This window comes from Puma concolor, chromosome C1 (assembly GCF_028749965.1).
Source record: "Puma concolor isolate L17-30 chromosome C1, mPumCon1.1.hap2, whole genome shotgun sequence".
In the NCBI taxonomy this organism is placed as follows: Eukaryota; Metazoa; Chordata; class Mammalia; order Carnivora; family Felidae; genus Puma; species Puma concolor.
This window is the reverse complement of record NC_141674.1, coordinates 155,416,348-155,640,243: the sequence shown is the minus strand read 5'-3', so window position 1 is coordinate 155,640,243 and position 223,896 is coordinate 155,416,348. Positions and strand designations below refer to the sequence as shown.

The window sequence follows — 223,896 nt, the reverse complement described above, 5'->3', positions numbered from 1 at the left end:
TGACTCCATAACTCCTTGTATTACAAATACAACATGAGACCAAGACAGATTTGTCGCTCCTCTCTAGATACTGATGCTGGGTATCCCGGGACACATGACAGGGATGGGTGTAAGGATTCAGAGGAGGATTTGTCTTACTTCTAGACCCATCACTATTTCTACCATGTGTTATTCCCAATACGTGGAGATAAACTGGCACGAGATTTATGTGTGCCCAGCTTCCATATTAATGCAGAATTCTTGGTTGGACACTGGTATTTTTTAAGTTTCCCAGATGATCTGAGGAATCTGGTCTGAGAATCACTGATGTAGAAAGTCATCTTTAGTTCAGATTTCAAGGGTGCCTTGTAATGTATTTTGTGATTTAGGCCTCCCTTTATCTTTGCAGTCATATTCTTATCTTCAGATTTCAGCCATTTCTGGTCTAGTTGATCCTGTTTCCAATCTTGTATAGTTTGTGGAACAAGGAGCAATGCATGTTGGACCTCATTTGAATATAAAATCTCATCAGTGGCAAACATTTTATCTAAGGAAATAGAAACCTTACTTCTTACCAGAATGGTCTGTTTGATATCACCAAAGATCTATAGGAAGTTTCTTGAGTATATAGGGAAAGAGAACTTTAAGCAGAAAACAAAATAGAATGTAATAATATAAATGCAGAGAAAGAGATCATTCTTGGAATTTTAGGAAAGAATTTTCTTTTTCTCTAAATTACAAGTAACCTTTAAATCAAAATAATAAAGTAGTAGAAGTAATATAGAATATGCAAATTTCCTCCCATTAGCAAAACTCTAACTGAAATTCAGAGATTGTTATGTTTTACTGCCAAAAGAGTCTGGAGTTACTAAAAAATTGCAATGAATACAAATTAAACAATATTGAGGCATCTGGGTGGTTCAGTCAGTTAAGCATTCTACTCTTGATTTTGGCTCAGGTCATGATCCCAGGGTCCTGGGATCAAGTCCTGCAACAGGCACCACACTGGGTGTGGAGCCTGCTTAAGATTCTCCCTCTCAATCTCTCCTTTGCCCCTCTCTCTAGCTTGCACTCTCTCTCTCTACAATAAAAAAATAATAATAAAAGCAAATTAAACAATATTACCCTATTTTCCTCTCAGATGTTGGACCACATCACCTATTCAAACAAAGTGTTGTTTCTACTTTCTGATCCACAAAACAAATACCTTCTTGTTTTCATGATTAAAGATATAAAATGGTTTCCAGATACTCCATTCCCACAAAGGATATACTGGCAAACGTCCTTCTTGATGTAAGGAAATATCTACATCAAGTCACCAACATCTATGATTGAAGAGCACGGGAGGTTTTGTCTAAGATCCAAGATGGTTTTAGGCAAGTTTTTACGTCAGTCTGAACTTAAGTTTCCTCATCTATGAAATGAGAATATAGTGTAGCCATTGTGGAAACCTGGCAGCTCATGGCCTAATTTTGGCTTGAAGATATGTTTTACTTGACAGGCAGTACTTTTTTTTTTAATGCATGTATCAGTTACCAACATTTAAAAATTGGGATGTTTACATAAAAATCCATTTTTTTTGGGAAAAAATTGGTAGTTGACCTACATTCTCACTTAGCAATAATTAGCTGGAGCTCTGTCTTTACTTCTCCCCATTTAGATGGGGCTTATTCTCTGAGATATCACAGTCCCTAGCAAACCCTCCTCACCTCCTGTGGCACTGCCTGGCTCCAGGAGCATTAAAGATTGTAATCTGTGACCTGGTCTCTTCCAGGTCTGAAATCGTATGATTCTCCTTTTTCTTAAGCACAAACACACGGAGCAGGACAGGATGAGAGGTGAGTGGAAAGGGGTAGAACAGGATGGGGTAAGAGGGGAACTCTGAGGTTCCTTTGAGTGTGGATGTATAATTTCTCTTGGATAAATAAACCTACTCCCTTCAAAAATTTGATCCACAATTTCAGAGGTGGTAAAGGGTGAGAAATACATACAAACATCACTGTCATATTTACCAAGGGATATGGAACTGAGAGAATGTCTAGATAGAAAAGTAGCTACTATTGGGGCGCCCGGGTGGCTCAGTCGGTTAAGTGTCCGACTTCAGCTCAGGTCGTGATCTCGTGGTCCATGAGTTTGAGCCCCACGTCGGGCTCTGTGCTGACCGCTCAGAGCCTGGAGCCTGTTTCAGATTATGTGTCTCCCTCTCTCTGACCCTCTCCCTTTCATGCTCTGTCTCTGTCTCAAAAATAAATAAATGTTAAAAAAAAATAAAAAAAAAAGAAAAGTAGCTACTGAATTTCATTTCTGTTATTTTAAAACTTAGGTTTTTTTCAGATTATAAAATCATGTATGTTTACTTCAGAATATTTGGAAAATTAAAAAATGTATAAAGCAGTACCAGATTAACATTCATTTAAGTCAAATATATAAGGGGCTAAAATATTTTTATTTCATTGATTATAACAAGAATTTATTGAGCACCTATATGTGTGTTAGGTACTACAAGGGAGGCAAAGACAAGCCAAAGCGATTAATACTGAACTTCAGGAAGCACATAATCTAGGTGGAGGAAATAGTACAAGTTACATACTACTAATAAGGAAAAAGACCTAAATACAATATTTTCAATGTCTGTATTTCAGAGAAACTTGCCAGTGAAAGAATATAAAGAATTTTATATCATCTAAGACAAAGAATCATTTTCCAATTTTCACTAGTTACACCAAATAATGCAATTCCAAAAATTAAAGAATGGACTAAAACAAAACTGTTATCAGTGTGATACATATACATGATTATACTTAATCAAAATTATTCCAAGACAAAAATATTAAACTATTGCAAAAAAAAAAAAAGTAGAAAATGAAGCCTGTCCCCAACCACTGCTGTAGTACAAGAAATAGAGTTCAATTTCACAGTTACTGGATGAACATTACACTTTGACCCAGACTTCATGGGACCTAGTACTGAAAGTAATTACCATAACTTAAAATACCTCTGTTTGAAAGATTTTCATTCTGATATAGGTCATAAACCAAGCAGAACATGATTTCAGTATGTTATGAATAATACTTGAGAGAACAATTACCATGTCCAGACATATACTGGTAGAGAAAAAAAAACTTTCTCGATTTAATTTGAAAATGATAATTGGCTCATTTTTCAAAGGGCCTTAATTCTGAAAGTGTTTTACTATAGCCTTTTTGTATATGTAAAACCTAATGATACCCTAGATAACAAGTTCCCAGATGAAATTACAAACAATTGGATGCTACATATATCGCTTTCAAGTCTACAATGTTATTAAATTATCATTGTTTTGCAAATTTCTACTTGCTTTCATTTTTATGGTAAGCGACTGAGGGCAAAATAGGCTCAAAATGAGTGTAAAACAGAAAATATGAATCACCAAAATTTTTGGCTATTTTTCTTTACAATCATTTCCCCCTACATGTAAAATATGGCTTATAATAACAACAAAATATTTCCCCCAGCTTTTCATAGTCTCAAAGACTGGTATGCTTACCACAGTGTCTTTATTTGTCTAGAAAATTTAGTGGAAACGGTGTACTGACCACTGGATAAAGCATATACAATAAATGTGATCCTTCAAATTTACTGCTGATTTATCAAATGTACAGTTGTCAACTAATCCATTTCTTTGATGGATCAACATTTCCATTACTAAGAGAAAACGTACACCTCTGAGCTGTATACTATTCTCTGCAGACCAAAAAATGGGGTTGCCATGGCAACTGCAAACCGTGGAAAGTCTGTCATGACCCAGTAACTGTATAATGGAAAACATCTGCTGGGAAATCACGGCCTGGCACAAGGTTTTCAGGAGGAAGTATTTGTGGGAATTTAACCTTAAAAGATTTCCTCGACCCTGATCTCAGACTCCCCCAATGCAAATATATAAAATGGTGCGACTCTTGCCAACATCTGCAGCACACAACATAAAGGGAAACACAGAGGGAAAACATGATGCTTCATTCGTTGCCACTAATACAGCTTTTAAGGAGTTATTTCTTCAAAATCAAATTGTATATCATAAAGTACCCCCCCCCACACACACCTGCAAAAAAAAAAAAAAAAAAAAAAGAAGAAGAAAAAGAAAAGAAAGAAAGAAAAGGACAAGTAATTTTCATTATTTGGCCTCAACCAGTGATCTTAAACATGAATGTGTATTGGAATTGCATGCAAGGCTTGTTAAAACTTAGACTGCTAAGCCCCTTGCCCAAAGTTTCTGATTTAGTAGAATGGGGTGGGGCCTGAGACTTTGTACTTCTAAAGTTCCCAGGTGATGCTGTTGCTTTTGAACCTGGATCTGCATTTTAAGAACCACAGAACCCCAGAAAGCTCTAGAAGCTTGTTCGCAAAAAGAATTTTGAGAAGAATAAGAAAAATGTCAGTTCTTATTACGAAGCCCACTTCAACGATATAACTGCTGAGGTTTCTATACCTGGTCCTGCATGAGAAAGCACTTAAAAAATATAAAATTCCAGGTCTTACCCGTCGAGATCTGGTTTTAGTTTGTCTTGGATAGAATCCAGTGTGTAGGTATTTTTAACAAGCATCCCAGTTGATTCTGATGTAAGCTCCTTACTCTACTTTGTTTGGTTTACTGATTGGAGGCAAGTTGTCACTTTGGGGTATATCACAATCACCTGTAAGGCTTGTTTTAAAACTTTAATCATTGCCTCAGCTACTCAGATTCAGTAGCTCTGGATAGGACCCAGGAATTGAAATTCTATCAACCACAACCAGAACTTGGTGAAGTGACCACAAACATCAATCTTCTAAATGAGCAGTTTGAGACATCTATCAAAGATGGGGGGAAACTAGTAGAACTCTTCTAATTTTTAAATTGATTTTTTTTTTTTAAATCTGAACACTAAGAAAGACACTAAGCTTAACACATACTCTGGCTCTCCCAATGAATCCTGGGCAGTCATGATCACCTACTGCAGGAGGAAAGATGGGCCTTTAACATGGAGGAGGGGTTGATAGCAATATTCTATCTGGTTCATGTATTATTACAACACAGAGCAGTTCACTGGGACTCATTTAGGTGGACTTATGGATTTTTCCCCCTTGTTTTCACTGACCTCAGCCTTCAGAAAATGGACTGGTGGCTTAAAAAGAATTACAATTGATTGAAGACATTATAACTGATGCAACCACAAGTAAGCTACCTGGAATGGCACAGCTCACGCATTTCCTGCTCTTAGTGCAAGCTGTTTCCCAAACTAATGAAGAAGAATAATCTAAGATCCAAGAAGTTGATCAATGAAAAGAAAATAACTCTTTTTTTCAAGAAATGCAGACTGTGGATAGAGCATATTGAAAATGAATGTTTCCATTATTGTATAATTTTGTTGCTAAAAATCTGCACACTTAAAAACATGGAATCCAAATATTCTACTTTGATTAACAATCTTCAAAAAGGAAGGGCCTCTGGCTGGCTCAGTCAGTAGAACCTGCGACTCTTGATCTCAGGATCCTAAGTTAAAGACCCACATTACTTAAAAAATAAAATATTGGGGCACCTGGGTGGCTCAGTCAGTTAAGCATCCAACTTTGGCTCAGGTCATGATCTCGCGGTCCGTGAGTTCGAGCCCCGCGTCGGGCTCTGTGCTGACTGCTCAGAGCCTGGAGCCTGTTTCAGATTCTGTGTCTCCCTCTCTCTGGCCCTCCGCCGTTCATGCTCTGTCTCTCTCTCTCTCAAAAATAAATAAACGTTAAAAAAAAATTTAAAAAATAAAAAAATAAATAAAATATTGAAAAAAGAGCTTACTTTAAAAAACATTTTCTTGGGGCGCCTGGGTGGCGCAGTCGGTTAAGCGTCCGACTTCAGCCAGGTCACGATCTCGCGGTCCGTGAGTTCGAGCCCCGCGTCAGGCTCTGGGCTGATGGCTCAGAGCCTGGAGCCTGTTTCCGATTCTGTGTCTCCCTCTCTCTCTGCCCCTCCCCCGTTCATGCTCTGTCTCTCTCTGTCCCAAAAATAAAAAAATAAATAAATAAATAAAAATAAAAATAAAAAAAAAGTTAAAAAAAAAAAAAAGAAAAGACTATTGAAATACTAAAAAAAAAAAAAAAATTTTCTTTTCTTTTTTTAATGTTTATTTATTTTTAAGAGAGAGAGAGAGAGAGAGAGAGAGTGAGAAGGGGGAGGTGCAGAGAGAGAGGGAGACACAGAATCTGAGGCAGGCTCCAGGCTCTGAGCTGTCAGCACAGAGCCCAATGCGGGGCTTGAACCCACAAACCGTGAGATCATGACCTGAGCTGAATTCAGACGTTCAACTGACTGAGTCGCCCAGCTGCCTCTAGAAAACATTTTCAGAAGGGTTTTGGTAGGTTTTGAATGATTGTTCAAAGATATAATTTCTTACATAAGTTTTCTATAGTTTTTGACATACAGATCTTTTACATCTTTGGTTAGGTTTATTCCTAGGTATTTTATGGTTCTCAGTGCAATTGTAAATGGCATTGATTTCTTGATTTCTCTTTCTGTTGCTTCATTATTGATGTATAGAAATACACTGTTGGTGGGAATGCAAACTGGTGCAGCCGCTCTGGAAAACAGCATGGAGGTTCCTCAAAAAATTAAAAATAGAAGTACCCTACAACCCAGCAATAGTACTACCAGGAATTTATCCAAAGGATACAGGAGTGCTGATGCATAGGGGCACATGTTCCCGATGTGTATAGCAGTGCTTTCAACAATAGCCAAATCATGGAAAGAGCCCAAATGTCCATCAACTGATGAATGGATAAAGATGTGGTTTATACATACAATGGAATACTCCTTGGCAAGGAGAATGAAATCCTGTCATTTGCAACAACATGGATGAAACTGGAGGGTATTATGCTAAATGAAATAAGTCAGTCAGAGAAAGACATATCATATGCTTTCACTCATATATAGAACTTGAGAAACTTAACAGAAGACCATGGGGAAAGGGAAGGTGAAAAAATAGTTTCAGAGATGGAGGCACCCATAATAGACTCTTTTTTTTAAATTTTTTTTAATGTTTGTTTATTTATTTATTTATTTATTTTAACGTTTATTTATTTTTGAGACAGAGAGAGACAGAGCATGGATGGGGGAGGGTCAGAGAGAGGGAGACACAGAATCTGAAACAGGCTCCAGGCTCTGAGCTGTCAGCACAGAGCCCGACGGGGGGCTTGAACTCATGGACCGCGAGATCATGACCCAAGCCGAAGTCAGACGCTCAACCGACTGAGTCACCCAGGCTCCCCTTTAATGTTTATTTTTGAAGGAGAAAGAGACAGAGTGTGAGTGGGGGGTAGGCAGAGAGAGAGGGAGACACAGAATCTGAAGCAGGCTCCAAGCTCTGGAGAAGCAACTCATAAGAGACTCTTTTTTTTTTTTTTTAATTTTTATTTTTTTTAATGTTTATTTATTTTTAAGAGAGAGAGACAGAGTGTGGGTTTAGGGGGGGAGGTGCAGAGAGAGAGGGAGACACAGAATCTGAAGCAGGCTTCAGGCTCTGAGCTGTCAGCACTGAGCCCGACGCGGGGCTCGAACCCACAAACTGCGAGATCATGACCTGAGCCGAAGTCAGACGCTCAACCGACTGAGCCACCCAGGTGCCCCAAGAGACTTAAATACAGAGAACAAATGGAGCGTTGATGAGAGTGGGGGCAGGGGAGAGTGGGGGCAGGGAAAATGGGTGATGGGCACTGAGGAGGGCACTTGTTGGGATGAGCACTGGGTGTTGTTTATAAGCCATACATCATGGGAAACTACCCCCTGAAACCAAGAGCATGCTGTATACACTGTATGTTAGCTAACTTGACAACGAATTATATTTTTTTAAATGATATAATTAACACTTGATTATTTTACAACAAGAAAAACTGATAGAATCTAGGGAAGATTAAAATTTTCTTGAATTTCAGCAAAAATCTTTAGTGGATAACATAGAAAAATGAGTAGAATGATTTGGTAAGCAAATTCGAAAAACAGACATTTTTTCCATTTGAATCTGCATCTTTTTTTTTTTTTTTTTTTTTTTTTTGGTCAGTCAAGATGAGCTTTTAAACCCAAATATCTTAGTAAACCGAATTTAAACCCAGACCTACAAATTTCTATATTACAAAGTGCTAGGCCAGAATGTTTTTATAAATGATGCATGTTAAATATTAATTTTATCCCCTGGAACATAATGTGTATTGTTTATTTTTAAAGAAAAAATATTTTGTTACTTTTTAAGTTAAAATGGTTGTTAAAATAATGCTTATGTTATCCCAGTTCATTTTTTATTTTTTATTTTAATTATTATTTTTCAAAGCTTGCTTATTTATATTGTTTGTTTTTTTAATTTTTTTTAACATTTATTCATTTTTGAAAGACAGAGAGTGCGAATGGGGGAGGGGCAGAGAGAGAGGGAGACACAGAATCTGAAGCAGGCTCCAGGCTCTGAAGAGGCAACTCATAAGAGACTCTTTTTTTTTTTTTAATTTTAATTTTTTTTAATGTTTATTTATTTTTTTTTTTAATTTTTTTTTTCAACGTTTATTTATTTTTGGGACAGAGAGAGACAGAGCATGAACGGGGGAGGGGCAGAGAGAGAGGGAGACACAGAATCGGAAACAGGCTCCAGGCTCTGAGCCATCAGCCCAGAGCCCAACGCGGGGCTCGAACTCACGGACCGCGAGATCGTGACCTGGCTGAAGTCGGACGCTTAACCGGCTGCGCCACCCAGGCGCCCCATAATGTTTATTTATTTTTAAGAGAGAGAGACAGAGTGTGAGGTTGGGGGGGGGGGAGGGGAGGTGCAGAGAGAGAGGGAGACACAGAATCTGAAGCAGGCTCCAGGCTCTGAGCTGTCAGCACGGAGCGGATCCGGGGGCTCAAGCTCAAGGAGTGCGAGATCATGACCTGAGCCGAAGTCGTTCACTTAACCGACTGAGCCACCCAGGCGCCCCGTATTTATTTATTTTGAAAGAGAAAGAGAATGAGCAGGGGAGGGGCAGAGGGAGAGGGGGACAGAGGATCCAAAGGGGCTTAAACTCACTTATCGTGAGATCATGACCTGAGCCTAAGCCCCTGATGCTTAACCAACCCAGCTACAGTCACCCCTCAATTCATTAAAAAAAAATCCTACTGTCATCTTTGTAATATAAGACTATAGGAGTATATTTCTTTATAACATATAAACAAATAAATATATGCATACTGGAGATATGTGCTTGAAAATATCTTATTGATTTGTGTATGTAAATTAAAAAGTTCAGAGATCCAGCTTTTGAAAAACTCAATTACAGAATATACTTTCCTTAGAGATCTAGTCAATAATAAAGTCGACATCCTTTCTGTTCTCATCTATAAATTAGGGGTATGTACCCACTAATGATCATCACATGGATATTAACTATGTGAGTATTATAAGCATTGTGCAATGCTACTTGTTATAGATGTTAAAAACTTTTATAATTACTAAATAATTATTGGGCTAAACTAACTGAAATTTACCATTCCTTTAGTGGATAAAGAGTGTTTATAATCAGAAAAGGTTATGGCATTATAGTTGAGGGCATATTAGTATGAATCTTGAAATTGAAAGTCACAGAAATTAATATTCTAGCTAAATTATATTAACCATCATTGAGGAATCTGTGAAAGAGTCACCAATAAAAAAAAAAAATCACAAAATTTGCTTTTCTATCATACACCGTATAGACTTTGGGCAAAAAAAAAAAAAAAGTATAAATAAATACTTTTTAAATGGTTACAAAAGGTAATGAAATGTACACTCTAGTTGGAGAGGTAAGATACAAAGCTTTACCTACACATCTTTTTACTTGAAGGGAAAGAATGTCACACAACTAGGTCTTTGACAGTTTCCTTTCCAGATGCTCCTGCTTACTGTGGGTAGTGAGCGAATTTCTCATGACTGCAAACATGCAACCAGCACTGTTAGTAGAGAGATGCTTTATTGAGAGTTTATGTCATAATTAGCAGAAAGGAACTTCAGTACCTGCTTTGCATGGGCTTATTAGTTTTCCATTGCTATGTAACAAATTACCACAGATTTAGCAGCTTAATATTAACGATATCCATTTATTATCTCAGTTTTTGTAAGTCCCAAGCTCATTACTGTATATTCTCTGTTCAGGGCCTGCAAAGCTGCAATCGAGGTGTCAGTCAGAGGCCAGAGTCTTATCTGAGCCTCACAAATCTCCTCTTCCAAACTTATGTGGTTTGGGTAGAATTCATTTCCTTGTAGTTGTAGAACTCAGGGTGGCTCATTCTTTATGGCCAGAAGGAAAATGGCTCTCTTAGACGTCACGTCCTTTTAAAGGGCTCCCCTTGATTAGACCAGATCCAGACATGATAATCTTCCTTTTTATTAACTCAGTGCCAACTGATCAGTACCGTAATTGTCGGAGTGCTAACCTATCATATTCATTGGTCCTGGTGTACACATCCCCCAAATCTCCTCCCCTTAATTGTTAGGGCACTTTTTGGATGTGTACATCCAAAAATTACTTAAGGGGAGGGGAAGGTATACACCAGGATGCTGTAATATTGGAGACCATCCTAGAATTCTGCCCTCCACAGCAGGCTTTGATACAATCCTTAGTCACCAGGTTTTTCAGAAGAAATACCAATTTATTCACACATTCTTTGGCTTATATTCAGTATTATTCTTTCATCTATGCACTGCATTCAAGGGATTGTTTCTTGTTTATAGTCTATAACTCAAGTTTAAAATAACTTTGGTCTATAAGAGCTTCAATTAGTTTTTCACTCAAAAAACCAAATGTTATACTTCTTAGCAGAGAAGCTTTAATGAAAATTAAGTCATAATAACTGAAAGGGTTTTTTTTTTTAATTTAAGTTTATTTATTTATTTTTGAGAGAGAGATAGCAGATTTGGGGCAGAGAGGGGGGAGGGGGAGAATCCCAAGCAGGCTCCACACTGTCAGCTCAGAGCCTGATGCCAGGCTCGAACTCACGAACTGCGAGATTGTGACCTGAGTCGAAATCACGAGTCAGATACTTAACCTATGGGGTCACCCAGGTGCCCCCAAACTGACAGTTTTTGAATGGTCTGAGGCAGACTTTCACTCTTGGCTGTTTAGTGTAATGAGCTAAAGTCTAAAGTGAACCTCTGGGGGTCAGGAAGTTCCAAGGTACACACTTGGAGTCAAATTCTTCCCCTTCCCCTCACCTCCAGCAGCTGGTAACTACTGCTCTCCTTTCTGTTTTTATAATTTTGCCTTTTAGAGAATTTTGTACACATAGAGCCATATAGTAGATAGTCCTTCTGTCTCAGGCTTCCTTTATTTTGCATCATGATAATGAGACTCATCCATATTGTTGCCTGTATTTGTAGTTTATTCTCTTATTGCCGAGTAGTATTTCATTCCACGGATGTACCACAATTTGTTTATCCATTCACCAGTTGTGGAAATTTAAGTTGCTTTCTTTCGGGGGCTATCAGGAATAACGCTCCAACAAATGTTCACAAGTAAGTGAAAATACCTAGTAATGGAATCTGGGCTATATGGTAAGAGTCTATATTTAAACTCATAAGAAACTCCCATTCTGCTTTCCAAAGTGACTGCATCATTTCGCATATCCAAACACAACAGGGTCTGAGAATGCCTCATTATCCACACCAACACTTGATATTGTCAGGCTTTCCAAGTCATTTTGGGTTTAAATCTCCTATCTGCTACTAGTTTCCTTAGTTTGTTCAAAGTGTCTTTTCCTAGACAGATACCATATGTTTTCACTCTTATGTGGATCCTGAGAAAGTTAACAGAAGACCATGGGGGAGAGGAAGGGAAAAAAAAAAAGAGATTAGAGAGGGAGGGAGCCAAATCATAAGAGACTCTTAAAAACTGAGAACAAACTGAGGGTTGATGGGGGGTGGGAGGGAGGGGGAGTGTAGGTGATGGGCATTGAGGAGGGCGCCTGTTGGGATGAGCACTGGGTGTTGTATGGAAACGAATTTGACAATAAATTTCATATTAAAAAAAAGTGTCTTTTCCTTTATTCCTCATTTTCTTCCTTATTTTATTTTAGTTTAGTTTATTTCTTTTGAGAGAGAGAGGGAAGGAGAGAGAGGGAGAGAAGGAGCAGGGGAGGGGCAGAGAGAAAGGGAGAGAGAGGTTATCTCAAGCCCGCTCTGTACTCTGTGTTGAGACCATTGCAGGGCTCAAACTCAAGTCCCTGGGCTCATGATCTGAGTGGAAATCGAGAGTCCTTTCACTTAACTGAACTGAGCCACCTCTTCCTTCTTTTAGCTTGAATATTTTTATAACTTTGTTTTATCTCCATTGTTGGCTTATTAGTGATACCTTATTATTTTATATTTAAGAAGTTTCTAGGGATAAAATATACTTCTTTAATGGTATACATTTTATAAGTAATATTATACCATTTTATATTTAGTATAAAATGTTAGTTTATTTCCATTTCTCTCTTTGTGCTATTGTTATAAAATATTTTACTTGTACCTATGCTTAAACCCTTCAGTGTATTATGATTTTTGCATTAAATAGTTGAGTATCTTCTAAAGAACTTAAAAATACCTTTTTATATTTACCCAGATATTTACCATTTCTGGTGCTACTCATTTTTTTTCTAAGGATTTATATTTCTCTCTGATATAATTTTCCTTCTGCTTTCACAAACTCACCTCAACATTCCTTGTACTAAAGGTTTATTGGTGATGAATTCTCTAAGCTTTTGTTTGTCTAAGGTTGTTATTTCACCTTTATTTTTGGAAAACAGTTTTGCTGGATACAGAATTCTAGAATAAAAGGTTTTTGTTTTTGTTTTTAAGTATTTAAAGATACTACTCTAGGGGAGCCTGAGTGCCTCTGTCGGTTAAGCGTCCAACTTTGGCTCAAGTCATGATCTCGTGGTCCATGGGTTGGGAGCCCTACATTGGGTTCTGTGCTGACAGCTCGGAGCCTAGAACCTGCTTTGGATTCTGTCTCCGTCTCTCTCTACCCCTCGCCCCGCTCCTTCTCTCTCTCTCTCTCTCTCTCTCCCCCTCAAAAATAAATAAACATTAAAAAAATTAAAAACATAAAATAAAGATACTGCTCTATTGTGCTTCTGACCAGTTCACCATTATTCTTTCTTTGTTTGCTTTTGTCCTTCGTATTCAGTCTGCCTTTTTTCTCTGGCTGTTTTCAAGACTGTCTTTTTAGGACTTGATTTTCAACAATTGGATTATGATATGCCTTAATACAGTTTACTTTCACTCTGTTTGAGGTTATTAAGCTTCTTTGAACTATTAATTATAAATTTTATCAAACATGGAAATTTTCAGCCATTATATCCTCAATATGTTTTCTGGTCCTCCTACTTTCCTTCTGGGACACCAATTACACAGAAATGTGGCCAGTTGATGTTGTTCCACAGGTCACTCATTCTTTCTTTCTTTTTTTTTCAATCTCTATGCCCTCTTTATCTGTGACCAGAGCTCCAGTCAGCCAGTCCCTGGCACCATGTAAACACTGGGAGTGTTGACTTGCTGCTTCTCTGACCGTGTTGACAGAGTAGCAGATAAAACTTCTCCACAGAAAAAATAATTATAAAACCTATTCACAGAGAGAAGTAAGACTGAGAGACAGAGAAAGCATGTTCTCTGAACCCTTGATTTTTTTTCACATCCTGTATTCAGTTCCTTCTGAAGCTTTATACATTCGTGTCTTTGGAGTGATAGGCTCAATTCTTGCTCACATTTTTGTACTCGGTTATGAGAAATGCCCAGGTCTTTATAATAAATCAACTTTATTTTGCTTAAGCTAGCTAAATTTAGTTTTCAACAAAAATTCCAAGGCGAGTTTTTTCCTCTGTTTCAGCGTGGAAAATTTTGTTGAAAATGAATTATATATGGAACCCCAACATGTAAAGAAACAAAAATGGAGGTGCTCCAGTGTTATAGGCATTGAAGGGCTCTCTGAAGATCCAATTACTTGCATCCCTTCCCCTCCACCATGGCACCTAATTTACTCCACATAACTCTAGGACTTCCTGGAACACAATTTGATTACCACTGTCCTATAGGATTATTCTTGCTATTCACATTTTCTGTATATATTTTTTGTCTTCTCATATCTGTGTTTTAGCCCATGCTGTTCCTTGGTTCTGGAATGTTCCTTTCCTTAAACTTTTTTTACCTACTGTGCTTTGGCGGCTCCTCAGGGTCGATGTTGCTTAAATGGCCAAACGTTCTGAAGGTCTTCCTTAATCATTCTTATAAGGAGAGAAATGAGGACAAGCCACAATTTGGTGCTGCTTAAATATATTTTCCCGTCTTTAATTTAATTTTAAAAGGTTTGAAAAACACTCATCTCATTCCCCAGACAGATATGAACCAAAATAAGCCCAGATAGATGAAGCCTAATCTTTGTCATACTTTCTGGACAAAAGGAAACAATCATATGTTTATTTCAATATTTGGAGTGAAAACTTAGAGAACAATGTTAATTTTGTATATTTACAAAGATACTGTCTGACTTTAATGCTCTGAAAATTTTGCTTGAAGCTCTTACTCTATCACCTTGATAAGGGAAGGGGAATGAAATCAGTATTGAATAAACACTGTATACAAGCCAATTTGTTAGATTTAACTTTCAGAACTCTTTATGATATAATGCACAGTCAGCTTTTTAAATTTTTTCACTTGTCACCTTGTGAAGTCAGGATTCAATTGATGGTACTTATTAAATGAGACAGACAATGAATAAAAATAAAACAGCATATCAGTGTGTTTTTATGTTTACTACAAGTGTCCTTTTTCAAGAACATAGGTAGGTGCCTCATGCTAGTGTTTATTGTGAGAAGGAATTAAACAAAGTCTTGATTTATAGTAAGAACTGCTTCTTCCTAAAGGAGGTTTGATAAATCACAGACGTCGAGTATAAATCATTTCATATCAACACAGCTCTTCAAGTAAGAGTATCTTGTATGTGATGGCAATTCTGTGGTTGTTAGGTAATAGGTACCTAAGTTTCTACTGCAGCCTTTACCTATCTTTTGTCATTCAGCCATCAGAAATACTAAAATTGATGGCACAGTATCCTCTGTGATAACGGTTAGAGAGAGAGTTTATGCAATCGTGTAGAAAAGTACACAATAAAAGAAAATACCTGCAGACATTGCATAATATAGCATAACGGCCAAATGGTAAGATGTGTATTTAAATAGTAATAACCAGATTAATATAAATGCCCTATCTTTTGGGGTGCCTGGGTGGCTTGGTCGGTTAAGCGTCCGACTTCGGCTCAGGTCATGATCTCACGGTCCGTGAGTTCGAGCCCCGCGTCGGGCTCTGTGCTGACAGCTCAGAGCCTGGAGCCTGTTTCAGATTCTGTGTCTCCCTCTCTCTCTGCCCCTCCCCTGTTCATGCTCTGTCTCTCTCTGTCTCAAAAATAAATAAACGTTAAAAAAAATTTTTAAAAATGCCCCATCTTTTATAAAAATATATTTAAGAATGACATTCATTTTGTGCTGCCACCAACAGTAAACGCTAAAGCATTCCACATCCCTGATACATCAACTTTCAACCTGGGTCCAAGTGTCAGGTATGCTTGTCAAATATTAAAATTAGGGAGACGGTATCATTAGTAGTGTTGCCAGGTACAGAATTATGTTTTGTATTGGGAGACAGGTACAATAGGTATAGTCCTTTCTCCAAGAGTTTGTAACATAAAACATTCAATTTGAGAAGACAAAACTATGAGATAAGTGTGGAGATCCAACATAATTTCACCATGACGCTAACACAGACTTAAGGTAGTAGTTTATTCGAAAGCTCAGTTTTTAAACTTAAGTTGTTTAGTTTTTACCATATTAAGTGCGCATGAAAAAGAAATCTAAGAATGGGCCTTAGAAAGCCTGTAGATAACTTGAAATTTCTTGCAAAATATTTTGGGGGAGAGGGGAATTGTGTACATTTTGCTGGGGAGAAGGTATATGGCTTTCATCAGACTTTCCATTGGTCTATAAGCCCCCAAAAGTTTAGAGCTGTTAATATCAAAATTCAGGTTATTATTTTGTTGTTAAAGGGAAGTATTGCTGTTTTTGTGTAATGTTGACATAACACAAGTCTGCTGAAATAAAATTTAATGATATGGATTCAGGTGTAGCTCTTTGTTTAGGATAATATTATTCAGAATTTAGAAGATATCTTACAGTTATCCTCAACAATCTGATTAAAATCAGAAGATACTTGCCCAATGGTCTTTAGGGGCCACAGAGGTATTAAACACATGTTAAATGAGTGACATAAACATAGAGGACACTACAGAGTGGTAGAAATGATGTAAAACCAGACAGTGTATGCCTCTCTTAAAGGTATTCAAATCCACTGTTTCTTTTTTTCTTTTTTTAATTTCTTTAAAATACTTATTTATTCTTGAGAGAGAGAAAGAGTGTGAGTGGAGGAGGGGCAGAGAGAGAGAGGGAAACACAGAATTCGAAGTAGGCTCCAGGCTCCCAGCTGTCAGCACAGAGCCTGACTTAGGGCTCAAACTCATGTACCACAAGATCATGACCTGAGCCAAAGTCAGACACTTAACCGACTGAGCCACCCAGGTGCCCCCACTGTGTTTCTTTTAATACCATGGCACAGAGGAAAGTGCCAGCTAAATAAAACACCAGTTTGTGACCCCCGAATGGTTAAAGAATCACTATTTGTTGTTCATAGCAGCGCTATCGACAATAGCCAAAGTATGGAAAGAGCCCAAATGTCCATTGATGGATGAATGGGTAAATAAGATGTGGTATATACATACAATGGAGTATTACTCAGCCATCAAAAAGAATGAAATCTTGCCATTTGCAACTATGTGGATGGAACTAGAAGGTATTATGCTAAGCGAAATTAGAGAAAGACAAATATATGACTTCACTCATATGAGGAACTTAAGATACAAAACATGAACATAAGGGAGGGAAGCAAAAATAATATAAAAACAAGAAGGGGGACAAAACATAAGAGACTCTTAAATACAGAGAACTGAGGGTTGTTAGAAGGGTTATGGGGGGGGATGGGCTAAATGGGTAAGGGGCATTAAGAAAGACACTTGTTGGGAGGAGCGCTGGGTCATCCATAACTCAGCCGGTTATACATAGGGGGTGAATCACTGGAATCTACTCCTGAAATCATTTTTGTACTATATGCTAACTAACTTGGATATAAATTAAAAAGGAAAGAAAGCAAGAAAGAAAGCAAGAAAGCAAAAAAGCAAGAAAGAAAAGGAAGGAAGGAAGGAAGGAAGGAAGGAAGGAAGGAAGGAAGGAAGGAAGGAAAAAGAACCACTACTGGTGATAAATGTAAATGCACCATTGATGTCTACGACACTACTATATGCTTCATATGGTTTTACTGATTATGCAGAGTGAATTCATCTCATATTTGCTGACCTTTTATTAAATAAATAAGTGTATAGTGGTTAAATCATTCTAATTCTGGTCTGGGTATTCCACCATTTTAATACTAATTTTGATTGCATCAAATTTGATAAAATTAAACACTGTTGGCAAGCCAAAAAACTTTACCCTGCTATGTTCAGTGTTTGAAGGCCTCTAATTAAACTGACAAATCACAGATTAGCAAGAGAAAAAAAAAACAGATTTAATTATATATGTATTTGGGAGTTCACAAAGAAAGGTGAGTCAGGGGGGTGGTTGAATTTGGGGTGTACATCCCATCTTAATTGGGAATGGGGAAGGGCAGAATGACACTTTTGGAAGAACAAATGATTTCTTAGAGGAGGGTAAAAGGGCACTTATGGAAAAACAAATGGCTTTTTGAAAGATAAATGGGCTTTTAGGAAAACAGATGCGAGATATGATAGTTTTATAACGTCTGCTTGGGTGTGTAGAGTTCGGGTCTCTAAGAAGAGAGGATTAGAGTTGCCCTTGGTCGTGGTTGGAGATTTATGACAGTTGACTTCTCTTAGGAGGTTGTGCTTTTAGGCAGATAAGGGATTTTAGGAATTCACATGCCTTTGGCCTAAAATAATTTTTATGCACAGTGGCTTATTCTGGAGCCCTTCAATATGAAGCAGCATACGATGAATATATGAAAAAAAAAAAGAAAAAAAATGACTGTTTCCACTGTGAAAAGTAAGCATCTGAGGCTTCCTAGATCATTTGTACTAGACTCTTATTGAAGTCCATATTTTTGCTAAGCGTAGTGAGTTAGAACCACAAGTCACCAGTTTAATAAGCTTTGAAAAAACACCTTCGGGAAAAAACAAAAACAAAAACAAAAACAAACCCAATTCTGAGTTGCTAAATCACAGACTACGAATAGGTGAGCTGAAATAGAACAAGTATAGTAAATCAATGGCTTATCCTTTTACTCCTTAAAGATCAGGGACTTTAAAATGTTTTTCTGAACTCACATGACTTTATCACCAACAGCAATTTACTAGTTTCATTTTAACTAATACTATTGCTAAAAAGCCAAATCTGAGCAGACTATTCTGGATTCTAATAGGTTAAACAAACTTTCTTCAAGAGCACACACTTAAAAAATAAAATTTGTGAGGTGCCCAGGTCCTTGGTTGGTTAAGCGTTCGGGTCCTGATTCCGGCTTAGGTCATGATCTCACAGTTCATGAGTTCCTGAGATCAAGCTCTGTGTTGGGTTCTGTGCTGACAATGCTTGTGCTTGCGTGCTCTCTCTCCCCCTCTCTCTCAAAAATAAATAAACATTTTCAAAAAAATTAAATTCGTTCTACTTTTCACTGACAATACAACTAACATCGGATGTTCTAGAGCGAACCACTCACACCTTCTATAAGCATCTTTCCCCTGGAGCTTATATTCTCCCTCATCCTTCCCAGAATTCCCTTTCCTCTTAACTGACCTTCCTCCCCCCCAACCCCCTCCCTCAGCCCCAGGGATTGTTTTCCTTTCCAGGAATATCTCTGTTACTCGTCCGCAGAAGTTTACCATTACAAAGCACTGAAAGATCAGAGATGTGAGGGCAGCTGCTCTGAAGACCCCCAAAATGAGAGAAATGGATGGATGCGATTTTTAAGAAGTGAGACCACCTCTTTTCAATCACTAACAAAGAGCTTACAAATCTCCTGGAGACTTTGTAAAATAAATGCCAATTTGGGGACTGAGACCTGATATTTCTGCATTTATGACAAGCCGTCGGTGACGCTAATGCTGCTGGTCTAAGAATCACAGTTTGCTTGGTGGCAAGGAGTTGGACCGTCCTGTTTATTAATGCACTTTTTCCTTGAAGGTTCTGAAAAACACTCAAGAATTAAACTGCTTTCCATTATTTTTCTTGCTGCTCTATTATTCTTAAAAAACATTTTTTTAATGTTTATTTTTTTTTCAACGTTTTTTTATTTATTTTTGGGGCAGAGAGAGACAGAGCATGAACGGGGGAGGGGCAGAGAGAGAGGGAGACACAGAATCGGAAACAGGCTCCAGGCTCTGAGCCATCAGCCCAGAGCCTGATGCGGGGCTCGAACTCACGGACCGCGAGATCGTGACCTGGCTGAAGTCGGACGCCAACCGACTGCGCCACCCAGGCGCCCCTTTTAATGTTTATTTTTGAGAGACAGAGCATGAGCAGGGAAAGGCAGAGAGAGAAGGAGACACAGAATCTGAAACAGGCTCCAGGCTCTGAGTGGTCAGCACAGAGCTGGACGCGGGGCTTGAAATCACGAACCGCAAAATCATGACCTGAGTTGAAGTCGGACGGTTAACCAACTGAGCCACTCAGGAGCCCCGACTACTTTATTATTCTTTGCATTTACTCAAGGTTACCGAGTTTTATACAGCATTTATGAAATCTACAGTTTCTCTTAGGTGATAATGTTGTACTAGGGCATGAATCACGATGTATTTGTATGATAATCAGAAGATAAGACAGCTTTGCCTGATTCCTGCAATGGGATAGTAATTCGGCATTTTTAAAACAACAACAACAATCCCGAATATCATTTGTTAAACATTTACTCTGTTCCAGACACTCTACCAGGTCTTGGGGGCTCAAAGTTGACAATTACATCACCCTTACTGGTAAAGATCTAAAATTCATTGTGCTAAGTGCTCTAGTAGGGTATGCATAAATGACAGGGGAAACAGGTGGAAAAAACAGCCTGCATCTGGGGAACAGTAAGAGGCCATTGGGAAGAGGTAAAACTGAGGTAAGGCTTGAAGGATGGGCCAGGCTTACCCTTCCGAAGGGGGGATAGCATGTGCTGTGCAGAGAAAATGGCATGCACAAAGGTGTGGAAGCACTTGCCCTTGCAGCAGACTTTTGATGGTGTTATGTTCTTTACCTGACAAGTTCACCCCTGAACAAATGCAATTAGCTTTGCCATTGCTATATTATTTATAGCAACAAATAATTGAAATAAGAAGCAGTTATTTCTGTTTTTAAAAAATTAGTTGAAAAGCAAGTGGATATTAACTTTTTTATAATTACTCTCTGCATGGTCTTTTAAATGAAGCTTTGTAAAAGAAAAAAAAACAGAAAAGAATGTAGTTTGCATCTGTGCATGGCTCACTGATGAGGAAGCTTCTAGAGCATGCATCAGAAGAAGCAGCTTCAATTGCTTTCATGCACAAGACTCGTTTCCCTATGGAATTAGAGACAATCACTTTGACTATAATTTTTACGATATCTCCATGTGCAGGGTAAGCCTTTTAAGCAACCAGCTTTATACAGTCTTTTTTTTTTTTTCACCCAAAGTAACTGATAGGCATTTATTAGGGGAACACTATAAAAAAACAGTGCAGTGCAAGCTAACATTACATTCATTTGCTTGTTATACACATATTTATTTTGCAGTATTTTATGCTGAGCACTTTTCTAGGCTTTGGGAGTAAAATGACAAACCGGTAAAATGACAAATCCCTAACCCCAAGAAGCTTACATTCTACTGGAATTACCACCAAGCAATAGGGGAGCTCTATCTAATAAGTGTTTCTCAAAGTGTGATCCATGGCCCTTTGGGGGGTTCCCAGGAACCTTGCAGAGAGACCATGGGGTCAGAACTTCACAACACTAAGACATCTGCTTCCCACCCCCACCCCCCCCCCCCCCCCCCGCCATTGTTGACATTTGCATAGATGGTGCAGAAGCAATGATGGCTCCAACTGCAGGTGCCCTGGCACAAATACCAGCAATGGTACTAACTGTTCTGCATTTCTAGTCATTGTATTCTTGCTGCCACACACTTTCAGGGGGAAAACAGAAAAGGCCGGTTGCACTCAAGAATGTACTTAACGAAGCAGTAAAAATTAATTCTATTAAATCTTGACCCTTGGGTAAATATTTTTGGACTAGTCTGTGTGAATAGAAAAAGATGGATGTAGGACTTCAGTAAGATGGGAGAACTATCTTTCACCTTCCCATGAAGAAAGAAAAAGAAAGAAAGAAAGAAAGAAAGAAAGAAAGAAAGAAAGAAAGAAAGAAAGAAAGAAAGAAAGAAAGAAAGAAAGAAAGAAAGAAAGAAACAAGGAAGGGGGGAGAGAGAGAGAGAGAGAGAGAGAGGGAGGAAGGGACAAAACAATTAGCAATCCATGAATTAAAATAGCCCTAGGAGGCGCACCTGTGTGGCTCAGTGGGTTAAGCATCCGACTTCAGTTCAGGTCATGATCTCACGGTTCAGTTCGGTTCGTGAGTTTGAGCCGGGTGTGGGGCTTTGTGCTGACAGCTCAGAGCCTGGAGCCTGCTTCAGATTCTGTGTCTCCCTCTCTCTCTGCCCCTCCTCCACTCGCTCGTGCTCTCTCTCTCAAAAATAAATAAAAACATTTAAAAAAAATTAAAAATAAAATAAAAAAGAGCCCTCGGAGGGCTCAAGATTCAAATCAACCTACAGGAAAAAAAAAAAAAAAAAGACTAAGCACACAGAAGGGATTGGCAGGCGATAGCATAGCCGAGATATTCCCAGAAGGCTAGAAACAGCGAAGGGTGGGGCTATCACTACTACTGTCAGTATCAGTATCAGCTGTGAGGCTGGTACCACCCACGTCCCCAGTGACCTCATCACTGTCGCAGACACCTGGGGCGCGAGACGCTGCTGTGTGCCTTCTTGGGAAGGAGCTACTGTTGTGTCATCTTGGGACCAGGCCAGCAGACCCCCTACCCCCAACCCCACATAGGCGTTGGACCCCAGAACTCCAGCCGCCAAGCCCGTACCTGCACTCCGGACCTCAGCTCCTGGGATGTTCCATACACACCTACGGCCCAGACTCTAGCCCTGCAGCTGCTCCACATGCACACGCAGGCATCTCAAGTACCAGAGCAGAGCCACTGCCACGGAAGGCCAGCCAGCCCCTGACCACCAGAGCTGTTCTTTCCCATGCACCAGCACTCTGCACCTGCCCTGTGGCTGCACATCAGACGCCAGTGCTCTCATGACTGCAGGGTGCCTACAAACCAGACCTGGTGCTAAAAGGGGTCCTCTCAGCCACAATATCTCCCACGGGAGAAAGGAGATCAGGAAGTCTCCAGCAGTTTGTGCCACCAAAGAATCGAACAGCTCTCACCACTGCTGCACACAGACATCCTGGGCCCTTGAGAACCCCTGAAATCACCAAACTGGCCTCAGCTGGGGGAGTCAAGAGAAACTGCACCGTGAGCCGTCCCCCGGAGCAGGAACTGCCAAACTCCATACAGCTGGTGCTGCCCGCTGACCAGGGGGTAAATCTCTTCCCCACACAAAACTGGTCTGTAGAGTCTGGAACAGGTGACTGCTAAGAGTAGAATTGTTAGACATTGTATCAGTAATCAAAAATTTCCCAACAAAGAAAAGCCCAGGACCAGATGGCTTCACTGGTGAATTCTAAAACATGTAAAGAAGAATCAATGACAAACCTTCTCAAACTCTTCTAAAAAATTGAGGAAGAGGAAACACTTCCAAACTCATTTTAGGAGGCCAGTATTACCCTGATACCAGGTATGGACACAATAAGAAAATAAAACTACAGACCAGCATCCCCGATGAACACAGATGCAAAAATCCTGAACAAAATATGAGCAAACCAAATTCAATGATATATTAAAAGGCTCATATACCATTATTAAGTGGGGTCTATCCCTGGGATTCAGAGATGTCTCAACATGCACAAAGCAATAAAGATGATAAACCACATTAGCACGTGAAAGATAAATATCATATGATCATCTCAACAGATGCAGAAAAAGCATTTGACAAAATTCAACATTCTTTCGGGAGAGAAACTCTCAACAAACGAAGAAATGCACCTCAACATAATAAAGGACATATTGACAAGTCCCCAGCTAAGATCATACTCAGCAGTGAAAAACTGAAAGCTTTTCCTCTAAGATCAGGAACAACACAAGGATGTCCACTCCCACTGCTCTTATTCAACATAGTACTGGGAGTCCTAGCCAGAGAATTTGGTAAGAAAAAGAATTAAAAGGCATCCAAATCAGAAAGGAAGAAGTAAAATGGTCTGTTTTCAGATGACATGATCTTACATACAGATAACCCTAAAGGTTTCCATGAAAAAAACTGTTAGATCTAATTAATGTATTTTGTAAATCTGCAAGATACAAATCAATATACAAAAATCAGTTCTGCTTTAATACACTAACAAGAAACTATCTGAAAGATAAATTAAGAAATTAAGCCTTATAGGGGCGCCTGGGTGGCTCAGTGGGTTGAGCGTCCGACTTCGGCTTAGGTCATGATCTCACGGTTTGTGAGTTCGAGCCCCGCTCGAACTGTCAGTACTGACAGCTCAGAGTCTGGAGCCTGCTTCGGATTCTGTGTCTCCCTCTTGCTCTGCCCCTTCCGCACTCACAGCTTTGTCTCTCTCTGTTTCTGAAAAATGAATAAACCTTAAAAAAAAATTAAGCCTTATAGTAGCATCGAAAACAGTAAAATAGTTGGGAATGAATTTAGCCAAAGGGGTGAAAAGATCTGTATACTGAAAACTGTAAGACATTGATGAAAGAAATTGAAGAAGACACAAAGAAATGGAAAAATACCACATATTCTTGGATTGGAAGAATTCATATTGTTAAACTATCCTTATGACCCAAAGCAACCTACAGATTCAATGTAATCCCTACTAAAGTTACAATGGCATTTTTCACAGAAATAGTTTTTATTCTAAAATTTGTATGGAACCACAAAAACACTCTGAATAGCCAAAACAGTCTTAAGGAAGAAGACCAAAGTTAGAGATATTACATTTATTACTTTCAACTATATTACATATCTGTAATAATCAATACAAGATGGCGGTGGCATAAAAACAGACATGGAAAGCCTGGACCTGGAAGGGTGAGTAAAGTCTCTCTGGTTTAACGGTGTTCAAACATTAATGTACGTCAGAATCACCAGAAGGGCTTGTTAAAATACAGACTGCTGGGCTCCACTTTCTGATCTGAGGTGGACCAGAGAATTTGTATTTCTAACAAGTTCCTGGGAAATACTGATACTACTGTAAAGTGGAGATACAATATACTGGAGGATTCCTAAAGCACTGTGTTTTTAATGCCAGTATTTTACATATGTTAGAGCATTTAGTTTTTAATTTGCAATTTGCTCTTCCCTACCGCACAAACAGGTTCAGGGGACTCTACCCAACGTACATTTGAGGAGAGCCACTATGATGCGACTCCTTCCCTTGGAGGCTTTATTGTTGGGTCTGAAGGCTTCTTGCTGGGTCCAGTTAATCCCATTATACCTTCTTCTGTGCCCTAGCCACCTGTGAGGGGCTGTCTCACATGCCTTGCAATTAGATTACCATGGGGCCAGCTCGTTTAGTACCCAGTCGTGGCCAGGAACACCCAATCTCCTGCAGAGAAATGGCTTCAATTCCATGACTTACACAAATAGACTTCTCTTGGGATGGCTGGCATCATAAGATGTTAAAGCCATTTTATACTCTTTTTACTGGCTGTGTACAAGAATCAGATGTTCTTTTCCCTTTGGTGTTATATACTATTTAAATACTCTCAATCCCCTGCCTTGTATAACATTTCTCATGTTTAGGTTCTTATGTGATGTGACTATGTGTCTTACACCTGACACAAAAACCACTCTTTTTTTTTTTTTTTTAACGTTTATTTATTTTGAGACAGAGAGAGACAGAGCATGAATGGGGGAGGGGCAGAGAGAGAGGGAGACACAAAACCGGAAGCAGGCTCCAGGCTCTGAGCCATCAGCCCAGAGCCCGACGCGGGGCTCGAACTCATGGAACGTGAGATCATGACCTGAGCCGAAGTCGGTCACCCAACCGACTGAGCCACCCAGGCGCCCCAAAAACCAGTCTTAAGAGATGGTCTTCAGGAAGCTGCTGGGTTGAGGGTAAACAGGCCCAAATAAAGGAGCCGCTGGTTTACTGGTGATCCTCAGTCTCTAGGCTACAAAGCAAAATGTTCATTCAAACATTTGTGGAAAGAAAGAATGAATCAATTCAAAAGCAAGCCTCTGTTGTTATATTTTTTCCACCCTCCTTGTTCCCAATTATTCAAAAGTTCAAGCAGGTAGAAAGACACTTGATACAACAATTTTTTCCCTGAGATAGTTCAACCTGAAGGAGGATGTTGACTGTTAACGCTGTTTGACATGGAAAAGCTTTAGAAGAACTTGGACCTGTCTGGTTGGATGTATTCACTGAGTGAGTTAAGAAATTGCTTCAATATAAAAGGGGTTCAGTTCATATACATAGAATATCTCAGTGAGTAAGAGCTTGGGTCGCACTGCGTAGGTTCAAATCCTGGCTCTACTACTCAGCTCTGTGATATTAGGCAAATTACTCAATCTCATTGGGCCTCGAGTTCTCTGTTGGTAATGGGGAGAACATTATGTGTATATTTGATGGGAGAAGTCAATGAGACAATTCATGTAAATTACTTGGAATTGTGTCTGGTACATAGTGAGGCTCAATTAAAATTAGCAATAATGATAGTAAATATAGCAAAAGTATTATAATCATATTATTATAGATTTTATAATAATATTATTATCAGTATTATTCTTCCTAGGTGTAGGAATTCTATCTTCCTGGATAGAATTATGAAAGAAAAAATCTCAAGAAATGTGGTAGAGAGATGTCTCATAGAAACATTTTCTGTGGGAGTTTACAGTAGTGACTAGAAATTATCCTCAGGAAGAAAAAAGAAGATTATAAACCAATATGTAAGCTTCTTCCCCTTTGATGGTAAAAGTCACTCTCTCTTTTTCTTTCTTTTATATTTTATCTCTCACCAGCTTTAAGTCATTCTTCACCTGTCTTTTCCTCTTTTCCTCTTTTCCTCTGTTTTTAAGCTACAGACATGTGGGGTCCACAAAATTTCCTCTGCTCCTCCCAGTGGAATGCATATGGCAGGGGGATCATGTGGGCTAAAAATCTTGGACATCAGGAGGGCTGACTCATGGAGAGGCATAATGCTAGGTGGTCAAGGAATGAACACCTGATTTCTGTCTTAGGAAATGAAACAACAGGAAAACCCCCAGAGGACATGACATCAGACTTAGAGTGTTTAGGGACGAGTTTATTTCCATTCTGTTTTGCATCACCTAATTGGAAGAGCTACCCTCACCTAGTCAAGCTTCTCCATGGAATTCTGCCTACCAGCCTTTCAGCTGTTGAATGAGCATCATTGGTATATCCAGATGATTACCCAGTGGTGACAAGATCTGATTCTGAAGTTTGGGCTCTTGCCCATTGATATGTGTAAATGTACATCCTTCCATCTTGCACTACTGAGTTTGGCATGAGAGGTGATGACAACAGGAGATTTGAATCAGTCTTCTGGTTGAGCTAAAATGTGGTCAGAAAAAGAGTTGTAGAATGAGACTGGGCAATAACCATAGGTCGTGTTGCTACCCGTGAAGGCAAAGCAGGAGCTGAGGCAGACAGACCCACGTAGTCCACGGCAATGTGGCAGGTTGGAAAGGCATGCGCTTCTGTGCTATTAGTAATTGTTATTCCGATGACTAAGTACCAAATACAGTAATAAGTTCAACATATCAACACATACAATTTTTAGTTTTTAATCATTCTCTGTAGCCTATTTGAACTTATATTTTTTAGCAAAGAGTAAGAATCAGCAATATATTATCAATAAAATTGTATATTCTCTAAAGCAGGTGAGTTTCATCACAGGGTATATTTTAAATATATGAATCTTATAAAATATTTTAAGCATATTGAAAAGTGTAATAAAAATATCCAAGCAAAAAGGAAGCAAAGCAGTCTTAGGTATTAAAAAAAATTATAGAAATTTTAAAATAATACTATTCAATAACAAGTTAAAAAAAATTTTTTTAATGTTTTTATTTTGAGAGACAGAGACAGAGCGTGAGTGGGGGAGAGGCAGAGAGAGAAGGAGACACAGAATCCAAAGCAGGCTCCAGGCTTTGAGCTGTCAGCACAGAGCCTGATGCAGGGGCTCAAACCCATGAGCCCTGTGAGATCATGACCTGAGCTGAAGTTGGACGCTTAACTGACTGTAACTGACTGAGCCACCCAGGCACCCCTCAATAAAATGTTTTATTTTTTTTTTTCAACGTTTATTTATTTTTGGGACAGAGAGAGACAGAGCATGAACGGGGGAGGGGCAGAGAGAGAGGGAGACACAGAATCGGAAACAGGCTCCAGGCTCTGAGCCATCAGCCCAGAGCCCAACGCGGGGCTCGAACTCACGGACCGCGAGATTGTGACCTGGCTGAAGTCGGACGCTTAACCGACTGCGCCACCCAGGCGCCCCTAAAATGTTTTAAACGTAATATTTTGTAACCCTTTGTTCTTCATAGTTCTCAGAGTTCTATGATTGTAAAAAATCAACATAAGATACAAACTTACTTGCATTTTATTAAGTCTATGTATATGTTCATTTAATATTATATGTATCATGAAACAGAGTAGAGTCAGACAATCTATAAACTACAGCTCATAAATAGCAAACCTCTACTGAATGCTCAACAGAAGTGTTAAAAGCTACTGAATCTCTACACGTTCTTTACAGTACATCTGTCACTTTCTTTATGTTAAACTACTCCTACTGGGAATTATAAACTCATATTCCTCTCTCTCTCCCTTCCTGCTTTAAGCTAGAGAGCTATTGTTGATACAAAAACATTTTCTAGAAAATAAATTTAACTGAGTTTAACTTGCTACATCCCTAAGAGATTGCAATGTGAAGATGGAAATAAAAGCTATTATATATTTTTAAAAGTTCTAAGTTTACTAGGTTTCATGCTTAAAGTGAAAAAAATGAGGAAATAAGGTAATTCACCCACAGATGTCTCCTGTTCCTTTATTTGGCCTCCAGCACATTTCAAAAGGCTTAATGTCTTAAGACATCTTTGGTTGAAAGTAATATAATCTTCAAAGTAAACAAAAATAAATGAATGAAAAGGAGATTTACTGAAAAGACATTTCATAGAATCCAAAGAAATTATAAAAAATCAATTCTCAAAAGATAGTCCTCCTAGCTCCACCATTAAATAGCTCAAATTTTATTTTTAATTTGTTTTTTAATGTTTATTTTTGAGAGAGACAGAGTGTGAGCGGGGGAGAGGCAGAGAGAGAGAGGGAGACACAGAATCTGAAATAGGCTCCAGTCTCTGAGCTGTCAGCACAGAGCCTGACATGGGGCTTGAACTCTGGAGTGGCGAGATCATGATATAGGCTGAAGCCAGATGCTTAAACGACTGAGCCACCCAGGTGCCCCTTAAGTACCAATCTCTATCTTTCAGTTTAGATTTTTAAGAGCGAATCTGATTGATCTAGCTGGACCTTCTTCCTCCTTCCACTGAGACCAGACAGGTAAGGTGGCAAAGCTGGAAGGATGCCTGACAGATGCCCAATCCATGGGGTACAGGGCAGGGGAAGTTCTCATGGCAAAGACTGCTGTAAGGCCCAAATTATCCTCAACCCTCCAGAAAGGCTACATACAGATTGCCATGTATTCAATTTTGCAGCAATATTTAATAAACACCTGCTATGTTCCTGGTATTATTGCCTAATGGGGGTGGTGGCACAATACCCTGGCACCTTCCCTAATTTTGACACAGGTGACTGATTAATCTTGAGCAACTGACATCAAAGCCTTCCAAAGGGGCCAGGATGCATTAATGTCTTTATGGTTAGTAACCATTCTGAAAGTAGCAACCTGGATGCCTAGACATTCCCCCACTTGTGTAAAGACAAGAACACAAGTATTAATCTGCAACAAGGCATTCTGTGACAAGTCATTATGTCATTGTATACCTAAAAGATAACCAGCTTTGTCTGGTGACAAGACTTCCTCAGTACCCTGACTCCTTCATTACTAGATCCAGATTCATATCAAAGTCAAGTCTGGCACACGGCCTAGCCCTGCACTGGGCATGTGACACGGCTTAAGCACACACTTCCTCATTGATTGACTTGATGGCTTTATTATTTCTAGCAATTAATTGAATCAGGACTTACAAATGGTCCTCAAGCAAGAGTTAAATTTTGGTTTCAGATAATTATTCCTAATGAGTGATTCTAGATAAATCACTCCCAGGACTAACAAATTATTCAAGATCATGCAGACAGGATTTAAAATCAACCTGCAAAATTGCTAACTTCTGCAAACTTTCTCCAATGTCTATTTCTCCAAGGTCATTACTGCCCTGACAGAAGATTCTTCAAGCTTAGCATTTTTTACTTAGTGTTCTTTTGCTAGTTACTTTCTCTGTTTCTTTGTAGCTGAGATTTAAGGGATCTCTTTTTTGTTTTTTCTCCTTGAGGTTTTGATTTTTCAGACTAGGACTTGTGTAGACAACCCACTTCTTTTCATTAATGCAGTAACCAATATCTGGATGCCAGATCATTTCAGTACCATCTGGAAACAGTCATGTGCAAAGTTAAGTGATGTAATGTGAGAATGAATCACTGTGAGTTAAAAAAAAATAAATGTCAATAAATGCCCCAGAGATTCCTTATATACTAAGTTAGAAATTATGACTAGACAAATTCTAGTGGATAAAGTCTACTTGATTTTTCTACTGAGTTATTAGAAGAGATTTAATTACAATTAAAAAAAAATTAGGCTGCATACTTCTAAAGGAAATATCCTCTGGACAAGGAAAAACAATTCTTAATACTTAGGTCATTGTCTGATAGGGAAAGAGAGTTTATTTGGAGTGCACATGAATGAATATACTGGTGTGAAGGTTGAAGAGTAATGGCTGGTTGTAATTGTTGCTTGTGTGATATGTGTAGCCACTCAGACAGAAATCAGCCTTGTTATTCTATGATGATAAGAGGGTTGCAGAAGAAGGTACTTTCTTTATGGCTTGTCCCCTGTGAGCAACATAATTTTGATTCGGGAAGTCAGGTTTCATTTAGTTCAGCTATCTTTATATGTGGCAGACTCACCAGGAGTACCCCTTCCCCCCACCATGCTCCCTCCATGAGCTATGCCATCCTGGTGTAATTCTTTCTACCTGAATGGGGGCAGAACTTGTGACCTGTTTTTTACCACTGAAATATGACAAAAGTCAAAGAATGTTGCAGATGTAATAAAGGTACACAATTGATTTAATTTTATTTAAAAACTTATTTATTTATTTATTTATTTGTTATTTATTTTTAGAGCAGTTTTAGATTCACAGCAAAATTGAGAGGAAGGAAGGAAGATACAGGGATTTCCCATATACCCCTTGCCCCTACATATGCATCATCTCTCCTATTATCAACAGCCACTAGAGCGGTACGTTTGTTACAACTGATAAACCTATATTGACACATGATAATCACCTAACTCCATAATTCACATTACAGTTCACTCTTTTTTGTTTGTTTTACATTCTATGCATTTGGACAAATGTGTAATGACATGTTGTTTGCCCTTACAATGAACTTAGAGACTTGAAGAAACAAAGATCCTGTTGACTTTGAAGAAACGAGCCACCATGAGTTCTGTAACTGTAAGGAACTAAAATCTTTCAACAACCACATGAGCTTTGAAGAGGCCCCCAAGTGTCAGATGAGACCCAGTACTGGTCAAAATCTTGCCTACTGGAGTCACAAGACTCCAGTCTTGTGAGATTCTGAGCAGAGAACCCAGGTATACTGTGTCCAAATTCCTGACCCACAGAAACTGTGAGATAATAAACATGTGTTGTTTGAGTTGCCACATTTGTGCTTATTTGTTATTGGCAATTGAAAACCAATACACTATAACAATATCTGAAAGTTATTTCATGGAGAGGACAAAAAGATATTTCATTTGGGTTTTAGAATGTTGGGTTTTAGAATGACTGAATTGAAGCATCTTAGGAAAATCTATATATACCTTATATATTGACTATATAGGTTCTGGTATATTTCCAGATCTTTCTAAGAAAAAGTCAGCAATTAAGCTTATGTTTCTGAATTTTAGATTCTTTTGCCAAGCCCTGCATTGAGTTTTGTCCCAAACTGTCTATTCTGGAATGCCTGCTTCTTGTTTCACAGAGGATTTTGTAGCAAGACTATTCTGATTTTTCTCAGAGTATCGTCTTTATAGTCTTAATGTTTATTTTTAAGAGAGAGAGAGAGCACAAGCAGGAGAGAGGCAGAGAGAAAGGGACACACAGAATCTGAAGCAGGTTCCAGGCTCTGAGGTGTCAGCACAGAGTCCGACACAGGGCTCAAACCCATGAACTACCAGATCATGACCTGAGCTGAAGGTGGACACTTACCTGACTGAGCCACACAGGTGCCCCGTTCTTTACAGTGTTTATCAGCTGATTCCTGAGGAAAGCTTTGTTTCCCGTTAGTATGCCCTAAAAAATGCTGACTGCTGACTTTATACATTAACCCAAGAACGTCTGTACAACGTCATAATTATATAGCCTAATTAGAATGCTTTGGATCAGATTTACTTTGGGGACCATGTTTTCTTGGGCTAAGTTTCCTCTGCTGCGTTTGGGATTTGTTATGTACAGTAGCAGAAGAACATTCTCTTTATAGGAAGAGTAACTTATTGTGTGGCTTGTAGTTGAAAATAAATATTTTACACATGTGAATGCATGACCCTTCCTATGTGACTTTGTTAAAACCCTGGCCACAGTAGTTCAGGGAGATTATGGTCTAATTATTTTATTCCTGATACTAATTCAACAAATATAGCTTTATTAATGAATAAGTGATGAATTATTTCATGAATCAGAGAAAGAATTTAAGACATGAGCTTCATTGGACAACCAGATATTATTGTGCTCATGAAAATATGGATAAACATTTTCAAAACCCTCTCAGTTACTTACAGTAATAATGAAAGGTTATTTGAAACTCTATGTACTTGGACATTGGGTTCATTCAGTTTTATGTAAATCTCTGAAATTCTTTCCATTCACCATTTCTTTGGTTTCATAATTTATTTGTGTTGGTTTGGTTTTTCAACTATAAGGTGTTCCATGTTCAAGGAAAGAAATCTTTTCTTACGGATGCTTCACAAACTGCCTTTTCCTGAAGAGATACATTCAAATGTAAAACATTGTTTCCCAGAAATGTTTCCATAAGTTACAGTTGCTTCTATTTTTTTCACATCTAAAATAGACGCAAAATAAGTGGAAAATTTGCAAAAGTAACTCTCCTTCTTTGCGGAAAAAAAATGTTAGCCGTGTTTCTTAATGGACGTAGCGCCCCCTAGTGTTTAGGGTTGCAATAATATTAACTATTCTCTTTTTTTTTTAATATATGAAATTTATTGTCAAATTGGTTTCCATACAACACTCAGTGCTCATCCCAAAAGGTGCCCTCCTCAATACCCATCACCCACCCTCTCCTCCCTCCCACCCCCCATCAACCCTCAGTTTGTTCTCAGTTTTTAACAGTCTCTTATGCTTTGGCTCTCTCCCACTCTAACCTCTTTTTTTTTTTTTCCTTCCCCTCCCCCATGGGTTTCTGTTAAGTTTCTCAGGATCCACATAAGAGTGAAACCATATGGTATCTGTCTTTCTCTGTATGGCTTATTTCACTTAGCATCACACTCTCCAGTTCCATCCACGTTGCTACAAAGGGCCATATTTCATTCTTTCTCATTGCCACGTAGTACTCCACTGTGTATATAAACCACAATTTCTTTATCCATTCATCAGTTGATGGACATTTAGGCTCTTTCCATAATTTGGCTATTGTTGAGAGTGCTGCTATAAACATTGGGGTACAAGTGCCCCTATGCATCAGTACTCCTGTATCCCTTGGATAAATTCCTAGCAGTGCTATTGCTGGGTCATAGGGTAGGTCTATTTTTAATTTTCTGAGGAACCTCCACACTGCTTTCCAGAGCGGCTGCATTAACTATTTTCTATATACATTTTCACTGAAGTGAAATTCACAAAATTATATTAAAGTGTGCAATTCAGCGGCATTTGGTGTACTCACAATGTTGTGTAACCACAATCTATCTCTACTTTCAAAACCTTTAAATTGCCTCGGAAAACACCCACGAGTAGTAAGTAATCACTCCCCTAGTAAGTTCTAACTCGCTTTCTGTTTTTATGGATTTGTGTATTCCGGCCATGTCACATAAAATAAATCATACCTTTATTCTGGCCTTTTAAAAAAAAATTTTTTTTTCAACGTTTTTTTTTTTTTTTTATTTATTTTTGGGACAGAGAGAGACAGAGCATGAACGGGGGAGGGGCAGAGAGAGAGGGAGGCACAGAATCAGAAACAGGCTCCAGGCTCCGAGCCATCAGCCCAGAGCCTGACGCGGGGCTGGAACTCACGGACCGCGAGATCGTGACCTGGCTGAAGTCGGACGCTTAACCGACTGCGCCACCCAGGCGCCCCTATTCTGGCCTTTTAAATTTAGCATAATGTTTTTGAGGTCAATCCAAGTTGTAAAGTGTATTAGTACTCCATTCCTTTTTATGGTCGAATAATATTTCATTGTATGTATATACTTCAATTGGTTTATCCATCCAATGATGGGCATTTGGGATGTTTCCATCTTTTTGTTGTTATAGTTATGTTACAAACATTTGTGTAGAATTTCCTGTGTGTGTGTGTGTGTGTGTGTGTGTGTGCGCGCGCGCGCGCGCATGTTTTCATTTCTCTTGGTTGAATGTATACCTTCCAGGGGAATTGCTGGGTTGTATGGTAATTCTGTGTTTAACTCTTGGAGGAATCACACACACACAAAAGACCAACCAAGATACATAAGGATCTGGCTTTCTAAAATATTGGTTTGTTTTACAAGAGAATGCTTGTTAGTGTGGGCAAATAATGGCAATAGTTATCAACCCACTCATAGTTCCTTCTAATAATGCAGTGTTTAATAGGCAGCCTTTCTAGAATTGAGCATGGATTGATAATTCCTCTTACTCCCTAAATATTGGCTTCAATAATATACTATAAGATTTATCAGTTTAAAAATGCGTGACGTATTGTAGAAAAAACATACAAAAGAAATCAATAAATTTGTATTTTGAATGACATGATTAACAAGCTTGATCTATTAAATGTATATAAAACATTGCAATAACAACTGAGTAATACACTTTATTTTCAACTACATATGAAACTTATATTACGTTTGCTAAGCTGCTGAGCTACAAAGCAGTTCCCCCCCAAAGTTAAATGATTAAAATTATGCAGATTGTATTATCTGAATACAGGGAAAATAAATTAGAAGTCAAAACAAAAATATCTAGAAAATTCCTCAAATATTTGGAAATTAAACAGTACTTTTCCAAATTTCTAGTAAGAAGAAATCACAATAGAAATTAGAAAACATTATTAACTGAATGGTAACAAAATAAAATATAACAAAATTTGTGGAACTTTATTAAAGCCATGCTTATAGAGAAATTTATAGTCTAGCCTAAGTGCATTTACTAAAAAAAGAATGAATAAAGGCTGAAAATAAATTTTAATAATTTATAAAATAATAGTAAATTAGAACCAATGAAATAGAAGGAAGGAAATGATAAATATGAAAACCACAAAAATTAATAATGAAATAGAAAAAGACATGCTATAGAGAAGATTTAAAAAGCCAAAAGTTAGTTCTTAATATATAATAATTAATATAATAAAATATGATATTAATATAATTAATTGGGGGAGGAGGGTCTTTACTACAGATCCTATAGAGTTTAATAGATAATATAAAGTTATAAGTAACTTTATGTGAATAAACTTGAAATCTTATTTGAAATGGTTAAATTATTAGAAAAAATAGTTCAATGGCAACTGAGTCCAGAAGAAACAGGAAAACTAAATGGTCTTCTACCTATTAAGGAAAATAAATACGTGATTAAAAATTGAACATAAAAAGCAAATCTTCAGACTTCATGAGTCATCCAAATAATTAAGGGAAAATTAACATCAATCTTAATCTCTAACAGAGAACAAAAAAAGGAGGAGGCTTTCCCAACTTGTTTTAAAAGCATACCGTAGTCTTATGATCCAAACCTACTAAGCACATTAAAAGAAAGATTGTAAGCCAAGCTGTTTCACAGATGTAGATGTGAAAATATGAAGCAAAATACTAGAAAACTATTGCAAAATACGAAATTGATAACGTAAATGACCAAATTGGATTCAATTCCAGAATAATTAGGATTAACATTCTAAAGGCAATTAACACTCTTTACTACCTTGCCAAAATAAAGGATTATAACACTAACATGATTGTCTAAATAAGGTACAATAAAAATTTAATAAAATTCAGTGTGCACTGATTCTGAAAACTCTCAGATTAGGAATTGCAGTGATTCCCTTTTTAGATGGTAACAAGTGTCTGCTTTAAAGACCTACACCAAATAGCATACTTAATCACATTAGGATTAAAAAGAGCAGAAATCAATGAGTAGAAAACTGAAAAACTGCAGAGAAAATCAATAAACCAATATTTGGTATTTTGAATACATTAATAAAATTGAAGAACCCCCAGATATTCTAATTAAGAAAAAGATAAATTACAAATTTTCAATGCCAGAAATGAAAAAAAGGATATGACCAGGGATGCCACAGATATTAAAAGCATAAGAATGGAATGACATGAACCATTTATGAGTAAATTCAATAACTTAGATGAACAAAGCCTTTATAAAATGTAACTTACCAAAACAAAACAAAACAAAACAAAAAAAGGAAAAGTCCTAATAGCCCTATTAGGAACAGATATCTGTAACTAAAAACTTTCCTACAAAGAAGACTCAAGTTCCAGATGGCTTTACTAATGAACTATATCAATATTTAAGGGAGAAATAATTCCACTCTTAACAGAAAGTCCTTCAGGAATGGACAATTCCTAACTTGTTTTATGAAGCCAGCATTATCCTGATACCAAAACCTGACAAATTACCCAGAAAGAACACTAAAAATAAGAAAATGACAGTAAAAAACATGGGTGAAAGATTTAGAAATTTCAACATACAACCCTCAGGAGTTCCAGATGGAGAAAATAGAAAAAATACAGAATGAGAAAATATTTGTTTGCTAAAAGAAATTTTCCTGAAATTTTCTAAATTTTAGGTATTAATAAGCATGTTAATCCTCAAATTAGCATAATTTCTGAGTCAGATTAATAAAAGTATTTTCATAACTAGACTCAAAACATTGAAAAAAACAGAATAATTATAATCTAAACTAGTCCATTAAAATATGGGTGAAATTAGGCCATTTTAAGAAAAAGAAAAATGGAGTCAGTTTGCTACTCACAGACCTCACTCATAGAATTCCTCATATATTTCAAGAAGGAAATAGAACACAAAATGGAATAGAAAAAACATATTTTAGGAAGGATTAATTAACATATAAAGTCTAAGCACTGACTATACAAATTTATAATAATAATATTGTTTAATTTGCTGGGTGTCAGACAAAGAATTAAAATAGTAGACAAAAATCACATGCGAAGTGGGCAATACTATGTAAACATTCTAAGGAACTTCATTGTTCCAGATAAGAGTACAACTGTTTATTATATTTCACTAGCTAAGTATGCATGTTAAAATTTAAGATCAATCACTTATAAAAAAAAAAAAGCAAGAGAAAAGGAAGGAAGGGAGGAAAGGAGGAAGGGAGAAAGGGAGGGGGGAGAGGGACAAGATTTGTATCTTTGGAACCAGTACAGATGTGGGAAAGAGAATAAACAACAAAATTAATGCACAGGAGGACAAGAAGAGAAGGAAGAGAAAAGAGAAACTTGACAAATAAAAAGCACAGAATAAGGTAATTGAAATCAAATGTATCTGTGTATAAAATAAATATAAGTAGGTTGATATGCTATTAACAAAAAATATTGGATTGTTTTTTGAACTATGCACATTCTTTTAAAAATATATATTAAAAGATAAAAACACAAACATCTTTAAAAATAAAGAGATGGGAAAATGAGATCTCTGTGAAATATTGCAAAATAGGGGCAGTGTAGTCTTCTTCTTATCACATTAAATAGGGACAGAAATATCTAATTTCACTGCCATTCTACTGCTCAGGAGCGATCAATCAATCCTCATTGCCAACAGAATAAATCCCAGACTCTTTAGCGTGACATTCAAGGTTCTTCACCTCTGGCTATAACCTTCTTTTCGACAGTTAATTTCATCTTTGATCTCTCAGCTCCTATCGCAAAGTTAATATGCAGTAGACAAACATTTATTTAGTTCTGATGACAGAAAAAAAAACACTATCAATACGATTATTGTAGCATTTACTTGCATAATACCCTCTTCACCTTTTTTATAGGTATTTAAAAAAAAAAGGAAGGAGAAGCATGTTTACATTGCTTATTGACAACTAAGCAAAATTTTTTTCCTGCACGCCTGTTTCTTCCCCTTTCTTTCACTATTGCTGTAGTTATTAACAGCAAGACCTTTTTCAGAGGATAATTTATAACGCATCCCTTCCCATTTTTAAACTCCTCTACCTTCCTTTACTTTCCCCAGTTGTTCTCTCTCTTTCCTTCTCCTCAGCCTTTACATCCCCTCTCTTATTCTCTCCCCTCTTCTCTTTGTAAATCGATCTGTGTTATACAGAACTCAGAAGAACATATGATTATGAGAGGTGCCCCAAAATAGAAAAGTAGAGAAGTCTTTCCTGTTTAGATTTGTGACTTGATAATCACAAATTGAATGTATGTCTTACGTGGACTATCTCCCATTGGTCCAGATTAATGGTTCTTACCCAACAGGGCATGTAGGGTTCACCTGGATGGGTATTTTATGAATCCATACTATTTCCTAAACCACCTGCACATTCATCTCACTCAGTATGCATTAGGAATAATTTGGGGTGCCATGTTGTGTGCATGTGTGTGTATGTGTGTGTGTATAATTTGAAAAGTGTGTATAAATTGAAAAGTTAGTGACAGGATTCCCTTTCACTAACTACAGTCTTAGAAGAGAACCCCTGAAATAAATAGGTCAATGTCTATTTTTTGTACTAAAAGATGAATAATCCCAAAGCCTCCGTATTGGAAGCCTTACTTTATACATGATGAATTATGTAATGAAATTCTGAAACAGGAAATGTTCATTTTCTGTAGAATGTTTTTTCCTATTGGGCAAAGAGACACTGACTCATTGGCTTTTAACTCTTAGCATGAATCAGCATCAATGGCAAGCCTTAAAAATATTAGATGCTTAAGTCTCATCCCCAGAGATAGGAGTTCAATTGGTCTGGTCTTGGTCCATCCATTGACAGTTTTAAAAAAGTGTCTCAGGTAATTCTAATATGCAATAAGAATTGAGAAACATTTCTCAAAGTGCTCATAATTAGTAGAAAAACCAAATCTGTGTCATTTGGGAATTTAGTTACTATATTATGACGAGTTGAGATCTAAGCTCACTTAGAAGTTTTGTCAAGGGAATTGTAGAAACGAACATGATGATAGTCTATGGATTTTTTATAGTGACAGCAAATTATTAGGGGTTTAATCGCACAGAGCCATTGTCTACAGAATGTAATTAACAAGAGATTGGGTGAACAGAAAAGAAACAAGAAAAATATCCTGAATGAAAAACACCAAGAGCCCAAGGAAGGATGAAAAAGCATATAGAAAACTAGATCAAGAATACAAAGGGAAGAAACTAGAGTGAAAAGAGGAACAAAACAGTAGGTAGACGGGAAGGAGAAAGGATGCACAATTTAAAATGTTAGTCAATTTTTTTATTAATTTTTGTAACTTTCCATTACTCTACCCAATACCATATCTAGATTTTGGCCAATATTAAAACTAGATATCCAATACACTCTTCTTAATTGATTTCCATTCCATGAAAAAATTTAAAGATGAATTATTATATTTAATGTGTATTCTTTACATTTATATTTTTTTCTGATAGATCATTTTTACATAATAGAAATTTAGCTTTAAATGGCATTTCAAAGATAGAAACAAAGACAGAACAATTAAATACAAAACAAAAGCAAAACCTTTATTCTTCTGGCTTGATTGTAATGTGGTTTACCGTTCTTTATGGTAGTAGCATTTTCCTGCATGCATATCACCAACACACTACAAGTCAATAGCTTTAGTATAAAGAATCTACACTTAATGTTGCCTGTGAAAGAAAAACAAAATGTTTTGCTGCAGCTGGTAATATAATTTCACTACCTGGCTTTGTGAGGAAAAAGAAACAAACAACAACTTGGGACCCATATCATATCTGATACAGTTCTAATGCCATACGGGCCAATAAGAGTAAAATCTATCTGGGTAAACAAACACTGGAAAAGACATTATTTTCTGAATAAAAAGACTAGGTGGAAATATCTGATTCAAGCAATGCCAAGAATATCAACTGATCTTTCCTTAAGCCTCTTTCGATGATAAGGCATTACTATTTGAAAGCAAATAAACGCTGGACTCAGTCTGAGATGTGTTTCACGTCGAAATGTGTGCAAAGTTTACAGTACTAATAAAAAAGCAGAAACCTACACTGCATCTTAGTCTTTGTGTCTTAGTGTGTGAAGTGCTGTAATTTAAAAGTGCTAAGAACAGAAACTAACAATAGTGACTGTGACATCAACCTGAAGATACTTTTAATTTCTCATTTTATGTACAAAAGGCTGAAAAATAAAATAAAATGAACTTTTTACAGTATTTATATTTTCTTAGAAAACTCTAACCATACAGGTTCAACAGATTGAAGCAGCTTGCAATACGTTCGTACGGTCGGGCTTTTTTTAAATTATTTTTTATTTTATTTTTTTTACCACAGAGTGTTCAATTAAGATCGGAAGAATAAAAAGCAAGAAGCTCTTCCTTGTTTGCTGCAACCTATTGCTTAATGACACGAGAATGAGGTCTTGGTCGAACAATTTGCTTCACTTTCCCACTGACGTATGGCTTCCCATATTAGACTTCTGAACAGTGGAAGGAGTAAGATACAGCAGCATAGGCAAGATAAACATGCAGCAGTGACGGCTTCAAACTATAATAGAACCAATTACATCATATTACCTGTTGAAAGCTTGCAAACTATACTTACTGTGGTACATATTTGATGCAATAAATACTGTGCTTAAGTCATCATTTGTGTTTGCTCAAACATGCACCACTGGGTAAAATTACTATTTACAAAGCAGACTTTTATTTTTTGTTAATTGACATATGCTATGTCAACCTTACCAAGAGCAGAAGATGGCTAAACAATACTGCAGGAAAAAGCAGAATCAACTTTATAAAGTGGTGGGGGATGCTTTTTGGTCAATTCAGGTTCTTAAAAGGATTGATAGGATAGTTTTAGTTTATGCCAAAGGACACTTATCAAAAATGTTATAGTCATGCTGCCGGGACTGTGAATGATCATGTGATGGGGTGTGTGTGTCTGTGTGTATACATATATATGTATATACACACACATATACATATATACATATATACATGTACATATAATGGATTATGTAAAAATAAAACAATTCTTCAATGCTTGTGAATTCTATGGAACATTTACAGGCACATTAAAATTTTTCTGGATGAGATACCTTAAAAACATGAATAGCTATTTAAGCACCTCAAAAATCTAAAAACATCCTGAAACAAGAAGTAAACTCTTTCTTTTTGTGATGTGATTTTTTTTCACGTGTGAATGAGAAATGCAGCATGCCTTCATTTAAAATATATCCAGTTGTACTAGAGAAACGTAGAATTCCCTACCTTTAATCCCTCTCCCCAAACATAAACCCATTTACAAAAATAGTCACATATAATAGTAAACAACCTGTGAATTAAAAAAAAAAAAACAGGTGATAAGTTCACAGCATACATTTTGTAAAAATATGGCAGGTGTGGCAGTTAAATCATAAACAGTGGTGACAATTACTATCATCAAGTGTCACGTGTTGAATTTACATAAAAATTTAACTTCCCTCCCCCCCTTTAAAGTGGTTCCTATAGTCTGAGTAGCCATTACATCTCTGCTCATCAGCAGTGTCAGCTGGTTGTGAAAACAGAAACCTCCTGTCGATGCTGTTTTTCTGGTTTATTGAGTCCCAGTTTGCTGACCAGAGGTCTCTGTCTTGTTATAGGCACTGACCTTAAGTATACATTTGTAAAAACAGTCAGTTTGGCATAGACCTCCTGTGGGAGTCCTGTTGACACTAATCCATCACCATCACAGGCTGTAAACAATTGATCACAAAATGAAATATTCTTTGTTCCTTTTACTTTTTACTTTCCCTGATATCTTTCCCTTTGTCTTCCTTTTCTGATTTGTCTTTTTCAAATTTTTCTTTTTCCGGTTTGGTGACACTGTCATACGAGGGTGGAGAAGTGGTGGAGGGTGTCACGTCGGTTTTCTCTGGAGTCGAATTCTCATTTAGTTTATCAATGAGGATATCGTCTTTGATAGGTGTTCCTTCGCCTTCTTTGCCTTTGTCTTTCTTATAGATACATGAAACCTTTTTCACTTTTTGCTTCAAGAGGTAGCGTCTATAAGCCCTCTGGATAACGACAGCAGACACCTCCTCTTGCTTGCGTTTCAGAGTGGTCGTGATGGGTTCGTAGGAGACTTTGGAGGGGTTCGATGCCATGAACCGCTCCTCCATCTGTATTCGAAGGGCATCCATCTCTCCACTCTCACCCAAAACACGCTTTGTGAAGGCAAATAAAATGTCGAGGCAGTGGATCCGGTCGCCACTGACCATGGGCAGGTCCATGGCAATGAGCTGGACTTTGTTTGGTTTTGCTATGAGGAGAGGAGGATCTAGGGCAGCTGCAAAATCAGAGAGCTTGGAGAACTCTATAAACTGGGTGGCATCAGGATCGAACTTCTCCCAAACCTCATAGAACATCTCAAAGTCATCCTCACTCAGGGGCTCTGCACTTTCCTCAGTAGCGACACTGAAGTTCTCCAGGATGACAGCGATGTACATGTTCACCACAACTAGAAACGATATGATGATGTAACTGACAAAAAAGAAAATCCCCACAGATGGGTTCCCGCAGTCTCCCTTAACAGAGCTTCCAGGGTGATCTTTTTCAGGGTCACAATCTGGAGGTCCACTATTAAGAATGGGTGCTAGCAATCCATCCCAACCAGCAGAGGTGGTAATTTGGAACAGGCAGATCATGCTGTTGCCGAAGGTCTCAAAGTTGAACATGTCATCAATTCCAACTTCCCTCTTAACATACGCAAAGTTGGACATTCCAAAGATGGCGTAGATGAACATGACCAGGAAGAGCAGGAGGCCGATGTTAAACAAGGCGGGAAGGGACATCATCAGAGCAAAGAGCAGTGTGCGGATCCCCTTCGCCCCTTTGATCAGACGCAAGATTCGACCAATCCTGGCGAGACGGATCACTCGGAACAGGGTAGGGGACACGAAGTATTTTTCTATCAGCTCGGCCAGAAACATGCCTGTGGAAAATCAAGAAACAATAACAAAAATAGTGTTATATTTAATAGCAGTGAATGAAAACTTACATGAATTGGATAATCACTTGTTTTACAAAATGTGGGCATGAGAATTAGATATATACATACACACGCACACACATATATAGACACACGCACAATCTGCATTATTTAGCAAAATGAAACTGGTAAGTTTGGTGTTATAACATTAATCCCTCTGAAGGCACTCATACAAGGTATTGATTCTGAAGGTATCAATGGTCATTTTTCCTAGTTCAAGAGAAGCATCTATCAAAAGAAAGATTCAACCACTGAAGACCTAAAGATGTTACAGAGCATATGGCAACCAAACAAAGAAGTGGATTTATAGGTCTAAAATTCTAGTTCTGGTATTGGCATAAGAACTAATGGACAAGGCTTGTGATTTTGGATCAGGAATATGAGAGATACTATCCTGAGATGGCTGTGATCCATTTTATTTGGAAGGTGGCAGAATGATGGACAGGAGAGAATCCAGACTTTGCAGCAGACATAACTTTGCACTGAATCCTCTCTCTCTCTCTGTCTCTGTCTGTCTGTCTCTCTTTTTTTTTTTTTACACATGACTAGATGGTGATAGTCTCTATCTACTTTTGTTGTTGTTATTGTTAAACTTAGCACTTACTGGGGCTCTTCTTTGTTTTAGGCATGATACTAAATGCATCAATTTATATCATCTCATTTAATTCTCCCAATAACATTTGAAATATTTTCTGGAAAGTCAGGGATTGGAGAGGTAACTTGTTGTAGGTCACAGAGCCAGTAATTAGTGGAAATAGGCGAGCTCCAGGCCAGGTCTGCATGATCCCTGAGTCTTGTCCCTTAATCGCTAAATGACCATCTCACGGCACTGTTGTGATGATCACACAGGATGGAGAATTGTTTTGGTGTTCTAGTCAGTCAGAGAAAGCAGTGTAAATGGTGGAATACTAATTTTTCTCTCTATGTATGTTTTCTTTTCTCTAAGAGGCAGAACCTTGTCTTAAATCTCTTATATTTACTGCCAGCACCTCATTTAATGCCCTATACTTCACTACTCAATGTGTATTGATGACAATGAAGCTGTTTTGGATTTTTGAACAAAATGTCTACTTCTGGAAAAAGAATATTACAAAGCATAGAAAATATCTGAACCCAGAGGTAAGATGAAGCTTATATATACGTGAATATATATAAACACACATACAAACTATTCCAATTATCAATATCCTATCTATGGATTATTTGACTACTTCTAATAATTTTTGTGTGTATGTGTGTGTGAATTATTTATTCAAAGCAATACTTGTCTATATCAACGGAGTGTGATTGAGTACAGGATTGTTATGCCAAGTTCCTGTTATCATCTTGTGAAATGAGACAAGATGATAAATGAAAGCTGCAAAATATAAAATCTTTTTTTTACATGTCAGTTCATGCACAGCATGCAACAAGAGAAATGACAAACTGAAGAATGGACGTTAGACTTTTATTTAAGATTTTGGGGGGATAAATGAGAAAGATTAGTGAGAAACATTTTCAAAATTTTAAAACAAATTTTTACTACTAACTTCCTTAATTGAGTAAAAGTACCTCTTCTTACCTACGATAGAGAGAATGACCACCACAAAATCAAAAATATTCCATCCGATGGTGAAATAGTAGTAACGAAGAGAGATTAGTTTCAGCACACACTCTCCAGTGAACAAAACAATAAACACCAGATTAATCCAGTACAGAATGTTTGTCATTTCCTGACTCTGGTCATCAGTTTCCACCATCATGGTGACCATGTTGAGGCAGATGAGAATCATGATGCTGATATCAAAGACTTGTTTGGTTACAAAATCAAAGACCATTCCTTGGAATTTGTTCTGGAACAAAGAGTATGTAAATTTCACTTAGGAACATAAAAAAAAAATCAAATTCAACATATCTGGTTTTAACATAGCAATATGAAAATGTAGCTTTTATAAAAACATACCATGCTTATTTAATACTTGGAAGAACATTTTGTATACTGGAATATACAACTTTTTCCAAGTATATTTGTTTTACTTATACTGTTCATGATACCAGATTTTGTAAACTGACTTTAAGAACCACTTACTGTGTTCTCAGTAACCATAACATCACCATGTATATGATGGACAGCCAGCCAATATTTGCCACTATAACAAATCTTTGTTATCCCATGTATTGGCACGGGGTATCAAAGTAAACTTTGAAGTACTAATAAACAGCTCTCCAGATTTTTCTCTCATGTTTATATTTTTCTAGTTTCTGCTTTTATCGTCTTTCCCCAAAGCCAGAGTACCTTAAGGTTCAGCTGGGAAGATGTTTTAAAAAATTATAGTTCAAGAAAAAGGACATATTTAGAACTCCTGGTGAGATGTAACTAAGTTCTGTATTTTATTTAAATGGTATTGTACCAAAATTAATTTCTTAGCTTTGATTACTGATCTATGGTTATGCCCGATTTTAAAATAAGGAAAATCTGGGTGAAATTATATGGGGTAAGTCTTCTGAAAGAATAAAATAATATTTATAAAAGTTATAATCCACAATCAGATGTTCAACCTTTGCCCTATTCAGTTTGGACCTTATTTCCAAGCACTGAATGGCTTTATGTCTTGTTTATGAAACTCACCTTACCAGTTCTACTTGTTTGGACCCTGTTTTATACCATTTTGCCTACTTCTGCTTGGTATTTCAAGATTTTTGGGGCTCAAGCCTTGACCTAACTTCCACTAAGCTGTCCTGTACCTTCTTAACTAGAACCACGGATGATCTGTTACCTATACACCTCGTAGCTTTCCCAGATTCTGACATGTCTATCCATCTGGATTCTCTGTACTAGTGTTCTCCCTCTCTGTTGAGAGACATCCATTACTCCCTATGCAAATTCTTGGACATCAACCTCCTGTTTGTAGTATTTTTCTCTTTTCTCTGAATAGGTATCTGGCTTACTGGACTGGACTTCTATTGCTTCAGGTGAGTCTGTCCTTCCAAAGCCTTCTTCAACCTAATAAATGTGTCTAATTCCAGTTCCAAACCTTCCTTCTTAGTTCTTATTTGCTCTAGCTTACCTTTCCAAGTCTGGTTATGTTTCTCTTATTTCTACCCTTCTGATATTTCCTATCCCTCTGAATAAAATTTGCAGATTCTACTGTATCATTTTATCTTATCTCCTTGTACTAAAAGAGACTTCCTTCACCCCTTCTCTGGTGACTTTGAATTCAGTTTTAAGTTTTAAGCATTCTGTGTCCTCAGAAAACTACGTTTACATTTGTCATAAAATTGATGACACTGTATTGCATATGGTTTGCTCTTATTTATTTGTTTTAGTTATTTCTCCTAGTTGTCTGGAGGCTCTGGAGCAGTGTCATTTTTTCTCATAGACTTAACACCTACAGTGTAGGAGGTTCACAATTGCTTAAAATTAGAAGGTTTTATCAATAAAAAGCTTAGTTTTCCTGCCCATGTAGTTTTCCAATGGGTCACTTCAACGTATAACTGCAATCCTCAGTCCCTAGTTGTTGTCTCCAACTTAAATCCCAGGATGTAGTGTATGCTGCGGGAAGCTATGTAACCCTGGCAGCTTTGTTTGCCAAAGATTTACGTTCTTTCACTTCATCTTGGCCCTTGACGATGATTAGGAATCCTTTCTCCCTCACTTGCTCCAGGATAGTTCCAAACTTCTCATCCCTCTAAAATATGTGACTTTATTCTATATTCCCTCTCTTCACACTCTGCTTCTCCAGAACTCCTGCTTTGTTTCAAAAACCTACCTCTCAGTCTTAAGAAACGTTATTTTGCTACTTCTAAATACTCATTCTTATTCCTGTCTTTTTTTGACTGCCAGATTCTGCAAGCTAGCATCTCTGATTTTTTTTTTCTCCATGCATGTCCCTTCTTCATACCTTGCATGACGCTAGTCATTCAGTGTGTATGGTAGAAACTCATAAGTTCTCTTTGTTGGGTTCTTCTTTGCTTCCCATATTCAATTAATAGACAAACTTTGTAATTGTACTCTAGTGACAGCTCACAAATCCATCCACTTTAATTCATCTCCACATGACTCTGGTTCAGGCTACCTATCATCGCTACCTATCATACCCTATCATCATCTATCCGTCAGCTCCAAAACAAATCTAATAAGCATACACATTGCCCCTGCCAATACTGGTTGAGTTATCTTCACAAAACTGAAAATGACCAGGTCCCCTTCAATCTCTTCCAGTTGCTCTAAAGATAAAGGCAACTTTTGAACATAACATACAAAGCTCAGAAAAGTCTGTGTACCCTAACTTCTTTCTCAACACATTCCAATAAGCCCCCACTCTCTACATCCCAGCCTCACTGGCCTTCCTACTTCAAGGCCTTCACACATGCACTGCCCTTCTGTTAAAGGGCTCTTTTCTTCCAGACAGTAATTCCCTGTAGCAACCAAGCAGCTACTGGCATATAATATACAATTGGAAGAGCCATAAAAATTCAGAATGATGTCATCAGATTTAGAAGCAAGATGGTAGGGGAAATATGAAATATTTTTAAAACCAGGAAAAACAAAACCTGCGACTTGTTTCATAATGATTCCAATCAATCTGCAGAGTTGGACAGAAAATGTGGCAAATCTGAGATGTACCGATTATTCCAATTCATCCCCACCACACTCTGTGAACACTCAGTATTTCCACACAGTGTATGTATGGATATGTTTTCTTCTCTACATTATTAGACAGTCCTCAGTGACATCAATTCTATGTAATACTATTGGCATGTAAGTCTGAAACTTTTTATTTACATATATTTTATATGTTTATATATAATACGTAATTTGTGCGTTATATTATATATAATATATATACACTTAGACTATTACACATATACTTAGGCTATTTAGGCTAGCTGCTAGTCACATTGCTAAGATAGAAATTTTGTTTTGTAAATTCACAAAAGTACTAGTATCTAGCAATTTGGGCTGTGTAAGTTGTAAATAACATAGATCTTGTTGGGAATGAAAGTATGTTATTCTTACAGCAGGCCGAGGGATGGGTTTTTGTGGTTTCTTTGAACCCAGTTTTTTCATTGCATTGTAGTATTTCTTCTGCTCTTCTGTCATAAAAATGTCTTGACCTCCAAAGTAAAGAAATGAAAGCAAAATTTGTTAAAATCATGTTCTTTGCTAGTTATAAAATCTACCTCAGAAATTGTGTGAAATCGCTTCCACTTGCTATTCTAATGTTGCCAATATCCGCATTTACAGAGATGCATATATTCAATCTTTAAAGTATTCTGTATTAATCAGTCATATTTCTATACTGAAAATATCAATACATGCTATCTGAATTAGCAATTACTTAAAAACTCACAATTGATTAAATATCTCAAGATAATTTCAGAATTTTATATTTCTTCTTTTTTGCTGATTACATTTTTTTTTTTATTTTTTTATTAAAAAATTTTTTTTTCAACGTTTATTTATTTTTGGGACAGAGAGAGACAGAGCATGAACGGGGGAGAGGCAGAGAGAGAGGAAGACACAGAACCGGAAACAGGCTCCAGGCTCTGAGCCATCAGCCCAGAGCCTGACGCGGGGCTCGAACTCACGGACCGCGAGATCGTGACCTGGCTGAAGTCGGACGCTCAACCGACTGCGCCACCCAGGCGCCCCTTTGCTGATTACATTTTAGACCCTAAAAGAACTAGTGTGACAGGTTCAGTTCACATTTTAGAATAAAGAGGAAGTTTTAGTATACTTATCTTCTTTTTCTGTTGGTTGAAGTTATCTATGATGACACCAATGAAAAGATTCAGGGTAAAGAACGAACCAAAAATAATAAAGATGACAAAATAAAGGTACATGTACAGATTGTCTTCATACTTGGGTTGTAATTCTACCTACAAAATATTAAGGAATGATAACTATTAGAACCACTACTTGTTTTATAAAAGGGACATCAGCAAATTTTCAATTCTCAAAGCATGTCTCAATTGCTGGGAATGAAAAAAAAGGTCAAACATTAAAGAGATTTTAAGAAACACCAAATCTAACATGCTTATTGAAGAGTCCTACGAGACTGCTCACTGATTTGACAAAGTAAAACAACTCATAGAAAAGTCTAGGTAATTAAAATTAATTTCACCCAGTAAGTTTCTAGATTATGAATGCACTTTCCCCAAAGTGTCCCAGTAGGGCATGCAGAGTGAGGATTTCCTCTTCCTGCAAAAGAGATGTTTGAGTCACACTATTTTGTGTTCAAACCTTTAAGATTTATTCTCTCTAATTCAGTTTTTTCATCTGTAAAATGGAAATAATAGAATCTTAACCTCACAGGGTAGTTGAAAATATTAAATATATTAATATATGAAAAGGGCTTAAAAAAACCAGTGCCTGGCCAGTAGTAATAACTGAGTGCAAAGGTTTGATTTCTATTACACATTTCTCTTCATAGGCTAGAGTTATTATTGCATGTGTGGATATGGGTTCATCTGTTGGATCATTCCTTCTTGAAAATTAGTGTATAGATTCATCCTACTCAGTAGGCTTTAGGCACAGTTTCTGTAACAATGATACCCTCTCTTGTCCAGCACACTTTTGGTCAAAAAAAAAAAAAAAAGAGTGACAGTTGGCTTGAGCATTGACTATAATCTATAGCTCAGGTCACACAGGATATTGGTCTAACCAACTCAGTTAACCAGTCCCAGGTGGTAATGGATACAGGTAATGTATCATTGTGTCATGAAAGCAATGTAGAGGGTAACGGTCCACTTGATATATTTTTCTAATAAAATAGAGTAAAATGGAAAATATTAGAAGTATTGTAAAAGTACATATTCTTTGATGAGACCTTTATTTCATTTATGTGTGTAGATAGCAAACAGTGATAGAAAATGATACATTTAAATGTTTTTAAATTAAATACTATCTATACAGAAAAGTGCACAGCACATAAGGGTAAAATGTAGTAATAAATTGTTACAAAGTGAATGTCACAGTGCAGGACATCCTCAAGAATTCAGAAACCCTTGGTGTATCCTTCCTAAATATAAACTCTATAATCCCTACTAAAGGCAATCATTATCTTTTTATGGTAATTATTTCCATGCTTTTTCTTAGAGTTAACATCTAAGTGAGCATTCTTGAACAGTAAGATTAGTTTTGTTTACATTTTGTCTAGTGGACACATTTGCATAACTCTGTTTTACATATATATTTTTTAAAAATTTATTTTTAAGTTATCTCTACATCCAATGTAGGGCTTGAACTCATGACCTGAGGTCAAGAGTTACATACTCTACCGACAGGGCCAGTCAGGCACCCCAACTTTGTTATATTTTTAAGATTCATCCATGGTGTTGCATATGCTGTATTTGTATATCATTTCATCACTGTATAATATTTAATTATTTGTCCATTTTTACTACTTTTGAGTTGTTACCAGTTTTTGCTAGACCAAAAAGTTATGTTCATTCTTGTACATAGATTCTGCTATGCATGCACAAAAGTGTAGGATATATTGCTAAAAATGAAACTGCAAGGTTAAAGAATACCTTGAATTTTATTAAATAATGTGATAATGCTCAACTTTTTAAAATAAATATTTATCTATTTTTTTCCCGGTAGCATTAAAAGTTCTTATTGTTCTTTATTCTTGGCAATACTTGGTATTGTCATAATTTTTAATATTGCCAATTAGGCAATAATGTCACATTTTGGGTTAAAGTTGCATTTCTCTGATGACTACTGAGAGTAAGAGCGAGCAACTTTTCTTAATTTTGATGTCCACTTGGATTTCATCATTTGTAAAATGCGTAAATGCTGAGGAGTTATGTAACAGACACTGTCTTCTAAGTTACTAAGGAAGAAACTGAAAGTAAGTTGCATATCAACCTGTTGATAAGGAAGGTGGAGAGAACTTTAAATGAATTAATCAAAACAAGTAGGAAACTACTGTAGAAGAAAGTGGTTATGAGCTCATGCTTGTGGTCAGAGTTCAAAAACATATACAACCACTTAATGCATTGAGCCTCTTTGCTTCAGTAGTGAAATGAAGCTAATGTCAACCACACAATAACATTGTTACCTAAGATTCAATGTGATAGTATAAGAAAGTCCTTAGCTGAGGGAGTAGTAATACATAATTATTATTATTATTATTATTATTATTCAAAAGAGCACATAACTGGGATTCTTGATACAGAGATACAATGCTGTGCTTTTAGTTCTTGTGCTCTCTCTCTCTCTCTTTTTTTAATAAGGTGAAAAAAACCCCACAGGAGTTCTTTCTCAGTGACCACCTGGTTATTGGTGCTAGGGAGGTAACATTTTGAGTTTAATTGCTATGCTCCGGCAATATACCAGAAGGCCATCTCTTTTTTCCAAAATGTGATTTCCTTTCTCCTTGTTAAACAGTACAAAATTAATGAAAAGTGTACACAAAATTTCAAAAGTGTTGAGGTGTGTAAAGTAGATTGTGAAGGCCCCTGCCTTCTACCACAAAAATCTCACATCCCAGAGAGAAACACTAAAGTTTTGTTTGTTTTGATTTGTTTTGTTTTTCCACCATTAGATTCTTCTATTACAAGGAAGATAAAAAGATGGAGGAAATCTGTGACAGACAAAGGAAGTGCGTTCTTTGTTAAGAGCTTCTAATGCACAAATGGCCAGAACTATCGGAGCCAAAAATAAATTGTCTCAGTTTGCAAAATCAACAAGTTTTTAAGTGCTGGGTGTCATGCTAGATATAGAAAAGACGTGTTAAAAGATTTACAGCGAGTAGAGAAAAACATTCAAATCAAATTTTGGAAGAAATAATGCAAGGTTGAATATTTTATTTTTGTAAAATAGATGTTTTCTATAAATTGACTCATTGTTTTATTTACCAGTAAATTACAACACTGTGGAAATATTCACTGGATCAAATTAAACAATTTTTCCTCTAAACAGACTTACGTTTCGTGAATCAACAGCTGCATACATGATATCCATCCATCCCTTAAATGTGGCCTGTAAAAAAGTCAGACCACTTAGTTTTTCTCCCCCACAAATTATAATTTTAGAAAAGAAAGTTAAGTATCGGATTGATCAAGATTCATTCAAAAACAGGTATACAAAATAGTTTGGGGTTAGTCTTTAAACTCTGGTCAAAGTTTGTAATATCATAGAAAATACTTCAAATTTATGTTCTTCTATAAACCTATAATTAAGCCATGACAGATTATAACAATGTGCTATCATAAAAGCAATTATCAACAACCTTTGCCTCTTATATGCCTATGAGAATACAACATAAAATTTGATAAAATAATTTGGTGTATATGATACTAGCATCAGACAAGATGAAAAATATGCTGCATTGCTTCATCATACTGCTTTCCATTCTACTTATTCTCTTCTAAATGGTATTCTCACCGATCACGAATCATGATGCTTTATTCTCGAAAATCTACATATTGTTGATTATACTATTTTAAGACAATTATTCCATAAAACAAAGTAATTTCCTAGTCGGAAAGCAAATATATTCAGCTGCAATGCACTCTTTTAAATATTTATGGTTTTTTTGCAGACATAGCAAACCTGAAAACAAAAGTCTTATACATTTTTTTTCAGTTCCTTAGAGCCACAGAATCTGTTCTTCCCCCTAATATTCATACAGTGTCGGGTATCATGCAGGTGGATCAGCTCAGGGAGTGGTCAGTTGAGAAGCGGGATAGATTGTCTATGAATTTATAACAGATATAATGAACTTGATAGGAAGATTTTTATTTGCAGAAGAGCAATCTCCCTATCTGAAGGAGTTCAAGCAGCAGGCAGGAAAGGTGGGAACTGGTGTGACAGATGTTAAGGTGGGGAAGCTTGGTTGTGGTGGTGGTGAAGGTTAAGTGGGTGAAGACTTGATGAGGGTTTGGTACTGTCTGGTGGCCAAGGAGTACAGAGATCTACCACTCCTCCTCTTACCCACATACGCTTTTCCAACCCCACCCTAGGGCCACTGCCTCTACTTTGCTCAGAGTCGGGGTGGGGTAAAACAGTGGGAACCTACATAACAATGTCAGTAACAAGGGACTGGTTCTAGGGTACCTAATGCATAGTCTGAAAGACTGTAAACTTTGTAGAGCTTTCCAGTTTCCAACATGGTGCAGAAAAGTTAGTTCAGCAATGATTAGAAAGAATCTAGGCAGACGAGCTTGAGAAATACGTTTTTGGAAATATTGAGGGGGGAGGTTTCAAACTCATGTTAATAAGATATCACAGAGAATAATAAAGTGGTTACTTACTACTTGAAGCAGAGAAAGATATCCAAGTCCTACATTATCAAAGTTTACTTTCACATTTTTCCACCTGGCAGTTTGATTGCTCTCTATGAGGGCTTTACATTCGCTGTAGTTGTTGACCACACTTACATCAAACATTTCTCCAGTGGTGTAGTTAATACAATGATAAAACTTGCCAGCAAAGAGATTCACTCCCATGATACTGAATATGAGCCAAAAGATCAGACAAACCAGAAGTACATTCATTATGGATGGAATGGCTCCTAAAAGAGCATTGACAACAACCTGGCACAGAAACGAGAAGGGAAAACAAGTGAAAAGTCAACAGCCATTTTAAACACTATTCAAAGAACAGCATTCAAATGAAAGAAAAGATATCTGTTCTTAAAGTTAAATATTGGGCAGAAACTATCTGCAGTATCTGGCAGCTCCAGTAAAAAAAAAAAAAAAAAAACAAACTTTACAATTATAGTTCAGAATAGTATAAAATAAATTTTATATTGTAGAAATGCTTTCTCAAGAGGTAAGAACATACACATGGCACATTTTCATCAAAGAATGGAACTAATTCTAAGTGGGGAGAATAATTAGGGGTGCAAATAGTGACGTGGCTGTAAAAGCAGGGTCACCATGTGGATATCACAATTTCTAAAAATTTGCAAACCATAAAATTTATTATCCACAATTTGAAAGTAAAAGAGAACAACACGTGAGGGTCATTTTCCAGGGCAAAAGGGAACACTAATAATAATTATTCTGGGAACTCAAGTATAAGCCAGGACTGTCCCAAGCAGTGTAGTCTAGGTTCTCCCTACACATGCAAACTTTGGAGCAGAGATCGAAACGTGGAAATTGATCATGTGATGGGGAGAAAAGGGTTTGGAGGGCAGGAGATCTGTGGGCCGGTTTACATCACAAATTAGCTGTGCACCTTTGGGCAAGTTATTTCATTTTTCTGATCTCCCTTTGGGGAATCCCTTTCAGAAGAAAATTGTCATAAAACACTGCAATTTGATCCCAAGGTCTTCACTGAATGGTTTTGTTCCTTGCAGCTTTCTCAATTAACTAGGACTTCCAGGAAACGTTTTTCAGCACTTTTTAAAATTATCTCTCAAGGAAGTGTTCAGCAAAATATCTTTTTCTGTGCAAGTGCACCTAACCTACACCAGAAATAAACTTTATCGATGAACAGACATGTAAAATATGAGAAATACATGCATTAACCTTCCTCAAATGCTTTATGGTATAAAAAGTACATACGTACATACATATAAATATATGAGTAACGGTATCTTACAGCAACAATACCAAATGAGTACTTGGCAAAAGGCACAATTCGTCTGCAAATTGGCACCTGGAGCCTAGTCAGTAAAGGACAATATTTTAATGTGTTTTTAAATGAAAGTAGCTTTAAAAGAACTTAATACAGTACTAAGTTACTACTAGAATTTCAACTCTCTAATAAGTCAGAGGGACTTGTGGACTTGACAGTTCATTTTTAAGTTCACTACAAGGAATGCTCTGCAAATGTGAGGAGATGATATTGGTTAAAAAACTTAAAACACACACACGCAGGTGCACACACACACACACACACACTCACAAAACTGGATAGCAAAGAAATAACACACGTGTTTTCCAAGACAGATGTATGGAAGGACTATCTATGCAAATTTGATATAGAAAATATGAAAAATTATTTTAGTACTGACAGTTTGATTCTCCTTCTTAAATTAAAACTACTACTGATTTAAAATTGATAAAGTGAAAATAATTTAACAGCTAACCATTCCTTTCTATGCAACCATGCGCACACCAACACACAAGCACGCACACTTACACACATCATTCATTTCTGGTTATGTCTGAAACATTCAGAGGAAGTCCCCAGTAACTATTTCCAAATATCAGAAAAAGTGTCATTTTCTAAGAGTTTCTTTTGGAATAGCTAAATCCACAGAGATAGGGTGTCATCATTTCCTCCGTGCTGAGGGTGTGTGTTCTCAGGTTACGTGCCCCGGGGGATGACAAATGGCAACACAAATTCCTCCTTGTCCCTGTGTACCACCTTTCTAAATGACTGTTAGATTTCCACAGCTGGCCTACTTTTCAGCCACCTCAGCCTGTGTTTGAAAGCTAAAGGGCCAGATTCAGATTTTAGAAGACTCACAACACATCATAGGAGCAATGAAGAAATGAGGAATTCTTTGGTGGTTTTAAATTACAGTCAGTGGAATTTCCTGCACATTTACAAATGGAATGAACATAACTAATCTTGTCTCACATTTGAAGTCTATGCAACATGATTCAGATTTCCCACAGAGTGAAAAATCTACTTAGAAGCGGTCTAATTGTTTCTAATTAGAAGGAATCACTTAGGCATTCTATTATGTGAGTGTCTCCAACAGTGTCAAGTTTATGGACATCTGACAAGTTTTATTGATCAACTGGTTACATCAGTATGGATGTATAAGACATAAAGTCTCCATGGATTTGTCATTTCTGAGGTAGAAAATGTCAGTCTGTTCTCAATTATAATTCCAGCAATTTCTAAAGCAGTGGCTCTTACCCTCATTCCTTCAAACCGGGATAAGGCTCTCAATGGCCTCAGAGCTCTTAGTGTTCTGAGGGATTTGATGGCACCAAGTTCTGAGTAACCCAAGGCATTTGCCGTCAGGCTAACCAATGAGACCTATACCAATGAGAAAGCAAACAATGAGAAAGCAACACAGTTTTCTTATTTATAGACAAAAATGCTTACCCCGTTCAATCTTGCTCTGTGCAATAAACCAGTAGTTCTCAACCTCTAGTGAGTATCAAAATCACCTGGAGGGCTTGCTGAAAACACAGATTGCTGGCAGGCAGAGTCTGATTCAGCAGATTTGGGGTAGGGCCTGAGAATGTGCATTTCTTCAAGTTCCCAGGTAAGGCTAAAGATACTGGTCTGTCAGCCATACTTTGAGAACTACTGCCATAAACTTACGAGAAAGAAGAAGCTATACATGTTCTCTTTTCAAGATTCTTGACAAGAACAGTTTTTTTTAATCAAATGTAAAACAAGAAACAGAATACCACAGAAGTGCAATCTTCATCTACAGATCTGTAAAATTCTATTTAGCACACCCTCAAGGAAGAAGGTTAAAACAGTGCAAGTACACAGGTGAAGTACATAAACCACTTGTGAATCTGAGCACAAACACACTCAGAAAGATCTAGGCCTCTAAATAGTGGCTTTGTCTTTGTGTCAACTTCATTACGAGGGCATAAAACCATTAATTACGTCAAATTAAAATAATTAACTAAAAAAGAAAAATTGAGATTTCAGGGGGTGCCTGCATGGCTCATTTGGTTAAGCATCCGACTTTTGATCTCAGCTCAGGTCATGATCTCATGGTTTGTGGGTTCAAGCCCCATCTCGGGCTCTGCACTGACAGGATTCTCTCTCCCTCTCTCTCTGCCCCTCCTGCTCCCTCTCTCAAAATAAATAAATAAACTTTAAAAAATAAAAATAAAAATAACCCTCTTAAAAAATTGAGATTTTAGTATGACTAATTAGAAATTGCCAGAACAATATTTTTTGGGTCATTTATACAGACAATTAATGTAGTTGATAGAAGTTCTAAAATCTCAACTAAAAAGGAAAAGAACAACTCTTATTGGTGGCACAGAAATGTCTGATTTCCTTTGAAAGTACATAGAAAACTCATTAAAACTACATAATCTAAGAAAAAGTATTTTTTCTAAATGGCACTTGAATTTCAAAAGCAATAAATAAAAATAGATGTGTAATATAACTTTTAAGAGCATAGTGTAAATGGTATTTGAAAAAAATATTTTTTTTAAAAAATAAATGAAGTACACAGAAAATTTTTCCAACAAAACTTATTCAAAGTAATTTGGCACATGAAATGTGAAATAACAAAACCTCTAAATTTGGCAAAAATCGAGCTACAAAAATTTATCTTAAGTGGTTTACATATTTTTCCTAAAATCTAAACTTTTAGCCTTTGTGAGCCTTCTCTTCACAGATAATTGAAAACTAAAGTTACTGAATTGTCATTCGTTGTGAAGATTTTCTGCATATAAAATATGAGGCCCTGGACTACTTAATCTTCCCTGAAGACAGAATCCAAAAGAAATAAGCATAAATTAAAGAATGAAAGGTAAAAGTAGGGCATAAGAAAAAAATTCTGAACAGGGACAATATTTATTGGCTAATTAAAAGAAATGGTAAATTACCCAATTTTATGTGACTTGTGTAGTGAAATGTGAGAAGGAGATACATTCAGGCTTTCTCATCTTTCTGTTGCAATCTCCTAATTGGTCTTTTGGCCTCTAAATTATCCCCTTTCTATTCAATCATGCACTACCCCACCACACTTCTCTCTCTAGTAGAGCAAGCTTTTTGTGTTACTTTCCATAGATAATGCTTTATGGGCTTCCGTATCTCTTTGGATGGCATCTCAGATACTTTAAACACTTCTCAAACTTACCTTTCTTACGTCATCATCCAACTACAATACATTTGTCCTCACCCTGTGGCACTGTTCTTACCCTCTAGTGTTATGTGTTTCTTGAACAGGCCCTGCTTGGTATGCATCAGTATTTTAACGCTTTGGCGTCCCTCCCCTTATCTATACCTGCTGACGCTCGCATTCCTCAAACTCCAGCTTACATTGTGCTGACCTCACAAAGCCTTTCCCCCTTCCTTAGTGAAGTGAACAGCACTTCTAATACCAACATCATCTTCTCATTGTATATATATCTGTCCTCATTAGTCGACTTCAAGCCAGAAGCTAGAAAAAGGACATTCACATTTGTAACTTTCATAACAAAACAGAAGATCAATAATATATTTGATATAAAGCAAGGTATTGATGAGTTTCACATATTGTCTTAAGAAGTTTTTTTTTAACGTTTATTTATTTTTGAGAGAGAGAGAGAGGGCGGGCAGCAGAGGGGCAGAGAGAGAGGGAGGCACAGAATCCGAACCAAGCTCCAGGCTCTGAGTTGTCAGCACAGAGCCCGATGCGGGCTCAAACTCAGGAACTGTGACATCATGACCTGAGTCGAAGTCAGATGCTTAACTGACTGAGCCACCCAGATGCCCCAAGAAGTCTTCTTAAATTTAAGAAGGTAAATATCAGGATATGCTCAGTAATATGAGCATCAGCTGCAGGACAACTGGATTCCTCCTAAGAATTTCTTTATATTCAGGTCATATTGATTTAATGCTTTAATATTACACAGACACATTAAATGGCATATATTTTTATTATAAATTTACCAATGTATCATAACCACATACAGAAAATAAAGAAAAGGAAAAGTATCATCCATAATCCCATTATACAAATCAAAGGTTATAGTCTTGGTATATTTTTTCATTGTGTGCTGTCCAATCAAATGTGGTTTTAAGTATTTTTTTATTGTCTTCCTATATTGCCAGAAAACTTTTGATGTAATTCTGCATGAAGACTTTATACATTACATTTAATAGTGGATTTGCTTTAGGCAGATTAGGAAAAAATATATAACAAGGATATTTTCCACCTTAAATTCAAAGAACTCTCTTTGTCTCATAATTTTTTCTTCTGTTTGGTGATTAGAAAGTTTATATTGGATTAAAAGTTGATTTTTCTTTCATTTGAAACTATAAAAAATAACTTTTTTCATGAAAGGGTCCTTTTTTGTTGTTTTTACTGGCATGATATGCAAGTTTTATATATCAAAATATTTCAAGTTAAAAATATGTCTTTAAATTCCAAGGAATTACAGGGGTGTCTGGGTGGCTCAGTCGGTTGAGCAACCGACTTTGGCTCAGGTCATGATCTCACAGTTTGTGAGTTCGAGCCCCACATTGGGCTCTGTGCTGACAGCTAGGAGCCTGGAGCCTGCTTCCGATTCTGTGTCTCCCTCTCTCTGCCCCTTTCCCACTCATGCTCTGTCTCTCTCTGTCTCTCAAAAATCAATAAACGTTAAAAAAAAAATTTAATTCCAAGGAATTACAATCAACAGAATATTATCTTCAAAGTGCAGTATTTAGCACATTGTGCTTTCCTGCAAATTCCAGAGTTCTCCTCCTTTGCTGGCTGTGAACATCATCCTGTCACCTCCCCCATGTGCCTGTCCCCTGTCCCCACTGACTTGCCTAGTCTTTTCTAGAGAAAAGGCCTTTAAACTTCTTTTTACCCATTATGCATAGACTACTGATTTAAAAGGCATTTAAGAAGTAAGTCTCTGGAACTAAAGGAAAATGATTTTTATTTCTTTTGTTCTTTTGTGAATAAAAAGTGAGATCTATACTCCCTCGGAAACCAGAGAGCAACTTCCTATTCAATTTTTTTAAAGACTTTTATAGTCTGGTACTCCACCTTTATTTTCAACACCAGGGCAGTTTAATACAACTCTGAAATAATTGGCCCACAGCCAATCTATTTCAATCATCCCACAAATCAAGAAGTGTCTCCTGCTTTTTTGACTTTCAAGTTTCCTTGTAATTAGTAATCCATCTTGGGACAAACACCTCTCAAGACGCTCTGATGATGACAAAAATACTAACGTCAAAGATAACTGTGAGGAATTTAAATACAGTAATTCTGTCAAAGGTAAGAACGAGAAAAGCAAAACTTCTACATTAATATATTTTGTGTAACTTGGGATTTAAATATTAATTTGCAACTAAATCAGTAGGTAAAGTAAGGCAGCATTTGACTGTTTCACCTATGAAAGTATCTGAATTTAAATCAGCAAAAAAACATTTTGGGGTAGATTCTCATTGGGAAAATGGGAACCATCATTTATATATACATGAAGTTTTTATTGAGTGCCTACTATGTGCCAGGCACCATTGCTAGAACTATCATATCATGCCAATGGGATGAAACAAGAAAGTGCAGAATACTCACATCAACAATGAGGAAATCTAGCCAGCACCAGGCATTGGTGAAATACATTTGAAAACCATACGCAACCCACTTTAGAAGCATTTCCAGGATGAATATATAAGTGAAAACTTTGTCAGCATATTCTAACATGGTCTTAATGGTTTTTCGCTGCTCGATATATATATCTTCAAAGGCCTGTAAGTGAAAAAATTCCAATGAATTTCATTGTCATAAACCGTCTCTAATTGATGTCTTAATAGGAAAACCATGCTGCAAGCCTCTACTCAGGTGCTTAAGTCTGGAAGGCTTCTTCCCATTTCCCATAGTGGCATTTTGCTTTATAGTTACCTGTATGCAATGACTATTGGCTGCATATTTCAGTCAGCCAATGAATTATAATAATTTTTAAATTAGGGTATCAGGGTATCTCAAAGAGCTTAAAAATTTTGCGACTGTCAGGTCCATCTCTCCACAGCAGGAGGGAGAAAATCAAGTGTGAGTAGATCTGCTTTGTTCAGTGCACTGTAATGTATTCTCTCAGTAATGCGAATGTAAGGCAAGGAGCCCCCTCTCCCCACCCAACCTGGAGAAAGAGGGACAGAGGTTTATCACTTTCTCCACTCTATTTCTCTTGCTCAGTCTGGGCACATGTGTGGTGTGTATTTGGGAAGCTCCCTCTTCCCATCCCTGTGTCATTTTGCAGAGCTCTTGGGAAAGGTTGGGGAACTCCTTTTCAGGAGCCTTTGGGTGTTCTGGAATGAAAAGACCACTTATCTAACTCAATCCCCTTATAGGAAAAACTATCAGGATAACTTGGTGGTCTGGATTAAGGACAAAAGAATATTTTTCTTTTCGGAGAAAAGGGGATCTGGGCTTGCAACCAGGGCTCAAAACAAGGACCTAAAGTCTTTTGAGCTCAATTTACAGCTGAAGCTGGAAGCGCCCCAGAAGCCAGCCATTGTGTCAGCATGTTAGTGCACTTTGGGGAGATTTGACTGGGTATGACTGAGAACCAAGAGCTAAGACAGCGAAGACACTAGTTACTGGTGAGACTTCAGAGTTCCCTCCTTATTGGCATGAAAAACGCAGGGCTGGCTCTCTTTGCTCAAGTACATGGCAGGATGCCGGATTCTTAGTCAAATCAGAGGCAGGGTTAGAGGCCTCCACTTACAACACTATAATCCCCCTAATGAAATCCACTCACCAAACACGGTAGTGACTAACTGAAAAAATAAAAGAAATGCAGCCACATTTGTATCACCAAATGGGAAAACAGGTCACACGATTTTCATATATTAATTAATATCTTGACCAAACTGACCCTTCCATTGAGTGAAATCAGATATAAATTAAGTTGTAATGCTTTCACTTTGCTACTAGTCAGCAATTAAGTTTGTCTACTATTTGTCATTCACTGTGATTGGCACTAGTGAATCCGCACAAACAAGACAAGTGAGTTCCCTGCAAAATGGAGTTTATGTTAAGCAGTTTGATACTCACCTGATAATCCCATATCATGTCTGCATAATCACTCTTTATAAGAACTACCTCTGATGACTAAAAGTCAGAAGTACCTTTCTTTAAATATTACAAGAAACCATACTTGGCCTGATTCAATCTGAGACTTATTCCACAACAATAAAAATGGCTATTTCCTAAGCCTCTCACACTGTGCTAGGGATATCGCACAATGTTTCTTACTTCACAAGCACTGGATTTTAAAAACCTGTAAGAGGTTTTTGAAGAGTTTCAGGTAAAGGAAAAGGCGCAGGTCATATGTCACCTACCAGTGCCCCACTGCTGAGTAGAATCATGAAGACAATGAAGGTTTCAAACCAGTTGTGCTCCACTATCTTATAGCAAGTTTTTCTCAAGTTCCACCAGAGTTTTCCTTTGCCTTCTTCTATGCTTATCTGACAACACTTGAACTTCCGTACACAGTCTACAATAAGTCAAAGTAAATGAAGAAAAGAGAATTACTCTTGGATTATGTACCTTTGTGTTGGTGGGAACCTCTTCTAAATTATTACCTGATACATTGCACCTAACTATTTTTTAAAGATGGCTTCCACTCATGCAAACAGAAGTCATCTGTATAGTTTTTAAATCATTCATTCAAAAATACTTTTTTATGTTTATGTGATTATTATTATGGGTTATATTACATCATAAAAACATATAGAAAAACAGAAGGAAAAATAAAATCACCGAAAGTTGATATTTCCATCTTATCATCTTATGAGTGTAATTCCATTTATATATGGACATTTGAATTCTAAGTAGTTCATTTCATGGCATAATATATACATTTTGCTTTTTTTTTTTTTTACAAATAAATAGAACTGTGAAAGTTTTCAAAATACTTCTCTAAATAAGATTACCAGACTTAACCAGAATCCATAAAATTATTCCACTATTATTGAATATGTTGCTTTAATTCTGGCTATTATCAGCAACAATGCCGTAAACACCTTTGTGTAACTTGTGTATATAAACATACTGAGTTATAGTTTATCAAGGCTTGACAACAAGTATTTATTGAATATCTGCAGCATTCAAGGAATTGTACTGGACAAATTACAATAACTAGAACGTGTAAACATAGCTTTTCTTTTTTTTTTTATTTTTAAAATTTTTTTTTTCAACGTTTATTTATTTTTGGGACAGAGAGAGACATGAACGGGGGAGGGGCAGAGAGAGAGGGAGACACAGAATCAGAAACAGGCTCCAGGCTCTGAGCCATCAGCCCAGAGCCTGATGCGGGGCTTGAACTCACGGACCACGAGATCGTGACCTGGCTGAAGTCGGACGCCCAACCGACTGCGCCACCCAGGCACCCCAACATAGCTTTTCTTTAACAAAAAGTGTGCACTTTAAGTACAGGAGTTTTGCTCACAAATTCTATAGTCACAGAAAATAAATAATATCACAAATTAAATAAAGTGTTGTGAGAACTGATCGGTCAGATTAATTTTTGATATTGAGCTTTGTAGACAAAATGAATTTCGGGTTAGACTTTGAGGGATAGGTAAGAATCAGGTCTAGTACAGGAGCTGTAAAAGAATGGAGAAACAATGGTATCAATAAAACTTAATAACAGACCTAGAAGTTGCATAAAGGAGACAGTTAGGAGTCAATCTAAAAAAGGGACCTGAATGAGTCAGTTGGAGAATTTAGATTTTATATGCTGTCTACGAGTAAAACATTGAAGGATTTATTTGGGAGTTATGAAGATGGACATGGTAAGAACATGGGTGTAGAATGATCTCTACCTATACAAGGGACTGAATGGATAGAAGAAAGAAGTTGAAATTCAATCAACTGAACACTAAGAAAGTAAAAACAAGGTAAGCGTGGTGATGGTGGTCAGGCATCAGGAAATAAGGCGGAGTGATGGGATCTGACAGCACACACACAGCAGGATGCTGGGGCGTGGGAGACAGATGAGTCATGACATAGGGTTTTAACCAGGAAGAGGGCTCTGGATCAATGAATAGAAAAATGGAAACCTCATCTTGAAAAGAGCAGATATTTTACTGTATAGATATTTATCAGATGCTACTTTATAATGCCAGCCAGCCAGATCATAGCCTTTGTTTCATGAAAATTTAATGATGCACATTGTTATTAGCCTCTCAACTAAGAAATAAATAGCATTATATTTGTTGTTTCTTTGAGGGCAAGATCTTTTTCATATTTCTGTTTCTCAAAAGATCAAGAAGATTTACATGACCTGAAAATATTCATTGTAATAAAGTAAATAGAACTAAATTTAGGTGTTGTTTTTTTTTTTCTCTAAAGAGAATATGAGATGAAAAAACCAGTTTAACAGAAAAAGACTGATTTTAGTGGGAATGATAAATGCCGAATTTGAGACATTGGCTTATTTCTGAGAAAAAAGGAAGAAAATGGGATAAGGAAGGAGAATAAAATGGGTCTAGTCTGTATCTGTTTTATTCTTAAATAAAAAGTCTTAAGCAAATATGATAACAGTATTCAAATTGTTAAAGTTGGTTGGTGGGCATCTATATATTATTTATCATTTTCTACAATGTGAAGTTACTCTATATTCTATATAGAACGTATTTCATAATATTTCATATTTAAATGTTTTTAAGCTTCACAAATGACAAATGTTGAGAGTATCATAGTTATTATTCCATGATTACATATTATTTCCTTATTATTGCAGTATATATGCATATATTGTAACTCAAAAAATAAGCTAATTGTCTGGTAAAGAGTAAAAACGAATGCCACAGAAATTATGTTTGTGAAATACCACTTGAATTATTGTGAATTTTCACAATAATTGAATGTTTTGTGAAGTCATATATTTTTTTCATAATGAAGTAACACTGGAACGTATGCAGACTTTTTGGAGAAAAATAGCAAAAAGTGACTTACTTCCCTCATAACTTAGGCTGAACAAATAGCCTTCCCTCTGAAGTTATTTAAGAATTGACAATTAATATTTAAGTATTTATTTTTACCAATGCATATAAGTCCCAAATCAATAGGTATATGCAACATAATCTTCTGTAATACACCTTGAAAGAATCCAACATCAATTGTGATTTCTAATGTCTGTGTAATTACATATGCTAAAAATTAGCTTAAAGTTTAAATTAAAATAGCTTTAATGTTATTTTTTTTAATGTTTATTTATTGTGAGAGAGAATGCGCATATGCATGCATGGGGGTGTGAGAGCTGGGTGGAGGCGAGAGAGCCAAAGAGAGAGGAGAGAGCAGCCCAAGCAGGTCCCACCCTGTCAGTGCAGAGCCTGATGCGGGGCTCTATCTCATGAACTGTGAGATCATGACCATGAGCCAAAATCAAGAGTCAGAAGCTTAACCAACTGAACCAGGCAGGCGTTCTAGTTTTAGTGTTCTTAATGTAAACACACATAACCCAAATGAAACACATTTGGAATTAGTTGTAACAAAATTGCATTACTAGTAACAATTTGAGGCAGTCACTATTTTTAAAACAAATTTTTACTTAAGCAATTACAATATAGTATTGATTTGAGGCTAAGACATGGCATGCATTATTAAATAGCTGTTAACTAAAAAGTGAGTTAAACATGAAGTGATTTCCAGGGTTTTAGAGAAACGTTTCTGTACCTACAATAGAAATTTATATAAGAAAGGTGAAGAATTTCGTATCTTGTGTTATTGTACTAATTTTTCTGCCTCTTTGTATCATTAGTGGTGCATTCCCTCACACTCTGGACTGGCCAGGTAACTTTGCTTTTGTGAACGGGACAGGAGCAAACCTGACATAAGAGGAGGCTTGACCAGTCCTTGGCAGGTTTCCTCTCTTGCTCTTGTGCCTTCACCACTAGAACATATCTGGCCACTATGTGGAGAACGAGATGAGTGGAGCAGAGCTGAGGCAGCCCAACAGTCCGTCTAAGACCTCAGGTTTGGAAGAGAGCCTATCCAAGATCAGCAAAATCATCTAGCTGGCCTTGGACTTGTGAGCAAAAGTATGTTTTTTGGTTAAATGCTAAGAAGTTTTGGGCTGTTTGATATATAGCATTACTGTTCAGAAAATAACTGATTCATACTTCAAATAACATAATTTTAGCTTTTTTCAGAAAGTCCTCTTGGTATGCCCCAGTGGCATGGTGCCTCATATTATATAACTCAATATATTTTGGCACTTCATTATCTGTTATCTACTAACATTCAGAACTAATAAGAAATTGACCTTGACAGATGCAAGTAACCATTAATCATGGACAGTTTTAAATATATACTTATCAATTAGTACCCATTGTAAACTGATAAAACAGTGCACAATAAATTACTTCTTTGACTTAAAATTTGTTTCCTTTAATTTTTTTTTTTAAAGCTAAAGAGAGATATGCTTGATTTGGCTTTCTCCCTGATTAGATATTCTAGAAGGCTACCAAAACACCCATAGACTTAGGAGCATTTCTTAGTTGAACAGGATGCACAAATATAAGCGTGTCTGATTACATAAACTAAATCTTACCTTACAAAAACGTATCTTTGTTTTGATACAGAAAAAGAAAAAAATCAAAAAAGTAAATGAACAGCTACTAGATAGATATAAATGATTGGAGGGTAGAGACAGAGACTGGTAAGAGGGGTCCAATGAGCTCATATGCATGGTTCCACTTACCTTCTGTGAAACAGGCTTCAGGTTCAAGGGATTCTTCGGGTTCTACCTCAGGTTGCTCACCCTCAGCGGGAGCTCCTATATCAACTGTGCTGCCTTCAGATGAACTAGTTGCATTTAGCTTCTGAAAATCAATTCCACAGAAAAGCTTTTAAAATATTTTCTTTAATCTATAATATAAAAATTCAAAAGGCGTGCCCTCAAGTCTTCTGTATGCAATTTCCTTGATCTGTAATTTAAGAATATCTTAAACATAATGCCAGTCCGCTTTAGTAGAGGTGGGGGTCACAAGATTAGAGGTAGCACCACAGCAGATTTTTTTTCTTTAAAAATATGGTGCTAACAACTTAAATAATTTTTGATTAAGCACACATGTAGAGATACTGAAACAAAATCCTGGAGAGAGCTTATGTAAGCCACCAGAGTCACATGGTCATCTGTGATCTTGCTTTTGTAAATTAGCTTGCAAATGGTATAGTTTGTTTTATTCTAAAATTGTGACCCAACCAACGAAAGCTGCACAAGTGTATTTTCATGTCAAATACAGAAAAGATTTGATCAAATGCACATAAACAGCAACAATCTAAATTTATCCACTTTTCATTGACATGAAAACATATACCACTAGTTGTTATTAAATATATTCTATAGTTTTTTTACTCAGAAAAGAGCAGCACATTGTTAGCTTTATAGCAAGAGCTGGTATTTTGCATTCTCTTTGGCCAATGCACTCCTGAGTTTCATTGTGCATTTGGAAACTACTTGTTACTCTGGCACTCTCACCTGTCCTGTTGATACAGGGAGAAATGAATCTCTGGTAGTCATTTTGGTTTCCTTTAGGCTACATCAAATACCACCAAAAGAAAAATATAATAGGAAGAAGTTGTTTTAAATCTTGAAATCCACCAAACTTTAGTCAGGTTAGGGTGTTCAAAGGATCAGCATAAAGGAAGGTATCCCAGTCTTTAATCTGGTCTTAAAATGCTGCAGGAATGACACAGGGCCAGGTATGAGTGCCACATGGAATCAGAGTAGTTTGGGCCATAGCATTCTCGGACCTGTTACAATGTTATTACCATTAGTGCATAACATTAGGAAATGGCTGAGCTGATAAGACTACTTTATAAAGGGGATGAGGTAAGCACATGATAAAATGCACATTGAAGTATGTTAAATTACTATAAAATGGGTATTGTAGTCAGTACTAGAGATACTCTACTCATATTTGAGCTAAGGATTATATGGATTTGCCCCAGGAAGATGGTTCCTTTAATTTATGAAAATAATTTTCTTTATACAAAATATTTTCTTGGCATGGCGATGCTCATGAATTACAACTACTTATATGTGATACATATGAGATTGAAAATGCTTTTGTGTAATTTAACAATATCAATGATAGAAGCATAAATATTAGATGTGAGTCTATCTTCTTAGAACTGTTTCAGGATTGTTTTTTAATTTGACCAAAACATTAAATCAAGTATTATATATTATAAAATGCTTGAAATTTGTTGAATTATTTTTCTGCTCACCAAATGTGTCACAATACTAAACAGATAATCATGATATCTTTGTCCTTACAATCGGAATATATTTTGGTTTAAGATGACATGGCAAAGTGGGAATATTTATTGCACATATTTTAATTCTTTACACTGCGTATAATTTCCTATCCTTTGTCTTTTGGCTTTGATAAGTATAGCTCTGTTTATATACAATTGACTAAGAAATGACCAAATTATTGTCTCATTCCAATCCATCTGATTCACATAAAATTGTTACATATTAGGGACCTAAAGATACTGATCTTATCATTTGTAAGATGTTGAAACATGACATAGATAATCAGAAAAACTGAAGCTTAGTCAGAACTGATCTAACTACAGACAGCCCACAATAAGAAATGGAATACATTCGTTTTAGGAAAAAGGATAACACTGTAAATACAGATTGGGGAAAGACCTAGGGATGAGCCCAAGGGAAAAATGAAGATCCATATTCAGGGTACTCCACACATTAGTGAGTGACTGTACCACAGTCCACATCAGTGCTGGGTATGTCGCAGGTACTCAATAAATATTGTTTAAAAAATGAATGAATGAATAGACTTCTCCATAACAAAATGAAGATTAGGTCTTGACAGTGATTGGAAGAAGTCATCAGATAAATTCCAGTGGATCTTGGTTTGAAATGTTTCAGAGGATCCCTGTAACATAAACTATCACTTCTTTCATTTAGTGCAGTTCCTTAGTACTGATATAGAAGTAACGTCTTTTTACTGAGCTAAATATTTGTGTATTTAAAGGTCAGGTTACTACTTTTTCATAAGTGCACCATGAAAGTGTTTTGTCTCTAGAAGATGTATATAACCAGACTTAATCGTCTGAAGCAAAGATACTACTTTTGCCATTTTTGTGTCCCTAGTACCTATCACCAATGTTTGTGTTTAATAGATGTTTGTTGCATAAATGAATAAATAAACAGTGCATGGACTCTTTTATTCTGTCAGTAACTACTTCTGACATCTCCTAGTAAATACTTTCACATCGAGGGAATACAAATAATATTCACACTTATGTGCAGAATAACACAAATCCTTTAAGATTCTGAATTGTGTAAATAATGGCCAACAACTTTTAGAATTAGGGGTGCTGTCTCAACATCAGGCTTTCAATTATTCAGGCCTAAAATGTGTATATGAAGAAAACTATAGTTTAACTCTGGAATTAGTAAAATAATACTGAATCATTCTGACAATGTTTTCCTTCTTTTGACTCGACGATATAAGTGGATCTGCAGTCCCACTGGTGAACGGAACCTTTTTAAGGAGAGGCAATCTCATCCTTCTCCATCTTCCCTCTGATGTGGACCAGCATGGGGTCCACCTGTCACATGCATTACTTCACCTGGCTTACAAATAAAGAATCTAAGCTGTACATTATTCCTCAACGTCAACCAATCCAGTGTCTATTTAGAGAAAGAAATGTGGCTTTAATTATCTTGTCAAAAGTTATAGTGAGTCAGTAGCTGGACTCTAGATCTTCTGTACCCCATTTTACCAGAATTTTCTAGAGAATATTTTGATGATTCATAAGGAAAACCAACCTTTATCAATGTAAAATATTTAGTAGACGTGATACATAGTTAAATGTTGTAGGTTCGAGATAGTGCTTGTGATATTACTGATTCCTAAGTTTCATGACTATGAAATTAGTATTAGTTCAATTTATATTTACATTCTTATAAGTATTAGTGTAGAGTAGAACTAAATACTCATTGGAATATTAAATGAACAAAAAGTTTTCTTTCAACAATAGTATGAGATGTAGGCAAGAAACTGTGATTTATAAAGTCTTTCTTGATAACATCAATTCAATGACTTTCTTAAAATTACGTAAGAGGCAAATATCATAATATAAAGTATGTTGACTAACAGTTAAAATGTGTAAAGGGTCCATAAAAATGAAAGGAACCAAACTAAGACTATAAAACTCTTCAGCTTCAGATATGGTCATAATTACAATAAATCCTAACTATGGTACAAATTCATTAAATAGAACTGTCAAATATACATCATTATATGGAATGATTAGAACTCATGTACTTTAAGAATTTTCAAATAAAAGTTGCTTTTAAATGCTCCAAACTAGGCATCATCTACTGCAAAATGCCATATGAGTAAGAGACCAAAATATGAATTGGCTAGGAATAGAACCAGTTCTATACTTTCAAGTTCTATACTTGACAAGTTTTATATTAAAACTTGTAAAATTTGGTTGTTTAGGTTCCCTTTTTATTTTTTGTTCTTATTTTTCAGGAAATAAATGAACTGAATAGTATTATTGGGATACCCTGCCTAGTTACATTTAAACAAAATATGATGTACTCTAATATCAGGATCAAAGAGATCAAACAGGAATAGCCAATCGTTACTTGCTATGAGTAGCATAGGCAATAATTTACTTTCAGGTGGAAATATTACTTGAACATTTATTTTAATGAAAACCTCATATTACAGGGCTCTTCCCATTGAAAATCTTCTGTATTTTTGTAGGAGTTAAGCTGGACAGAATCATATTTTGCTAAATTATCTAATAAATAAATATCAAAGTACATAATATTGCATTTTGTATTTTTAAACATTGTATCTCTTTTACTTTCCATATCATTGATAAATTACTATTAAACATTGGTGTGCCAAACTACTAGTCTTTCTTTCAGAAAGTAAAATTACTTTTAAAAATAATTAATCACAGGGCACCTGGGTGGCTCAGTTGGTTAACAACTGACTCCTGATTTCTGCTCAAGTCATGATCTCACGGTTCACGAGACTGAGCCCCATGTCTGGTTCTGTGCTCACAGGGTGGAACTTGCTTGGGATTCTCTCCTTCTTTTTCTCTGTCCCTCCTCTGCTCGCTCTCTCTCTCTCTCTCTCTCTCAAAATAAATAAATAAAAAACTAAAAAAATCACAACAGAAAAAGGGAGAGAAAACTTGCTATTTTTTCACAGGCACACTTGTTTCTCATTATAAAATTGAGATACATTTTTAAGAAAATATAATTAGTAAGATTGTATATAATTTAGAAAAAGATGTATATTCTACTCTGATTCAATGAAAGGAATTGGGATTTTAGAGAAAGAAATAGCCTCAAACATAGCTTAAATCAAACATTTCATATTTAAAGATTTTGGCCCCCCAAAACGGCAATCCTTTGTTCCACATGGATCTTAATTAGAATTTATATTTAAGGAGCTCTGGGTTATTTTCCGTGACAAACCTTAACACTATTATGACACTTTCATGAAAGTTATAATCGTTCTTGCTTTGGGATAAGCTTAAGGCCGAAGTGGCACCTTAATACCAAAAAGGGACTGTTGTTGTCTTAATGAGGAAGATGGCAAAATCAAAAGTATCATTAGCATTATAATACATTACCCAGAAATTATTTTTGTCTTTATAAAGGATACATTACACAATTTTCTAAACCATAAATTGGATTTTAAATATCCTTCTTGGTGTGGCAAAAGTAACCCTTATATCATGCTGGCCTACCCCTCCACAGATACAGAGTGCCCCAAAGACACACACATGTTTGGCCCATTTTGTTTTTACATGAAGGATATTAAGAGCCTTTTTCTCCCTTAATTACTATCCTACTGGAAAACTTTCCCTTGAGGACTAAACATTCTCCAGGAGAAAATAATACATGGGTTCTTACTGTACCTATCCCCCCAGACCTCTCTCCCATCTTTTTCCCTCTTCCCACCCCGTGAACTGGAAACTAGGATACTTTTTTTAGGGAGCAGACAATGTTTCCTGAGAGAGGATAAGAGACATATTCAAGGAAATTGAAAATGATAATAATGTGAGAGCTAAGAATAAATGGAGTCAATTTAAACTGGTTTCTGCCTACTTTGTGTTCCCTTATACGTACTCCAGTTAAATCTCCTAAATAAACCAATAGGTAATATATCTGATAATCACTTTCCTTGTACGCCTGTTTATATAAGAAGTTGATGAATGGAATAGTCAGAAAATAATGAAACTAACCTTCCCTTTTCCCAAGAGACTGGGAAAAACAAGCCATTATCATAAGGAGTCAAATCCCACATTTTCCTGAAGAATGAATACATTATAGGACAAAAAAAATCTCTCTAGTCTCTGTGTATATGTGTATCTGTGTTTCATTGTGAGCAACTACATCTCTTGGATCCCATGTCACATCATTCCTCCAATATTTAAAGCATTACCTTCCATGAGTCTAGAGTGCCAAAGACTGAATATTTTGTTCCAATGTATGAAAGAATGCTACAAGAATGACATAATCATTGCTCCTTTCCAAAGAGCCAAATATGCTTATGGTAGGTTTGTTCTAAAGTTAATGGCAGAATAGGAAACTGCACCTAAATGACAAAATATTTAATTAATATTTCTGGAAAAATAATTAAATTGCACTAAGCAATTTTGTTAACATATTTGAGCACAAAACTATGATTTCAACATCAGGAAATGCAAAGGTCCACCTAATGGACCCCAAAGAGGGTTATACTCATTGCCATGGTCACATGACAAGGAAGGTCCTATCATTCCAAAACACTGAAAGAGCTCACAATGATTCTCTACCTATATAAGAGTTTGCAGTGCATGATACATTTAAATAATATTCTTCAGGAGAAAGTTTCCCAGCAGGTTTGGGTGAAATAGAGGGGGAAAAAAGAACCGAAAAGGACAGAGGAACAACAGAATGAAGAAGTTGGATTCCAGATCTATTTTCAGATGAACACATCACCTAAAAGATGATCATCTTACTTTTAAATTTTTTTTGGTGTACAAAAGGCATTTACTTCCTTTTCTTTCAGTCCTAGGAGTTTTAGGGGTAAATATCAACAGAATCTCCCAGGGAATCATATTCTAAATTTAAAACACTTTTGGCCAATTGCTAAATAAAGCAATGTCATTTTCTTCAAAATGAAGCAGATAAAAATTATACCCATGCTGCTAGCAACTAAAATAGAAACATTCCAATTCATTTACATTATTGTCACATTAAAATACCTTTTAGGCAGTTTACATGTGAATAAGGAATTGCTTTGATTTGCAGATTACCCTTCAGAAATATTTAATATGACACTGAACAAAAATTACGAACAAAGTACACCCACTGAGGCTATATTAAAAAAAAAAAAACGGGAGAGAAAGCTTTTCTGCAAGTTTTTCAAAGAGCACCTACATTTCTCCTATAAGCCCTTAGCACGTTCAAAACCGTAGCATTAAATGGAAACTAAATAATCCATTAAGGCATGCACTTTTACTTTTCACTGAATATAGTTTCTATTAAAATCTATGTAAGAAGATTAGCAACTAAATCATTTCTTTTAAAGTTAGGGTTGCCAGACTTGCCTGACCATGCTTTATATGACTCAGCATAAGAGCAGCTGTGCATATTTTTATTTTACTGCCAATGGATGGGCAAGGAATGTAGCTGAGTAACATGCAGGCCAGTCAAAATTCATTTAGAAACTGATTATAGTTATATATGTACAACTTGCTTGGGTAACCTGGGTAAAAGTGATGGCACGAGCCTCTGTCTGGTTAAAAAACACCAGAGCTGCACTCTTGATGGCTCCAGCTTGGTTTTACCCCTGTGAGAAGTAAGAATGGTAAGCAGTGAAGGTCACTATATTACACTAGTAAATTTCACTTTGAAAAATAATCATAAAGCATGGCTTCAACATTATTAAAACACTAAAAGACAAATCAATCATTCGAAATCACAAACTATGAAAGGAATTACATTAAATACAGCCAAATAACATTGAGTTCAAGTATACATGATTATAACATTGTAAACGCCATAGAGAAAATACAAAAAGCTATCAAGGAATCACACAGCTTTGTCAAAGACATCAAAGAGGATTTAGTTCAAACTCCTAAACAACCTCCGAGTCTACTTGGTTCATCTGTCCTATAAAAAGGGATTCATCTAGGCATTCCAAAGATTCTTTAAAGTGCCCCATTTTCCCCCTTAATTTAAAAAAATTATTTAGAAAAGAAATCCATAAACTTCATACCATTTCTTACTACTATACATGTAGTATAGTATAGTATTGGTATTTAACAGCACAACCCCATCCCACCAGTTAAGAAAATGACCAGACAAAAATAACTAGAAGACAGAACACTAAACAGAGATTTCAGGTAGGAATATTTGGAATTCTTGGATAATTCTCTCAAATCTCGTTTAGTTTCTAGTGTAGAGCTACTAGGTTAGATACCAAAGTTGAAAACCTGCACATTTCTCTTCCCAGACTACTTCTATCTAATGACTGAATCTTTCATTAGTTTGTATTTAGCAAGTTTGATATAAAGACAGAATTGAAAATTTCTCAAGTAATAAAACTTAACAACCAGGTAACAATCTCTATGGTGGGAAGGAATCAAGAGGACTCCACAGCTAAGGCAATACAATAATTCTATTTCCAACTGGCAGATCAGTCTCTTCCTCCAATTCCAAAGTACTGACTTCACATATATTATTTTGGAATACTTAATTCAAACAGAAAACAAATGGAAAAGCTTAACGGTAACTGGAAAGAGAGCTTCCATTTTCCTACTATACACCCCACCTGACTGGACATTCCTCCTATGTTGAACATAATGGTTTGAGGTGAGACATGAATATACGCTCTTTTGGAGAAGCCTGAGACTTTAAAATTTCTGAAAATTAAGAAGACTCGCTGTCAAGATATTCAAACTTAGCCAAAAGTTTAAACTGACTGGTGGCTTTAACATTTGATTCTTCATAATTTCTTCTTAGTTTATATGACACCCTAAAATTAAACATACATAAAAAGAAAAATTGACTTCCCTTACTGTAAGGGAAATGTTTAGCGTTTGGTAGATGTCAAGATAACAAGAGGGGAATATACAGTAAAATTTAATGACCCAATTCTATTTTCTAAATGCTGACCTCAATTTCTGGTAATATACAATACCAGAAATTAGGCCCCACCCTTTCCTTCAGCATAATCCAACCAACTATGCTTACCCAAAATTTTATTAATATATATATGGTTATTGTTAAATTTAAAAATAATGACCTTATTAGTAAACATCTGAGTCCAACTAGTTATAGCAATTTGTCGCCTCAGGCTACAAAGTTTTCCCTTGAATCTCATCACTTATTTTGTGAAACTAGGAGCTATGGCATTGTTACTTACATGTTAATTTTAGTACCTATATTTAAATTTTCTCTGGATTTCATGTTTAACATCTACTTCTACCTAATGACTGAATTAGCAGTACTACCTGTCTTATAAGCAAGAAAGAATGAAAAATAGCATATTCTTCAGTGATTTTACGTGATCCACATGCAAATACTGATGGAAATAGCTAAGGTTTCCTTCATAGAAATATATTTTTGTTCATAATTTTATTAACTAATGTCTAATTTTTGTGACTGTTATGCTACTTAAAGTTTATCCTTCAGGGCCTCAAACTCCCCAGTTATCTATCTTTCTTAGAATGAAGACAGTACTAGAGGTCTTTCTCTTCTCTGTCAATCAATTCAAGTGGCAAGAAAGGATGAATCTTTGTTTTTGGCTGTTATTTTTATGTTTACTCAAGCTTTAATCACTGGGAATTCTGTTTTCATTTTAGTATGGTTAAACAATTAAACACTAAGGGTTTAAATTCTTTCTTCTCTTTCTTCTCAACCCTGTGCTTATTAACCTATAAACAAACTAAAAGCACACTCTGGTACTCATACTCTTCTAGGAAATCAAAGAATACTTTAAACTGCCAAGACGCTTAATGTAAATTGGTAAATTCAGAATTTTCCATTCTCTAATGTATCATGGCATATTGTTTGTGTAGACACCACGCGCTGGTTCAGTAAGGTTAAACACACTTTCAGCATGATTCTTCATCACTACCTTCACTTCCTTAAAAAAACATTTACTTCAGAAACATGAACCTATATGTAAATATCAAGTCAAGATCCCAATCAGATTTTTCATAAATAAAAATATCTGTGCAAACTAAGTAAGATCACATTTTAAGAAGTGTTTCATAAAAGCCAAGTGAGAATTAGAACTGCCCTCTCGCCAAGTATTTTTCTAGTATGTACCAAAAAACACCATTGTGGGAGAATTACAAGGAAGAAAGTGAATAAATGAAGGCACTTTCACAAATCTAAAATTATTTTTTTAAATTAGAAAAATTCATATTAGTCTGCATATTCATATTATCAAGAATCCAAAATGGTGAGTATTTGAGAAAATGAGTCAGCGTACCATTTGTCTAGCTACATTTTAATCTGTCATCAACTTATCTATCACCAACTTTGCCAAAGAAAGGGTATCAATAGACATTTTCTATTTTCTTACAGAGATGAAACATAACCTTAAAGTAGTCTCATAGTTTAAAGCATACATTATGTCAAAACATCTTTTTATTTAAAAATTCCTACCTCTTTGCTTTCCTCCATATCTGACTCACTGCTGAATTCTTCAGTATTTAAATTTTCAAAGTCGGACTCTCCGACAGCAATTGGTACAGTCACAGTGAGGCTGGGATTGTTTATGAATGACATATAATCACTTTCATCCACAACATATTTTTCGACACTGCTGCCTATGCCACTGGTAGTTCCATTTCCATCTTTGAGATAATTGAGATCTTTGCCTATTTCTATAGTGGTATGGTTGGAAATACAGCTGTCTTTTTTGTTATTTAGATCTTCAAGAGGTTTAATTTCATCTAAAGCCTTTTGCTTTCTAACAAAGGCTTTCTGAATAAATTCACGTAGTTTTCTCTTAACATAATCAATTCCTTTCTGCATCCTCCCCACAGCAATCTGGAGATTGTTCATTTCATTATCATCATCAGTGGCGGCAAGGTTGTCAGAACTGAACGAACTCAAGAGCAAGGCCAGGAAGAGGTTCAGAACCTGAACACAACAGGAAAATAGGTGATCAAAACATTGTGTTGTTTCAGTTGCTCTTAACTATAAATTTTCCAAAATTACTCTTACATCTCATTTTTTTTTTTACTAATAGGTATTCCTTTTAGTTTATGATAAACTATTCTGGAAAAGGTGAATGGAATAAATACCTGGCCAATATCAAGTAATACTATTAACACTATTTCCTTTTCAGTCATTGCAAAATTACTGAAACCACTATTATAAGAAACTTCTAAATGAAGTTCAGTTCCAAAAGAGAAATCTTAGTTATCTAGATAACCATACAGTGAATAAGGAAAAAAAAAGTTTTATTTGGGATGCTAAGTATTTTCCCCATGTGACCTGGATTTTCCAGGACACTGATAATTTATTATAATTTTATTTCTAAAACCAAAGATGATTCCATAAACATGATTTTATTTTTATGTGTTTGTACCAATTTTTGCACGTAGATAACTTACCAAATTAGAAAAAAAAGATATAACTATTGCTAAATCAAAAGCCACAGCTTTGGTTCAGAAAATCTTGGTCACTAGATCTATAAAATGGCTGAAATACTATACAAAATAGTTATTATATGATAATAATGATGTTACCATCGACTTATGATGGTGGAATCAAGGTATTACCTTGAACAAGATTACTAATTAATCTGTAACTTGAGTCTCCAAAAATAAGCCCGTCTGGCATGAGAGAGTAAAAAGATTAGTGACTATAAACCTATTTACGTACTCAACAAGTATAATTTACTAAGGGATAGCGTATTCAGATGGGACAAGGCCAAGCTGTAAGTTTTTTCCAGGATTTGATTGATAATGTTTATGAGTCTCTGATTATTCAAGCATATAGAGTAAAAAAAGGATATAGTAGTAAAGGGAGCCAAAGACAAAATGTAAATAATAAAGAAGAAGAGTCCTAGAAAAGATTTCAAGGAAAACTACAATGAAAAGGAGGCAGCATCCTTGGTCCATTCCTACCTTTCCAATAAGCTAATAAGGCCTACAACTCCTTTGATATCCAGTTACACGTTAGTACAACCAATGGTAGTAAGAAATGTAAAAATTTGTGAGATCCAATAACGACTTCAGATAAGCTGTGAGTCTATCTTGACATCTCTCAATGGCTACACCATGGCTGCTGGTATTCATACTAAGGCCTACTCCTTTACTTCAAGAATTTACCAATAAAGTTATATTTTAATGTGCTTTGCTTTTGGATTTATTATTTGGATGAAAAATAGATGAAAGAAAAAAATGCTACATTTTGCTTTTTATCCATAATAAAAGTGAATTTTGGTGTCATAATTGTTTTCTAGATTTGATTTCTGAAGGTTTATTAATGAACTTTGTCTATTAGGAAATTTTTTCTTGATATGTATCAATCAACTCTCCAGAGTGAGATCCAACTTGTATTTTCTCTTCAAAGTACTGAGAAAATACTTCAGAGTACTGTTATAGCTATATATGGCCCACTCCCGTTTCTTGTTAGGAGGGTGGGGAAGTCTGTGGCCCCACCTCTGTCTTGCCTTTGGACCAGGCATCACAGTGATTCCTGACACTTGTGGTGGAGCACCATAAGAAGTTTATGTGAGTTCAAATGGTGTTCTATCAGTTCGCCTTTGGGGGACTTTTTTCTCTTTAGTGGGGATGAAAAGTAAAAATTATAGGAGGCAGTGCATCAAGTCATTCTTCCTTGTTTAAGCAAATGTAATCTGAACACATTTCCTTACTGGTGGCAAACATGACAGATATTATTACTACCTTAGTTACTCCAGAAATATATCCAGGATATGACAAAAGAAGAAACTTTTAAAGCTGATAGTAAAAAAAGAATGGAGAGCCTTTAATTCTTTCCTTAAAGGTACAGGATTGAAATTTATGTATGTAGATGGAAATGATTATTTTATAGACTATATCTCTTTATTCATATATAGTAATATAAGTTTATATGAAATGTCATCATAGGTATAGATACTTCTGAAATTCTCTTCTCAACTTGAATCTTCTGTACAATTACATGTCAGATTTGTCTTATTTCAGTAAATTAATAATTTATATGGGATACCTATCTGTATATACACATATATTTGAAATCAAATGAAATCTATAATACAAACTTATGACTTTTATTTCTGTCCTATATAATCCTAGGACTATCTGTTTCTGTACTATGCAATCTTATACTTCTCTGAAAGCAAGCAAGTTGTACTGGGGATTGTGGTGGCTATAAAATATACCTACAAATTATTTGATATTCCTCCACTCAAAAGTTAAAGCCCAATTCCCTCTTAAGTTGAGTTCTTCTTAGTGACTAGCTCTGATGAATACAACATGGCAGAGGGACAGTGTATGACCTCAAGATCAGAACACAAAGAAAGCTTCTCCTTGCCCTCTTTCTCATGTCACCTGCTATGGGAGAAGCCAGCTGCCATGTCATGAAGATACTCAACAATCCTATTGAGAGGTCCATGTGGAGAGGAACTGAGACTTTGTGCCAACAGCCAATAAGTAACTGGGGTTTCCTGCCAATAACTAAGAGATGGAGCCTTCTTGGAAGCTGATCTTTCAGCTTCAGTCAAGACAACTGGGTCTCTAGCCAACATCTTGACAACAACCTTATGACAGACCCTGAGTCAGAACCACCCAGTTTAGCTGCTCCCAAATGTATGACCCACAGAAACTAGAGATAATAAATATTTGTCATTTTAAGTCACAGTTCAAGTTTCTGGATTGCACACTGCTCATGTTTTTTGTTACTTCAAGAATAGGTCTGAATTATCTAACCCAATATTGAGGAAGTTGAAATCTGCAAATGAATAGAAATAAATAACTGTTAGCCTTTTCTTCTTCCTTTGGGGAACTGGAGGTTACTTTTATGTGAAAGGAAATTAAGTCTATAAATTATATACTTTAAAATATTGGTTATGTCAGTCCTTGTTCTATGCCTCTGGATTGGGACTTAATCATGAAACTCAGTATAATTACCTAATATTTAAAGTAGAAGAACCTGATCCCCTCATTAAGTCTATTGTTTTCTCTTCTCCATCCACTGGGTCCACTGTTGCTTGGTTTGGGACAGTCTACTTTTCTTCCTAACAACCTAATCTTACATCTTAATTAAGGATAATTCAGGTTCAACTCCTTGACAAAGCCTTCCTTGATTATCCTTGCCATTGTAAAGCAATGTTTCCACTTAGTGAACTTGATATATAGTACTTTGTTTTTACACTTTTGACATGTGTTAGATACTTTCTATTTTAATCTTGTTTGAGTAAGTCATATCACTGCGTCATATATATTTTTTTATCAGCTTTTCCATGCTTCCAGGAATCAGTAAAGTTGTGTTGAGAATGGTTCATTGGATATAGACATGGTAAGTGATTTTTGAGTCAATGTTACTTGCCAACACTATAGTTTCTAAGTACCAAATAACTTATGCGTGTTTAATGGATTGAGATCATCATTAATTTTTAACCCCAATTTGTAGGAGAACTGAATATGAAACATTTTCAAGTGATACTGTTGTTGATACTTATAAACAAAATGAGTGACTATTCTTAGTAACACATCCATGCTTTAATACAAGAACTGAAAGGTAAAAGCCAGAAATGTCTCTCTCCATGGAATAGTAAGAGGTATAGTGACGAAGAACAACTTTGATTCAAAAGGTATTTTAAGAGTTTATGTTATATGCCAATTATGTCTCAATAAAACTGGAAAAAGTTAAAAACAAAGAATAAACAAATATTTAAAGAAGACTTATGTGGGTCTCCATAGTCTAAACTATACCTGGTTCCTGCAATAATGAATAATTGAGGATTGATTTTAAAAAGGCCAAAAACATAAAACATTCATCTGTTGAACATAATTTTTATGGTTATATTGTCTTTTACCGAAAATAAGGAAAATATTTTTACTACATACCACCAGGTTTCCAATCACCATGACCATCATGAAGACAGTAAGGCACATGGTTTGGCCAGCGACTTCCATACAGTCCCACATGGTTTCGATCCACTCTCCACACAGTACGCGGAACACAATCAGGAAAGAGTGGAAGAAGTCATGCATGTGCCAGCGTGGGAGCTCACAATCATTGGAAATCTTGCAGACACATTCTTTGTAGCTCTTACCAAAGAGCTGCATGCCGACCACAGCAAAAATGAAGACGATGATGGCCAACACCAAGGTGAGATTACCTAGAGCCCCCACAGAATTGCCAATGATCTTTATCAGCATATTCAGGGTGGGCCAGGATTTTGCCAACTTGAAAACTCGGAGCTGGAAACAAGAGCAAGAAGGCTATTACTGCCCTGCCTTCTAAAGAATCTGTAAATTTATTTACAGGGAAAATCTACAGCATAACTGTCTTAATTGTAGGGTGGTGGGTTATTTGTGTGTCAAACTATTATCTAGCAAATGTATCAGTTATTTAATACCATGCATTATTTTTCATTCTAAAATAGACTATTTTGTAAATAAAACAATTACATTATATAGTTCTTAATGGCATTTTAATAATAAGATACACCAAAATTTCCAGAATCTTACATAAGCATATGTAATATTCTTTTTGTTTTTCTATGGGAAACTGATATATCTAAGATTGATGGTGATTAATTAGCAGAAACTGTTTCAAAGAAGTGGAGGCTGTCATTACTTAGAAGCCCAAAGTAGATACATTTTGTAGTGTACTTGAGATGCACAGGTACAGATAAAGTTAACACAAATTATACAAGGTACAAGAGAAAAACCAACTAATTTCTTTAAATCTTTAGATTGCTTTAATCTTGCTGTTATCTTTAGTTGGCTGTAACATCAGGCTGTATTTTATAGGAGATTTATTACACCGTAATCCCCCTGCCCTTAATTGCGTTTTCACTTTCTGTGGTTTCAGTTACCCACAGTCAACCATGGTCTGGAGGCAGACGATCCTTCTCCTGACATATTGTTAGAAGGTTAATAGTGGCCTAACAGTTTGTCACAATGCCCACGTCATTCACTTCACTTCATCTCATCACATAGGCACTTTGTCACCTCATATCATCACTAGAAGAGGGTGAGTACAATACAGTAAGATATTTTGAGAAAGAGTGACCACATTCACATAACTTTTTTTGTTTTTAATTTTTTAAAACATTTTATTTATTTTTGAGACAGGGAGAGACAGAGCATGAACAGGGGAGGGTCAGAGAGAGGGAGACACAGAATCTGAAACATGCTCCAGGCTCTGAGCTGTCAGCACAGAGCCCGACGCGGGGCTCAAACTCATGGACCGCGAGATCATGACCTGAGCCGAAGTCGGCAGCTTAACCGACTGAGCCACCCAGGCGCCCCTCACATAACTTTTATTAAGAGTATATTGTTGTAATTGTTCTGTTTTATTATTACTTATTATTGTTAATCTCTTACTGTGCTTAATTTATAAATTAAATTTTACCACAGGTGTGTATGTATAGGAAAAAACAGTATATATAGGGTTCAGTACTATCTACATTTTCAGGGGGTCTTGAAACATATCCTCACAGATAAGGGGGGATTACTCGAACTACTTTATTTGAATAAGAAATACTTGGACTTAAGTAAAATATATATATTTTGTCAACTCTTATGTCTTTAGTGACAATAAATCAACTCAGTATAGTGTGTAAATGGCTTGCACCACTGTACTTGACATGTTGGTTGTATTATTAGCTCATGGAATCCTCTAAAGTACCATTTATAGTTCAACTGCAGCAGCGTTTCATTTCTGATGTTTCAGGAAATGTCAGGCCAGGAGTAGTGCGTTATTTAATGGCATATAAGTGATCCAAAGGAACAAAATATAAGCATCAAAATGTTTAATTTATTGCCAGGGAATAATTAATGCAAAAGAGCCTACATACTAAGCAAAACACTAATGATATTATTTCCTATCACTTCCTACTTCCCCAAACTGAATCACAATCATCACAAAGATTTACTAAACACTTTAAAGTACTTGCCCATACTACTTGTTATACAATCATTTCTAATCATTTCTGTTGTTGTTATTTGGCATCCTTCTAGGTTCAAATTAGATCCATAGCTATCTAGACGACTAGGTAAGGACCTTAGCTGTAAGGATCTCAACTCAAATTTGATCTTTGAAGGCAGTAAGGGAATTCTCAAAAGACTTCACAGCAAACTCTTGAACCTAATCACCATTAAGATAAGTTACCGATAGGAACTTGTCTTTACAAATTATATACAACCTCTGTTATTTGAAAGTAAATCACAAAAAGAGCCAACTCAAATGATAAAACGTATCACACTTTAAATGGAAATGCGCCAAGTGATATTTTGTCTCTTAATTTAAAAGATTCGTGAACTGATGAATATAAAGATCAAGTAAAAGACTTTGTTTAAAATTAATAAAACATAATATAGGCAACTCTTCTTAGAGATTGGATTTGGTGACTTCCTGGTTGGCTGAAGGGGCAAATGCATGGGAAGCTCTATCATCTTCTCTTGTCTACTCTACCCAGTCTCACGTCTTGACTTCTATGGGGGCAAAGTGGGCAAGTCCATAATTCTTGAGCCTCTGAGAGAAAGGTGGCTCATCCTAAATCTCAGCCAAGCCTTATGAATGGCTAACTCCACATAACTGAAAGATGAATATTGTGTTGTTTAATTGTGATTTGGATTTATATATGAATCCTTTTTTTTTTCTCCCTCCCCATTAGCCCTGCCATTCAATCACTAAAGACAGAACTGTTGGCTGTTCATTTGAATGAACTTCATCTATCCATGAAAGCTCTGATAAAGATCAAAGTACTGTCTGATTGTGGAGAAATCCAGTGTGTTTTTAAATGTATTCAAATAATATTGTAACTGTGGGAAATCCTATAATTCTTACTAGATAAGAGTGATATCTGATTACATTAATTATAAAAACATTACGGATACTCCCAGTTAATTTACCAGCCGAAATGATCGGAGAACTGACAATCCTTCCACGTTTGCCAAACCGAGCTCCATTAAACTAAGGCTCACGATTAAGCCATCAAAAATATTCCAGCCCTCTTGAAAGTAATAATATGGATCCATGGCAATTATCTTCAGAAACATTTCTGCTGTGAAGATCCCAGTGAAGACCTAAATGAGAAATGTTATTACACAAGTGACTACTCTTGAAAACACTAATAATTATTGCCTCCCAACAGACCACAATCCAATTACAAATTTTAAAAACTGGTTTAGGTCCAACAAATCAGTAACCTCAAATGGTCTGTACTCAAATCAATATTTAACTGTTTATTATATTTAAGGCTTATTAAGTGATGAGGAGTACATGAATTAAGACAATAAGATTAATATTGTCATTTTAGTTATCTTACATGAAAGGTTCAGTTAAATAATTATGGTCAACTGCTCAGCTCTGTCTTGTGCTAAGAATATTTCACATTAGCTGTAATAAACATGGTCACCACCAGCCCTACTGATGGTAAGAATACTAAAAATAAAAATTATTTTCGTGACCAAAAAGAAGCAGCATTCTCCATTCTCTATTTCCTTACTCTACAACTATTTCAACCTTTCTCCTCCACATGTCTTCAACTGTTTCCTTATCTTTCACTCTCAGTACTTCTGCGTCACAGAGAGGTAACAGAGGTCAGCCAACCTGAACTTTCTCAGTGTTCCATCTACCTAACTACTTGTATCCAAACCCATGCTTTGCTCTAATTTCTCTGCCTGTGTTCTGTATCTCCTTTGGTCTTCTCAAAGAATTCATCTTCTCAATTAACCTGTAGTTTTAATCTCTTCTTGCTACTGACTGCTTCCAATTGGGATTTTATAGGGAGCAATGGACACTCAGTCCTTCTCTACCACCAGCATCATCAAAGAAACTCTCCTTGAATTCTACTTCCCCTGTTAGCTACCCCCTGTACATCCTCTCCTCCTGGCCCAACTTCTTTAAGAGGTTGGGTATTTGCTATACTCAGTAGTTCCATTTCTTCAACTTTACAACATATCAGTCAACACAACCTGCTTTAACCAATTTCACCAACATAGCCACCAACATCACCATTGCTAAATTCAATTGAAAATTTTGCAGTTATCTTGCTTACCTCTTCAGAAGTTTTTTCACATTGTTTACTGTTCCTTGTTCTTTAAAATATTTTCTGTTCCTGGCTTCAGTGATCCACACCTCCCTGGACACTTCTCAGTTGCTTTTCTTCTAACAAATTATTCGATATTGGATTTCTTCAGAGGTCTCTCTGTCCTGGAAATTCTTACTCTAATTTTCCTTTTACAATAAGTTTACACTTTGAGATTTATTTTTCCATTCAAGCACATCTCCTGAGGTCCAGAAATATATACCCACTTGTTTATTCAATACTTTCATTGAATGGCTATTTTACAGGTATCTCAAATTCAACAGATCCAAAATTCACCTTAAAATTTTCTCTGCACAATCTTGCTTCTCTTTTGATACTAACTCAGTAAATGAACTCACTCTCAAACTTGGTGATTATCTCAGAAACCTGACAGTCTTACTGACTTTTCCAAATATCTCTCGAATACTTCAGGTTGAAATTCATCCATGCAGGCATTACCAGCTTATTCTCCTTTTATTGTTGAGTAGACCTCCATTGTTTGCATATTCTACAGGTATTAAATACTGTGTAACACTTTTTGTTTCTTTTCTAAGCAATCTTTTTGCCACCCAATCATATGTGCTAATCTTTTCATATATTTTACACTTACATACACTGTAAACTCTTGCTTTAAAAAATCAGCTGTCTTTTAAAGAAATTAAGGAAAAAAGACAGTCTTTTCTATTTACCTACATTTTTAAATGTTGCGTGACCATCATTCCCAGATTCAATTTTCCATCTCATATGCTTTTCTCCTTCAGCCTGAAGAACTAACTTCCTTTGGATGTCTTGTAGCACAATTCTGGCACAACTTCTCTGCTTTTGTTCATGTTAAAGTCATTTCACATTAGCTTTTGATGGATAATTTCACTGCAGAATAGTAAGTTAACTTTTTCTTTTTTTCTTTCTTTCATCAGGCCATTTTCTCATGGACTGAATTATTTCTGATGAGATATCAGCCCCAGTCTTCTGGCTGTTTCTAAAAGTTTCTTTTATTTTCAGCAGCTTGACTAAGATTTGCCCAATGTAGTTTAAATTTATCCTTGCTGATGTTCACTGAAATTTTATAATTTAATTTCAAAATGTCTAAATTAATATTTGCCACCAATTTTGAGAAATTTTTGGCCATTGCTTTTTCAAATATTTGTTTTGTTCTACTCTTCACCTTTCTCCTTCTGGGTCTCCATTATGCAAATATTCGACCATTTGATGTTATTTTGCAGATTAGGAAGACTCAGTATACTTTTCTTTTTGGTTTTTCTCTGCCATTCAAATTGGATCATTCTATTGATTTGCTTCAGTTTAGCAACCCTTTCTTCTGTTGTCTGCTTTTTAAAAAACCCATCAAATGAATTTTTCATTTTAAGATTTTTTCTTTTTAGTTCTAAAATGTCTAGATGATTCTTCATTATAGTTTTCATTTTTTCCTGCTCATACTCTCCATCTGTTTATTCTTTATGACCATTTATTTCCTTCAGAGCATTAAACACATTTATAATAGCTCCTCTAAAGTCCTTTTATGTTGATGCTAGCAATTCAGTCATTTCTGGATCTATTTCTATTGAGTGTTTTTTCTCTTAACTAAGACACGTTTTCCTATTTCCTTCACATATCATGCAATTTTTTATGTGATGTGATGTGTTGTAGAGAATTCTGATCAATTATTTTCCTCTGAACAACAATGATTTTTGTTTTATCAGGCAATTAGGTTACAGGTTGGCCACCTGGAATTTATGGTAGCTATGTTTTATATTTGATTAGGGCAGAATGATTTTGGTTTATTCTTTGTCCTAGCTGAATTCTAATTCTTTGGCATAGTCTTTACTTCTGAAGTGCAGACCATGTGGGGTTTCAAAGAAAAGCTTGAAGTGTTTGTTCAGTTTCTCTATCTTGGTTGGCTTCAAATTCTAAACTCTGTTGTGAGGTGTCCCTTTTTATTCTATTTTTTGGAACTGTTTGCAAAGGATTGGTGTTAATTCTTTAAAACTTTGATAGAATTCACCAATAAAACTATCTGGGCCTAGGCTATCCTTGTAGGAGTAGTTTGTTTTTTTTTTTCTAATCCAATTTTTACTTACTACAGGTTTTTTCAGATTTTCTATTTCTTCTTGACTTAGTTTCAGTAGTTTGTTACTTTCTAGGAATTTTTCCATTTCATGTAGGCTATTAATTTGTTGGCATAAATTATTCATACTACTCCTTAAACTTTTGTTTATGTAAGGCCCATAGTGATGTCCCCTATCCATTCCTGATTTATTTTAAATTTTTATTAAAATTTTTTAATGTTTATTTATTTTTGAGAGAAAGAGAGAGAGAGAGAGAGAGAGAGAAACAGTGTGAGTGGGGGAAGGCAAAGGGAGAAAGGGAGACACAGAATCTGAAGCAGACTCCAGGCTTTGTACTGCCAGCTAAGACGCAGGGCTCAATTTCACAGACATGGGGCTCAAACTCACGAACTGTAAGATCATGACCTGAGCTGAAGTTTGATGCTTAACTGACTGAGCCTCCCAGGCACCCCATTCCTGACTTTTTTTTATAAGTCTAGGTGAAGATTTATCATTTCTGCCGATCTTTTCAAAGAGTCATCTTTTAAAATGTTTATGTATTTATTTTGAGAAAGAGAGAGAAAGAGAGACAGCGTGAGAGGGGGAGGGGCAGAGAGAGAGAATCCCAAGTAGGTCCATGCTATCAGTGTGGACACCAACGCAGGGCTTGATCTCACAGAACTGTGAGATCATGACCTAGCTGAAATCAAGAGTTGAACACTTAAAACGACTGAGCCGCCCAGGCACTCCATTTTTCATTGATTTCTAATTTAATTCCATTTTTGTCAGAAAAGTATTTTGTATGATTTCAATCTTTTTAAGTTTATTGTGGTTTATTTTATAACCTAACATATAACCTATCCTGGGTAATGTTTTATATGTCTTGAGAAGAATGTGTATCCTGTCCATATATTTTCCACTATTCCATGATTCATCTCAAAATGCAATTCTTGCCTTCCTTAACACATAAAGACAAGTTCCACTTTGAATTGTCCATTTGTTATTTTTGTCTTTCCAGCATCTACTCTCCTAGAAATGTCAGATTTAGATTTTTTTTTCTCTTTATAATCCACTCATTTACTCTGTCTTCAGTGATAAGAAATGGTACTGGTGTACTCAAATAGGGTATTCTAACTCTAGAATAAGAGTAACTAACTGGCTTAGAAATAGTCGTGTAACTACAACCAGGCCAACAATATTCTACTCTTAGACCTTTGTTAAAGTAACTAGTTAGGAAGCACAATCCTTCTGCTCAGGTGTAAGATAAAAGTTGGTAGAATGCTGCCATCAATAGAATACCCAGCCAGAGATGAAGGAAACATATTGGGAAGAAGTAGGGTCAGAAAATGACTCCCAATGACATTGCTGGAGAACCAGAATCTAGATAGGTGAAAACATGGAGCTGTGCCCAAATGGACATTAGCTACTTGAGGTAATGAATTCCCTTTATTTTTGCTTATTCCCATTTGAGTTGTTTCCTAATATCCACCTCCATAAAGTTTCTTTCATCCATTTCTCATTTTTTAGAAATAATGTTGAAGAGGTTCTTATATAGGTGAAAATTTGGACTAGGTAATGTTATTGTCCTTTCCTACCCTCCAGTTCTATGATTTCTGACCACAGTTTGTAGGAGTCTCTGAAATAGCTTTCAGAGTCTCTGAAATAGTGTTCAGACCTCCCATTGTTCTGCCAATTTCTCATGGGTACAGTTGCCCCAACTGTAAAATACAGACAATCATAGTATCTACCTTAGGACTGAATTTATGGGAACCTAGAAAGAGGGAGCTCATGTAAATTTCATTTCTCAGGTTGGGAGGTGCATGAGAACTTAAGCCACTTACATTGGTATCAATATATTTTTGTTGCCTGAATTTATTCATTTTGTTTATGTTTTTAATGTTTACTTAGTTTTGAGAGAGAGAGAGAGGGAGAGAGAGGAAGAGAGTGAGAGTGAGTGGGGGGAGGGGCAGATGGAGGGGGACAGGATCCGAAGTGGGCTCTGCACTGACAGCAGAGATCCCGACATGGGGCTTGAACTTAGGAACTGTGAGATCATGACCTGAGCCAAAGTCGGATGCTTAACAGACTGAGCCACCCAGGTGCCCTCATTTTGTTTCTCAGTGGAAGATCACTTTCCTTTCTATCCCTCTACCATATAGCCAGTGAATGTTAACACAAATTTTTAAGTGAAAATGTATGCAAAAATTCATCATTATAAATTCGTAAATTTACGGGAAAAATTCACACAGAAATAATCTCTATGTGATATTTCCTCCCAAAAGAATTCATCTTCAGGTGTTTATAAATTATATTTCAAAATTATCTAACTTGGTATATTTTACAGTTTGATTGACAAATGTAGTCATGTTCTTAAGAATCTATTCCAAATACCTGAGAAATACACAGAATCTTGTTATCATAGACCAATGTCCTCTATAATTCATAATCATTTTTCTTTTTTTTTTTTTAATTTTTTTTTTCAATGTTTGTTTATTTTTGGGACAGAGAGAGGCAGAGCATGAACGGGGGAGGGGCAGAGAGAGAGGGAGACACAGAATCGGAAACAGGCTCCAGGCTCCGAGCCATCAGCCCAGAGCCTGACGCGGGGCTCGAACTCCCGGACCGCGAGATCGTGACCTGGCTGAAGTCGGACGCTTAACCGACTGCGCCACCCAGGCGACCCTCATTTTTCTTTTTAAATTTATTTATTTATTTTGAGAGAGAGAGAGAGACAGAGAGGGACAGAGAGAAGCAGAGAGAGAGGAGGAGAGAGAGAATCCCAAGCAGGCTCCGCACCAGCAGCACAGAGCCTGACATGGGGCTCGAACTCACAAACCAGGAGAGGATGACCTGAGCTGAAACCAAGAGTGGGATGCTTAACCAACTAAGCCACCCAGATGCCCTATAATAATCTTTCTAATGGATGGGCAATTTAAATTTAATTCTAAATCAAATTGTACGTAAAATTTTTAATTCTTTCCCACTCCTTAACTGTAGCAATATATTTTTTGTTGTTGAAAAAGGGATGTTAAACTTTTGCTGTCCAGGTTTACATGGCCAATTAATTCATATTTAACTTGAGGGCGATATATGAAATTCCTTAAAGCAATCATGAACTCTTTCAGTGGGAAGAGGAACCCTCAGTGAGTCTTACCAGGTTTCCGACTGACAGCACGCTGCTGAATTGCTCCGTCATAGGATAATGCTCCATGGCCATGAAAAGAGTATTTAAGACAATGCAGATGGTGATGGCCAGGTCAACAAATGGGTCCATCACAACCAGGTTGACGAGATGTTTCACCTTTAACCATGGTTTACAGCAATCCCAAATCAAACACATGTTAGCAAATTTGTACCAGCAGGGTGGGCATTTCTGTCTGGATTCTTCAAGTTCTGGAAAAAAAAAAGTTACAATACTCATGAAAACTGCTTACTTTCTATTAAGCAGCATTTGGTTTAAATTGAAAGTGAATTTTTAGAAATCTAAAGTTGTCAAAAGGCCTTAATGGGTTAATCTGGTTGTGGAACAGGTTTCACCTATCATAGTTTTGCTGTAGAAAACATGGCCACAAAAAGGCTAGTGAACTTTCCAAATCTATTTTGGCTAAACAGAATTTCTAAGATTCTATCTGCAATATTAAACTGTCTGAAAATTATCTTCAAGGATATCCAAAACTAATGGGTAGGACTTGGGTTAAGCTCATCCATGTTCCAGATAGAGCCAGATGCATATATGTTATCAAAGAATCCCTCTCAGGAGATGTCTTAAAATCTTTATCAGTTATCATACTGAATCTCAGTTTCTTGGATTAGGTATGTGTTTTGAGGCAAAATGAGATATTTTTTGTCAGTGTCACCAGTCTTAGTTAAAAAGTTTCCAGATAAGCCTTGTAAATACAGACTTGCATACTGAACTCATCAAGATTGTTTTTCTCTATATTTCATTATTTAACTAGAGGGCACAAAAGAAGAGAAAATATGTACCTTAAGGAACTGGGATACTCACTGTTAGCATAAATCAATGTTTCAACTGGGACTTATGTGCTACTGGTAAAATACAAGAGGATTTTCGGTGGAACATATGTAGAACTCATAAATTTTCATGGTGTGAATTTATTTTAATGTATTAAAATGTGTAATTATCGTATCAAGCCTATAAAATTTCATATCAACATACATTATTTAAGAAAAAGGTACAATGGTTTCAAGAAGCATTTCAACTAAAAAATAGGAGAGAGAAGAGAGATTGCACAGCTGTTTAAGGTGATATTCAAAATACTGAAACTTGGTAAATACTGGCAAAGAATTTTGGAGAATTAGGAAGTGGGAGATTACTATCTTCTTGGGTAAGATGTTCTTTTAATAAACTCTTGAGTGGGAAAAGACTGGAGAACTTGTTTTCTGCCCGTGTTATTGCTTCACACCTGATTACCTGCTCTGCTAAATATGAGACCACCATTTCTTACCACTAAAGTAGAGGGAAAGATTCTTTTTTCATTCATGACATATTTGACTCTGATCAGTTACCTTAGTATTACTATAGTAGCAACTGTAATATCCCTCCAAACCTGGTATAATTTACTAGAAGCTAAACTTTGTGGGAGAGAAAACAGCATATGGAATTGGTAAACATGACCACAGCTAATGATTTTTTTGTTTTGCTGATAAACATTCACTATTAGCTAATGCTGTAAGTTTACCACTTCCCTCTAGGAGATTAATTTCCCAATTATTTTTAACAGAAGTCTATTGGAGGTAGATTCTTCAGTTATCTCTTTAGGTATTAAAATTCTTCAAGTGCACAGTTTATTCTATTTCTCTTAATATGTAATTGTGTAAATAATAAAGAAGAGTTGAGGTATAAATCAAAGGCAAGACATAATTATTAATCACCAGTTATTGCATAGATGCTTTTAAGACTCCTACATAACATCATGCTTATACTGAAAATAAAAAGATGTCATTTACAGTAAATAACAAAAGAGAAATGAAATAATGACTCTTGGTCTATGTGTAGTCAGAATAAGTTATTTTTTAAAATGCTACTTGTCATTCAGTAGATAAAAAGAAGCAAACAGGAATTGTGTAGAAAAAAAAATATACCAGAGAAAAGTTCAAAAGGGAAAATTCATCCAGTGTTGCTCATCTTGACACCAGGAAAAAGTGGAGCAAAGTTGTTTTAGTTCTAAAATAAAATCATTCAATTATTCATGCCAAAGAGAGAGAGAGAGAGAGAGAGAGAGAGAGAGAGAGAGAGAATGACAGGAGAGAGGGAGACAGAGACAGAGAAAAATAATCTTACATTTTAAAACAAAACAAAGCACTCATGAAAGAACGACAGCCATTTCTCCATTATTCCTGTGTGGATTATCCGCAGTGGGATTCATTTACATCCCAGTTTAGATATTTTGTTGGCTCTCCTCAATTCCTCAGGTGTTTGTAGCTTTCCCTCTCACTATCCTTCCCATGGATGTGACCAGGAAACATTTCTATGCGGTTTTTGCATTTAAAACTTGAAAACCAAACAATTTCATTAAATAGGAGGCTATTCATTACCATGGACAATGGAGACTTGACTGTAGTTCAAAAGAAGGAAAACAAAAGATGCCAGCCAGCTGGATCAACAAGCCTGGTTCCAAAAAAAAAAAAAGGTAAATTAAACCATGATTAGCTTTGAAGGAAGATCCCCAAATAAGCAAATTATGTCAACTTAAGAAACCTTTCTACTGTTAGCAGGAACAAAAATAGGAAGGACCATATTAAAGACAGCTCTAGTATGCATGTGTATGTGAAGTATTGCTAACAAACAACATAGATCAATGCCACATTCCATATAGCCAACGAAAAACAGAATGAAAATGTTGCCATTGTCCCTCACAAAAGTATAAAGTCACAAAGCTCTGCAGATATTAAACCAAACACTCAGTCTCCTGCTTCCTGAATTATACATATTTCTAGGACATCCTAGGCAACTCCATTGAGATACATTTCAATGGAGAGCCATTTGGGTGCACTCATTTTGAACTCCATATCTTAATTAGTGGACAAGTCCAATCTTGTGGTGGATTGATGCTTTTCAAGTAATTTCTTATGTCAGCTCAAACTTAATGGTATCAGAAGTGCAAAGTAGGACTGTTGATTTAGACTTACCCTGTCTCCTTCTCTACTTCTTGCTTTAGGGAGCAGACATGCTGCTGACATCGGTAGCAGAACCACTGGCAGCTTCCTCTCAGTGGTTTTGCTATGGCAAGGAGCAGAAGACCAGAGAATCTTCAAAAGATTTACCTGGAGGGACAGGGAGGAGCAAGCTACTGGCAGCTGGGGGAGAAGAGGGAGTGCAAGCTAACGCAGGCGAGGTTGGAGAAGAACGTACTGAGTTTAATATTCCATAGAAATCAGTGAAAAGATTTCTGATACTGCAGTAGGATATTATAGAAATTGGGTCTTGTAATATTGACATGGCTGTGATATATTCGGCCATCTACACTGTGAGTTTTTCCTGGCTGTGACTTTTAGGCTTTGGTACTGGTATTAGTATCAAAGGATCTTTGCATTCAGACTAGAAAAGAATTATTCCAAGAATCCATCCAATACCAAGAGAAACTATAACTAACAATAAGAAAGCCATGTGCCTATGCCTCATCTCTCATTCACCATCTCTCTCTTTTTTTTTTCCTTTGACATGTCTACACACACATACACACACACACACACACATACAGCTTGGGAGAGGGCAGAAAGAGGGAGTTATAACAGAGATAGGGAGAGAAGGGAGAAGGGGGTAAGGGAGGAGGATAGAATATATTTTATATGAAAGTATTTTCCAAGTAGTTGAAGTTGATAGTTCATATTTAAATTCACTTACAGCATGGAAAGACACAAATGTGAATTAACAAAAACAATGAAAATAAAACAATAATGATAATATTTATTAACTGCCTTCTAAATTCAGATACATAGGTGCTTTATATATGATGTCTCAATTCTTACAACAATCTTATGCCTAAACTTCATTATCTGCATTTTACTGATGGAAAAACTGTGGTTTAGAGTCATAAATTAACACATTTAACATGTAGCAGAGCCAAGAATTGATCACAGATCAAGCTGTCCCCAAAGTCTTTATTTTGGCATTATAAGGTCCAGACGTCTAAACAATATGTTAACCACTCAGAAATATAATCTGCAGCTAAATAAAGAGATGATATATTGTAATATTCTGGTCAGAGAGAGGCAAGAGTAGTTCTAAAAATTCTTTAAAAAAATGCTTCAAAGAGGTAATATAGAATCCTAATCCACATTTTTAATTTATATTTCTGGTTAAATACAAGGACTTTATAACTTGTGTCTTAAGCAGTTAATACAATTCAAATGGGTTAGCATCATCATGAAAATAAATATTTATAATGTTACTCTTTTCATTGTCATGCACACAACAAGCTTCAACAGTTTAGAATTTAATCTACAAAAGCAGTATTCCAAGTATATCTTGAATTTGCATTAGCTTCCTGGAGACTAAATGTAAAAATCTATTCGAGATAATACAATCTATGTGTTGTATGTGGATTTTACTTTTATCTGGTAAGAGATATAATGCTGGTATGGTATAAGGTCAGGAAGAATTTTCTTGGAATTTATGGAAGTATTTTGTTTTCATCATTACCAAAGCACCACCAAGTAGCTCTGCTGTAAGGCTTTTGACGTACCTTCCATAGTGTTGGTCAAAATACTAGCTAGACTCATTGCTCTTTGCCTTGCCGTAGGATCTTCCAGCAAGTCCATGGAAACATGGTAAGAACTGGATCGTCTCTTTCTTAGTTCTGTTTCAGTAGTTGTGCCCTGAAAATAAAATTTCAGATAAAATAACTATTACTCTTAAGGGTAGCAAAACCCGAAGTGTTCCTATAATAGGTGCTGCTAAACTAAATGTCCACCAGATGAGAATAGCTCATTAAGACATTGCTGGAATCATCATTCTTGGGAAGTGTTTGAAAGCCCATCAGATTCTCACCCTTCAGGGATGCCTGGGTTTGCAATCAAGCTGGACTTTAATTCCTCCCCCTTGGAGCTTTTGACTGGAGGGATCATGCCTACCATCATACAGATGACTTTTAGCATTTCAATCAATCTTACCTAGGACTTCAGATTCAAGCTCATTGTTCCTTGATTTACCCTCAGGTTGAATTATTAGACCTTTATAGACACATATTCATGTGGTTTAATGTATGGAAAGAAGTTTTAAGGTTTCCCTAATACTCATCAGTAACAGTTCCTCTAAAATGTGAATTCCACTTGTAAAATGTTTTTGTTCATCATCAACAGGTAGCATTTCCTAACATCTTTAACAATAAAAGTAAAATATTAGAACTAATCTGCAACTGTCTTACATTTACAAAACAACTCCAAAAAAAACCCACAAAACAACCCATATCCTTGGCACTGAAACTCTAATTTAAGGCAATAACACCAATTTTAGGAACTTTGATTTTTAACCATGCTAAAATGATTTGATGATTTTCTATTCCAAAATAAACTCACCAAGATTCAACATGGGTGGAAATTTATTCCTACTTTAGGAGATCAAACAATGAAATTAATTATCACAGGAAGAAAGGGCAAAACTCATACTTTTCAAATGCAGATCTGAGGGCCAATAACAAATAAGTCATTTTTAGTTCTCTGAGGATTCTCCCTATTTCTGAAAAAGCAATATGAGTCCTGTTCATCTACTTTGACTTTACTGTGGGATGAGTAATATTATGTTATTAATCTGCATACCTGTAATGTAGACATATTCAAAAGCAAAGTTTCCACTTAACTGATATGATTGCCATTAATGGCGATAAACATCTATACAGGTCACTCTAAAAGTAATTTTTCATAGAAGAGAAATAAAATTAATGAGAAAAAATAACCCTTCTCTGATGAAACTAAAGCTCTTTAAATCAAAAGGTTATCTCTCAAAAATTAAAATATTTGGCCTGGTCAGAGAAACAATGTCTTGAGAAAAAAAAAGTCACTTACAGTTCATCTAGTCTCTTTTGCTCTACAGAGAACTATACGTGCAATCCTAGATCTGTCTAATCTTTAATGATAGATTTCTGAACCTCTAATGATATTACTGAGGAAATTCTTAAGTTAAATTGCTTCCATTGAATTTATGTATAGAGGATACTGTGTGCTTTGGAGGGGGTCATTTGCCTTCAGCTGTTTCTTTTCTTTTTCTTTTTAATTTTTAAATGTTTATTTATTTTTGAGTGAGAGAGAGAGGAAAGAGTGTGAGCAGGGGAGGGGCAGAGAGAGAGGGAGACACAGAATCCGAAGCAGGATCCAGGTTCTGAGCTGTCAGCACAGACCCCCATGTGGGGCTCGAACCCACAGACCCCAAGATCACAACCTGAGCTGAAGTCAGATGCTCAACCGACTGGCCACCCAGGCGCTTTCAGCTGTTTATTTTCTATTCTCATTTCCCCCTCTGCAGTCTCTGAAAACCTACTCCTTCATCTACACCTTCAGCTCCAGCTGCACCACAGGGTGCTTCTCAGCACCTGACCACAGGATTGAAGAATGGACAGGACAGAGGGGGAAATAAAAGGATCTCGCTAAGCTCTGCTTCAAATGGGTTCCAAATTGCCTTCAGAGATTTATCCTACCCTCTCTGATAGGGCAGGAGTCTTATAGTAATTACTGAAAATGCTATTTTCTGAGATTCTCTTTGTATTTATGCAAAAAAGTTGTGGATTTGTTTTTGTTTGTTCAATTAACATTTATCAAGATCAGTGATGCTCATACTTTACTATGTGTAAGAATCATGTGGGATGCTTGTCAAGGAAGGACTTTCCCTGACTTGGTTCTCTTCAGTCTTTTAGTCTGAGTAAGTCTCAATCGGCCCAGGAATCTCCATTTTTTTTTTTCCCTTAAATCACTTTATTGAGGAATGACTGACATGTAAAAAGCCATATATATTTAATGTATGCAATTCAATGAGTATACACTCATGAATTATCATCACTATCAAGCCCACAAACAACTTCAACATCTTCCAAAGTCTCCTCCCACACCCTTTATTATTGTTGTTGTTGCTGTTATTATTTGTGAGAACACTTAACACAAGATCTATCAGCTTCGCAAAATTTTAAGTATACAATACAGTATCATTAGCTTATAGGCACAATGCTCCACAAATATCCAGAACTTATTTATCTTGGTTAATGAAAATTTTGTACCCTTTGACCATCAAACTCACAGAAGCAGAGCAGAATGGTGGTTGCCAGGGGTTGGGGGAGAGGGAAATGAGGTATCTCCATTTTTAAGAAGCATTCCAGGGAATTCTGATGCAGGTAGTCTGAGTGTGAAGTAGTATATTTTGAGCAACACTGGATTAAAATGAAAATGTTTACCTCCTTAGCAATTTCTTATTGTCCATTTAAGAAAGTTAAAAAAAAAATCAAAGGAAGGCAATACTGAAGAATGGATAGAATGTAGGTTTAGTAGCCAGCATACCTGGGGTCAAATCTTAGTTCCACCATGCACAGGCCTCAGTTTCCTCCTCTGTAAAATGGGGATAATATTAGTAACTATGATAAAGGGTTGTGGTGAGGACTTAATGAACTAATACATGTAAAGTGCTCTGGACAGTGTCTGGTACACAGCTACGCTTATTTTTTAAGAGACGTTGATATTCTTTCTCCATTCTTCCTGGTTCCTTCACTGCAGAGTTCTACTTTTTCACGATTTTATCTGAATCCAGGAAGCTTGGACATTTCTTTGGGAGAAAGTGGGGGCAGAGGCCATGGGAAAAAAAGTGATCAATGGCTATTTCTGTAACCCAAGTTAAGAAGTTCCTCTACTAGGTGACTAAAAGCTGACTCTGTATGATTTTATTGTGGCTTAAAGAGCTTGTCCAACTATAATAAATGCGATTGTATTAAAAAAGGCATACAAAGAAGATTTTAATATGATTTGGCAAACTATAAAATACAACCAAATGACATGGCTTGAATACTTTTATGTCAGCGACTAAATTCTTACTTAATACTAAAGCTTAAAAGCACCTTACGTTTTACAAATGAAAATGTCAATAATATATCCTTATTATACCCTTATCCTAATATATACTTCAGTCAAAACTCTTTTTTATATTCTTGACTTACAGTCTCTTTGTTTACATAAAGAAATCATGATAGTAATATAGAAAATCGAAATCTGTTCTAAAAATGACAATACATGACCCTACCAGGTACTTTGAGTGACTTCTTTGCCACACAAAGGTACAATGGCTGGGGTCGTTTGAGTGGGTGCTAAACATGTTACAGTACTCTGACCTGCAAAGAAAAAGAATGTTGCAGGGCGGGATTTAGATGTCTTTAATGATAGTATCTACTTCAAGTGAAGTATCAAATTCTCCTTTTGATGGAACAGTAGTAACAAGATCCTTAAGCTGAGTATATAATCTCTTGCATCTCATTCTATCATATTAATGTTCTATTATATTAATTAAACATTATGTTTGATAAGTTATTGCTGTGCTTTTTGGCAAGTTTCACACGCCTGGGCCTCTGAGTATATCTTTTTCTTCTTCCCGTTTTATGATGAATACTTCTATTTAGATTTTATGAGACCCAACCTGTATAATTTGTAGAAAACTCTAAATAGAACAATTTGACAAAAGAAGTTCACAGCTGGACTGAACCAACCCTAACGACTGACCTTACAAAATTCTTGCGTGTGGAAATAAACCATCCTCCCGCCTACACCACACAGGTCCCTTCCCAGTGGCTGCAGTTTTCACTGGCCTCACCTCTGGAAGGAGTTGTCCAGCTGGAGACGTGAGAGCAGAAGGCCCCCCCACCAGGGACACCACTCCGTTGCAATCCACGGCGCTGTGCATCTTCCCGTTCACCGGCAGAATGGGGAGTACCCGGGAGGCGCGGCTGGCCTGGCTGACGTTGCTGTGACGCCGCTCTCCGTGTCGGTGTGGCACAAACAGAGAGTCTCTCCGGCTGTCATTGTCTTCAAAGGTGCTGTGCTCATCATCGGCAAAGTCATTCTCAGAGCCAATATCCTTCGCTCGACCTCTGAAACTGAAAAGGCTCGCCCTACTGTTGCGTCTCGGAGAGAAAAGGGAGCCACGGATGCTCAATAAAGACTAGGAATAACAAGAAAGCAAACGAAACACAGATGAAAGGAGTTAAGAGCGGTCATTCAGAAATACGTGAGACTTAACTTGTTGTTTCAGATTTGTTGACTTGCTTAAGGCCAAGTCATTGGATGAGTGGAACCATGGGACCCTGTGCTCACTGCTCGTGGTGTTCTGGCACTCTCTGCTAGGCCCACCTCTTTTTGATTTGCTTTCCCTTTTTCTCCCTTCCTTCATTTTTTTAATTTTCCGCCATTTTCTTCTATTTTACACATGCCTTAAGACAGTCACAAATACCCCTCAACATTGTTTTGTCCTAGAACAGATTTTTGGCACTAGAACAGATTTTTTTTGCTAGACCCTATTCTAGAAGCCAGCCTCACTTAACAAGCCAATGGAAAGCAATTGCATATACACCTACATTTAGATCCTTTGAAGCCAAAAATACACCAAGAGCTCACTAGCGACCACACCCTGATGCAGACCTTACCACAGAGGAAAATAAAATCAAGCTTGCTGGTAAGTCTGTTTAATTATAGTACAAGAAGCAGCTTTCCCCCTTCCCTTTGCATATTTTATAAAGTCTTCATGAATAAATTAAACAAATCAAGCTGAGAACTTTATGATTCATTCCCTGATTTTCACTCTTCTGTCTCTCAAGAAATCTGAAGAGTACCATATTCACAAAAACCTGGTTTTCACTAAGTATTTGGTCACAGTCATTACCCAGGTTTCTAAATGGCTACATTGTCACTGCCACCATGCAGTTTACCTTGATTCTTAAGCATAGCAGCCTTGAACACAGTTAATCACTTCCTGTTTATTACTAGTCTACGTTTATAACTTTACTGTGGTAAACACTTTTTGCTCATCGGATATCCACTTCTCCTTCTTCTGTCAACAGTATCCTGATTATCCTTGACAATAATGTTGAGGCAAGACCATGACCCAGGCCTAGCCAATGAGGGTATTCCATAGAGAATCGTGTAAAGATGGGCAGGGGACCCTGCTTGGTCCATTGACAGCCACTTCTTTCTTTTACAATTGTTGGGAAAAGAGGTGCATTTTCAATTGGGGGTGCTAAGAATATTGACTAGAAGTTTGAACTTGCAGTGGGAATCTTGCCACTGTGTTGGAGAAACCCGGGCTGAAATATGGAGAAATGCTTGGCCATAACGTGTTTTGAGCCCTCGAATCCAGCTATGCCCAAAGCTACTCACAGATATTATCTATCTGATTTAATCAGGTCTCTTTTTATTTAGGCTGACTTGAGTTAGAGTTCTATGATTATTAATAGAAAGAATACTGATTTCATCATTTCAATATTATTAGTTTGATCTTTTTCTCTCCAAAGGATTTAAAGCTAACTAAAATTATTTTGTACCTATATACAGTTCATATTCCCTGACCAACAAGTCTGCTTTTGATTTTCTTTTTAGCTAAAGAATAATGTTTCTCAGTAACGTCAGTAAACATCTACAAAACATTTATAAACTTTAAACACTCTCTTATGTTATGGGATTCTATTCATTTACACAAAGAAGCACATTTACTTATTTTTTAATGTTTCTTTACTTTTGAGAGGGAGAGAGAGAGAGCCCACACACAAGCTAGGGAAGGACAGAGAGAGGGGGGAGACACAGAATCCAAAGCATGCTCCAGGCCCCGAGCTGTGAGCACACAGACCAATGCGGGGCTCAAACTCACAAACCATGAGATCACGACCTGAGCCGAAGTCAGATGCTCAACTGACTAAGACACCCAGGTGCCCTCACAAAGAAGCACATTTAAAGAGACTGATCTGCTCCTCCAACAGAAGTCATTTCTACTTTTCCTGTTCCCAAATTTTTTCATCTTAGTTCCAACTTCATTAGTAAAATTCTTTCTTTCCTTTATTGTTTTCCATACAAGTAATTATTTTTAAAATTTCTCTTAGACTACCCAATTTCTTTCATCTCCTTTTGCTCTTTTCACAAGGTATTTTGATTTAGCTATAAAAACATAAGAATTACAGGATCTGTGACATACTGGTTATTGTCAGCTCAAAAGATAAGAAATGCTTGGCAATAAGAAATAAGGTAGAAATTATATGTATCACTCTTACTAAGAGTTTATATTTTAGCTATAAGTACTCCATTCAGAGCCAATAGAAGGATTGGAGGGAGATATGTTATAAAATTGCACACAAAGTTTCTCCAAGTTCAAAGGTGAATTATGCCATACAAGAGCACAGTTTACATGAGATGGCTGTATGAAAAACGATTGTGCCCCATCCGCTAGCATCAACTTTTACTGCTTGCATTAATTATATGAATCCATAACAATCAAATGCTGCACTGTAAATAAAGGATGGCCAATAAGAAAACTCTGCCATAACAAATGAATCTCTAAAAAGCAAAACTTAAGAAGGCCGACTATATCTTGTAAAGGTTTCAAAATAAAATGTCCAGATTGTCTTGAGACTTGATTAGAGACTGTTCTCTTGATTTCTTTCTCTCCCCTCTCCCATACTAAAAAATCAAACTGAAGCCTAAGAAATATTTCATACAATCCACCTACTATACTGAAAAATTATAATCTTGCAATAAAAGCCTACATTATATATACTATATATGTATATAATATATATATTAATATGAAAGTATAAATGGTTACCAACACAATTGCCTTTCCATCATGTTACCACAAAACAATAGTTTTAATACTTTGGGGTCTTGGGCTTTCAAAAAATCTAAAAATGGACCTTTCATCACTGTACCCAGGTTAAGAACTTCTACCTCGCTTGATATTTTCAGTATTACTTCCAGGGATTTGGAGAGTGGGATTAGTATAAATTCAGGATTCTCCCTGTCTCTCTCCCCTCTTCCTCCCTTTCTCTTTCTCTCCCTCTTCCTCTTTCTCTCTGCCTCTCCATCTTCTTAGCTATTTGTTTGACTACTTATCAGATAAAAGGAAAGTCTTAAAGTCTTTCACTTTTTAAAAATACGGATACCATTTAAGAAACAAGTATCAGTGTGAGCCAGATGGTGCATGTTGTATAAGTCAGTGATCACTTATCATGCCCAGCTAGCTAGGAAATAGTTACAAAGAAGACAGTACTGGGGAAATCCATGAGCAAAATTTATAGAAATAAGCAGGTCAAAACTTAACCTTTTCAGGCTTCATGATTTCACCTAGAATTAGTTCTACTGGATTTGAAATAAAGCAAATTAAAGAGACTCTCTGTGGCACCTGGTGATTTGCTCTTTCAAATTTGGGCAATTTTACCTCTAGTAAAATTTATTTTATTTTGAAACCCCTTCCCTCTCTCCCTCCTTTCCTCCTTCTCTCCCTTCCTTCCTTTCTCTCTTCCTCCTTCTCTTCCTTCCTTCCTTTCTCTCTTCCTTCCTCTCTCCCTTCCTCCCTTTCTACCTTCTTCCTTTCCTTTCTTTCCAAAATGAAGATGCTGTAAAAAGGGAATCTGATTTTTAAGGAATTCACATTTATTAAGATTAATGTCTCCACTAATTAAATCATAATGATTATGACAACATGAACGAGAATGAGTATAAAATGCAGATATTAAAACCAAATTCTATTTTAAATATGAACTAAACCCCACTAATCCTTTAATCTATCCCATGTCATAATGTTATTTGGACTTGGAATGAATCAAGTTAACCTATAAAAATTTTACACCTATTAAATATAAGTTTTTGTGAGACTCTATACTACAAAATGTATGAAGAACAACTAAAATCCTATATATTAATTTTTTAGTGAAATCAAATGGTAAGTTGCCTTATCAGTTTTCTTAAATACTCTTTCAGGTTGGGGTGATAAAGTGGAAAGTTCAGGTGGCTCAGTGTCATATCAAATTTGAATACCACCTGAACCCTTAATAACTATATGACATTGGGCAGTTATTAATTTCACAGGGCCTGATAAATAGTGAAAGTAATATGACGCAGAGCTGTTGGTATTAATTATGATAATGTAAAAAGAATGCCAAGACTAAAACAAGCACTTGGCAAAGGATACAGCCTTCTCTTTCTTTTCACATCTGTAGTTTGGGGTGATGATTATGGTACCTGCTCAGGGCTGCAGTGACAGATTTAAACAAATTTATATCGAAAGCTGCAATGCACTTTGTCTATCATTGTTGTTCTTTTTAAAAAAAATTTTAATGTTTATTTATTTTTGAGAGAGAGAGCTGAGGAGGGGCAGAGAGATAGAGGGAAACATAGAACCCGAAGCAGGCTCCAGGCTCTGAGCTGTCAGCACAGAGCCTGATGTGGGGCTTGAACCCACGAGACGTGAGATCATGACCTGAGCCGAAGTCCGGTGCTCGACCGACTAAGCCACCCAGGCGCCCCTATCTATCAGTGTTGTTCTAATTGTCTTTGTTACTGTACAGATACTAAGGTTTCACCACTGGTGAAATTGTCTTCTGAGAACCCATATTCCTGGTAATTCTCTTGGTAATTTCAAAATTTAAGGATCCTAAATTTCAAAGTTTCCACAGCTTGTGTTAGTACATAAGCCACAGGCATCCAGTGAACATTTACTGCACTGTAGAATCAAGGTATTCTTTCAGGGCGAATCCCACATTAAACATGAGACAGATAATCAAGTGCCACTCAACACCACTATTTATTTAGTGTCATAAATATTCCTCAGTGCATTTCCACCTAACAATTTTGGCTACACTTGTAGAAAAATTTTGCTTCAGTTCCCCTTGAAATGAGGGTCTGAAGAATGATTCTTCCAATGAGGTTTGTATGTGAATGGGAACAACCACACAGATGGTCTGAAAGAATACACAGTTCACTTCTAGGAACCTGCCACTCAGAAAGCCCATAGTCACTGGGTCCAGGCACAGCAGCATAGCTAAAAACGGATGGGAACCATCTGCTGAGAATTTCTCATGTGGAAACTTGCCCCGAGATGTTTGAGTCTTCAACAAAACCTCAAAACCACAAACCTTCCCAAGCTCAGTGGGGATCTACGCTCTAAAACTGCTTTCTTGGGATTCCAAAAGTCACAAAACTCACAAAGTCTCTGAGGTGATAATCAAAACACTTGATGATCATTACAATTCTGAAAGCACTGTGCCATCCAGGGGTAAGACGGTTTTATTTCTACCAAATGCTGGCGTATCTTTAAAACATGGCTTGCTACGAAAACGCAATTTGCGTAAGCTAATAATATCTTTACCTGGTGTGGAGAAGAAAACCTCTTTTCATATGTCAGCCTGCTTCCTTCTAAGGAAAAACGGAAACCTTTTCTTCTTATGCTGTCTTCGGATTCCGATTTGCGGACTCCGTCTTCTTTGTCTTCTTCTCCAGACTGTTCTTTCTGCTTCTTTTTCTTCCTTCTGTTTTTCAGCTCTTTTTCACTCTTGGAGCTCAACTTTGATGCTACTGAAGAACTCTCTGAGAAAACGCCTATCCCGCCGGCACCACTGAACTCTCTTGATTCAGCAGATGCTGCCGCAGCTGCTGCCTGGAAGGGCATGTGGTAAATGGTAGTTGCATACAAACCTTGCGAAACTCTATCCATGTTTACTGCTTAATTTACTTTTAGTATCATGAATACGATCTTGAAAAACAATTCTCCATTCTGGTCCATATGTTGGAAAACAATGCATTGTCAGTAGACCAATTAAAGAATTAAAGTCAATAGACACGTGGAAGATGATACATGTGACTTTGATGGAAACTTTCAAGCTCTGGCCTCTCCATATGCTCTCTAATTATTCAATAATATGAGCAAGACGTTCAACTATCATAACACAGTTTTCTATGACTTAACCACTAGTTTAAGAAGGAAAGAATTCAAGAATTAAAGGTTTCCTATTTCAACCTGATCCATCACGCTTCCACTTGACAGTCACTTTTGGCACCCTTCTAAATTAGTGAATTTAGTTCAACCAAATATTTTTATTTAAAAAAAATCTCCCCCCTCTCTCACTTGAGTATTTCACTAAGAAATGTACAACAAAAACACGTTACAGATCATATGTAAGGGAATCCCAGATCATGGCCTCTGAATGAATTTCTAAATTATAACAGCACAGTTTTTGGAAAGATATGGTATTCTATGTTGCTGCTGTTACCCCAGTATATTTTATCTATCTGACCTTTATTAAATATTTAGGAGACTCAGTATTAAAACGTAACTATAATTAAGATCCAAGAAAATCCAAAAATAGGCAATTGGATTAGCTAATGCCATTAAGTCAAGGAAATATAATTTGGAGCTATTCTTGCCTTATTCTGAAGTCTTATCAAGTCCAAATTAAATTATTTTTACAGGATAGGAGGCAAAGCATGTAGTGATTTACTGTATTTATACACCAGCATTTTTCTTATGCAATCCATAAACTTGCATTAAGCACCCTTCAAATAAAAAACAAATATTAAATAGGTCTTTGTTTTTTCAGATGCTAGGAAATAATCTTCTCAGCTTGACTCTGGTTTTCTGACCTTTCCCACCTCTAGTGACACTAATGAAGAAGTAACTAGAACAAATTCCTCTTCCCCAGAAACATTAAGGAAATGCTTTGATTGACAGCATGTAGGTTTAAGTACTTTGTGAGCTTGAGCAAATGAGGAGTCACAAGGGAGAAAAAAAAAGTCAACAAAGCAATTATAAATTCTCCATGTGTTGATGCCATCAGATTGACAGTAATCATCAACATAAAATAATAATCTCCTAAAAACCTAACAGGCTTTTAACACCAAACACATATGACATGTTTCAAATGTCACTTTTATCCACTACTGATTTTGTGTACTAAATGCCACTGTCCTCACCGGTGTGGTCAGAGGATTGAGATCAACAAGCACAAAAGAGCTCTATGCTTGCTAACTATACCTGAGCTTCCTCTTGTTGCTTTTTTAACTGTTCGAGCATCTGTTGAAATTCAGCCTCTTTCTGTTCTGCCTCTTCCAAGGTGGCCTGATTCTGTTCCTCGTAGGCCATGGCCACCACAGCCAGGATTAAATTTATCAGGTAGAATGAGCCCAAGAAAATGACCAGCACAAAAAATATCATGTATGTTTTCCCAGCAGCACGTAGTGTCTGCAAAAATGTAAGAGATATTTATGAAATTTTACATAGATGTTACAGCTTTTATAGCAATTCTCTTGATCTCAGTATTTCATGCCTCCCAGAAGAATCATTTTATCTGTTCTCACCAGTTGGTAAAGGTTCTCCCAGAAGTCTTGAGTCATGAGACGAAATAAGGACAAGAAAGCCCAACTAAAGGTGTCAAAGCTTGTATAGCCATAGTTGGGGTTTCTACCAGCCTTCACACAGATGTATCCTTCTGGGCATTGGCTGTAATTAGATTAAAAGAAAGTCAGGACTGAAAGTCTGCAGGCTGACTTCCCTGTTTTTATAGACGCCAGTATCTATTTTATATGACACTAGGCAAAACGGATTTCTCTCAACTTACCCACACTTAACCCACTACTATGTGGGCTGATTTACATAATAACAGAATATATTAAGACTCTTTGTGGATTACTCTGTGATTCCTAATTGTCATTATATTTACCATGTCTCCATATAAAAGCAATCACATCATGATTAATATCTTCTGGGGCTTACAGACATGATCAGAAAAATAAGCCTACAGGGAAAAATTGATTTTCACTGAAGATATCTAGAGGCAGAGTGAGTCTGTGTGTGTGTGTGTGTGTGTGTGTGTATGTGTGTGTGTGAGTAGGGAAAAGGGGTGATGGAAGGATGGATGAGGGCACATGGAGAGGAGGGAATGACTCTGCATATTGAAGATTTCATAGTTATGTCCTTAATGATTAAACCAAACCTGGCCTCAATATTGTGCCTGACGCTTCTGGGCTACATGATCTCGGGTAAATTTCCTAACTTTGCTAATCGTCAGGCACCTCATTTATAAGAAAGGGCTAATAATCGAAATTGCCTTGTAAATAATTTTTTTAAACGTTTATTTACTTTTGAGACAGAGAGAGACAGAGCATGAACGGGGGAGGGTCAGAGAGAGAGAGCGAGACACAGAATCTGAAACAGGCTCCAGGCTCTGAGCTGTCAGCACAGAGCCCGACGCGGGGCTCGAACTCACGAGCCGTGAGATCATGACCTGAGCCGAAGTCGGACGCTTAACTGACTGAGCCACCCAGGCGCCCCAGAAATTGCCTTGTAAATATATAAGCATTGAATAAGATATCATATGTAAAGGACTTAGTATTACAGACAAGGAATTAAAATTAGTTTGTTTTACTTATCACTGGGATTTGGAGATAAAGGCAGCACAATATTTATCATATGAGCCAAATGTAAAGCCATTGGAAATTTTGCTACAGGTATTAATTATTAATAGCCACAATATCATCTTCCATTGAAAAAACATTAGAATTCTTTTGTGATTCTAAATTCTTGGGAAATAGGGGAAGGTAATTATTTCTCTGAATCTTCCTCGGCTTTAGCTCCAAGGGCAATACTTCTTTTTTTTTTTTGAATTTTTTTAAATGTTTTTTATTTGGGGGAAATAGAGAGACAGAGTGGGGGAGGGGCAGAGAGAGAGACACAGAATCTGAAAGCAGGCTCCAGGCTCTGAGCCTGTCAGCACACAGCCCCATGAGGGGCTCCAACCCACAAAGCGTGGGATCATGACCTGGGCCGAAGTCAGACGCTCAACGGACTGAGCCACCCAGGCGCCCCCCCCCCCCCAAGTGCAATACTTCTTAATAACAAATATTCACACATCAATCATAATAATCAAAAGCACATATTGAGTGCTATAATAACTATTTATTCGCTAATCCATTTAATTCTCATAGCAATTCTATTATAGTAACCATTTATTACATGGAGAAACTAAGGCACAGAGAGGGTATATGTTATTTGGTGGAGTCAGGCTTGAATCCATGCAAACTTCCCAGTCTATGCTCTTAACCACTTTGCTAAAAGATGCTCGACATACACTCACCATGACTCAGATACTGTCATTATCTTCAGAGATCTTACATCTGAAGCCATGGAGACTACATTAGCATATAAAAAATATCACACTTACAAAAGTACATGCTTATGAATTCCATTAACTTAATCTTCTAATACATATGTACTGCTTTTTCAATTTTCCATTTAACTAATTTGGAAGATTAGCTGTGACCTAGTATGGAAAAATAATTGCCGCATATGAGTGTGTGAAGGAGGTGAGAATCCACACTTATTTCAGCTATTTTGAGAATCAGCGTGAAGTAGAATTTATGGAGGGCCCTGAATGAGGAGTGAGCGAGGGCTGGGTGGGTGGGAGGTGGCGAGTTATTGAGACTGATGGAGCAGTGTGGACTGAAACTCAATATGAAACATCACTTACCCTGCATCCGAGCTGTTGCCACAAAGCAGAGCGTCATTTTGCCCTTCCAAAAAATAAAAGTGACCTATTTAAAGAGGGAGGAATTGAAAGAATCATTAAAAAAGCCCTCAAAACACTTCAGCCATTGTGTTTAGGTAATAAGCCTTACAATTTTTTCAACCATAATGAAATAGATAAAATAATAAATGTGTATATGGGCTGAATGAAAATATTTCAATAATAACTGAATACTAAACAAATACCAAAATACAAAGTCTTCAATTAAATAAATGTTTAGAAAATGTTTAAAAATAATTTGGGGCTGGGGGAATGAATAACTATCATAATATTCTCATATCAGTATTTATTGCAAATATAAACTCAAATTGCTTGGGATGGTTAAAAAAAAAAAAGTTGCCAAATTAAGGCTGTTTGGCACAAAAAGTGAGAGAAAGGGATGCCTTGTTGTTCTGAAGTGCTTCCATGCAAGGAAAATTTTACTTTATAAGTAGTTTTTTTCCTGGACTCGAAATAGATTCAGACATTTTTTTTTTTCCTACCAGTTTTAAGTTAATTTCCTGTGAAAAGTGGCTTAGGTGTTTTTTCTTTCTATGATGCTCTATATAAGTATTGTGTTTTGGATTTTGGCATGATTACTGTCTTTCAAAGGAACAGAATAAACTTGTTTCTTTGAAGATATATAATTTTCTAAGTATATCTAATTTCTATTCTTTTTTTAAAAAAATTAAAATGTTTATTTATTTTTGAGAGAGAGAGTGCAAGCAGGGAAGGGACAAGGTTGGGGGGGGTGGGGACAGAACATCTGAAGCGGGTTATGCCCTGAAAGCTTGAGCAAGCCCCATGCAGGGCTCGAACTCATGAACTGCAAGATCATGACCTGAGCCAAAGTGGGACCCTCAGCCGACTGAGCCACCCAGGTGCTCCTATCTAATTTCTATTCTTAGGGAATACCTATATATAACCTCAATAATTTGCAAAGATGATCTTATAAAACATGCACATACATAAACATACATATTTACATATTCTCATACAAAAGCACACCAACACAGAAACATTAAAACACATACATGTACCCCACAAAAAATTTATTGTATTTAGGACTACTTAAAGCCTATGTTGAAGGAATACCCTAACATATTATGCAGGGAAACCTGGGTCATAGTTTTGTAAAACGTTTTAGACTTCACCTCACAATATGTACCAAAAAATATTTCCAGATTTTTAAAGATTGAAGATTTAAAAACAAGTCCATTAATTTAATATATAAGCTTTGTAAGTGTTTTTTTATGTAGAATATATGGGGGGCTGCTTTACATGCAGAATATCTAAATGAATAGTTTTACGATCTCTGAACTAAGAAGCATTTTCTAAACTTAAGTAGAGAAAACTGAAAACAAATTTGATGACTATATTGCTAGAAGTGAAAATCACTTAAATATCAAAAACAAGTAATAAGATGAAAAAGAAGCTATATTTGCCAAAGAAGACAAAATGCTAATGTGCTTGATAAATGAAAGAATTCATGTGAATTCTCCAAAATACACTATCACTTGACGAACTGAGTAAAAAAATCAACAGGTAATTCACATTTTATGAAATATATAACTTGCTAATGATACTAATAAACATAGTTTAAAATTTCTACTGCAATTAAAATTAGAGAACAAGAAGATACATGTTTCTTGCTACCAAAGGGTTTTAAAATACAGTCACAGTCAATATTAAGGGGAGTTCAGTAAGGTGACCACTGTGTAAGGAGTTTACAGTGGTATGATCTCTTCTGAGAGCAATTTGACACTCTGTCTCCATAGCCTTAATCTGGTTATACCCTTTGACACTGCCTTTCCCTGCCCTCCCCCTTTCCCAATATTCTATTAATAGAAGTTTATCTGAAGGAAATAATCAGGAAAAGAGAAAAGATTTATGTGCAAATATTGTTATTGTGCTGTTATTATAATATTAATAAATAGGAAACCCCATAAATAATATTTAAATTTTTTTATTTATCCAATGAATCTTAATTTCTGTGATAGAAATCTTCATAAGAATATCTACTCTTAAAAGATGAATATAATTTGGGAAAGGACAAAATTTCACATGGTTCTAAAAACCATGAAGGATACCTTAGAACAAGTATCCCAGTGGAATAGTGATAATCTAAGGACCAATGGAAATTGGCTAGCTAATTGTATATGGAGAGGGAGGGACTTGGACATCCAAATGACAAAGAGGCTGGCTTCAATGATAAGAAATTATATTGAAGTATATGATATTGTATGTTTATTCTGATGTCCATCCCTAAATATAATCAAACTATACTGATAAACAACTCTGAAACAATGACTGACACCAAAAGGATAAATTGGAATAACAGAAGTTGGGTGTGAGTTTATGCTTTCCTATTATCAATAAGTGAATGGCTGGATTGGGGTTGCTTAAATTTCTGATGAGTACAAAAATTTAGATTTTCATCTCGGTGAGTGACTTCTCTATTTTCAGGCATATCATATGCACGCAATACATATAATGAGTCAACTGAATAGGGCCAGATTATTTTTCCCCAGTCTTCTTAACAATGCACTTAAGCACAATACACTGAATAGTTCAAACTACTGGTTTATTTACTACGTGACTGAAAACTCCTGATTAATGCCTAGCCAATATTTTTTTGTTTATGCAACATAAAATTGTATTGCTTTCCACACTGGTTTAGGAAAAGATACGTTTTCGAGTGGTAACTTTGATCATACTGATTGGTAAGATAGGTAAGGGGAAAAAAGCAGTAAAATATCATTATCATATCATATCATAAATATCATTTGATTTCTGTATTGCATGTGTTATCTAAATTGGTTAAGCCATTTGGTTTACATTAAAATGGAGACAATTTCTACTATATGTATTTTTTAATATTTAAAGGACTAAACAACTTAATGGTTAAAAGTATATCTTACTTTTATCCTCAATGTATTCATCCCAGTTAAACATGCTCACTGTCCTATTGAAAGTGGTACCATTCCCATCCAATGAGTTATTAAAGAAGGAAGTGATGTTTATTTCAAAGGATGAATTATCTGGGGGCCATTGCAAACATTTATTCCGCAGGTTGCCCATAAACAGCTGTAGTCCTATTAGTGCAAACACGCTCAGACAGAACACGGTCAGAATCATTACATCAGAGAGCTTCTTCACTGACTGGATCAGGGCCCCTACAATGGTCTTCAGGCCTATGAATAAAATCAAAGGGAGGAATTTAAATATGCTATTCAATAGCTACTTTACCGACAAAAACATCATGAGCTTGTCCTGGAAAATAAAAATGTCATGCAGAATGCCAACAACATTAGTTTAATGTTTGTGATTGAATAAGATTTTCATGAAAAGCCTGCTAGCTGGTGAAAATGAATGAAAGCAGAACTTGTATGTCCATTAGAAAACCGTGAATGGAAATGAACCAAAAGTGTATTTCCAAATACCCCTCAGAGCAAAAGAAATGATTTTATTATTCATGCTTAAACACCAACCTTGTGTAAATATTTTGCTTTTATTTGCAGATGTCTTACTCCCTAACCTCTTATTGATTTTAGAAAAATCTATATGAATAGAGTAGTAAGAAATCATGAAGTCAATGGATTATGAGGTTACATATTTGTGAATTCTGCAAGCTGGAATATGGGTTAAAAAAGGAAGACATCTGAAAACTGAGCCCCATGCAGCACTCATGCTATCTCTCACTCTTTCATTTATCTGCAGATAAGATAAGATAATCACCAGTTTTGGACCTAAATGGTCAAATTTGCATGAGTCTGAATGCCTCATAGTTTAGCTTCTATGCGGAAAGCTTGACGTTACGGGATGCAAACCATGTAGCCTGTTACTGCAAATGCCTCATGCAAAAACTTGTTAAACTCAAAGGCTGATTTAGAACGGTCTTAAAGAAAGCAAGAAGTAAAAAAGCAAAGAATCAAATCCATCCAAAATATGATGTCCTGATTCTTGCGTTTTTACATATTGATTTGCAACATCTGACAACAAAAGGCTATGCACAAAAGCTGTGATTGTAGTGCCAATGCAGCTAAAGTCAGCCTCGGTGTTTAACCTAGCTCTCACCTGGAATGACTGAAATTGTTTTCAGTGCTCGGAGAACTCTGAATGTTCTCAACGCTGAGACATTGCCCAGGTCCACAAACTCTGTCACATATCTGTAATAGGGAGTTCACACACAACACAATAACAAAACACAAGAAACAGTTGGAGATATAAGGGGCCTACCACCTTATACCAGTTTCTTCTTACCTGGAATTACAGAAATAGTTTTCAAAGCTCTCAAGACTCTGAAAGTTCGAAGAGCTGAAACATTGCCTAGGTTTACAAATTCTGTTACATACCTGTAGAATTAAATCAGAGTTATTCAGAATTTAGGGAAATCTAAGTCTATGTTGGTCTTTCATCAAGACCTTTTCAACTTCAATGAGTGTTGGCATCAGATTTCCCAATTAAGAGAAAAAGGGTGTTGTCTTCAATCATAGTCTATGTTACTTCGGAAATTTTATTACTCTACAGTGCAAACTGAATCAAAAGTTAGATAATTTACTACTAGATTCCTAATTTCTCCAAAGTGCATAATTGATTAGAAGAAAAATATTCTAAATTCCCATGATAACTAAGAAAAATGCTTGATCTGTCAATGGAAGCCACCAAGGAGAAATACAGCATGGGCTCCCATCAGTGATTTATTATTCCAGGATGGAAAATGTATTAAGATACTTACGCAAAAGTAATGACTGTGAAATCCAACCAATTCCATGGATCCCGCAGAAATGTGAAATCTTCTAAACAAAAGCCCCTTGCAAGTATTTTTATAAGTGATTCAAAAGTATAAATTCCTGTAAAGGTGTACCTGAGAGGAAATAGCCAAGCCCACATTAAAGATCTAGTATGTAATTTACATGTACATGTTTTAAAGGAAACTTAACAAAAAAAAATTAGAAGCTTTCAGATGGGTCTATACTAGTCTCCCAATGATGTTAGAAGCTTAAGTAGAGTTTAAGGCAAAAGAAACATTACATTCTGAGAGACATTCTCATTGACTATAAGTAAATAAGTATTGTATTTGCTACATGAACTAATTTGAGGGCCCAAATAATATGCTTCTTTTCTTCCCCAAATAATATGGTTCTATAGGACGGTACCTGAAATACTCTAGCTTTGAGTCTGATTTAAGCAAATAGGTATTAACCCCCAAATTAATGAAGCACTGCATTCCGTAAAATATGCATCATTTAGAGCCATGACATATATACTGATAAAACATAGAAAAGTGATAGCCATGACAAAAAGAACATACAAACTAGGCATAATTTTTACCATTGGATATTAGTAGTCACTGATGACATTCAGAAGGGTATGAGACTCACAAGGAAGATAAAGGGCTGCAAATATCGGCAGTTGAACAAGTGCAGTAATTTGAGCTAATGAATGAGCCACTGCAAGCTTTGCCCTATGGGAAAGCCGTGGTTGAAATGAACTTTGAATCATTGTTTAAACTTGTCTGGTTAGGAGTAGCTAGTATGATTTGCTAAAGAAAACGATGGGGTCTCAAGATAGTAATTTAAAATACAAGGGTTGACAATACTGAAAAATATTTTTTATTTTCTACTTACTCCACATTCTTTGTCCAGTCTGGAGGGTTACTCATGGTCATAAATACACAGTTGGTAAGAATGGTGCACATAATGAGCACATTGAATAAAGTAGAAGAGTATTGTCAAGGAAGACAAAGATCAATGGGAAATCTCACTCTTATGCCCCGCCTTGCCTTTTACACCATGAAGTTTAGAACTTTTATGCTCTTATTATTTTATTCTTCAGTTCATCTTTTCCATTTCTGTAATTCAACAACCACATATTTAGGCCATGTCAGGCCAAGTCATCAACTATTTTGAGGCCATTTAGGTGTTTTTAATAATTGAGAATAAAGATTTGGGTTCACCAGTAAATAATTTATCAATTTAAGTTTTTTTTAAATGACAGACTCAACAACTGAACTGCAAGTTCAGCATGTCTGTAAATCCTGAAAAAAATTCAACAAAAGAATTTAAGTGATGAATTAAATGCATTATAATTCCATTAAAAGGATCATGTTGGCAGAATGCCTTTAATAAGATCCTTTCTGAGTGGAGGGTATAAGTGCTCATAAAATTCTGAACAGTAAGAAAAGGTGGCTGGTATTAGTGATGGCATTTCTTGGGTTTGTAATTGTGGCCAAATGACTTATTGAACCTAATAGTTGGTTCAATTCTCTATAGAAGTGAGAAAAAATAACCATTTCACAGGATTGCTATGAGGATTAGTTAAAATATGCAAAAGCTCCTACACTTAATGTGCTCAATAAATTACTTTCCTAACTTCCTGAATCATAGAGAACACTACTTATAACATCTGGTTTGTGTCACTGTACCCACTTGGCCTTTGTAGACATAGCCAATGCCTTTCACTTTCCTTTACACTGAAAAACAACAACAAAAACTATGTGAAAATATTCAGTAATCAATTAAAATGACTTTCATATATAATAAAAAGCACAAGAAAGATTCAGTTGTAATTATGCAAAACAACAGCCTTTATTGATGTAAACTTAAACACAGTGATAAAAATCCCTGAGATCGAATAAATGCTGCTCGTAACCCTAATTACTTGTAATTTTTATTATACATTTTCACATTACTGACACATAACAAAATAGTAACATGATTTTAAGTGCAGTAAAATGCGCCAGTGAGTAGTCAATGTTGCATTAATCTATAATGGAAGTTTCTTTGCATCTACAACTGCCTTTAGTCAAAGCAAGAATTCATTTTTTGCTTTTACTAACAGTGATATAAGGCGCATGCTTAATTCTCAGCTTGTTCAAATGCATCCACATGCAAACAGTCCTAAGTGAACGATGTCGATCAGCCACGTGAGGGCACTACAACCTAGAGAACACTAAGAAACACCATCTCGAAGAAACCTATTTTTCCTTAATTGCTAAAAATAAACAAAAAATAAGATAAAATTGAAGATGATTCGCTATTAGTATATACAGCCAGAAGACCTTCTGTGTCTGCTGGCCTGCAAGGTTCTACTAGAGAAAATAACTCCCTTTGGCAGATCGGCACCATTCTAAATGCATGATTCTGAACCTCAACGGTCCTCTACACAGTCCTGCATTTCTCCACTTAGCTCCATCTCCTACCCTCTGCAAAGACAATTTCATTTCATTCATTCTCCGATTCAAACATTCTCCAATCCCCTCTGACCTCCAACCCTCTTCCTTCCCTCCCCACCTGAAGCTGATGTCCTTATCTCTGACTTCACTGAGAGAAAAGATAGACTGCCATATCTCTACTTTCCACCCCTGAGTTGATAAACTCTGTAGTTTTTTGGACTTATCCTTTCTTCCTTCCTGTTTCAACAGGGAATGTTTTCAATTCCCTCCACTCATACTCTGGACATCTTCTTCCTTTCCAGAATACTTCAGAAATCTCTCATCTTTTCTCTTACCTTCATTATCTCCCACACTAGGGGGGGCTTCTTATCAACATAAACTTGCTTGAGCCTCTCTTGTCTTGGGGGAGGGCAGACTTTCTTGTAATCCCAAATCTTTTTTACCTACTTACAGCTTTAACTTTTCTGGATTTCACAGCCAAACTTCTTGAAAAAGCAGTTTATCTTTTTTCCCCCTCATGCATCCATACCATTCTTAGCTGACTAGCTTTTCTTTCTAAAGATGGCAGACTGCATGTTTTGCCACTAAAAACAAAAGGGCAATTTTGAGTTCTTATTTGATTTGCTCTCTCAGCAGTGTTCAGCAAGGAAGATTCTTACCTTTTTCATGTTTTCTTCCCTTCTCTTTCATGAGGTCCTAATCCCCTGGTTTCCTTAGGCCTCAAGGGCAACAATTTCTCTGTATCCTTTGAAATGTTGCAATTTCCTTTTGAAAAGGAGACGGTATCTCGGCCATTTCTCCCCTCTCCTTTATTCATGCTAGTAGAGTTCATCAACCCACAGAGCTTCAAGGGCCATTTATGTACACACCATCTCAACTGTTTCTCTCCAGTTTAGGCCTTTCTTCTGAACTCTACACAACCAAGTGTTCAAATGACATCCGCACTGCATATCTCATTAATATTTCAAAATCATTTACAAGATTTTGAGTTCTAAAACTGGACTAAAAATATCTTTTCATAGTGCCTTTCCCCCTCCACCACCCCACCCAGGACTGCACCTTTGATTCCCTGCATCTTATAAAATATCCCATGATCTAGCCAGAACCTAGAAACAATCTTGGATTCTTCTCTCTCCCTAGACCTCTACATCCAATTTAGCACCAAATACCGTCAACTCTATCTGCTATCACTGAATTCAGTGCACTTTTGCATCCCCATGTCACTACAAAGTCAAGTGCCCACCAAGTGTGACTGAGATTACTGCAGTTTCCTCCAAACTAGTCTCTCTGAACCCACATTTAGTTCCTTTCAATCCATCCTGCATACTGTGCCAAAATGACCCATGCAAATGCAATTCAGATAATTTTAATAGCTTTCCACTATTCTTGGGATGATGATCAAATGTTTTAACACAGTCTAGGTTCTAGAAGGTCCAGCCCTTGTCTATTCCTCTAATTTTGTATTCTTTACTCTTTTTAAAAAATGTTTATTTATTTTGAGGGAGAGAGAAAGCCTGTGCACATGCACATTGGGGAGGGGCAGAGAAAGAGGGAGAGACAGAATCCCAAGCTGGTCCTGCCTGTTAGCAAAGAGCCGGACACAAGGCTTGATCTCACAAATGGTGAGATCATGACCGGAGCCAAAATCGAGAGTTGGACGCTTAACTGACTGAGCTACCCAGGTGCCCCTGTATTCTTTACTCTTGATTTCACTCTGCCCAGTCCTGTATTACTGTAATTGTTTTAGATCATCTAATGAAATATTCTCATTCTCAAAGAAGGGTCTTTGCAAACGCCACCTCTTCTGCCAGGAAATGTTCTCTCCCGCACTATAGCCAACTCATACTTGTTCTTCAGTACTCATTTTAAAAATGATCTTTGGTAGAAATTTATTCACCATAGTACCTCACCTGTTTAGGTCTACCAGTTGTATATCCCTGCAGCATCTTTTACTAGTCTTGCAATGACTAATTTTAATGCTGGTCTTTTCTTCTACTACATTGTCAGTTTTGGGAGGGCAGATACCATGTCTGTACTGTTCGCCACTATATGCTTGCCATTTTGCACAGTCAGTTAACTATTGAATGAAATAAATTTTGCAACTCATTTATTACTAAACGGAATAACAGTTTTCCTTTCTAATGATTTTCGATGATGTATTGATTGACATGGGATAAAAATACATCATGAAATCTGTCTTCAAATATATTGAGTACAAAAGTCTCTACACTTTGTTTTTTGAAAGAGAGGACAGAAGGCAAACATAAGGTAGAAATTAACAGCCTTGTGGTATTTATGTCACATAATAACCTGAGCCATGGTTTTATGACCCTTAAAAAATATGTACCCTTTTTTTTAAGCTAAGCAAGATTCACTTTTTTTTAAAGTTTATTTATTTATTGAGAGAGAAAGCGTGAATGAGTGAGGGAGGGGCAGACAGGGAGAGAGAGAGGGAATCCCAAGCAGGATCCTCACTGCCAGTGCAAAACCCAGTGTGGGGCTCGAACCCATGAACCATGAGATTATGACCTGAGCCAAAACCAAGAGTCAGATGCTTAACCGGGTGAGTCACCCAGGTGCCCCTATTTACTCTTTAAAATGGTAGAATTTAGTTAAATAATGAAGTAAAATATATATTTCAATATTAACAAATAATAGAAATGATTATTGTCCCATAAGTCACAATTAATAAAGCATTTATACTCAAACAGGAATTTTCCACATTACCTGACTATCCTTTTAATAATAAAAAATACATTTAAGTTAGAGATCCTGAGAGACACTAAGGAAAGGAAAGGAAATAAAACTATTTTGCTTTTAAAAAAAATTTTTTTTAACGTTTATTTATTTTTGAGACAGAGAGAGACAGAGCATGAACAGGGGAGGGGCAGAGAGAGAGGGAGACACAGAATCTGAAACAGGCTCCAGGCTCTGAGCTGTCAGCACAGAGCCCGATGCGGGGCTCGAACTCATGGACCGTGAGATCATGACCTGAGCCGAAGTCGGCTGCTTAACCGACCAGGCCACCCAGGCGCCCCTTAAACTATTTTGCTTTTAAAACAAAAGATAACTAGATTTAGGTTTTCTGCTTTTGATTTAATAGGTATCTCTAAATAGGGTGTGTCATTATTCATCAATTTTAAAAAATCACTGTGGACTAATTTTATCAGTCACATACTTTTAAAATTCTTGGAATTTGGTGAGTGACTTTTTGTAGGGTTTCAGATAATCATAATAAATATACAGATACGAGAAAAATGTAGGTATGGGTTTTGCATTGGTGATACCACACATTGAAAAAGTATAGAAACTCCACATCAAGGGGGCTTTCAAGGGGCAAGAACTAGTAATAAAACCTGTAAATCTTGTATTATTTTCTAAATATACAGGCCAAGACATCAACTAGAGTATATTTTTCAAAACAACAATGTATCCCAAAACAATATTTCCTTAAGAGCTTTGGAATATAAAATAAAATGGAAGCAGACTAACCTTATATATTTTCAGGGAAAAAGGAGTTTTTACATCTATTAATTTATTATTTAAAAAAATTTTTTTTAATGTTTATTTTTGACAGAGAGAGACAGAGCATGAGCGTGGGAGGGGCAAAGAGAGAGGGGGACACAGACTCTGAAGCAAGCTCCAGGCTCCTAGCTGTCAGCACAGAGTCCGATGCGGGGCTGGATCTCATGAACCTCAAGATGATGATCTGAGCTCAAGTCAGATGCTTAACTGACTGAGCCACCCAGGCACCCTTCTATTAATTTATTTATACCTTGATGAAAATGTGTTAGCCTTTGATTTGATTGATATTAACCTGTCAGTTGGCACATGTAAAATATTTTCTGTGTGTATATGATGAAATGAAACTTCAAGTCTCTACTGAAGATGGTTTATGTAGCCTTTGACATGGAACCTGAATATTTAAAATATTGACATCGCTACCCTCAGTTCCGTGTAGATAGGATGGAGTAACATGATCTTTAAAGCAATGAAAGATGGACCAGATGCTTCCTTTACCAACCACATGGGTTCCAGCAAGTTAATTCTGTGAAGATCAGTTTTCTTACATAAATATAGTCTTAATACTTCCCTTAGAAGATACAATTATTTTTATTACTAGTAATCATTTTTTATTAAATCATTCTATTATTCCTCTTTTAGTGTTTTTTTAAATTGATATTTGAGAAAGAGAGAGAGAAAGAGAGACAGAGAGAGCGCGCGCGCGCGCGCGCGCGCGCGCGCGCGCATGAGTGGGGGAGGGGCAGAGACACAGAGACAGAATCTGAAGCAGGGCCCAGGCTCCAAGCTGCAAGCATAGAGCCAGATGTGGGACTCAAACCCATGAGCAGTGGGATCATGACCTGAGCTGAAGTCGGATGCTTAACTGACTGAGCCACCCAGGCGACCCATTTTTTTTTGCTTTTTGTTGTTGTTGTTGTTGTTGTTATTCTTAAAGAAGGGAAAGACATAGTTTGTGAGTCTGTTCAGGGGCTTTGTAATGTTATATAATATTTGGAGAAGTTGCAGAGGAATGTTTGACTCTAAACTAGAGGGAGAAAAGAATTTGATGTCAGAGTTTTGTTTTGTTTTCTTTTTTTTTAACATAAAAGTGGAAAATTCAGAGCAGAGTAGGAGAGGCCTCTTTCTACATATCAGTGCGTATTTCTAGCCCAGCAGAAATATTGACAAAATGTCACATATATACTTTTAACTCTTGATTTGTTTCATTCTATGATTAACCATCTCCTTAACTATGTGATAATGGGTGGTAACTTTTGAGCATCACAAGCAGGGGAAATGGAAATCATAAGTTTCCTCCCCTCCTCTCCTACAGACCTACCTAGTTCTTTGCATGCAAAACCATAACATTTTTTATTTCTACATAAATACCATATAATTTTTGAATGAGCTTAAAAGTCTACTTGTTAGTTAATGAATTAGCCACTGAGAATAACCTTTGAAATGCATACAGACAGCAATATTGGCAATGAATCTAGTACGTTATACCTGAGAGTCTTCTGTTAGGTGGAAAATGCAAAGGGCACCCGGCTGAGAGTCAGAAGACCTGGTCTGAAGTTTTAGCTCTGCCACTGATATAAAATATAGGCTTAGAAAGGGAGCAAATGTGCCTGGGGACTCAATTAAATTGTCTGCAAAATGAGAAGGTTGAAACCAATCAGATTGTGTTTTAGTAACTTACAGCTCCAAACTCTGGTGCTATATGAACATTTTGTTTGCAAAACGAAGCTGGGAACGAGTAGTGATTTTATACAGTATTCTGTGTGGAATTCTTTCGGCAGTATGAGAGTTTTCCTTTACTAATCTTGCAGTAGTTACTGCTTGGATGGTAGCTACTGCAACCAAAATAGCTATCATAGCAACCACACATCAAGTACCTACTACGTGCTCGTCATGAGGCCAGGTACTTATCATATATTTTATTAGCATTAATGTATGAATTTTGACTACAATTTTATAAATTGAGAAACTGAGATTCAAAACAGTTGTAATAACTTGGCCCAAGGTCATAAAGCAATAGGTAAATTTCAGAGGCAGGGTCTGAATCCAGGTTTTCTGATACCGACAGCTATTTTTCATTTTCTTACTCTGTGTGAATCACCAGCAGTCTACACTAGCTGTGTGATTTGGAGTGTCACAGGTCGCTGGCATGACTTTACATACCATGTGAATACTGCTGTCTCCTGCAGTTTTATCTCCAGCCCAGCCCTCTTCTGAACTCCAGACTTACATATCCATCTATGTACTCAACTCCTCCACTGACTAATAGCCATCTCAAAAATATATTCCAATCTAATCCAACTGCTCAGAAAATCCTGTTAGCCCTTCTGAGAAACACATCCAAGTTTGATGCCATTCTGCCACCCTCATGGTTTCTACCATAGACTAAGCCACCAGCATCCCTTGCCTTCATCATGGCAGGAGGCCCCCGATCTGTCTTCTTTCCCTCCACGTAGTCTGTTCTCCATGCGGCAGCTAGAGTGGTATTTATAAAATGTGAGTCAGATCATGATATTCTTCTGCTGGAAATCCTTCAGCCATCACTCTGCATCTCCTTCAAAGTGAAGTTGGTGTCCTCATCATGTTCTACAGCTGCAGCTCCTGCCCTCCACTCACACTGACTTTGTCTCCTACTACACCCTGCCTTTCCCACTCTGTCCCAGCCACTCTGGACTCCTTGATGATTCTTGAACATACCAGGTGCATTTCTATCTCCATACTTGGCCTTCATGTTTGCTATTCTCCTTACACTTACCTTTCCCCTACATTTCCATTTCTCACTGTCTCCCTTCCTTTGAATCTCTACTCAGATGCTCTATTTTTAGAGAGGACTTCCCTGGTCATATGATCTAAAACAGTACCTTACCATTCTTCTGTTTTTATACAGCTTGATTTTTCTTAATATCACTTATCACTAGCTGACATATGATCTAGCTCTCAAACACACACATATACACAAATGTAGCTACACTGATGCAGGAACTTGGTTTTGTTCAGTATTGCATCCCAATGCCAGAAGAACACCTGCCATATAGTAGGTACTTAAAAAACATTTTCAAATGAACAAACAAATGAGGGGCGCCTGGGTGGCGCAGTCGGTTAAGCGTCCGACTTCAGCCAGGTCACGATCTCGCGGTCCGTGAGTTCGAGCCCCGCGTCGGGCTCTGGGCTGATGGCTCAGAGCCTGGAGCCTGTTTCCGATTCTGTGTCTCCCTCTCTCTCTGCCCCTCGCCCGTTCATGCTCTGTCTCTCTCTGTCCCAAAAATAAATAAACGTTGAAAAAAAAATTTTTTTAAATGAACAAACAAATGAGTAACAAATGAAAAATAAAAGGGAATAAGCATACGTAGCTAAAATAATAAAAACTAACATGAAACACATTTCTGACAAGAATTTTAGGAATATGGATTTTTTAAAACGTGTTTATGATCTAGAAACTATAACCATATTTTATTTAACTATCAAAACAAGATATTAGGCATATCAAAAGCATTTTCAGTTTTCAAAACACACCCTGGCGCAAATATAGTAAGCATAAGTATAACTTCTCATTCTGCCAAAGTCAAGAAACAAAGCTAATTTGATATGCAACAGCTTCTAATGAAGATAACAGCTCTTTAAGAAACAAGACAGGATTTTCTTCGGAAATAGAGATATTAGTCTAGGCTCAAAATACAATTTTCTTTATTGTGAATGGGCACTTTCTTGTTTAGAAGTTAATGATAATAAATACACAAATGACCTCTTAACTGTGCCCAAACCCACCATCACCATCTCCAAGCATTTTTACCTTACAGCAAAAGGCATGTGCTTGAAGTCAGAAAACCAGGATTTGAGCAGAGGGCTTCTGTTGTGAAGAATAAAAGACAAAATCACTAACCGAATCACTTGCAAACGCTACAGTATTATATACATCAAAGTTTTGGGGCGCCTGGGTGGCGCAGTCGGTTAAGCGTCCGACTTCAGCCAGGTCGCGATCTCGCGGTCCGTGAGTTCGAGCCCCGCGTCGGGCTCTGGGCTGATGGCTCAGAGCCTGGAGCCTGTTTCCGATTCTGTGTCTCCCTCTCTCTCTGCCCCTCGCCCGTTCATGCTCTGTCTCTCTCTGTCCCAAAAATAAATAAACGTTGAAAAAAAAAATTTAAAAAAAAAAAAAAAAAAAAAAAAGTTTACTAGGCTTTCCCATCAAGTATGTCACTGTCATCAAAAGACTGAAGAACTTATCTTAGACTATTAGTACACTTGCCTTTTCTTTTCTTCTATCTGTACTCCAAGATGAGATATGTGAAATATAGTGTTTTTATTCAGGTAATTAGAGATTTTAAAGAGTCTACCTTTTTCTACATTGGAAGACATTTGTGGCTTATCAGCCATTTATAAGCTTCTTATCGTTCACTTTAGCAAATCTCATAAATTTACCTGGCTACCTTCACATTGCAATTCACATCACTGCAGTCCTCTCAACAACTCTGCCCCGGGGTTTTGTTTCTTCAAGGAAGCCGGTGCAAACCCTCAAATTCAAGTTGTGTCTTGATTCCCAGAGAGCCAGAGAGCCCCCACTATAATCTATGTCCTCAATGCCCAGATTCTCTGATTGAAATTTCTTTCTTTCTTTTTTCTTTTTCCTGATTGAAACTTCTATAACTGCCCTTGTCCTCTACCACCAGGAGTCTCTTTTCTCAAAGGGTCTTAAATTAGGACTCATGGGTTCCCTAACTTCATAGAAGTTTTTGGAGTCAGATGATGGCTTTCATGACATTTTCAAAGAAATACATGATCTCCACACAAAATGGTTAAAACAAAAACTGATTTTTTTCTTTAATATTGGGCTTTCTTAATTCTGTCTCCTCACTCAGGTTCAGGACAAAATCAATTTTTTCTCATCTATTCAAACCCTCCATTTTGTTACTTGTTTTGCATATAATTCTCCAACCTCTGCTTCATGAGTCACTTATTTATTCAACACTTATTCTCCCAGTATCTAGTTTTTACACAGCATTAGACATAAGTTTGAGTTTTCACATAATTTCATATAAAAATGTTTATATAAAGGGCATATAGTTATTTAAAAATATAATAAATAATTTATGGAAAGGTTTATTTAGTGCAAAGATTACAAATACCCAAAACATAATAATAGACCATGGCTTATAATTCAGGAGACCCAAATCTAATAGTAACTTTATTATTAATTTCTTTCTTTTTTTAATGTTTATTTATTTAGTTTTGAGAGAGAGAATGCATGAGCAGGGGACGGGCAGAGAGAGAGGGTGACAGAGAATCTGAAGCAGACTCCGTACTGCCAATGTAGAGCCCAACGTGGGGCTCAAACTCATAAATCATGAAATCATGACCTGAGCTGAAGTTGGACACTTAAATGATTGAGTCACCCAGGCACCCCTTTTTATTCATTTCTAATGCTAACTCATAGATCTTTATTCCCCCATACCATTGGGTTCTCTTTCTTGAAAAACAGAAGTAAGGAAATATTGCTTTAGATAATTCACAAAAAAAGTATTAAGTCTTAAAGCTTTTCAGATTAAAATATGTTGATGTCTATGCAAAGGACATAGGGGAAGAAGGGGAATGAACTAGATGTTAAAAGGAGACTAAATTCTAAAATGCTGTGCTTTTGAAAACATCATTTACCACACTGCCAGTCAAGTCCCAGGACATGATTTACAGCCCTCCCACCCAGAACTGAAACGAGTTTCCTGTACCAAGTTTATCCTATCTTCAGAATTCCTTACCTTATCTATTTCAAACATTTTCTCAGCCTACTGGGGGTAGCGAGCTTTCACATCGAAAGCCTTATCATGTCATGGACTCTTTCTAAAGAAGAAATAACATTAAAAGTTGCTCTGAGATTCTGCTTAGATTTCAGTTTCCCTTTCAGGAATCTTACCTCTGGTTCCTGATGTGTATCAATCCTCATCCCAAGGTTTAAGTGTTCTTCCTGTAAAAGTCCCTGCCTGGCATAGCCCCAGTCTTCCAAATCTTTGCTTCCTTGGTTTTCTCAGGGCTGGCTATCAGTCAGACCACTATCCCTCACCTAAAATAAAACCTCCCATTCACAACTACTCTATTTAACTTCATATTACCATCTCCCACCAAGGTGTCATCAATCTCATTTCTAGGAAGTAGTGACTTCAATAAGGAGAATGAAGAATAAAATGAGGATGTATATGGGTTGACAGACAATAAGCCTTTGGAGAGACAAAATTGTAGCAGGACATGTGACTTGAATAAAACATGGCAGCAAGTGAGAAAAAGAAAAAAAGAAAGGGAGAAAGAAAGAAAGAAAGAAAGAAAGAAAGAAAGAAAGAAAGGGAAGGAAAAAAAGGAAAGGAAAGGAAAGAAAGAAAGAAAAAAGATCAGTGGGATGCTGTTGGGGAAAATTTTTGGAGATATATTTGAAAGGCCAGTGTGTATACAGTTACAATTATAAACATTTACTAACTCAAAGTTTTCAAGTGCTGAAATAAAAAGCAGAAAGTAGTACAACTCAGACCAAAAAGATATAAAATTGTTCCATTCAGATTATGTATATAGTTTCCAAATGTGAAAGCAGTAAGGAAAATTAGCTCATGGAGGTTACCCATTGCCTACCATTGTAAAATATGAAGACTTATAAAATGAGAGCCTTGTAACATGATCAACATTAATGAAGAAGTCTTGGATGTAACAAGTAATTTAGAAGGACACAGAGGAGTAGAGAAGAAAGATGTAGTAAGTTGGGGAGAGGCAAACTTCAAGAAGATGAGGAAAACAGGTTCACTTACCTATAATCCCATTTGCAATATGCTAACTGTTGAGTAAGAGGAAAGAAAAAAAGAGCACATCATGTTGCCAACCACACATATTTAAAAAAAAGATTCCCAGCTCAATAATTCAGTCAAAGAACAAAATCATATTAAGCAACTGTTTGAAAAAGGATATGAATGTACCAAAATCTTAATAGCTAGTTTTCTAATGGGGTTGAAGGGAGTTAAAATGTACAGGGCAGGAGTGGCACTGAATCGAGAGATTGCTTTCCCTTTATTCAATACTATAAATGTCTGAAAAAGAAAACACAACATATAAGGCAGAATTTAGGATCTTAATATTAAAATTAAGAACGTTTAAAGAAAAAGGTGAGACCATTATTTAAAATTTTGCATTATAAAATACTATAGTAATACACTATCAACATGCAACACGATGATAGGTGCTTTTTCTGAGCACTATTAACTTTCCTAAATTTGGTAAGTGACCGAGCATTTAAAAGAGAAAAAAAAATGTAGTCGATGCGATAGGAATTCTTAGCATCCTTATCAAGTTTTGATAGCAGTATTTTAAAACCATATTTATAATTCGCAAAAAGCATGAAAATGGGGCTTTGATTACTTCTTAATTTTGATAACAATTTTCATGAAAACTTCAGAGTTTTCCAGGTGTGTTTTTGGATGAGATTCTTTTGGGGGTACTTAAGTCACCTACTATTATTTCTTCTGCAGAGAGCCATGGGAAGGGCAAAGTCTATGGTATGAAGGCATAATCCTGCTGATGACCAAAATAACTTACTTAGAGGTTGAGATTATAAAAATGAATTTAGATACTGCTCCTGGAAATTAATATAATATAATATAATATAATATAATATAATATAATATAACCCTTGTTTTCACTTTTTGCTTCATTGTACCGTAAGCTGAATAGACTTTTTGCCCTTCCTCAGTTATCAACTACATGATGCTTCTTTAGTTCTGTTTTGTCCCGGGAATGTAGGTTCAGATGAGTGCTTCCAAAAGACTTGTAGGATAATGGGTCCATTACATGCTCAAGCCCACTCAGCATCCTAGTGATACTTCAGACAGAGGGGAAGAGGCACATCATTCTTTACCAGACATCTGTGTGACTAGCCCAGAGCCAGTTAGGAAGTGGGGGAAGTAAAGACAACGTGTCTAAAAACTCACTTTCTTATTGATATAGTACGGGTCCAGGTCCTCCAAGGGCTCTGACACCATCTCTGGAGGGATGTCTCCATAAATAAATGGCAGAGATTTCCCTGCTTCCAAGTCACTGTTTGGCTTTGGGCCATTTTCATCATCCTCATCCTTACGCTCTTGTTTGGGTCTCTTAGCTTTCTCTTCTGCAATGCGTTGTTCAATAGCAGCAAGGGATTCCCTGGTAAAGAAGCGGAAGCTGTCAGGTCCTGGTGGTACCAGCACTGACTGTGCCATCTTTTCATCCTGCTCCTTTAATCACTGTTTAGCTCCTTGCATAAGAAAGTGCTATGGAAACGAGAGAGAGAAAGAGAGAGAGAGAAAGAGAGAGAGAGAAGCAACAGTCATTAGGATAAAAGGTAACTGTGACAATTACATGATACAGAGATAAAATATATAAACCAATCTGTCTGTAATATTTACTAAGGAAGCTGTATTTGGCATTCAGGGGATTCTCATGCACGCATTCATTTGCTTGCATGGAGATCTGTCTTCCACATCCAGTAGATGTCTATGAGGTAATCTAGTCTCCCACTCCCAAAATGTTTTAAGTGAAAATATCCAATTTCGAGCTCAGAAATGGAGGATACTGGTTTGTGCTTGCTGTTTCACTTGTGTGAATATTTTGGCAGCCATCTTTTTCAGCATCCTTTCTGAAAAAAAATATCAGAGATCCAAAACAACAGATGAATAATTACCCAAAATTATAGAAACTGGGCTATGCAAGGATCTTGCATGTATCTCTCCATTTTTTTCCATGTTCCCTTTGGCCTACTTTTCCACCTTTAATAGCTTATTCAAAATCAACGCACCTGGTAAAGAGCTCTGGAAATCCTGAAATGCCAGGCTATGGAAACATAGGTAGATACTGCTTGAAAGCAAAGGAACAGGAAGGAGCGGGGGATGCCCGATTGCATTTGGAACTGCTTGGAAGCTGCACAGGAAGGGATCCAGCTCCTGCCAAACCGGGCAGGAAGTCATCCACGTCAGAGGTCTGGATCTTGGACCCCCCAGGCTCAGCAACCTGCTGCTAACTAGTATAATTGCTTCTTAAATTAACAAATTTGCAACACCTTAAGAAATGCTGTAGAAATAGTTCATTTTCTCATATAGTGCCCATTTCATAAAAATCTCAATAGCAGATTTGGACTGGAAAAAATAACAAGTGTAAGATAGTTTATCTTTTAAACAAACTCCTATTTTATTGGTCTTTGCAATAACATAAATGGAGGTTTACTGTATTCTAATTTTATTTTACTAGACTAACATATATAACTTAACAGAGCACACCAATCATTCCGAATGTTATCTCTGAACCAGTGGCAAGAGTTTCTATGATTTTTGAAATCATACAACCAAAATCTTAACTCCTGAATGCCATCTGTATATGCTCACTTACCTATTTTTCCTTCTTTTTAAAATATCCATCCATTTTAACCCCCATCCTACAGCAATGAGAATTGCCATTTAATTATATGAAGTGCATTTTCTAAGAGTTAATGTATTAATATCCAGAGCATTTCTGTAGCATATGCCAAATCAAACAGGGAAATTTAAAATAACATAAGCTACTGTACCGTTTCTACATTTTTTTTTTGAAGTAGAGTAGGACCTTTCAGCCACCAGCTAGCAGACTGCTCTCTCAGTATCACACTATCTCCAAAACATCTCTATTTTACCTCACCCATCCCCAGAGACCCTCATGCCTCAACAGACATAAGCATGAAGAAGGTCCATGCATACTCCATGGAGGAAACTGCCATGCCTGTATGCTCTAATAGAAGAGACATGCTAAAACATGCAGCCAGCAGCTTCAAAATGAAAGTGGTCCTCTGCAGATTCCCCCAAGGATTGTACTGTAAAGGTAGAGAAGCATCACAGAGAATAAGCATAATAAGAATATTAAAACATTACCCCTGCAGAATCTTTTACACTCAGAGTTTGGGATTGATAAGCTGGCACCAAGAAGACTGCAGCTAAAATTCCATCATTCTTTTTTTCTTTTTTTCATTTTCTTTCTTTCTTTCTTTCTTTCTTTTTTTTTTTTTTAAATTCTCCTTCAAAGACCACACCTAACTTCCTGTAAAAGGATTCTGGTAACTGAAGTAAGAACAGGCATTTCCTGTTTGGGGACTACAAAATGGCGTTATTATAACTACCACTAGAGGGCGGGGGAACTGTGAAGAGAGAAACCTCTCTCCGTGTACTCCGTGTACGTACACAGAGCCGTGTGTTTGAAGCCGCCCAAATTTTTCACTAATGGGAGTTTTGATCTTCCGCAGGCTCTTAGAACGAAACGTTAAGACTTTGCTGATTTCAAAAATTAATTTTGCTAACAGATTAAGTTTCTGTTCATGCTTTTAATTTCATATGCCAGAAATCATTCCATCAATACAAATAATTGAAATTAAGAGTAAAAAGAGAAAGTAAATAATGAACGTTAAAAATAAAAACTCATAAAACAGCAATTATATCAATGAAAGTCTTACGGACAGTGGAATTTAACATTAGCCTTAGCCCCAGAGTATCTGATATCCAATATAGTGCTTTGCTAACTCAACAAAGAGATGGTGTTTGTGCTATACAAATAAAGTTTCTGTTGAAATGAAATTACCTTAATGGGACATCAACCTTATTTTATCTATGATTTTAGTGGCTGAAAAGCAGCCAGAAGAAAACTGAACAGCTAGTGAAATCCTAAATGCCAGTCTTTCAATTAATGACATAGTGATGATTGAGGGCTTACTATCTGCCAGTGACTGACTGGGCAAACATGTCTGAATATATGGTATCATTTCATCCTTCCCACATCGTATCAAATATACTCTTTCACTATCCTGATTTGAAAACTGAAGAAAGGCAGTACACCGTGGGTAGAAAAAGTCACCTAAGATCATGAATTCAGGATTCAAACTCAAAGTCTGACACCAAAAATCTGTGAACTTTATTTAGTCATAAAAAGAAACACCTGCTCATGCAATTAAAGCCTGAAATAAAGATTTAAATAAAAATTAGGCGGTGGTACCAATTATATCCAGAAACGGTCCTAATTATTAAATCAAGATATTTTCTAGGTTCATCATTTTCATTAGAAAATGTATTTGTTGGAAACAAGCAAGCAGAAGATAGAGCCAAAAAGAATATTTTAGTTACTCTAGCAAGTCTCTTTTGGTTACAAGAGACAAAAGAGTGACTCAAACTGGCTGGAGAAAAGAAAGAAGGAAGGAAGGAAGGAAGGAAGGAAGGAAGGAAGGAAGGAAGGAAGGAAGGAAGAAGGAAGGAAGAAAGAAGGAAGGAAGGAAGGGAGGAAAGGAGGAAGGGAGAGAGAGATGGAGGGAGGCAGGGAGGAAGGGAGGAAAGAAGGAAGGAAGGAAGGAAGGAAGGAAGGAAGGAAGGAAGAAAGGAAAGAGGAAGGAAAGAAAGGAGGGAGAGAGGGAGGAAAGGAGAGAAGGAAGGAAGGAAGGAAAGAAGAAAGAAAGTAAGAAGGGAGGAAGGAAGGATGGATGGAAGGAAAAGGAAAAGGAAAAGGAAATTCATTAGTTCAAGATTTATTGTCAGGGGCTAGCTTTAGGCACGGAATGATTCTGGAATACAGCTGACATTACCATAACTGTTACCTAGTTATGCTGCATTCTTTGGCTCTGACTTCCATGGTGATAGCTTTTTTAGATATTCTACCCTTATTTGTAGTAAGGTTCAATAGCAGCTGCAGCCTCCCAACTTCCCAGACTTAAATCCAATAGGCATAAGACACAGAAAAACTCTCATTGCATCCCACTGGCTCCAGCTGGGTCACATGCCCATCCCTGAAGTAATCGCTCTGTCCTAGGTAATGCTGTGCTTTGTGCTTTGATTGGCTTCCCTAAACCAAATGTCTCACCCTTGGAACTAGAAGGAAACCTTGCTTAAAACCTATGAACAGTCAGGATTATGGCGGTGGTATAGGGACATTCCTTAAAAGTAGTGATGGGATGCTATCACTGGAACAAGGGAGGGATGAATGCTTGTCAACAAAAACAAGTAAGTGTGTACTCTATTCACATATTGGTCATATGGTAGTGTCTCGATACTTGGTAATGCTATAAACACCAGAAGATAGATAGATAGGTAGATAGATGATGATAGATAGATAGATAGATAGATAGATAATTTCTGTATCTACATATATTTTTTCCTACTGAAAAAGTATATCTGCTATGTATACCATCGTAAAGACTTAGAAGCCAGGCGAAACAGAAGATTCTTTCTCCAAAATAAGTTGGGGGAAAGAACATGTTATCTCCCTGATTAGTGGCTTCTCCTGCTTGGCTGTGGGCCCCATGAAGGCAGGGAACTTGTCTGGACTTGTTGACCACCTTCTAGTCTCCCGGGCTCATTGCACCATGTGGTTTCCCCATACATACATGGTACTGAATTAAAAATGAGACCTAATTTGCATTTGTATCACTAGATCAAAAGAGGTCAAAAAGAAGACCTAGTAAAATGTATCATACAAATAAAATCTGGCTTGTTTTAAAAATACAATTAACTACTCTTTCTTGTACTACAGTAAGAAAACACTGCAGAGTTCTTCTTGCCTCTTTATGATCAAGAAAGAATCTATTTGCCTTTGTTGGTTTCACACTGTAAACAATATTTTTTTTAAGCAAACATGTCAAAATATGTGTCCAGATACATGTTTTCCTTTTCAAATTATTTTTTAAGTTTATTTATTTGTTTAGAGAGAGAGAAAGAGAACATGAGCAGAGAAGGGGCAGAGAGAATTCCAGGGAGGCTCTGCATTGTCAGCACAGAGCCCGACACGGGGCTTGAATTCACAAACCGTTAGATCATGACCTGAGTTGAAATCAAGAGTCAGACGCTCAACCGAGTCACCTAGGTGTCTTTACATGTTTTCCTTTTTAAGTTAGTTACCTTGGAGGTCCAGGCACTTAAGTCAAGGGTGCTGGGCTCTAAATAGTTTTGGATATCCTTCTTTTGATGTTGCTGTTGCTTATCTTTTTAGGGAGCTCATTTACAGTTCTCTTTTTAACCAATCATTTTTGGCACTCAGTTTGTAGCTACACCTGATTTATGCAACATTATCAATTTTGAGGGGCTCTTGTTGACTTACTATTATTTTGGGGGCACCATGCTTCTGAAGAAAAGGCAGTAACTTTGGAGCCACATGGCTCCAAAGTTAGCATCTTTACTCTGCTACTTTCTAGCTGTGCTTCTTTAGGCAAAGGACTTGGACTATAGTGAGGATTAAAACAAGATAAGTAAAATACCTAATACACACACAGCAGATGCACCTTATCCAGTTTTTCCCTATGCCCTTAAAGCTCTTACACACAACACTGTACTAAGCAGAAGGAGTAAGACCAGATACAAAGCTAGAAAGAGGTCTGATATTCAGAATTTGCAATGCAATTTGTTATTTAACAATAAAAAAGGGCAACTTTTTTTAAAGTTCTAAGAGCCAGTATTCTCCCAGATGCTTAGAATATAGTAAGTAACCCACAAGACAAAAAACAGACAAAATTCTGCCCTCATGAAGCTTATATTCTATAGAAGATATAGATCTACATAATGATACAGATTATGTACTAGTAAGCTCAACATGGAATATAGCAGGTGCTGCTAATTGCTATGGAAAAAGATAATGTAAGAAAGGGAAGGAAAAATATCAGGATGGGGGCCAGGGAGAAGGGTGTGTTGTAAATTTAAATACGGTGCTCAAGGAAAATTCTTGCTGACGAAGTGACATTTAAGCAAAAGTCCCCTGAAGGACCAAAGAAGGCAGCCAAGTCATGAGCCTTCCTGAGTGATGGGGTTCCCAGGGGAGAAAATGCATGGAAAGAACTACAGAAAGGAATTCATATTTGGAAAGACCCGTAGAAAGGTAAATAATACTGAAAGACTGAAACCACACAAGACAATAACACATCAACAGGAAGAAGAAACTAGAGCAGGTAGCAGGGACAGTGAGTACCACAGCAGATGCTGCCAACCTCAGTTAGGCCTGCCATCTGGTTTCCCAGCAGTTTCACCGGTGACACCTGTGACATAAATGTCAAGATCAGAGCCCAAGCCAGACCCTGAGAAGCAACAATCACACCGGGAATAAAGGAAAGCTCACTGCCACTCAATGTCCTGAGCCTGGGCACAGAACAGAACGGGGGTGTCGAAGGCGGGATAGCCATGCTCTGCTGCTTGGAAAACTCGAAACCTGGGTGGCTATTTGTAGGGCGGACCCAGGAACAGCCTTACAGATATGAAAATACAGCAGCCAAATTTAGCATCTAGAAACAGCTCAATGTCAGAGAAGTAGACAAGGCAAAATGTTGCCTATCCTTGATGCCTAGAAATATTTGTTGAAAGTTTAGAAGATTTAAAAAGAGATAATCTTTCTGACCATGATGCACTTTTTAAAAATAAACCAATTTAAAAACAGCATCAATTGAGAAATACAGCTACAAAACAGATATTGTTACAAAACTTTTCGTTTGCTTGCTTTCACAGGTGAAGAGTGCATTTGTCGTCCATTCAACATGTTGCCAGCTACCTTCACTGGTAAATTCCCTTACTTCCAATCAGTCCTGCTGCCTTTTAGAGAGAAAGAATATAGAATTAAGCACTCTGTTCCTCAGTTCATTTAATCTCCTGACATGTAGGGCTTTTTCCTCTCTCTCTCTCTCTCTCTTTTTTTTCCTTCTTTTTTCCTCTGTCTTTAAATAAGGGTGATTTGTGTCCTGGTCAAATGCATAATGTTGCTGCTGGAATGAATTCAGATCATTTGAAGTAATATACTCTTTGAACAGCAAAGCATTTTGACATTGCTTATTCATTTTCTTCTTTTTCTTACCATTATTAAAATACCAATTTTTGCCTGTAAGAACGAATGAAGAAAGGGTATTTTAAATGAAATGATTTCTTGCATTCCATGTTTAAAAGTTTCCCTATATAACTTCATGTATGTGAATTGTAAAAGTGTAGTTAGAACTCACAGGATGGTTGGATTTTTGAATAGCTTTCTATCCATGTACATAGATGCGTAAGCCACAAATGTCAGATCGTGTGATTACCATCCCACCACACTGCTATATCACGTTCATCTGTAAACTGAAACAGGAAAAACAGCAGGCTTGGGAAGGGAAAAAGGCAAAAGGCTCAGGAAAACATACTGTGTCCCCCAATAAAGTAATCACTTGCCTTCTACATATTCATTTGCAGGCTCATACTCATGAATGACATTTTTCATTTATTTTTCTCACTCCCAACCAAACAAAATATACTGAAATCATTTAAAGCAAGGGATTGATCTGTAAAAGCAGCCTCGTCACTTGGAAATTATCAAAGGGCAAGAAATGACTCACACATTTTTTGAAAAGTTCAAATCATGCTTGCATATTTCAAACTGAATATTCTTTGGTTTCTCATAAAAGACACACATTGAGAAAGAGCAAAAGTGAGAGTAAGAAAGACAAAGAGGTAAGGAGGAGGAGGAGAAGGAGGAGGGGGAGGAGGTGGGGGAGGAGGAATGTTTGGAGTTCTACAAAGAAAACAGTCTTCCAAATAAAAGATTTGTAAATTAAAAGATATGACTTAGATTTAGAATAAAACCCCTACTATTCTTTATGGAACTGAGCAAACATTTTCCCTTGTGTTGGCACCATAACCAACACTAATTAAAATTATAGGTTTTGTGTTTGGAAGAGGGCTTTCCAATAGATTATTTAGTCAGACTGGTTATATTCATTAAAGATTGAACTGAAATCAGAGACAGATGGTTTTGTCTCAGATATCAGAAGAAAGATTTCAAAACTTTTTTTCGTTGTCTATTCAACTTTTTAATCACTGAGTAACTTATTCTTTAGTTATAATCTCTGTCAATATTAACACAATCCAGGGATTCTTAGGTGTCTCAGTCGGTTGAGTAACCAACTTTGGCTCAGGTCATGATCTTGTGGTTCATGGGTTCAAGCCCCGTGTCGGGCTCTGTGTTGACAGCTTGAAGCCTGGAGTCTGCTTCGGATTCTGTGTCTCCCTCTCTCTCTGCCCCTCCCACCCCCCAAAATAAATAAAAACATTAAAAAAAAAACACACACACTATCCAGACTGTTTCTGCTACTGTGTCATTGGATGAAATGGAAGCATCATACATACCCTTATATGGGATTTATCAGTGAAAAATTGCCAAAATATTTATTTAGCATTCTGTTTATTGACACTGAAAGGATATTTTCCTTTTAGTTTAAGCAATATCCAGTGACTTCATATAATTGCAGTAGAATAAAAACACTGGCTGATGGTAGGCATGATCCCTATAATTTTCAACCTTCAGTCTGCTTTTCTGCCTCTCCCCTTTCATGTTATTTTGATTATTGTTAATTTAATTAATCAGTTTCTGAGAATAAAGAATAAGTAAAGGAATGGACACCCAGATTTTTAAAAAAATGTTTTTAATGTTTATTTTTGAGAGAGAGAGACACAGAGTGCCAGCAGGGGAGGGGCAGAGAGAGAGGGAGACACAGAATTCCATAACAGGCTCCAGGCTCTGAGCTGTCAGCACACAGCCTGATGTGGGGCTCAAACCCACGAACTGGAAGATCATGACCTGAGCTGAAGTCGGATGCTTAACCGACTGAGCCACCCAGGTGCCCCAAGACACATAGATTTTTAACATGTTGCATTCTGTAATTCAGTGTAGAATATTTTGTCATTTTCTTTATGATTTCTTCTTTGACCCATGGATTGAATATTTAGGAATGTGTTGCTTAATTGCTAAAAAAAAATTGCCTTTTTATACACACCTTATTGTTATTGGTTTCTAATTTAATTCTCCTTTTGTCAAATACTCTGAAATAAATTAAGGCTTATTTTATGACCTAGCATATGGTCTTTGATAAATGTTTCATGTATAATTGAAGAGAGTGTAAAAAAAAAAGAAAGAAAAAATGTATATTCTGCAATTGGAAGTATTATCCTATAAATGTCAATTACGTCTTCATGTTTGATAATTGATGGTATTATTCAAGTCTTCTATATCCTTACTAATTTGTTTTCTATTTTTCTATCAATGACTGGGAGAAGATTGTTAAAATCTCTAACAATAATTGTGTATTTTTATATTTCTCACTTTATTTGTGTCCATTTTTTCTTTTATGTTGAAATTTTATGATTTTGCTATACACATTTAAGAGTGTTAGGTCTTATTACAAATCAGTATTTTTATTCTTATGACATGACCATTTTTTAACTATGTTAATATTCCTGTCTTGAAGTCTACTTTATATTATATTAATGTCATATAATATAATGACATATATTATATATATTAGTGCTTACACTAGATATTTTGCTCTTCTTTTACTTCTAACCTGTCTGTATTTTTATATTTAAAATATGTCTCTTGAAAACAGCATATCATTGGATTTTGCTTTTTATCCAGCCTTCTGACAACCTCAAGAGTAGTGAAAATATCCACACACAAAAGACCTTTGCCAGAATGTTCATAGCAACCTTTTCATAATGGCCAAAGCCCAGAAACAACTCACATGACCATCAATAGGTAAAGGAAAAATAAATTAAGATATATGTAACCAGTGGAATATTACTCAACAACCAAATGCTTTGAACTACTTACACATGCAACAAAATGAGTGCTGAGTGAAAGATGCTAAAAAAAAAAAAATAGCGCATATTTTATGGGTTCAATTAGGGGAAGTTTTTGAGCAAAACTAAGCTATGGTGTTAGAAATCAGAAAACTGGCTGTCTCTGGAGCCAGGATGGATTGACTGGGAAAGGGCACTGGGGAGGTAGAGATGTTTTACATCTTGATTGGGGTTAGTGGTGACAATGGGAGACTACATTTGTCAAAACTCAATTGAATATGCATTTTATTTTATGAAAATTATCCTTCAGAAAAGAAAATGGCATGAGTCCAAGCTATACTGCCTTTCTTCTACTTATTTCCCATGAAGTCTGTGTGACTACAACAAGCCAGACATGGGTAAGCTGAAACAAACCAACCAGCTTTGTTCACTCCCTTACTGATCCTCTTTCTTTTAAAGAGTGTCCCTATCAGTTGTCTTCACTTCACTGTCTCCATGTGGCTAGGATGAGAATATAAGCCTCTCTGGTAGGGATTATACTTTAATAGGAGGTACAAGCCTATTTATGCCTCTAAGATAATTTGTTCTAAATACTTGGGAGTATGGCTCTTTGATCTTAATACCATCAATATTCCCTGACCCCAAAGAATTAAAAATCTAATTAGGTAGTCAGACATGTAGAAATGTAAATTCCAGTATTAAGCCCAGTAACAGTCATAAGACAGCAGTGTACAAAAACAATACAAGGCAAGTAGCAAGGTGGTATACGATTTGTTTGTGATAACAATGACAAACTTGAATGGATATTTAAAAAATTTTTATAAATGTTTTATATCCATTATTTTATTTTCGTTATTCTTAAGTTTGGTTTATATAATATAAATATGGTTTATAAATGTATAAATTATTTATAAATATGGTAAATATAATATGGTTTATATAAAATACTATATTAGTTTCAGGTTTGCAACATAGTGAGTCAACAATTCAGGATTGCAACATAGTGAGTCAATAATTCTATAAGTTATGCAATGCTCACTAGGATAAATGTATTTATCATCTGTCACTATACAGTGAGATGATAATACTATTATTATAATAGTATTGACTATATTCTCTAAGCTATACTTTTTATCCTTGTGAGTTATTTTATTTATCACTTATAACAACACTAGGAAGTAGATCAGAGAGGTATAAATAACTTCATCTTAAAAGAAACCAAGGTTTTAGTCAGCCTATGTCACTGGCCATAGCAAATAAACAACAGATGCAAGAGTACGATGTGTATTTTGACTCCCCACTCCAAAGGACTTATTTATTTATTCTATATCTTTTGCTGCTTATGAAAAGTTAAAGGGCTGAAGTGATGAACAAAGACTTCTTTGATGAGGTGGAGCTTAGGCTGAGCTTTATTTTTATTAAGTTTTTTTTAAATGTCTATTTATTTTTGAGAGAGAGAAGTAGGGGAGGGGCAGAGAGAGACAGAGACACAAAATCCAAAGCTGGCTCCAGGTTCTGAGCTGTCAGCACAGAGCCTGACATGGGGCTTGAACTCAGGAGCCGTGAGATCATGACCTGAGCCGAAGTCGGATCCTTAACAGACTGAGCCACCCAAGCGCTCCTAGACAAGCTTTAAAGGCTGGGCCAAAAATGGAGGCATTCCAATTGGAAAGGAAATCATAAGCAAAGGCCCAATCCTAAGCAGGACCTGGCTCTGGCCTACAAGAGAAAACAAAGTATACCAGGACAATATACATGAAAAGATCACTTGGACTGGAGTAGAAGTTCTTACCTAGATGACGTTGCAGATCCAATAAGGGAAAAATGATAGAGGCCAAAGTGGAGAAGATGTCAAATAGAGTGTCAAAGGCCGATGGCAACTTGCTGAAGTTTTTTAATAAGAAAAGTGAACTATCAAGAAGAGAAGTGTACATTATAAAATATTAAGTATTATAAAATGTTAATATGAAAATAATAATACATCAAGATTACAGTTCTAGCACACTAGTGCAAGTAGATAAGCAATAAGTGGCTTATAAAGAAATAAAAGAATTAGGTGCACAAACTTGCTTAAGAAATACTTAAGTGTGGGAAAAAGTTAAATGGAAAAAAAATTCATAAATTGAGGTTAACAGAAAGATCAAATTCACCTAATCACTCAATCTTATTATTTAATTCAATCTTCATGATAACCTCTGGGATCAGAACAATTAGTAAACTTATTATACACAAGGTGGCCCAAAGAGGTTTATTTCTTGCCCAAGGACAGATTAGTAAGTAGAGAAGCCAGAATATGGCCTGGGGCAACCTGATGTCCAGTCCAAGTTCTCAACAACTTGGTGCAAACACCCTGTTTGCATGGTGACTAAAATCACCTATATAGACTGTAAAATGTTAGTCATGGTTCTACTTCCTGCTAGTGTTAGGATTTCAAAATTTTATTTTAGGTACTATTACCAGGTCAGATTATGACTACTGCCGCCTACCCAGGCTTTACATCCAGTAGAACCTCATGGGGATATGAAGTCCATGGGGTGGAGTTACCTCATGTGCAAGTTAAGCAATCTGGATTTTACAGTAAGGATACAGGGAACATTGAGGAACACTATTCCTCAATGTAAAGCAATATAATCAGATTTATTTCCTAGATATTATTCTGATACTATGGAAGAAGTCTGAAATGTGAGGGCCTTTAGGACAGGAGATAAGATAAAAAGCTATCATAAGAGTCCAGACAAGAGACAATGTATGCCAAAATGAGGCAGAAGCAATGGAATGAGGAGGAAATAATTTGAGCATTTCTGAAGTTGCTTTAGTAAAATCTGAAGTTTGACTGAACGTGGGTGGAGAAGGAGCTGCATAAGATGAAGAGAACTCCAAGATTCTTGTCTGAGAGACATGAAGCACAGGACGCAGACAGCTTCTCTCTCTTTCACAGCCCTCACTGATCTCGATGTTCTTTAAAGTCAAATTCCATATGAAGCCACCCAAATTTATGAAGGAAGACAGAATGAAAGGTTTATTACAGAAAACGTATTCTGCCCTGAAATATTGAAGCAAGAAGAGAAACTAAATTCAGGGATGTTAGTGAGGAATCTTCTGCGTAAGAAGGCCAAGTCAGCTGGAAATTCAGTTGGTGTGTTGGGGGTGAGAGGGTCAAGAATGAATGCTTCTAATTATTCCATAACAGAAAAAAATTTGAGAAGTTTGAATGGTTAATAAACATAGTCTTTTAAATTCAAAAGATATACAGATATATGCTTTTTAAGAGTAGGTAAATATTTCCACAGTTCATTAGACTATCATAGACTTTTTTCTAGAACAAGGAGAAATATAATAATCTTTCAGAAAAGGGTGTTGAAAAATAGATTCATTATTAACTAAAATAAAATATTTTAAAATTACTTCAGTAAAAAGAAATATAATGAAATAGTAAAAAAAAAATAAACATCTTCCTTTATTTAAATTTTCTTAGTCTGGCTAAACATGAAAATAGCATTAAGGAAAAATATCCTGATATTTTAAATTGTCAATGAATATAAAATACAAATGGAATTTCTGTTCAAAGGAAAGTGTGGATTCAGCCTGGCAATAATTCCACTAATATGGATGTGAAGAAGTATAGAACTGGAAGGTACTTTAGAGAGAATGTGGTCTATTTCTTTTATTTTAAGGGTGATAAAATTGAAGCTTATAGAATTTCAGAGTATAGATATTAAACATCAGATCTGGGACCAGAGCTCTGTTTTTCTGGCTCCTAGTCCAGTCCTCTTTCCACTGGTAATAATTTGTTGTCTCTGAAGAAAGGAAAAAGTTAAAGATTTTTAAAAAGAATGAGAACAGAAGAAATTTGAACTGAAAGATTATAAAAATGGGAATTGTTTTCCATGAAGTAAATAAAAATATCTATTTATTAGAGTCAGTGAATATTTCTATTATATCTCTTTACTCATGAATAATCTTAGGATTTGAAGGCATGTACTTTTGGGTAAAAGTCTGTCAAATACAGACATCTAATCACTCTCCTTCCAACTCACCACCCTCCCATTTGCCAGATGCAAGTGAAAATGCAAGTGAAATGCACACTCTAAAATGAGTTGAGGGAGGAAAACATGGGTCATTTCTGGAAACTAGGAAGAAAGATTTACACATGCCATAAGTGTTTTGTTCCAGAATAATCCACAGGAGCTGACTTCAGGAAAACCAAATACATCCAGGATTGTGGGCATAAGGAAGATCAGTTTAATTCAGAAATAAATGAAAAATGTGCCCAGAGAGTACCATGGTCACAACTGGATCCCATGGCAAGGGTTAGAGCAAGAGTAAGTTTTGCAGCAGCAGTAGGACACTGAGAATATCACCAATATTTCTGAGATGTTTGCCAGATGGCAAAGTCTATGCCCAGCTTACAACAGGTGCAAATAGCCACGCCAGATAAAGAATAGGAATACCGCTCCCCACGAGCAGTTGCCATCAGGCAACTGAATTCAGGAAATAAGATTAGTCCTGGCTGCCAAATCTACATAGTTCCTGCTGTGATCTCTCCTGTTTTCCTTAGGCCACTGGACCTTTGAACTGGCAAAGTTAAAACAACTGGAAATTTAAAGCTTTCTCTTTTGCCTGAAGATTTTCAGATATTTATAGGAAACCATCTTAAATGGTTTCCTGATAGGACCATCTCAAATCCCGATGTTATACAGCACAGAATAACATCTGTAAGGATGAGTAAAGAGAAAAAAATCACCAGGCATGTAAAAAGAGGTCATTGTTCAAAATAAGGGGCATAATCTTAATACTGTGCAGATAACTCCTTATAAAACAGAATTGTTACAAAAAGAAGAGGGCATTTTTTCAAAATATTTATCTTTGAGAGAAAGAGTGCGAGAGAGGGGCAGAGAAAGGAGACACAGAATCTGAAGCAGGCTCCATGCTCTGAGCTGTCAGCACAGACCCCAACACAGGGCTCAAACTCACGGACCCAGAGATCATGACCTGAGCCGAAGTCGGATGCTCAACTGCCTGAGCCACCCAGGTGCCCCAGGAGAAGAGGACATTTTAATATTTAAATATACCCTGATTAAGATTAAAAGGATATTTTAAATGTGAAAGTAAAGCTAGCAGTTAGTAAGAGAGTCCAATTGGACTGCATGGGTAGATTCATAGTACAATATAAACAGTAAACAGCATATTTGAAAATGCAGAAAATTAAATCTGATAAAACGAAGACAAACTCAAGACATTTAGACAGATTTAAGAAGAAAGAGAGGGGAAAAAATAAGAATGACCATTATATATATGAGGCAAAAGCCAGAAGATGCTATAGTTACAGATAACAATTTCGGAAGGAGAAACTAAAGCCAACATAGTAGTTGCAACAATTTCTGATCTCAAGAAAGAATGGAATCTTTATATCCAGAGTCTGTAAATCAAAAAGGGTCATCAAATACAAATAAATTAATGAAAATAACTCCAAATCTAGACATATCGTATTAAGACAGAGAAGGTTAAAAGATAAATAAAGATTCAAATCCTTCAAGTTCCTAGTAGGGGGAAATGGTTAGTTTCAAAGAAGGAAAAAAACCACAAACAAAAACTCTGGCTGTATATTATTTTCTACCTGAAATTGCCATTCCTAAATGAGGGCACTTGAGAAACATTCTCACAGAGGAAGAGGTTAAGAAATAAATCATCAGTGTATCCTTCATAAAAAGATGATTCTAAGGTATACTTCAGCTCCACAGAAGATATTGAAAAGAATGGAGGAATTGTAATATAAAAGAATTCTTAGGACATGGAGTTAAACCATAGGCCTAAATTTAAATAACAGTTGTAAGCATGGTAACAAAACAATACACTTATAAAGAACATTTCTTTAAATTAACATTCCCCAAAATATTTTTAAAAACTAGGAAATACTTGGATAAGGAAAAAATTTATATCTATATCTATATCTATATCTTTTACATGTGATAATAGTTTAATTTATTATGCTGACAATTTCTTTGAAAATAATGCAGTGAAAAACAAGGTGATATATGCATTCTAAATAGCTAGGGAAAAAAAGAGAAAAAAAGGAAAACAATATAGTTGATGTAGTTCATAAGCAAATCAGGAGAAATAATAAAAAAATAAAAGTAGAAACCACAAAACAAGTTGTCAGAAGAAAGCCCAAATAAACCTAACATTGATGATAACAAATTGTGAATTGGTTTATTCACGTTAAATAACAAAAAGTACTAAATTAGATCACAAAGCAAAAGTTGAACAGATGCTGTTTATTTAAAAGAAGCATGGAACAAATTGCCAAAATTAAAAATAAAAAATGGGCAAAAATATATCAGGCAAATACAAACAAAAATGTAAGGCTTGCAATGTTATTAGAGACAAAATATATTTCAAGGCAAAAATTTCTTAAATGGATAAATAAGGTAATTTTATACTTATAAAGGTAAATCTTTCAATAAGAATATACTAGTCATAAATTTATAAAATTAAGAATAGTACATTATTAAGCAAAACTGTTAGAAATTCAAAAATTGTAGAAGATATAAATTCATTTGTCTAAGTTTTTGAGAGGTAAAATATGAAAACAAAGTAAAAACATTAAAGATTTGAATGAAATAATTATTACTGTTATTTCAGTAACTATACACCAAACTTTGCACTGTACAGAGAAAATTTTCTTTTGTAATTTATAAAACTAATCAGTTGTATAGAAAGCAGCAGGAAAACAAACATCCTACCTCAGTAAATTCTAGAAAGTAGAATTTGTAGACCCAAGTCATATTTTTGACCATAATACATTAAGCATAGAAAACTTATTTTGAAATTTATAAATCTTCACAATTCTTGCAGTGCCAGGGTGGCTTAGTCAGTTAAGCATCCGACTCTTGATTTCAGCTCAGGTCATGATCTCATGGTTTGTGAGTTCAAGCCCTACGACTGGCTCCACACTGCTTGGGATTCTCTCTCTCCCTCTTTCTCTGCCCCTCCCCTGCTTGCCTCACTCTCTCTCTCTCAAAATTAATAAATAAACATTTTTTAAAGTCTATTATTTAAAAAAAATAATAAAAGTAAATAAATCTTAGCAATTCTCTATGAAATGGTTAACACATATGAAAATGAAATTGTCAAAATGGCACAAGAATAAACTGACCAGGCAAATTCTAAGAAAATAAATTGAAAAAATTTAAAACTACTTTAAAATAACAATAAGGTGCTTTATAGATGAGTTATTGATATCTTCTAGAAAAGAAGTATTGACAATTATCTAGAAACACTTAACTTGCACATTTTAAAAACTGACTCAGCATATTGTATGGACTTGTACAATTCCTATGTTGTGCACCTGAAACTAATGTAACATTGTGCATAAACTATATTTCAAAAATAATAATAAAAAAACCTGTCAAAAAAACTGGCTCAAGCATAGAAAAAATAGAAAATTACCCAAAAGATTTTCAGAAAAATATAAATTTGATAGTAAAACTTTACCAAAACTTAAATCTACAACCAATGTCATTAATGAATACAGACATAAAAAATCTTAAATAAAATTCATCAACTACTTAACCAAATAATGCACCAAAAACCACCCAAAATAGTTATTAAAAATTAGAAAATATGTTCATAAAATAAATTTTGTCAATGGATTAATAAAAATATGAACTAGCATTTATGTGAAATATGTGAAATAAATATGTGAAATAGCATTTAATAAGTCTTGCATGTATTTACAAATTATAAATGCTCTCTGTAAAAAGAAATAAAAGAAATATATTTACATGATAAAGTCTATCTGTCTCAAATAAAATTTACTTTGATACAATTATATCACTATGGGTACTGATGTAAATATATTTTAGTGATGACACATTATAAATATTTATATCAAAGTTAGGAAAAACTAGACATTTTCACTATTAATTTTTATAGGAAAATATGCCAATGTCATTTGGAGAAAGCATTGATTAGATATAAACAGAGGAAACACTGACTACGAGAAGAATTGAAAAATAGGAGACAGGAAGTTGGTGGCAGAGTGGGAGGATCCTAGGCTCACCTTGTCCCATGAAAATGACTAGATAAATATCAAATCATCTTTAATGCTCCAGAAATCAATCTGAAGACTGGCAGAACAAATTCCACAACTAAAGGTAGAAAAGAAGGTTGGAAGCACAGAGACTCAGCTTGGGAGAGAAACAGATTGTGGCTGCTGCAGTGGGGAGGGAGACCTGGTCACAGAGAAGGGTGAAAGACAGACTAACACAGGGGAGCACATGGGAAAAATGAATCCCCATAGCAATTGGCTTGGAAAGCAAGAGGGCCCGAATTTTGTGAGTTCTTGAAGCCAGCTGGGCTTAAAGTCTGGAGTATTAAAGGTGAGTGTGCTTGGCTCTGGGAGAGCTCAGAGAGATATTGGGATTGCTCTTGGAAAAAAGGAAGGGCAAACAGCCTGCAGACATACAACATGGAAACCGTGATCTAAAAAGCACCTGGGGCACACATTGGGGAGGTTAGTTGTTCACCTTGGAGTATGTCCGAGGGAGAGAGTGCTCATGGAGAGACCCTTCCAGAAACAAAGGAACTGACCAGTGTCATTTCCCTTCCCCACCCCCAAACATAAGCACAGGGCCACCTGCAGGCACCAGCACAACACTGACACTTGCCACCTAACTTGCTTACACCAAGCTTCCTCCTCACCACACTCTGGTAGAACTGCGTTTTCCACTCACCTTGCCTCAGTCCCAGCATGGTGGGCCCTCTCCTCCAAAAGACTGGCCCAAACCCCTGCCAACACCATGTCTCCTGACCTGGGAGTTTTGTGAGGCTTTGGTCACAGTGGCAGTAGTAACAGGTCTCGTTTCACAAGCAGACCAGAGCACAACCAGTTAAAATGTGCCACATTTAGGCCAGGGATGAAACACTGTCCACAACAGGCAAATAAAACCTCTGCTGATGACTGGCCTGAATGATAAAGCAGCTAGGGCACAACAGCACAGCATATGAAGCACACATTGGAGACATTCCCAGAAGCACCAGGCCCTGGGGAATACTACACAGCAGGGCACTACAGGACCCCTTCTTTATAAGGCGATTACCCTTAAGAACAGGAGATGTAGCTGACTTGCCTAACACACACAAATAGGTACAGAGATTTGGACAAAATGAGAAGACAGATAAATTTCTTCCAAATGAAAGAACAGGACAAGGCCACAGCCAGAGGTGTAAGTGAAACAGATATAGAGAAGTGGAAGACATCAGTGATATCTTAACACAAAGATAAAAAAAGAAACAATAAGAGATGAAGGTGCAATAAACAAGATTAGAAACATGCTTGATGCAATGAACGACAGGCTGGAAGAAGCAGAGGAACAAATTAATGACATAGAAAACAGAGTAATGGAAAATAATCAAGATTGACAAAGGAGGGAAAAAAGAATTCTGCAAAACGAGAATGGACTTAGGAGCTGTCTCCATCAAATGTAATAACATTCATATTACAGGCTTCCCAGAAGTAGAAGAGAGGGAGAAGGGGGCAGGAAATTTATCTGAAGAGATAATGGCCAAAAACTTCTCTATCTGGGGAAGGAAACAGATATCCAGATCCAGGAGTCACATGGGAACCCCAACAAAATCAACAAAAGCAGATCCACATCAAGACATATTATAATTAAAATGGCAAAATATAGTGATAAAAATTTTTAAGTCAGAAGACTAAAGAAGACATTTACATACAAGGGGAAACCCCATAAGGCTATCAGGAGATTTTTCAGAAGAAAATTTTTAAGCCATAAGGGAGTGGCATGATATATTCAAAGTGCTGAATGGGAAAAATCTGCAGACAAGAATACTCTATGCAGCAAGGCTATTATTCAGAATAGAAGGAGAGATAAAGAGTGTCCCACACAAACAAAAACTAAAGGAGTTCATGACCACTAAACCAACTCTGCAAGGAATATTAAAGGGGACTCTTTGAGTGGAAAGGAAAGACCAAAAGTGACAGTATGAAGGTAGGAAACACAAAAGCAGTTTGAATATTCTTGTAAAATATTAGTCAAGGAATTCATAAAATTAGAAGATGTAAAATATGACATGTATCTAAAATGTGGGGAAGAGAGGAGTAAAGTATGGGTTCAAACTTAAATGACCATCAACCTAATGTAGATTGCTATATGCAGAAGGTGTTATATACAAACCTAATGGTAGCCACAAATCAAAACTACTAATAAATATTCAAATTTTAAACAGAAAAAAAATATATCACTGAGGAAAACCAGCAAACCATGAAAGAAAGACAAGAAAAGATCAGAAAAAATCTTCAGAAAAAAACACAAAACAGGTATAAAATGGGAACAAATACATATATATTATTGGTTATTTTGAATGTAAATGGACTAAACACTCCAATCAAAAGACACAGAGTGACAGAATGGATGAAAAAAAACACATATCTATCTGCTACCAATAAGAGACCCATTTTGAACCTAAAGACATGTACAGATTGAAAGTGAGAGGATGGAGAATCATATATCATGTAAACGGATGCCAAAAGAAAGCTGGAGTAGCAATATTTATTCCTGACAAAATAGACTTTAAAACAAAAACTGTAACATGAGACAAAGGAGGACACTATGTAATAATAAAGGGAACAATCCAACAAGAAAATGTGACAATTGTAAATATTTATGTACCCAACACAAAAGTATCCAAATATATAAAACAGTTAATAGCGAACATAAAGGAACTAATGGATAATAATACAATAATAATAGGGGACTTTAACACCCCACTTACATCAATAGACAGATCATCTAAACAGAAAATCAATGAGGAAACAATGGCTTTGAATGACACACAGAAGCAGATGGACTTAACAGATATATTTAGAACATTCCATTTTAAACAGTGGAATACACATTCTTTTCAAGTGCACATGGGACATTCTTTAGAATAGGTCACATATTAGGCCACGAAACAAGACTCAACAAATTAAAAATGATCGAAGTCATATCATGCATCTTTTCTAATCACAGTGCTATGAAACTAGAAGTCAACTACAAGTAAAAATCTGGAAAGACCACAAATACATGGAGCTTAAATAACATGCTACTAAACAATGAATGGTCGGTATGCCTGGGTGGCTCAGTCAGTTAAGCATCTGACTTTGGCTCAGGTTATGATCCCACGGCTCATGAGTTCAAACCGCATGTAGGGCGCTGTGCTGACAGCTCAGAGCCTGGAACCTGCTTCGGATTCTGTGTCTCCCTCTCTCTCTGCCCCTCCCCTGCTTGTGCTCTGTCTCTCTCTCTCCCTGTCTCTCAAAAATAAACAAAACAAAACAAAAAACAATGAACAGGTCAAAGAGGTAATAAAAGAAGAAATAAAAAAGTACATGGAAACACATGAAAATGAAAACACAACCATTCAAAACCTTTTGGACACAGCAAAAGCGATCTACCTCAAGAAGCAAGAAAAATCTCAAATAAACAACCTAATTTTACACCTAAAGGAGACAGAAAAAGAACAACAAATGAAGCCTAAAGTCAGCAGAAGGAAGGAAATAATAAAAATTAGAGCAGAAATAAGTGATATAGAAAATAAAGCAAAATAAATAAATAAATAGAGCAAAATAAGAAATAGAATAGATCAATGAAACCAGGAGGTGGTTCTTTGAAAAAAAAATCATAAAATTGATAAACCTCTACCCAGACTTATGAAGAAAAAGAGAGAAAGGATTCAAATAAATAAAATCATAAATGAGAGAGGAGACACCACAGAGATACAAACAATTATAAGAGAATATGATGAAAAACTATATATCAACAAATTGGGCAACCTAGAATAAATGAATAAATTCTTATAAACATATCTTATCAAAACTGAAACAGGAAGAAATAGAAATTTGAACAGATCAATTACAAGCAAAGAAACTGACTTAGTAATAAAAAAAAAAAAAAAGAAAAAAACTATCAACACACAAAAGTCCAGGACTGGATGGCTTCACAGGTGAATTCTACCAAACATTTAAAGAAGAGTTAATACCTATTCATCTCAAACTACTCCAAAAAATAGAAAAGGAAGGAAAACTTCCACATTCATTCTATGAGGCCAGCATTACCCAGATACCAAAACCAGATAAAGACATCACATATAAAAAGAACTACCAGCCAATATCTCTGATAAACATAGATACAAAAATCCTCAACAAAATACTGGAAACCAAATTTATCAATACGTTAAAAAAAAGTACGATCAAGTGGGATTTATTCCTGGGTTTGCAAGAGTGGTTCAATATTCACAAATCAATCAGTGTGATACATCAAATCAATAAGAGAAAGAATATGAACCAAATGATCATTTTAATAGATGAAGAAAAAGCATTTGAGAAAGTACAATATCCATTCACAATAAAAATCCCTCAACAAGATAGGTTTAGAGGGGACATACTTCAGAATACTAAAGACTATATATGAAAAATCCACAGCTAATATCATCCTTAATGGGGAAAAACTTAGAGCTTTTCCCCTAAGGTTAGGAACAAAACCAGGATGCCCATTCTCACTACTTTATTCAACATAGGACTGAAAGTCCAGTCACAGAATTCAGACAACAAAAAGAAATAAAAGGCATCCAAATTGGTAAGGAAGAAGTAAAACTTTCAGTGCACCTGGGTGGCTCAGTTGGTTACGTATCCAACTCTTAATTTTGGCTCAGGTCATGATCTCATGGTTCATGGGACTAAGCTCTGCAATGGGCTCTGCTGTCAGTGTGGAGCCTGCTTGGGACTCTCTCTCTCTCCTTCTCTGTCTCTCTCTCAAAATAAATAAGTAAAAATTAAAAAAAAGATTTAAAACTTTCACTATTTGCAGATGACATGATACTATATACAGAAAATTCTAAATACCCCATCAAAAACAACTGCTAGAACTGACAAAAAAAATTCAGCAAAGTTGCAGGATATAAAAATCGATGTACAGAAATTTGTTGTATGTTTACATACCAATAATGAAGTAGCAGAAAGAGAAATTAAGGAATCAATCCCATTTACAATTGCACCGAAAATCATAAGATACCTAGGAATAAACCTAACGAAAGCAGTGAAATACCTATACTCTGAAAACTATAAAACACTAGTGAAAGAAATGGAAGATAACACAAAGAGATGGAGACATTCCATGCTCATGGATCGAAAGAACAAATATTGTTAAAATGTCTATACTACCCAAAGCAACCTATACATTTAATTCAATCCCTATCAAAATACCAATAGCATTTTCACAGAACTTTTAGAAAAAACAATCCTAAAATTTGTACGGAACCACAAAAGACTCTGACTCTGAATAGCCAAAGCAATCCTGACGAAGAAAAGCAAAGCTGGAGGTATCATAATTCTGGGCTTCAAGTTATACTACAAAACTGTAGTGATCAAAACAGTATAGTACTGGAACAAAAATAAACACATACATCAGTGGAGCAATGGAATTGTCAGAAATAAAACCCAAATTATATGGTCATTTAACCTTTGACAAAGCAGGAAAGAATATGCAATGGGAAAAAGACAACCCTCTTGAAGAAAGGGTATTGGGAAAACTGGACGGAAATATGCAAAAGAATGAAACTGGACCACTTTTGTACACAATACACAAAGATAAATTCAAAATGGTATGAGACCTGAACCATAAAAATCCTGGAAGACAGCACAGGCAGTAATTTCCCTAACATCAGTCATAGCAACTTTTCCTAGAAATTTGAAATTTAGTGTCCAGCAATAAAGTTATATTGAAGGACCATGCTTATTACTTAATGTATATTTGTCCACGGCTATTTTCATGCTACTAGGACAGAGTTGCATAGCTGCAGCAGAGACCATATGACCCACAAACCCTAAAACATTTACTAAATGGCCCTTATAGCAACTGAGCTGCAGACCTCTGGCCTATATACTCACATTGTACTGTAATTACGAAGTATAGGTATTTGACAGTATTTAAACCTCTGGATGAATGAACTTAAACACTAAAATGTATAGATATATCTACATTTTATATATGTGTGTGTGTGTATGTGTATGTGTGTGTGTCACACACACACATACACACACACACACACACACACACATAAGGCCTATTACTTTTACCATTTTTAGCCGTGGACAAATATACATTAAGTAATAAGCATGGTCCTTCAATAAAACTTTATTGCTGGACACTAAATTTCAAATTTCATGTAAGTGTTATGTGCCACAAAACAGTCTTCTGTATTTCCCAACTATCTTAAACAAAAGAGGCTATAAAAGGCCATAGTTTGCTGAGCCTTGATATAGGCTATAAGTGGCCTGTTAGTGATGTTATCACAAATCAATCTGCAAGGTACCAAAATGGCAGTGTCAAAGGCTACATGCCAGGAAGAATTTCATAAATCTCATGGAAGAAAGATTTTTTTACTACCAGTTATGTAGGTGGGAAGACTATTTGGAACATTAAGGTTAGGAATTGCAGGTAAGAGATGATGAGGGCTTTGAAAATCGGTTGTCCTCTTCTCTTCCGGTTTCTATAGATGGAATAAGAATAAATTCTGACATCATTTTTGCCATACTCCTATGTGAGATTAGCAGAAATTTCTCAGTAAATAGTATTTTCATCTTTTTGTTTTAATTGCATGATTTTTTGGGGCGCCTGGGTGGCGCAGTCGGTTAAGCGTCCGACTTCAGCCAGGTCATGATCTCGCGGTCCGTGAGTTCGAGCCCCACGTCGGGCTCTGGGCTGATGGCTCAGAGCCTGGAGCCTGTTTCCGATTCTGTGTCTCCCTCTCTCTCTGCCCCTCCCCCGTTCATGCTCTGTCTCTCTCTGTCCCAGAAATAAATAAACGTTGAAAAAAAAATTTAATTGCATGATATTTTTTTAATTAAAAAAGCTGATTTAAAAAAAAAGAATGAATATGGATTTCGGGGATATAATTAATAAGTGAAATGCATTTTCACAGCAATCTTTAGGAATGTGGGGTTTTTTTAAATTTTAATTTAATTTATCTGCTTCTAGTCACTGAAAAATGATCACAGATAGCAAGTAGATTATTTCAATTAATTTGTATGACATATTTGTATTAATAAAAGGTTTTCTTTGTGTATTGAAGAAAATGTTGTCCCTCTCATTTCCATTTTCTTAAGAATTATGATACTAAATAACATCCTGAGCATTCAGATATGAAGACTGCATGTAATAGACTATTTACAAATTCAGATTTCTGTGTCTTCTGTGTTAGTTTATTACCTATGAATTAAATTTTCCTAACATGTTCCTATTTATTCTATTTTTTTCTGGACTTAAGTCTTGTCTATGAGATTTATATAGACACTAAAAATATGAGATTATTTTTAAAAGCATATTAGCTAATTTACTACCACATCTAAGATCAGTTCTGGAGTCAAACTCACTGGTCTTCATTTTTGACTTAGACATTTCTTAGCTCTGCGACCATCAAGTTACTTAAACTTTATGTTTTTCAGTCTATCTATCTATCTATCTATCTATCTATCATCTATCTATCTGCCTATTGAGCAAGCATGAGCAGGAGGGCCAGAGAGAGAATCCCAAGCAGGCTCCACACCCAGCGCAGAGCCCCACAAGGGGCTTGATCTCACAAACTGTGAGACCATGACCTGAGCCGAAACCAAAAGTCAGATGTTTAACCAACCCATCCACCTAGGCACCCCAATGTTCTAATATTTTAAATTTGGTTAGAATAGTACCTAACTCACAAGGTCACTGTAAAAATCAAATAATCAGATTCATGTCAATTGTTTCATTAGTGCCAGCATTATAGTAAATATTTTTGGTGGAGAAATAGATGACACAAAAGAATTTAATTGAAGAGATTAAAACACAAAAAGACTGTTCACAATGCATGTTAGAGTTAAGGGAAACCAACAAAGCACTAGTGGGGTTACAGTACCCCAGGGCTAGTAGCAGTAAGAAGCGAGAGGAAGAAATGATTGCTGTAATCAGGAGGGAGCAAGAGCTGATTGGCAGGAACTATGGCCTTCACATTCTACCCTGGCATTCTGAAAGGGAAGAATTTGAGAAATAAATACCCTAACTTCATCCTCGTCAAACCCTCCAACCCTCCAATTCCTACTGATGCCTATCTTTGGCCATCCCACCCATTTGTGCCTTTTGATACAGAGCCAGCAAGTAACATCCCAGGTCTCGGGTATGGGATAGAAAAATAGAGGAACAAATTACATGTATCTAGTACAGCTACCAGTCCACCATCATTTTTCAAACCGTCTTTTTTGTTTAAAAGTATGACTCTAGGGGGCGCCTGGGTGGCTTGGTCGGTTAAGCGTCCGACTTCAGCTCAGGTCATGATCTCACAGTCCGTGAGTTCGAGCCCCGCGTCGGGCTCTGTGCTGACAGCTCAGAGCCTGGAGCCTGTTTCAGATTCTGTGTCTCCCTCTCTCTCTGCTCCTCCCCTGTTCATGCTCTGTCTCTGTCTCAAAAATAAATAAACGTTAAAATAAAATAAAATAAAATAAAATAAAATAAAATAAAATAAAAGTATGACTTTAATCTTTCATTAACATGTCTATTTGCTATTCCAAACTACAAATGCCCCAAATATATTTATTGACAGTGTTAGGAAATTTGACATTAATTGGAAAAATTAAACCTATGCTTCAGTTCACCAGGTAACCATCAATAAATATGAAAATCGGTCTTCTTCCTTTGACTATAAAATTGACAACATGCTTTTTCAAATTAGCTCTTAAAGAATAAATAACAGATGTTCAGTAGTTAATATTATGTATTCCCTTCCTTTAAATCATCAAAAATTGATTCACATAGAAAAAATACAGGTTAGTGGCATCAAGGATTCTAACTTGCTAAATGCCCTAGTTATTTCATGCTTAATAAAATGTGCACTAGTTTCCTATGGCTGTTATAACAAATCAACACAAACTTGGTGGCTTAAACTATAAAGGAATAAATTTGTTCCTTTATAGTTCTGGAGGTCAAAAGTCAGTAATGAGTTTTACTGGGCTGACACCAAGGTGTTGGGAGGGCCACACTTCCTTAAGAGGCATAACATGTTTTCCAGTTTTTTCTAGCTCTGTGAATCCTCCCTTTCATTATTCCAACCTCTTGCTTCTGTCATCACATCTCCCTGGTCTGTGAATCCTCCCTTGCATTATTCCAACCTCTTGATCCAGTCATCGTGTCTCCTCCTTCTTCTCTACTTAAATCTTCCCTGCCTTCCTCTTATAATTAAGTTTTGTAATTATATTTAGGGCCCAACCAGATAATTCAGGATAATCTCCCCATATCAAGATCCTTAGCTTGGGGTGTCTGGGTGCCTCAGTTGGTTAAGCATCAAACTTCGATTCATGTCACGATCTCACCTCTCTTGGGTTCAAGCCCCATGTCGGGCTGTGTGCTGACAGCTTGGAGCCTGGAGCCTTCTTCAGATTCTGTGTCTCTCTCTCTCTCTGCCCTTCCCCCACTTGCACTCTCTCTCTTTCTCTCAAATATAAATAAAAACGTTTAGAAAAATTTTTTTAAAAAAGATCCTTAACTTAATCACATCTGCAGTCTCCTTTGCCATACACAGTAACATTCAGAGTCTAGAGACTATTAGGGCACGGATACCTTTGGGGCCATTGAACAGTCTACTACAAAGGCTATGAAAGTTCTTAGTTTACAAATTGAAAATCACACACACACAAAACGTATCTTCAAGTCCCCCCACCTCCGCCTCTCTCCCTCCCTCCTTCCTTCCTTCCCTGTCTCTCTCCTCTGTCTTTCTATTTCTCCCCCAACTTTTAATTTGTCTCTTTACTCCCAGCAACCACTAAGTATAAAGCTAACATATTAATTTACATTTTAATTCAAAAGAAATGCAGTAGAAAAGTTAATCTTTCTATTGAATCTGATGGAATTATCAGTGGCTAGTCCAAAGGAATTAAGGCTTCTCTACCAATTCTCATTTGCTAAACTATCATGGAGAACTTTATGCCATGCAAGGTAACAGAATCACTGGGCTAGAAGATACCCAACATATGAACATATGCAACACTTTTCATTAAATTCCTGAGATTAAAGTGTTGTCATGCTTTCTTTAGAAGTCTAAATGTAAAAATACACCTCCATTGATTTTTTTCTTTTATTATTATTATTATTGTAGTTTGTAGTGTTTTATTTTTTGATACCCCCTTTTGGAACCACTAATGTTCCACTGGTTCTTACCATCTCTATATTGGAACATCTTCATCCATGACTTTTCTGATGCCATGTCTATGAATTACCCTATACCCAGACTTTTTTTGGTTAACATTTTCCTTAGTTTGTTTCTGTTACTTCCTGTAAAGAACATTTGCTCATGAAATACCATTTCTGTTCTTTGCTAGAAACATTGTCACAAAATTAAAATATTGTATACTGAAATATAGCCCAAATCAACTCACATCTTAGAATAATTTTAATTGTAAAATGTATTATATTGGCTTGCTAAATCATATTTTGTTTCATTTATAACCCTTTCCACCATTTAATAATGAGCAGAATTTTTTCTGAAGAGTTAGCCATGGTCAGAAACCTGAGAAACCAGAAGCTCAGGAAAATGATGATCAACATGGGATTAGAGATTAAATATATTGGCTGAGTAAGGGATTATCTTGAACAATTTTGCAATTAAAGATTTGAAATATTTTACAAAATGCACATACTCTACTATCATGATGTCAGAATAATATTATAATCTATATTTCACTAACTCCTCTAGAGGCTAGGTCATTGTATTTACTATGTTGCCTTTTTGAAGAGAGATAATGATGACTGGAAGGAATAGACCGTGGGTATTTTTGTGTTTGTGTGTACATGTACGTGTGATTATTGTTGATTGAGTCTGTTATTGGTTATAAAAACTAATTACTCATTGAGTAATAGAATTCATTGTGAATGAGATTTGGAAATTGAGATTGTGTGTGTGTGTGTGGGTGCATGTGTATGTGTGAGACAGACAGAGAGAGCTACCTCCCCACAATTATGTTTATCATTTAAGTTCTCTATGAAAATTTAATACATGCTTTATCTCTATCCTTTTAAAAATCACTATGTAGTCTAACAAACCAGTAAATTTAAAAGCTATTTAAAGCAGTTATAATAAAGCAAAGTGCAGAGAAATATTTTAAGAAGTCACTTGAAGTAGAATATAGTTATGCCGTGAAAGTAAGACATTTCAAATAGTATCTCAAGTGAAGTTTTAAATGACTAGAGCTCAGCAGACATATTGGAAGGCAGTATATGTAGGTATTGGGTAGCTCAGTAGAACTATAATACACAATGTCTGCTCTTTTACAGTGCACAACTTCATATGAGAGATGACCCAGGTGTGCATATATCTGACTAGTCCGCATTAGGACAAGTGAGAGCTGCAGGATGCAGTGGAAGTACAGAAGAAAATGTGACACTGCATATGAAAACATAAGAGAGAGCATTACAAAAGAAGTGGCATTTGAGTTAGATCTAATTAGGACAAAGTTCATATATTTTTTAAAATTTTTTACTGAAGCCTTGAGATCTATTGAAGACAGAAATAGATTCAGTGGAAGTTATTTTCAGTATATGATCAATTGGAAAGTGATACATTTCTAATAACTAGTTGGCATATTTATGTTAGAGGAAACTTTCTATAAGTAAAGTAATAAAGACATTAGGTGTTTAACAAAAACAAATATCTAAGTTGAGACTTAGAAAACATGCGTGAATAAATTTTAGGAGGGATAAACTGAATTTCAATTATATCCTAATGGTTTAGTGAAGTGATGTCAGCATCATAAGACATCCTTCATATTTCCCTCCCCAACTTCCACAACAAAAATTAGGCATCTACCCCTGAACAATGCCTCCATGAGGGTTGTGGGATCCAGACCATATGCTAAGGGACTCAGGAATTTACCAACCTGTGCATCAGGTAATAGCAGAGAGACCTCAGTATCACTTGCAGTCCCTGCAGAAACCTGTGAACTGATTCCAGTCCCTGTCAGTCACAGCCCAGGAGCACCTAAAGAACAATGACTTGGCAGTCCCCCATGGACAAGAAAGCCCATGTGTCCAGGTTTTCAGAAGAGAATTTCCAGCACTCCAGTGGAGAAAAAAAATTTTTTTGGAATGTATTGGAATGGATAAGAGAAACCGCTTGACTTTCCTTGCACCACCCTTCCTCAAAGATGGCACAGCTTGTGGCTGAGACATTATCAGCCATAATTTCTCCCATAGTGAAAGGGGAGAACAGGTAAGTGTTTTCTTGACTTCCCCAACTGTGTGGTACACTTCCAAAGAGACTCCTTTCTATCTTGAAGAATCTAGGCTACTAAATTGCAAGTTCCATGACTAGGCAGAGGGATGAGATTGGGAGAGTGGTAGATAAAATAGAGTGCATTAAACGGATATGGTCCCTGATGGCTGAACTGTGGACTCTATTAGGAAGTCCATCCATGAACTGCTGGGAAAGCATCATCCATGGATGTCTATGACTGCCCTGAATGTCTCACCCACACACCACTCCCACTCTGTGGCTGGCTCCTTGTGTGAGTTTCCAAAGGCAGAAGTAACAGAGAGCTTTGGTAGATGCCTAGGGAGTACACAAAAAAGAATCAAACAGAAATTCTGGAGCTGAAGAAGTCAATGAAATGAAATGAAAAATGCAGTAAAGAGCATCAATAGATAAACAGGCCAAACAGAAGAAAGAATCTGAGTTAGAAGGTAAGAAACTTGAAATCATCCAGTTAAAGGAGAATAAAGAAAAGAGAATGAAAGCATAAAGAAAGCCTATGTGATCTATGAGACACCATAAAAAGAAACAAGGTGTAAATTATTGGAATTCCAAAAAGTGGGGGACAGAAAGCTTATTTAAAGGAATAATGGTTGAGAATTTCCCAATTTGAGGAGTGATTTGGATATACGAGTCCATGAAGGTAATATCTCACCCCATAATTTCAATCTAAAGTGATCTCCAAGAAACATTATAATAACTGTCAAAATCAGACAAGGACAAAATCCTAAAAGCATAAAGAGAAAAGAAAAATTGTAACCTACAAAGGAACCCCCATTAGTCAACCAGAAAATTTCTCAGCAAAAACCTATGGGCCAAAAGAAAGTGGGATGATATATTCAAAGTGCTGAAAGAAAAAAAAAATGTCAATCAAAAATATTCAGCAAGGTTATACTTCAGTATTGAAAGAGAAATAAAGACTTTCCCAGACAAACAAAAGCTATAATCCATCCACTAGACCTGCCTTATAAGAAATACTGAAAGGTGGGGCGCCTGGGTGGCCCCAGTCCGTTGAGCGTCTGACTTTGGCTCGGGTCATGATCTCGCGGTCTGTGAGTTTGAGCCCTGTGTCGGACTCTGTGCAGACAGCTCAGAGCCTGGAGCTTGCTTTGGATTCTGTGTCTCCCTGTCTCTCTGTCCCTCCCCTGCTCATGCTCTGTGTCTCTCTCTGTCAAAAATAAACATTAAAAAAAAATTTAAAAAAAAATACTGAAAGGGGTTTTGTAATCTGAAATGAGAGAATGTTTAATAGTAACATGAAAACATATGAAAATACACAAAACACTGGCAAAAGTAAACATGTAGTCAAATTTGGAATACTCTAATATTGTAATGTGGTGGTATGTTAAGTACTTAACTATGATATAAAAATTAAAGGACAAAGTATTAAAAATAACTATAGCTACTATAATTTGCTAATGAATACACATTACAAAAAGAGATAGATTATTACATTAAAATCATAAAAGGGGGAAATAAAAGTAGTTTTGTATGCATTTGAAGTTAAAGTGTTACCAGCTTAAAATAGAATTTTACAAAGATTGTTTTAGGTAAGCCTCATGGTAACCAAAAACCAGAAACTTATGGTAGATTCACAAAATTAAAGGGAATATTAGCATATCAACACTATGGAAAAGTCACCAATTTACAAAGGAAGGCAGCAAGAGATAAATACAGACATAAGGGAACTACAAAAGAGTCAGAAAACAATTAAGAAGATGGCATTACTCTACATGTAAATGGATTAAATATCCTGATCAAAAGGCATAGAGTGGCTGGATAAAAACAAAAACAGAATCAACAACAACAACAACAACAACAACAAAATGGGACCCAACTATATGCTGCCAACAGGAGACTCACTTAGCTTTAAGGACACACATAGGCACAAAGTGAAGCGATGGAAAAGGATATCCATTCAAGTAGAAATCAAAAGCAGGGTTAGCATTAAATTTATATCAGGTAAAATAGACTTTAAGACAAAAACAGTAACAAGAGTCAAAATGGTTATTATATAATGATAAAGGGGTCAATTCATTAAGAAGATACAACAATTGTAATCAGAGCACCTGACTATATTAAGCAAATACTAACAGATCAAAAGGGAGAAATAGGTAATACAATAATAGTAGAAAATTTCAATACTTCACTTCAATGACAGATCATCCAGACAGAAATCAATAAGAAAACAATGGAATTGAGCCATCCTTTAGATTTAATGGACCTAATATAGAATATTCTATCAAACAGCAACAGAATACATATTCTTCTTATGTGTGCACAACACATTCTCTAGGACAGACTATATGTTAGGCCGCAAAACAAGTCTCAGCAAATTTAAGAATATTGAAGCCATACCAAGTATCTTTTCCAATCATAATGGTATAACACTAGAAATCAATAACAGGATGAAAGATGGAAATTTTTCAAATATGTGGAAATTAAACAACACACTTTTGAACAATCAATGAGTCAAAAAATCTTAAAACAAATTAAGATGGAAAAACAGCACTCCAAAACCTATGGGATGCAGCAAAAGTAGTCCCAAGAAGGGAGTTCATAGTGATAAATAACTATATTTTAAGAAATTTCAAATAAAAAACCAAACTTTAGACCTCAAGGAATTAGATTTTTAAAAAGTACAAACTTGTACAAAAATACAAGTCCAAAGGTAGCAGAAGGAAGGAAATAACAAAGATCAGAGCAGATACAAATGAAATAGAAACCAAAAAGGTAATAGAAAAGACCAATGAAACTAAGCACTATTTTTGGGAAAAGATAAATTTAGCAAGCCTTTTTCTAGACTAAGAAAAAAAGAGGCAAGACTCAAATAAATAAAATAAAAAATGAAAGAAGAGACATCACAACCGATACTACAGAAATACATGGAATCATAAGAAACTACTACAAATATGCCAACAAAATTGGGTAACCTAGAATAAATTGATAAATTTCTGGAAACATACAACTACCAAGATTGAATCATGAAGAAATAAAAAATCTGAACAAGCCAGTAACAAGCAAGGAGATCGAATCAGTAATCAAAAATCTCCCAACAAAGAAAAACCCAAGACCAGATGGTTAAAGATGAATTAATGCCAATCTTTCTCAAACTCTTCCAAAAAATTCAAGAGGAGGGAAAACTCCCAAACTCATTTGGCAAGGCTAGCATTATCCTGACACCAAAGCCAGATAATGACACTACAAGAGAAGAAAACTATAGACTGATATCTCTGAAGAATATATAAGCAAAAATTCATAACAAAATATTAGCAAACTTAATTCACTAGCACAATAAAGGATGATATGCCATGATCGGGCATTATTTATCCCTGGGAAGCAAGTTTGGCATTTGCAAATCAGTAATGTGATTCAATAATGTGATACACCACACTAATAGAATGAAAGGTGAAAATCATATGATCATCTCAATAGATGCAGAAAAATCATTAAGCAAAATACAGCATCCTTTTATGATTAAAACTCTCCACAAATTGGGTATAGAAGAAAGATACATCAACATAATAAAGGGCATATACAACAAACCTACAGTTAACATCATAGTCAATGGTGATAGATTAAAAACATTTTCTCTAATCAGGAACAAGTCAAGGATGCCCATTCTCACATTGTTACTCAATATAGCACTGGAAATCCTAACCAGAGCAATCAGGAAATACACAGAATTTAAAAGACCTCCAAATCAGAAAGGAGAAAGTAAAATTGCCTTTGTTTGCAAATTATATGATCTTATATAGAGGAAATCCTAAAGACAACAAAAAAAAATGTTGGAAGTAATCTGCAAATTCATAAAAGTTATAGAGTATGCAAATCAGCTGCAATTCTATACTCAAACGATAAACTATATGAAAAAGAAATAAAGAAAGCAATCCATTTACAATAGCATAGAAAACGATAAAATACATAAAGATAGATTTAACCAAGGAGGTAAAAGATCTGTATAGTTAAAGAAAAAACACAAGACTTTGATGAAAGAAAGTGAAGGAGGCATAAACAAATGGAAAGATATCCTGTGTTCATGGGTTGGGTGAATTAATACAGCTAAAATGTCCATATTACCTAAAGCCATCTATAGATTAAATTTTTTAATGTTTATTTATTTTTGAGAGAGAGAGAGAGTGGGAGTAGGGGATGGGGCAGAGAGAGTGGGAGACACAGAGTCTGAAGCAAGGTCCAGCCTCTAAGCTACAGCACAGAAACTGACCCAGGGCTCAAACTCATAAACTGCAGGAAAATGACCTGAGCTGAAGTTGGACGCTTAACTGACTGAGCCACCCAGGCACCCCAAGCCATCTACAGATTAAATGAAATCCCTATCAAAACTCCAATGGCATTTTTTTCATAGAAATAGAGTAAATAGGGGGCGCCTGGGTGGCGCAGTCGGTTAAGCGTCCGACTTCAGCCAGGTCACGATCTCGCGGTCCGTGAGTTCGAGCCCCGTGTCAGGCTCTGGGCTGATGGCTCGGAGCCTGGAGCCTGCTTCCGATTCTGTGTCTCCCTCTCTCTCTGCCCCTCCCCCGTTCATGCTCTGTCTCTCTCTGTCGCAAAAATAAATAAACGTTGAAAAAAAAAATTAAAAAAAAAAAAAAAAAGAAATAGAGTAAATAATTCTAAAATTTATATGGAACCACAGAAAACCCCAAATAGTCAAAGCAATCCTGAGAAAGAAGAACAAAACTAGAGGAATCACATCTCCCAATCTCAAACTCTACTGTAAAGCTATAGAGATCAAAACAGTATGGCAATGGCGTAAAATGAGACACATAGACCACTGGAACAGAATTGAGAGCCTAGAAATTAACCTGCATATATACAGTCAATTAATATTTGACAAGGAAGCCAAGAATACTGAATGGGGGAAAATATTCTCTTCAATAAATGGTCTTGAAAAAACTGGATAATCACACACAGAAGAATCAAATTAGACCCCTCTCTTATACCATACACAAAAATTAACTTGAAATAGATTAAAGACTTAAACATAAGATCTCAAACTGTAAATTGCTAGAAGAAAACAGGGGAGAATCTTCTTAACATTGGTCTCAGCAACATGTTTTTGGCTATGACATCAAAAGCATAAACAAGAAAAGCAAAAAAAAATAGTAAGTGGGACTACATCAACTAAAAAGCTTCTGTGCAGCAAAAGAAGCAATCAACAAAATAAAAAGGCAATTTACGGAATGGGAGAAAATATTTTTAAACCATATATTGAATAAGGGGTTAACACCCAAAGTATGGAAAGAACTTCTACAACTCAACAACAACAACAGCAACAAAAACAGCAAGCAATCTGATTTTAAAATGGGCAAAACATGAATAGCAACTTTTCGAAAGAAGACATCCAAATGGACAAGTACATGAAAAGTGCTCAACATCACTAATTATCAAGGGTATACAAGGCAAGACAACAATGAGATGTCATCTCACACCTATTAAAATGGCTACCATCAAAAAGACAAGCCATAACAAATGCAGGTGAGGATGTGGAAAAAGGAAACCCTTGTGTACTCTTGGTGGGAATATACATTGGTATAGCCACTATGAAAAACAGTATGGGGGTTCCTCAAGTATCTAAAAATAGAACTACCATACAATCCAGCAATTCCACTTACCTCTGGGTGTTTATCCAAAAGACATGGAAAAAGAATCTTGTCAAGGTACTTACATTTCCTTGTTTATTGCAGCATTATAGAAAGATGTGCTATATATATTTTATACACACACACATGCACTGGAATATTATTCACTGAAATTATTTAGAGAAAGAAGGAAACCCTGCCATTTGCAACAACATGGATGGCTTAGAGGATTGTGCTAAGTGAAATAGGTCGGACAAAGACAAATAGTATATGATATAATTTACATGTGGAATCTAAATTAGCAAACTCTGAGAAATGGAGACTAGAATGGTGGTTACCAGGGCTGGGGGTGGTGGGGTGGTGGGGTGGGAAAATGGGGAGGTTTTGGCCAAAAGGTATAAACTTTCATTTAGAAGATGCATGAGTTCTGGGGATGATTTATGTACAACATTGTGATTTTAGTTAACAATAAAGTATTATATGGTTGGACGTTGTTAAGAGAATAGATTTTAAATGTTCTTACCACAAAAAAAGTAATGGTAATTATGCGACATGATAGAGGCATTAGCTAACACTACAGTAGTAATCATTTTGCAACATATACCAAATCAACATACTATATATCTCAGGGGTCCTAGGTGGTTCAGTTGGTTAAGCCTCCGACTTCGGCACAGCTCATGGTCTCACAGTTCAGGAGTCCGAGTCCCATGTTGGGCTCTGTGCTTGGGATTCTTCTCTCTCCCTTTCTCTCTGCCCTCCCCCCACTCTCAAAATAAATAAAAATAAAACTTAAAAAAAATTTAAAGGAATAATTTAAAAAACATCCCATATATTGTAAACTTATACAGTATTATATGTCAGTTATATCTCAATAAAGCTGGATAAAAATCCTGGTGGTTTATGTAAATTTGGTAAATAATATTATAGCACCTATGGATTTAAAAGCACAAAATAGAAGGTCAATTTTCCCAATTTGACTGCAAAATAGACAGCACATAATTACATACTACTACAAAGCTAAAGATTTGCTTCCAATTGTAAATAAAAACAAAACATTCCCCCCATATTTGACATTGTAAATATTCTTTCCAGTCATCTCTAAATAAGGAAGTAGATTTAGTATCTATGATATAATCCCCAGAAAGTAGATAGCGAGGATATTGCAATGGTTGATATAGAACGGAGTCTCAATGAAAGACCAGCTTTATTACATTTGTAAAAATGAGACCTATATTCTCCTCAGGATTGATGTAAGAATTAAAGGAATCTATATAGAGAAAGCTCAGGACACATATCACATGCTGGATCAATATTAAATTTTGTGTATTTTCATTCTATGATTAAGTTAGAAAACATATAAACTACCAAACCTGGAACAGGAAGAAATAGAAAACTTGAACAGATCAAAAACAAAGAAATTGAATCAGTAATAAAAAAACAAAACAAAACAAAAAATAGAAAAGAAGGGAAAACATCCAAACTCATTCTATGAGGCCAGTATCACTCTGAAAACCAGATAAAGACTCCATTAAAAAAAAGAACTACATGTAAACCAGTATTTTTTTTTTTTTAAACTTATGTGCCAGCACTGGGTTAGGTGCTTGAGGGACAGACAGGAAGATTAAGTTTCTGACTTTGAGGAGCTCCCACTCCAGAACAATGACAAATAAGCAAATAAGGTCCCATGAGAAACATACTAAATTTTATATAAGTCAGAAATAGGATAGTAGCCAGTATTAATGACATGTGTATCTTTCTGGAAGGCCAGATTTTATAATATTAATACACATTTCACTGTTATTGGCAGAAATACTGAGTGAGAAATCAGTCAGTGTTCTAAGCATTTGTAAATGTGAATTAGCTCAATAAAAGTGAAAAGAGAAAACATGTACTTCTTAGCACGTTACTACAATTCATCCATTTATTAAACAAATATTATTTTAGCCCTCTATGTCAGAAGACATTCTAAGCTCTTTTGAGACATCAGTACACCAAAGAGATAATCATCTCTGCCCATTTGGAGGTTACATTACTGACACAGGAGATAGAAATTATACAGTGGTATACGGGATATGAGAGAAAGAGAATAGTCAAAAGTAACCATAGGAGTTTTTAACCTGAGGAATAGGAAGAATGGAGTTACCTCTGTAACAGTAAGATGAGGAAGGCTGGGGGTGGAACAGGTTGACTAAGGAGAGAAAAGTTCAGAAATTTAGTTTAGGGCATGTTAAATTTGAGGTGTCTATTAAATATCCAAATCAATAAGCCAAATACGCAGTTGGACACATAAATCTGTAGTGCAGCAAAAAACTGGAGCTAAACATATTTGGAAGTCATAATTATCTGTATGAGATTTAAAGCCTTGAGAATCAACGCGATCACAAGAAAATAATGAGGATATAGAAGAAAAGAGAATCAGGGACTAAACCAGGGGCACTCCCAATTAGTGACTGGAAAGGCAGAGTAAAGAATAAAATGACTGTGAGGAAATGAACAGTGAAACAAGAAGAAACAAGATCATAGGCTGTCCTGGCATCCAATGGAAATAAGTGTATCAAGGGAATTCAGTAACGCACCGTGTCTGACACTGCTGGATGATCGAGTAAGATAGAGAATCCACCACTGAATTTAATAGTGTGGTGGTCTGGTCACTGGATTCCTATCGAGAATTGTTTTGTTTTGGTAAACTGGTAGAAATGAAAACCTGACTAAAGCGGATTTAAAAGGGAATGAGGGAGAAAAAGGGAGAGAGAGAATACAGTGAACACTTGTAAGTATTTTTGCAAAGAGGAGGAAAGAAAGCAAGAAGTAGATGAAGGAATAAAGATCATTTTAATATGGGTGCAATAATAAAATGCTTGCAAGATACATTGAAGAGCTGAAATTACTGAAGTAGGAGAGAGAAAAAAAATGTTGAAGTGACACCCTTATCTAGGTAAGAAGAAATAGAGAAATAAGGTCTGGTGCACAGACAAAGGGATTATTTTAGGTAGAAGCAGGGATAGTTGATTTAAGGTAACAGGTGGGAAGTCAGATTATGTGGGTGTAGAACTCGGTAGAGAGGTACATGTAGTGATAAAAGTCTGAAGGGAAAAGTCTCTTCTGATTGTGTCAATTTTCTTAGAGGTGTAGGAAACAAAGTTGTCAACTGAGAATGAAGACCAGGTAGGAGGTAATGGTGGTCTGAAGAGAAAAGAGAAGTGTGGAATCCAAGTCCAGGAAACTGGGTCAGTGGGAGGTCTGGGGAACAGTGGTATGATCGCTGGGCAGCATCAAGGGACCATTTGAGGTTAGTGCTTCTGTCCAGCTGCATGGATGCAGGCATGGAGTGGGGAGAGCTGGATATAAGTAGGATGGAGTTTTTGCCAGACAATTAAAAAGGGGTGAGGGTATCTGGGTGGCTCAGTCAGTTGAGCCTCCAACTTTTTTTTTTTTTAATCTTTATTTATTTTGAGTGAGTAGGGGAGTAGCCCAGAGAGAGGGAGACACAGAATCAGAAGCAAGCTCCAGGCCCTGAGCTGTCAGCACAGAGCCCGACTCGGGGCTCGAACTCACAAACCATGAGATCATGACCTGAGCCCAAGTCGGACGCTTAACCGACGGAGCCACCTAGGTGCCTCAGAGCCTTTGACTCTTGGTATCACTCGAGGTTTGTGAGTTTGAGTCCCACATGGGACTCCGTGCTAACAGTGCAGAGCCCATTTGGGATTTTCTCTCTCCCTTTCTCTCTGCCCCTCTCCCACTTGTGTGCACATGTGCAATAAATAAATAAACTTAAAAGCAGGGGGTAGTTTAAGTGTGTATGTGTATGTAAGGAGTGATTATTATGAATGGCCATGGAATTTAATATATTCAATAAAAGTAAAGACAACATTAAGTAAGTGAGGGACAGTGAAAGTGTAAGATCAATGCACTGGTGTCTTGGTTGAGTTAAAGGATTCTTTAAATTGGGGTTCAAGATGAAATGAACTGGAAAGATAGGTGGTGCAGAATGCGGGAAGTAGAGATCACGGTCAGGTCACAGTTATTGGCAAAAAAAGATGTTTAAGGTACAACATGGGGGTGCGTGTCTCAGGAAGGGTAAAGAATACAACCATTGGAGGAAAGGAATTTAAGAAAACTAGAGAACTAAGTTGGTAATTTAGGTTTGTGTATAGAAAGGCCATCTATACACAAACTGGAATTACCAAGGTTTTAGGTAGGGGGGAGTCAGGCTGGAGATAGTGCCAGTGAATTTAAAGCCAATTCCTAGTTTTGAAGAATTACATATTTGTGCAAATTCCTAAGAAGATGCATATCCAAATGCACAAATATTCTGCATCAATATTTTGTCCTGGTTTTGCTTTTAAGTTTGAATAGTTTTGTGATGCTAAAAAGAAAGAGAAAGAAAGAATAAAGTACACACAAAATAAAACCCCTGCAGAAAAATCTCATTTAATATTATTATAATATAATCTGATTAATTAATGTGATATAATTATATAATATAATTATATAATATAATTATGTAATATAATCTCATAAAATATTATTAAACTATATCCAAGCAGCATGGATCGACAATAAAAAAATACTGTGATACAAATTATAATATTTACTCATAAAAGGAAAAATATTATCATGTGCCAAATAGTGGATAACACTTTATTTGTATTTTTAATCTGCAAAAGAAATGCATGATTACTATTAAATGTGGAAAATTAATAAAGGAAAATAAAATAAAAATACATATCCTACATACCAGTCTCCCCATACAAATCCAGAGCTCCAGAATAACCACTGTTAAAGACTCTTTGTATATTCATACAAAATGTTTCTAAACATATGTAAATATGTATCAATATATGTAATTATAACAGGTTTATTTTTCTTTTTTTCCCCACAGATAACACCATACACAACGTTATGAAACCTGCTTTTTTCAATTCACAATATTTTTTGATCATTTTCCACATCGGTATATAAGACCTAAAATTATTTTTAATATCTAGATAATATTTGTTATATGTTTGTATCACAATTGATCAAACCCGTCCCCCATTAATGGATAGGTAGGTGATTCCCAGGTTTTTGCAATTAACAAACAATGCTGTAATGAATGCCATGTGTGAGTATACCTATAAAACCAGTTCCTAGAAGTTAAAATGTTGGATCAAAAGATAAGTATCTTTTAAGTGCTGATAGATACTATCAAGTTGATAAGTATTTTTCCATTTACTTTCTCCAAAATTTATAATGGGTTTACCTTCTGTAAAAGAAAGTTGATTACAACTATTATAATGTTGATGGTAGAAATTTGGACTATTGACTAATCATTTGGACTACAGTCAAAAGAGTCAAACTGTCAAGCAGGATGTTTGACCCGCTACACAAATTCACATGTAGGTGAAAAATAATAAATAAAGAGGCTCATGGCAACACTGTTTTAATAGTAAAAAAACTATCCATCATTATAGAATTATAATTTATGATATGTTCCTATAATGGAAAGTTATACATCAGTAGAAGTTACTGAACCTGGGGGCACCTGGGTGACTCAGTCAGTTGAGCCTCCGACTTCAGCTCAGGTCATGATCTCACGGTCTGTGAGTTCGAGCCCTATGTGGGGCACTGTGCTGACAGCTCAGAGCCTGGAGCCTGCTTTGGATTCTGTGTCTTTCTCTCTCTCTGCCCCTTCCCGACTCATACTCTGTCTCTCTCTGTCTTTAAAAAATGAATAAATGTTAAAAATTTTTTTTTAAAAAGAAGTTACTGAATCTTGCGTCCCCATATCATAATCTCAATTCTCAAAAACAACATGTTGAGGGTAAAAAGCAAAATGTGAAGAGATACTTTCAGTATAATACCACTTATATAAAGATTTTAAAACATGTAAAACAGTGCTTCATATTATATATGCGTGCAAGTTGTGTGGGCCATAATTTTAAAATACAAATATAAAGATCGTGCATGAAGTTCAAAATAGCTGTTACCTGAGAAGGGAGTAATAGGAATGGGATCAATATTGAGTATAAAGGAGTCTTGCATTGTACCATATCTTATCTCTTCTGAGAATCTGAACTAATATGACAAAAGAAGCCAAGATGAAATTTTAAAAAGGAACAAATTCATAACATCACATAAGAAATATATCTCCAGAATTATGACCAGTCCCATTTTGTTGCCTTTACTGCTTTAGGTAGTCTTTGGTCAACCATGAAACCAGATGAGTAGTTTTAAGTAATTTGTTCCAGAACCATCCAATTTGGTTCAGGTGTGCCCCTTCTATTTCTGGCCCTTTTGTTGCTGTTCTTAAATTGCTCTTTCTTGTCTAGCGTGCTTAACTGTTTATACATCCTTGCCTCATACTATTGACTTCCTTTACTGGATCCCAAGTAACATTTCCTACTTTATGCCTTTTTTTTTTTTATACTAATAAATATCTAATGACTAAGAATAATGTCTAGGTTTGAAGACAGAAAGTCTCATGGTTTATGTTTCTTCTATCCAAGGAAACATGTCTTTTATCAGTACTGGAATTTTCTCTATTTAATCTTTACAAATATCAAATCTCCCCCATTAACTCCGTTATCTCTAGAACATCTGTTAGGTTGCTGAACATTTTAATTCTACTTATCATATATATTTTTTTAATGTTTATTTATTTTGAGAGAGAGAGAGACAGAGTGTGAGCAGGGGAGGGGCAGAGAGAGAGGAAAACACAGAATCTGAAGCAGGCTCCAGGCTCTGAGCTGTCAGCACAGAGCCCGATATGGGGTTTGAACCCACAAACAGTGAGATCATGACCTGAGCTGAAGTCGGAGGCTTAAGTGACTAAGCCACCCAGGCGCCCCTACTTATCATATTTTTTAACGTCAAAAATGACATTTATGTACTTTGGGTAAATCCTCACATCCATCTACAAATCTTTAATTCTTATTTCAGCTGTATCATACTGTTAAATTCATTCCTTCAGTTTTAAATGCTAATTCTTGGGGCACCTGGTTTTTATCATTTTCATTTACAAATTTCTATTTGACTTCTTTTTCTCAATATTGGCCTATTCGTATTGCATAGTGTTTTGTTTCTATTCCCTAATAATTTTAATCATTTTGAACATGCTTATTTATTGCTTATATATTATCCCATATTCCGCAGATGAAATGTATCATTTTGGTTATGCCTGCTGAACGTCCGTCCCTTATGGAGGTTTATTTCTCATATAGTATGTAATTTTTCATTGTGAGTTTATCTTAAGTTTTTTTCTTCCTTTAAGACCTAAGATTTGAAAAAATGATTTTACAATAATTTATAATGATTTAGATTTACACTGACTTAGCAATTTTGCAACTGCTTCTGCCAAGCATTCCAAACTATCATTGGCCTGATACTGATTTTTATGTTACTTTCGACACTGAGGAATTCCTTTCCACAGAATAGCATATGACCAGATTCAGAAGTGATTTGAGGCAGTGCCTGGGTTTTAATTCTTTCTAAAAGACTTTTTTTTTTTCCTGAAAGACAGGATAGAGGCAAGTTTCTTTGAATTGCTGATTATATTTTTTAATTCTCATTTCAGTGAAAAACACAACTTCTTGAGGCTCTATGCTCTATTCAGTGGTTGTCAATTTCAACTTCTGATGTTTCAAGTTAAGACTTCACCCTTATTTATACTTGCACAGACTTTGAAACTAAACCCTCTGGGAATTTGGACTTTTTTCTAGATATTATGTACCTCCTTCTACTCCTCAGATCCCTGGGTCAGCTTTCATGTTTATTACTCAGGTTTTAGTTATCACTTTATTTTTGATTATTGAAGGCTTCTTTTTATTTATTTGGAACTTAACCATGCATTTTAAAGCATTTTTATTGTGTTTTATCTAGAGTTTCTAGATGTTGGCAAATGAATTCTATGTTCAATCCGCCAAGTTGTCAGAATTGAACACTCTCATAGGTTTTGTGCAAATTATTACTTTTATCTTAGTAGCCCTCATTTCACCTTGAAATTCCTGGGGATATAGACCGTTCTGATTCTGAGGATATAGGATTTATGCTGGAACCCATCCATACAGATCTTTTTCCTGAAAAACTGTGAATAAGCTACATCGAGTGCAAAAGAATTTCCTGTACTCCGCTTCTTTCAGCTGAGTCTAGGTTGGTAATAACAGGATGTATTTACTAACACAGTTGTTTCTGCAAACAACTGACTTCCTTAGAAAGTCAGGCTCAAAATTCATAAAATTATGTCATTCCTGGTGATATAGCTAAGGATTCAATAAGAGTCGTTAGAGATTTCAGTTGGTAGATTTTAGCAAGGCCAGTAACTGAGCAGCTCACTGAATATTCTTTGTCTAAATTGATGGGCCATTTTACATTTTTTTTTTTTTTAATTTTTTTTTCAACGTTTATTTATTTTTGGGACAGAGAGAGACAGAGCATGAACGGGGGAGGGGCAGAGAGAGAGGGAGACACAGAATCGGAAACAGGCTCCAGGCTCTGAGCCATCAGCCCAGAGCCCGACGCGGGGCTCGAACTCACGGACCGCGAGATCATGACCTGGCTGAAGTCGGACGCTTAACCGACTGCGCCACCCAGGCGCCCCATTTTACATTTTAACTTTCTGACACCTAAGCACCTAAATCATGGGCCATTAATTTATGTAGAATGATCAAGTAGAAAACATGGCATAGTCCTTTTTTGACTTTCCTCCTTTCCAACTGTTAGAAACGTGATGACCATATACCACACTTTTCCTGAGATAGTCCTGAAATACGTTGTTCTTGAGAAATTAACAGACTACATCCTAAAGTTAAGATGATATGCTATGGTCACTCTGTCTAAATAAGTAGGCTCTCCAGACTTCTGGGACTGTTTATGCAGAAAATAGCAAAAGTAAGTCTGGGTACTTCTCTGGCATTATTCTAGTTGCCTGACAATTTCTGGGCCACCATTGTTGCTCAATCCAGCTGAGACACACAAAGAAGAAAGCATCATAGCTCCTAATTCTGGGTTGATAGAGATACTATCCAGTTGGCCTCTGGCTGGCTTACTTCATGCCTTACATATTTCACCTTTTGATATCAGTTATTCAGAGAAGGGAGAGAGTGTCAGTCTTCTCTTACCATAATCTTGTCATAAACCTTTTACTTTTCATGATATTCCAACCAATCCACTATTCTTTATACAAAGCCTAATAGGAACTTTCTTGTTGCATTGTCATTGTCCCATACATTACCAACCAACACAAGCTGTAACAGGGCACAATTATGCAGTCACATAGCTGCATGCTTATTTGCTAATACCATCAAGACATGTTCATGAGGAAGGCATATTATAATATCAACCAATCCTAGATACTAATACAAGATTTAATCGTTCCAAACTTTAATAATAATCCTAACAATTCAAAATACTCATTGAGGATGACTGCTTCCTAAGATCATTTTATTCCAGTGAAAAATGATATTTTAGCAAGCAGAAACAAAGTTAACTAAAATTATGATACTCTTACACTCAAAAATCTCTTAGCACATTCTGATAAATGAAATATATTTAAATACCTTGGATTCTTAAACTATTTCTCCAGAATTTTAACAAATAACTAAGGCTCCTTACATGATAGAAAAGTGTTGTTATTATTAAAAAAAATTTTTTAAATGTTTATTTATTATTGAAAGAGAGAGACACATGGTGTGAGCAGGGGAGAGGCAGAGAGAGAGAGAGGGAGACAGAGAATCTGTGCTGAGCTGTAGGCACAGAGCCAGATGTAGGGCTCGAACCCATGAACCACGAGATCATAACCTGAGCCAAATTTGGACACTCAACCAACTGAGCCACCCAGGTGCCCCCAAAAGTTTTTTTTTTTATTATTAGTATAGTTATATTTTCCTCCAAATAAATGTATTGACTTAAAAGTTTAATGGAATATTACCAGGAAAAATCTACCCTTTTGATTTGCAAAATCTACCTCCACTTCAGCTTCCCTCTACCTCTAATTTCTCTATACCCAAATGCAATAAGAATGAATATTATAGGGACACAAGTGAGTAGCATTTGAGATGCAGTATGATTTCATATGATGTTCTTGATGCTGGTTATCTCTTCCTACATGGAAATAGTATCTCAATAGGCCCTACTATATTGCTAATGGTATTCATCATTATCATCACAATGTATATAAAATTTGAATTTCTTAAAATCATTGTAATATGAAATTACATTTTGATCATTAAAGATCTTATTTGACTTCACTGGCATTATGACTTCTTTTCTGAGTCCTAGAAAGATCTTTCACCAACATAAGCAAACCATTTTTTTCATAAATCTTACTTTTATTACAGTTAAAAAAATAGACAATCATACTAAACTTGTATTCTACAGGTAAAAGACCTGTGAAGTAACTGCAAAATCCAAATCCATAGCATTTTAAAAGGTAAAGCCTATGTTAAATCTCTTGAATTTTTTCCCAAATTGGTTTCCATTTGATATAAACTTGTTTATAACTATCATCAGTGTTTAAAGAACACTGAATAAGATGCATTAAAAATTTACAAAGCCAATTGTAGCAACGTGGATGGAACTGGAGAGTCTTATGCTAAGTGAAATAAGTCATACAGAGAACACAGATACCATATGTTTTCACTCTTATGTGGATCCTGAGAAACTTAACAGAAACCCATGGGGGAGGGGAAGGGAAAAAAAAAAAAAAAAGAGGTTATAGTGGGAGAGAGCCAAAGCATAAGAGACTCTTAAAAGAACAAACTGAGGGTTGATGGGGGGTGGGAGGGAGGGGAGGGTGGGGGATGGGTATTGAGGAGGGAACCTTTTGGGATGAGTACTGGGTGTTGTATGGAAACCAATTTGACAATAAATTTCGTATATTGAAAAAAAAAACTGAGAACAAAGTGAGGGTTGATGGGGGGCGGGAGGGAGGGGGGGTGGGTGATGGGTATTAAGGAGGGCACCTTTTGGGATGAGACTTGGGTGTTGTGTGGAAACCAATTTGACAATAAATTTCATATATTGAAAAAAAAATTTACAAAGCCAAAAGTGATAAAGTCAGGGAATATAATGGGGGGATTTTTTTTTTCCCCAATGGCAGGATCCAAAAGTGGTTTGGAGTTGATACTGAAAGCATTTGTGGCCTTTGTCAGAAAAGTTTTTGAATGGAAATTTTAGAAGACTTTGATGTATACCTTCTAGGATGTTTGTTTAGAGCAGAAATATGAAAAAATGTTATTCCAAGACCTGCTTTGTATTTTGTATGACCTATTATAAAATTATAATACTATAAAATAAACATATTTCAAAGGAAATTAACAACAAAACCAAATATAGAATTGAATCCCTGTGAAAGTCTGGGCTGAGAAGTGATAACTTAGGTTTGCTGTATGATTAGCATTGCCCATGACCCTCCTATGGGTGCACAGCAGCTGTTAATGGAATTACACTTGAGTTAAGGTTTCTATTTCAAATTATCAGCTATCCCATCCATACCACCAAAAGTTTCTGCACTGCTAGTGAAGAAAAGATGAAGAAAAATAAACATCAAATGTTCTGAAATGCACAAAGACTAAGGCTTCCATAGCTGTCAGTAATAACCTTAATTTCTTAATAACAATAGAATAAAAATGAACACAGATAAAAGCTAAATTCTATCGTAATATTTTAATGCCTGGGAATTGAAGCTAAATAAAGATGAAATCATTTATTAAGCTTAGAAACTGAATGAGGTAGTTATCAGGATGTCTAGAAGTGACCTCCACAAAAAGAAGTTTGGGAAGAAGAGGGTGGGGCGAGTCTGCCTTTACAATGTTGCCCAAGGTCAGCCCTGAGGGAAGACAAGTCTTCCAAGTCTGTATTTCCACCTAAACACCTACTTCTGCCCTTTTCACTGACCTGCCAGGCTTGCCACACAGTGGGATAAAATCAAGTCTAGAAACAAAAAGGTGATCTTTCTGTCCCACCCATTCTAAATTAAACTTCTGCATTCATCTAGACTGAGAAAGCAGCTATTTCAAAGGCTTCTTTCTGTGTGAAGGATGGGATTTTTCATCATACTTGTGCCTTTTTCCAGGCTTCACATTGCCATCCCCTGGCATGTCAGTGCAAGGGAATGCCTAGAGGAGATCTATGGAAGGTGCAGCTGTCAGTAGAAAGGGAAAAAGAACTTCTGGAAGGAAGATTCATAAAGGAGGTTAGTTCGCCTAAGGGAAGAAACTTCGTAATTACTTTCTTTTCTTTCTCTTCATACATATCCTTGTAAAAATACAAAATGAAACAGGGAGGCAAAGGCATGAGGTTGAATCATTAATTCAGATGCTAGCAAACTAGCCCATCTATGATCATCAAATTAGAGAAAAGATGTGAGGATGGAGTCAGAGGCCAGAGCGATTTGGCCAAAAGCTGAGGAACGTGGGTTACTTCTACAAGCTGGAAAAAGCATGGATGAGTATAGCATGGGAAATAGAATCAATAATATTGTAATAACATTGTTTGGTGACAGATGGTAACTATACTTATCGTGATGAGCACTGAGTAATGTATAGAATTGTTAAATCCATATGTTGCACACCAGAAACTAATATAACACTGTATGTTAATTATACCTAATAAAAATAATCCAATTAGATATGTATAATAGATATGTGTTGGTCTAATCCCACGAAAGTTTAAAATAGAACCTGTTTTTAAACAGGTCATTCTGTGAGAAATAGGTAACTGAAGTATGTATAACAAGTCTAATGGGAAACAGAGTTAGTTTCCAATTCGAGGATTAATGAAACTAAAAACTGCTCTATTGGAAAGTGTTTTGCTACTGAAAATTAATTATTTCTTCCAGAAAGTCCACATACCTCTCAAATAGCCTTTTTTTTGAAGAACCAACTGATTTAAATAGAAGAGATATTTATCTTACAGGCAAGGTTTTAATTTCCAAGTACAGGGCACCTAAAGCGAGTTACATCAGCTTTCCTTTTTATCACCTTCTATCCCTTCTTCCTATGTCAAAGAAAAAACATTCTGGAACCTTCCCTTTTTCATTGCCTGTAGGACTTCACTTTATTTTTTGTTTCTTCTTTCCTCAATTTCTCTCTACAGATTTCATATCCTTATTTTATGAAGGAGCTGAGGTTTTTCTAATCCTGACTAAAATCAAATTTCACTCAACAGTACCTTCCCGCTCAAGATAGAAAATGTTATCTCTCTGTTCACTGGTAGATGTCTTAAAATTTAAAATTACTCTTCAGCTTTCTCATTTCCCATTTTGTCCTAAGTCTAAGCCCCTGTCTCTGCAAATCTACTAAACCTCTTCTCGTTAAAACCCATCCATGACCTAATAATAATAATGGAGTCCATCAGCTCCAAACCTATTCTCTTGTTAATCAACCACTTTATGGGTTTGCTAATGTTTCTGATTCTTATTTTAGTAGTCAGTTTACTTGCTTTCTTTCCTAGGAAATTCTTATTCCTCCAATCTCTCCCATTACTTTCCCACAATTAATTAATATTCTTTCTGGACTCTTTTCACTCCACCTAATCTTTTTTTTTTCTTTTAATGTTTATTTTTGAGACAGAGTGTGTGAGCAGGGGTGGGAGGCAGAGAGAGAGGGGGACAGAAGATCCCAAGTGGGTTCCATGCTGAGAGCAGTGAGCTCTATGCAGGTTTTGAACTCAGGAACCATGAAATCATGACCTGAGCTGAAGTCGGAGGCTCAATGGACTGACCCACCCAGGTGTCCCAATTTAATCTTTTTTTTTAAGTTTATTTATTTTGAGAGGGAGGGAAGGGCAGAGAGAGAGAAGGAGAGAGAGAATCCCAAGCAGGCACCATGCTATCAGCACAGAGACTGCCACAGGGCTCGATCCCACAAACTGGGAAGTTATGACCTGAGCTGAAATCAGAGAGTCGGAGGCTCAATTGACTGAACTGTGCAGGTGCCCCCACTCCACCTAATCTTAGAGTTACACCAAAGTCATCTTTCCTTCACTTTTATTTCTCACTGATGTTCATTTACTGTGATCTAATTCTTGACACAGCTTCATACACACTCATATATTCAGCTTTCTTTCTAATCTATGGACATAAAATTTTCACACTGTTAACACAATTGTTTTTACCCTCTTACAGAACATCTTTATCTTAGAGTATGTGTTATTATGCCAAATACATATCATCAAAAGCCAAATTCATTATCTTTACTTTTGTTGTGGGGGGGTGGTTTGGGGGGAGCAGGGAGGAGAAAAGCAGCACAACATTCTCAGGCTTCATTCAGATTGGCTTATTTACCATTCTCTGTAATTTCTCTGTATAATGTCTTATAGTTCTCTATTGCCTTGTATTTGCCTGCCTCACTCCTTTGTGCCTGGAGTGAACAACTTTCTACATTTATTTGTTTATAACCCACTCATTCTTTTTTTTTTTTAAGTTTATTTATTTATTTATTTATTTATTTTGAGAGAGAGAGAGTATGCATGTGAGCAGGGTAGAGACAGAGAGAGAGGGAAGGAGAATCCCAACCAGGCTCTGCACTTTCAGGGCGGAGTCCGACTTGGGGTTCTAACTCACGAACCATGAAATCATGACCTGAGCTGAAACCAAGAGTCAGATGCTCTGAACCAACTGAGCCACTCAGGTGCTCCATATAACCCACTCACTCTTAAAGATCTAATTTAACTATTATATCCTCTTAAAATTGTTTTTTCTGGGTTCTAAGCTCCCCATGGACAGAAATGTTGACTCTTAACTTATTTTGAATCTCAGGATGTAACACAGTGCCTGGCACAAGATAGGTGCTTATATACCTGCTCTGTTCACCTTCTCACCTTTTGTCACTCTTATTTTGATGTTGGTAATATTTTGAGTGATAGTACTATTTGTGCATATACATTTCCATGCTAAATTCCATGAAGAACACTCCACACCTTTGTTTATGTCTCAATCTCTACCATGGATAGTTCTTGGTAGATGCATGGTACTCAATAAATATTGTTGTGGAAGTGACACATTTTATTTAATCCCTTTCCTTTCTCAAGATATTGCAAAAGTAGGGCACAGTCTGTGCTTTCAGTAAGTGAAAAAAAAAAAGGTGGGGGAAGGCCAGAGCATGAGATGATGTTTTTGTGAGCATCAATAGACTAATCTATATGTATTGTCCACACTTATTAGGTAGAAGGAATAGAGATGTGAGTTAGTATGTTACCATCCACATCATTTATGGTCAAAGAATAGAATAATGTACCTCATCGAATGGGGAAGGAGAATACTAAGAAACAGAGTCTCCATAGTCGTTGTCTTAGACTAATTTTCCTGGGTGCTTTGTCAAGAGCCCTGAGACAATTGAGTAGTGCATATAATATGCCATTAAATAACATAATGTGTACTTTGACAGAAGCTCTATTTCATAGAATTAGCAGACACACACACATATAGTCAATATCAGCACACCTGGTGTATGCCATTTGGATATGTCCACATTAGAGGTAAATTGTGTTACTGCTATGAAATACATTGAAAACTGTCAATCTGTGTTCTAGCCTTGTCTCTGAATCTAATTTAGCATGTGGCTATGGAAAACTGAATCTCACTGCTGCAGTTATTTTAAAACAATGAAATAAATAAATGTTAAAAATCTGTGGTTCTAAAAATTGCCATGTGTACAGAACTATGTGGAACTTAAATCTCCTTATAGGCCTCACATGTCCAAAGAATGGATCTTTTTCCCTTGGTGGTTCGAACCAGTCTATAAAATCTTTCCCCATAGCTTGCACAACCTCTGACACAGCACAACTACCTCTTTATAGAAAAACGATGAGTAAGATAGAAACATATCAATGCACCCCTACTACCTGCCACCTCTACCACCACCATCACACACACACACACACACACACACACACACACACACACACACACACTAATGTACACACACACTACTCTTCCCAAAGGGAAGAAGATGAGGCACTTCAAAACAATCTCACAAAAATAATTTTTGAATGTTTTAAATTTTCACTTAAAATTGATATAAATGACAATTAGGACTTTTAATGTGGGATTTCTAAATTGCTCTCTCCCCATTAAATTGATAACAATGAAAAGAGGATTTAGGGAGAAGTCATGAGAAGCAGCAGAGAAAAGCAAGGCTGTTGCATGCAATTTCCAGCTCCTGAGTCATTCCATCTTTTAGCACAGCTAATGCAACATGACCAAAAATATTTAAAATGTGAGCACCTTACACAATATCAACTAGTTTAAATGGCACAGTCCTACCATCACACATCCACCAAAATCTAAGCAATATCCATTTTCTCAGCAATTAATTTGTTTTCAGTTTACTCCTTACATCCATACTAGGAGAGGGAGGGGGTCTGTACTGTCATTCCAAGTCTGTTAAAGACATTATACAAATATTTCATGGGAGAAATGACTTACATATTTTTTGTAAAATGGAAAAAGAAAAACCCACATAACTAATCCATACCATCATAGCCGGCAGGAATTGTTTAGAAGGCCTTTGGGCTCAGAATGTTGGTGTGCCTTTGAGGCGTCTATCACAAGGCTCAGCCCTGGGCTTTGGCAAAGCCACTGCCATGTTAATCTGCTTCATTACATCTCTACAATTTGTTCACTGCATTAAGGAGCAGTATTTCCCTTGTGAGAGGAAGACCCATCCTTCACTTTGAAAGCTTTACCTTCAAAAGGTACACAAATGTAGTCACAGATAGGCACTAAAGGCCAGAAAGCCAAAGAAATATTAAAATACAACATGTCAGAGTCAAATCTCATTTCAATGCAGGAAGATTTAAAGATCCAGGGCAGCTAGAATTAGAGCTTTTCCATCTTTCAGATCTAAATCCAAGCTTACAAAGCGCACACTTTAATTATTATTAACACAGATAACAATTCATGGATAGATCAAAGGTAGAATCATGTTGCCTTACCTGAAATAAAGGGAATTGTAAATCATAGCACAGAATCCATATTTGTGGTGAATATAATAGTCTCCAATGCAGTTCTTCAGAATTTTGACTGAAGCAGAAAATAAAATCTCACATGTGTTCCATCCTCAAGAAGAAAAAACGAGAAAGGACGACCGCAGCATCCTCTCTGCTTCTGCTTTAGCTTTCTGTTCTGACGCTCACTCGATGGTACCCACTGTCTGTTAGAAAGCAGCATGCTAAATTGAAAAATAAATAAATAAATAAATATAAGCCTGCGTCTTACATGACAGCTCCATCTTCTGGCCAAAACTGGAACCATTTTCATTCAAGATCCTTTGGCAATGCTACATTTAGCAAGCTTGATTAAATGGTGTATATAGCACATAATTCCACTGTATTTCAAATCAACTACCTTAATTAATTGTAAATTAAACATTTAGGAAGCATTAGAGTATACATTTTTAAAATTTGTAATCCTACTTTTGGGGTTTAGTTAAATTTACTTACATTATATTTAAACTAAATGGAAGCTTTTCATAGCATTACAAACTTAATGTTTACCTTAAGACTTACTCAACTCAACCTGAAAAAGTAACATGTATCTCTATAAAATAATTTTAGTTGCCAACTTTATCTTTACTGGTACTTTTTTGTGGAGAAGTTGTTTAAGTTTTTACTACTAGAGAAATTCTTTGTTATGTTGTTACTTTTGTTATTTGGGGGCAGTTTTGGAGGTCTAAAGTTAATGCAGGTAATAAAATTACTAAAAGGCAAACTAGAAAATCTTTAGACAACCCAAGCTTTTTAAGATATTTCAAAATATACAGATATCAAATTACGTGCTATATGGAATTTGATAATTGTAGTAAGTGTGTAGTTATGTAGTACCAGGATGGGAGAAAAATTAAATTATTACGAGAATGAATTTGGGAAATAATGTCCATTATACTGAGCATATTGTGTTCAATGTATATTTGTTTAATTTTTCTATCGTCAATTATGAAGATCTGGTTCATTCTTAAATTTCTAAATAAAAAGATGGACAGCTTTCTTTCCACTTTTTTACAATACCATTCAAATTTGGGGACAGGTGTATGAACTAAAATTCCCCCTACTCTAGTCTTTTGATATCCCAGAGCGCTGATCATTGGTTGCTGTGTGGTAACGCTATCCGTGGTGCTGAAACCAACACCAGAGCTTAAAGGATTCTAGATCTTAAACTGGCCTGAAATGTTGTCATTGTAATATTTGATATATATTTTATCTAAAAAATTTTAAATATAAATTTTATTTATTTTGTTTTAAAATATTGATAAAATATTTGATATAGAATTATTTGACATTTTATCCAGAATAAGTGCTAGTATCCAAGATACAAATATCTAAGAAATATTTTATCCACAGAATATGTAGTATACATGTTGACTGGAAGCCATCATGCTGATAAATCTATTTATTAAAAATATGATTATCAGCCACACATTTTTGTCCTTTTTTAATATTTCATTTTATCCTTGCTGAGGTCATATTATGTAGATTGAGCCGCCATTAGTGCCCCATTGAATAGATGAGAATACCCAAGCCCACTCTTTAATAATTTGTCCAGAGTTAAGTAATAAGCGCATCAAAAGAACAAATCTAGTTCTCTAAATTTTACCTGACCACTATACCTACAATATAATTAAGATACATTTGTATTGTTTCTAAAGTATATTACTAACATTGCACAAATAAAAAACGTGACTTAGTAGGTCACATTACTTAAATATGTACACTCAACTATTTCACCTCATAAGTTTTCTGCAAAAATATAGGATACCATTGTAAATTCTCAGAGCACATAAGTCATGATAATTTTTTTCAAATTTTCCAACAAATCACTCCTAACGGCCAAGAAACTTGAACTAATCAGATTAGAGCTTGAGACGCCACAAACATGAAATATCATTGAACCTTCACTTTATCTTTAATATCATACAAATTTTATAATAATTTATATAGAATTTAAATATTTTTTCTTCAACGTTTATTTATTTTTGGGACAGAGAGAGACAGAGCATGAACGGGGGAGGGGCAGAGAGAGAGGGAGACACAGAATCGGAAGCAGGCTCCAGGCTCCGAGCCATCAGCCCAGAGCCCGACGCGGGGCTCGAACTCCCGGACCGCGAGATCGTGACCTGGCTGAAGTCGGACGCTTAACCGACTGCGCCACCCAGGCGCCCCTAAATATTTTTTCTTAAAATATGAATCAGTTGTCCCATTATTTTGAGGGTAAATTTTACGCATTAGGAAGATGTGTCTAACTTATCCTGGGATTTTGTGTACCTCCAGGCATGCCACCACATGCTCCTAGGGGTACAATATTCCAGTTTGAGGACCATGAACTTATGTGCCATAAAATCAATTTATCTCAGCAAATAGGTAATTACCTAAAATATTTTTCATTTATTCCTTTATAGCATATACCTTTAGTTTTGACAAATCACAAACATAGAGTTCAATATTAACAGGTTATACCTTTAAAAATATATATTTTTGCATCCATTTTTAGCATGCTCTTGTCAAAGTCACTCTGGTAAATTGTAAACATTTTCACAATCCTTTCCTCCTCCCCTATTCATGTTGTTTGCAGTGTGAATACTATTAGGAGATGGAGATTATATTTCTATCTTTTATCTGGGCTGACCTCATGACTTGGCAAAAGAATATAGTGGAAGTGACACTATTCCAGTTTCAAGTCTAGACCTAAAAATTTCTTGCACCCTTCCACTTATTTTCTTGGAACCCTCTCTGACCACCAGGTGAACAAGTCTGGGTTGCCTGATGGAACACATGAGACCACATGGAGCAAAGACAGGTTTCTTTGCTGTGAACTTCCAAGAACAGCTAGCCCAAGCTGACATGGCAGCTGATGCAAGTGAATGAACAAATCCAGCTAAGATCAGCTAAGTCTAACCAGGATCAGGAGAACCAAAAACCAAGAAGTACCTAAATGCTCATTTGTAATGTGCCAGACCCAATTTCTTCATGTTTAATCCAATGATCCATTTTTCAACCATAATATTTAAAAGCATTTGAAAGGTTTGCTTACTTCCTCTTTCTTGAAATACTTTCCTCATTTGCCTTTGCTTGGGACCATTCCATAGTCTACTTCTTCTACACATGGTTGCTTTTCCTCAGTGCCCTTTGCTGGTTTTCCCTTCCATTTTCTTACCTTTGAACATTGATGTGCCCCAGAAAACAGTCTTTGACAACTTCCAAATTATTGTTCTAGCCTACTGCACTCTCCTGAACTATAGAATTACAATCAAATGCCATTCAACATATTCACTCTCTATTAACTTAACATGTCTAAAATGAGCTTCTGCATCTCTTGTAATATTCACCATCTTAGGTAATAGCAATTCCATCTCTTAATGGTGTTAATTAAGCTAAAACGTTAATGTCACCATTGACTCTTCTTTTACTTTTATACTCCACATCTAATTAGTTTGTGAGTACTGCTGGCTCCTCTTTCAAAATATACATAAATATACACATAATCATACTCAAAATATACAAAATATACACATAATCATACTCAAAATATACAAAATATACACATAATCATACTCACTACTTTACTCTATTTTATCATGGCATAAGCCACCATCATTCTTATTTTGTATTTTTGCTTCTTAACTACTTTTCCTCTACTTTTCACTTGCTTTTGCTATCATCTATGTTAACATAGAAACTGAAGGCATGCTATTAAACTGTACATCATATAATGTACTCCTCTTTTCAAAATTATCCAGTGGCTGTCCATCTCCCTCAGAATAAAACCAAAGTCTGCACAAGTGCTCACAATGTTCTGAGCAATATGGGCCTCTTTACTTCTCTGATTCATTCTCTAGTTCCTCTTGACTTCACTCAGTCTATTCCAACCACTCTGGTCTCTTTGCTAGTTACTCAAACATGGCAGCAATGCTACTTCCTCAGAAAGTTTCCACATTGGGATCTCTGTGCCTGGAATGCTCTTCTATGGGTTACATCTGGCTCATTTCCTCTGTCATTCCAGTTGTGGCTCAGAATGACCTCCTCACTGAAGCTAGCCCTGACTCTTACCACCACATCCGTACCTCTTTTGTTTTTATTTTTTCTTATATTACTTAGTTGGCATACTATATATTTTATTTATCTCTGCTAAGAAAAAAACTAAGCTCCATGAAGGCAGAAATATTTGTCTATGTTGTTCATTGCTATAAACCTGGTTCACAAAACAGCACCTGGAACATCAAAGCTACCCAAATAAAGAATGAATGTTTCAGACATAGAATATGCATATCATTTTTATTACTATATCATGGAAATGTTATTTATTTTTATGTATGGATTCCCATGCTTTCATTAACATGTCTGTCATAGAATGTGAATTCAATGTGGTAAATAGCATGTCCTTTGATTAAACTATCATCCAAAATCTGAACAGAAAGCCGAATTTATGGTGGGTATTCAGTAAATATACTGGGTTAATTATACAAAAATTAAATGTAGACCACTACGCGCTACAAATGTTTTCAATGGAGTTCTAAAATAATTGTGGTAAAATAGCATTGAACAACTCTTATTTTATGTTAGTTTTTTTTGTCACTTTGAAAGAGACTTTGAACAACTTTGAGGAGATTATTACAGCCTTATTTTTATTAAAAATGTATATTCTAATCCAGAATATATATATGTATGATACACACACACACACACACACACACACACACATATGTATTCTGAGATCAACTTGAAATTCTTTTGGCTAGCAACAGTAAACCAATAAAGCACAATTTCTTAATGATATATCTCTCTGGCACTACTTTAATCATAAAATTTACAGTTTTATTTTCGCAGTTTGATTTTCAGTTATTTTAATCTTTAAGGATAAAAGCAAGTGCAGTGGTTAATTTATGCGTCAACTTAACTGGCCAAGGGAGTCCAGAGCAAACATTATCTTTAGGTGTATCTGTGAGAGTGTTTCTGGATGAGATGAGCATTTGAACTTAGTGGACTCAGAACATACTGCCCTCTCCAGTGTGGGTGTGTGGGTGTCATGCAATGTGTTGAGTGCCTGAATAGAACAAAAGGTAAAAGAAGAAAGAATTCATTCCTTTTTATTCTGCCTCCCTGCTTGAGCTGAGACATCTCATCTTCTCCTGCCCTCAGGCTGGAATTTATACTATTGACTCCATTGGTTCTTAGGCCTTTGGACTCAGACTGAATTACCCCACTGGCTTTCCTGGGTCTTCAGCTTTGTGTGTGTATATATACATTATATATTTTTTATATTTATATCTTTAAACATGCATATCGTATATAAAATATTCATATAAGTGATTTATATACATGCAATATATTTTATATATAATACTTGTATATAATTACCTGCCTTATTTATTATATATTTATGTATTATATATCTTAATGAAATGATTATAATAATTATTAGATAATAACATATTTTTTAATATGTTTATATATTTGATCAAAATTTGATTTTGTCACTTTTAACCACTTTTCAACTTTTTTAACATCTGTATAATTCAAGAAATAGAGAAAGACAGTCTAGTTAGTGCCTAATATTGTTTACATTTTTCTTGCATCAATTCTTCCAGTATAAAATATCTGCATTGAAGAAATCCAACCAAGGAAACCACTGAAAAGAACAACTTAATTTGTTCAGTTTTAGTTACCTTGAAATATGCCAGCCCTTTTAAAATTATTGGTTGCCAACTTGAAGACAGTTTTATAAAGCTGAACTCTATACTAATGTTTTTCTAGTAGCGTTATCATTAGGGCATCACAGACCTCCAAGCTAGGCAGACTTTTTTTTTTTAATACCATGTTAAAAAACTAATACCGATGAAAAAAAAGAGTAGCTTATCACACTATTTCCAATTAGTAATGAATTGACATTTACCAGTATGCTATCAAATGAAGGATAAAGACATAAAGAGGTAGTAAAAATTGGGCTGTCAAAAGCATATAACTTCCATAAACAAAATATGATAGAATATTTGCCATAATCCTTTGAAAGAGGAGGTGTTACGTAATTTTAACAATAGCTAATGTTTATTGAATACTTTTTTATGTGTCAAGCAATGTGCTGGGCACCTTCCATAGATATTCTCATTAAATTCCCACAACAGATCTGTGAAATAAGTTTTTTTTTCTTTCCTCATAAAGATAAAGAAAATAAAGCTAAAAATCCCTCAGCTTACTAGCTGTGTCTTGTGCCTTATGTCTTGACCTCCAACTCAGACTTCTATTTTCAGTGTTCAGGTTCTATCTGAGTTCACTTCAGACTCAGGAGATAAAAACACTGAAGAAAATATTCCAGTAAGCTTTGGAATTTACATGCTTTTTGTTCTCAACTCCAGGTCCTCACCAATTATGTGAGCCAAAAGGGCAGGATGTGGACGTGGAAAAGAAGGATGATCTTCAGGTTTGCTTCTCTTGACTGTGGCATTTTAGTGCAGGTGATGGGTTTGCAACTGATGGAAGGACTAATAGAGGAAAACAGAAAGAGAATGCAAGAAGAGAAACAGAAGGAGCCAGAGTGATTAAGGAAAATAAATTGTCAAGAGAATAATGAGTGGGAGAAGAGGGTGGTGAAGAAGAGAAACATGACTCCTGGAATTCTGCCAGAGTGTCTTCTCTTCCCAGAAGATAGTTCTCTGAAAGAAAGTGCAGCTTTCCATGATCCACTGAATGAGAAGTTCTCAGACATGCTAAAAGTCTTACATGATCCTCTTACTGACACCAGAAATGCATGAATGCCGGCTGGTGGCTCCCTGCTGAAGATAATGGAAAGTATAATCAGGTTATCCTGACATCACTACTCAGGAGGCATGCTTTTGTCCTGAAGCAAAACCTCAACCAACATGATGAACCACTTAGACACACTGACACTCTCTGAACCCTATGACAAAGTATGGTCACTTGGTGTCTGCAAAAATCTCCCTAATAGGCAGAAGACTGATCATAAACTCCAAATCCTTTTTTTTTTAATGGTTCTTATGGCAGCCATTTCATAGTGCTTCATTTTTCCAACTTCATCATCATCATCATTAGTAGTAACGGTAATTATCAGATAAAAATTCTAGATTAAAAACTGCATTTGGTAAATTCCTAATTTTATTTTCTGACAAATTCACCTCTGTGGGGTAAACAACAGAAGGTAGAGAACTACAACTACACTCTTAATTCAGGACAACAGAGGATTTTAAGAAGATCTCACCGGGATGGATTATGAGGTGAGATGGAGAGGTCAGAGATAATTAGGCCCTGGGGGCTGCATGGAACAGAAAGCCCTTGTCCCCACTTATATGAAATATGAAGGCTGAACTAGGGAAGACACTAATCACTAGAAGTAGGTTTTGCCCTTATTGGATTTATTACACCATAGCAAGTTATAGGGACCTAAGCCACATGAGAACATTCTAGCATGACAAATGAGAAAAGTGAACTCAAAATCAAACCCTAGAGTGATGGGGCCTGACAGATGCTAGTTGTTTTGTAAATGAAGTGGACAGAGGAAGATGAAGTCTAGAGAAATTTCTGAGTGTCTCGGGGTTCACCATATAGTGAGGATAAGTACTCTCTGGTACGTTTCTAGAGATAAGAGGGGGCACTGCACATCTTTTCCCTTGACCCATGCTCATATCAACCTGTCAGTTACTTAAAGTTACCTCTATCATATTGCAGTTCACTGGCAAGATGCTTTCTTGAGCCAGGCAAATCACTGACTCAGATGATAAGGGATGTCAGAAATGGAGGGAACACCTAGAAAGGAAATAGCACAGAATTAATAACTTTGCTACCTGGGCACCAAATAGTGTTCTTCCAGCACGTTGGATGATGCAAATAAATCCAGTACAGAGCCAACTTGTTTTTCAAATGGATTTGGCTTCAGGAGGCATTTCTTTAATCTAAATATTAACTGGAAACAGAGTCCTCTGAATGGACAAACATTGTTTTAGACATGTAGCCAGTCACTGAGATGTCAAAGTAGAGAGGAAGATTGAAGTCAGAGTAGTAGTTTAAATGTTTCCTTTGAATGAGTGAAACACCACCACCAGCATAGTATTATCCAAAATAAGTAATGTAAGGACAGTGGTGGGGCACCTGGGTGGCTCAGTCTGTTAAGCGTCCGACTTCGGCTCAGGTCATGATCCTGAGGTCCGTGAGTTCGAGCCCCACGTCGGGCTCTGGGCTGACAGCTTAGAGCCTGGAGCCTGTTTCAGATTCTGTGTCTCCCTCTTTCTCTCTTCTCCCCCCCTCATGTTCTGTCTCTCTCTTCTCAAAAATAAATAAACGTTAAAAACAGTTAAAAAAAAAAAAAAAAAAGAACAGTGGCAGGGGGAGGGGTATAGAGGCCCTTGAACAGACCAGTCAGGTCCTCAACCACTGTGTAGGTGTAACTGCTCTTGTGACCAGCTATGGTCAGTTAGTGATACAGGCTGAGTTCAAAAAGATAGTCTCAAAGGAAAGTACTCAGGCTTCAGAGGGGATTTCATTGGTTAGTTGATCTTACTCTTTGGACAGGATCAGTTACCTAGAAAAACATAAATGGTATAGAGTTTTCCTGGGGAGTAATATCCTCCTGGCATGTTGGAGTCATAATTACTTCAAAGCCAGCTTGCAGAGCAGAAGTCAACAGGACCTTTGGGTGAGTAAGTCTTCAGTTCTAGACAAAGACTGTAGATAGGAAAGTCTTTACCTTCTTGAGATCACTACTAGTGACCCATCATTAGTAACCATAAAACCCTAGAAATGACAAAATACATTGATCAAACCAGGATCTCCCAGAGTGAATGCCTCATCTAGCCTTGTCTATATGCTTTGTGGTATGTACACGAGAGGGTCCTGTCATACTGCCAGAGATGGCTTGAAATTCCCATTTTGATCTTTATTTTCACACCAGTTGAGGTCTGTGGAAGACCTGGGGGAAAGGTCTGCATATCTGGAGACATTTAACCTACCTCCTTCTTGGATAAAAGGAGAATAAGGGCTGAGCACCAGGACAAGTTTCCATATGTGGCTCTGGAACAAGAAAGGGCAAAATTGACAGAGAATAAAGTATGTTAATAACAGAAATAAAATTCACATTATCAGGAACAACGTGAGTAGATGAGGATGGTAAGCCAAGAATAAAAGATATGTTGTTGCGATATAAAATGAACCCATACATGAGGAGGATAAAGCTGTTAGAGGATATCAAGAAATCAGCAGTGCCTTTTTCAAAATTTTTTTTAATGTTTATTTTTGAGAGAGAGAGAGACAGAGCATGACAGAGGAGGGGCAGAGAGAGAGGGAGACACAGAATCTGAGGTGGGCTTCAGGCTCTGAGCTATCAGCACAGAGCCTGATGAGGGGCTTGAACTCACAAACTGTGAGATCATGACCTGAGCCAAAGTTGGACACTTAACCGACTGAGCCACCCAGGCGCCCCTCAGCAGTGCCTTTTAATGTTCTCCAGGATTGGTGGGCAGAGTTGTTGGAGGTGTGGACCAAAATCCTTGCAGTTGAGAGAACCAAATGATGAAATAAAGTATTTGAAGAATTATGAAGAAGATAGGTGGCATGACTCACTGAAATGGCGAATAGTGCAAAGGGGCAGTTCACAAGTAACTCAGGTAGAAAGAAGGTACTAAAATCTTTAAGTTCCACCTGCTTTTATCATTACACTTTTGCTCAATATAAGAAAGAACTTAATGATAGCTATGTGACAATGGAAAGAGCTACCCTGTAGAAAGGAATTTGTTTGAGTTCCACCAGAGTTTGAACCCTGTCAGAAATGTTATTATATGGGTTTTGTACTGAGGATTTCTCATTGATGTAGGAATAACAGGCTCCTATGATTCGCTTTGCCTCTTAAATAACAAGACACTGTGACTAAGGCAAATATATAAATACCTCTCTTGTTTTACAAATCAGGAAACGGATTCATGTCTCCTTGAATTTATACCTCAGAAAAGGTAGATGACTTAAGAGAGGTATCACTTGAAGAGAGAGAACTAGAAGCCCTACCACCTTATCCTCCAACCAGTTTTCTTTCCAGTAAACCAAACAGTCCAGTCCATGGAAAGGATTTGCACTTTCTTGTGGGTATTACAATAAGAGTGGTTTCATTGCTTCACCTTGCTCAGTGTGAGAGCATTTTATATGTTTCTAAAAGAGAATACAACTAGAAAGAGTTGAATTAAGTAAGACTGGCATTTTTCAAACTCCAGGGTGGCAGAGAGAAATCTCAGTGTTCACCAAACCATTCCATTTTCCTCTTTAATACAAAATTAAGTTACAAATGCTCAGTTCTCTGCAGTTTATTGGACTTTGTGAATTCAGTGCAAGTAAGAGTGATGGCATCCTTTTCAGGTGGCTCTTCAATCTTTCATGTGATTCTTGGTAACCTCTCTTATTCCTTACATCCTTGCTAGGTCCAGTGAAGGATTCTGAAGAGCTATTAGATATATGGAATTGAGTCCTGGGTCATCAATAATAGCAGTGACAACAAGGAGACAGAGAGTGGTAAGGAAAATCATGGAGTAAGTCATGCCTCAAAGCATGTGGTGTTGACTAACAAATAAGAATTAAAGAATCCTTTGGCATTGTCCAATATTGCCTAAAGTGTGTTCCCTAGAAATTTAGCTTTTCAAGATGTTAATAGATTTTCCACACCGAGGGGGAAGTTAGTTTCTAGAGTAAAAAATGGGTTAAAGAATGTTGAGTATAATAAGGTATAAACTGAGATATTATAATGAAGTTACATCCTGACTCAAACAGGAAAGAAAATTATCTCTCCCATAAGACTGTAGAGTATAGAGGCAGGCTCATACATCATGAACCATCCTGCTGTTCTTCTCCCTCCTAGGAAATTGCCCTCATCCTCGTGGCTGAGGTTGGTTGACTTTCATGTCTATGTTATGTCCCATGGGAAGAAGAAAGAAGGTGGAGAACAAGCAATTTTTTTTCTAAGCAAATAATGCAGAGATTGTACATTTACTCAGTTACAATCAATTGGTGAGAACTCAGTTACATCTCCATGCCTAACTGCAAGGGAAGAAGTTTGGTGGCCATGTTCCCAGGTTAATCTCAATTACTATGAGAAAAGGAGAGAATACATTTTTTGGGGGAAAACTAGCAGTCTACCACATTGGATTAAAAATATTAAAATATTTTATAAATATAAAAATATTAAATATAAATACAAATATATAAATACATTAAATTAATATAATTAAGTAAATATATAAATATATAAAATATAAATATTAAAGTATTAAAAAACAAATTCTTTTTTACTAAAGGATTACCTCAAGATATTTAAGCGCTAATGTGTATTGTGAATCTTAAACAAAGAGATTTTTGTTAGAAGAATTTGCCATAATACTGGATTATAGAGCTCCTTTTCCCTTAGAATATCTCTGTGGTTAGCGTTCTATAGACCATACCATGAGAAACATTGGCTTATCAAGCTCCTATAAGTGCCAAAGTGGGAACTCATCTACCTCACCTGCCCCGGAAAGCACAAAAGAATGGTCTCTGGAGGATACCACTACTCCAATCCCCCAGCTTCACTTCTAGAGTCCTACTGTCACTAATGATGTAGAACCTAATATAACAGTTTCTATCCATAGATTCCAAAAGGGAACCAACAAAAATAAAAATAACTGTAGAGAACTTATCTCATTGCTCCCAAATTTGTATATGAGCTTGGAAATAAACATAAAAGGCTTTCTTCAATTGAACTTTCTGAAGGAGAAAAACACTTTACCCACACATTAAAATATTATCCACAGACTACAGTCAGCATTTTTAACACTTGTTAGTTAGGAGTCATACAGCCTTGTAAGTTTAGAACAGAGTACCAGCACAGAAGGCTTAAAATATAAGAGTGGGAGTTTTGCTGTTGGGACAAATTTAATAGCAGTTGTAGTTACAGCAACAAAACTCAGGTTTTCCTCCATGTGCCAATAATTCTAAGTCTCTCTCCTGGTTCTCTAATCTAGCATTCTGACTGCTCTTTTGCCTTCCTCCTACTGTCACTTCTATCTGATCAGATGCAGTGTTTTAATGATAAAGAATATTACATTTAACTTGTTAATAATGATAATAGGCTCATAGATGCAAATAATTACTTTATTTAAATTGAGTATAGTTGATACACAACGTTACATTAGTTTCAGGTGTACAACATAGAGATCCCACAAATCTCCATGTTATGCTATGCTCACCACAAGTGTAGCTATTACCTGTCACTATACAATGCTATTACAATACCATTGACTATCTTCCCTATGCTGTAACATTTTTAAATTATTAATTTTTAATATAATTTAAAGTGTATCTGAGATTATCCCTATAATACCATGAGTTGCACTTACTGTCATTCATACAGGCTTTCTTTAGAGGTGAAGAAAGTTAGATTTACAGATGGCAGGTTGGTAATAGTACTTCACCTTGGGTAGAACCATGAAATTGGATCTCAAGTGTAAAGAACATATATTCTGAAGCAGAAAAATATTGCATATCTTTGTTCCAATTATGAGCAATTGTGCTTTCTAAAATAATTAGTTCTAAGCACAGAACTAATTATGATCCCCTGTTGGAAAACATTCAATGGCTCACTAATGTCCAAGGATGAAGTCCTAGCCCCTGAGGCTGGCAAGAAAAATCTTTTGTGATGTGATTTCTGCCTGCTTTACCTTTTCAGGTTTATCTCCACTCCTCTACTATGTGCCATTAGCTTCCATATTACTGGATATTCCCAATCATAGCATACATTTTCATGTCTCTTTTCCCTCCTTCACATTGTTATCTCCACTGTGAACCTCCTTTCTTTTCCATCATCTGCTTGATAATCTACTAATCTTATAAATCTCAGGATCTGTGCAGACCCTGACAACCATCTAGAGCAGAGTCATCACTCCTCCCTTATCTTGGATACAGTATTATAGCTCCCTCTATCATCCAATTTACAAGGTTGTTACAAAGATCAATCAAATAAAGTTGTGAAGTTATTTCTGAAACAACAAACTGCTACAAAATTATTCTGAAATTATAAACAGGCAGTGCTGGATAACAAAGAGAACCTTTGAGCTTCTTTGTTTTTCTTCTCTGGTATTGACGTAAGATGCTGTCACATGTAATATCATATTTATTTAATTTTGTCATTGTGGCCCATCCTTTTAGCTGGTCTCTGGGAACACAAAGAGCAGACTGCTAATCAGAAGAGTCCCAGCTGGAATGAAATTGACAGTGTGGGTGCTGAACAAAGTGTTATTAACACTGTGGGCAGAAGCAAAGGATCAGAGAAATGCTTTCTTCCTAGAAATAGCTCCTGGGCTCTCCTCCACCTCATTTGCACCTCTGGGTGTTAGTCATGTGGATTTAAAAAGATAGGACAAAAAAGTTCAAACCTGTCCTGTCCCTTTAAATAAAGGCAATCCCAAATGTGTGGCATATCCAGACCATTGTGTAGATCCAGTCAACTGGATAAATGTTTATTATCAGACCCTGTGTTAGATGCTAGGGATCCAAAGATAAACAAAGTAAAATCTCTGCTTCAAGCAGTTTAACTTCTAATAGGTAAGAAGGAAAAGGAAACCAAGATTAGCACAGAGTGAGAAATACGTTTCATAATGCAGACAAGTATAGCGGATGACAGAGCTAACAAACCTGAGGTTGGAAGCAAGGAGAAGATCAAGAAAGGTTTCTCAGGTGACAAAATAACAAAAATATGTTTACTAGAGTATTTATACAACATTCCACCTAAACCTATTTTCGTTTTTTGGTCCAGCCCTTCACATATGTTCCATGAATTTATCACTTGGTCAAATTCTTCTAAATTTGGAAAAATACTATAATTTACATTTTGAATTACCAGTTAACACTCTTTCTTCTCTTGTCTTCCACCCTGTCTGAATTTTAAATATACTTGATATTTATTTAAACATAACCTAATGTTATATTTAAGCTATTACTCTTCATATTTACCAAGGAATTTTGTATAGTCAAATATTATAAATTTTATGGCTTATATGTTGTAATCAATTATTTCATTTTAAGCTGATTTTAATTTTAAGTAACTTCCTATACCCTATTATTTTCATTTCTCCATTTATGAAACAATTAACACTTTCTAGTCTTTTGAACAGATTGGAGACCCAGTTATAAACACAGAGGATCATATTAAGTCCCACTAACATATTCAATATGGCCATTCCAGACAGATATTACAAGGTCAAAGCCATAACTAAGTCACTTATCAGTTGAGCAAAAGGCTATTTTATGAGCAATTCTGACTGGATTCTTAAGCTTCTTATATATTTCAAGGAATCTTGAAGTATCTTTCGTCAGAACACAGTCAATAAAAACAATTCATCTCCACTGAAGCCCAATATAAACGCAATGGAAATAAACCTGCTGCTTATAAAAATTTCTAGAAAAAAGTGATTATATAGAATCCAAGTGGGAACTAAACCTCCCTGGAAAAATCCTCAAAAACATATAACATGATCCTTACATTGTTGCTTCTATTTGGGTAGCTGTTATCTGATGACAAATTTCATGACTAATTTCAATATAAAAACCCTGCTTTTGTTTGAATCTGGTCATCAGTGAAACAAGCAAAAACTCTTCTCTGGCAATGCACTGGCCCAGCTTCAACTAGTAGGAAATATGGGAAAATGTAGTAAGGCACTGTTTTGAAAGAAGAAAGCAATCAGGCTAAAAACAGAATGAGATCCAACAATCACAGTGTGTCTCCTAGGGTGAAGAGCTAATTTAATGGTGTTCTTTCACAAGTAAATAGTTTTCATTCATGCTTTAATTAATCAGATTAATGTAAGCACTACTTGGATGGAATAAATGTTGGTCTTTTCCATTCTTGTGTGTTATGATTTGCTTATTGGTATCTCAGCTCCATTTCAGATAGCTTAGAGGAATAATTCTGCTTATCCAAGCATGCTGGCAGAGCTGGTTCCAAGAAGAAATATCTATGCATTTCACAGTATGGCTCAAAGGTATCTGCAGAAAAAATACCATTTCTGTTCAATCAGGCAAGAAAATTTGTCCCAAAGTGTTGAATCAAAAAAAGCTATCTCTTATAAAGACCAGACTGAATGTTCTAAGAGACTACTTTCTTATGCCATGATATTCTTTATGGTAGAACACCACCTTCTCTCTTTCTCTCCTCCTAAGAGTTGGCTTGAGAGTTACCTCTTTCTGAACCTGTCCTGACTACCTTGGCCCACATTGCCTTTTTTCCCTAAACAAGGCACATTTTCCATTGATTCTAACAATAATAGATTGAGTATATAGTCAACACTTTTACATGTGCTTAGGTTAAAAAAGAATGTGGGCTTTGGAGCAAGACAATGCTTGGATGAAATCTTGGTTCAAGTATTTACTAGTTCTGTGACCCTGGACACTTTACTCAATCTTTCTAGTATCAGTTAACTCCTCTGTAACTATCTTGTAAGGTTGTGAGTATTAAGTAAAAAAAAAAAAAAATGTAGCATGCCTAGAACACAATAGATATCCCATAAATGTCATTATAGTTTCTACACAAATGATGTCATTGACTATGATAAAGGTTTACTCATATTAATTATGTATTTGTAATTCTTATTTAAATTCCAGTTAGTTAACACAGTATAATATTAGTTTCAGGTGTACAAGATAGTGATCCACCACTTTGTCCATACAACACCCAGTGCTCATCACAACTAATGCACTCCTTAATCCCCATCACCTATTTAACCCATCCTGCTACACCATGTTAGTTACATTTTTAATTAGAGAAAGAAATACATTTTTAGGTATAATTCAAAAATCTATTCAATTCCTTGAGTCTTCCAGTAAGACTAATATCTTAAATATTCCAAATGGCCCCTCTGAAATATTAACAGATTTATTTACTTGTTTCTTATTTAAAAGACTAATATTTGAACCCTAAAACAAAATACAGGAAAATCAAAGTTTGCCACACCCTCACTCTCCTTTGACCTATACAATTGCGCTATCACATCCCAGCCTCTCTTTCCCTTCAGTAGGATCACTTTTCTCATTCAGGCACTCAATGTTTTCCTCATCATTTACTTGCTTCCTAAATAACAAATCAAAGAGATGATTTCTAAGAATGTAGTGTGATAACTGAAGAATTGCTCCTCAGAGTATTTTCTTTTTAAACATTTAAATCTTTATAGAATAGTCTGTTTCATGAATAAGAAATTTAGGCACCACCCAAAAAACATGGTGATATATATAGATGAGATTAAACACACACACACACACACACACACACACACACACACACACGATGCTATATATCTATATTTAGATCTAGATATATACCTTATTAGTTCTCATTGTACCTTAGTCCTAAAGCAGAGGCAACAGGAAGGAGAGAAGAATAGAAATGAGAGATGTTAAAAATATATACCGTACAGTATTTAAAAACAAGTTAAGACAAGGGTGCCAAGAAAATTCATTGGTCTTTTCAACAAATGGTGCTGGGTCTATTGGCTATCCACATACAAAAGAATGAAGTTTGGCTACTTCCTTACACCATACAGAAAAATTAACTCAAAATATATCATAAACCTAAATTTAAGAGCTAATATTATAAAACCATTAGATGAAAACATAGAAGTAAATTTTCATTACCTTGGGTTAGGTATTGATTTCTTAGCTACAACACTAAAAGCACTTGTAACAAAAGCACATGTGAATTAAAAACTTTTGTCCTTCAAAGAACACTATCAAGAAAATGAAAAAAAAACCCCACAGAATGGAAGAAAATATTTGAAACTCATACATTTAATAAGGGGCTTGTATCCAGAATATATAAAAAAACTTTAACAACTCAACAATTAAAAACAAAACAAGGCAGAGGGGATAAGATGGAGGAGGAGTAGGGAGACACTAAGATTGTCTCCTCTCTCCAACACAGCTAGATAGCTATCAAATCATTCTGAACACCCAAAAAATCAATTGGAGGCTTGAGAGAACAAAAACTGCAAGTCTACAAATAGAAAAGTGACAAGTGACCACCTCTGGAAGATACCAGGTGTGAAGAGTTGACTTGGGGGAGATATAGCTGTGGGTGAGGCAGTGGGGAGGGAGCCTGCTTATGGAGACTACTGCAAAGTATTATAAGCAGTGGAGCACAAAATCTGAACTTTTAGAAGTTTGCTACCATGGGAGACATGCCTGGCTTGAAGGTGCTCAGGTGGCAAAGCAGGGTGGAATCCCAGGAGTGACAACGTGGTCTGAGGATCCTCTGGGTCGCAAGAAGGTAGGGTGGGACCAAGTGCTGCTGCACTGCTCCAGGCATAGGATCTGAGGGCAGCAAGCCAGGGTGCTGGCTTTCTCCTCTGTGTTGCCATAAACTCTCAACTGCTGCAGGGTTGTGCAACTGCTTTGCTTGCACTGGCCGACAAAAGCATGGGGATATCCTTCCCCAGAGGAACAGTGCGGTGGGTACCATGGGAATCCCTAAAATTTGGAGTTCTGAAATTGAGTCACCCACCTGAGATTAAAAAAAAAAAAAAAAAGCTCAGACACAGGCAGGGTGAATGCAGAGTTCTGATGGAAACCAGGGACACCAGAGGCATGACTGATTGCTCTTCTGTGAGGGTTCCCTGAAGAGTGGGGGGGGGGGGGCGGTGCACGATCTTCTAGCTCGGGGGCTAGAATATTCATCCTCACCTAGCAGCATGAAAAGGCTTCAGGGAGCAAAATAGCTCCACCTAGTGGAGGCCAGAGAGGCTTGCACCAAGCCCTGCCCCACAGCGCTCTGGAGATGTATTTCCATTGAAACTAGTCAGCCTGAAAATCAGTGCAGTAGGCCCTTCCTCCAGAAGACCAGCGCAAACAACTTGCTCCCACCAAAGTTTCTGATCAAAGAGTGCTACAAAGCTCCAGCTCTAAGGGAAAAAGGATCCAGCTTCTTTTTCTACTTTTATTCTTTTTTAAATTATTTTTTGGGGGCGCCTGGGTAGCTCAGTTGGTTAGGTGTCCAACTTCGACTCAGGTCATAATCTCACAGTTTGTGAGTTCGAGCCCTGCATTGGACTCTGTGCTGACAGCTCAGAGCCTGGAGCCTGCTTCGGACTCTGTGCCTCCTTCTCTCTCTGCCCCTTCCCCACTTGTGCTCTGTCTCTCTCTGTCTCTCAAAAATAAATGTAAAAAATTTTTTTAACTATTTTTAAATTTATTTTCTTATTTTTTCCATTCCTTTTTTTTTTTACTATTTATGATTATTTATTTTTAAATATATTTTATTTATTTTTATTTTTTGTTTAATATTATTATTATTATTATTATCATCATCATTATTGAATCTAGATTCTTTAACAAGCAAACTAAAACATACCCAAGATCTAGGGTTTTGGGGTTTTTTTAAATTTTTTTTCTTTGTTTTTTGTTTTGTTCTTAGGGTTTTTTTGTTAGTTTTTTTTTTCTTTCTGTTTTTCTTTTCTGGAAAAAATGATAAGGCAGAGAAATTCACCCCAAAAGAAAGAACAGGAAGTAGTACAAATGCCCAGGGATTTTTTTTTTTTTCAACGTTTATTTATTTTTGGGACAGAGAGAGACAGAGCATGAACGGGGGAGGGGCAGAGAGAGAGGGAGACACAGAATCGGAAACAAGCTCCAGGCTCTGAGCCATCCGCCCAGAGCCTGACGCGGGGCTCGAACCCGCGGACCGCGAGATCGTGACCTGGCTGAAGTCGGACGCTTAACCGACTGCGCCACCCAGGCGCCCCTGCCCAGGGATTTAATCAATACAGATATAAATAAGTCAGATGCCTGAACTAGAATTTAAAACAACAATTATAAGGATACTAGCTGGGTTTGAAAAAAGCATAGAAGATGCCAGAGAATCCCTTTCTGCTGAGATAAAAGAACTAAAATCTAGTCAGACCAAAATTTAAAATGCTATAACTCAGATGCAAACTCAAATGGAGGCCATAAAAACAAGATGGATGAGGCAGAGGAGCAAATTAGTGATATAGAAGAAAAAATTATGGAAAATAATGAAACTGAAAAGAAGAGGGAAAGAAAGGTAATGGATTATGAAGGTAAACTTAAGGAACTCAGTAACTTTTTAAAACATGATAACATTTGTATCATAGGAGTCTCAGAAGATGAAGAGAAAGATAAGGAATACACACTGTATTTCTTAATCTGGGGAAGGATGCAGACATCAAAATCCAAAAAGCACAGAGAACCCTCATTAAATTCAACAAAAGCTGACCATCACTAAGGCATATCATAATCAAATTCATAAAATTTGAAAGAATTTCAAAAAAAGAATTTCATAAAAAAGAAAGAATCCTGAAAGCAGCAAGGGGAAAAAAAAGTCCTTACCCAAAAGGGAAGACAAATCAGGTTCACAGCAGATCTGTCCACAGAAAACTTGGCAGGCCCAAAAGGAGTGCCAGGATATGGGAAAAATATGCAGCCAAAAATACGGGAAAAATATGCTGTCATTCAGATAGAAGGAGAGATACTTTCCCAGACAAACAAAAACTAAAGGAGTTTGTGACCGCTAAACCAGCCCTGCAAGAAATTTGGGGGTACTCTTTGAGTGGTGAAAAAGAAAAAGACCAAAAGCTTCAAAGACTAGAAAGGACCAGAGAGCAACACCAGAAACACCAACTCTAGAGGTAACACCATGGCAGTAAATTCATATCTTTCAATAGCCACTCTGAATGTAAATGGACTAAATACTCCAATCACAAGACAAGGTATCAGAATAGATATAAAACAAACAAACAAACAAACAAACAAACACCAAGATCTATCTGTATGTTGCCTACAAGAGACTCATTTTAGGCCTTAAGACACCTACAGATTGAAAGTGAGAGGATAGAGAACCATCTATCATGCGAATGGATGTCAAAAGAAAGCCGGGGCAGCCACACTCATATCAGATAAACTAGATTTTGAAGCAGACTATAACACATGAAGAAAGCCATTGTATCATAATTAAGATCATTATATCAACTATCCATCAAGAAGGTCTAACAATTATAAATATTTATGTCCCCAACTTGGAACTCCCAAATATATAAATTAATTAATAACAAACATAAAGAAATTGATATTATACCTTAATACTCTTTGATAATAGTAAAATAATTGTAGGGGATTTTAACACCCCACTCATAGGAATGGACAACAGAAAATCAACAAAGAAACAATGACTTTGAATTACACACTGTACCAGATGGACTTAACAGATATATTCAGAACATTTCATCCTAAAAGAGCAGAATACACATTCTTTTCAAGTGCATATGAAACATTTTCCATGATAAATCACATACTGGGTCATAATCAGTCCTCAACAAGTACACACAGATTGAGATCATACCATTCATATTTTCAGACCATAATGCTATGAAACTTGAAGTCAACCACAGGAAAAAAATCGGAAATCTCTCAAATACATGGAGGTTAAAGAACATCCTACTAAAGAATGAATGGTGGGGGAGGGTGCCTGGGTGGCTCAGTCAGTAGAGTGACTCTTAATTTTGACTCAGGTCATGATCCTAAGGTTGTGAGATTGAGCCCCGTGTCAGGCTCTGTGCTGAGCATAGCGTCTGCTTGAGTTTCTCTCTCTCTCTCTCTCTCTCTCTCTCTCTCTTTCTCCCTCTGCCCCTATCCCCTGCTTGCACTCTCTCTCTCTCTAAAATAAAATAAAAAAAATTTTAGAAAATTTAAAAAAATAAAAATAATGAATGAGTTAATAAGAAAATTAAAGTAGAAATTTAAAAAATACATGGAAACAAATGAAAATTAAAATATGACAGTCCAACTCTTTGGGATGCAGTGAAGGCAGTTCTAAGAGGGAAGTATATTGCAATGCAGGCCTATCTCAAGAAAGAAGAAAGGTCTCAAATACATAACCTAACCTTACAACTAAAGGAACTAGAAAGGAACACCAAGTGAAGCCAAAAATGAGCAGAAGAAGGGAAGTAATAAAGATTAGAGCAGAAATAAATGATATAGAAACAAGCAAGCAAAAAAACAGTAGAACAAATCAATGAAACTAAGAGCTGGTTCTTTGAAAGAATTAACAAAATTGATAAACCAATAGCCAGACTTATCAAAGAGAAAAGAGAAAGGACCCAAATAGGGACTTTTGCAAAAAAGTCACAAATGAAAGAGGAGAGATCACAACCAACACCACACAAATGCAACCAATTTTAAGAGAATACTATGAAGAATTATATGCCAAAAAACTGGGCAATCTGGAGGAAATAGATATATTCCTAGAAACTTACAAACTACCAAAACTAAAACAGGAAGAAATGGAAAATTTGAACAGACCCATAACCAGCAAAGAAATTGAATCAGTAATCAAAAATCTCCCAACAAACAAGAGTCTTGGGCCAGATGGCTTCCCAGGGGAATTCTACCAGACATCTAAAGAAGAGTTAATACCTATTCTTCTCAAACTGTTCCAAAAAATAGAAATGGAAGGAAAACTTCCAAACTCATTCTATGAATCCAGCATTACCTTGATTCCAAAACCAAACAAATACTCCACTAAAAAGAAGAATTACAGACCAATATCCTTTATGAACATGGACACAAAAATTCTCAGTAAAATACTAGCAAATCTAATTTAACAGTACATTAAAAGAATTATTCACCATGATCAAGTGGGATTTATTTCTGGGCTGCCCAGTGGTTCACACAGATTGAACCACTTTATTTGCAAATGAATCAATGTGATACACCACATTAATAAAAGAAAGGATAAGAACCACATTATCCAGTCAATAGATGCAGAAAAAGCATTTGACAAAATACAGCATACATTCGTGATAAAAATCTCAACAAAGTAGGGATAGATGGAGCATACCTCAATATCCTAAAGACCGTATACGAAAGACCCACAGCTAATATCATCCTCAACGGGGAAAAACTGAGAGCCTTTCTCCTATGGTCAGGAGCAAGACAAGGATGTCCACTCTCATCATTACTATTTAAAATAGTACTGGAAGTCTTAGCCTCAGCAATCAGGCAACAAAAAGAAATCAAAGGCATCCAAATCAGCAAGGAAGAAGTCAAATTTTCACTATTTGCAGATGACATGATACTCCATGTAAAAACTTGAAAGACTCTGCCAAAAAATTGGTAGAACTAGTAATGGATTCAGCAAAGTTGCAGGATATAAAATCAATGTGCAGAAATCTGTTACATTTCATTATAACAATAATGAAGCAGCAGAAATAGAAATCAAGGAATCAATCCCATTTGCAATTGCACCAAAAACAGTAAGATACCTAGGGATCAACCTAACTAAAGAGGTAAAGGTCTGTATTCTGAAAACTACAGAACCGTTATGAAAGAAATTGAAGAGGACACAGAGAAATGGAAAGGCCTTACATGACCATGGATTGGAAGAACAAACATTGTTAAAATGTCTATACTACCCAAAGCAATCTACACTTAATGCAATGCCTATCAGATACCACCAGTATTTCTTACAGAGCTAGAACAAACAATCCTAAAATTTGTATGGAATCACAAAAGACCTCGACTAGCCATACCAATTCGGAAAAAGAAAAACAAAACCAGAGGCATCATGGTTCCGGATTTCAAGCTATATCACAAAGCTGTAGTCATCAAGACAGTATGGTACTGGCACAAAAACAGGCACATACACCAATGGGACAGGATAGAAAACCCAGAAATGGGCCTACAACTATATGGTCAACTAATCTTGAAAAATTAGGAGAGAATATCCAATGGAAAAAAAGTCTCTTCAACAAATGGTTTTGGGAAAACTGGACAGCACCATGCAGAAGAATGAAACTGGACCAATTTCTTACACCATACACACACAAAAATTCAAAATGGATGAAAGACCTGAATGTGAGACAGGAAACCATCAAAATCCTAGAGGAGAACACAGGCAGCAACTTCTTTGACATGAGCCATAGCAACATCTTACTAGACACATTGTGAGAGGCAAGGGAAACAAAACCAGAAAGGAACTATTAGGACTTCATCAAAATAAAAAGCTTCTGCACAGCAAGGAGAACAATAAACAAAATTAAAAGGCAACTGACAGAATGGGAGAAGATATTTGCAAATGACATATCTAGTAAAGGGTTAATCCAAAATCTATAAAGAACTTATCAAACTCAACACCCAAAAAATAAATAACCCAGTTAAGAAATGGGCACTTTTCTAAGAAGACACCCAGATGGCTAACACTCACATGAAAAGATGCTTGATGCTAAACATCACTCATCATCAAGGAAATACAAATCAAAACCACAATAAGATACCACCTCACACTTGTCAGAATGGCTAAAATTAACAACACAAGAAACAACAGGTGCTGGCAAGGATGTGGAGAAAAGGGAACTCTCTTGCACTACTGGTGGGAAAGCAAATGGTGCAGCCACTCTGGAGAACAGCATGGAGGTTCCTCAAAAAACTAAAATTGATGGATCCCTATGATCCAGCAATTGCCCTATTAGGTATTTACCTAACGGATACACATATACAGATTCAAAGGGATACATGCACCTCAATGTTTATAGCAGCATTATCAACAATAGCCAAACTATGGAGAAAGGCCAAATGTCCATTAACTGATGAATGGATAAAGAAGATGTGGCATATATATTGGGATATTAGTCATCAAAAAGAATGGAATCTTGCCATTTACAACAATGTGGATGGAGCTAGAATGTATTATGGTAAGTGAAATAAATCAGTCAGAGAAAGACAAATACCATATGATTTCTCTCACGTGTGGAATTCAAGAAACAAAAACAGATGAACATAGGGGGAGGGGGAAATAAAGAGGAGAGAGGAAAACAAACCATGAGAGGCCCTTAATGATGGAGAACAAACTGAAGGTTGATGGAGGGAGGTGAGTTGGAGATGGGCTAGATAGGTGATGTGTATTAAAGAGGGCACTTGTGATTAGCACTGGGTGCTGTATGTAAGTCACGAATCACTGAATTCTACTCCTGAAACCAATATTGCACTGTATGCTAACTAAAATTTAAGTTAAAAATAAATAAAGAAAATATATAAAATGAAAAAAAAAACCTTAAAACAAAACAAAACAACAACAAAAAATCTCCACTCTCAAAATGGGCAATGGGTAAAGGGTTTTTACAGATATTTATTCAAAGAAAATATATAACTGGTAAATAAATACAGGAAAAGATGTTCAACATCATTGATTATTAGGGAAGTGCAAATCACAACCACAATGAAATACCACTTCACACACACTAGGATAGCTATAATAGCAATTAAAAAACACACACACAAGTGTTGGCGAGGATATGGAGAAATTGGAACCTTCTATGTGCTGATGGTAATGTCAAATGGTTCAGTCATTTTGGAAAAGTTTGGCATTTCCTCAAAAAGTTAAACATATGTGTACCATATGACCCAGACATTCCATTCTTGGATATGCTAGAGAATAAAAAAGAAATACTTGCACATAAAATCTTGTAGCTGAATGCTAATAGCAGAATTAGTCATAATAGCCCCAAAGTGGAAAAAACTAAAAGTACATGAACTGATGAATGGATAGGTAAGACGTGGTGTATCTCTGTAATGGACTATTATGTGACAATTAAAATGAACAAAATACTAATATATGCTGCATGATGGATAAATCTTGAATCATCATGCTAAGTGAAAGAAGCCAACGTCACTCCTCATCAGGGAAATACAAATGAAAACCACACTCAGATATCACCTCACGCCAGTCAGAGTGGCTAAAATGTGCAAATCAGGAGACTATAGATGCTGGAGAGAATGTGGAGAAACAGGAACCCTCTTGCACTGTTGGTGGGAATGCAAACTGGTGCAGCTGCTCTGGAAAACAGTGTGGACGTTCCTCAAAAAATTAAAAATAGACCTACCCTATGATCCAGCAGTAGCACTGCTAGGAATTTACCCGAGGGATACAGGAGTGCTGATGCATAGGGGCACTTGTACCCCAATGTTTATAGCAGCACTTTCAACAATAGCCAAATTATGGAAAGCGCAGAAATGTCCATCAACTGACGAATGGATAAAGAAATTGTGGTTTATATACACAATGGATTACTACATGGCAATGAGAAAGAATGAAATATGGCCCTTTGTAGCAACGTGGATGGAACTGGAGAGTGTTATGCTAGGTGAAACAAGTCATAGAGGTGTTATGCTAGGTGTTATGCTAGGTGAAACAAGTCAAGAGTTAGAGAGGGAGGGAGCCAAACCATAAGAGACTCTTAAAAACTGAGAATAAACTGAGGGCTGATGGGGGATGGGAGGGAGAGGAGAGTGGGTGATGGGAATTGAGGAGGGCACCTGTTGGGATGAGCACTGGGTGTTGTATGGAAACCAATTTGATAATAAATTTCATATTAAAAAATAATAATAATAAAAAAGAAAGAAGCCAGTCACAAAAGATCACTTAATATATGATCCCATTTATTTGAAACATCCAAAATAGGTAAATTGATAAAGACAGAAAGCAGATTAGTGGTTGTGTAAGGCTGGAGATACAGGAGTGGAGGACTGGAGGAAATGGAAAGTGACTGCTACTAGATATGGGGTTTCTTGCTGGAGTGATAAAGATGTTCTAAAACATCTTTTTTTAATTTAGAGTTGCACAATTCTTTGAATATGCTAAAAACCATTAACTTGTACATTTTAAGTGAGTGAATTGTATCATATGAAAATTATTTCTCCATAAAGTTGTTTAAAAATAAAATCAAATGTGTTGAGGAAGGAATATATATGAGCAATAAGTTGAGGCTACTTCTGTTTCTGACTTGGATGACTAGAGACTGACACCAAAAACTACTACGGTAAGAGAAAAGTCATTTTAAAAATGTTACCACCAAAGACAACAGAGACTAGAATTATATGGAAAAGAAAATCAAGAGTGCAACATAACAGAAATATCAAGTAACATAAGAACAGGAGTATGTCCTTGCATTCGGTAATTATAAGACACTGGTGACCCTCAATGAAGGAAACTGGTTTCTGAGGAGTGGTAGGGTAGAATTAAACTTCAGTGGTCAAGGATTAAACAAGGGCTTGGTCATCCATTTTGCTATCTCTCCTAGACCGAGAGAACACACAGGCCAAACTTAACATCTAGATGACACTTAATCTTCTTTCCTTCTCACCCAAACTTAATACCTTTATTCCTCTTCCTCTGCCACATTATATCCAGACATCAAGAATTTAGAGGCCTTTCTTGCTATGTCCTTCCCAATACACACTCACAATCTTCAACTTAGAACCAGATCAGTAATCCTGGCTCCAAGAATTCCAGGGTGCATGCCACCCAAGTCTGACATTGAGGATGAGTAAAAGCCCTGAACAGAGAGGGTTATGGCATAAGATGAACAAATCATTGAAGTTTCTTTTAATCCCAAGCCATGGAAGATAAGATGTTAGAGAGATAGGGAGAGGTGAATGCAGAAATTAGTTTACTACATGACAAACTAGACCTCAAATATCTCAATACGCTGTGAAATGAGGAGTTAAACCTTACAAAGAGAAAACAGAAGGGTTAATAGAGTTAAACATACAGTTTTGGTCTTCTAATAAAAAAGACCTAACTTTAACGTTAGGAGGAGGCAGATCAGGTTTAATAAAATTGTATCTAAAAAAGGAAAATGTAGCATTCAGACTGCTTAGAATAAATCTTCAAACTAAAACATCATAGTGATCATTCTCTTTGGCTCTCTATATATCACTTTGGGATTTATGCAGGGAAAATTTAATTTAGCTAATAAAATAGAAAACTTCTGGGGGGAATATTTCAGATGAAATGACAAATGGGGAAACATCCTAAGAACTGTGATTTGTATGTACAAGTTATTATTTTTAATCACAGGTATAGCAAGACATAGGAAGATACAGCCTAACTATAATAGAGTTTAGTTAAAAATTTATCTGAATTTTGGCTAGGGAGAGGGATTTTCCACTTATTTCTGTGTTCAGCTGCCACAAAAATATTCCCTACAAGTCATAAACTTTCACTGAACTATTTCCAGGGAATGTAATTTTAGTTGCTTTTAGATGTCACCACAAGATATCCTGTCTTTGCTTCATCATCCTCTTCCGAGATGGACAAACGGTAGAAAACTCTGTAATGGATAGTTGCTGTACTTGCCACTCTGCACATATCCCTTCATCTTCTTATGTCTGCACCCCAAATTTTCTATAGAGATATTTATTGCCCAAACTTTTGTTACCTGTAGTCCATGGAATACTAAAACTGCCTTTGGCTTCTGGTGTCGTATTACAACTTAGACTTTGTCAAGATCCTGTACCCTTTGGACATGAAGCCTGGATCAAGATTGAACATGAATTTCAATCAGAGCCAGTGGATTGAAATATCAAAGTTTTGGAACTGTCTGAAGAGAGGGACACATCTTTTTTAACTGGACTAGAGTTGTGAGGATGTAAACATGGATCTCTTGGAGGCCATCTTGGCATAAGAGAGGAGGCTATAATCTATGAATAAAACCAATAAAGAAAGAAAAGGAGATTGCTGGAATAGAGATTGGGTCCAGGCAATTTCAATTGACCCCCTGAGTGCAGGCTTGCCTCAAGCCATAGCATCCTCTGGACTTTCCAATTCTCTGAGACATAAAGTCTTTCTGCTTAGGTCAGTTATGAGTGGGTAGTCTATCACTTGAAGCCAAATAATCCTGACTGGTTTTCATATCAGTGTTTTTAAAATTGCCTGCTTTTTGGCAAGCAACAACAACAACAACAAAAACAAAAAACAAAGAAACAAAAAAACTGGGCAGTCTTTTTCACAGTCAACTAAGGACCCTATGTAAGAATAAATCATAAGTTGAGGCTAGCTTACCAAACATCTTTTCTTTCTAAATGATATTGATTACTAATGTGATTGATTTAACTCTGTGTAAAACACATAAATGGGATAGCACAATATTAACGAAACCTTTTTATTTGCAAGTGCTCAGGGAAAACATTATCAGATACGTGATAGCTCTCAGAAAGTGGTTTCAGTTCTAGCACTTGAAATTCTTGTACTCAATTAGAGATTTGGTTTATTAAATGGCAATCTCATTTTATTTGCTCTTACCATGCACTGGGCTTTGCTTTTGCTAATGCTCAGGACACACCTTGTGAGTTAAGCCTTTAGGAAAATGTTTTCTATGCTTCCTGCAATCGACCTTCATATTCAAAATGGGATGAAGATTGTCCAATAGAATGTGTTATCTAAATGCAATGCCTGCAACTCGTGAAAGGGACATGCCAGACAACCTTGCTTTGTCACCTCATTTACTTCCCCAAGTTTATCATTTATAAAATGAAGTTTTTCAATGCTTTCTTATTTAGGGGCTAGCTTGCTATTGTGTTAACACATAGAATTGTATGACTAAAGTTTCTAGAAGCTTTTTAATATTTCTTTCTACTTAAAACTCTGTGTGTGTGTGTGTGTGTGTGTGTGTGTGTGTGTGTGTGTGTAATTGGAGTTTGTCTACAACTTGAATCATTAGTCCTTCCCATGTCACCAACCAATCATAATCAGAATAGGCTTTTTTTTTTTTTTTTCCTGGCAGATCTTTTCTATCTAATCATTAGGGGTGATAAAAAACTTAATTGATTTAAATGACTGTGGTTTTAGTTCTGTCAGACTCTGGAGTTTGGAGGTGGGACTTCTGAAGACGAGAACTCCAATTTACAATAATGGCTATTTCTTGCTGGTGAGTTTGTCTATTTTTTGTTTAATACTCTTCATCACTCAATTACTAAAAACTGTCAACTAATTAAAGAGGTAAATATATTTCCTTAATCTTTATTTGTTCTTGAAGTTATTACTAAAATTTGGGAATTTGTAGGAAAAATTTCTAATTAGTGAAAAAAAATTGCTCAAGCTACTCAATCTTAGAAAAATGCACTGCATTATTGACAGTTAAATATTTACGTCATGCTGCTTGTCGGTGATGATATACACAATGCTAGGCCGATTGATATATAAGAACACTTTGCAAACACAGTCATATAACAAGGACAGAATTGTTGGAGTGACTAATCAATTTTGATGGTGAAAGTCTGGTGGATTAAGAAGATACTGGAGAATTAGTGAAATGGTGGGGCTTTATACAGATGAACAGCATACTGCAAAGGATTTGGAGATGAAATGAGTGTGGATTAAACAAAGTAGGTTAATCAGAATATTTAAATTGGAAATTTCCAGGGCACCTGGGTGGCTCAGTCCATTGAGCATCACACTCTTGATTTCAGCTCAGGTCTACTCCCAGGATTGTAGGATTGAGCCCCTTATCTGGCTCTGCAGTGAATGTGGAGGCTGCTTAAGATTCTCTCTCTCTTCCTTTACCCCTTCCCCCACTTGTGCTCTCTTTCTCTCAAATTAAAAAAAAAAAAAGAATGGAAATTTCAACCTAAGAAATAAATGCAATGCTATATAGTCCAAAGAAGATTCCAGACATCCATATCTGAATGAAGTTTCATGACTCTTACAGCCCTGTACCTCAAAGAAACAAAATTTGGTCTGTGGAATTTACAGGGGAGTTTTGATGAAAATTATCTTTGAAACTTCTACTGATTAGTTCCCAAAACACCCTCCAGCAAGAGAGAAAGATGGAAGCAACCCTGTCTTCACTTCAAGCATAGTAATAGATACTTCAAAAGAATCAATCAAGGAGATTGATACTAGTCTCCAGCATTTAATCAGGCATAGTGCACAAAAAAATCTAAAGTGCTGTTTTGCAGATGCTGCTTTTGCAAAACATGAGAAGTGGTTCCTGCACAAGGATTGGAGTCTATCTCCATAAATTGTTAGGTGAAAGAAAGAAAGAAAGAAAGAAAGAAAGAAAGAAAGAAAGAAAGAAAGAAAGAAAGAAAGAAAGAAAGAAAGAAAGAAAGAAATGTTAGGAGTTTCCACATGGTAGAAAGAATCAATGTGGAATCAGTTTTAAACCTTTTCAATTGTCCACCTGAAAAGGCAGTGAGATATGGATAAGTAACCTGCATGAAGTGGGTCACCAGAAAAATAGGAGCTGAGGAAGCAGCATTTTCCAGGTGATGCACTGTCCTTGAGAAAGGAAGGGTAGTCAAATATTCTCAAATATTCCCTCTAAAGAATCACTCTTGAAAGAAGGAATCACCTCTAAACATTTGGCAATTCCTAATATATTATGATGAAACAGTCTTACAACCTCACCAGCCAAGTAAGAACTTTTCTTCCGCTTTCCATCTCTCCCATTTTTAATCCTGCAAGGCTCAAAGCCCAAGTGTGGCATGCTAGAGGAGAGGCGGAATCATAAGGAGGGAAAAGAGGACTGCATTTCTGTTTCCACCAGAGGAGAAACTTTTAAACTTAAATCAAGTTAAAATTTTATTTTTTAAGTGGCCTAGACACAAATAGTTAGTGAATTGAGAATATGTTTATTACAAAATGAGAGTACAAGACTTTAAATTAATTAAGAGTGACCCCCAAATTATTGACCATGTCCAAGATTTGAACCATAAACACAGGAAGAAATTCTTCCACTCTATATCTTAAAAAAAAAACACTGAAGATAAAAATAGAGTTGTCTTTGGTATAATACTCTGTGAGCCATGGCTGTTCAATGTATTATTTGGTCATGAATATTCTGTAAACATATTGATGGTCTAGCATTTACAGTGTCATTATGTGTATAAATATACTTATTCCTAAAACTCCTGAATGGGAGCTGTTGCATATAATTTCTTCGGGCATTTTAGTAGCTACCTAGCTACTAACAGAATGATTATCTTTATTCAAAGGCTTCCAAACAATGGAATAAGTAGGGCTAACTTCTAGATAATTAACAAATAAGCAATAAAAAGCCATTGAAAGTAGAGGAACCAGAGGAGTATGAAAAATTCAAAATCCAAATCTTAGTTTTCTTGATAGAATAGGACGTTGAATTATCAATTTAGATATTAATGTTTTCTAATGTTTTCTACGTAGTATAAGAGGTAGAAATAATAGAGTGGAAAGACCTTTCTACACAAAGTCGAGTAAAAATATGTGCTTGAAAAAATAAAGTTTGTGAAGAAATATAGTAGTTCACAGCTTAACACCCATGTTGCCATTCTACGTATCTTGCCAACAATCCTGTGAAAGAGGTAAGACCAGGAAAATTACTACACTTACAGATTAGAACACTGAGGCTGAGAAAACTCAAGTGATTTGCTTCATACCACACCATTTTTTGGTAGCAAATCTAGGACTAGAAACTAGGGGCTCTTTTCATGTTTGGAAAGACATGCTGATTTCAAATACAAATTGGAAATTTCCTTTAATAATTTATTAAAACACCAGGTTTTAAGAGTAGCTTAGGAAGTTTGAGCAAATCAGTATTAACTTTTTTAATGTTTATTTATTTTCGAGAGAGAGAGAGCGAGCTAGCGAGCAGGGGAGGGGCAGAGAGATAGGAAGACAGAATCCAAGGCAGGCTCCAGGCTCTCAGTGGTCAGCACAGAGCCTGATGCGGGGCTCGAACTCAGGAACAGCGAGATCATGACCTGAACCAAAGTAGGACACTTAACCGACTTACCCAACCAAGCACCCCACCAATGTTAATTTTTTTAAATCTGAGGAAAATATTTAACACTTAAAAAACATGGGTCTATGATTATCTCAAAAGAAAAAAAAAAGTTCAATTAAAAAGAAACCCATGGGGGGTGTGCCCGGGTGGCTCAACCGGTAAAGTGCCAGACTCCTATCTCAGCTTGGGTCTTGATACCAGGGTCATGAGTTCAAGTCCAACATTGGGCTCCTCGCTGGGTGTGAAACGACGAGAGAGAGGGAGACACAGAATCTGAAGCAGGCTCCAGGCTCTGAGCCATCAGTCCAGAGCCCGACACAGGGCTCGAACTCACGGACTGAGAGATCATGACCTGAGTTGAAGTCGGATGCTTAACCGAATGAGCCACCCAGGCACTCCCAATAAATACTTATTGAGTAAGCTTCAATATTTTTAAAATGTCAAAATTACTGTTGCAAATGATTCCTTAAACTTCAAAGGTGAAGTTCCCTGTCTCAATGTAGCCGTTAATAATGGTATTACATATTACATTCCTCACATAGAACACACTAAGCATGTCTCTGATCTATCATAATAACCAAATAGCATAGATGAATGACATGATTCTTACCTTGATGTTATCTATCTCTAAGAGATAGAGATAATCAGGCTCTACACTGTTATTTGTTTACAAACCTACCCAGATCAAGTGACCCACATCTTTGCTTTAACCTGCTGCTCCTTCCTCTGCTGTGTTCTTAAACCTTCATAAGTAAGTAAGTAAATAAATAATAGGCTAGATGGAATAAATTAGTAGTATCTACCTGAAGGCTGGGAAACTGACACTCTTACAACAGTGAGAATAAATCAAAAACTGATATTTATCCAAGTGCTTACAATTGTCCAGCCTATGCTGAGCACCTGCCTTGGTGTTAACCAGCATTTAACTACTGTGTGAGCGGCTGCCAAGCCCCACTTACTGCCAGGAATTATTTTAGAATCTAAAGTCTGTGTTTGCATTATCAGTCCTATTTGGCTCCCTCTCGAGCCTCCCAGAGCCTGTGCCCGCCCACCCTCTCAGCGAGGCTCCCTGGCGCAGGAGCAAAGCGCTGTGCTAAGTCCATTTACGTCCTGCAGGACAGCCCACCCTCATCCCACCTGCTCTACTTGAGGCTGAACAATTGGGTCCAGGTGTGCAGTGACCCATAGCAACAGGGACCAAAGCCAGTGCCACCTGTCTTGCTGCTTAACAGAAGGAAAGATTTTTCTAGAAGACTACACATTGCCAATTTGGGGCAAATTAATGTCTCTAGCTGGAGGAACACTTTGCAAGGGAAGTAAAGGTACTATCATTTTCCAGTTAGAGATTAAAAAAAAAATTTTGTTGCTAGAGATAATCTATTGCAAGAAAAATAAATATGCAGTCATCCTCCAAAAGATTTTAAAAGATACTTCACGTTAGCTATTGAGGGGGAGATGGGAATTGTTTCGATCTATCCATACAATTGAGTAGATCTATGGTAAATTATACACAGAACCAAACTTTGTATGCTTAAAATTACTGCTTTGTCTTTCTGTTCTTCAGGCTTAAACACTATTAACACAAATGGCATTTCCCTACAGGATTTGTCTTTGTTAACAATTGTGCCATTGCTACCCTTTTCATTTGGGTCAGTTTTGATAATTATTACCCATGAACTCTGTATCTTCCATTTTTAAAATTATTTGTCTCCACACTTAACAAAAATTTCTGATATGAGCACTCCTGCTGTCTGTGGCTTTTAATTTTACCACTTTTCCCCCAAGTTCCTTAATTAGGTCTCAGATGAGAAATGCTGCAGCATTACAAAATGTATTACCTCTTTTGTTGTCAAAGAAGTAATAATTTCTTCAGAGATATCTGATTGTAATTTATTTTATGGTTTTGTCCCAATTTTTCCGTAATTGTTTAAAACATAAACTGTTGCATACAAGGGACTACATTATAAAATTTAGAGATTACAAGGACGCGTAAGATAGTTAGGCTTCCATGAAACTTACAATCTACCAGGTGATTTCAATATTTAACAATTATAATACATGTTTATATATAATAAATGCAAAAAGAGAGCAAAGTAGTTCTTCCAAATTCCTTACCATAAGAATCAAACCTCAGTAACTACTGACATTTTTTATCCCAAATTCACCAGCTGTATAATCTCGGTCACATTACTTGACCTCCTAGAGCCTCAATTTCTACATCTTTAAAAATGAAATGAAAACAATACCAACACTTACCACATAGAGTTGTGAGGATTAAATGAAAATAATACATGTGAAGCACTTAACACAGTGCCAGTCACTATGCCCACTAAAAATATTAGACATTGTATTTTTATGGTCATATATTTTATACCATGGTATCAGAGAGGTTGAAGGACAGATAGTTAAATCAATGAAAACCTAACAAGCAAACTGATTAAATAGAAGGCTAATGACATTGGGTAAGACCTTGGAGACATCACTTTTGGGTGATGGCAGAGGGAGACAACAAATCCTAAAAGTAACAGTTTGAATTTCCTGTCACTTCAGTTGGATGGGGCACCATAGTCTAAATAAAATATGTTCATAGAATGTAAGGAAATGTGGTATCTCTTTCATGCTTTGGTGTGGACACTCAGTAGGACTTACTACTTTTGGTCAAGGTTGATGCCATGGAAAGCTAACTACCTGCATTGCTGTGTTGCATCATCTAGTCACTCAGCAGCCACTCAGGAAAATCAATGCCCTACCTTGAATATTATAGTGTTTGTTTCTAGTTCAAAGAAGGGAAACCTGGTCTAGGTAGACAGCAAGCAAGAGAAAGAAGGAGAGTTGCAAGGTACTCTGAGAAAGCACATAAGGTTTACAACAAATGCACCCCAAAATTTGTCACAACTACTGAAGCTGGAAAACTAAGTAGAAAATAAGAGGTCATAAATGCACAGTGGAACAAGGGATCTCAACAGAGATCCCTTAAACTGATGCTTAGATTGAGAGCAGTAGATATTTGAAAAACAGAAATTTGGGTCCTCTTCTCTAGTAGCAGCCTGGAAAGGGACAAAGACCTAAATAGGAATGGCTGAATTTTATACCTAAAAGATGTAAACACAAGCACCAAGATTCCCAACTTCATAAAATATTAGGACAAAATTTGTCAAAGACACAAGCCATTGCTTAAATTTTATAATCTTAATAAACCATTCTGTATGATCATCCAGCTTCAAATTATAATCCCCCAAACCCTTGACTATTTTTTAAAATATTTTATTTTTAAGTAATCTCTACACCCAACGCGGGACTTGAACTTAAAACCCTGAGATCAAGAGTCTCATGCTGCACCAACTGAGACAGCCAGTCACCCCTCCATTAACTACTCTAATCCCTTTCACTACATTTTAATTTTTATTTCTTTACTCAGCACTAATCATCTTCTAACATTATATCTAATTATTATGATTATTATATATTGTCTATATCTCCTCGCCCTAAAAATAAGCTTCATGAAGGCAGGGATCTTTGTTTTGTTTATTGCTATGTTCTAAGCACCAAAAGCAGTTCCCAGCAAACAGCAGGCACTCAATAATATTTAACTGAATACATGAATTATTGCAGCTTATGCAAATATATGACCAAAGATTGAACCCCTCATCTCCACCTTCATGCCTCTGTCCTATGAAAGACTCTGGAACTTTGATATGGTGGGTGAAGGTGCCCTAGTAATCACTGAAGTTGAAATTACTATCTATAATATTTTTTGCACACCTGAACATAGATTGAAAATCATATACACAACATAAACTCGATAACACCTTTTAAATTCAAGTTCTTTTGTCCGTCTCCACTTCCATCAATTTATGCATACCATTCTCCTTCTCAGGTTTACAATAGTAACATTCTATGATTCTCTCTGCCTTTCCTCTTGGCCTCTGTCTATTAGATGGAGTGCCTTAATAAAATGCTGTGCCTTGTTCCTTTTCTAGCTTTCTCCTCATTAGCATCTCCTAATTCGTCCAACTAACCCCCTATATTCATGTTTTCTTAACAACCAGTGTCCCTGCACATAGCACATTGGAAAATTGCATTAGTCTATTTACCTTTGTAAACCTAGAGTAATTTTCTGAAATATGAATATATAATTTCAATTGTGATTAAAGTGCTTAAAAAATAATTCCTTTGATTACCAATAAAGTGAACATACAAACTCTGAGGAATTTTTTTTGGTGAAATTCCTCTTTTAAAATTGATAATGTAAATAAAAATACATCTGACATAAAATAAAGTTTTTCAAAGAGTACACTCTCTAGACAGAGGATATATATCTAAGTAGGGTTTCCTATTTTATTGTGGTAAAGTTGAAAAATGTTAAACAAAAAGTAAAAATGTAATGTAAGGTCAAATAAATATTGTCAAAAAATAAAAGAGAGCATATTAAATTAACAATTTAATTATTCTCATATTGACTTAATCATGTATAGATTTGGACATAGTTACTTGTATGCATCAACTTTTAGAAGACAGAATGAGTATAATTATTCACTTCTAATTGTATAAGTGAATTTTCTAAGTGCTTGCTTATAATTAGCACTAGATGCTAAGAGCTCATGGAAAAAACAACACTATTTTTCCCTTTGGCTTAGCTGATCTGACACCCTGACAGTGTCACACTAACAAAGTTTGTGTAGGAAAAAAAAAAAAAAAGCCTGTTGCTTAGTCACAAAGCCCTAGAGTAGAGAGTATGTGCGCATATGGGTAAACAGATTATCCAGTGATCTTTCCTGAGAGAAGCAGAAAAGTGTATGTCCAATTCCTGGCCTTATCTGCTTCACATCTGTCTTATGTCATAATGAAATCCATGGTAAACAAAGGGGATTTTCAAGCATCTAAGAATATTTAGTCATTTGAATGGATGACATATTCTTACTTCCAATTAGTATGAAAGGTAATATTGAAAAGTTATAGGTAAGTTGATACTTTGCACTTAGGTATAAGTTACCACAGTTGTCACACTATTGGTGAGGTGGAATCAATTTGCCTACCTTTTATTTATTTATTTTTTTTAATTTTTTTTTTCAACATTTATTTATTTTTGGGACAGAGAGAGACAGAGCACGAACGGGGGAGGGGCAGAGAGAGAGGGAGACACAGAATCGGAAACAGGCTCCAGGCTCTGAGCCATCAGCCCAGAGCCTGATGCGGGGCTCGAACTCACGGACCGCGAGATCGTGACCTGGCTGAAGTCGGACGCTTAACCAACTGCGCCACCCAGGCGCCCCAATTTGCCTACCTTTTAAAAACAGAGTAAAATCTTGTTCTAACTCTGGTATTAAATGACAAGGCTTTCTTCATTACTGGCTTTCTAAATGCAAGAGGTAAATAATACACCAAGGAATCTATAGTCACACAATACCATCCTATGCATAACAGATATTTATTGAGCACCTACTATGTGCCAGGCATTGTATTAATAAAGAAAAGGAAATATAAAGGTATAATACTCGCTCTCAAGGAACTCAGACTTGTGTAGGAGAGTGTTGAATAGGATGGTTGGAGACAGACAAGCCAATATTTATAATTCAGTATGAAAAATACTACTATACAATATGATAAAAAAAAAAATAAAAGAATGCTACCTATATACTCTGGGGAATGTAGATGAGGATTTGTAAACCACTTATGGGGAGAGAAGGACAGGATATCAAGTTTATTATCCTGAGTCTTTAGGAATAAATAGCAGTGACCAGGTACTGGAGGGAAATGGGGATGATAAGGGCAATGAAAGAAATTTCAAACCAAGGGAATAGCAACTAAAAAGGTATAGTGGCCAACATACCTTCAGAAAATTGCAATTACATAGTTGTATAGTAACAACATGGAGAGGAATCTATTGGAAACCACTTTAAAGTAGAGTATTTTTACTGAATTATTCTTTTATATAAGGGTGAAATATTTTAATATTACTGAATCAAAGCACACCTAATAGATAATATTTGACACTTATTATATCTGAGATATTTGAGTCCTTGATATAAAATCACTTTGTCTACTGAGTAGACTTTAAATTGACAATTATCCTGTTTGTTAGACCAATTTTTAACACTATGTAATTTTGCTTTTCTGTACCAATTTTTATCACCTTAAAAAAGTGAAAAATATCTATACTTTTCAACTTTTGGAGATATTATAAAGGAAAAAGATGTAATGCATGTAAAAGTACTGCATTTTATGTTTTATCAGAAGAAGACCATTATTCCTTTTTGTAATTTACAACACCTTATACGTGAAACACTGGGCAAACATGAGTTAGTGTCAGTATTTACCAGCAGGAGATTAAGATCTAAAATGGACTATATAGGTGTAAAGGTACAGAGAACATATTGTGAATTATGTTTACTTAAATTGATAATAATAAAAATAAATGCAAGCAAAGTGGTAGGTAGCTTTGCTACCAGGGTGACTAAAGGCAGAAGCACTAAATCTGAATATGAGCATGAATGAGGCCTTTTAGAAGAAAACAGACTGTAGGAGCTCTTCAGTATATGTGCTGCCGAAGCGAGCACTGTAGGAGCTCTTCAAACAGAAGAAGGGATCCATTCTAGACTCAAAAGGGAACAACTGAGAGATAGTAAGTGTAAATGGCATGAAGGTATATATTTAATGTCTTAATTTTTTTTTTTAATTTTAGAGAGAGTGTGGGCAAGAGGGGTGGAGCAAGTGAGAGAGAGAATCTTAAGCAGGCTCTATACTCAGCAAGGAGCCCAATGCAGGACTGGATCCCATGGACCTTGGAATCATGACCTGAGCTGAAACCAAGAGTCGGAATGTCAAACTACTGAGGCTCCCACACACTCCTTTTTAATTTTTTAAATGTTTTTAAATTACACTAGTAATACACACACACATATAATTGCACAAGTTTCAAACAGAACAGAAATATACAGAGCAAATCCTGAAATTTCCATACATTTCATCATTCCCTTTCTCCCATGAGAAGTGACAACTGTTAAACCCTTAATGTGCATTTTTTTAAAAAATTCAGTCTAACCCACATATAAAAAAGTGTCCCAAACATAAATGTTTGAATCAGTTAATGATCATGAAGTGAATCCCTGTGTTATCTCCACCCAGGTGAAGAAATAAGATTATAGCAGCTCCCAGATCATCCCCAATGTGATCCAATCCTTGCCAAAGTCTACCTTATCTCAAGAGAATTCACTATTCTAACTTCTAATATTAGAATTCATTATTCCTGTTTTTAAATTTAATAAGAAGACCCACAATGTCTTATTTATGTGTGTCTGCCTTCTTTCTGCTCAGTGTTATATTTGTGAAATTCATCATGTTTCCGGAAGTAGTTTTAGTTCCTTCATTTTCATCCATGTACAATATCATGAACTAAGAATATATAATAATTATTTTATCCATTTTCCTGTGGAAGGATGTTGGTTTCTTATTTCTTATGAGTGATTCTCAATAGTGCTATACTCTTGTATTATACATTCTTGCATATATGCACACATTTCTGTCAAGTATATACCTAAGAGTAGAACTCATTGGCTTCCAGACTAAATTTAGGTTCAGCTTTAGTTGATAGTACCAAGATGTTTTTCAAAGTGATTGTACTAATTTACATTCTTTTTTTTTTTATTTTTTTTATTTAAAAAAAAATTTTTTTTTTTAACATTTATTTATTTTTGAGACAGAGAGAGACAGAGCATGAATGGGGGAGGGTCAAAGAGAGGGAGACACAGAATCTGAAACAGGCTCCAGGCTCTGAGCTGTCAGCACAGAGCCTGACGCGGGGCTTGAACTCATGGACCGTGAGATCATGACCTGAGCCGAAGTCGGCCGCTTAACCGACTGAGCCACCCAGGCGCCCCGGCATTCTTATGAGTGGTATATGAGAGTTTCTATAGCTCTAGATCCTCACCAATACTTAATATTACTAGCCTTTTAAATTTAATCATTCTGGTAGGTATGTAATCATGTGTCACTGGTCCAACAGGACAATAGTGTTCCTCTAAACACTGTTTTGGAAATAATGGTCTAGGGAACAGGAAAATGAGGCCTGGGTCTGGAATTTTATAAAAAGTTTATAGATGTTATAAAGAAGCCTTGTTTTTTTTTTTTTTTTTTTTTGGCTATGAAAGCTTATGAAATTGAAACAGAGCCATTAGGGTCAGAGCTCTACCCACAAAGTTTTTGAAGATCTCGAGGAACCAGAGGCTGAAGGAATAAAGAGACCAATTCGAAAGATCTACCTGAAGGCTATTAGCTCTATTCTACTCTGAATTTCTATGATTTATGCAGGATATGTTTACAAAGTTTTGTCAAATACTACTAAGGTTCCAGAAGTCCTACACGTGTAACCAATAACTATTTTACATAAACCTCAGGATCACTTCCTGAAGACCTGAAAATCACTGGTCATTCCATCTGCAGAAGGGAAGCATAAAAGCCACAGTGATGTTAGACTCATAATAAGTTATATCAGCCTTCTGGTCACTTCCCCTCTTTCTCTTTTGTATTTAAAATGCTAAATTCTGCCCACATAAAATGAACTTCTTTAGCAAAAAAAGAGTAAAGATCTCTTTACTGACATTTATTTACTTTTCTTTTTGCTGTAAGGTATATTGGCACAAGAATTATCATTTGTTTTTCTTATCTTGTTCAAACTAGTTATTAAAATATGGCCTAGATTGGTTCAACATTCAAAAGTGAATTAATGCATCATATCAACAGGAAACAAAAAGGAATTAATTATTCCATTTATGTTTGATACTTACATCAGATTTCCTTTGTGGATATCCTTTGTTTCCATCTTACAATGTGGACTGATTCTATTTTCAGCCTCCACAAAAATTCTATTCTAGGATAGGATGTTACTCCTCACTAGGCAGATTCATAGATGAATTTGAGTGTTTTCTGGATGCCATGTCTTTCTTGGTTTTCTTTTTCTTTTCCTTCTCCTTTTTCTTTTCCTTTTCCTTTTCCTTTTCCTTTTCCTTTTTCTTTTCTATTTTTCTTTTCTCTTTTCTTTTCTTTTCTTTTCTTTTCTTTTCTTTCTTTTCTTTTCTTCCTCTCTCTCTCTTTCTCTCTCTCTCTTCCTTCCCTCCCTTCCCCTTCCATCCTTCCTTCCTTCCTTCCTTCCTTCCTTCCTTCCTTCCTTCCTTCTCCCTTTCCTTTTTTTGGGAGGGAGGGCTGGAGGATATTCTCAAATGACTTTTCGAAAAAGGATATAGAGAAGCTAAAATTTTATTGGTTAGATTATGTGAAATACCTTTATTTGGTTCTCATGCAAGATTTGATTTGCCATCTTGGTTGGGAACAAAACTATAAAACAGTGTTCTCTGCAACTTTTGATATCCTTCCTTGTTTCCTACTATCATTTATTGTTATTGGTAAGTCTGATGGCGATCTTATTCTTGTTTTATTATTTTTGATATTTTGAAATTTTATACTGCATCTCAATGTGTGTTCCTTTTGATCAAGTGAATGCTTGGTGATCTTTTTCATTTCTGGAAAATTTCCCTATAATGCATCTATTTTTTTTCTTTTTTATTGTGGGAATTGATGCTCTCCTTTTTTTCTATCATATTTTCATATCCTTGTGTTTAGCTCAACTTTCTAAAAGATGTGTTTGATAGTTTTCTTTCAAACTACTGATTTTTTCTTGCTTTATCTATATTTTTTATCTTGCTTTATCTATATCTTTATTTATGGTATATACAATTTATGGAAGCTCTTTATTAACCTTTATTATCCCTCCAAGATATCCCATTCCCACTTCATAGATAATATATATTTTTATTTCTCCAGGATATGAATTATAGTATGTATATACTTATCTTAGTTTCATACATTGTCTTGATTCTTCATATTTACATTTATACTATTTTTACATTTGGACTACACCTAGGGAACCACCGTTCCAAAATGTAAGGTGGAAATGGAAATGAGAGATAGAGATCTAGAAAACCTTTAAAGGGAATTCTAAATTAGGTTTGGATACTCAGAATAATTGTTAATCATTGGCAGATCTAGTGAAGCAATTAAAAATATTAGCAATGAATATATAAATCAGATGAGAGTAATATTACCATAATAACATGGGAATACTATTAAATTATATTTTTAATTTGTATTGATGTTTATTATAGTTACACGATTCTATTACATTTATAGTTACATATCTATTACATTTATAGTTACACATCTATAACAGTTCTATTAAATTTGTTATAATTCTATTAAATTTGTTATAGAGCTGCATTTTCTTTTTCTTCCTCAAAATTCCATCCTATGGAATTCCATCTCATTGTCCCTGGAATAATTCAATAGATTATGCATGCGCACACACACACACACACACACACACACACACACACACACACATGCCTACAAGAACCACCAGAAAACACTATCAGGAAAGTCTTGAGTATATGGATATGCTCTTTTGGGTATATGCCCAAAATTGGGCATCAGAATGAATATGCTTTTAATTATTATAACTAGTAGAGAAATCAGTATAGGGTGCTAGGTACTAGCAGAGTTAATGAACATTTAGTAAAGTAGTGGTGAACAAGGATAATCTGGCTGTGACTAGAGAAAAAAAGGTACAAGTCCCTAGAATAGAAATATTTCATGACAGAAAACTTATACAACGAAATAGTAAAATATCATGAGTTTCCATTAAATGTGTGAGTAGTAGTGGTCTAAATTAATAAAACTCATTTCCTTTATGCTTCTTCAGGACTTGGTACATATTGGTGTCATATGTGTAGTAATATGATATATGAAGTACTAATTGATGTAGTTTTACTTCCCTCCATATTTGTTTCATCTGTTAAATGTGTATAATATTTCCTATGGGTGAGAGTTAAGTGAATATACTCAAAGTACTTAGAACATATCTAACACATAACACTCAATAAACGTTGGTTTTTGTTTTTGTTGCTATTACTAATGAATTGCTACACAATTACCTGAAGTTCTCCCCCACCCACTACTACTCCCCCTAAATTCTGGCCAGATATCAAAGCCATTATTTCCTAAGTGGAATTGTCATGGGAAACAGATAAAAGATCATCAAGTTCTTGTATTTTAAATTTAAAAGGTTTCAGTCTTAAGTGTTATAAGTTGAATTGTGTCTCTCCATTCTCAAAAAAAAAAAAAGAAAAAAGGTATATTGAAATCCTAATCCCCGTACCTTAGAATATACCCTTTTGGAAATGGGATTTAACAGAGATAATCAAGTCAACATAAGATCATTAGGGTGGACTCTAATCCAAAATGACTGGTGTCCTTATAAAAAGGTGAAATTTGGACACAGAGACAAGCATGCACAGAGGAAAGATTATGGCGAGAGATGCAAGGAGAATGCCATGGAAAGATGGAAATAGAGACTGCAGTTATGCTGCCACAAGCCCAGAAATGTCTGGGCTACCAGCAGCTGGAAGAGATAACAAAGCATCCTTCCCCTACGGGTTTCAGAAGGAGCATGGGCCTGCTGACACCTTGTTTTAGGACTTCTAACCTCTAGAACTGTGAGACAATGAATTTCCATTGGTGTGAGCCACTCAGTGTGGTATTTTGTTACAGCAGCCCTAGACAGATAATACATTAGGTAAAAGACATGAAGATTTGAGAGTAAAACTTGTGGATCCAGTTTACTACTGGCACAGAAGCAAAACTCTTTGGAGGCCAGAAAGGAAGTTTGTGAAGAAGCAAAGGAACCCAAATGAAGGGGGTCTCTGATGTGGCCCCTGCATAGCTTGTTCACCCAGAACTAAGTAACATATTAAAGAGATGAGAAGTTGAAATATTCTAATGTAGCAGAGATTGTGCCTCACCTGTCTGAAGCCCACAGAGCACCTCACGCCCCATGAGATGGAACAGTAGAACAGAGATGGAGGTGTGGGGTGCCTCAGATGTGGAACTTATATCAACCAATTACAGCCCAGCGTGGCCCTGGAAACCTGCTACTTGTGTTTCTGCCTTCCTTCCCCAAGGACAGGAACAAAAGTCACATGAGAGGAAGAGCTGACAAACCTAAGGTAAGTAATGTTTACTAAGAGGGGATGTTGCCATGCAAAATTGGATGGATGCATTTCTGGGACCAAAGGGGAATGTGGGCATGTTGGTAGATGTCTGTGTGGAGGGATTTTGGTGTCCAAAGATCATCACCTCATTGGTGCCAAGGATTCTACACCTCACTGGATGCCCACATAGAAAAGTGGGAGGCTGCGGATCATACTCTGCTTTCTCCACACATATAAGCATTCTTAGACTTAAATCAACCCCTGTGTGAGAAGATGAAAGAGGAAAAATGTACATTGGCTTAGTATAAACTTGAAAGCATTGGGGAAAGCCTCAAGTGACTCAGTCTACCTCTAACTGACTAAATTTATTTTCTGCCATTAGGCAAAATGGGGGCTGGAATGAAAAACTAAGTAAATATCACTCCTTGAGCACATGCCTTGATAATATGGTACCTGCTATATTTGTCTCTCTTCATTATATGTAAGTTCCTTGATGGCAGGCACTGTATGTTTTTATCTTTGTCTTTTCAAAGCTAAGATAGCACTAACATATATTAAGGTGCTCTGTCAATATGAATATATTTTAATTAATGATAAACTTATAAAATTATAGTTGTTTGCTCTAAGGTAAATATCAAAAGTCAAATAAAACGAATAGCATTTTGATTAGCAGTTGAGAAATCTCTTTTAATAAACTGTTAAAAGTCATTTTCATTTGGGGGCGCCTGGGTGGCTCAGATGGTTAAGCGTCTAGCTCTCAGTTCAGGCTCGGATCATAATCTCACAGTTCCTGGGTGTGAGCCCCATGTTGGGTTCTGCGCCGACAGTGCGGAGCC

The 223,896-nt window shown here is 36.3% G+C and overlaps 1 protein-coding gene across 6 annotated transcripts; it reads right to left on the bottom strand.

Annotated features, from left to right (window-relative positions):
- Positions 1–39,078: 39,078 nt before the first annotated feature.
- LOC112861323 (sodium channel protein type 2 subunit alpha) lies at positions 39,079–179,626 on the bottom strand. 6 transcript variants are annotated; one of them, XM_086718795.1, is made up of 27 exons: positions 179,410–179,626; positions 126,935–127,252; positions 125,920–126,037; positions 113,914–114,004; positions 113,022–113,150; positions 112,547–112,638; positions 111,205–111,477; positions 108,248–108,311; positions 106,080–106,221; positions 105,757–105,963; positions 104,095–104,382; positions 98,560–98,907; positions 94,466–94,598; positions 89,914–90,152; positions 83,537–83,710; positions 80,519–80,875; positions 76,101–76,580; positions 66,129–66,249; positions 61,762–61,916; positions 59,996–60,169; positions 55,657–55,779; positions 53,091–53,372; positions 51,763–51,816; positions 48,570–48,707; positions 47,845–47,949; positions 44,407–44,677; positions 39,079–42,788 (listed from the first exon to the last, which is right to left on the bottom strand). In XM_086718795.1, exons 2-27 carry the CDS (start codon positions 127,199–127,201, stop codon positions 41,593–41,595), a joined length of 6,021 nt encoding a protein of 2,006 aa, XP_086574921.1. In that variant the 5' UTR covers positions 127,202–127,252; positions 179,410–179,626; the 3' UTR covers positions 39,079–41,592. The 6 variants fall into 6 exon arrangements, with proteins under 6 accessions (XP_086574921.1, XP_086574918.1, XP_086574922.1 ...); XM_086718792.1 differs by lacking the exon at positions 112,547–112,638 and adding an exon at positions 112,361–112,452; XM_086718796.1 differs by lacking the exon at positions 112,547–112,638 and adding an exon at positions 112,361–112,452 and having other exon boundaries at positions 126,935–127,145.
- Positions 179,627–223,896: the final 44,270 nt, after the last annotated feature.

Excerpts from the sequence above, each read along its gene's own strand:
- LOC112861323 (XM_086718795.1), bottom strand. The coding sequence starts at position 127,201 with ATGGCACAGTCAGTGCTGGTACCACCAGGACCTGACAGCTTCCGCTTC. Across the intron at positions 106,222-108,247 it reads GGCAACAGCTCGGATGCAGG|CCAATGCCCAGAAGGATACA; the intron begins GTAAGTGATGTT and ends ATCTAATTACAG. Across the intron at positions 90,153-94,465 it reads TTTGACCAACACTATGGAAG|AACTTGAAGAATCCAGACAG; the intron begins GTACGTCAAAAG and ends TTTTTTTTCCAG.